This window comes from Megalops cyprinoides, chromosome 1 (assembly GCF_013368585.1).
Source record: "Megalops cyprinoides isolate fMegCyp1 chromosome 1, fMegCyp1.pri, whole genome shotgun sequence".
Taxonomy (NCBI): domain Eukaryota; kingdom Metazoa; phylum Chordata; class Actinopteri; order Elopiformes; family Megalopidae; genus Megalops; species Megalops cyprinoides.
Window position 1 is genome coordinate 33,253,293 of NC_050583.1, and position 287,430 is coordinate 33,540,722.

Consider the following 287,430-nt stretch of genomic DNA (forward strand, 5'->3'; position numbering starts at 1 on the left):
GTCGTTATTCGAAACTAGGGATAGTAACAGACAGACTAGCTTACATGTGACTTGAACTTTAAGAAATTATTGGTTAGTTAGTCCAAGGCCTATGATGAATGTGCCTGTGAAACCAGCTCAAGGACCCTATAAAAATACTGTTCCAAGAGCACAAACAGTTGAAGCCATATTAAATGTATACATTATATACAGTAATTCTAGAAACACAGATATGTATTAAAATATTTCACAATTAAAATATTTTGCACTGTCCATCTCAGCCAGTCTGTTAGGGGCTGCTCCACATAAAGCACATAAAGGTGTGGTACATGCAGATGCACCAGTGCATTTTGTAAAACAGAACGACGTGTCCCGCCCGTTTACATGCCTCAGTGCCACACGATGTATGGTACTCTGTCTGAAAAACCACGCTTCAGGTTACATACACACACAGCTAAGGCAGTAATTGTACATAATTAATAAGGACCTCTCCTTGTGCCCATAACTGTTAAACGTGTAATCTAGCTGAACCTGTAAACCTTCTAGGACCATCAGGTGAATGACAGAGTGCCCTGTGTTGCCCTTGATCAAAGCAGCTCCTCTGCGGCCACCTCTGAGACCCTGCAAGCAAGAGTGTGCTGTCACACCCCCCCACAACCCTCACCATCTCACCAGTCACCCAGAGATGCACTTTATATGGCATCTGCTGGAGGTCAGCTCCTGGTAATAATTATGCCTGGAGAGTGTGTGTGTGCGTGTGCGCAGAGTGGGTTACAGAGCTGTAAACCACTAAACACTCTCAGACACTTGTTAAACTGAGACTCAGCAGCCAGCCCAAGCCTAATTTTGTGTCGTTTCTGTGAATGCACCCTTATTATTCTATGGATCCTTGCCACATATAATACGAGAAAATGCATGCCAATTGTATATCACTATATGCAGAAGTCTAATTTTGGGTACACTTCAGATGATGCTTGTGCACTTAACATTGAGTGAATACCTACTAAACAGATGGACTGATCCTGATCGACTCCACTATGTCTGGTCACAGCATCTTCAATGCCCCAGAAACAGCACAGCGTGAGGTCTTGGTAAATACAGTCTCCTGACAAATAAACTGTCCTACATTTGTGGGCGACCGACCCATCCCAACACGTACTTGCAGGAGGGGGAGGCTGTGCCGGGCCTTTCTGCCGTTTTCAGCCAAGCAAAAACTTTTTCAGGCTGGCCCGCAATGCACTGACGTGACTCCTGTGAAGTGCAGTGATGGGAAACAGTGTGTGTGGAGAGGGGCAGGCAGGGGGCCTGCTCACTGCAAACACACAAGACCCAAGACCCGCTTTCAGCTATAATCTCCTCAAACTTCCATTCTTTGCAGCAGCTGATAAATGAGCCCGTTGACAACTAATTTGGCCACTGCTGCACTGCAACCAAGCTGTTGCCTCAATTTCAACATGCGCAGGAAAACAAGTTACCGCAGTGAATAATACAGGGGATGAACCTGAACACATTCTTGAGATCAAAATGTCTGAAAAGACAACCACTAGCTCTGAAGGATCCATTAAACAAAAGGAAAAGATTGCCAACAATATGTTTATATGTAATTCTTATCCTGTTTAGTAATTGCTGACTAAACTTCAAGTGCACTTGTTTCTGCCATACTGACTGCAATGAATCCGTAGGAATGATGTGTTGGTTTTTGTGAAGTCTTCAGATTTTTCTCATTTTATTTGCTCATTTTTTCATATTTTATATTTCTTATTTTAGATTTTGATCTTAATATTCCTGGCAAATGACAAGCAACATCCCTGGGCAGTGGCATGTATGGCACTGTACTTAAATATTTCTGCCCCATTCTTCCACCTACTTGCAGAACTGAGCATATTTACATACGGAAAAGGCTGCAATATCATCTCCATCATTTTTATTATTCTCTTATGCCTCTTACCAGCAGCTCTGTAGCTGCACATGGTACAAGCAAGTACATAAAATTATCCATTAACACATTCATTCCAGATGATACCCTTAATTACATGCCAAGTCTACATCTACAATGCAGCATTTTGTAAAATCTCTTTGTGTACGAGAGATTATGAATAGAGGCTCTATTCCACCAAAAGTCACGATCACATAAGAGAATTATTACAAGCAATATGTTAGTGGGAATGCCATGAACGTATACAGCAATGCAACTCTTATTCAAATAAATCTCCACATGCCGTATCTGCAGTTGACAAGCTGGGATGCAGAACCAAATAAAATGAAACTGATTGTAACCCCACAGGGCAAAGTACCCCCCCCCCCCACACACACACAAAAACACTTCACCACAACCTTGATAAGCAGCTGTTAACTACTCCCAGGGGCACTTTTACTGTGCAAATGTGAGAGACAGGGAATAAATACGGTTTTATTTTTAAGGAGTTCTAAGAATCTAATCTCATTTAACCCCTGCGCGTTTGCGTGTGTGCATCTCATTTTAAACAATACGAGTCTGAAATGTTTAAGAGGAATAAAATGAATACCGTATACAGAGGACAAATGCTCTGTGGGTAGAACTGTGTGGACCTTATTGTGCCAGGCAGAAAAAAACCCTTTTAAAAAATGAACACCAACTTTACAACTCATGTTTTTTGCTTCATGAATGAACTGCCTAACCACAACTGCGTTTAACTTACACAAAATAACACCTCAGAGAAATTTCACTGGATTTAATTGAAATGTTTATTTGTGAGGTGAGATTTAAAAGCTAAACGTCCCCAGGATTCTTCACCTCAGATAAATGATGCCGATCCCAGACATTACTTGCCAACACTGGATAATTCATACTGCAGACTCAGCAGCTCAGCACTAAACACTGCCCTGTCCTCTCATAAGCACTGCTAGACTTAAGTGCAGTGCATCTCTTGAAATATCCTCTCACACATTCAGGCAAAAATGTAAACTCGCCCACCTCTCTTTAGCATGACACGTACACTGCATGGGACAGGATGCAGGGCTGTGCATTCGTGTGTGGCGTGGTCCCAGCACGCAGTCGGGACATGTGTGGGAGAGGGGGCGGGGCTTGCGCGACACGGCTCTTTATCCGTTTGTTTGGCCTCTAGTGAACCACAAATGCTTCATTAGTGCAGGGTTTTTATCCAGGCCAGTTTGTGTAATGGCTCATTTCAGACCCACACTGCCATTCGACCAGATGACACAGGGAAGCGTCCAACAGCAGAGAGGCAGAATGTCACACACACAGAAAACCTCTCAGAAAATGTTCCCTTCAATCTGAATTTTTGCCTCAAAATCCAAAGACCCAACACACACATACTTTGGATTTCCTGGGGTCTTTGCTCGCTGAACCATGAGGGTGATAATTGCTGCCCTATCAACTAAACAATAAACCAAAGTTTAACCAAAGAAACATTTTAAAATACAAAACTGAAAAGGTTTATTTTCCTGGAATTGTTTACGGTTCATACAAGGCATACTCAGATTACATGTCTGTCCAAAGTAGGTTCTTGCTGCAGACGTCAGTGATGAAAAACAGAGTGCCTTAATTTCTTGGATGTGATTTCTGTTGTAGATTAGTTCTACGGTTTCAGTGAACCTCAGCTGCATCTGGCTCACTTCCATTTGTTGCTTATGAACATTAAATGGAACCACCTTTGTGAGGCACATGATTACTAAATGTTGCATGTTTGACATTTTTAATGAAATCAGTTTTTCTGCATGAGAGACAAAAGGAATAATGGCACAGTCATTAAAACAAAAGAATATCATAACAGAGAGAAAATGAAAAACATCACAGAGGTGAAGGAGAGCTGGCAACTTTTGCAGCATCCTGAATAATGTTGCTACTGGATAAAAACAACGTCACCTTATTTTGTTGGTCACATTTAAAACATCATACATTAGACAATCTTAACTGTGATACCAGCTCCAGTCTGAATGGGTCCATTGCGGTATAAAAGATGCTGGTTCAGGACAGCAGCTGGATGACCTCCCTGGCTCTCTGCACTCTCTGCTGGGCTTCCTCGTCCTCCTCCCCCTTGCCCTCCTGCTCCCGAACCAGAGCCTCAGCCTTCTGCACCGTGGTGTCCCGTGCCACCCCGCGCAGCCCCTCTAGGTAGGTCAGCAGCACAGGAAAGCTCTTCTCAGGGACCTGCGCAGACCGGGAGAAGGCCACCATGATTCTGCGTGCTCACCCTGCACCATAGGGAGCGCTTACACAGCACAGCACTGTCAGGGAAATCACATGCTTCCTCACACCCTGGCCCTCTCCTCCCCATGTAAAGACAAACAGATCACACATCTCACTTACATTTCTCTCCCATCCTGTCCTGCTACAGTCACCTACAGTAATCTATGACTCCACTATAATACCAGACTCAACTCACAGAGGCCAGGATCTCACTGCTGTTATTTGAGATTACGTCAAAAATAAGAATCTCTTCCGCAAGGCTGAGGCCTGATCTGTGAACAAGAACGGAAAGATTTCAGAAGAGAAATACACAAAAGCGTTGACTTGCAGCCCAATTTCCATAAACAGTCCTTTGGCCTATGGCTTGCTTTGTCTTCTCATTGTACATATACACAATCCTAAGCCGGGTTTCATTTAGAAAATATATATAACTTTCAAAGCCACATGAGATCGGAGGTCTAACACAGGAAATGTCCTATGCATGATTTATGGGGTTTAAATATGCAATCTCAAACTAGCCTTTGTAACAGTATCCCAGGAAACCCAAACTTGTTTTTAGCCTTGTTTTTGATGCTCAGTGTGTCAGGGTAGAGTCCAGACATACTTTGAAGTGAATTTGGGTGTACAGGTTTGTTATTTACTTTTGTTGTTCAGTGAGAACTCCAGAGTGGAGAGCTGAAATGAAGCGTATGGTTCTGATCCTCAGCTCAGTGAGACCTGCTGCAGCACTGCAATCCTCTCTACATTCTGAATAGTGACATGGCTCCGCACTCAGACTGGGGGGTGGGGGGGGGGGGCATTGGCCGCAGTACTTTTAACAGCTTGTGATCCCCACTCTCTTGCTATCGGTCCTCGCACAGCAGTAATCCCATATTCACACGCATGCACATACACACACACATGCATGTGCACGCACATACACACATATGCATGCATGTACACGCACACGCATGCACAGCCGAGTGGGCTCGGTGCCATGGGCAACATCCCAGCCTCCCAACTGTTTTTTAGGGGTCTTCAACCTCTCTGTGGGTCTAGACCCTTATAAAGAAGGACTGTGAGTATAGAAATGCCCCTCTAAATGAAACATTTAAGCTGTATGTTTAATATACATACATACATACATACATACATACATTTAATAATAGAGTTTTATTTTATTTTCTGTTTCCTTCTAGGCACTTGTTCTTAGCACAGCACAAGTTCAAAAGTGGCCGTGTCATTGCCTCCTGGTTCACTATGGAACAGTGTGGCAAGTACATCAGTCACATTAGCTTGCATGTGAATTTACATTTACATTTATTCACTCAGCAGACGCTTTTATCCAAAGCGACTTACATAGGTTACAGTTCTTTACAATGCTATCCATTTATACAGCTGGATATTTACTGTCGTGGATCACACGATTGCATGCATGCTGCCCTGAGAGGTGAGATTTACATTTGGCTGAATGAAGCTGGGGGGAAAAAAGAAGCTGGAAAGCAGTTAATTGAAACTACCTGGGAAAATATGGCAGCCATATGCAAATATGCTCTGGTCTGTACGGTTTGATCGATTAGGTTCAAACAGCTGTTAATTTATCTAAGTTTAATGTTTTGTCTGGAGGGGAAAGCAAATTTATACTGCAGTATGATGATGCCAGGTTCTTTCACAAGACCTTGTGATAGTTTAACAACCTATTCTGTCGTTCCACCACTTTTAATGTACCTTCAGTGTTTTCATGCATGTGCATGTTGCTATTTTTGTAATTGACTGGTGAATCAGGCCACCACTTGTACAGCAGACCATGGTGTTATGTGTGTATGGGGAGACAGATCTGTGCAGGGGGCTGTCACTCCTGAGAGTAATGCACACAGCTTACCTTCTCCATGTCAAACATGTGCTGGAGAAGCCAGGTCTGCCTCGTCTTCTGGAACTTCCAGTCTTTGCGTGTCTCTGACCAGCTGCCAACAAAGAGCACGGCGCAGTGAGCACCACATTCAGTAAAAGGGAAGTTTTCTGTTGAACCCAGAATTTAAATAAAATAAATAAAACTAAAAATTCAACAGAAACAACAGAGCTTGAACCAGCACCAGGCACTTCAAATGTTTTAAATGGCACGTGGACAAAATAAGGACACTAGAAGGAAATAAAATCAAGCTGAAGAAAATTAAATATGTATCTGTAAAAATATATATCTCAATGTTCCCTTCTAAATAAAGAGTATATTTCCCCAGATAAGCGCTCTCTGCCAGGGCCGAAAGGCTCTTTGACACCTCGCTGAAGTGCTCCTTTGTTCTGAGCTGCGAGCGAGACCTGGCCTGGCCATAGTGGTAAAGGTGTGTGAGTAATGAGGTATCGGAGAAAGTCTATTTCAGCCATCTTCTGTCTGAAGGCTGCGGAGCGGGAGGCAGGCCTGGGTGAACAGAGGCTGGGACAGCAGATCCTTTGTGGCCCTTAAGCCACGTCATGAGGAGCACAAATTATATCAGACAGCTCTTCCCCACAGAGGAACGCAGCCGCGCTATGACCGCGGCTCGGCCAACAGTTCTGCTACAACTTTATACCACTGTGACATCCCAGCGAAATGCCAAGGATGATGAATAATCCTCCCTCATAATGCATAACAACTGGCAAGACACTCAATGGTTCTGTGATTCAGCTATGTCAGCCAGTTTTGCAATATTTGTGTAAAGTGTGAAGCAAATGACAAAGTATAATCATACATTAAAAACTATGTAAAATTATACAATTGTATTTTTTATTAATCATATACATAACTACAATGTCCCGGAACGACAACAGCACCTCTTACTTATGTGCAATACTCTAGAGACAGCCATACTGCATCATCATAAGTGAACATATGATCATTTCACATGAACATAAATTAAGATTTAAGCACCCACACTGAAAGGCCTAATTAGTGTATATCAGTATACAGAGACATGGTCACCCACCCTGCCTGAGCGTGTCTATTTTTGAAGCACTTCCAGCTATAGAAACACAAGGGGAGCATCACATGAGCTTCATCTGATGGGGAACGCATCTGGGGCGATGAGAAAACTCTTTGTTAAACCATCCATATGTCTGCCCAGCTGACTGATTTTAGTGGGATCAATTAAGCCGATTCTGGCTCTTCTGCACCGAGGGCAGTGGCATCAGATTAAGACGGCTTTATGGGATTTATTTCTTTCCCCTTTCAGACATGTTTCAGTTAAATCACCTTGGTGAGAGCAGCAAAACAACAAGCACAGGGGTCTTCACTCAGTGACCTAAAGCTGAGCCTAAACTAACGCCAAAGCTTGAGCCTGGTAGTTTGGGACAACACGCTGTGAATTTCACTTCTGTTTTGATTTGGTCAGACCCCTTACAGTAATCAAGTTATATTTATTCTTTCAGGTTGTATGTGGGGCAACTAGACCACTCACACATCCAAACTAATGCGCTAAGGCAAAGCTGCACAAATGTTTCTCCTCCCAACACCACAGACGGAGATACTGTAGTTTTCAGAAGCCCTCCATATCCTGAAATCTGGCATTTCTCCAGCAACATATGGGCTTGGTGCATACTTGCACACTTTAACTTAATTAAGCATACTGGAAATTATAACTTACCTTTGTCAACTCATTTCTATTTCAATAAAAATAAGAGCTTTTAAACCAAATCTGGTCAGTAGCCCTGGTCCCAGGAGAGGTTATTCTAATGCTCTAAATGAACCTGGGGGTGGTCTAACTTATTGCAACACATTAGTGCAAGGAACGGAATAAGGGGTTCTGCATGCAATACTACAGATTACCAGCAACAACAGACGTGTGTTTGTGCTGTGGAAAATGTGATCAATTCATCCTCCTGAACAACCTTGACCCAAACTTTAAGAAATGTGACCCTGAAGCCCCTATTTCGACCTGTTCTCTGTTTAATGAAAGGGAGGTGCTTTACTTCACAGTGGCCCCCGCCATACTGTAAAGGAAGCCTGTGACACAGCAGTGGAGTTTAGTTAATGTTCTGCCATGATTTAACCCGAGGAGGCTGGCTTCATATTAAGTGGCCAGGCGCCCATCCCAAGTGTCCACAGCACATTCTCTTTGATGTCTTTGAGGTCAAGGACCAGAATCTCTATGGCCACCAGTGGTGAATGAAGAAGAATGCTTCTAGTTGCCATGGACACAATTGCCTGGTTCAATTAAAGGTCAGGAGCTTCCTTGACTTCCCAAATGAAAAAGGGGCTGTGTGCTCTGCTAATCCTGGGATTTGCACATGTAATTAATTCAATCAAATTCAATCAAACCTTGGAATCAAATATTTTACACTGTACTTTCTTAAGCACTGGGGCCCAGTTCAGCTCTTGCACTTTAAGGTTCCTGAGACAGAATCCCTTTTTGTACTGGCAAGCAAGGGAAAAGGTAAGGGCCCCCGCCTTGAACAAGTGATTAAAAGGCTGAGATACAAAAAGGGTGATAAATATATTAATTGTCCATATTACCAATGAATTGGTGCTAGCCCGAACCTTCCACTGGTCTGTATAAACTCTGGATGCCAACCATTCATTCATCTGGGCAGAGTGCCAGCCTGTGATAAAGGGGTTCACCTTCCCTGATAATCACAGAATCAGCCAAAACTAAAACAAACAGGCTGCAGCGAACTATTGCCAAGAATGGGTACATCCATTAACTGTGTCTAAACTGAGGCTATACAGAGGCAAAAGTAGATGAATGATTGAGCTCCTTCATTATGTCTGAGGTTTGACATCCAGCAGACCCCCTGGTTTCAGAGAACTGTTTCACTGTTTTGTCATTTGATTCCCCTGGCCTGGTCTTTTTAAAGTGCTTCTCTCACTGCACTTACATTTCTCATGTGCTTCAAACAGCAGTTTGGAAATGAGGGCACAAAACTAACATGAGTTTCATACACAATGATGACAATGCAATGGAGAGATGAAATGATCACATTACTACACTGATCAGAAACGACTTCATTTGGTGGACATGTCACTCCCTTCCAGAACAATGCTCCAGATATGAATGAAGTAATTCATACCTTGCATTCCCATTCCCATAACTACAGTACACCACATGCATGCCCGATTACAAACAACAATCACTGTACAGATTGAAGGTAGAAACCCAGAAAAGCCTCTTTGTTCCTGCTGCACTATGACCTCCTCGTTTCATTATCAGACTATCAGAGAGATTCTGTGGGAACGCTTCCACTGAGCCTTCCCACTAGAGAAGTCGGAGAAAGCGTGTGAGAAACAGACATTCCTACCAGGCTGGTGGTCACAAGGGGTGTGGGTACAGCATGTTTGCCTGGTGAAAGTTCAGGGAATATTTATGTCAGCGATTCTCTCATGCCTCCGCTCAAAGCCAAAAGAGCTCAGAGCTGGCTCTTAGTCCAACATGTCTCGTGATCAGGCGGACAGTGTCCGGGAATGGGGACTCTGGGGAGTACGGTGGAGTTCTGTTTGCTTTTGATGAGGCAGGGCAGCTGTTAAAATGTTATTTTAACTTGCTTCTGATATCCACAGATCTCTGAACTCCTCTTGTTGTCTCCCTCTTCTTCTTGATCCTCTGAGCTTGACTCCAAATGAAAACACATGTCCTGCTTTGACTTTAACGCCTCTCTCACTCCTCGCTCAGATCTTGGGGATGACCACGTGGGGAGAGAGGCGCCAACACAAACTCAAATAAAAGGGAGGCCAGCATGTCCTCAGTCTTCCAGGGGAATAAGGCCACTTCTGTGTCTCTGTGCTGCCACAACAGTGCTCCACTGGAGGGATGTGAAGAAACCACTGTTCTAAAGAGAGCTATTTCTGGATCCCTGCAACAAAGCGAACCAGGGCAAGCGGAGGCACCTCTCTACCCTGCACACACAGTGCTGCACAGTTGGAATACCCGGCTGTGTAATTACATGTGTTGTGCCTGTGTGATGTGATAAAGTGTGTGCTCAAATGGAGGGGGTCCCTGCAGACGTGCATATGGGTTGCCTTCCCAATTATCACTGGCCTATAATGTGCCACATAGTATCACTGCTGCAATCCCCCTATAGCACTGATTCTCAATCCTGCTCCTGGGGCCCCCCTGCTCTGCACGTTTTCCATCTTTCCCTGCTCTACCTGACTGAACTCATCAGTGGCACTTTTGATTAGCTGAGCACACCTGATTTAATCAAGAGCATGTCAGTCATTTCAATCAGGTGTGTTTGGAGCAAAGATAGATAGAAGATATGCAGGACAGGGGGGCTCCAGGAGTAGGATTGAGAAACACTGTGCCTACAGAAATCAAACTGGACACCTTATAGACAAGATCACTGTATTTATAAATGAATGCTGGACAGGTTGTAAGTTCCCCTTATCATATGACAATGTGAGTGCCAATGTGAGTTTGTACAAAGCAGAAGAACATAAATGAACTGATAAAGCCATGACCATAACTGCTGCCCAGCTAACACTGGCAGTTATTTTTTTCAGTAATATGTACAAACATCTACACAGCTTTTTCCTTAAGAGGGCAAATCATACCAAGCCGATCACAACTGTATTGTGTATGATAGATATTGCAGTGAACTGATCGTTGTAAGTATGGCCAAAGAAGTACATATTGGCTACACCACATACTTGTGACATTACAAAAATGATGCCACAGCTAACTGGGTCATTCCACCATGGGCCACACCCATTTCAGTGGTGGCAAGAGACTATAATACCTTCGTTAAAGTGGTCCGTCCATCAGGCCTGTGCTTCCCTGTCATATGTTTGTTGCCTTTCCCTAGGGGATGGGCCCATGGATTGTGCAAGTGAGGGGATCTTACACTTAAGTATACAAGTTGTGTTGCCATTGTACAATAACTACTAATAATCTCATTGCATGATGGGGACTGTAGTTGCATATACATGTTTATTCAGTGGAAATGGTGAAAAGACCCAAAAGTTGAGGTTGAAGGAAGATAAACTGCCAATTCAGAAAAGTGGTCAGTAAACCCACTGATGCATAGTTATCCGTTCACAGAGAATGTGAACAGAGAAAACCTCTTGATGGGGTGCTATGTGATAACTTATCATGAATCATAAATCTGAAAGCCTCGCTGCGTCACTTCTACAGTACAATCAATTTCCTGTGGGATAGAAGCCGCTCTGCTAACCCACACTGCACTGTTTTTGCAGAAAAGAAAAAGAAAAATAACAAGCAATGCAGTTAAAGGAGGGTTGGACCTTTGTCATATCTTGCAAAAATACATGCACAGGTGTAGCGACCAGACAGATGCATAGTCCTCTGTAGTTTGGGGCTAAATTCATAACAGAACCCTTTGTGGAAGCCCTTCTGTCCATCTCTTGTGTCCGATGTAGTTTACTCCGGAGGTTCCTTATCCTCTGGCTGTGCTGGAAACCTGTGCATAGTGGTGTTGAGTTTGAGTCCCTGACAGGTTTGAACAGCACGCTCTTGGGCTTACAAACATTTAATATTACAAACTGTATTAATCTCCATGTACTTCATATGCACTCAGTCTGAGCTTGTTGACAACCTCCACCATGAAAGATTAGATCCTTTCAAGCTCTATGATCCTTCCCCAATAAAGACTACCAGGTTTATAGCCAGCTATAGCCCAACACTAATCTCAGAACATATGGAGCAGTTCTTAGATCAACCCATATCTTCCTTTGTTGATACAACATGCAACATGTCTGTAGAATCCGATCTTTATAAAAGGCTTGTTGACACATAAAGCACAAGTGAATTTAAGGACAAGCTGACCAGAAAGAAAAATGCAAAATGGAGCTGCTGAAGCCCACTGTCAGTTATTATAATGTAATTATCTAATTTCCTGCCTCTGATGTCCGTATGTTTGTAGTAATAGGCGCTGTGGTTTATCGGGTTGACTCTTTCGAGTTCACCTTCTAAGAACAGAGACAGTCCACCTAAAAGACATGTTCTAACTTGTGAACATGACATCTTCTAACTTTACTAAGTAAATTGCACCATGAACTCTAGTTAGTGATGTTGCCATATCCTAGAAAACACAAAATTACTCTGTATTCAATAGGGGAGCAAAGAAAACACACAGTGCTCAGTTGCCTATGTGAGATACTAGATATGAATTTGCTGCTACCTTACATATTACAGAGTGTGCGATCTGAGTTTACTGGCCATGGAATGCATTCATTAGACAATGTGAAGATAGACCTCCACAGAAAAGTTCTACAATGTATGAAAAATAAAATCATTCAAATGTGATGGTTGAAGTAATATCCTTCAAATACAGACCTGTCTAAAATAAAGCAGACACATTTCCAGAGTTTCCACTATTATCCTATGGATGATAAAAGAAATTCTGAATAAATCTGAAATTTAATGTAAGTACATTCAATCTTGAGGTTTACCTCTGAACTCATTCTGAAGTGTTCTCCTTTCTTCTTAAAGACATTCTTAAAAGTCAAGGTTAGACTAGCAGGTCTTTCTTTCACCGCAGCCTTCCCGTCATTACCATCCTTCACCAAACACTTTAGATCAACACTGCCGGGTGGGGCAGAGACGTTAATGGGTGTAGGGTGTTCTTCTCCCCCTGAAGAACACGGTATTCAGATGGGGAAAGGCACGCGAGAGGAGCACGTCGCGAGGAGACGGAGACGAGGCCCTCTGCTTCCAATCAGAGCCGAGATGTTTGTTTGGGGAACGTCGGTGGAGGACGGAGCCCAGCCGCGAGAACGACTGAATCCAGATGACTACTAATTGGCAACATCAGCGCCCCCCCCCCCCCAATCCCCCTGCTCCTCCATGTCCTGACACCGCCCCTCTGCAGCTGCACGCTAACAGCCTCCAGGAGCCCCCCCCAATCATCCCCTGTCACAAGATAATAGTGAGGCACTTGGAAGACTAATGCATTCAATAATGAAATACATATTCAATATGTTGAAAAGTGGATAGGTCTTTCAGGTGCAATCATTGATCGTTGTTTTTAACTATTTAAAGACAAGGCCTAGGCACAGACTCAGTCTAACCAACAGCTGTTTGCTGTTAACTATATTCAGACTCAAATCCATATGGAAGAACCATATGCCTGCATAAGGACAGGGAAATGATAAATACAACACTCATAATAGAGAAGGTCAATAAACATAGCCCTGTATTATAATATCCTCTGAAGGCATTCCTCACCGGGGAGAGGGTGGGGTCAGAGAAAACGAATACCACACTGTAGATGTCAATCGCTAAGGGCACTGCCTGGAAATGAAGAAAGCAATTCAACCAAATGCATGTCCTGAAATACATTCCTGCATTATCTATACTGATAGAGTGGAGCAGCCATTGAAAAAAGGATCATGAAGAGAGAGAATGATGACAACGATGCATCCCCTTTTGCTGATGCCTGCATCCGTGGAGACTTATAGCTCACATTTTACACACTGCTGTTGTACACAGAGTCATGTTCTACTGAAGCCACTCAGCTCTAAGTCCTTTCTGAAGGTTATAACACATGGCCAGGGCCACTCTAACCCACAAACCCCTGGTCACAACTCAAGTCAATATTCTATACTGCTCCCCAAAGTATATTTGCATGACAAATCTGTGTCTGGAGTAGCTTGTGTAGGCATGCGTCACGCTCTGTCACCTTTCTGTGTGTCGTAATTCTCTTCCAGGATGAGTAGATGGCCTGGGTGCCAGGGTGTCTCCGAGAGGACCCCAGCCGCATGTTATCCATTCCTGGGTGTGTGTGTACTTTCCCCCTGCAGACCTGGCCTGACTTTCATTTATCTGTGCATTCTTGGCAAGAGATACACAGCCAGCTGCAGATGCACGTCTACAGCATAAGAACAAGCAGCTGACTTCTCTGGCTCTTAGTGGACGCTGCTTTATGACTTGCTTGCTGTGCGTAAATGTGTTTTAGTCACACTTCAGGAAATTAAAAATGCCATTCCCCACAAAATAAAAAATAAAAATTTCTCCTTTGACCACATAGGAAACTGCTATAAAGACTCTGTTAACTTGGATTTATAACTGCACTGTGGTAGCGTTAAAATGATGATGAGCAAGGAGTGGTATTCACTGCTTGGCAACACAGTTACGGTGAATAAGCAAGGACGAATCTTTTCATTTCAGAGGCTGGGCTGTAAATGGGATTTGATTAATCTGAGTGAGGAGGAATTGACTTGGCGAGCTGCAAGGAAAGAGGCAAGAGACACAGATGCTCCCTGCTTTGACTAGAGTTATGCCAGCCTCTCATACAATATTACATCTAACAATTACTACCAGACAATTATTATTCTCAATCCAGGGAACAATCCAGTCTTTGACTGTATAGTCTAAGATCTTGATGGCAGAAAGTCAAGCAGACTTTCAGAGTATGCAGTTATTTAATGTCTTGGCAGGATATCAACAAATAAAAGTCAAAAGCTGAGGTTTATACGTAACAAAGGCAGACCAAACCCTTTCAACATTAAGAAATAGCGCTGAGAGGGAACCCACAGATTACGATATTTTGGGATAACTCCAACGCAGGGCTTTGAAAGCTTTGGGCTCATGTTGAAGCAAACAAATGCCTGCCATTTTTCTTATTAATTATAATAATCTTCATGCATCAAGTATGGAAAGCAGATCTTACTATGATTGCTATTATAATTATTTTCCATTAACACATGCCTTTGAACTGACTTTTAAAAATGAAGCTTGGAGCTTCTTGCCTTGAAGAAAAAAGCTTTAAACAGTCTCCCATGTTTTATGTCTACAATGCATCCTTCTTTTGAAGCTAAATTCAGAGTTGTCTGTGCACCCTTTTCTTATCCCTTACCAGGTGAGGTAGTCCAGAGCCAGCTGGGCCGCTGAAGGTTTGGAGGCCTCGGCCTTCTCCTCACTCTGCCCCTGCTCTTTCGGTTTCCTCTTTTCCTCCTTCCTCCGCATCTTCTTCATCTTTCTCTCCAGGACTCGCCTCTCCTCCGGACTTAAGTCCCCCTCATCCTGCTCTTCTTGCTCCTGTTCTGTACAGGCAGAAACATTCTGCTCTGATTCCTGCACATGGAGAAAAAGAAGTGCCATGTTACAGAGGACTGGCCATCAGATTCATAGAAAGTGCCGGATTAGAGAATGAGAGAGGACTGGTCATTACATTCACAGAAGGTGCCAGATTAGAGAGGACTGGTCATTAAGTCCATAAAAAGTGCCACATTAGAGAATTAGACACAACTGGTATTTACATTCGTATGAAGTGTCAGATAAGACAGGACTGGTCTTTAGACTCATAGAAAGTGCCAGATTAGAGAATTAGAGAGGACTGACATTTAGATTCATAGAAATGCCGGATTAGAGAGGACTGGTCTTTATGATTCATCCAGGGTGCAGTCAAATTCATGTTCACAGTTCACTGTGGTTTCATGTTTCTGCTCCATTGCTTCAATGTCACAACTACTGACACAACAGTGCATAATCCCCTTTGACTGCTCCTTAAAGAAGAGACAGAAACACTCAATGCAGACACCAACAAAAATGACACTTTTCACAAAGACAGGTTTAACCATAAAAAGGTGTATGTGAGGCCTATTTGAGAAGTCACTCTTGAGAAGGTAAAAAAAAAGTTTTTATTCACAGGCCACAGATCTGCACACGTACATGGGGAAGCAAATAATGCTGTTAGTCAGTTTGGAGGCATTTGGACTTTACATAATGGTAAACTGCTAAGTGCTCTTCAGTGTCCTCTCACCTGTTCAACTGCAATCCCTAAGTGTGAGGCAAATTAGCCCTTGATTTTGCCTGAGGACGGTTCTAACATGCAATGTCTGTTGATTGACAGACAAGCTATACTTCAATGACACGAAGATCCAAGCAGAAACTCCACCTTCTCGCAAGTCAACACAACTGTAATACCACTGCCTTCCAACAGTCACATGACACATGCTCAGACAGATATGAATAATTATGAAAAGCAACGCTCAACAAGTACAATTAAATCAACAATCAAAACAATATAATCATTTTTGTATTCCTTACTGTTATAGTCTACTTCTCAAAACCTGTTCACAAAAAATGTCAAGGACTATTATGACAAAGACGATTACTGGCCTTCGAGTACCTAAGTACCCAAACTTTGCCAAACTTTTTTTCAGCATCTGTGCAGCTTTATTTCACCAGAACTGAGTGGAAGTAATTTCTCCTCTGTGCCGAACTCTCGCTGCCAAACCTCTGCAGCAATGTGGCGCTGCTGGGTGGTCCTCTCTGCCGAGGGGTAGAGAGCTGGGTTAATTAGACAAGATGTGAGGTTTAATCGCGTCTCCCTTCCTACGCGATCCAATTAGCCCCGGAGGAGAAAAGCTTCCTCCATCTAATAAACAGCACACGTGCCCCTGCCCACTGCCACCACGACAAATAAATCATAATAAACAAATACATTTGCTGAACAATGGCCTCCTTGTCTAAGACTGCAGCAGAATGATCGCGCTTTCTTCTGTGCCTTCTTCTGGTGCTCGCTCTAATCTTACGATGAGCAGGAGGGTCACAGGCAGTGGTCAAGGTCTCTAGCCAAACCTCGTGCACCCGCTTCTGCCCTGGTCTGACACAGCACATTGACTGCAAGGACAGTCTCTGCCCATATCGCTCAAATTCATGTTCAAATTCAAACTCTTTAATGCTTATGAATTATATTTATGTGCAAAGATTTTAAAATGTACTGACAGACTGCTGAAGGTACCAACTGTCTTAAAGTCATGCTTACATAAAGTACTAGGCAGAAGTGATTTTGATTTGCACTTGTAGTTACTCAGTATACAACAGTCTGAGTTGGGTGTGAGGTACTGTTCTCTCTTACTCCTGTCTCCCTCATATTGGAGACACAGAGATTCACCTCCATCTCCATCTGGTTCCCATTTTGCTGTTTGAAGGGCTTGGAAATTGGTCAAGGCCTCTTTCACCCCTCTTCTATCTCAAACACAGTGTAGTGAATCTGTAGCGAGAGCAGGATATTCAGCTGCACACATGAAATTCAACCTCAAATGCCATCAAGCAGGCTAGCAGTAGCAAACAGGCAATTAGGAATTTCTCAGTTAAGCAGTATCTGTCCCAACCTGCACTGCAATGAAAACAGGCTGTAATCACGGTGGCAGGCAAAAATAGCAATAATTCATTGTATCTGACTGTCAAATATAATTTTTTTTCTTGCTTTCTGTGAATGTCAATGATGAGCTGCAAGCTAATTAATAGTGAAAAAGGCACAGCTCCAAAAATTGGCAATGTCAAGCGGAAACATTTTGTGGCTGTTAGAAGACAGAGAAAATCTCAATTCACAAACCTCTTTGTAAACAGGGAATATTTGTGGTGTCTTTGGGGAGGCTGGGCTTGGCGGGTTCTAAAAATACAATGCAATGAGACCCAAGCAGTCCCTGCAGTTAAGTGCCTCCAATTTTGGTTTCCTCTCATATCACAATCCCAAAGCCCCTTCCCTCCCAGGAGAAGCCCCTTGCCCCCCGCCCCTTTGGCAGTGTCTCTCACCGCAGCTCAGCCTGTGGCTCTCCGCTCAGCCAGCTCCACGCCTCCTCCCCCCGCACCTCCCCACTCATATTCCTCCTCCTGTCACAGCCGCTATACTTGCATTTCCTTATGATCCGCTGGAGAGAGCCCACTATCCCACGCAATCAGCCCCATGGGTGTCCAGTACACATCTGCGCCCCAGCTCCTGTCATCCTACACTGCACACTGACCTCAGTCAAACCGCTGGACCTGGCAAGCACCTCCACTGCATGTTACGCAGACACATACACACCCCTGCTGCATGCTATACACACACTCACACACATGCACGCACCCCCACAGTACACCCCACACACACACACACACACAGAGCACACTACACTCACACACACCTCCACTGCACACTACATAAACACAAACACCCACTGCATGCTACACTTGCACGCATACATACACACCCATTGTACATATCACACATGCATGCACCTCCACTCTACATCGCGCACTCTCTCTCTCTCTCTCTCTCTCTCTGCCATGTTGTTTATCTGGCTCTGGTTCCTACACTGCTGTATCCAGCGGGTGTTGTTCAGACTGCCTGAAACCAGGCCAGCAAAAGGGTTGCAATTTTCCACTCCAGGACAAACCTCCGGGTGTCACGTTGTGGGCTGCCATAGAACAGATCCTATAGAACAGGATGGACCAGCTGAGTCTCTCCTTAATCCTGCAAGCCTCCAGTATGTCTGAACTTCAGTCTGTGTCACAGAGGGCTGAGGCACTTCAGATAATTGCTTTGGGTGACACAAGCCTTTCTGTTGCTTCAGCTTCATGCTGTGAGATGAGTGGAGAGGTAGCATGTCAAAGTATAAAATTTCCATTATGGTCTGGGGACCCCTTGAGGTACCCTAGCATCATGAAGGGTGCTGGACTTTAAAAATATCCAGGGAAATGAATAAAAATTAAATGCTGCATATTTGTCCATCTAAGGTGACATCATATACCATAAATGAGAAGTAAATGAAGCATTAATGAACTGCATGTGCACACAGATACCATGAGTTTTAGGTAGGGGGTTCACACCCTCACCATTCTCCTGTGCAGAAGTTCAGCAGGACAAAGTGCCTTTCTCTCCCACTCAACAAAACGCTTGGTCCTTGGTTACAGCAACCCCTGATCCCCCAGCATTAACCCAACCCACCCGCCAGCTCAGTACACGACACCAGCACACGCAAAGTGTTGGATTACAGCATGAGAGCTGAGCCCCCTTAGCGTGGAATCTGCGTGCTGGAGGCAGGGAGCGGAGCTCAGCACTCCAGCCATGCTGAGAATGTTCCGGGAAGCAGAGCAGAGGTGGGGCTGCTGCTGTTGTTTCACTTCACGACTGCAGCTTGTTTGTTTGTGAGCGAGGCTGGAGCGGCTGAAGGGGGGAAAGGGGCCGAGCCACGCTGCCGATAGAGGAACGCCCTGCACTAGGCCTCCGCCAGCACAACAATGGAGATTAGCAGGATCCCAGTGGGGAAGGGGCCCACGGGTGGGGGGGCGCAGAGCAACACACAACACAGGGGGATGAGGAGGGGGAGAGGCACATCCAGACACCCCCACTGACATCACCCATGTGCCAGAGCAGATGTAGAGGGGCCAGACAGCAGACGCCAGGCACAAATGCTGTGCTTTTAGTTAGTGCGCTCTGCAGAGCCTGTGCATTCGCACCTTGTTTATAAGTTATCACAATGGTGCAATGTTTAGAAGTGCACATTCAGCCAAAGATATTAAAGCCGACAGGAAGCTGTTTGGGTTAGAATAATTGTAGATAAAACAGGGCTTTTAACATTGCCCCTGAGTCATTTGCCGAAGTTAGGCATTGAGTCAGACATTTGGCCCTCAGAAGACCTTTTTAAATGTCTCCAAATGGAAGTTTAATATGATAGTGTTGAAATGTTGCCAAGCTATCCAACTCAAGTCAGAGGAAAGCCAAAGAGCCACTAACCTTGTCCCTGGCTTTTTCTTTGTAGTTTAGACCCATCCATCAGGTGCAGCTGGATCCAAGGATTGAGATTATACACAAATCAATCACTGCGCTTACATTAACATATGGCTGATAAACTCTGAGCGACTTGGATTACTGCACTGTTTGACATAAGCGTAGGCTGGGAGAGTAGCAGTGCCTCTGTACTGAGCGATGTCTATGGTGATGGCTTTGCTCTTTCCTGTGTTCAGGACAGTGGAAAAACCTGTGTCCTCTTTTCTCCTCTCAGACCTCCTGGGATAACCCGTTTGCTTTCATGCGGGAGTTATGGACCCGGTTTACGGTGAGGAACCCATGCGGGGTCATAGTTCATAAGCGTGACCAACAGAGAAGCAAATGTTTTGTTAGGGAGGGAACAGAAATGTTTTACTGACATCTCAGAGGCAATGACTTCCTGTTGTTTTTGTGAGCCACAGTGGATTCAGTCTCTTCCTCTAATTGTAATTTAACATTCAATGTGCGTTACAGAGCAGGAAAGCCATCTTCTCGCATTTCTCCACTCTCATCCTTCTTAAAAGTTCTTAGCTGGTTCCTCCTTAACTGCCATTAATGGTTTAATTACCCCCACTTGTTTGACTGTATACTGCAATGATAAACAACATAAAAACAACAACTAAGCTGGCTGTCTTCCATCTAGTGCTGTGCAGTTCTGTGGAAATGTTAGAAAGACATTCGAAACTGTAATATCTTTGTTTGGACCAGGCTTAAAGGATGCTGCACTGCTCCAGTCTCCTGGGAGACCATGCAACTTGTTCTGGAACATTCTGCTCTTGTGGCTTTTATAAAAGCGGGCAGCCCCAGGTGTTAGGAGTTGTCTTTGATAAGTGCAACACCACAGAGCATCCTGCCGCCCTGCTATGCTCCTCTCCCTCGAGTTTCTCATTTTTCTTTCCCTTCTGCCGTTTCCTCCTCATGCCTCCTGCTCAACAGAGCTCTGTGACCCTCCCTCACGCATTATGATTTCTGAAAATTGCAAATGAGCATACAGCTAAAAGTAGTGAGAGAACATGGAAAAAGAAAAGACAGAAGGCCTGAAGGCCAAGCTAAAAACACACTAGACACAAGACATGAGGGCCACGCTAAAAACACACTATAAATAAGATGCAAGGGTCAAACTAAAAAACACACTGGACTCATGTTGAAATTACTGTGAGCTGTGGAGAAAGCATGAGTATTTATTTGACCCACCCAAGCACACCACAACAACAGGCAGGCCATAGGCAGAAATAGCTGCACAGTTTGATACAAACAATCTATGACTTTGTGCTTCCCAGGATGTGTCCTCTGTGTAGTAAATTATAACCTTATTATCAGCAGCACACATACTACAACGCCCTGATTTCAAAACTCTATATATTGTGTCAGGCCTGACTCAGACAATTCCACAGTAACCCACTAGTACAGTGTGTCAGGTTCAGACTCAGTACACTTGGTACACATTCTCAGAACTTGTACTGTGCCCTAGGCTTTAGACTCTACTGCTCCACTGCTATCTGTCAGACTAGGGACTTCTTGTGTTTCTCTAACAATTACTCATTGCTTATCAACTGCCTGCACAACACTCTGGGCGGAATCAGAACCATTTCCAATAAACGATAACAGATTTTTTTTAAGGCTGGGGAATCCTTGACTCATGCTTTTCAGGATACAATTCATTCACTCGAGAAATACCATACGCCACCATGCCATTATTCTGCAAAACCTGTTGTAAAATCCTTATTTTGTAAACTATTTCCCAACACACTGTGGGGGGAAATCAGAACCACTTCCTATAAATGGGAAGAGAGATTTCATAAGGTTATTTTGTCATCGCCCCTGTTTTGCAACCTAGTTCCTAAGAGGCAAAACTTTGAATTACTGTTAACAATGTAAACAAAGTAAACAGCCAAAATATAACTTCGCTCATCTAACACAACAAGAACATAACTTTTTGAAGAAAGCATTTGATGGGACACCAAACATGAGTTAATTCAAACCAGAGAATATGTACTCATGTATGTTTTATTGAAGGACATGCTGTGATGGGCTACATACGGAATTCCAGTCACCAGCTTGTTTTCATTGCCGTGGTTCAACAATACAAGACACTTATTAACTCAGGGGACTCTGAAGCATATTGTTCAGTACTATGTCCAAATAGTCACTTGTGGCACAAGACATTACTGACTACACTAAAAAACACACACACACACACACACACACACACACACACACACACACACACACACACACACACACACATTTGAATATATTCAAAGCCCTACAAGGCAGTTTGCAAGTTAGATCCTCAGTTACACATATTTCTCAAAAACTACTATTTACACAAAATAAGACCATGTCAAACTGTTACAGTGGGCTATTTGTACAAATACTTTTCAGAACAATACATTTGCAGCTCAGCTCATGAAGAACAGAAAGTCTTTTCTTTAACTTTTCTTTTAGGGTGTTTCAGAAGAGGGAAATAATCTTTCATCAGATTAGTGTGCAGAGACCGCAAATCGCTAGAGCTGTGGTAACACAAAAACAACAATTTGCCTCCAAATTCCATCAGTGAGACTTCTGAAACCCGCAGCTGTAAGTGCTTATTTACCACTAAATAATTAAGGAAACAAACAGTATCTCAATCATAACACTGCAATAACACCACACACCTCAGAGATTGTGAGCGTTGCAACGAGTCCCCTGGCCCTCCCAGCTAAACAAACAGAGCACTGAGGATTAAGCTTTGAGGCTGGGAGGCTGTGTGGCTGGGTGAGCTGGTTCATTAGAGAGAGCTCTGTGTGAGGAGTTAGACATCAGCACGGCCAGCAGAACAGCTCCTGACATCTCCCACTGGGCCAGGCATGGGTCACTTACATAATCCCCCCCTCTGCCTCACACACACACACACACACACACACACACACACACACACAGACAGACAGACACACACAATTATCTACAACATATCCCCTCTCTCACACATACACCCACACGACCATATACACACACACATACGTGACACGTACACACACACACACACACACACACCATCTACTGAAATAAGTGCAACCAAATATGGAGACCAAGAAAGATGACCGAAAAAAACTTATCATAACCTTAAAATACATCAGATGTAAAAAATAACATGTACTGAACATTTTGCCTGTGTGAATACACAAAAGCACACAAATGAGTCACATAATAGTATGGATGTGTTTATGAGTGTACATCTATCCTGTGTGTGTGTGCGTGCAAGTACTGCGTGTGTATTGTGTGTGTGCGTGTGTGTATGTGCTGTGTGCGTGTTTTTGTGTGTGTGTGTGTGCGCGCGCGCACATGTATTCTGCACTGTCATTTTAAAATGCTCTGTGTGTTGCCAAATGATCTTTGTGTGTGTGTGTGTGTGTGTGTGTGTGTGCGCGTGTGTGTCTGTGCGTGCGTGTATGTGTGTGTGTATGTGCGAGATCCCTGGCCTGTGGTGTGGGAGTGTATGTGTGACAGGGCAGCAGACAGAACAGTGATTGTCAGTGTTGGTGTTATCTGATGAAGGGGCCTCATGGCATCCCAGGGACGGGAGCTGGGGGGGCATTTCTGCTCCATTAAGATGACTGCAGGAGGCCCCTCACTGCCACTCCGCTGTGCAGGGAGGCCTCCGAAGGCTTTTATCTTTGATCACAGAGCACAACGCAAGAACAAAAAGATTCAAATCCCAAAAACACACACGCATCAGGTCAGATCAACGACAAAATTAAACCAAAAAAAAAATCAATACAAGCTTGTAACTGGACATAGGCTATTGGGGGCAGGGCTGGAAAAAAGGCTTGCTTTGCTGGGACGTGACTGAGCAAAAGGGGACAAAGAACAGAGCAACAGTTCCTGCTGATAATGTTTTGGTTGGATGGAACTCTGTTGCATATAAACCAAAACCTCTTTTTGCCTCCATCACGAAATACAGTGGAAATATTTCACCCCCTTGAAAACAATGATATGAAAATGCAAAGGTAGTTAAGAGTTCTTCATTATGCCTTTTCATATGAGATTAATAAAAAAATACTGCTCATACTTCTGCTTGTGTGTGTGTGTGTGTGTGTGTGTGTGTGTGTGTGTGTGTGTGTGTATAGCGGTTTTACAGTCTTAAATAAAACACAACTGTTTGAGGTGTTCCATGCACGTGTGTCTTCCCCCAGAGGGAGAGACATGATCTTGTGATCATCCCACCCCTCCTCACCTCCACTCTGTGAGTGCTCAGTCATGCAAAGAGGCAATCCACAGCAGATTCAGCGCACAGCGGTTTACACATTTATTCTTTTACAGCAGGCTGAGCACCTACAATACAGGCTACTGGCAAGATCGTAGCTACTTTCCTGCCACAGGACTATGACAGTTTAACAGAAGATCTCCATTCTGTTATATTGTAAGATATTTTTTTTTCCTTAACAGAACCTGCTTGAGGTTGAACCGGTGGCACACTGATCTTGTTTACTGCGCATTTGTTCTTTCTATTGGGGTAGAGAAATCGAATTAAATTAGGAATCGATTCTAATCTACCGAAAAGGGCAGAGGAGCAGAACGCGATTCTTTTGATTAAAGTTTGCTGAGGCAGAAAATAACCACATCACGCATGCAGCTGACTCGAAAAAAAAGACGCAGATGACCAGCATGTGTTCCTAGCGGCTTCACAAGGCCCCCCCGTCAGCATCATTGTTGTGTGCTGTCGACAGCACAATCAATGCTGGAGGAGGCCAAACAGACCACATAGATCAGGAGGAACTCTGCCAACCTGCACTGAAACACGAGCTTCCGCAGCCATGGCAACCAGCAGGTAGACACACACTTGGGTCTATTTTCCTAATTCACCATGTGTACCACTGAGGGGGTGGCAAGGGAGTGGGTTTTACATTTCGGAAAGCCTTTTGTGCTGTTAACATTGACAACAAAAAGAGTAACTGTACCATGAAGGACTCCAGTAGGCTGCATTTCAGAGCTGTACAATAAAGACAACCTTGTGTTTACCCCTGTTCCGCTTCACTGGAAGCAACCCATGGAGCCTCTAGTGCAGCTTTTAATGTCAGCCTCACTTCAGCAGGCCTCAAGATTAACAGCACCAGATCACGGGGTGTCTCGGAAACACACAACAGAAACCCTTCCGAGGAGCAGTTATCCAGGCATTCTGGAAAAGCAGGATTCAATGTCTGTCTGTGTGTGTGTGTGTGTGTGTGTGTGTGTGTGTGTGCGCCTGTGCATGTGCGTGTCCTTGTAAGAGAGTGAGCGAGAGAGAGAGAGAGAGAGAGAGAGAGAGAGTGAGCGAGAGAGAGAGAGAGAGAGAGAGGGAGAGAGAGAGAGAGAGAGAAAGACAGAGAGAGGTTAGCTCCCCCACAGAAGCCCAGATTCTACTCAAATGTATATTTTTCAAATGGAATAGGTCGCTTGGCTCTGCACCTCCCCCCTCAATCTAGCTTTCCTCACTTCAAACCTCCAACTGCTGCGTACCTCAATATACTGGGTCAGCCTTCCATGTAAATGCAATTAAGTGTGGAGTTCAGATGTAATGCCTTCTCAGGACCATGGGCCTTTTGTTCACTTTCTGAAAGGTTGCAGCCACTTGCAAACTTCCTGCTATTCTGCTAAACCCCATTTCCATCCAGACTCTTCAACTCAACCCCCCCCCACCACCCACTGCAAAAAAAAAAAGCGTAGGGTGAAGAAAAACGCAAATCAGCAGAAGACGGTTCATTTGTGGCCTGAATGCTGGTTTTTCCCCAATAAATCTATTATTCTCCGAGCACAAAGACTTTCACCCAAAACCCGAGAAACTATGTCTGGCAAAACAATGGATAAATACAACCATTGTTGCAGTCTGGTTCATCTCACATCCACATGCCACAGTCACACAATTCTGACCTGCAGTCTGTCCGGCTCTTCGCTTATGCTTTTTGTTCAGCCATTTGAATCACGCTGAGGGCGACTTACACTCTAAATGCCGCTGTTGCTGCTCAGGCCCCTCTCACCAAAAGAAGATGTAAATGGAGAGCCTCTTGCTTTGCAATTGAGGAGTAACAGACCAAAGACTGATAAAACACCCAGGGAGATATTTAAGAAAAAAATGAACAACCACTGGGAGTTGAACCAGATCTTTCCAGTGATGCGAACTACACTGAAAACTACACTGAGAATGTCTTGAAGCAGGGCCTGGAGGGGAGCTCAGGCAGGGAGACTCTGAGCACGAGTTCTCCGTACTGCACTGTGCGTGAACGCTGAATTCAGCCAACGCTGTGCCCATGTTATCTTGCACACCTCACTCCTGGGACAAACACCAAACCACTCCAAAACCTCCAGTGGATCACTCCAATCATCAAGCTTGTTAGGCAGAGTCCATGCTGGAGGGAGATTGGTGACGGCTGGCTCTATGCGAACCAAAGATGATCCAAGGCAAGGAAGTGCTGTCACATTTATTGATTCCAAATTGTTCCGGCTCAGTAGTTCGCTGTGCATTCCGAGAGTGCGGCCCACAGCTGCTGCTGGTGGATAGCAGTACCAGGAGGAAGCACTTTGCAGCTGATTAGTGCTGCCACCATTACAGAGATATGTGAGTGGAAAATGAGCGGTGCTGCACCACAGAAAGCAGCTTTTACAAGATAGCGATGAACAGGAAATGCAGTCGTGGGCTCTGTGATTTCTTTTTAAAGAGGGCAGCCAGCGCCAGGAACCGCAGGACATTGACAGAATGCTGATAACTTCCATTTGCAGACGGGCATGTGTTTCTGATATCAGGCATGAGTGACTAGCAGCGCTGCACTGCAGCTGCACTCTTAGGAGCGTCTTTGACATGCGGTCGAATGACCCAATGGGGTTAACAACGGAGGCTCCGCGAGGCTTGTATTAAACAGGAGTGACGACTCTCTGTAACCCCGGTGTGCTGCAGGTCCCCCCGGCGGAGATGCTATCTCTGCACATCAAAGGTCTGCAGGCTCGGGAGATGTCTCCTGATCCACTTATATATGACTGAGCACTGCTTTTGAGACAATACAGTCAAACCAGTTTAGTAAATGTCAGCCATGCAAACAAAGGTCTTACATTTCTACTGCTGCGATCCAAAAAGGATCTTTTTTTTTGTTTTTGATGTATAACACAAACCCGCAGACAAAAGGTCTGGACTCAATGCAAATGCATCAACAAAAATCTATTTGGAAACAAACATTTAGAAAGTTCCCAACAGAGGGATGCGCACAGTGATTTAACTGGAGGAGAGAGGCACACACACACAGACACGCGAACGCACACACGAACGGAGAGATGTGCACACAAACTGGCAGCTCCTCCAGTGAAAGGCAAACCGCAGGGAGTAGGCAGCGTGCCAGGGAGTCGGAGCCCTGCGAGAGCACGTTTTACACAGAGATTTTAATGAAAGCCAGGCCAGAAAACATCTCTCTTTCTCTCTCTCTCTCTCTCTCTCTCTCTTTCACACACACACACACACACACACACACACACACACACACACACGCACACACGCACACTATTTGTGCTCCAAGCAGAGAGCTAGTCAGCCAGCTCGACTGGAGAAATCACAATCAATAAAAAGAACTCTTTTGGACAGGCAGACAGAGGAAGAGAGAGGGAAAGGAAGAGGGAAGAAGGAGAGAGAGTAAGTGAAGAGAAAGAGAGAGAGTGCAGGGGGACCCAGTGAAAACAGGAAAAAAAAGCAACCAGTTTGTTTTTCCCCTGCGCGGTGTCCCTGAAAAAGCAAATGCGTGAGGTGAAGCCCATGACAGGCACAGAGAGAGCAGCAGACAGAGCTAGAGGCAGCAGTGCAGGGCAGAGCCACGCTCCTCTCTGCAGCAGGACTCAGACTGCGCCTGTGTGCTCGCTCTGCGTCTCACAGGGGAGGTGGGATGTAGTTCAGAGAAGTGCATCACTCCAGGTTTCTCAGAAGTGATGGTCTTTCCAGAAAAGGGCTGAACAGACGCGTGGAGAGGAGGAAGTGGACATGGACCAACTCCAGACCAAGAAACCCCGCTCACTCGCACTCTGAGTCGATCTCAGCTAGCCGCACTTGCCCTGACCGCACTGCACGACCTGGGGCTCTCCAAGCTACTAGCAATCCAAAACTCATATACACGGGTGGAAAACCCTTCCTTTGCACTGTCCAGGTAAGACACATTTTATATGGCAGTTGCCCTTTCAAACACTACAGTATCATCAGCATGGGATTAAGGAACACAAGCTGTTTGCATGCGTCTCCTTATTATTGATAACAAAGGATGTTTTTATTGTTTCCTGTTCAGTTCTCTGGCAGGATCACTCTGAGTTGGTATAGCAGAGAACATGTACCTGCTGATCCAAACAGTATTTCTAAACGGAGATGCTGACACTCACGCTAGCCCAGTGTTCATTATGAGGGGGACGAAGCTGCGCACCGTTTCCACAAAAACACGCTTATCAGGTCTCCCATTGCTGCTATCAGTGCTTCCCCATGTGATGTTTTCCACCCAGATGAACAGAAAGTCCCGCTGCCCTTTTTGTTTTAGGTAAAGACGGACAGCCACAACTAACCACTTGTGGTGTCCGTGGTGACAGGAGCTATAAGTGCGCTCGCTGACAGGTTCTGAACAGGGCTTGGCAACTCCTCAGTCATAGCTGCTGCTCATTCTGGCATGTGTGGCAATGGACTGTATTGTATGACATAGCCTAGAAGCTGTTTATTTTCTTTCAGCTTGCCTTTTCCCGGTAATGGACATAAAACTGTGCAATGCTGGAAGCAATGCTGTGCGGCTGACAGTTGGGAAAAGTACAGTGTATAATGCATTATGCGGGCAGTCTTACAGAAACATTCTTAGAGAGAAGGAAATAGTGTGATGTACTGACTTACCTTACAGGCAGTGTGACAGAAGTCAGCCCACTTAGTACTGTATGCAAAACAAGATTTTCCCCTAATCAGGTATGAGGAGACTTGGTTTGCATATTGCTTAGTGCTTTCCCATCTTACAGATGCATGTGGGGAAATAACAACCTCTCCCAATATATAAAAAGTGAGAATGACATGGCAATGGAATGACAGGCAGGCGTGAAATGACTGCCTCTCCATTCAGTGACGTCATTGTCCATAATGTTTAACACAGAGATTCTGGGTTCTTCAAGAGATTTCCGGGTGTTCCCCGGGTCCCACATTCCAAGCCGCCAGTCTGCCCGAGGGGAGGCCCGGCCCAACGGGGTTATGAAACAGGGAGACACACAGCTGTTTCTGAACTGCTCTCTGACACTCCACTGCGGCACTCTGCTTAATCCCTTTTCATATCTGCCGCTCAGCCGCCCCCCAGACCCTGGCACCGCCGTCACATCTGGTGGAAGCCAAGCGTGAGGGCGATGTTTATTTGGTCTCTGGGAAGAATGGGCCAGGGTGAGAGATGCTGGCTCTGGTTCTCTCCCCCCTCCACCCCAACACACTACCCCTCCGTAGCCCACGACCAGAGGAGACAGTCGGCGTTGGGGTGGGCACTAAAACAGCACCACGCAGTTTAGCTGTAGCGGCACCCATGCACTGAGAGCGTCACTGATGCAGCCAGTGCAGCGGGAGGCCTGGTGTTTGTGCACACAGCCTTCCATCTGATAACCCCGGTTTGAGCCCTCAGGAAGGGTGGTGGTGTGACAGACGCTCATCGCATCGCAGCTGCACTTATCCACCAAGCGTTTAAAAGAGCAACACCCATAATGAATCACTTTATATGAGGAGCCACGTTCATGTTGGGGAAGCACGCTGACATTTCAAGGCAGGGTTTCCTCTTCATAAGCCTGCGTTCACCTACAAAGCCTTCCTCATACGCGCCGTGGTCCGCTACTAAAAACAGCCGAATGCTATCGCTATTTCAAATCTCACCTCATATTTTTTACGTACGAGTGGAAATGTGCTCTGCATATGGGAGCTATTTGGAGGCGTTCCTCAGCTCCCTTGCCGGTGTTTGCTTTGGAGTACCTCCATGGACCCAACAGGTTGGGTGAGAGCATCCTGTTTACACAGGAAGGCCTGGCGCTTTAGATCTGCTCCACATTATGTCGGACTGTCCCTGCTGGACTCCACAGTCCTGCTACTGTATGCTGTCTGCACTGGGGGTTCCCTCTCCTCTCCGGCGCTCAAAAGTCCTGCCCCAAGAGGCCCGGCTGTCTACCCCCATCCATTGCATTTCACACACACCATTCCAACACACCTCCCCTTCTCCTTTGGAGCGGAGAACAGACCCCATTCACCGCACTCAGCTCAGCAGGCCTTTCAGCATGAACCATCCTGCCTGACCCCCTTACGCTGTCATCACTGAGTGCAGCAGGACGCCCCGGTTCCTTTCCAGTCCCCATCCGCAGAGGAGCATTAAGCAGGAAAGCATTCATGCTCCGCCAAATCAGACAGTTACAGTGAATGGAGCAGTCTGGATTGCTGCTGTGTCTGGACACAGGCTAACAGTCAAAGAACACATTGAAAAATAAAAGTATGAGGGGAAAAATATGTAATTACAACTGGCTAGTGAACATTACATTACATTACTGTCATTTAGCAGACACTCTTATCTAGAGTGACTTGCATAGGTTACAGTTCTTACATGTTATCCATTTAAACAGTTGGATATTTACTGAGGCAATTCTGGGTTAAGTATCTTGCCCAAAGGTACAGCGGCAGATGCCCCAGAAGGGAATCGAACCGGCAACCTTTTGTTCACGAGTCCTGCTTCTTACCTCTATGCTACACTGCCACCTACACAGTCAACACATTGTGGTAGACAGAGCCGCAGCTCCCAGTTAGAACATCACTGGGATGAGAGGATGTGAAGGTACGTGATGTGATGCAGTAAAGAATGGCTCTGGTAGCTGGAGCAGCATCCAGGAAGCCACCCCATAATAACACCATATGTCACATCCTCTAAACACACTGGATAAACTGGAGGAATGCTCAAAAATCCCAGCTGAGACTTCTCAATGAAAATAAACTGAACATAACAGCAAGGAGACACTTTGCAAGCTTGATGTGCATACAGGTCTATCATTACCATACTTTGCAACTATCTTCTGGCCCCTTATGTCCAGCTGGTATCTGCCGGGTTTCCTAATAATGATTCTAATGACCACATCACTTTCAGTATCCTATGGCCATTACATTATCCAGAAGTACAGAAAGCAGATCTATATCTCATCTGCACAGAGTCAGGCATGTGAATGCAGCCCCCTAAAATACAGAGCTAAATCCTCTTAAGCTCATCAGCCAAGACAGAGGAGTAAAATGAGACTGAGGACAGGGATGGCCATTATTCACTCCTGTCTACCTACGGTGTTAAGCGATAAAAAATGTGTAAAAAAACAATCTTTGGAGAATAACAGATTGTGGCCTTTCCATTAAAGTCAAAGCAAGCAACTGCCTTGCTATGACAGCAAATTTTGAGTTAGTTCTCTTAGCTGCTCATTCTTTTACACCTTTGCAAAGCATCTTTGTCATTTGCATACATCATTGTGCACTGTGTAACTGGCATGTGCATATAGTTATGATTTCAGCATGTATTGTGGGGGAACAGTGGGTACTTGAATCAACTCTCATATCAAAAAGCTCCAAATCTCTATACATTCTTAACTAGATTAACAGAAAGAGGATTAGCACTGGGCGTCTTGCTCAGGAAAGTTACCCAGCTGAAAGTGCCACAGCTTTTCTCAGGATGGATGTGGCTTAACGTGAAAGTGCCCAATGCTTCTCACGGTGGTGCTGGCCATTGCATTTTGGCTTTAGTAACCAACAATATACCCCCACTGTGTTTTTCTGATGCTAAGGAACAGCTGAGTGATTTTATACTCAACAGACTTTTTTTCTGAAAAAGCAAAAAAATGGACAGTAATTTTCAGTGCACCTTGGACTCCTTATACTCATCAGATAAAAAAAACAAACAACAAAAAAGAGGCAACGTAAAACTCCCTGTGAGGAGAAAAGAAAAACAGGGAGTGAGAGTGCCATAATAACATAGTTAAGGCACTCGCGAGGTGGATGCTTTGTCAGGGAGTTCCATTACAGGGTTGACTTCTGCTGGCGGCATTCGGTCCTGGGCTCCACCATCCTTACCCTCTGAAACACTGTGGTCCTGTGTAACACAGAGACTCACAGAGGAAAGCAAAGCTGAGGGCTGAGTGACACAGCTGGAAACCCCAGTGCATAGTTTTACTTCTTTGTGCCAAAGATACCTCAACCTCTGGATCTCACCGCGGCTACGCCTGCCAGAATACTCCTCGGCCTGCTGTTGTCCTGCTGGAATGTTTCTCTGTACAGAAGTCCACTTTCAGCCAAGCAGGCCGACTATTACGGGGAAACCTGCTATTTGTTGGGCTGCACTGTGTGTATGTGTATTTGTGTGTGTTTGTGTGTGTGTGTGTATGTGTGTGTGTGTGTGTGTAAACAAGAAATGGCATTATCTGCACAATATTTTCTGCAATATTGTTCATTTGCATCTCCAGAGCAACTCTGCATTTTTTCATTTGTAACTGATCAGAGAGCCAGGTTGTAGGCAGGACTCACTGCATTCTTCCAGAGATGAAGTCAGCCACACTGCAATTATTATGCACTGCAATAAGACCAGGAACACTTGAGCACAGATGATAATCAACTTCCTTTCCATCAGTAACGCAAGTCACTGCCTGACCTCCAACTTCTCTAATGAGTTCTGCAAAGAGTGTTAGAAGGAGAGGTATGTGTGCTGAGTACTGGCATCATCAATGCTGACACACACACACACACACACACACACACACACACACACACACACACACACACCACAACCATACACTATGGGGACCAAAAAACCCTGACACAGAAGGAGAGGAAATGAGGAAAGTGCAGCCCCTCTTATTTTTACTGTAAAAAAATCAAAATGTTCAAGGGCATCATTTGTCCCAGAAGGCAAATACAACAGTGCAACTTACGCAACTGGCTTACACCGCCTTATTCTAATCCCGGTGTGATGGCGGCAGGCTTCCTCTCAGCCCTGCGCTGTCTGTGTGCCCTGCCCAGGGTCTCCCCGAGGCAGAGCCGCACTGGAGAGCAGCACGGGATGGTCGTGAAGGACCGGATGTTTCCCACAAGGCGAAAACTGCTTCATGACACGCATTGTAGTCTGCACCACGAAAAACAATGAGGGGAAAACAAAGGGGGGGGGGGAAACAGGACTTGTTTTTCTGCAGGAAATTGGCCCCATCAAGGCAGACTACACTCCCAGCTGATCTACCAAGAATAGCACATTCAGTTTAAGAGATGCAGTAAATCTAATTTTATTTTACCTTCTTTAAGTTCGTGTTAGGATCTTCTGTGTACACACAACTGGTCCAAGGACTAACTGCATGCAAGCCCTCTACTGTAAGAAGGTGAATATTTTCCAGCTTATTCAGATAGATGTCATCCAACAATTTTCAGTATTTGCAACTAACGGCAGTTAAGGGGTTCGGATGTCACTACAGTGACGGAGAGAGCAATAACGCATTTGTACTGCCTTTGTTGGACCCAGAGGAAGAAAAACAGGGAAGATTTTGCATCACCAGTGATCCATACGGTTGATGCCAGAGGGGAGTTTCAGGGGAGCGGCAGTGCTGGCACGCATGGAAGTGCAAATGAAAGAGAACTAGATGCTAAAGTTGTAACTGAGTGAGTATGTGAGTAATGACAGCAAAGCTCCTGCACACTGACACTGCAGTCTCCACTTCCACCTTTTTCACTCTCGGTTCCACAGAAAGAACAAAGTCTGTTCTCAGGTCGCATTTCGATTTCCACGCACAACACTGATGAGTGTCTGCCAAATACCGCTCTAAAAAAATGCAATGACCCTATCCACTGGTACAAAACGGGCAGCCTGCCTTGGGCAAGACCTCTTCCGTCTGGAGTGCTGGAGTCTGAGCACGAGGCATTGGTACAGACAGCTCGGAGCAGGCTGAATCAGCGCGGGGATCTCCGGCGCTTGCCTTGGCGTGCCGCTGAACGTGAGCTCCTGCTTAGACATAAGCCCTTAATTGGCAACACGTGTGCTGCACACCTCCTAGTCATTTCAGTAAATGTCACGACACTATAGGAGGCCTCTGGGGAGATGGTGGTGTAAAAAAAGAGGTGTGCGTGGGGGGTGCTAAGGGTAGGGGCACATCACGGATCATAAAGCTCTTGTGAAGTGTCTGCTGACCCTTGTCCGTGCCCCTCGTTGCTCGCACCAAGGCACACAGACACAAAGTAGTGGGCATGCTGAGAAGGCCATCCCTCCCAAACAGGAAGAGCAGCGGAGAGCATCAAAGCGCAAAGCTGTGTCTGACCCCTCTGTGTACAGGAAATACCTGCATGACATGTCTCTGGGCTGACACAGGGCTAAGGTTCCTTTCCAATTCTTTACTGATGTAATATGTAAATGCTGTAAGATGTCATTTTTTATTACTGTTAACCACGCATTTCCACCCTTGTAATTTTTTTTTGAGTTGAAAAAAAATGTACAAGGCAGTGGTTTAAATGGAGGTTAATCACCACAGTCACTGCTGCTGTGGACTGTAAACAGGCCAGAGAACAGGGGCAGTGGCTTCCAGGAACAGGACAGATTTCTGAGTTTGATCAGGGATAAACAGAGCATTACTGTTCCAGCCTTCAGTCAAATCAACCCCCCCCCCCCCCCCGCCCGCCCACACACACACACACACACACACACACACACACACACACACACACACACACACAGTAGTGAAGATAGCACATGCATGCTTTGACATAGCCTTTAGAAAGATTCAATGTTTCCCTAAAGTTAGTTCACATGAACACAGGCTGAAAAAGGGGGCTTGGTTAAAAAGCTGGCAACTTTCACTAAAGAGAAAAACACATCTAAGCTGAAAAAAAAACACCTGTACTCTTCCACTGCCTCAGAGCAGTTACCACCCTGACTCACAGGTATATGTCCTACCCTGAGAAAAACTCAGAAAACCTCACCCCTATCCTTACATGTCCTACTGACACTGTAAGTCTGAGAGGAGGCTACAGGCATTAAACAAAGCTAGTTTCCTCTTCCTTCGTCTCACCAATACAAAACGATCCGCTGATACTGACCATGTATGGTATGCCTCTGAGCATCTAAAAACATACAGTATGACTCACCTTCCTTTGAGTGGCCTACCTGGAAATGAAACTGAGCTTGTGGAATGTTGCTTGTTGAAATAAACAAATAAAAACACAGACCAGAAATTAAAACCAGGCAGTGGCAGACTCAAACACTCAGACACAACATAGCTGTGACTGTGGGTGAACGAATGCCAGATGCTCGTGACAACGCAAAGACCATGAAATAAGAAAACACAGACACCTTACAGCAGTGATTTAGTTTGGCATTGGGTGAAACTACAGGGAATCTCCAGCAACAGAAAACTACAGGGAATCTACAGCAACCAAATCCACGGGAACTTTCATAGCCTAACACATCGATATCCACGTCACACCAATGCCCAACTCTTCAAATGCAGAGGGGCAGATTTTGGATTACAAATTACTGATTGGTCAATAAGATCCACTGGTCCTATGGGGCAGTTAGGTAAAAACAGGCTTTTACACTTGTGAGGCTCAATATAAACCTCGATGAGCTTTCTCTAAAAGTGTCATGAGAAAATTTGTAATATTGGGCAATAAATACTGGGCAGCTGTACTATAATAGCAGCATGTCAATAAGCAGTGTCACACCAAAATCAATGGATAATTAAGGGAACTTTAAGCAGTTAAACACACCGGCAATCTGCAGATTGCTGCTCGCTGAATTACAATCAGAAATAACAATGTAATAGCAATGAACCATCCACCATAAATTTGTGTTTATGGCTGTGCTGAGCAGTTGCTGGCCTTATTCTTTGATGATGAAATGTTACATGTGTACTCACTAATGTCACGTGTGTCATCACAATTCCAGTCAGTTAGCTGCCTAACATGCATTGCCTACAAGCGTGCATTATTTTGCTTACAGTTGGATGCAACTGAATGCATTTCAGTTTTATGTATGAGACATATGCATCCAAATGACAAAGAAAAATCCAAAATAACTACTATCTCCTGAGATCCTGACAACTGATCCTTATCCCCTGATAATCGTGTGTATTTTGGGGGTGGCTGTGAGGTATGTATCCCTTACTGAATTTTACCACTACCTATTATTATGAGAATACAAGTCCTTGTTAAGGGCAAGGACTTAGGATTTCTACATATAATGTTCTATGGCAAACTACAAAGAGACATTATGAGATGTCTTTCTGGATAAAATGCCCTTCGGCTCCATCTTAAGAGCACCTGTCACTATGATGTCATCCATTTTTGTTTTCCCTAGATCAGAGCCTAACTGTCTGTCTGCTTCTCTTCCGTCAAGATAATAATAAATGGTTTCTCACTTGCACGGAAGAATTCCTGTCACTTGTGCAACATGTTATAATTATATAACAGATTAAACAAAAAAACTAAGTCTTTAATTCCTTCCAGGTATTTTATATTCCATTGACTTATGTGTAACTGAGTGTTTCCACTGCCAATATCTGAAGGATTAAAAAAAAAAAAAATGATGGCACTATCATAGTATGAAATGAAGGATTTTTGCCTTGAGGCGTATGGGTTTAATTTCATGATGTTCAATGAAGAAACCACCATTTCATAAGGGTCCCCACATATTCTTGTCAGATTTCACCCTTTGGCAAAACATATTCTTGTTTTAATATTTAAAAGGCTTTCTCATTTTTTAGTTTAACTTTTAGTTTAGCAAAAACAAGCTTGGTGAAAAAAGGCGCATTTCCACTATTGCACATTACCACAGTCTATTTTGACGGGATCTAAAAATAGAGACAGTTCCGTGCAGTGTTTTCCTGCTGAAACTTTCACCAGTGGCGAGAGAGCAAGCGGGAACAGGAATGCGCACGGCACGCAAACACTGGTGGTTTTCAGTGACCTGCCACCGAACCCCCCGTCTGAGCTGTGCAGATTACAAACACACTTTAATTTGGAGCCTGGGTTTCCTGCACGCCATCGGGCCTTATTCTTGTGCAGGGCCAGGACGTCCTTCTACATCCAGTCTGCGGACTTAATCACTTCAAAGGATCAAACAAACCGGCTCCACGCGTTGGCACCCTCTGTGCAACACAGCCAGATATTTTCAGGAATTTTCCCATGAAGAAAGCCTCTGTTGTACTGTGCGTATTATAATAACAGGGATAATATATGATAACTTCATCTAGTTGACAAAGATGTCATAATAGAATTAGATTAAAATAAAACTCAGTAAATGTATTAGTCTGTTTCTATATCATATTTGAAATACAGTTATGGACAGAAAGACACTGTGCTGCTGTTGACTCATGTAGCTTTTGGGCATCAGTGGGTACTAAGTGGAAACTGTGATCTCAGAAATGAGATTTTACAAGTAGCTGAGAAACTGTACAGTACAGTCTATTGTTTGAAATTCTGGAAGTATGACAAAGCTGAAAAGTTCCCCTTTCCAAGCATCCTCTACACTATAGATTCCACTAACAAGACCAAAGTGGCAATAGTTGTTTATGGAAGTTCTTGGTGAGGACAGCCTGTCCATGTTTATGGTGGCAAAACACTGCGTTGCACTGTGTTCCACTTACTCACATTATATAAACTTCCTCTGAACCAAACAAGTGCAGAAAAACAGAATATTCAGAATACAGTATGTGACAGTGATAATAACAAGCCAACGAAAGCAAATTCTGGAAAGCACCACAAAAAATCTGTGAACGCGGGCAGTCGACCCCACAAAGCACTGTGCTGTGGCTAATCATTTAAAAAGGCATTCATTGTGAACTTCCAGCACGGCGCCCCATGGGCCCAGTTTACTGATCTCAGACAGGGCAAGTGTTCAATGGGAAGACCACTGAGCCATTAACTAACTGTATCCTGTTTACCGAACGGAAGTCAATAGTGTTCCTGCCACCCACCCCAGAGGAGCCCCCTCCCCTTCCTCTGTCCTCTGACACATTCTCCACGGCAACGTCCCACAACAGGCCCACATCTGTGGCAGGTCAAGTCACTGGGCTGTTCTTTTGGGACCTGGCTCAATCAAGCAGAACACGAATAAAATTAAATGGTGACAAAGATTTAGATTTCACTTTTCCACTGTCTGGGAGATGTTACTTTAAAACTCACAGCACAGTGTCACTTCCATCTGTTCTACATCACCAGTCTTACCACCAGCACAATGTCTATACTGAATAACTTATTAGATGAATTTGCTGGTAACAGCATGTCTGCATTGCTTAGTCTTGGATGGAAGGTCGACCTCCAGTTGTCCTGAAATTAGAACATTGTACGTATTGAAATGTCATCAAACAGCTCCTTACATGGGCAGATACTGTCAAGGCCATCAGAAATCAGTAAACAGCAATGTATGATGTCACTCTGTACCCCCCAGGAACAGATCTGGAAACACCATGATTAAACACAGTCAGGATTTACACTCTTTTTGGGCACCATAAGTAGAAGAGAGAGGAGTGGTATTTTTTAGATCTAACTGATCCACCTTATTAAACATATACTCACAAGGACAAGAGTATACCAAACAAAAAACCTTGAATGGATGAATAAACACTGACACAGATTTGACCTTCTGCTGCAGTGGTTTTTGATCTATGTTCAGATAAGATATATACAGACTCAGTATATTATTTTAAGGCAAACCACTTGACAAAACTACACAGCTCAACTTTGAATCACACTTTACAACCCTATAATTATCATCCTGTAATTAAACATAAAACATCAATTAAAAAAACAAAGCCTGCTTGCAGTAAAACTCCCTACTGGAAAGACTGTGTTGCTAACGTAAAACATCATCTGAAGTGACCCTCTTGTATTAAGCATCAATAGTATTAATAACACATGTCAACAGGTTCTCAAAACTAACTGAAAAAAGGCTGGAGCGTGTGGGAATTTTTCTCCCCTGCAAAAATGTAGTATTTTGAGACTAAATTACTATAAATTAGGTGACCGTGATATGACAGATGTGGTATCTTACCAAGAACGAGTAAGATAAGTGTTTGAGTAGAGTTTTTAAGGGAAAAAGCCATTGCAATGTTGATGTGGTTGAGTAACACTGCCTTGGTGCAATAATCTCTACACAGTTTTGATCTCAAAAGATGGAAACATCCTGTCTGGCAAAGCCAGAGAGAGGAAATGGTAAACAGTAGCTTTGGAATGAGGATTAAAACTCCAGCCAAAGTGAAGGATACTCCCTTCCTCACCAGCAACAACATAAGAACTGGGAATTATGCCAAGTCACAGTAACTTCAAGAAAACTGTTTCAGACTCTTGTATGGATTGTTGATGTGAACTCAATCCAGTAACACAACAGGCTTGCAGTGTATACACTCAGAAAATGATTTGCCTTCCCCTGCTAATGAGATTAAAAACACAGAAAGGAGACAATATAATTATTTGAAGGTGATGAGAAATGCATTGGTTAAAAAAATTGCTAGGAGATGTAGGCTACAAATTCATTCATAGCATAAAATAGGGGGTGATAATGGATTGGTGTGGTGGGTTTGTGGTGAAATGGTCATTATGTGCACATTTTAGGCAAAAACTTAACACAGTTTTGTACAGCTTTCTAATTTTCTTTCACTGACAAAGCAGAAATATCTTCATTCAACACATTACACTATTGGCATTTAGCAGATGCTCTTATCCAGAGCAACTTACATAGGTTACAATTTTTTACATGTTATCCATTTATACAGCTGGATATTTACTGAGGTTAAGTACTTTACCCAAGCGTACAACAGCAGTGCCTCAGCAGGGAACTGAACTGGCAACCTTTTGGTTACGAGTCCTGCTCCTTACCACTGTGCTACACTGCTGCCCCAATTATAGAAATTCCTAATGTGTTTGTAGGAGTCTGAATAAAAATGAAAACCTCCCACACAAAGGATTTTTAATATGTGGGTCATAATCGGGACACGGTTTACCACAGACCTCAATCTATAATCGTTAATCTTCTTGGCAAAATGCGGAGTCACATTATTTAGCTTCTATCAATGTGTTTCTGTTAATCTGAGGAAGAAAGACATTTTTCCCCCAATCTGTCCTCACACCGCTAAAGGCCAGAGTGGTGATGAGATTTACTTGTCTGACGCTGGGATTTGTCCGGTGTGGGTGTGGCTAGGCACAACCCGTCTGCTCGACACCACAGGAGTTACAGTGCACACTGTGTGCCTATTGTCTAAAGAATCACTTTCACATAGGAGACCTGAGGGAATGAAGTACACTCTAGTAACAGCCCATCAATTAGCAACTACCATCACATCAGTATGCTTTAACAACTAAATAGAACTTAACCGAGAAGCAGGAATGCGGGTATTCGACATGTGGTTGATTACCCATCACATTCGGGTCTTTTCACAAAGTACAAATTTAACGTAGATGTAACAGACAAACATATGGTTATATGTAATGTTATGGCGTACATAAACATGATAAGGCGCTTAATATGAATATGACTGGAAATCTATCCATAATGTATATATATTTTTATTCCAAGCAATTTGGTAGCATTCCAGCAAATAGTTGCTTTGGTTTATCAATGCAGTGTTCTCGTTTATAGTTTATAGAAACGTAGATATCAACAATATGACAGTCAGGTCTAACCACATAGAAGAGTTGTATTTTCGAGCACGATTGCCAGCCAACAGGGATTGTGTGCGCCATGCGGATTACTGACCCCTAACCTCCCTGTCAAAGCTACTTAACAGCGCTGGGGTGTTTGTGTGTATTAGAGAATCGGTACGTTGTTTTGAGTCTTTGTCGCCCCTCCCTTTTTGAATGACCGTCCAATGAGATTGTTCGCAGAGCCAAACGAGCCTCAACAACTTGTTGAGTGAACGAGACGATGGGGGGAGGGTCACGTGTGTACACACATAGTAGAACTTAGTACCGCTCCGAAGGCATTGTAAAAAAGTCGCACGGCTTTCACCTTGACGGGAACTACAACGGCGGGTTGTCGGGAAATAACGAACATTTGCAAACGCGCATCATCGTCTGCCCCGAAATTCACAAGAAGACTATTTTTTCCACACGCCTTGTTGAACTGGCATAAGGGAACGCAATAGGTTGCTCTTCAACCTTTAAAACAAGCACAGGGAAATGTCATTGGAAGTTTTGGGAATCCAATGCCTCTATAAATCTTTCGAGGAATCAAATCATTGTGTTACAGGTAGGTTTTTTTTTTTTTACCTTCTGATTACTTTTTAGTCGCCCAAGTGTATTTCACACCTCAGTAATTACTCATCTTTCAAGATATTGACTTGGAGAATGGAAATTCGACTCCACTCTAACGACTCTTATCGTGCATGAACTAGGTTCAGTTCAGCAACGTTGAGGTTGTTGGTTTAAACATCTTTTTTGACACTTAGTTGAAAAACGTCCCTAGCCTAAAGACGAAACATTTTAAACACTAACTGATTCTGAACACCGCCGAATTTCACCATGCAAAAGCAGCGAGTCTACAGGAGCTAACTAGCTAACGTTACGTTCTATTGCATTTATAGTAACATAACATTTGCTAGCTAACATTACTACGTGGTTGACACATTGGACTGTTAGCTCAGTGAATATGCCGTTTCGTTTCCGTATATAAGTGGATCTTGACCTAAAGCACAGTCTGCGTTTTCTGTACTTTGAGGTGTATCCGAGCGCACACCAATAGTCGCATCTACCGAACCGTATTTCAACACAGTATCGTACCCCTCGCAGTCGGAGGTGAAATTTAAGAAATTCAACACTAGCACATCTTACAAACCGATCCGTTAATTTGGCCGAGGCTGTATTTGACAAAGCCATATTTTGATTTTAATCGTAAATATACGACATTTAACAACTACCACGATGTTATAGAACGCAAAGTTAAAGCTGGTCCGTTCTATTTCATATGAACTTATTCGGTGTAAGGTAACTAGCAAGGACAGCGCACACTGAAACCATGTCAATTTTAAAACGTTTATTTTTCAAATTTGAATAGCGTCGGTAGGTAACAAGTAGGTAAATGCAGAAAGCAGGCCTGCCTATACAGTACACCAATCATTGTCTCAAGAGTATAGCAAGGTGGCATCTTGTTAGGCCAAATTAGATATTGGAACATATTTCCAAGAAAAAGGTGTGATTAGTCAGGAGCCACTCCAGTCAGATGACAGAGGCTGAGCCAGGAGTCCGTGTTTGATCCCATCGCTGGTGGTGATTAACATTTTGAGCTTTGAAGTCGAGCGACGAGTTACCTTTTTGTTCCGTGGCTCCTTAAAGCTGACGACGTCTGCTACATTTTCTTTAATGAGTAGAGGCCACTAGCCTTAATGAATTTGAAGTAGTCTCAATAGGATGTATATCGGCTTTAAAGATATGGCTGACAGGTAGTTAATTTAATATCGTAGACAGGCAGAATAGTTTGCTAGCGAGATGATTAACTTACGAAACTGAAAAATGGTGAATTCATGCTGTGATAAAGGGGTCTCCATTCTAGTGAAGCACTGAATATTTAAGACTGAGATCATGTCAGCAGCAGAGGCTTTACGAAATACGAAGTTCCTTCATGTTTTATAGAAGTTGCTTTGTTGCACAGTTCAAATCTCTAACGCACTGTACATGGCTTTCTATCGGGCAATGCTCACAGGGGTCACTCACGATATGATCTCAATATTTGCTGTCTGGAAATTTTAATTCGTCTTGCACTACAATATGTTTAACTATTCATCCATGGGTTTATTACATTTGGTAAAAGTGTGTTCAGATTTTTCATCCCATGTCACATTGGGCTAAATTAATTTGATTAGGCTTTTTGCATTTAATGTGAGCATTTTAATGTAAAATCTAAACTGCTTATACATTTGATGAGGGACTGCATTTTTTGAAATGGCAATAAGCAGTGAAAGGGGGAAAGAATCCATAATAATCAATAACAAGCCCCGCAAAATAAAAGACATTTAAACCCAGATCAGATGGTTCGACGGTTCCTTTCTCATGACCCTGAAGATGAAAAAGGAAACATCCAGGAGAGAACTGTTTCTTTTTAGTATTGTGCCCCAGAGACTAAGCCGTGAAACTCTTCCACCATGTGTCCATTTCATGGGTAAATGACACAGTGCAAAGGTATTGCTTTTCACTGGCCGCCCTAGAGGTTCCAAGCCTCTGTTGTGATGCACCAGAAGATTGATTTTCGGGGGTGAGGCGGGTGTCACCGTGTCGGTGTCTTTATAGTGTCACAGCCTATGAAAGACAAAGCTGTGACACTGACCTGCACTGTACAGCATCTCCCTCACAATGAGGCCAGAATTACATTTCTTTTAGAACATTGTTTACAAAGGAAGACTGAATGCATGGCTGCCTTTCCACACAGGCCTAGGATTAATGAAATGTGATCCAAAACCGTGAGCTACAGTAGTTTCTCCAGTGTAAAAATAGTCAAACAGGATTCCATGTCAAAGTGCGGCACCAACAATCGAGGCATACTAGATTACATAAATAGCATATTATCCCTTTTCCTCATTAAACAGTCAGCATCATTTGGCTTTCATCTGTTCACTTAGTAATTTCAGACCACACAATAGAGAACAAAAGATTGTGAGAGGATGTTATTTTTCTGTCCCCTTGAAGATTTTAAAAAAAGGAAACAAAGCTGAATGTGATACATTTTAGGCAGGGTGATCCAAGGTCATTAAAAAAAGCTATGCACAACTGTGGAGACAGCATACAAAACATCACTAAAAGATCCCAAAAGTGTAGTAGAGTACTTTGAAAAGAATAGGCATACTGACTACAGGAAGGGGGTCAGATCAGCTTTTAACCTCAGAATGACACGGAACACAGCCACAAGTTTTCCACAGAGGAAACAAGTCTATTTTGAATATGGAGGGAGAATGAAATGTAAATTTGAACTGGGAGTTGTTTTTCAGTTAGTCTAATCCTTAAACATGCATGTAGTTCACACCTCTGATACAGTAAATGCAGAGATTCCTGTATGATAGCTGTTCATCTTTATAATGAACAGCCCTCCAAAAGTGCTGTGTAAACACTTGACCTCCTTAAAAACACAGCATTCCAGTTTGTTGTACAGTTGATGCGTGCAAGAAATTCCCCAATTCGTGACCACAGGCAGAATTGCTTTGAAACTGAGGATTAGAAGACTCATTAAAGCAGGGTGAAATCAGACTAAAGAGGCCTTCAGTCTTTTCGGGATGCCTCTTTGATTAAACAGCATTTAATGATCACGGAAATTCATAGAATCCTGGCAAGGATAAAAGCTGCGCTTCAGTTTACCTCCACACAAATCACAGTTAACTAAGCTCATCTGCAGTCATTTCACTTTTAAGAGCCTTCTTGGTTATACCTACCATATATATCTGAAATTTCATTCGCAGGTGTGTGAAAGTGGAATTTCCCTAAGGGAGCCTTAACTTCCTTGGGTATACACTGCAAACTGCAAAACCCAGTTTAATGTGGATGAGGTATATCTCTGCTCCTTTCAAGTCCTCTGACAGTCTAAAAAAAAATCAGATGACGGTTTTACTCATGAAGATGGTACAGTCTTGGCTTGTGTGCTTCACAGAACATGTGGCAACAGGCTGTTGAAAACACAGAAGAGTGGGATGGACCTGGCCCAGACGCCAGCAAAATAAAATACCTGTGAATAATGATTTGTCAGTGCAGACAGAGATTCATTCAGCACAGGGGTAAAAGTTCATTCATAGTTCTGTCTGTCATCGGTGTGCTTGTATTTTGTTGATGGGATTAAAAAAATATGGTTTCAAATTCGAAGTTTTAAACAGTTCAGAAACTGTGCATGTTAGGTACCTCAAAATTATACAGCCTACAGCAAGTTAGAGCAGACACCTGAAAGCGGAGCAAGAGTCTGAACTTATTCTGTATTTTGGTCTGAAGTGAACCACAGGTGTGGATTCCTAAAGAGGCTGTCAGGAACAGACACAGGGTAGAAGCAGAATTATTCATGAGTTTGCTGGAAATCCCCTATCCTGGAAAGCATTGTCACACACTAAACTGAATTGTGGTGGTTTCCTCTCCCAGACTTTCCAACTTGGCAACAAACGAATACATTTCCCAATACTGAAATTACTCTTAGGAGTTTTCCAGGGTCATTGCAGGAACTCAGCACCTGCGGGCTGAAATTATAAAGGCCTATATCAGCTTGATGGAGTGCTGCAGATCTTGTGACTCAAGTACTTTGGAGAACCTATTATTGGGAGCACTAATTTCAAGCAGGTTTGGGAATTCTCAGTATCGGGCTACAAGTTTCAAGTACTGGGTTAACAAGAAAATACATAGGGCAGAAGATGAGGAGCTTTAGGTGAGAACTTGACTGAATCGATTCATGCAACAGTGACCTACCACACCAAATAGAAATGAAAATGGAAACAGAATATTCAGGCAGCTCGGAGAGAAATGAAAAATAGTTTTTGTGTATCCCAGGGATATATTCTATGCTTTAAAACTGCTGAATAAGTGAGCAAAAAAAATAACAAGATTTGTAAAGCTGCTGTTAACAATTATAGCTATCCTGAGGTGACACGTACTGCGGCTAGAAGATTTCAAAATGTGTGTCTGTCAGCCCTGAGTCCACCAATTTTGCAAAATAAAACCATACAGTAAGCTCACACTGTTTGGTACACTTGCAGAACACTCACAACTTTCAATAATCATACTGTACATACTGCATTTTCAGGCTAAGAAAATGGGTTTGGTTGAGAGATTTCAATTAGTTTGTCCTGCATAAACTATGCGATAAATATAAATTACTGAGGTCACTATCATTGCCTTAATTAAAGGCAATGATACTAAGTAAATCCTGTTGTGTTAAAACAATCTTGTGACATGTAAGCCCTATAGTCTTTTCTTTTGATGCAAGTCAGGTTTGCTGCTTTTTTTTACCTACAGTACAGTGAGTACACATTCACACATTCTTTTTAACATAATATTGTTCAAAAGCTGAAATTCCGGGGCATGCTCCATTTGTTGAACATGTGCACACACATGTGCTCACGTACATACACAGACAAAAGAAAGAGTGAGTGTGAGTAATAGAGACTGACAGCTTCCCTTGAGCAAGGGTTATGAGAAAATGAGGTAAATGCAGGCATAGGGGCATGTAATCTGGTTAGCCTGTTGAATGTTTCTCTCAGGGAAGTGCCAATAGCATCAGTCGTCCACCACAAGGGCTTTGAAGGACAGACAAGAAAGTGCACAGTGCACCAGATACTCCAGGTGTCCCTGCAGGCAGCTGCTTCAACTCTCACTAAAGCCCCAGCCTGTCTTAATCGGGTTTTGCAGCAGCCAGAGGAAGGAGCTTACAGCTAAGAGGGTGTTTTAGGCCTGCTTACAGATTCGTTTTCTCTCGCATTTAAAGGTGATGTTACAGAAAGAACGATCCTGTGCTGCACTTAGGGTTAAACAGCTAGAAATGGGAAGGCTGTGTACAATGTGAATATGTACAAATACAGCACCACAATTATTGAGACAGCTACAGCAGATACGTCAGATTATCGCATGTCAAACAAGTATTACTGCACATAATAACAATGGTATGCACACAACTTTGATATATTTTTATGGGCTTCCCAAAGAGCATATACATTATTTGCTGGTCAGTGTTTTTAAAGATTGAAATGGTCTTCACTAACATGTCTCTTGTCATATGTTGATGAAGAAGGCAATTGCTTAATAGCCTGCCTGGAATATGCATAATTTAGGTCATTTTAAAAGCTCAAAACGCATCAACAGTAAAATGATGTCAGTATAAGAGTAACGGACAAGAATGAGAACAGTACGTCTGAAGTGCTGTGTAGCTCAACACCTGAGACAACAGGAAGGAAGAGGAGGGGAGCTGCTGATAATTCAACAGCCACTTTTGTACTTCTCAGACATTGCCTCTACAGACGGACACATTCTGGCAAAATTTCAGGCATATACACTAAACAGACCTTGAGCTTTCCTTTGAAGCTGAATTTCAGAGTTTTTTTTTTTTAAATAATATGCCCAAGTGATTCCTTTAATTTTGTGAATAATGAATACTATTATTTCAGTTACACCTTGTAATTATATTGCACTGTGGTTTACATAAATGTCTGTGACTCTAAAATGTGTTTCAACAAATAATTGAAAGCAAGATTTGCAAAACCGTTATTTTCCATCTGAGTCAACAATATTTTGTGTGTGACTGAATACAGTCATTTTCACACTGTGTTCAAAGTTGGTGCTTTTCCGCTCAGGGCCCCTGGCCCACAACACCCACAGGCCACGAGGCAGGGCTGGGGAACAGCACTTTCCTATAGCAAGCGGCAAAGAAACAGTGGGGTCTGGTCCAGTCAAATGAAATGTGATCCTGTCTCACTACTTACAACTACTACTACTACAAAATGCAAGTCAAATAAGCAAAGTGGTTTTGTCATAAAATGATATTCATGTAAAACTACTTGATTAAGATATTTAGGTTGTGTGGAATTTTGTCATGAAATTTAACAAGCATAAAATATGTGGCAAGTGAATGAAAATGAATTTTGCTTGTGGCTTGTTGATCAATTCATATTTATGTTATCCACGTAATGATTTCAATGTATACATTTTTGTTTTTAAGGTAAATTCTGTTGGTTCATACAAAAATTGCATTCCATAAAAAAGAAACAACTTTAAAGACCAAAATGAAGTCAGTCTTTTTTCATCTAGCGTACTACATACAGAGAATACAACAGCATCTTAGGTTTTTCAACAGCAGTATACACACACACATATTCATATAAACACAGATACATATATATATATGCTGACAGATACAAGCTTTATCCGTCTTTTCTACCTTATTTGAATCACTTGGTTTGAATCCAAGGGAAGTGTTGTTAGGAAACATGACATCACACTTTAACAGCATACAGTGTACCTCCACATGGAATCATGTTACATCATTCAGCAGCTTCAGACAAGCTTGCACTTCCAGAAATCACAGTACATTCCAGGGGGGAATTCTGACCTAAGTCATGCCTTGAGGTGTGAATCAGTCTTGTTTCAGAGCTCCCATCAGCTGAGGGCAGAAGACGTGGTGTTTTTAAAACAAAGCGGAGGCCAGTATCCCCCTGCACAGAGACCTGTCTTGTTCTGCCTTATCTACAGAGCCACAGCATGTCACATTCCGTCATCTCACCCTGGGCCCCCTTTCAAATCTGGCCAGAAAATTAGTCACCTGGAGAGGCTTTTCAGAGCTGAAAGCCCTTTCAAGGGGCCAGCCTTTTACACCTGTCTCAGGGAAAGGCAGGGCATGGGGCCGTTGTGAAAGGGTAATTTTATACTACCCTCCTCCCTTCCCCCCTCACCCATGTCCGTCTCTTCAGAGGCAGCTGGAGGGCTACGAGTGTGCAGATGGAAGACAGCCCCCTAGTTCAGGAGATGTGTGTGTATCTAAGACACAGAGTCTCCCAATGCCAAAATGCTACCCTATCATTTGTTATGAAACTGACCAGAATGTTCACTGTGCTGAAAAATTTCCCCATTGCAGACATTAGCCAGCAATTAAAGCCATATCAGGTTTCAAGCCTTTAACGTGAACTGGAGAGTGATCATTAAGCTGCTAAACTTCCAACCTAACAGATTTTAGCAGAAAGCTGACGGCATGAACGAAACCCATGACAATAAACTCCAAGTTGTTTGTTGTAAGTCCATTAAACAGACTGCCAAATATGCCAAAGTATTAGCAAATGTATTATCTGATACAGTACACAGCAGTTGATTCACTGGAATGACCTCTGCCCACACACGCATACACACACAGGCAACGGCTTCAAATATTTTTACAAGCAGCTTTAGTCAACTAATGTTTTTTTATAAGCAGGCTAAATTCATCTTGGATAACAAGGTACAAATATGATCCAGGCATTTGAATAACTGTAATGAGTTCAAACCGCGAGTTACGTAATTCCTCTCCTAATGAGCTCAATCAGATGGCTTATCCCGAGCGGCGAGGCATCCCCCAGCATGTGCTCAGACTGTCTGTGCGACCTCTTCTTGAACTCCATTCCTCGCTGACCCCTTGGCAGGCCCGCTTTACATTTCATTTGCTATAAATCCACACATCACAAGTAGCATTCCACCAGACCCGCCCCTCTGACAGAGGACAAACCATGGGAGGGAACAAGGGGGGTCAGTAATGAACTGATCCAGGGGAGGGGAGGGGGGCGGGTCTGTGAGACCAAACTGGAGCTGGCTCCCAGATAAAGAGAGGGCTGGTGCAAGCCACACCCCAGTCAACTAGAGTTTAAAAAAAAATACAAATAAAAAAGGTCAGCTCTTTTCAGCAAGACACAAATGGGCTGCACTCCAAAGGCATGCTGGCCTCTGTGTGAGACAGGAGATATGGTTTGAGTGAAGCAGAGACAGACTTTCGGGAATAATCACATCCATGAGGTGTGAGGTAGACACAGAGGAGAAATGGATCAATTTTACAGTAAATTTAAAAACTGACCACAACCAAGGAGAATGTTTCAAGGTCTGCGATGCACTCAGTTGTGAAATGCTCTGTTCAGTCTGTAAGGTGTAATGAAGAGGAATGAATGTTACTCCAGGAATTCTGGACGTGCTGCATGTTTGCTGCTTGTGTCTGCATGGTTTCACCCAATTCTTGTTCTTAAGACTATTTCTAGACTGTATTTTAAGATTGCTAGACTGAATTTAGTCAGCAATCATGTAGACTGCGTCTTTTAATACCCATATACACTCTGTTTAAGACTTTAACCTGCCCAAGCCAACCTAAATAACGCCGTGTCCCCCACTCCCCTCTCTCTCCAGCTGAACCAGTAGCCCGGAGCAGAGCCCTGCAGAAACACCGCTATGTGGAGCTGCATGGTGTACAACGAGACAGATGACAGCGTGGACCACCAGCTCTGCCAGGACTTTGGACTCGTTCTGTCCATCTTTTCCCTCATCTACCTCATTGTGTGCTTCCCCGTGGGGCTGTGCTACAATGCTCTGCTGGTGGTGGTCAACCTCTCTAACAAGGTGTCCATGACCATGCCGGACGTGTACTTCGTCAACATCGCCATCGCTGGCCTGGTGCTCAACGTGGTGGCGCCGGTCGAGCTGCTGGGTCCCAGGTTCACCAGGTGGCCCGTGTGGGACTACAACAATGAGATCTACATCACCCTCCTCATCCTGTTCAACATCTCCTCGCTGGTGATCATGTACTCCACCACGCTGCTCAGCCTCGACTACTACATCGAGCGCGCCCTGCCGCGCACCTACATGTCCAGCGTCTACAACACCAAGCACGTGTGCGGCTTCATCTGGGGCGGCGCCGTGCTCACCAGCTTCTCCTCCTTGCTCTTCTACGTCTGCAACCACGTCTCCACAAAGATCATAGAGTGCTCCAAGATGCAGAACAAGGAGGCGGCGGACGCCATCATGATGTTCATCGGCTACGTGGTGCCCGCCGTGGCCGTCTTCTATGCCTTCGTGCTCATTCTGCGCATCCGCAAGGAGTCCACGCCGCTGGACCAGGACTCGGGCCGGCTGGACCCTTCCATCCACCGACTGCTCCTGGCCTCTGTCTGTATGCAGTTTGTCCTATGGACCCCGTACTACATGACTCTACTGGTGCACACACTCACTGGGGTACAGGGGAGTTACTCTGACAGGCCGCGGGTCACCACCTACTATTTCCTGAGGTGTATGTCCGAACTCCTGGCCTTCTCTAGCAGCTTCGCCATGCCCCTGATGTACAGGCAGATGAACAAGAACTTCTCCCACAAGCTCCAGCGGCTCCTTAAGAGGCTGCATTGTGGGGATCACGGCTGCGCCCATGAACGCTCTGTGGTGCAGCAGGTGGTCACATAAGGAGGGACTTGTGCCTCTTGCTGCACCCGTGACCTGAAGTACAGAACTTGCAGGGCGAGAACACAGCACAGGATGTTTTTATGTACAACACCTTGTCAGCTTGCCTCCTAATGAGTGGCATTTGTGTTTTCTGCTAAAACTGAAGAAAGTTTAGCATTGTTATAGACTTTTCTGTCTGGGGGTGTCTCTGTCATGAGTTGAAAACTAAGATTAAACCATTAAGTGCTGTTTTCAGGAACGCTTAAGCGATTATGAAGAAAAGTATCAGAGACCACCACCTTGCTTTTGTTCAGGAATGTTCTCCTCTTCTACTAGTGTACACTGAGTAATCTTCCCTAAAGCTACACATCACAAAAGTCAGTCTCTTGCCGGATGTCCACTTGTGTGGAAAACAGACAATATACATACCTCAGCTTTCACCCCATGGGGAGTTAAGTAGGATTCTAACAGTCTCCCAGGAACAGCCCTGTAGGACCTCAGGTCTCAGTGAGAATGATAAGTGGGGTGCTGGATGCAGACCTGCCACAGTGACTCATGGGCCTCTTCTGTTGTGGGTAGACATCATTTAACTGTACTGCAAAATTGATTTCTGGTTATCAAGCATTTGGAAAGCTTTCTCTTGGTGTAAAGTAGTCATGTGATGCATTTGCTGCTAAGAGGTGTCTAGGAGGCATGAGTGAAATCTGCACAACTGCTTTATTAACCCACTGCCCACAGAGAGAGAACACATATCTTTTCAAAAATGAAGTACAGTGTATTCATAGTTCTGCATTATGAAAGCTAATGAACACATGGCTCTATCATGTTGGTCGTGTAATGCTTTCTCCTGTGGTTGACTGTATTGGGTTTTAGTTTGTCAGGCTGCTTGAATTACAGCAGGGTGCAACAGAGGACTCAATGAGTGCACTACGCACTAATCTGAAAATCTGTTCATCAAAGTAATCCTGAAAAATATTTCAGAAAGGGGCCCACCAGCTCAATTATTTTTTTAAAGGAGGAACCAGCTGCTTAAAATGTTAATTGCAGGCAGTGCTACACACTGCAGCACAGGAAATAACTGCCACTATGCAGAAAAAATGTGTTAAAGAAGGACATGAATAAACAGGAGTTCAATATTGTAACTGGTTTTAAACTACAGCCAAACGGAGGGAAGGGGGGTGAAGAAACTTGTTAATCATTGTTTCAACCCAGATCGAAGTCACTCAGATGAAAGTATGTTTGAGCTGCTGGAGAATATTCTGCTGTTACAGGGTATTATAGAAACAGCTTAAGCACAGGGTCAGGTAGGCTGTAGGAGACATCTTGTAGCTTATGAGCTTTTGCTAGAATCTCACAAGCATTAATGTGGATGGATACACCACCGGAGCACTACTATAGTGCTCTTGCAAAAACAAGGGTATTGATGAAGACTGAACCAAATGGAGATGATTTCCCAAAAAGTACATGCATCCTTGTGTAAATCTGTTATTACATCCAAAATGGCAAACTTACCCAAAGATCCAAAGAATCCACATAGGAGTACAATAACACCTTTATTATGGCATCAGAAACATGTCGACAGTGGTTTTCATGTGTTATTTTGCCTGCATGATGGTGGCTTTTAACATTCCCATGAATGAGTGCCTTGGATGCTTGGATAAGACTGCCTTTATGGACAAGGATAAAATTTCATTGTAATTGTAGATGATTTGGCTACGGCTCTGTGCTAATAAGGGTAGTACTTAATGTAAAGTTCATTGCAAAGTAACAATCAGAACAAAAGGCTGAATTTGATGAAAAATGAATGCAACCCTGTGTAACAAACCAGCCTGACAAACTTCACTGAAATTGCTATGAAAATGTCTTGAGTCCCATTTCTAATGCCATTTTCCATTACCAGCATGCATGGAAATATAACTGCATGCAGGTTCAGCAAAAAACCTACCAAATCATAAACTAATCTCCATCAAAATGTGGACATCTTACAATGAACCAATGAAAAACAACAGAAAAATAAAATTGTTCATTGTTTCATTGGGTTCCAGCATGATGGATCACAAATATTCACCCAGATATGATGAGCCAATGTAATATACATGTTTGTACCAAAATGAGTATATTTTTTTGGAAAAAGTACTGTATGTGTATACTGATTATAGTTTCATCCCACTTATGTAAGCAGAGTTAAGAGTATTTAATTTTTATGAAGTTGACATAAAGACCTTATAAGGTCAAGGAAAACAAAAAAAATGTGATTTGATTGTGTAAAGCCTTCTGTGTGTTTATTTGTATGTGTGGTTGTGTGTACATTTATACATAAATGGAAAACTAGTGCCCTTTCAAAATACTTTTTTCTCAGAGATATATTGAGATGCCTGCATTACTGTCCTTTGCTGAGTCAAAGACTATATCAGTAAACTAACAGAAAAATGTTACAGTCAGGACCTCACTTTACTTTAGCTTTGGTAAAAATGTGCAAATACATACTACCACTCCGTTCCAGAGGTCATATGCACTTCCATTGTATTCTGACAATGTCTGGAAACTGTCTTATCAAATCAAAGAATTGATGGTTGAGCAAGGAGTCAGTGTTATTTGAATATTTCAAATGAACGTCAAACAAAAATGTCAAAATGCCAAATCAGTGTTGGGGGGGAAAGCATATAAGCAGTGTTAACATAACAGCTGAAAAACCACATGAAGCTTTTTGTCACAACATAATTAGGCCTGGTTGCCCATGGCCAGAGATAAACCACAGACATTTGCTCTGTAAAAAGGCGGTGTTGTCTCCTGCTTTTCTTTTTGGCAGCTGATGCACTTATCCCATCCCACCATGTGAGCGCACAGGGTAGTGGCAGTCAATAGTTCCTGGGGCGCGTGTGGACACAGGGGTACCCCTTCTATTGTCAGAGCAAATCCCTTTGATGTACAGGCTTTCATCTTCCTAGACAATGACCTAACAGGATTTGTGAAAGCGTTCGTACAGCTTAGAAGGCATTGTGTTTGCATATTACAGTACAAAGCAGCCACAAAACCCATGCTCTGCTATTAGAGTGAAACGCAGTGAAAACCAGTGGGTTATGGAGAGTTTCTTGTGTTGATATTGTTCTCCCGGTTAGCATAGTGAAGACGCATGAATACTATTGCCCACCCCCAATCTCACAGTATGCACCTCCTTTCTGGTTGAAAGAACATTCCAGGCATTCTGGGAATTGTTTTGACATCCAGCGTTCCACAGCGGAATCCTGTCTTGTACTAGAACAACAATATTTTTGTGTGTGTACATAAACAAATATGCATTTCTCAGAAGCTGGTGATAAGACCTTGCTTAGAGTCAAATGAACTCGGCAACAGAATGTACTGTGTTGGATATATAAAAACATATCAGACAGGTTTAACAGCTGCTCTTGTCCTACCAAATCCAACTCTTATGCGGCCTCACTCCGCATGCGTAATTACTGCAGAAGGGATGCAGTTTGAGCTTAACCAAAAGAAAACATCAATGCATTAAGGACCATGATTTAATCTGCTTTTAGGGTGAGCCTACTCTAAAAAATCCTTTCATAATCAGCTGTAGCAGCTATCCCTATGCTGTTCACTAATGGATGCGCTGCAGCTGGAAGCTGGCTGCAACTGCATGTAGGCCAACAGCTGTACTGCTGCCCATACACCATATCTTTTTGACTTGTGAAGGACAATACATCTCCACATTCCAATATTGAAATAAGGCATTCCAAAGTCACAGGTATTCTGTGGTTTCACTAAGCATACGTCTCTCCATGATATCTTATACCAAATGCCCAACCATATCCAATAATAGTTCTATGCCTACCTAACTTCCAAATACAGTGATGTATTTGTTCATTCTTTCCATTCTGGTTCTTCAAGCGCTAGTCAATTTACTTATTATTGTGTCATTTTCAACCTGCTGGAATTATAAACTGTCATTGTGAGTGAGATGAGGCAGAATGTCTCCACTTCAGGGGCAACATCACCCAGTGATTTGGCCGCCATGTGAGGACACTCCCTGCCCCCTACGACAACGGTACTACCTGCGCTCTATAAAAGGTAATTACAGGGCTGCACTTCCACAACAGCTTGTAATAAGACTATTGTGATGGAAGTTGCACTGGATAAGAGCATCTGCTAAATGCATTTAATGTAATGTAAGACAACGTGGCACCAATAACAATGATGATTTTCTAAATGATTACTTCAGTCACTGGCTAAGGAGTCAGAGAAGCGTTAGAGGCAAACACTGTGGCATGGCCTTGCTGGATTTCTAGTCAGACTGATTCATACAATCACATTTCACTCCAGTTACCTTAATAAAAACAGTCAAATGTGTTGCAGTTAGAGTGGGAAACTAAATTACATTAAAAATAATTACAGCTGATCTAGAAGAAAAACCTGTTTTGTTTCAGGAGTATTACAAGTAACTGCTATGTGCAGGAGAGGCACACCCATGTCACAAACTGTTAATCCATAACTCATTGTCACCCACACACACACACACACACACACAGCTACCGATTACAATGCTCCTTCACTCACCTGTTTGTATGAAAACATACTTCTATTGTTCAGTTTATCACCTGATCCTTTTTATCAAGATTCTCTCTGAAGAATAACAATAACTGCTGGTCCAGTTATTCTGTATTTGTTTTGATTAAAATTACTACATTCTAAAGAGCACATAGAAACATGCAAATGAAGAAAGTAATTTATTTTGGTGTTCCAAGATTAATATTGTTCAAAATAGCAATGAAAAGTTAAAGTATTAGAGCAAAATTGCACAGCCGAAGTTATAACAGACCACCAAAGTAGTTTAAATCCGTCCCAATGCCATTTGGTTTGCCATTATTGTATAGTAGTCTGTCTTGGCCAAGGTTCACATCCTCACAAACTATGAAAGAGATTCATTTTCAAAATTCGGGTTAAATCAGGCAGAGCTTCTGCACTGCTTGGTTCCTTGTATCTCCCTCAAGCCTTTCCCAAGGGCAGCCAAGCCCCAGAAAAAACCCTCGGGGGAAAAACTCACTATAATAAGAAAAACAAACAATTCACATCTTTAAAAATTCAGCAAAGTGTTTGCTGTTGGAGCTGACAGCAGAGCAGTTCACAACAATTCATGGTTACTGTATTTGCACTGCGCTGGAACTGCAGCACTATAACTATGTCTGCCTGTTTGCACGTTATCAGCACAGAGCCAGGGAGAGTCATGCTTCAGGTGATTGGTCCATCAGTGGGGGTGCTCTGAGGTCACACTGCCTTCCCGCCCCTCGCCTGCTGGTTTCCTACATCATGAGCACTGCACATGGAAGCATTCTGGGGGAGATGTTCACATTAACACCATGTGGTAAAAGCATACCCCTCTCCCCATCAGCCTGGGAAGAGTAACCAGTCCTGAACAGATGTCTGAAACCCAATCCACCTCCTTTCGCTTGCCAGCCATGTACTGAATTGTGCTTTTAGTGACCATAATGGAGAATTAAAAACATTAAACACTGACAAACACGTTAGGAAACAGGAAACAGCCACCCCCCCCCATATTTTGGATTTGCTGCTCTACAGCATCTCTCTTGGGGGGGCTGGAGGCCTGTTGGAGGGTGAAATGAGGGGACTTGGTGACACTCTGACACTCCCACACCTCTCAATAACAACTACCTCAAGTGAGCTGTTCTAGCTCACAGCAAGCGTGTTTCAGACTAAGACAACAACCCTTTATGATAACACCTGCATGTTGTAAACTGAATCATACAACCATTTTTCTAAGAGATATGGTGTGTGTTCATTTTTAAGTCACAGGATCAATCAGTCATACGTCAGAGGGTTAACATACTTTTACATTAAACAGAGTGAGGACTGAGCCTGGACAAGGCCTCCTGTGTACGCGCGTGCACATGCACACACAAAAACCTGCAGATATAAACTACAGTCCTATACATCTGCATTGTTTCATTACACTTGGGGAGTATTACCAAACCTCAGAAAATCTCACTGAGGGCCCACTGCCAGAAGTGGACCGCAGTGCTGACAGGCCTGTCATGCTCTACTGCTGACGCTGCCTGCATACACAAAAGTCAAGGTTATGTCACACCTCCACCAGGTGCGCACAACTCCCCCTGGCGAAAAAAGCAATGAAACAATGTAACATGCTTAGCATCAGGCTGGGCAATGGTCACTGGGAAAACACTGCAGGAGAGTAGCGTGAGTGGAAACTCCACAGCCAGTGAATCAGGGCATTTCTATCATCCCTCTCTCTGGCAGTCTCAGCCAAAACACAGAAGACAAACAAATGCACTTCCAACACAGACAGACTTGAGTTCAATACAGAATTCAAATTCAAATTACATGGTCAATTTAGCTTCCAAAGTGTTGTAACATGTAACACTGAAGGAAATGGAACTGACTTGACTTTGAAACATGATGCGATGCCATCTTTTTTATTTTTTCCTTAGTTAAGTGTAGTTTCTGGAAATTTTCTCCCATCATTTTCTGACCGCACATTCCAATTATATATTATTGGTTAAAACTGGTGACCGTGATGAATATTCTGTCTGGAATAGAAACATCAAGAAGATCCACTAGCCGTTCTAATTAGAACCCTAATAAACAATAGCTAAGTCTGCCTTCAAAAAGTTATCAGGCTTTAAAGTGCACTGTAAATATGCTCTCTCTTATATCCTTTATAAAATTGGTACGGTATGTTTCATCTGTCTATAATCAACTGAACTCAAATGAATCACTGAGATGCAATCAAATAAAAAACCCAGTTTGTCACAGTTTGCAAGGGCCTTCCAAATATCAAAACTGATAATGCCTCTCACTATGTTACTAACAAAATTGCTTTTTCAGTTTGAAAATTAAAAATGATACTGTAAATACACATTTTTCCTGTGCTACTAGTTACAGGCAGAGTATCAATTCTGACCTCAGTCTGGCCACCTGTGTCTGAAACATGCTCATCCAGAGCAGGGGCTAAAACGTCCTCCAGGTCAGCCACACAGCAGCTCTCTAGCCAGCCCTGTTTCCCAGACATTACTGTGGCGCGGTCTCTACAATCACTTGCCTTTGGCCCCAGCTGACCAAATGACAGTGCCCTTTGACCCTTGCCAGGTGGACATCTCTAAATCATGTGCACTCCAGAGACCTCACAATCCACATGACCACCCACCAAGGCCATAACCAGTACAGTCCTCCAACTGTTATCCCTTGGCTTCCTTACGCCAGTGCCAGATAATACAATTTTCATGAAACTGGAAAAATGTCAGTTTATACTTTTACACTTTCAAAGGGTATTTAAGAAAATAATTAGAAAGAAAAAAATGGTGTTTATGTTTTCTTTTATACACATAATACACGGAAGAGTCACTAAAATAGCGCAAACAGCTCTCCAAAAAATTACACAAGGGTTCCATCTTGTGGACAAATGCAAAAATGAAATAAAAGAAAGCTAAGCTATACACTCATTCACTCAGGTTCTAGTCTCCAAAAGGCAGAAGCTCCTCCTATTGTACCTCTGCCCTTTTCATATATTATACAGTCCAGTTGTAATGTGTATGGAATGATAACTCTTAGGCACCTGAATGCTTGTTCTGACCAGATAAATGCAACTCTCTAATCCCACTAACTACCATAACATACACTCCTATTCTGATCTGTTAATAATTGTTTTTGTTAAAGCACCATTTTTAGATATTGCAAAAGTTCTGGAATGGAGGCCATGTGTTGATTAATGCAACACAACATACAGGGATCTCTTATGTGGCCCCCCACCCCCACCCAACCCATCACCTATTGTTCCTGTAGTTTGCTCATTTCCATTAGTGACTTTGTACTGATTGCAATCAGTATCCTACAGTGTTTTGGTGACACAGCCATGAACCTTTACCCTTGATCTTGGACCTATACAGAAAGCTGTTTTGCTGCATAGCTCTGCATGCATATTCTAAGTATACCCAATCTACCTTTTCCAATAGAGTGTCTATGCTCAGCTAGTCAGTTCGGAGTTTTGTGCATGTAGTGAGGGTGCTACTAGAGTGCATGTAGAGCCACAGGACTTCCTGGTCTTATTTTCCTCTTAAATTTCAGTTGCCCTTAAATTTCCCTTTTTGAGCAATCCATTTACTTTCTGTTGCTCCACCCATCCATTGGTGTCATATTATTATGTAGAAATCTATTTTGGGGGTTGGACTAGACTGTGCTGTCCCTAATAACATGCTTAATCACCCTCTCGTGGGCTGAAGACCTTTCCGATGAGTTGTACAAGCGGCCATTGAGACACCATTCTGCACACCACACAACAGCCGGGACTGTACATGCAAGTGGTTGAGCGGGCTCCGTTTTTGCTTTCGCTCTGAGTCTTCTCAACAAGACAACTGGTGTTTGACGTGTGTTTCTAAAAATTGTTTACCACATCCTGCTGTTGTATCAGCCACCTCCACTTGATACTAATCACACAAAACACCCAAAACAAATCCAAAACCAAAGATCAACACCCTCCAGAATTTGAAACGCATTACTATAATGAAAAGCATTACTGTGCATATTTGTATGGAGGAAAAAAAAAACGCTATGATTGGAGACTGCAGGAGGCTGAGAGGAAGGGTTTGGGCGTAGAAACTGTCTGCTGGAGCTAGAGACAGAAAGGGCCGCTTCATAGCCATTTCCTAGCAAGGGCGTGTGCAGCTGTATGTATGTTAGGGTGCTGTGCAAGTCACATTTTGCTGTGAAAAGTTTCAAAACACATTGCTTAAATATAAACATACATTTCATATATATGTTACAAGAAACAAATGTTTAATAGAATATCCAGCACAAGGTCGAAAATGAATTAATACATACAAAAACTGTATTGAGCAGAAGTCAGTCAACGGTCACTCAGTCACCAACAACTCCCCAACAGGGATAGACAGACACTTAACATAATATTATATATGTCTGACAGACACAGATGCAGAGGAGAAAAAAGAAGGGGGGGGGGGGGGTCACGTGGCAACCAAGTCACTCTGAAAGTGCGCTGTTAGGGTGTTGAGTTTCAAAATACAGCCAGCCCAAATCCTGTGAAGCTTTCCTGTGTCTGTGACAAGCATCACTTTAAGAGGAAGTGACTTCTCGTTGCCTGTGCGCGCTGCGCCGAATTTAGCAAGAACAAACAAAAACAACCAGACGGAGCCAAGTCAAACAAAATGGTAAGTGGAAACATCTGATGGCTCTTCCTTCATATGTAAGAGAATGAAGAAGGGACAAACGAGGGGGGACAGCCGGTGCCTTCGTTCGCAGTGGTCCAGATGATTTCCGTTAAGAGCTGAGAAAGATCGCAAGGGCTGTTCCTTCGGAGGGTCAGCGAGAGAGAGCGCTACTCAAAGTTGCATGCTATTTTCTGCTCAAGGTGTTGAGAAGAGTGGCTGGCTGCACGTGGCAGTTTTTTTGAGAGACTGAACAGAACAGACTGCCTTTGTTTAGTCGGATATGAGGCTCAGGCTATGAAATTCATCAATCCATTACACTTTTTCAATGGTCGTTTTTGAGTTTGTGCATTGAATTCACCTCTAAACAGCCTCCAAGTACTTTGCTTAAACAGTTATGGTGACTCAGGAAGAAGAGATAGATGACAATGCCATAGTTCTGGTAAATAAATGTATGTTAGTCTCAGCAGCGCAGAATCTGGGTACTGTCAGCCCATGCATTCCTGCCCTGGACCTGACTACAGCTTCACCACTGCACCCAAGCCACTCCTTACTTTCATGGTCCTTTATGGTCTACCACCAGCCAAGAAGAAAGGAAGGACTAGTAGTCGATATAAACGTTTATTTGTAACAGGAAGGAAAATGACACTTTAGACAGAGAAGATTATGAAATGCACAGAAATCTGCAATGTTACATCAGTGTTGTCAAAGACCTGTCAGTCCTGCTTAAACTTTAAAGGAATTTTAAAGGCATTAACTAGAATTTTGTGTTATGAAAAAGTGTTAGCTGATTTTTAAATTCTTCTAAAGGCTCATCTTTTGACATAATCTGTGTCACACATGAGTTATTCTCAGAAGTCCATATTAAAACAAAAAATTAAAAAAAAAAACTCGAACCACAGTTTTGAAGTGTAAAGGAAAATTAAAGCTTCGGTGTTAGATTAATATAACTGCAGTGAGAATGACACCAAAGGCTCAAAATACATCAGGATGGTCAAGCTCCTTGTCTACTTCCAAGGCAAAAGGCTCTGTTACAGAGCTGACTAAAGGGTTTTCTACATATAAAGCCGGGGATACACACATGCAACGGCTGGTAATAAACCACTGGTGGCCAATCATAGTCTGTAGTCACGAAGCACACTGTATTTGCGCTGATGGCCATCATTCCCGATTGAACATGTCGAATAGGGATCAGAGACAGTATTCATGAAAGACTGTTGGCAGACCCTGACCAACTGTACCGTCACAGCACCTTGCCCGACCACTGGGGGTGTATAACAGAAACCTGATGAACTACAGCATTTAGAACTGAATAGGTGATGATGGGACCCATCTTGCCAAGATTCTACATGTAGAATCCAAACACTTATCAGGAATCATTGATGCAAAGATACAAGCAGGGAACCTGTGACGTGTCTGGGCAGTGGTAGGGGTAAGCACCAATTTCTGCACCAAGAAAAAAAGTAAAAGAAGACCACACAACAGAGTGGAGTGGGGTTGCTGTGGCTCAGCAAATCTATGCACTCTTTAAAACTAAAAACTAAACTAAAACAGCAAAACTACACCAACTCAACCGTCCGTGCCATGCCGGTTTTCAATTATTTTGTCTCGTTTGTTCTTCGTCATGCCTTCCCATATCTTTTGGAATGTCAGACACTGTCAACTTTAGAATGTCCAGCTTCTCAGCTACTTCTCTTTGGTTGGTCTCATGAAAACTACTGTAAAGCTCAGTTACCTTTTTAACCGGCAGAAACTACATTTCTTTCTCCTGCCATGTCGAATGGTATCCAAGAAAACTAAACTCCCCTCCCCAAATTTTTTTGAAATAGCAATGAACAAAAAAGACTGTACATTATATTACATTACATGCATTTAGCAGACGCTCTTATCCAGAGCAACCACAATAGAACATAATCCCATAACTGTAATCATGGTATTCAAGGTTTCATTTGATTTTTGTAATAAGCAGAATATTCTAGCAATGTTACTGTAGGAATTATACTGCCCTATACAAGCAGATTGATCTGAAGGAGTGTTTTGTTCTGTACATAGAAAAAACAGCTTCTCTCTGACATCTTGCTTTTATTTTGTGGCCATCACTTACCTGGGGAGACAATACATTCTATTGATGGATCATTCAGAACCTCTATGGGATGCAAATTTCGGGTCATCATAAAACCCTACCAATTTACAAAATGCAAAAGATAAAAGCAGGAACTATGATGTGTCTTTCCCAAACTGTTTCTGAAACTCAAACACTGTTCCACATATCACTTTGAGTACCTTTTTCTGGACCCAGCAACTGCATATTTCAAAAAACGAACAAAGATAGGACTCTGCTTGCATACCCTTTGTTTACTACCGTTTACGTCAACTCCTCAAGTACATCTAGCTGTGATAAAGTTGTCAGAAATTTAAATCACTCTGGACACAAGTTTCTGCTAAGCAAATAAACAAGGCAGAGAACAGGAAACAATCATCTGTGAACAATTTTCTCGACATCAGTCATTCAACATTACACAGGAAGTAGACGCCCTATAGAAGGGTCACATAAAAGCCACAGATGTCACAAAGCTGGTGGGTACTTGTAGATACCCAAACTTACAACACAGGAAACAAATGGTGCATATTAAGTAATAACAATAATGTACTGCAGAAGCCAATTTAAATGGACACAAAAATCAGCTGACAATACTCAAACAAACCATTTCCTTTCAAAGTACTGCTGTCTCAGCATTAGATGTCACTCTTGCGATAGTCAGACAATGATACAGTAATTACATACAAAGGAACTGTTCTCATGGACTCGGTTACTGTTGCTGTTGTCTCTCTAGGGTTACTTTCCATGACGGTTACATTCTGATATTTCTTTTTTTGTTCCCTTGAAGTCAACTGACGCACCATATTTAAATGAAACCGTTAATGCCACAACAACAGAGCTCATCACCCATCCCACCTACAACCTCATCACTGCAGACAGCATCGCAAAGATTGCAGCCAATGACCTGACTTCAAGAGCCAACTACTGCTATGCGCTGTGTGCTGTGCTGGGCTTTGCCTCTGGGCTGTTCCTATTCTACAGCTTCTTCAGGACCTACAGAGCCGGTACCTGGAACCGGCTCGACACACTCCTCTGCGCCTTCTCCATCTCGGAATTCTACATAGTTCTCTGCTCCCTCTCTTCTTTGGCTCACAGGCCACAATACCTGCAAACCACCAACTTAAACTGTGCCGTCTTTTCCTTCTTCTACAACGTGGCCTACTTCAGTGGACAGCTCACGCTGGTGCTGATGGGCTTTGTCCTAATATTTGACCAGGATCCTCCAAGCACGCCCCTGCTACAGATGGCCCTGAACAAGCCTATTGTGTGTGTGAGTGTGACTTCCCTGGCCTCTCTGCTGTCCTCAGTGCTGTTGACGGGACTCCTAGGCACATCAAAGGACCCTCACAACGTGACAACCTGCCGAGTGGACCCCTGTCAAGCCGAACATGGCTACAGCACGACCAAGTTGGTCCTGGGCTTCATCCTACCCAACCTCCTCCTGCTGGTGCTCCTGGGGGCTGGCTGCCTCGTCTGGAGGCGATCCAACAGCAGCTTCCTGTCCAGACTCAAGGCCTTCCCAGTGTTCCTGGCGGTCACCCTGGTGACCTTTGTCTGTCGGATCTTCTATAATGGCGTGCTGATGAAGCGAGTGAGCCTGAGGTCCCTGTCCCCGGGGCAGGAGGCGCTGATGAGCGTGGCGGAGTTCGTGCTGTTCTCGGGCAGCTGTGCCAGCCTAGTGCTGCTACTGCTGTTACACGGTCCCTTCAGGGACGGCCTGAGGGAGGTGCTCTGCTGCCATGGCATGGGTGGCCGGGAGGCCAACCGGCACATCATGGCCCCACACATCGAGATCAGAGACACCCAAGAAATGACGACCGCTGACGACCAGGAAACAACAACCACTAATGACCACTGACTACAATGCAGGTGCAGCAGTAGCTCTTTATATTAAACATGCAAAGTATTATTTTTCCTTTTCCTATTGCTTACAACTGTTAGCAAAGCAACCGCAAAGACCAACTAATTAAAATGGTAATCAGATGTTCTCAACCACATCAAGGTTAATTGACCATCAGTTTTTTGCATGTGCTGTACCTCTTGTCTTGCTATGTCTTGTTATCAGTCTTGGTATGTACCATAAACACAGGCAGCATACAGTAAATGTCCTGGGACATACAATTAGCCATAATCTCAGGATGTCTGAAAACTTGAAGTATTTTACGCATAGTAACATATCTGCAATAATCCCTTTGTGTTTAAACAAGGACAGATGAATCCTGTTATCCTGACTTTTGTAGGCAAACGGGGAGATTGTACATAACATGGTGTCTAACACTGAGCTAACACAGAGACCTGCGACAAATGGTCTTCAGATGACATGATATAAAACAGGTTGGAATACTGAACTCCATTCCTGTGTGTTTAACAGAAGAAATAGACTATCATTAAGTCCTGGGACCTCAAGCAGCAACCTACTGTGTCAGTAAGGTTATGGGAGGACACAGAGGCCCTGCAACAGGGAGCTGTGGGTCTTTGTGTGCTGTGCCTCCAAGTCGACTGTCCTCTTTTGCTTCTGTTTTAGTTCCCTAGTGGAACCCAACCCCTGTCAAAGCTTAACTAAAAACAAACAGACTCTGAACAGGGTTTATCAAGTGGGGTTTTCCTCTAATTTGACATTTTGCAGGCACATCTCCACAACTTGAACTGCACACAGAGCATAAATGATTAGAAAGAGTTTTTGTGTTTGGTATATTGTCACTTATTGGCAAATGCTGTACACTAGGAATTGGAGGGTGTGTTCTTTTTACATTTTAGTTATGTATATTTTGGCTTTCAGTTTTACAAGTATTTATACTTTTTTACTATTTTATACTGATAAGGGCAATATATCATTGTAGCTTCATTATGTAAACCCAAGTGAGCATAAACATGTCCATGTTGTGTGCAAATGACAGTCTGACATATTGATTATTCTGGTAGGGACCTTTGAGGACCACAACCTCAGAAGAAATGCATACATGTGCATTGTCTATTGTCTGTTTCTGCCAAATGTGAATTAAATCTGTTGGCAAAGTAAAGCTGTTTAATTGACTCATGGTGAAATATTCTATTATTGTAGAAAATCACATAAAGAGCTCAACAATATACTTAAGAAGCGAACAATGTTAAAGATGTAGGCCCCTGAGAACAAGCTCGGCATCACAAGATAATTAAAAGCTGGACCACTGAATAGTGTGTAATACTGTGTGACACCTTTTGCATACATTTTTATAATGGTCTAAGTATAATGTTTCACAAAAGTCTTCATTACCATGAACAACAACCATATATTAACTTCCGCTGACAGATTAAAGAGGCTGAATTCAATTATCTCAACCTTAGCATCTCACAAAGACTCTTCTTATCCTTTGTGGCCCAACAGACAGTCCTGATTGAGGTTTATATCTGTATGAAGGAAAAGGAGTCCAACTTTTTAATATTTGAATAATCTGACTTACTTTGTTACCCTATATATAATGTGCTGAATCACATCTTTTGTGAAAAAAATTACTATGTTGATTCATAGACTGAAATTAAGATACACAGTGCAACAACAATAACAAAAAACAATAAGAGTCCACTTTCAAAGATCCAATTTTACATTTTAAGAATGAATTCAATTATGTGTACTGTTTCTTACTGATTTTAATAGCTAAAAATAAACTTTCACTGTCTAAAGACTTCTAACGGTTTTAACTCAGGTAAGACTACAGCTTAATTCATTTTATTCGGTTACAGTTATTAGTAAGAATGCAGAAAATATTATATAGTGAATAGAAAATGTATTGTTTTTTGGTTACCTAAAACGATTCAATACAGGGGTCAATTCAATCTAATAATCCTTGGCAACTGTTAGTAGTAGCTCTGCTTAACACACTGCCCACAGTAATTCATTAATGGGTTTAGGTCTGCCAGGGACTACAGAAGCTAAACATCCAATGCTTTAAAAAGCCTGTACTTTCCATTACGTGACAGAGGCCCAATTCACAGAAACTCAAGTGTTGACTGCAAATATTGACATGTTTTGGAAACAGCACATCATGTGATAATATCCACAAAGACTGTAGGGGAAATATAATTTAAAAAATAAGATTCTGAGGGCTTCTTCGAAATGAGTTTGTAGACAAGTTGCTATGTGAGACAAATTTATTGTGAATGAGGGCTGCCAAAGAGCATCATTACATGCATTTTGGCAATGCTAGCCATGTGATAGCTCTGTGCAGTGTGCTTGATCCATCTGATCTTAAAAAATTTTACATTCTGACAGTGACTTTTGTCCTACTGCAAGATAGACAAGGATCTCACCCTGGGAATCAAAACACCACTGCAACCCCTGACTGTGGTATATGGTGGATGACAGGGCAGAACAATGGTCCACATACAGTGCACAGAAAACCAGGAGGTTCAAGCTACGTGCAGGACCTCACCTATCAGCAGGACCAGGGTTGGTTTCTCCCAGCAACTCAGATACAATTGCTATTTAAATATTTTCTTTAGTCTTTCTGTTTGTTTTCAAAATATTCATACAGGTTCCTGGAAAATACAATTATGACACTAGTCATACGTTTCTCTGCAGATGGTTATTATGAGGGCGTGAAGCACATCTTTACGGCAGTTATGCAGGGAAAAAAAGTGAGGGAAAGTATCTGCTGATGTCAAGACCCAGAAAACGGACCCTAAAAACCTCTTTAAATGCACACCTCACCAATACCAGCTCTGACCTGCTCTGTATTTACTTGTCTTTGTCTCATATATTCCAACGTGTGGACTTGCATCCATAAAATCTGCAATGTCCATGTGGCCTTCCACACACACGTCTGCACTTCTATATAGCCAACATTTCCACACAGCCAGCACCAGACTGCATATAATGTTTTTTGTTGCAACTGGGGTAACAATGAGTCAGGCTTGATAGAGCTGTTAAACTGACTTCTAATCAGGGTATAACATCTCCTGCTTCGTGTCTGTTGTTTGAAAAGAATTTCCTTCTTTGTGAAAGAAATGTGTAGCTGGAAGTAACTTTCCCAAAACAGAAAGATGCAGGCAGAGGTAATTCTTCAACTCAAGTGTTCATTTAGAACTCTCTTAACCCTCCAACATACTTCTTTTGCAAAGGATTCATGCCACAATATCTATCTAAGATATTGTTATATAAGTAGGTATACAGTTAACAGCTGCAGAAAAATTTATTAATTACAAGTTCAAATGGATTTTGTTACAAAAAGCAACATACACAATGTGCCCCCAGGATCAGGTTTGAGAAATACTGGCCTACGAAGTCTATCCTTCAACATTAAAAGAATAAACACAAGGTCTGTTCCTCTGGTTTGAGGTCATCACTCTAAACCAACTGCAGCTTATCTTCCTTTTGTCCAAATAAACACTCTGAAGGCTGAGCGAGGATTACAAGGTCAAAACCATTCTGAGGTTTCAAGAACAAGCAAGAGAAATTGAGAAGACAACTACCTCAACAATCCAGAGCATGAAAATGCTGAATGCTCCCATGTGAACTTACAAACTATCCTATTTCAATTGAGGAATTTGAATTTCAATTGAGGAATGGAAGATCAAATCACAATTAATCCCACAAAAAATACCTCAAACCTAAAAAGACATCCCACACCACCAATTCATTTTTAGATCTTTACTATGCCAACTTTCTGTGAGACACTGCTGCTTGCATATCAAAGCCTATGAATGACATCACAGCCTCCCTTCCTACACTGCCCTCACACTTAATTACCAGATCAGCAGAGACTGGGTGATCATAGGATGATCTGATACCTTAATGGATGATCTGATAGGACACAAGTCCTTCCACAAGGGCGAACACTAGGGCTATGCAGCACTCCCCGACTTCATCAAGGAGAAATCTGCTGACAAGCAATGTTATATTTAAAGTTATGTGTCAAATGTGAATAAAGAATGCGATGCACAAAACCTGCACACCCCGTGTTAATCACCTGTTACAAACTAATACACTAACACAAGGGTATCACTGACAGGCAAGTGCTCACATCCAGAATGTGGTGTGACAGAAGGTCCACTTGCTTTCCAAATTTGGTCTTCATTACATACATTCACCTGTCTGTCATGCTATGACGAATGATTATGAATGATAAATAAGCCCACCAAATGCCTCCTCACCACTATTATCTCTACTGTGAGATCAAAAAATGCATCTCAAGGCAAGTATTTCACAGTGAAATTTGATATTTTTGATTTATAAATAGGTTTTGAACATATACACTGTTTGTCTTAAGGCATTTAACAATGCAAATGTCCACACCACTGCTTTCTTTAAAAAGCAAAATATTCTTTAAAAAGGCAAAATTTACGTAAAATTTAGTTTATTGTTTTACTGGCATAATAAAATGGCTTCAACAAATCCAGGAATGTAGTGGACTACATTTTACCTAGAATATTTGTTGAGAAGCAGGACCATCATCTAAAATGATAAGGATTCATGGTCTCTAATAACCACCCTAAATCAAAGACAATGCACCTACAGTCAACGTCTATCATGATTATGTACACTCTGCAACACAGACCCACAAGTCACGAAAACTGTGCAGGGGCATGAGGGACAATGACGAGCAGCCTACGACTGGCATGCACAGTTATATGCGAAAGAGCATATGAACATTTTTAATGTGATGGTAATCAAATACGTAAATGTTACTGAACATGTCATGTCATGAACATTCCGAATTAGCATTACTTTTTAATGTCCTATCAAGATTCCAGCATTAATGTTCAACATAAATTTTGTATTTTGATAACGAGCTAAAACGAAAGAATTACTGAATTTATGTATTGTTGTTGACTTACTGTATTATGCATTTCAGAGCCACAGTGTGTGCTATTGCTCAACTCATTGATAAATTCCATGAATGTCATTTAGATCAGATTAGTTCTGGCCCGCTACACTGACCTTGTGCTCAGCTTCAGCACTATCTGCATTGTGTGACCTGTGCACATCTTGTACCCGTTTGCCCACTATATGCACTTTTGTACGTCGCTTTGGATAAAAGCGTCTGCTAAATGAATAAATGTAAATGTAAACATCATGTCCACAGCCTCACTGAGGTATCAAGAGAAGAGCATGACAATTTAGAGGAACTACCAGGGGTCAACTGATCACAGTAAAAACAGCCAAATTCAACTCCTTTAAAAGAATATCAAAGTAGAGAGATAATAGTCCATAAAAGACCACCATCCCCTGTCACCCCCCCCCCCCCCCCCAAAACCATACCCCTCTTACCAGATCACACATAGAGAAAGGAGTTGTTACTCTACTCAGTCTGCTGACAGAGACTGAAGGGAGAGACACGGACCCACATATCTGATAATAATAATTACCAGTAAGGGTGCTGAAATTAACAACAAAAAGCTGAACTGCTGACAACACAAGTACTGAGCAGCAGCACGTCAACAGCATTTCATACCATCAAAAGGCTTGAGACAGGAGTAAAAACTGGCTTGGATGGCTACTCCTAAGTGAATCTGAAATCCCCTGCAGATGCAAGTGCAGCTTATTACTGCCAGTTACAAGACGAAACAATGCAGACCTGCCTACTGGACAATCTCCTAGTCATCTGACTGCCTTACTGAGAAGATAAAAACATCTCTCTCCAAACAAGCAGAGCAAGGACTAACAGTGTTTCACATACATTTTCCACACTATCCTACATCAATCAAGGCATCAAGAGGATTCGCGTGAATGGCCTGGACAGGCAATCTCCGTCATTAGTCTGTAATGGGACTTCTTCGGGCTTTGATGGGTGAACAGGTCTCTTTCAATCACTAATGCATCCTTGGAGATGTAAAGCAGGGTGGAGCAGGAGGGCAGCGTGGAGGTTGATGTGAAGGTCAGACGGAGACTGTTCCAAAGAGCGGGTCCAGCCGGCAGAGCTCCAACTCTAAACACAGGCAGCCCTGCACACTGTCAGCGGGGCTGCGCGGTGTCACCGTCCCAAGCTCAGCACGTGAGAAGGAACAGAACGCGGTTGCATAATTCACTGGGAGTCGTCTCAGGACTTTAATCCTCCAGCCCGCTGACCAGGGACGGGCGGCCACGGCACTTAAGGCCAGACAGAATTCACAGTTTCTTTCATTCCTGCCGCTTCCATTCTGTAACTCATTACCCAGGCGGATAAGTACTGACGGCCTTTCACAATATGATCAGCTGCGCACCGGATGAAAGCGGCGAGCCCTGTGAGGACACCGGTCCGGGACACAGAAGGAACAAAAGGTGGGGGGGGTGAGCCTCGTGCCCACTGCGGACCCGATCCTGCCAGGGCAGGAGCTCCACGCAGCGCAGAGCCCATCTGCTGCCACACGCTGCTCCACAGGGGCTCACAGCCACGCCGCTCCCCCCGCCCTCCCCCCCGGGTCCTCATTACCACACACAACCAAAGCCACAGACAAAGACGTCTATAAAAAGACACAACACAATACAGCTCGGTCATCTCCAATGGAGAAAAGACACGCTTCATCTAAAGCGACCCTTTCAAAAAACTTATCAGTTACTTGGAGTCAGACAGAGTGCTTTTCCTGCTACTTTAAATAGTGCCATCCACAGATCACCGCTGGGATAGAAAGAGCAGCATCCTCTTCAGGTTGCAGGACTGGATAATGAGGATGAGCGAGACATAACTCACTTAGCTTTTAATTCAGTCGGCAGACTAACCACAGCTGTCTATCGTGCTTTGAGTAAATCTGAGTGATGACTAAAACAGGGCTCCTTTGTCAGGTCAATACTCCCACATTCATATCTTTGTACATACCATACAATTACCTAATAACCTTACATTGTAATAAGATGGACAATTACGTAATGTTGAATTGGCATACAAATGAACGTGAGATATATGAAACAGCAAAGTAATTCAGAGTTGCAGTTTCATCAAACACATACATACATGCCTACTACAATTTTACAGACACAAGTATCACCCTCCAGGTCTGTAGCAGATGTCGTTTTGTTTGTCTGCAGTCATGTGCATACGTACTGTAATAAGATAATCATGGATGAGCAAATAAAACTGGGTATTTGACACAATCTACACACATCATGAATGGAAAACACACTAAGAATAAAAACTGTACACATTGAATAAAGCAGCAACATTTATGCAATATGATACATCCACGCAGACACAGTCCTCACCCAAGGAGTTCTTTTTCTAATTTTTCTTGCAACTTTTCAATACATTAAAATTGGGTAATGGTGGTTGGGTTGTGCATTATTAATTAAAAAGTACATGATTCCCCAGTACCCCTGTTGGGAATTTAATTGTATTGTGTCAATGTAATCATTCTACAGAACCATAACTGGCCTATACGTGCAGCTCTGAATGTCTACTTCTCACAGAAATCGCGCACCCAGCAGGTGAACCCTCCCTCACAGACAGCACTCATTCATTAGAGTCTTGGCCCCGCCTTGCTCTTCTTCTCCACGGAGACGGTGGGAGGTGGGAAAGAGGAGCATTGGAGGGAGGCGGGAGGAAGAGGGGTTGGAGGGGTGGTGGAGGAGTATGCTCACAAACACAGTAGGCATCAGAAGGGAAGGAGCCTTGGTGATCGGTTTGCTCCTGGATGACTGTGTCTCTGCAGCTGGGCTGAACAGCAGGTGGCGTGGGAAACTAATGTGGTCAGACAGGAGAGCGTCCAGACCAAACACACAGCGTTAGCAGCAGTCACAGCTCCTCAGAGCAATGCGCACTGGACATGGGGATTACAAATTTGTGGCATTTCAAGTCCTGCATAGGAAAGGAGGACTACATGTGCCATATGCATGCACTAGAAAAGTAAGTGCTCCTATCCATTGTTGTCAAGGGTGTTTCAGACTTAAGCTACATTATCTATTTAGTCAAACAACAGATGTTAAACAAAATTAAGGAGGGCAGGTGTTGTTTTCTGGTTTGGATTCTGCACTTTTTAAATATCAAATATATTCATACCGAAGCATCAGAGGTATTTTGGAGTGTGAACCCTTCTCTGGGGCTAAGAGACTGACAAACATGTTAGTTGCGGGGAGGTAATGCAGGGAAATGTAACTGTGATAAAAAAATTAGTTGCATCAAAAAGTTGTATTAATTATATAAATATTGTATAAATTGTATAAAAATGTATAAACAATTGCTGCACTGATAAGGACAAAACACTAGCTTTGCAGCCAGGTGGGCAATCAGTTTAACTGTGCCAAAGAGAGGGGGCACCATGCATTATGAATGCTTTCTGCCCCTCTCGTCTGAACCTGAGGAACCAAGGGGCAGACTCCATGGATACCAGGGACACTCTTGCCTCAAAAATCAGCCTTCACCCCCTGTAGTCGAGGTTGCGTGACCATGTCAGCTTACTTACTGCCATTACTGCTGCTGGCTTGTTCCATATTCCATTCAGTTTAGCCACAGTGTGCAGATTTTTAAGATCTGATCTAAGTTTAAAATGGGCGGGAGGGTGGAATAGTGGCTCTGGAGCTAAGCTTGAAATACAAACACTGGAGTTTCGTTTCCCAGGTGTTGCATATTAGAATTACCCTTACGTAACCAAGCTGAACTGTTTCTGTAAATATCAATCTGTATACAGGAAAGTGATGAGGTGTAAAATGTATGCTGTGCACATCTGCCTAGACAAAGGCTTCCTACTCAACTCTTATGTAAAGAAATAACGTCATTGTTGTGACCACCAAGATTTAATAGCCCTGTTTTCTTTTGCTTAGACCTGTTTATTGTGGTACTGTGAAATTTAGAACACAGCTTATTTTAGCCCTACACAGACAGGCAATGTAAACACAAGCAGCGCTATAATCATCTACATGACGGATGGCAGAATGAACTGTGTGTGCACTCAAAAGACAGACTTGTCTCAAGTGAGACAATTAATAATGTCCATGGGTTATTCTCAGTCACTGCTGTTGAAATAAAAGCATCTTACACACATGAACTTGATTTAAATATATAATAATGAAATTTGGTTGTAAGACACGTGTTTATTAAGTTCTTAGTTACAAGAAGGTATTTATTGAATAGTGAGATCTTGTTCGTATGAACAGAAAAACAAGACAGTGGAATTAAATAAAAACTGGAAACATATACATCAATTACAGACTAATTTTCCTACCACTGACTACCATTTCACAAATATAAGAAGCTGTAATATAAAAAAACAGTTATTGCCATTTGAAACTATCTAGCATGACTTCACTCTGCCACCAAAAAATACACTATTACAAGAATGTACCGCATTGCAACTTAGCCAAATATCTTTGGCGCCAAGAACTGGCTATTTTGGTTGATACCAACTGATACCAACTGGACATTTATAGGTTTAGAAAAGTAGACACTTTATCTAAGTTAAAAGAATCAATTTTCCCTTTGCAAGTAACAGTGTAGACATACAGACAAACAGCACTATTCACCTGATGGATGACACTAATAGGGAAGAGGAGACAGTTTTTAAAAGCTAGCTGCTCACAGCAGCAGAGGAGGTGAGGGAGCTTAAGCAATAGAGCTGTATCTCTGTTCATAAGCAGCAGGTGTCGTAACACTATGCAAAGCAGACCTTGGAGCACATATTCCCAAAAAACAAAAACAACTGCCTCTTCCACTGCCATCTATTTATTTTCACCTTCACTCCATCTTGCAGCCTCACCAATAAAGCGAATGTCTGATTTAGGATAGCTGGCAGCTGATTCACTTTCCACTTGTTTCAGTAAAAATGTGATCAAACAGATCTAACAGTTCCCCAGTTCCAATCAGAGGAACGTGAAAGGTTACACCAGTGACAGCTGGCTTTTGATCAACTTTGCAATATGCTTTGATGTGGTTTTAAAGAACATTTCAATCTTGAAATCAAGGGGGTGACTGCAGTATTGAGGGCTTAATTTGAAGTCAGTGGATTACCTGACTGTAACCAGAACAAACAGGGAATTACTTCAAACATGATTCCAAACACTGTCAATTTATTCTTTAAAATCTATGTTGTGCATTACTTTATAAGATTAATTTAACACTTAAACAATACAGCAAATAACCTTGGTATTAAATGTTTCTGTGTGTGTTAGTCACAGCAGTGCACCATCGTCCACACTGCTGCAATGGACAATGTCATTTTTTTCTTAGACTGTCATATGTCACCTCCTACTGACACATATGCAGATTTATCAAACAAGGCACCTCTGAGCCTCCCACTTAATAATAATCATAACAATAATCATCATTTACAAAGGTGTGAAACTCTGTTAGTCGGACGGAAGATTATTTTTTTTTCAGAAGCAGCTCCTCAATGCACCTGTTTAAATTTCTGGTTTGCATTTTAAACTCCCCCCAGCACCCACTTGATGTGGCAGGTATGATAAATCAAAGCAGTGGAAGCACACTCCCCTCGCATCCACAATTAAGTCAGACTGAGGCAGTGAATCTTAATTAACACATCTTACTCAGTGCTAATTATACATCCAAAGATACTGCGGTTATGTGGTAGGCCTTTCTACTGGCTGTTTCTCCAGTCAACTTAACACATCTGCAGATTGTTCCTGCTGATGGCAAGTCAAGGCAGGGTCTAAAACAACCCCTTGTGACATGACATAAAATATATGTTGCATAACTTTCAAATAGATGAGTGCAATTTCTTTCATTCTCAAACTGAAGAGATAACCCCAAACCCAAACACCTCCTTGAAGAGCCTACGTTACTGCACCTGTTAATAGATAATAGGTGCTAATAGGTAATAAGATGATGTAGCTTCAGCAGAAGTTATTATTAAGTTAAACACTTTGTGGGGTACATAATTCCAACACTGAATAGTGTAGAATGCAGTATTCTGGGTGATAAGGATTATTCAGAATTGACTCACAGGCTGTTCACCAAATTTTTTAAAATTATGGAACAATATAAGATGCAGTACAGAAATCAACAGACTAAGAAGCTGACCTTCTGCTCGACCCTGATAATAAATGATACGTGAACATTACCTCAACTGACAGCACTCACGATCCTTTTCTATTAGAACAACTTTACCACATGCTTACATCTCAGCAACACTGAATGAATGTTATTTGTTGGCAGAAACCTTGCCAACAAGACACCTAATGATCCATTTCCAGAGTTAAAAAAGGCAAAGCAACAGTTCCATACTTTCTCTGAAAATCAGCATATAAGAAATGTGTCCAAGAAATACTCAAAGCCACTATGTGAAGGTAATTTAAGCCGAAGGCAGGGTAGCTAATCTTTCTTGATGTAATGCCTTTTTTCCCTCTCATCTCTTGAGCTCAGGTGTCAATGTGACCGTTGCAAGCAGTGCACAGTGAATTAACATGCAAATAGACGGGGAGAGACGAGCCGGAGTCAAAACGTGCGGAAGAGAAAGGGCCAAACACAAGGACGAAAGCAGGAAATTACCAGAAGGAGCACAAGCCCAGAGAACACAGACTAAGACCATGCATCACAGTCCACTTGAGCCCAGCAGGTCAAATGGGTTTTTGCAGAGAATACTGACTAAATCAAACCATGGAGGTACAGAGCCACAGAGCACTCTGTCTTTTTATTAACAGATAAGGCTTTGTGTCAAAATGGGATCAAGTAACCCATAAACAGCGGCTGAAAACCCTGACTGGCACCAGAATGCAAACACTGCTTTGATGAGAGACTCTTTTTACAGAAGGTACTGGGAATTTATAAGGCTAGAAGATGTAGTGGCAGTAAGGAGCTATGTGACCTCTGATTCAGGGCAGCCAAAACAAAGACTCACTCGTCATGGAAGAGCAGACAGTCTCCCTGTTTCCATATGGGAAGAATGGCACAGAGCAGCTGAACTTTTCATCCACTTGCAACAGGACTGGTCTGGCAGAAAGCACAGACACTTCCCAGTTCTATGTCATCAGCCTTTTCCTCTCCTGCCTCTACACTATCTTCCTCTTCCCTGTCGGCTTTATCGGAAACATCCTCATACTGGTCGTCAACCTGACCCACAGGGACAAAATGACCATCCCAGACCTGTACTTCATCAACCTTGCCGTGGCCGACCTCATCCTGGTGGCCGACTCTCTGATCGAGGTCTTCAACCTGAACGAGAAGTACTACGACATCGCGACCCTCTGCACCTTCATGTCCCTGTTCTTCCAGGTCAACATGTACAGCAGCATCTTCTTCCTGACGTGGATGAGCTTCGACCGCTATGTGGCGCTGGCCAGCTCCATGAGCAGCAGCCCCCTGCGGACCATGCAGCACGCCAAGCTCAGCTGCGGCCTCATCTGGGCCGCCTCCATCCTGGCCACCCTGCTGCCCTTCACCATCGTGCAGACCCAGCACACGGGCGAGGTGCACTTCTGCTTCGCCAACGTCTTCGAGATCCAGTGGCTGGAGGTGACCATCGGCTTCCTGGTGCCCTTCTCCGTCATCGGCCTGTGCTACTCACTGATCGTGCGCATCCTCATGCGGGCGCAGAAGCACCGGGGCCTGTGGCCCAGGCGGCAGAAGGCCCTGCGCATGATCGTGGTGGTGGTGCTGGTGTTCTTCATCTGCTGGCTGCCCGAGAATGTCTTCATCAGCGTCCAGCTGCTGCGAGGCGCGGCCGACCCGGCCCGCCGCAGCGCCGCCACGCTGTGGCACGACTACCCCCTGACCGGCCACGTCGTCAACCTGGCCGCCTTCTCCAACAGCTGCCTCAACCCCATCATCTACAGCTTCATGGGGGAGACCTTCAGGGACAAGCTGCGCCTCTTCATTAAGCAGAAGGCCAGCTGGACCGTGCTGTACCGCCTCTGCCACCACACTCTGGATTTACAGATTCCCGTCAGAAGTGAGGTGTCCGAGGTATGAGACAATCTGACACACAGGAAAACACTGGACATATTGGAAAGTTAGGGAGCAGAGAGGACATAGAGGCCCTGAAGAACACAGTGGCTGTGATGGAAATCATGCATATTATAGACCCACAAATACTCAAGACAACAGTGAACAGTTTTAACGGAGACATCTCTATTTGTTTGACTGAACTAAAACTGAGCAATTGAAGTGTTAAAAAGCTGGGAAACCTGAACTCCAGAACTGAACTGAACCGTCCAGGAAAATATTTCACTTGTATATACAAACCAGGAAAAGCACTGCCTTCTTAGTATTTAATTAATTTTAAAAAGGAAATTTTCACCTTATTCCATTTTGCAAACTACAGAAGTAGCTACAGGGATGAAAATGGATTCATGAGAACCTTCTCTTTAACGGCACACAAATCTATGCTAAAACAGGAAAAAAATACAAAATTGGGTTCAGACTAGATGATGGCTGACTTACACAGAAATTGTTTGCAACTTAATTCAGAATAGAAAGCCAGTTCAGTAACTCGGTTGCTTTCTCTGGTACCACTAATACATCTGATTTACAACAACTCCTTCACAAACTCCAGGTTGATAAGCTCAGGAAGCCTATGGTAAGAGAACAAATTAAACATAGGTGACATCATAGTGGGACACCATTTCTCCCTTTTGGTCATTAAGGTTATTAAACTATTTGATAATGATATTTTGCCATTATGCACTTTTATTCTTAAGAAAATTACACTGTATGGTTGCGGAGACAAACATCAGTGTACTGTATAACAAATCAGTCAAACAATTCATACACTTTCATTGGCAAAGAAACCATCTTTGGAGAGTTAGCAGCAACCCTGGCAAGTTTCTGCTGAGATATTCACCACCAGCTGTTATATTTTCAAAACATCAAAGCAAATAAACTTTCTAGGAAAAAAGTGAGGCACACGTAATTTTGAAATCTTGACAGATGAGTTTTGGGATTTGACATCTGAGGAAACATTTGTCCCTTTTTGATTCAACAACAAAGCTGTACAATGTTAAAAATGAACACTTTACTATGACTCGGGTATAAAAAAAAAGAAAAGAAAAAAAGGTCAATAGAGTTCACACTGCATCACTTAGCAACACAGAAGACCATCCTCTGAGAGGTTCCATACCTGCTTATTGCAAACACTTTCCACAGCTGATTCACACAGGCAGTCAGAAACACCTGCCCAAAACCACCAAAATACAGCACATGGCTTAGAGAGGGGAGGAGGGGTCCTTTCTAATTTTAACAACTTTACAGACCCCACATGATTTCAGCTGGAGCAGGAGCTACAAATAATTAGTAACATTCCCATCTCCAGTTTATAAGGTGATGGTTGTGCAAGTATCACAGAAGGTAGTTTCAACAAATGCACTGTTCAAATTATCCAGTCACAGGTCTGAATTGTATACCCAAAACCACGAGGAGTGCACAGGCTGTCAATGGCAGTCATAAAACTTTAGAATTACACCAACATAACACTGTAACCACAAACGGAGAAATGCACGCATCACTTTCTCCCCTACCACAGAGCGCAAAAATAAAATGCTTTCGCTCTGCCAATATCTATTTATACTTATACAAACAGACCTGTAGCATCACGTACCCAGAATAACACGTCAATTGTGTAAATTAAATACCGAACTATAAAAGAAATTAAATGTCAGCTTAGAGGAGGCACTGACAAACATTGTAAAGCTTGCCATTTAGAAGGACACAGCGGTCAAGCAACCTGAAGCTCAAAGCTGAGAAGACAATGTCTATTTGCACATCAGGGCAGAGGAAGAAGGGGCAAGCTGAGGGAAGAGGAGAGAACTGAAAGGCACTATCTGCTTTCCATACAGGACATGTCTATAAGGCTGTGGAAGATATCACACTGTAAACACAAATGTCTTTAAATGTAAAATGTCTTCAGAGTTCTCCAGGTAAAAAGAATATTTCCTATATCATTTATTTATCATTGGCACTTAGGGTCCTTTATCACCAAGAGTAGAGAAGGAGTACATACAAAAAGACAGAAGAGAGTTCAAATCCAAAGGCATCACAGTAGTTATCAGAAAGGTCTAAAAGGGGTCCTTGAAAAATAAAATCAACGGTATGGGCTTCACTAAAATCCCAATAGCCTTACAGGTTGCCCCCAATGACAGTACACAGGAAATTACTTTAGATGTACATAGTAGTGAAAGGAGATAGAACCACGCACACTGATCAGAGACTGGATGTCACTGTCATGCTTTAGAATGTCTATACTTGTCAATCAAAATGCTCCAGAATTTTTTCTTGAAGTTTGTTAAATGACCTTGACTAGGTTTGTCTCTAAAAATAAACTGTATTTAGTATACAGATTTAATGTATTACCTTCATCATTTTGTTGCAAAAAATGTATAAACTCACATGTTTAAATTTGTATATAAAAGGGGAAAATGGTATTACACAGTTCTGAAACATAGCCACTTTCAACATTACAGCCCATTATACAAAGTTTCTGGAGAAATTACCCGTAAGACACAAATAAGCATTGAAGTCTTCAGTTAAAAAAGACCCACATTAGGGGCTACACAAGTAACAGGTGCATCCATTTTCAAATTCTGTTTACATTGTGATGCCAGAGGAAGAGAAAAAGAGACCAGTACACAATTCCTGTAAATGTTATTCTTCTATTTGCCAATTAGCACCGATAGACACCTGGCACATACGTTTATGAAATTCAAAGTTAAGAAAAACTGGGAGGAAACTGCCACGACAAGAGACAAATGACAAAACAGGAGATACACAAGTTAATAAAGAGAGTGGCAACAGAGATAAACCAAAAGACCAGAGTGACTGTCCCTTTGTTACTCATCTATTTTAATATAAAAAGAGCCAAGGAACCACTCTCCATCTACAATGGTGCAAGAATACAAAAAATTAAAAATTAGACGTGAACCTGAATTTTTTCCAAGCAGAAAGAAATAGCTGTACTTTAAGGTAAAACTAGACCAAGAAATTTGAAACATAATAATAATTAGACTTACAGATTATTTAATGCACATTTTTTATCTCAGTTTCATTTACTAAGAAGTGCAAATATCTACACAGAGTTTGGATGTTGAAACAGTAAGAGTTGACACCACAGCTTCACAAGAACCAAAGACACAATGGTACCTCTGGGTCAGTGATCCACTTGTACAAAGCAAAAAATATTCATACATAAATAACCATGCATGCAACTGGTATTATGGATAAAAAACTGACAGCATGTCAGTCTTTTGCTTGTAATAACATTTTGCTTTGTGAACATTAACCATTGAAACTGGCCACAATCTGTTACCATTTGTAGCCAGTCAGCATCATGTCCTCTACAATCTCACTACAGTGGGCCAAGCACATCATCGGAACACTCAACACCATATGACCTTTCCAGTTAACATTCTTTAAGAAGCTACCCAGGTCATAGGATCTGAATTATTCTGTGTGGACTTAAATCTGTGTCAGCACAACCCAAATGTTTTACAAACCCCTTTGGTAAAATTTTTAAATTCCACACAAGTACAACAGTTTTGATGTTCTTACAAACTGGGCATCTCATTACATTAGTAGCCTTTGAGGTTTACTGATTATGCAGGTCATGATTAATAAATATTTATTTACATTTTAAAAAGTACCTCTGAACACTTAGTATCAAGTTCAGAGTTGAGTATGGGGTCACTGACAGCTCCAGAGAAATAACCTCAGGCATGATGGGCAGCTGTGAATCTGTTGGCTAGTCCTCGTAGAATTATTTTCGTCTTTTGTTTTTGTTTGTTTTTCCGTTTGTTTTTTTTTAGGGGGGGGGCCTCCTGGTCATTCCAGAGACATTTATCCTAGCGAAGCCTTATCGGTCCCGTGTCTTGGCTCATTTTACAACAGCACACTGAATGTGGTCTAAAAATGGCCGAGCAGATGTAGGTGTGTTTGTTGTGACAGTGGAATGACATATCTCTATGTTTTCATTTCCACATGCTTTCTATAAACAGTACAGAAAAGAAAGATCTTTGTTTTTTGTTTTATTGACTGCAAGAAACATTTTGCAAACCTGCTGCCTTGGTAAAAAGGAAGTGGTTTCTGCCACAAGCATATTCATTTAGTTTCCATGTTTCATTACGTTTTAACACTGACAGCTGATTTACCCGTGATAATTAAATGACAAGGCAAACCAAAATTCTGAGCAGCTTCGAGCTGACAGGGTATATTCCACCCACACCTGAATGAGGCCAGTGACAGTGAGCTTGAGTGAAACAAGAATTTAAATTTGTGTGCTTTCATCAGACCACAAAAGTCCATTTTTAACAAATACCCATTGTCTAAAGTGTACAGGTTAAAACCTTAGTTCATTTTTCTAGAAAAGTGATCTGAATAGACTACAGAGCCCAAGAACAATGGATATGGTAAGGACTGAACTGTAGGGATGCACAATATTGGATTTTTGCCGATATCTGATATGCCGATATTTTCAAACTCATTTTGGCCGATGGCCGATGGCGATATATAGTGTGTTTGTGTGTGTGTGTGTGTGTGTGTGTGTGTGTGTGTATACACACATGCCGTGTAATTTAAAAATGGTCTGTCTTATTTCCCATCGCATTCTCTCCTTATGGAGCCGCGATATTTATTTTGAAAGAGCAGAGACACAATCAAGTTACAGAAAACGTTATTCGCTGTCCAGTGTCGTTGTGTAAGTGCACAAACACAAAAATTACGCCCTCTGTTCGAGTCCCGAAGCAGGAACTAGGCGATCGCGGGTTGTCTTGTTTTATTTCCCATTGCCGTCTCTGCCTCCTGAGCCACGTTATTTAAAATTTTTCTCACACCCCCTCCAGAAGCAGAGAAAAGCTTAGCAGCACACAGCTAGCATCCTCCCAGAGTGAGAAACTGAGCTATATATTTTACCCCTCCTCGCATCACTGGTGCTCCACAAGCATTGAAAATAGCAATTTTGTTATCTGTTTCAGATGCTTTGAAATACTTCCATACAGCTGACATGTTGAAGCTTGTTGCTGGTGTTCATAATAAACATTTAGCGTCATCACGTGCGCATAGTTAATGCATCACCTTATCGGCCAAGCACATCGGCAGAAATTTTCATATCTGCCGATGCCGATGTCGTGCCGATATCATCATGCATCCCTACTGAATTGATACAAACCCTATTGTGCCTAGCCTGAAACACACCAATCTTTAAATACTCATGCTATGACATGCCATATTCAAGACATTCCTCAGGGACAAACACAGTATGCATGCTTCCTACGTCAGAAAATTCCACTCACGTCCAACAATGATCATTCAGTCCTGAGCCACTCTCCAGTGTGCACCCAATAGCTCATTTTACTCATATCTTGAATTAGTTGTTAAGGAAAACGTCTACATTAATGATCTGCAGCAATGGACAAGGACTCTAGGGGTACCTTTTCACATCTTATTCAGAATGACCAACATCCAAAAAACCATTATAAAACACCAGTTATAGTATAATTTATGTAAGTATAACTTCTCATATTTGATAGGCTAATTTCAGCCACAAATCTAAAAATGTCACAACAGGACATCAACAGGAATTTTTGCCTTTACTTTTTAATCAACAAGTGAGACAAATTAGTGCAAGAAACCAAGATCAATGAATAACAAAAAATCACCTGGAACAAAATGATAAACCTCTCAAAAGGCCACTCCTACTATGACCCTATGCTTTTGTCTGCATTACTACAATAGAGTTTAAACTGACTTTCCACACTGCATTTCTGACTATTAAAATGCTCTTCAGGTCTTGGAATTTTCCATATTTTATGTAAAATACATCATTTCTTCAGGTATGTCAGGAGTAAGAAATATTAACCTGTAAGTTCTAAGAACTGATCTATCGATTGGTGATACCATTTTTCCCTTAAGCAGACAGTGCACTGCTCCCTACACAAATTGATTTGATGGGTGGAGAACAGAAATTGTGACTGAGACAAGATTTACTACCAGTAGTTCTCCAGAGTCAATTGATATTATTTATGTTATTTTTTACAAATCACATATGGAGTCTCATTTCACAGTCATTATTGTTTCTGTTATTGAAGCTCATAAAAATAATTTAAAAGACAGCAAATGTCAAATGTTATCTGATTAATACACACCATGATTCCAGAGGGAAGATTATAGAACACTTCAAATATCCCATAACTCAAAGGTCTGCGAAAGTGCCCCAACACAACAACTCCTTTTATGTGTAGACAAATTCCCACTTGCCCTGACTCTATCAAGAATAAATAAACCTATGTCCATCATGGGACATCAAATTACGGTAAACCAAGCGTGTTAACACCACCAAGAGAGTGTGCACTGGTTTTGATAGTAGCATGGTGCTTACATGCAATTGCACTCCTACCACAGCACAACCAAGCAGATGAGATGCAATCAGAAGCCAAAAAAAAAACATTGTCTTTGTGGTAGGAGTGTAACAATCATGCCCAAATACAGCTCAAATCCACGGCTACAACGGCCCTTTAGCCCACTGGTTAATCCACAGTCATGAAGGTGGTTTTCACTATCTACCAGACTCCTGGATGGTCAATCTAAATAGTAATCTGTCTTAAAGAAGCAACAAAGAACTGTGAAGCACTTTAACAGAAAGCTACATGAAACAAAACATTGCATCACCCTGTCAGATTTCCTCTTCCTTGGTTTTCCGCTCATTCTTAAAGGGAGTGAACCAGAAAGTTATTCTGATCCTAGGAAATCTGTGTTCATTTTGTTCTGTTAAGTTACTGACTGTTGCGGGGAGTTGTAAAAAATACCCCAGGAAGGACTTTGTCACTGTTTATCAAAATAGGCATGGAACATGGCATTCACCAATGACATGTTATGTGTATGGACAGGAACAGTTTAAGTGACTAGACTAAATTTTTGTACCAATATAGGAGATCTGTGACTGTGCAGTCCTTCACCCAGGAGTTAGGAAAAGAGCCTCTTCATGAAGAAACCTGTGTATGTACAGAGGACCTGTTTTTTTCCTACAATTATTGCTGTCTGACTAATCAAAACACACACCGCTGACACCGCCATGGAAATAATGCTTAACAACATACCAAGATGTGCAAGGACAATACTTTATTACTAAGCAACAGCACTCATGCACAGGCACACACCAGTATAGTAAAAGCTCACTTAATACCCAGAGCAAGTGTGATAAATGCAATGTAGCCATACTTTAACACACTTACACAGGATTTTCACTTTATAAGGCTTTTCATTTAGGTTCTATACAATTTTTATCCACGCCATGCAGTAGAACCAGTAGATTATTACACATTTTGAAAACTGCAAAATCAGGTAAAGCTACGTGCTTCTCTAACTTTGATACACTTGATCTTTTCAGAAGTCTTTCTGTAACAAAGAATGAATCAGCCTTGGCCATAAATCTTGACAACTGGGAGATAGGAATTTGAAGAGAGCCCAGTAGGTCTATATTTACAACCACAATGGCTGAATCAGAAAGCAAGTGTATCACTGGGTTGTCCACCTGTTGACAGTCAATGGAAAAAAAACAAGTGCAACACAGCATGGAAGCATCCAGTCAAAGCCTTTGGAAGAGATTTCAACTGAACCCTCTGTTTGAGGAAACCGCAGAGACTCACAGCACTGAGTAAGTACAAGAGAGCGGTTCCATCCCTCAGAAGCACAGGTGGCAGTGAGGGCCTGGCTGGAACCTCAGCAGCTCCCAGCTGAATTTAGAAGTAGAAGAATTAGTAGATTAAAGAGTGAGCAGAGTGGCTGAGGGGTGCCCCAGGGCTGGCCTGTAGCAGGACTCTGCACAGTGTTTGTGGATGGAGCAGCAGGACACAGGCACGCTGCGGTCTGGGAAAAGCATGAGCAAAAACCAGAAACTGTTTTTCCAGCTGTGACATCCCAGCCTGGGAAATGGACGAAGGACATAACTCAAATACCTGCCAATAGGAGGCAATCAGTAAAAGTGACAAACTTTTTGACGTTCACGATTCCAGGATTTCATTCACTTTTTGTCCTCTTTACATGATGTCTTCAGGCGATATTGTCGCTGAATGTAATGACGCTAAATGTATGCGTAAGAGAGAATCCAAAAAGATTTCTGTGTCGTGCGACATCAGTATTTATGATATAAGTAGAGAACTGTGTCTCTTCTGATGGTTGGTGTAAGAATTTTTAAAACCTTCCTAGATGTGAAGAACCACTCATATATGTAGTCACATTCAGGGTAAAAGACAGAGTAAAGACTCTAAGTGAAATAAGTAGTAAATTTGTAAAGACAGGCACCAAGACACAATACCTTGTAGGGAACACTCCAGCTTTTAAAACCTCAATTGGGAAACTATGGAGAACGGAACCTGCGTACAATGTGCCATTTGACATTCTGGCTCCATCCCTGCCTCCATCAATCCTTGCCTTTCCCTCTCCCTCTCTCCTTCCCTTTTGAAACGATATGCACAATCTGCTCTTGTGAGAATACAAGCAAAGGCTCACAGGGGGCTATCCATGCAGATGGGAGTCTTGACGTCACAGACAGACAAAGAATGCAGTTGGGTTTTTCCACACAGAGTGGAAGTCAGAGGCAGATGGGCACTGCTCGCTGCATAAACTGGGATGGGATACGAGTTCAATGAGCCTTCTCACAGACTCCAGCCTCACTGCTGTGATGTGGAGAGGACCAAGCAACAGTAAGACACATACAAAATGTACCTTACTTCCATTTCCAATATCTTGCACTGCATCTCAAACCACACGAATTTGGTCACTAAAATGAAATGTTTTGGACCTTATGTTTTAACTCCCCCGCCCCATCCAAAATCGTCTTCATGCTTTTTAAAAAAAAAAAAAAGCACTGTTTTAAAATTAATCAAAGGGTAGTCATGTTGTAATCTTCTCTCTCAAACTTGAGACAGCAAAAATTAAAAATGTCAAAAAAGTGACACATTTCATCTTTCACCACTCGGGAAAGCATAACTGAAGAATTCAAACAAATTTTCAGAGGCTGCACACAACAGAAAATCCCCAACAATGTTTAAAGTACTGATCACCACCTTTCTTCTTTAATGGGGAAAAAAAGAAAAAAAAGAAACTGGTTGCTCTTCATAAAATGATCAAGTAACACCACACAGGGTACAGTAAACGTAGTGTGTTTCAAACCTGTTTCAAACCAGTATTTGCCCACTTCTGGTCTTCACAAAAAAAAAGCTCCTTCTCCTCCACATCACACTAAGTATAATCAGCCTGTTCTTTCCTTTTTCTTGTCTGTCACAGTGACAGACTGGATTCATGAAAAGCTGTAAAATACAAAGCAAAGACTGACTGCTCCATTGATTTTTTTTTCCAAGAGCTCTTTTAGTCAGAGCAGCACAATCTTTTTTTACAGAAGAGTATAACTATATTCCAGCTTGACTTAACATTAAGAATATATATGCTGGTTTTCACCACCAGATTAATTGAGGAAAGCATTCTGCATTAAATCATAGTTGGAGTACATATGAGACTGAATTAATCAATATGCAATTCAACATTGAGAGTAATTAAAGAGAGAATGAGACCAACAGGAGAAAAAACAACCTAATACCAAGAAAGTGAATGCTGAATGGTAGAGGAGTTGAATAATAGATCTGACGTATGATTGCATTTGTAAATTGAAATCTTGAGTTCAGGGAGGGGAGCTGTGCACCATTTAGTGACGGCAGGGCGCAAAAGTAAGGAAGGTCCATTTGCCTCACAGAGAATGGTAGAATTGAATTACCCTCAGCAGTGCATTTCTAAAATTGTCAAGGGCATTTCAGGTGTAACATTCTGCCTGCCCTCACAGTAAGCACTGGAAGTTCACCTGGAAACCCTGTGAACACAGATGTGCCGAGCTATTAGATCAGACAGTCAGAGGAGGACATCACACCTGAATGTCAGCCTGCAGATGCACAGGGCTGATAAAAGGTCAGTGGTCTGAGCCAATTTGATCTAGAAGAGCTGAGTGAGACTCCACCTGTCCCAAATTAGTCTGCAACGTGCAGTAAAGACAGCAGTTTAAACAGAGCCAGGTGCTCTCCCATGGTGACTAAAATGAGTGTTTCCCGCTCTTTAATCCTCAAACATTGACATTCACACAATCACTGCATGTCTTACAGGGGTCACTGTGAAAGCACAGATTTTGACACGACCATCTCAAATTTTCACCAGATTTGCCACATACATTAATCCTGTTGATGAAGGACTTGAGACAGAATTTTGCATGAATGCTTTAATGTTTGAGATGCATTCAGTTAAAGAAGCCATTTTAGGTCATTTTTGCAGGCTTTCATGAAGACATTGTAACTGCATATCTAAATATACTAGAGACGTAATCTTTGTGCCACTGTAATGTTTTCTGCATGCCCTTTCAGCATTGTGTTCCACAGACCAATGCATGAATGTTGAAGATCCTTTGGCAGTCTGAGCTAAGACCTAAATTTCCTCTGCAGCATATACTTGGTCATGCCAAGTATCAAACTACACAATGAAATTGTGCGGTTACATATTCTGTTAAGGTAAGGACACTTTACTGAAAGTTGTATGTGTTAATAGTTATGAGCCATAATGCCACGTCTCTTGATCCAATTTTACTCACTCTTTCACATTTTTTGTGAAGCCTATCTATGATGTAGACTGCTGCACAATTATACAATGAATGATTTGTGTGTTTTGTAAAATGTCATTCTCTCCTTAAGTTATTGGCCAACAGGTGAATTCCCAGCTCATGTCACTGAATACCTGTTTTGTAACTTTGAACAAAGTCAAGAGGTACTGGTGGCTGTGTTTTTGTCTCACACCTAACAACACCCTCAAGCCATACGATTCATGACATATCACTTTCAAAACAGATTTACAAAGTTAGATATGAATATTCATTCGAAAATATTAGAAGTATTGTCTCTATCTCTGGTTAATGCAATGTAGCAGACTTTGGGGCATAACTATATACATAGATAAACACACATACATAAAGTCATTTGTGGTACACAAAGATAATAAACTGTCCACACAGGCACTTCTGTGTATAGTATAGTATAATAGCTGCAGTATTACGGAGTGAAGAGCACACACAAATTTGAGGGAAAATTCCTTCCTGAACAATTCACATCTGACAAAGTCTACACTTGTAAGAGATTCAGTACAGCTACCAAGCCTCACATGTAATGCTTTTCACTGTCCTTGTGTTGACCCAAGTGATTTGCTAAAATAGTGTAGCCCCATCTAGTGGTGAATGTATGTAGGTTTGATCAACATACAGTAGGTATTCTGAACACAGTACATGTAATTAATAACTACAAGCTGCATCAAAACTTTTTTCCAGTTGTGTCAGCTGTGCGGATGTTACAGACATTGATCGCAATTTCCATAACCACCATGAACTGTCAAATACAACACCTCTGACTGAAACATACAACTTCCACCGTGTAGCCAGAGGTAAAGCAGAGACCTGGTGGGACATGGGACAGAATTCTTCACCACCACCAAATCTCCGGAGAGCTGGCAAAATGATCTTTAATCGCTTACCTCTTTGTTAGAGATTTTCTTTTTCTTCTTCCGCTTCTTTTCTACTTGTGTCACCTCTGTGTCTTCTGTGACCTGGTGCTCCTCAATAAGATGCTTTTTTGATTTCTTCTTGTTCTTCACCTTTATGGGCTCAGACTCAGGTGGTTTCTTTTGGGATTTCGCCAGAGATACAGATTCTGGTGTCTCCTTAAAAATGACAACACTGGTGACTTTTTATGGAGTGGTACTGACAGGTTTTCCGTAAAAAGAGCAGGGTAGCATGAGATACTACTCCTACTGAGATACTACTATAGATGACATTAAGCTTAAAATATATTGGAAACACACACATACTGGCATGCGCTAACACACATAGTTGGTTACCTCGGGTTTGGAGTGTTTCTTTAATTTTTTACACCGGTTTTCTTCCTGTGGGCAGGCCTCCATCGACTCTGAACACCTGGTTTTCCTCTTCTTCCTTTCATCACATTCTGTGTCACGTTCATATTGTTTGCTCTTTACCATAACTGCCCTGGTCTGTGGTTCCTACTACAATGGAAAACAACGAATTTCAGCAAGACATCATTTACCTACTGTTGCAATGCATACAAATGATGGGCGGTAAACACAATATCAATACCGTTCGTCGTCAAGACTTCGTTCAAGTACATTCTCAAGTGGCTACTACTAGTGGCCTGATTATTAACTAGCTTAGCGGTAAGTCATTCTAACACTAGCCATCCATAGCACACTATTAATTAAATCACCTGGCATGAAAATAGCAAGCTAACCCGCTGAAATGCGGAATGACGACCTAAATAAAGTCACTTAAAATGATGGATAATGCAATCCCTCCAACCAATACTGACATTTGGCTATCCCACGTTAACTACTTAGTATTTCACGTGGTCGCTACGTCTGACATACACGCTAAGTACCTAACCGCCTAACGAAAAAACAGGGCTTAACACGCTAACGTTAACTAGCCAGTACAGCAAAGTTAGCAGTGGGTCTGCTCATAAGCTATTTGGCATGCTGCTTGCTTGCTAGCTAGTTAGCTAGCTAGCAACTTACATTAGTCTTCAATACGTGGGACTTTAAAGTTAAAACGTAAACTTCGTATTTATCTCCAAACAAGTATGGTGGCTGATATTCTACCGCATGCTAACGCTTCAACAGGTAACGTAGCTAACCATTTACCCTTAATTTTGTTCTGTCCGAACTGCACGCAATCTAACTATGTAGTCAGATCCGGCGCTGCTGGAAAGACACTCCTGCCTTGTCTTCAGCAAGTGTAAACTACCGCACGTGTCTCAAGCATGGTCAGTGGCAATTTTTCTCCGGTCTTTGATTGGTAAAAAGCTTTTCTCATCCTTCACTGGATTGGATGATTTGGATGTCCATTGGCAGCCTGGTACTTTGCTATCTGGGATTTGTAGGAGAATTTGCGTATCCGCCTGAAAGAAATAATTGAGTGCTCGACATATGCACTGTACTTTTTAAATATTTCCATTCATATGTGTAAATGGGATTAGATAAATGCACAGTCGCAGGTTTTCAATGGAGAGCCTTTCGGTATTGAGTTTTTCTATTCATCTTGAGGAACGACTGTGCCCATACATCTATTCATGACGGGTCGTATTAGCCGTTGCAACACGGTGTTACATGACCTCAGTTACACTTCATGATGTTGGGACGAGGTCGAAAGATGTGTACTGTCTTAAAACACACTACCTCGTTTCGCAGGATATTTCCCGATGGACGTAAGACAGAGCTAAAGTAAGTGTGTTGTATTAAATCCATGTCCATGTATTTAGGCTGACATACTGTTCTTAGTGGGGAACCATGTGGCTGCTAATGTAGTTAACTAGTTATTTACGTTACTAGACGTCCTCTGTAGTCAGATATAGCTAGCATTTTTGTACCTAATATACAGCAGTTATTTGGTTAGAGTTAGTTATTTTAACTTGTCTAGCTAGCTGGCTGGATATTTTAGATATGTTTAGCTAGTTAGCTCACTGAGGATTCAGGATACAGCTAGCTAGCCCTCAAGTCTGTGTGGTTGTGTTACTAAGGTAGCCTTATAATTATAAACCGGCTTCTTTAAGACTAGCTAGCCAGCTTCAGGTGGATAAATTATTGTATGTAACACGTTAACAAGGTTTTCATAAGACTGTGACTTTGGTAGCTATCTAGATAACAAGGTAACTAGCTTATAAGCTAGTGTGTTGAATACGGCATAGTGAGACTGTCTTGGTAGGTCACGTAACGTTCGATGGGAGTATTACGAAAAGAGGCTTCTGAAGACACAGCCATAGTGGTCATAACTCATCGTCATGCCGTCGCTGAGTTTGATAAAGCACGTGACATTAGCTAATTTTAATGCCGTTTTTTATATTGTAAGCCATTTAAGCTCCGAATTTTTTACGAGAGCTGGATCTCGTGTCGCAGTAACAACTCTGAAATTTAAACTGAGCAGGATGGAGGAGGGGGGAATTTTTACAGGTGAGAAATAAACCTCAGGTCGATTCAAGTCTTCAGCTCTTTTAGGCTTATTTAATGTTAATTTCTCTCGAGGAGAGTGGACCCACACAGGAACCTGTGCTTGACGTCGCAGAGGTGCAGGCAGCTGCAGCGCCCACCAGAGGATGAGGAAGCCGAGGAAAAGCCCATAAAGTTCTCCACCAGCAAAGCCAGCCACCGCATCTGGAAAGTGGATCGTTCACTTGGCAGTAACTTCGAGCGGCCCTGGTGGAAAGTTTTACCAGTCAGCCTTGTTGGTGTTTGCTTCCTGCTGTGGTGCATTTTTCGAAAAGAATCTGTTGTCGATCAACAGCTTGAAAAACAACTATATGAACACTTGCCAGGGCTACTTTCAGATGAGGACAATGACGATACAAAGCCAGGTTCTTAGCCCGAAAGAGATGCGCTGATTATTTTGACTAAATTTGCTCTTTGCAGGTTTGATCAAGAACACTGCAGTCTCCACAGAGACTTATTTTCTGCACCGTTTATAATTCATGACTCAAAGTTTCAAACATCACACATGGATGAAGTCAATACATGTGCGCCGTCCACTATGTCAGGTGTATACGGTACATAATTTTTGTTTAGGTCATAATGTTGTATTTATGGAGATGAAAAATGAATTTTAAGTGATGTGTAACTTCAGAGTGTATAAAACAAAGTGATAATTTCCAGAGAAGATCTTATTGTCAGTTGCATCTGACAAACAAAATGCCTTATTACCGGTGCTGTGTGTAAATGAATCATCAAATGGAACCAGGTTGCAACTGTTGTTTAACTTTGACAAGATAATTTATTTGCAGGCTTGGAGAAATTGTGATCCAGGAAAAGTAAACATGACTTTATTGCATGTCTCCATGTGACAAATGTAATTTAATGCACAGTGAATTCAGTCATTGTTCCTGTATGACCTGACTCATTGAGCACACTATTCTAACACACAGTTTACACATTACTGCTTAAGTGTTTGCTGTACTTTCCTATAAGCCATTGCTGGTAGGATTTTCATTAGCTACCAAGAGGTAAACTAACAGTTAATGTGATAAGCCTTGTAACAAAAACTTAAATGCTTGATAGGTTTTATTTCCAACTTAATTTGACTGCTTGCATCCATATGTTTGTATGTATCAGTGATTGGTAAGAGGCATCCCTCAACTTGTAAGACAAAGCCCCAATGTTAACTACATTGAAAATTGCTGAATCAGAGAGGTTTGGCACAAACTATTTCAGTGTCATTCTCTCATGTAAAACCCACTGGTACTTTATTGCTGTCAATAGAGCTATGTATTTAAATACTAATCCCTTTCCTACTTGTGTTGTAGGTTTATGGGCAAGAGAAACGTTACTGCAGTCAGACTTACGGCAAACATCTCATTTTTCACATTAAAAAACGAAACTCCCATTAGTCGATACATACACCACCTGACAAAGTTATTTCTATTTCTGTAGACCACCTTTAAATGTAGAATTTAAGAATCTATAGCATCTTAGAAAAAGACAAAATGTGAGGTAGTGGAAAGTTTATTTACAACCCAATAATCACAATGCAAAAAAAGAAAATGGAGATTACAGGTCTACTAATAATTTATCCAGTAAGAAGCATGCAAACTACATAATCTACAGCACAATAAGCCAGAGGTATAACAATTTCTGATACAAATTGACTTTTTGAAAACCTGAGAGGGAGTTTGAAGGAATGTTTTACAAAATTCTTGCTACTTTTGTTTTGTAAACCACTAACCTTTGTTTTTCTACCAATGCTAACAAAAATACAAAATTAAAGTCAACCTCAACATGTAGGCATTTGCAGTTCAATATAAGAATTAAAAAAAAAAAAGTATCTCTCCAAAATGTGAGTTCAAAAAGCTGGTTGTGAGGTTAAGCACGTTCGCCTCTGATTCGCCTCGCCAACTGGATGTCCTTGGGCATGATGGTGACTCTCTTGGCATGGATGGCGCACAGGTTGGTATCCTCAAACAGACCCACGAGATAAGCCTCACTAGCTTCCTGCAAAGAGGGAGAATAATGCTACAAATGGACTGCCAATATAACCAAGCTGACTCTCCAAATGCATGCATTCTCAGTCCTTAATTCAACTGATCAGATAAGTCAAAAAAATTGCTTTCTATTCATACACTGACAGCTGAACTGACCAAAAGTAAAGCCCACTCGCTACCATGCATCATCACAAAACAAGCAAAATACAGAACATCTATTGAAGTAGCATTGTTGGTCCTAATAAAACCAACACTGAACATACTGCAGGATTTAAATGTGGCAAAGGTGAAGAGAGTAGCTTGTGTGAACCCTGTGTAAAGCCTGTGGGGTAGTTGGTAGCAGGTTGTTAATTGGTTGCAGTGGTTACGTCACTCCCCGAGACTCAGTTAACTAGTGTTGTTGCCAGTAGGCTAGGGGCAAATTGCCTTTAGCTCAACTGGTAACGAGGCTGGCCTTAGGGGTTGGCAGCGGGCAGCGAGAACCCCAGTTTGACGCTCTCGCTGACCCAAACAACATCCATGGCAAATAAACAATGCAGTCTACACCCGTTACATAAATACATAACAAAATTCACACCTGCAGAGCTCCAATAGCTGCACTCTGGAACCTGAGGTCAGTCTTGAAGTCTTGGGCGATCTCTCTGACCAGGCGCTGGAAGGGGAGCTTGCGGATCAGCAGCTCAGTGGACTTCTGGTAACGACGGATCTCCCTCAGGGCCACAGTTCCTGGCCTTCATAAACACATCAAGATCAATAACCAAAATCGTTCATAACTAGGCAATATGAGACATAGTTACTGTTTATGTATTGTTCCATTTTTTATGGAACAGACCCTTGCAAGTTGCCAGAGCCTGTCATCCAAAGCCAGACAACTGAATTACAATTGACCTCACATTGCAATCCACATTTAGACAGCTTCACAAAGCAAATACTTTGACAAGACAAAGGGGTCATCCATTTAATTTTGTGTAACACATGCTAGTATCCCTGGACTCCAGCATCAATTAGTAAAATTGCCAAATCTTGAGAAAATCATAACTATGGTGAATTACTGTAAAATACACCTACAGTTCAGAGAATTACATATAAATAAATATTTTTTTGTAATATTATGTGAATATGATCTCTTCAGAGTAGTGGTTTCCAACGCAAACCGTCAGTTTGTATTTCAGCTTTTTTATGCCCAGCTCATATCAATTGATCATTATTGTTGTTGTCATACTTACAGGCAGTAAGATATACTAAGATGTTGGCGGGTTGGAGAACTAAATGCTGAAAGTTGGGCCACTTTACCTGTATCTGTGAGGCTTCTTCACACCTCCAGTAGAGGGTGCACTTTTTCTCGCTGCTTTTGTGGCCAGTTGTTTCCGCGGCGCCTTACCACCAGTAGATTTGCGGGCAGTCTGCTTAGTACGGGCCATAGCGTCTTTGCGTCAACGTCTTTCGTTCCCTAAACGGGAAAAGGTTATAAGTGGAGTTAGTCTGTCAATGCCAATTTCATCGAGAGGCCGTTGCAATCTAATATGCAAGCACACAGCAACGTTAGCCAAAATCTTTAACCCCTTTTCAGAACACCAAAAGCTGGCAATGTTAGACACTTCACGTCTGTTAAGCTATCGTATTAACGTGCATCGCAATAACGCAACATACTGTACGGAAGGGAGCGCAAAATGGCGGAATTCTGCTGGCTTTGTTGGTAACAAATGTAGTTTGCTTTACCACTAGCAATGTAATGTGGACAGCTACCAAACGAACTAAATGAGCACACCACGACCTAGGCAACTTAGATCACGTTAGCCAGTCAACCTGTGAGTTTGTAAAGCGTGCGCTTTTCACGCAGTCTGTAAATTTCGCCTAGAGCTCTGCCAATCGTGGCTAAAAGAGCTGGCTATCTGATAGCAAGCTTGCCGAAAGTCAAAGTGGACTACATACCTAACGTAGTACGTAGCCTAGATAGCTAACCGTGATTAGCGGCTAATCCTCGTCCCTCGTATCACGGCTAATGTACCTAACTAACTTTTACTATACTGTACTCATTTAAACAACTGTCGCCACTTCGTTATCTAACTATGGCACAAAATAACAAATTAATAAAACTTGCATCGGGCAATGGTAGATTCCTTGCCTGCTAAACTACGTTAGCTGGTATTAACAAGTCGTCTTAGTCGCAATCTAACATGTACCAAACCATTTTATTCTGATGAATCTGGACAGACCACCTCAAAAAATTATGTCGCTAGCCAGATAATAGCAGCTAAGCAAGTCATATACCCCCATACATAATCATGCTTCAAAGCACCTCCCACACGTTAACATTATGTCCGAAACTACCTGAGGTTAGCCTGCTGGCTACCTCAATATTAACCAACAAACTACATATCAAGCGATTATATGTAAAGAATTTTAAATGAATAAACCACATATCTATCACGAATCGACTTAGAAGTTGTCCATTCACACGTCCATTGTTAAGAACTTCTGTGCCAATTTAGCAGGTTAGCTAGCAATCGAGCTAGCCAGCTACAGATTCTATATTTAATTTTACTGCCACCATTACACGACATCCAACAGACACGTTTCACCCCTCTCTTCTCCGAGGATGTTTGTAGCTAACATGGCGTCCTCGAGTGAACAAAAATATATCCGCAGATGCTTTGTCTGGCTTCAGAGTCATTAACTACAAAAGACACGATAGCTAACAAGCTAACAACGGAGCAAAAATTATCAGACTCCAGCAATGTCGTTTAAAGTCGGGTAATTTATGTTATTTTACCTGACAGGCGCAACACAATCGAACTAACTTAGCTATGGTTAGCTATCCAGCAAAATGCAGCACACAGTAATCAACGTGCAGACAACAAACGAACCGTTTTACAAATAGCTGAAACTAGTCGTTTACATTTTCATAAAACAAAACCCACAACTTTGCAGAGTCGTAGGTTTATCATTCTCTTCTTAATGTTTTAAACGCTGATGAGCTTGTTCAATATAAGGTACACTTACCAGTCGAATTCACTCTCTTCTTTCAGCCTCCAACAAATTTCCTATCGACTGAATGAGAACGTTGGGTCCTATATATAGGTTTTGTGATGTTATTCTGTTCAAGTCCCACCCACGTCCTTGGTGTATCTGTGTATTGGTTAAACCACAGTTTAGTTATGTCGGGGAGTAATGAACCCCGCCTTCTGAGAGCAATCACCGCTTGACTTGTAGGCCCGAAATTTTGACATAGGAACCGCGAAAAACTTGATCTTTAATTGGTTCTCTAAAGGACGTCTTACTCGTGTCATTGGTCCCCATTGTAAAGCGTGACTATATTGTGTACGCACATCCTTCAAATAAGAAAACACTTGAATTGGACATGAACAGTAAGCATATACATAAATATAACATCTTCTATCGATTATTAAAATTGTTTTAGGTAAATTTTTTAGCTAAGTCTTTAAAATCACAGAGAAATGGACTCCACCTTCTGTTGAAATGGAAACAGTTAATTGATTGATGTTCATGATATTCATGTAGAACATCTCAATAACACCACAATTTTTGCTTCCAAATCCCGTCCTATCAAAAATCCAAAATCTAACTCCAAAACCCACTTGAACATTTACACTGATACAGCAGTCATTTCTATCCTTGTTAAATTTTCTTTCTGAACAACATCACACAGTTTTAAATGTAAGACTGTACAGAATTAATATGAAATGAAATATGAAAAGGTAGTACTGATTTCAGGAAGGGATATCCTATGGTGTAGTCTCAATTACAGTCTAAAACAAAGGTTTTAAGGTTATAAGACCAAAAAAAAAAAAAACAAACAAACACTGAAGGCTTGCTCTCTTGTCAAAGTGATGCAACCCCTCACCTAAAGTTAATACAGAGATGCTCTAAATAAATTACCTTAGTGCATGAGCACAGCAATTGAGGTGTGAAAGTCTGTTCTGTCTACCACATGGGCATCTCCACATCCTTAACAGATCTTATTTATTTATCATGGCTATGTGGTCAGTAGCTTGTTTAAGGACTTAATAATTAAATGCAATGAGATAGAACAAAAGAAGTACACCCTGTGGTCTTCAACAACTAAAAAATGCATACACAAAATATTCATTTCTGTATGTATTCTAGGAAGAATTTTGGAAGGTAATCAACAGTAACACCACTTCTTATAAATGATTGGTTAATAGTGTTTGTTATTGGAAGTATGACATTAACCAATGACATATGACAAAAATGACAAGTAACCAACAAATCAACATTTTGTTAGCAACAATTAACAATTAATCAAATATGCATTAAATACGTTTACACACAGGGTAGTGGAACCTATATTATAAACACATCTGTATTCCTTCTATATGTATATTACCATAAAAATTACGAATGAGGTAAGGTGTATCAAATGTTGGGATTGGGTATTTGCCAGCAGCTAAGAGGTGACATCTGAGGGAACTGTCAAATTTAATATGCTTGTAAACTCTGGCCAAAAAACATTTCTATGTTTATTTTGTTTCAAAATGACGTCAAAAGCACTTCATCTGTGCAGCAGTATCTTACGTGATTTGATAGAATGCTTCGGTAAAAACACTTTTCTTTTTTCATAGGAACCTAAACCCCCTCATGTATTCTGGCCTTTAATTCAAATACCTGTATTCAGCAAAAGCTTTTGATGAGAAATTCAAAGGCTGGATTATGAAAAATAAAGAGAAAACACACAGCCAGGCTCAAACTTAAGACTTGTAAGTCGATCAGGATAAGAGTGTCTGTTCAATAAATGTAAAATTCCCTATTTTGACTGACTTCACCAAAAATAAAAATCAACTTTCAAAAGCAAAATATTGCATTAGATCATAAAGTTGTTCAACAAGAAAGTTTGTGTTTTATGTTATTCAAAAGAAGAAGACTCTTTCTCTCTTTCACACACACACAAACACAGATAAATAAATAATCATAATTATTATCAGAATCATAATAACGTGACAGATTACAATGCATAGTGGTATACCTATGCTGAGGAGAAATTCCACCATCTCTTGTAGATTGCATTGATTCATTGTAAAGTTTCAGATTAAACCTGAATACATCACAGGAAACACTGGTGTCATAAAAAAAAAAAAAAAAAAAAATATGTTTACTGTACTTTGCATGAAGTTTCTCAGAAAAGGAATTTCCCTGGCACAATAAGGCAATTCCCCATGTTTTTGTCACTGGTCTGCAAAGCACTGACATTTTTACCACATGGTGGCGCATTACCCATTGGTACCTGAGGTTGAAACAATAAATCTACTTCAGGCACTGAAAAGACAGAATTGTTTCTGTAATCTCTTATCTGAAGGCCTACTTAAATCCCCATTTTGAGGGGAAACACCCCTTTTTCAGACATCATGAGACATATGAGAGGGAGGTTCATTTGGGGGGGTATTTCCAGATAGTTCATTATACCGTTTCTTACATTTTCAAAACGGGATATAGTATCTGGCTCAGGGGTATAGCAACAGTACCATGCCAGAATCTGAACTAGATTATGTTCAGAGACTTGATTTCCAGACAAATTAAGTATGAAATATTTGATATCTATAATAGACCATAGCTTTGAAAAGTGTAAATCAACTTAATCTGACTGCTTCTCATACTGAAGCTGCACGTAACTTTCTGCTCTACTCATGTTATCTTTCAAAGGTTCAATCAATTTTCATTTATTAAAAACAATAAAAAGTTTGCTTGTCTTGAAGTAACTTTTGTCTAAAATATGAGGTGTACTCAACGGAAGCAGTGCAGCAGGGTACCTACCTCTTTTAAAGTCATAACTGGTAAACTCGTTTGGCAAAAACTCTGACATTTGCAGACGTACACGTGTTTCTTGAGTGAATAGTAGTACTAATATAATGTAGTGTCAAGTTGATTGCTTTAAAAGAATCAGAAAGTTGTCGAGTCTGAAGAATATGCAGACAGATTAAATAGCATTCCTGGCGGGGAAAACTTGCCAAAAAAGTGTTACTGTGGTCCGCTAAGATGACTGGTATTTGTCCCGCCAGTTGCCCATGTTGCTCTGCTGCATGCAAGTGAACGACAGCTCCACGACTGGAGCTGGCCTTCGCGCAGGCGCCTTTAATTGTTTTGACTGAAAATGCCGTCGGTTTCGAAAACGGCGGTGAGCGCTTCTCCTCAAACCGAGAAACCAACCCACTACACGTAAGTAAATGGAGTACCGACAGGAATAAAACACATTTAAAACTCGTTATTCAGCTGCTTTCATTGAATTTGTAAAATTTGATACCCAGGCGCAAAGTGAGATTTTAAAAATGGTGCTTTTCCTTTTGTAGCTAGCCTGCTAGCTAAATTCTCCTGAACACACGTAGCTAGCTGACTGGCTGGCTAAATAGAGGCATTTAACAAAGCACTTACTTTGTATTTGCAGTTATAACTAATTGATACATGAATGGCTTAACATTCCATAAAACACGCACGCGGCCAACGCACTATCGTTTATTTGTATTCTAAGATGCCAGCTAAGTTGCATTATTTTTTATTTTCCTTTCCCTGTCCCTTTACCTATGTCGGCCTTATTCGCTGAAGTTAGCTAGTAAGCGGGCTATCCTGCTAAGTGTGCACGCAACTTTACCGTTGTATGCACGATCGCACTTAAAATTACTTCTGCGCCCATCTATAATCGCACGTAACTTTAGTCAAAGTAACAAACTGTCGCGGATGCACGGGGGTAACTTTTTGGTAGCCTGTCGTGATACTGATATTTCATTCGACAAGAAAGCGTCAGTGGAACTTGGTTAGGATTTGTGAGGAATGTTTTACTCCAGCGAACCGATATAGCTAACGTTAGCTAGCTGATCAGATTGTTTTGAGCGTGGGCATGAAGTGCATTTAAGCGCGTTAGAAGGCTGACTAGAGCGGGGTCCTAGCTATAGCGAACGACCTAGATGTTAGCTAACGGGAATCCTGGGCACCTTAGCATAATATTGAGAGCTAGCTTGTTACATTAAAAAGGTGATAGATTGGTGTTTAGCAAGGCATTTTTTAAGTACTGAAGTGTTTTTTTTTCTTTGAGAACATGTTTTAATAATGGTTTCTGGTACTTTGCAGATATTTAAAGGAGTTTAGGACCGAACAATGCCCCCTGTTCTTGCAACATAAGTGTACTCAACACAGACCCTTTACATGTTTTCACTGGCATTTCCTAAACCAGCGGAGAAGACGACCCATCAGAAGAAGAGATGGAACGTTTAACTACAGCCCAGATGTTTATTGTACAAAGTACGACGAAACTACAGGCATTTGTCCTGATGGAGACGAGTAAGTATGACAGGGTTTTCATCGTGTTACCAGTTGTTGTCTGGGGACCACGAATGCTGATTTATAACAGAGGCTGGTTATTAAATTGGTGAGTAGTCTAGTTAACAGTTGGATGACCGGGTGTGCAGCGCCATGTAGCTACCTAAGCTTGAGGGGTCAATTGTTGTCGTACTTGCTAAACGTCAACCCGCTAGCAACTAGGTTGGGACCATTGATTGTGGCTAATGTTAAATACTTTGATAGTTATCCATTGTATTAACGAATGCATCTGAGAAAATGTTTGTTTCCGAAGTATTTCTGATCATCTGGAATTTTGTGGTTGGCAGCTTTAGGTATCTAGTAATCTTGAAACAAATGCTTTAAATAACGTTACATGTGGTGGTAATTAATATGCGCGTGGTTTACTGGGTAGCTAACTTCTGTCACATCCGCATGAAGGGGAATGGATAAGGCCAATTAAATAAACAAAAAGCAGATCTTTTTTTAATGTATTCGAGGCATTCTGTGTCCTCGCTGGGATCCAATTCAGCCTTGTCGTTGGCTCGTTCGGCTGTATTGTTCTGTAGCAGCACACACCCCTTTGACACGGTTTGACGGTGATCTAGCTCAGGATGTTAACCCACAGGAGTGAAGAGTGCTTTGGCTGCTCCCGATTTGTGCGGAAGTGTGGCCTATTTTATTTTCCGATTTAGCACCTTAGCTAACATTCACGTCAAAACTGCTAACGCTTCATCGATACCAAATGTTGTAATGGTAGTTTTTGTCGGTTCATGATAAGAATGGAAATAATACCAGGCATGTTTTTAAAAAAAGCAGAGTTACAGCGCTAGCATGTGAGCGACATACAGAATTGTTTTGCTTTGGAAGAGGTGCACACCCCAACGTGCAACCTGGTGTCACTGATTTATGCATTATTTACTGTCCCCGAGAAGGTCGCCGTAGGGTGGGGGTTTAAACTTTTTGTGTTGCCCGATCAGCTGGACCTGTTTGATTTGGCCTTTTTTCACTATGTTGGTGAATGTTTGTATTGTTTAAAAGCCCGTGTGAGCCTCCCTCAGTTGATGCAGAAGCAGAACCCGTCTACAGCATGTGTGAGTGCTGGAAAAGTAAAATGAATGTTTAATTTAGGGAAAAATGTTATTTTGAAGAAGCAAACAATGAGCTAATGAATGTCAAGTGCACAAAATTGTCAGTAAAATTTAAATGCTTAGTTTTGAGTTTTTGGGTTCTGTTTTGTAATCAGTGAGTCGAAGTATTTTTAGTGTAATTATCTTTCAAGAAATATTAAATGTTTTATTTCTTCTGCCATGCAATGACTAGTGCCTTATAATAGTTACACCAGCAAATCATAGCCTGTTCACTCTGTATGATGGATATTGATATTTTTTTAATGTTATTTCCCATGTCTTTGGCAGGTAGGTTAAAGTCCTGCACTTGGTTACAATGAATTTCCCATAGGTTCATTTAATAACATATCTTGCTTTGAGCAGTCTTATTAATTTTCATTATAGAGAAAATGAAAATGGCCGAAAAATTTGTCTGTGGTTAATTGTATGCCTAGGCATGCCAACACTCACCTTCCAGATAACTGATGAGTTCTCATATTTGACTTTGAATAATTTAATTTTGCAAACTGTTTGATAGATGCCTGGTTTGTTGTGGGTTGCAGTTGAAGTGCATCTTACTGTAGAGTAGGGGGAAATATTGATTTGACTGTCCTCTGTAGCTGTTGAGAAGGATAACTGCTTGAACCACTTGGACAGAAGTAGCTGGGATACTGCGAAATGTGCAGCATACTGTGCCCTCATATTTCCTGTGAAATCGTTCCACCTGTATGTTACTGCACAGTCAGAGCCAAACGCTTTGATTTGAAATGCATGTGTGTTGCAATTGTTGTTTTATGATTGCGTAACTGAACATCGCATTGTTTGAAGTGAATGATTTTTCCTTCTTTCAGAGTAGTACTGCATTTCCAGACAGCGCTTTGGTACAACAGATCAGGATTTTCTGGATAGCAGTGCCAGCAGCAGAAGGGGTCAACAGATTGGCCCTCTCTCTCAGTCATTCTCTCTATTCTGTTCCTTTGCTTCCAACCAGACAACCCATCAAAAATAAGTAATGAAAAAAAAATGCTGAAACTCTTCCAGACTTGAATGAGCAGGTGGACTAATGGACATGTGGGTGAATAGTCTAATATTGTGTGTCTGCCATAGTGTAGTTAGTTATCGTCATATTGTGCTAGGAAAGTATAGACTGTCTTATATCTGCTGCAAAGTCACTCCTAAAGACTGATTTAGCGTTGGATGTAGACTTGAAACATATTATTAATCATTTGCATCTACTTAAAAACAGACCATGTTGCTTGTGGACTCATGGTCAGTGCATTGAATTTCTGATTATTGCATTTAACAGACTGCAACTGCATAGTGTAAAAAAATAAGTTTTCTGCAGGTGGAGAAATGCTTTAAGATGAGTGTGGTGGTTCAGATGTGTGATTGCTACCTCTCATTAATGACATTGTGTAAACGTTGAAACTTGAAAGATTGAGGTTCATTTTGTGTCCCACACAACTCCAGCTCTGAACTGAATTAAGTAAATGCGTCTACTGTAATTAAGTCCCAGGCGGCAGTATATTGTTGCATGCATGACAGCAAGTAACATTCCTTGGTTTGATTTCGCAGCTGTGTTTTGTGAATGCAAGGCAGAACTGAACAGATTTCAGGAAATCGTCTGATCTTATCTACAGAGATGATGTGATTCAAAATAGAGGGGAAAAAAACAAAAGCTGTCCTGTAGGAGCATGGAATTCAAACTGTCGCTTTGAGGTGCAAGGCATATTTTTATGTGAACTCGCACCACTTGACAGAGGGTCATCAGAGTCAGGTCAAAGGAGAAAGTTAACCTCCTACTTGCCTAGTGGAGCAGGTCTCTGGGGCCTGTCTGGAACTGACTGTAGCATCTGTGGCAAAGGTACAGTATAGATTCAGTACACTGGAGTTGAGATAAGTTGGCAGACTGCCGCTTCTTTTTCCTGATTGAGCATCTCCTTTCAATGTGAAAATACTGAAATATTTGAAAACAGCATCACTTTTTAAATTCTCAGTATAAGGGCAAGAAATGGTTGACTGCAGTGTAGTCTGCATGTTAGTGCTGTTAATTCCTCAGCTGCTCACTGAAATTTAGAATGATGGATGAGGCCCATCTATTGCTTAAAATAGCATCTTATGTGCAGTGGAATGTTACTGTTGGAATGTTAGATAATTGTCCTGGTACTTTGTGTATGCAGTTAATTTGCAAAGCTTATGCCATAAGATTCAGTGGCATTACTCCTAGCCCTTTATCCTGCTGTCACTGTGTCATTTGTATGGACATTATCCTTCAGTGTAGTTTTAGGTTGCAGGTCAGGGTTGCATCCACAAAAAGTGTAACTTCTGTTACCATAACAAGAAATGAAGAAACCCTGTTCATATTGGCTTTAAGTTTTTGTGGCCATATTCACCATTTGGTGGCTACCAGCTCTCTGGGTGGCAGTACCACTGCTTTACCACTGCTTCTTTAAACCATTGCAAAAATGCAGAGGCAAAAATTGTACCTTAAGTTATACATATTTTTATTTTAATTCATCAAAAAGTGAATAGAATTTGGCAAAATGCTTTGTAAGTAATGGTAGCTGTGAATATTGTTCTACGAAACCTTAGGGTGACAAAAGTGGACCATGGAGCGTCATCTCGCTGACATTGTATTGTAGGCTAGAAGTAAGCTTGAAGAAACACTGGCAGAAAATGATGCACTTCTTACAGTGTGCCTGTGTATTAGCTACATCTTCATCACACCTAATTAAATGATGCTTTACTTGCCAATAAACACCACAGCCTTTGGATCTCCACAGTAAAATTCTGTTAACTCCATGTTGTGGTAGGCCTACTTAGCACAGGCTAGATCATTGCCCTCTGTGACATCCACGTTAAATGCACATCAGTCTGTCTGTAGTTGTTTGTGAGTTGTAATTGCCTCAAGAAGTGATTGATTTTTGTTCAGCTTGGAAAGTGTTGTTCCAAAAATTGCAGCTGTGTTTTAAGTAGTATTTGACAGAAGGGGATTGATGGCACTGTTTTTTTTTGTTTGTTTGTTTTTAATCAGTTTTAAAAGATGCTCTTTTGAAATTTTTGTGAAGCCAAGCCTTGCAGATCCAGACTTGGATCTGCAAGCCTTGCTTTTGTTGTCAGTGACAGCAAAAAACAAACTCGCTGACACAGCTCTTGCAGTAGTACAGTCCATTTACTCATGGGTGTCATCCTTGCTGCAGTCATGCCTGTGCATATGAATGAACACAAAGGCACAGGGTGCAGATTTCTACTGTGATTGTACCCCTTAAACGATTCACGTGTGAACAGAACCTGTCTCATACTGTTTGGCAGGCTCAGCACTCCTGTTTGCATGATGGCATGGTGAAGGTAGTATGAGCACTGAAGTACAAGCACGGTTGCAGCCTTGTTGGCCAGTAACGGGGGGTTAAGGAAGAAAAATATGATCCAGTGCATTTTAGGCATTATACAGAGGTCAGGGACATGCATAAAACAACCCTTCTCTTGTACAGTAATCATTTATTAAGGCAATTTAAAATAATGACAGTATTGAGTGATGTAGATGCACCTTTCCAACTCTGTGTTATGGAAAAATTGTATTATGCTGTGGTGCAATAGTGTGATGATTCTCTAGAAAGACACAAGTCCAAATACCCTCTTCTGGATATACTGTGTGTTATTTTGCTGACGATTTTTGAGTATGTTCTCAGTACTGAGATTTTTAAAAATGGCGAAGGCAATCTTGCCTCATGGGGTGCTGTTGATCCGTGCTTGTTGTGAGGGATTTTATCGCTTTATATAGGCAGCTTCTGTTGAGATTAGTTTCAACACACACAAAGGCATTTCAACCTAAAGAAAATCGAAATGTGTATGGTCCCTCTTCCAACAGTTGTAAGACCGCTTTTTATTTGCCCCTCGGTCTCCCAGTGACAGTGTTCCTTGATGCCATCATGTCTGTTGCTATAGCAACTGTCTGAACAGAGCTGCTACTGCATTTGTGAAGATGATTGGTCAACAACACTTTGTGTATGAGTCTGCACAGGAGTTATAATGGTGCTGTCCTCTTTTGTGTTTGCTGTTAGCCTGCATATTTCTCCAAAAGATCTGAAAGCTTGCTTTATATTTATGTGGGAGGGGATTTTTCACTCACTGAACACCCACAGTCGAAACTGTCGGTTTTATTGTTATTCCTTACTTGTGTATAATCTTATTATTTAATAGGTCGTGCTCCTTCTATAAGATGGAGGAAAAATCAGACAAATGTTTCCTTTGAAGCTCTTCGTCTTCTCACATTATTCCTTTGGGAACTTCTTACAAGGCTTAACATGTTATTTAGCCTACCCCCGCAGCAGTAAAGTGTGAGAAAACCTTCACAGTGTGGGATATGTGCAGCTCAGTTTGCATAAGCGTGCTGGATAAAATTGTCTTTTGAAATGATGCTGGAGTTTGGGCGCCTTGAGAACACATGTTTTAGGAAAAGGTGGCAAACGCCATAGAGAGCTGCTGCTGTCGTGGCAGTGAACTGTAAAGGAGAACATGAAGACGCCTGCCCCCAGAGGAGGCATGCATCTCTGCTGTCGTGATTGACAATGACAATATGCAACTGTCACTCACAATAACATGTGATAAACCTCTGTTCTCTTGGTGTGGTGATACTAAGTCTCAGTCTTTTCGTATCGCTTGGATTTTATAAAGCAAGAGTAACGAGCCAGAAGCCGTTCTGTGCTCATTCCCCTCCCCCTCGTGTTCCAGCTTCGGAGAATGAGAATATGAAGGCAGGGGGATGCGTGCTGTTTCTGTGGAGTGGGAGTTACTGACATCGATATTGCTTTCTTAATCCATGATTGTGGTGTACTACACAGCATGGAGACATTGGACCACTTCCATGAGCCCGGTGTGGCATAGTGTCAAGATCACTTGCTAGGCCAGACAAATTGGAGCACCGATAAACTCCTTTCACACAGCCCACTTAAAGAATAATGCAGGGTTTATTTGTCATTGTAAATTCAAGAACATCCACTAGCCTTAGTCCAGTCTGTTATCTCTGCAGTAAATTGGAGAGTGTTCTTTTTAAAAATTATATTTTAAGTGTAATAAATGATGGTCAAACTAAAAATGCAGAGAAAAGTTCAGTGCTTAATTTCTTCCTTCTTTGGACAGTTGCCCTTACCTGCACAGGACGACTGGTGACACGGAAAGGAAGTACCATCTGCGCTATTACAAGACTGGCACCTGCATCCACGAGACGGATGCCAGAGGGCATTGTGTGAAGAACGGGCTGCACTGTGCCTTTGCTCACGGTCCGCATGACCTCAGGCCCCCCGTCTATGACATCAGGTAAGGTCACCTGGCTCTGCAGTGTGTGTTGTATTTACAGTGACTCTTCAGACAGTCATTTTAGAAAGTCATTTTACCATTACTTCTTGCTTAATGGTTAAAAACGATGTTGCTGTTACACATGCTCTTGTATAAAAATGAACTCAAAAACCAACCTTTTTAATAGACTTTTACCCCTTCCCTTACCAAAACTGTGATCTTTCTATCTTTCTCAGTAGGTTGTCTGTTGCTAAGAAACTAATTTTAGAATTCAATCAGTGTATGAGCAACATTGCCATTCCTACTACCCAATTCTAGTCTCCTTCCTTGTGTGCACACAGATGGGCTCATAGGATATTCTGCTGATGATTTGGTACCATTGAGTGTCATTGAATTCAGAGTGCTTCATCTAAGCTGAGCATGCTTGTGAGTTTTACTCTATACAGCGTCAGTTATGAAGGGTCAGTTTAGATGCTGAAGGGAACATTCATCAGTGTGCCTAGTAAGATGGACAATCGTGCCCGATGCATGCCAAATTTGGTTGCATTTGGCAGGAGGATGGATAGGTGTTTTCATACTCGGCACGTGTTGCTTACATAATGAGGAGTTGTGCGATTAAATTTCCACAGAATGATTCAGTCATCGTTTTTGACAGCAAGTTATAGTTTTGAGGGCAATCTAAATCCTAGAGTGTACTGGATGAGAATGAGCAATAACACACATTCCTCCTCTGACTGCAACTTGCTTCTGGTCACATTTTTTCTCAGAAGAGGAGTTGTATGCTTGGTTGCGGCGGGTCATTTTTAACCAGTGGTGCACTTCATTGTATTGCACAAATATCACATTCAGGCATACTTTGCTGCATGTGTTTCTTTTGTCCAATTCATTTTTATGGATTGTCAGCTTGCTTTGAATGCAGTAAATGGTGTTCCAGAAAGGGTTATTACCATGTCTTGCCTCATTTCATTTAAAAATATTCACATGCATGATCACAGATTATGGTACTGTAGAGGCTGTGGCACTGTTTTAGTAATGGACTCTTAAAAGATATTTTGACAGAACACGTAGCATTAATTCAGGGCTCTTCCTGTACAGCTCTGGCCTAATGTGTGGGTATGACTTAATATGTGCATTATCCAATGCTGAAATTAAAGCTCTGCAAACTCAGACATGTTGTAGCTGACAGTTTTTACATTTGTAAATTACCCCTCTGTTTTTCTAGGTCATTGTATGAAAGCAATTGCTAACTAAAATCAACCACCTACAGCTTTCTGCCTTATGATGGTGTTTCTAAAACTGCAAGTCTTATATACTATAGCCTATGCTGTTCTTTCTTTAGTATATTTTAAAGTAAAGGTGCAACGTAAAGGTGCTTGTTTATTTGGAATATGGAGTTTTATATAGTTGTTTTTTTTTTTCGTGAAAATGCATCGTTTAAGCTATGATTCAGAGTATCCCATGCAGCATCGGGATCATCTTCATCAGTTATGTTTAATGGTACCAAAATTGCTACAGAGTCATGAGGTGGAAATTTGCCAGCTGGTACCTTTTTTCCAGAAATGATGTAATTGGACTAGCTCCAGGAAGCGATTCCATTGGATGCCTCTTGGTAATGAAATGTCTGATAGATTTTAAAAATTCACTTTACATTTACTGATATGGAGTGAACTTTCATCATTGAAAGGTAATTAATGATATATACATTGCCTTTTTCCTTTGTTTCCAAAATCCATGACGAAATTCATGTAAATTAAAGAAAAATGGGAGAGGAATTGTATTAGTCACATGACATTATTTTTCATTTGACAGTTGTGACAAATTACTGTATTTCTTGCCCTGCAGTCAGACTGAGTGCAACGTTTTCATCTAGAATTGTCTTGAAATTTTATTGAGCTGAAAAACAAACAGTAAACCATTGCTGCTGCTTATTAGTCAACATCACAAAATCTGGTTTTGCTGGACTTACTCATATGAAGTTGTGCTTGGTCATACATACCCAGATTACACTCTGAGTCTTTGACCAGTAAATGTTTTATAAGCATAGTGTGCTGTCACATGTACGTGAGCATAGGCGCTTAGCGGTAGGTCAGTTGACATAGTTAATCTGTTCTCATTACTTAATTAGGCCTCATAGATCAAGAATTCCTTTTCTGTCTGTTGGATTGGCTGGACTCCTGAGAGGCTGGACACATCATGAGCTCCTCTTGTTTGAGTGCCTGCAGCATCACCATTCATTAAATGAGGGGATTTTTATAGAGGAGCCTGCTGATTTGGATTTTGTAGCTGTGGTGAGCTTTCACAAACCCAATGCTTTGCATGCAGACCCTGCTGTGAGTGTTGACAAGTGATGTCAGGAAGTGCTGATCAGGTTGTAATCCCTGCGGGGGATCATTTGTGGAAAGTCATTTCTGTCCCCGGAGCAGTTTCCCCTTTAATTTGAGGTTTTATCTCATTATTGCGCAGTTGATTTGTTTACCAGTTATATTTAACATATTAGCCTGAATTACTTGCAGTGTAATTTCTTTTTAAATAGCTCTGACTGCAGAGCATCTCTGTTTTGAAAGGCAAAAGCTTTTAGAACAGTGAAGGATCAGTGAAAGTGTTTCTGACTGAAATAGCCTTTGTGTTGACAGGAATACTGCATGACAATTTTGCAATGAAGTAATCAGTTGCCACAAAACGTGCAGATACTGAAAAATGTGTTTGAATAGTCCTTTCTGTGTATCCTGTTATCAGTCACACTAGGAATTACAGTGGTGTCCTGTTGTGGAGGCAAACATTAACACCCCTACCTCAAGCTGTCAGATCTTCCCTGTGTGTCTTAAGCCTAATGTGAATGCCTCGGGGTGACCATAAGAACGCACACTTTTGTTCAACCAAACTGTTTATTAAAAAGGTGGAGCCACCGCCGTTCAGTATACTTGACTTTTGTCAGAGTGCACACGTTAACTTATGGTAGGGCTTGAATAATGTTATGCTCACACTCACTGGTCTGAGACTGTTGTGAGCCTGGTCGTTTAAACTGTTGCTCGTTTAAACTGTATGGTTACACCTATGCTTGATTGTGATGGAAGTCACTCTGGATAAGAGCGTCTGCTAAATGCATGTAATGTAATTCATCACACACACACACAAAAGGCCAATATTTTATATTGGCCTTTTTGATATCATATTTTGATATCATAAATTGGATGTCCAACCGGTATGGTTACTCTGTCACTGACAGATACAGTTGGAACTGGTATTATACCTCAGGTGATGACACTCAGAAACTAACAAACCCCCTTACAAAGAAGCAGGAAGACCTTTTCATGTGTGTTCAATGCGGTGTGTTCGTTGGATCAAGGAGGTTGAAAGGGTCAAAACTGACCAACTGGCACTGTGCCAAGAGAAAAGTGGGCGTTAACGTGCTGTGGCGGGAAGGAGAGGTGTGGTGCCAAGCTCTCCGAGGCAGTGTCAGTCGCGGGACGGCAAGCAAGGCAGGTGCCAAGCCTGCGCAGACGGATTGGGGGGGGAGGGGGCTTGCTGCTGCCGTGCCAGCTGAAACCGTAGCAGCACGCACAGGGACTTTTTTATAGTAACCGTTTCATCCCATGCAGGTTCACAGCCAGAGCAAGCTAACTTCATCTTATCACCTGTTGACTGCTGAGAGAAAGAATAGCAGTGGGGCCGACAGAGGGAAGCCCAGGTACTGAGCTGGGGTCAGTCGCTTCTGTGGTCATAGTAAGCTGAGATTGACAAACACAGGTGGGACACTTACAAGCTTGGTGTCAGGGTTCCAAACCGGGTTTCAGAAACATTTTATTATGATTACTGGGGGCAGCAGTGTAGCATAGTGCTAAGGTTCAGGGCTTGTAACCAAAAGATTGCCTGTTCGATGCCCTGTTGGCACTGCTGTTGTACTCTTGTGCAAGGTACTTAACCCACAATAGCCGCAATAAATATCCAGCTGTATAAATGGATAACACGTACAAATTGTAACATATGTAAGTCGCTCTGGATAAGATCGTCTGCTAAATGAAAGTAATGTGATGATTTTACATGAACAAATGACATGAAACAAAACTTAAAGTGCAGGGACTGCTGTGTGTTAAAGAACAAGCAACAGGCTCTGTGTAGCTAGCTGACTCTGAGCTGTGATTACAATTTGCAGCTCTTTATTCATCCCACATTGCATGCATTGCAGCAAGGTGTCTTTTCCATAAACTTACTCAGTCCATTTATGGGAAACTTTGTGTCCATATTGTGGATACTCCCATAAATCAGGCCATATGAAGACCTCTGATGTGCAAAGTCAATGTGCATGTCAGGAAAACAGACCAAAGGAGTCTGATGAACTGGATTTACTGTGAGCTGCATTCGTCAGTGATAATCTCAGTGAAAGCACCTCATGCCTCCAAGCTTTGAAAGTTTGGTCTAGTTTTTACATTGGAATTACTTCCATTGATTAACAGTAGTGGTAGTTCAACTGTTCTTCATTTTCCTCAAGTGTCAGTATCAATACTGTCTTTAATTTTATAGCATTTACTCAATTACACTTTCCTTATTTGATTATTCATTGTGTTCTTCTGTTGTGTGCGAGTTGCTTTTTAGATCTGTTTAAGCGCGAGGAGCTTTTCTTTTGCCTCCTTCATTTCCCCCTGGGCGATGGTGCTGTTGCTCACCGTCTGTTTGCCAGTATATTTTGGAAAGTGCAGTGGAGGCACCACACGAAATGTAAACATGCAGTGACATTCCTGTCCAAATATCACATCAACGTGAGAGAAGGGGTGGATGTTTTGGTTTTGGATTTTAATTTGCTCTGTAACAAAGTGGATCTTGTTAGCAAAAGCATGAAGGAGAATATTCTCAGCCTCAAAACTGCTGACAGATTAGTTACCTGTCCACTGGATCTAGGTGTGAGCCTCAGCAGTGACCTTAGAGCTTACTGAACCAATTTCAAACATCAGAAATAATCTATTATAAAATTGTAATGTGTGTACAGTTACAAATATGTAACAATCTATTCAGATCACTAAGTGGATGCTGCCATTGCTCCTTTCTGACCTTTCTGTCTCTTAGGTAAAAATTACTCCTATGAGACTGTCAGTAGGATAATAAACACAGGACCCAAATATTTCCCAGTGGTGGACCCTGAGATGGCCAGTTTGCACACAGTGTGATTATGCTGAAAGATCAGTATCAGCAACAGAAACGGGAAATGAGATGTTGCAATAAGCAGTCCCTTAATATTGACATTCCTGAGAGTGCAGGAGCAGGGAAATTCCACCATCATTTTGTACAAATCTGGCATTTGGGCCAAGAGGGGAACTCACTCACTATGGCTTGAGTTTTGGACTGTTTTATAGGAAGTGCTGAGATTTAAAGACTCCCTTGTTCAGTTGGGGATGTCTTAATATGTTTCCACTCTTTGTTTTGCGTGTTAAATTCTTAGTAAGAAGCTGCGTAGAAATGTGGTCATAAAAATTGAAAGTCTCAGAAGAATCCAAGTTCCAGTGCTTTGGGAGATTCCGATTTTGTGTATAATATTTTTAAAAATATATTTCCTCAGAACCTCTACAAAATCAGTAGAAATTCCCACAAAACTTCATGATCATGTTCTAAAATACTTAAATTCTTCATTTAAAAAAGTAAAAAAAATATGTGTACTAATTAGCCCTCTTATTCTCTTATATTCTTTGCATAATATATTGGCTGTTGTAGTTGGCTAGCTGCAAAACAGAAATTCACCTCTAGTTTGCATTAAAATGATACTATCACTCATGGATATTAAATTTGAATATTTTATCACTTTTTCAGCTAGATTTATGCAGCAAATATGAAACATGATTTGTTATCGATGGTCATCAAAGTAAGACACAAATTAATAAAGTAAGAATGCATAAAGGCTTGTTTAACAAGTTACGGTATCATTTGGTTTGTCTTAGTCTAGGAAACTGCACATCATTTGACTCCCTGCTAAAAAGATGTGATTTTGTTCGCCAGCCCCTTGGCTGAAGCAGGAGAGAGACATTATGCTGTTCAGAAATCACGTGTACCTTGTGTGTTGTCACAGAATTTCCATAATTTTAACTGCAATTTTTTCAATGTGGAAGATCTTTTGAAATTATTTTAGTAAGTTTAACATGGATAAAACACTTATTTTGACCTCTACAATGATAATTACATGAGATATGGAAACGTTTCTTAATAGAGCAGATGAAAGTATGTAAATACACATAATGATATTTGCTATCTTAAATTACTTTGAAATTGTAGAGAAAGGTCTATTGTGTAAATAAAAGGATAATTCTGTTAGAATAAAAACCTGGGAAATACACAAATGTGATTTTATAAACATTCCTCTCCAAACCTGAGCTGATAAGTAGTAGTATTGTAGAGATGGTATAGGCTAATTGTGATGTTGAGTTTTCTTACCAAAGCATTAGTTGTGCTTATATAAAATGTTCATTGTGAGCAACAGCCAGTGCTCTCATTCTCAGAATGTTTTCCATTCTTCTGATTTCCCACACAGTGGCCCTCTGAGTACTGCTTTTTTACAAGAAAACGCACCAGTCAAAACTGCTGCAGTGTTTTGCTCTGCTGATAGTATAGTAGTGTAATTGTATTTGTCCTAAAAAGATGTCTCTGTTTATACAGCTCTGATATATTTGTATCCGGCATCATACCAGTGATGCTCTCTGTCACACTTCTGCTAAATTGATGTGCAGCATTTGATAACAAGTTCACTTCTTATTTTGGTTTTATGGTAAGAAAAATAAAGAGTGGACCGGCTATCAAAATCTCGTCAGATTGTCAGTTGAGCAGCAGTGATGCTGTTGGTATCTTTTGAGGATCTTGTAGGAAAGTTGTAGGAAAATTAAGAGTATTATATAGTTGCTGAGCAACAAGTGTGGATGTGCAGATATTGAAGATGCCTTGCTATCAATGTATGTCTGTACTGTTGCTGTGCAGTGGTTAGGGCAGACTTGAAGTCAGATCAGATCATCTCATAAGTGAATAAATGATGTGATGCCCATTTCACTGTTCTCACCGTATTTCTGTCAGTTGTAATATTGCTGTTACGAGAATTGGTTAGACTGACCTCACTGTTGAGTTATGTGTGCGTTCACAGAGAGATCCAGGCCCAGGAGGCTCTTCAGAATGGGCAGCTTGGGACAGGGGAGGGTATCCCTGACCTGCAGCCAGGAGTGCTGGCCAGTCAGGCCATGATTGAGAAAACCCTCACTGAGGACCCCCGCTGGCAAGGTGAGGTGCTGCCCCGTTGATGCTGAGTTTGAAACTGTAAATTTACATTAAAATTTTATTTTAAAATTGCTTAGCAGAGTGACTTACTTAGGTTACAGTTTTTCATGTTGTGCATGTATAAAGTTGGATGTTAACTAAGGCAGTGCCGGGTTAAATACCTTGCCTAAGGGTACAACAGCAGTACCCCAGCAGGGAGTTGAACCATCAACCATCAACCATCAACTTTTGGGTTACAAGCCCTGCTTGTTAACTTAATTTATTAAATGCATAGCGCAATTTATGCTCATAAAGGCAAAGTAAGTGAGGCTGTATCTGTATGAACATAAAGTTCCATGATCAATAACAAAGTACTCAATGTGATATTGCCACCTTGTGGAGTATTTTTACCCTGACAAAAAAATGAAATGATCCGCTTAATTGTTTTATCCTCATTATTGTAGAAAATTATGACCATATTTCTTGAATAGTAGATTATGATATTAACTGACTTTTTCTCCAGTTTTGTGCAAATTTAAGAACGCATAGTCCTGATTCTACTTTCTGTTGCCCCAGATACCAACTTTGTTTTAGCGAACTATAAAACGGAGCAGTGCACCAAACCTCCACGACTATGCAGACAGGGCTACGCATGTCCACATTACCACAACAGCCGAGACAGGAGGCGAAATCCACGCAAGTTCAAGTACAGGTCGGAAGCGGACCTCGTTTGTAAAGTGATTTTTCAAATGCTCTGCAAAATGAGGGAGGTGTCAGATGTGAACGGGGGAAAATCCATGTGGAATGTTTTTGCAGGTCGACTCCGTGTCCTAATGTGAAACACGGAGACGAGTGGGGAGAGCCCTCAAAGTGTGACAGCGGGGACAACTGCCAGTACTGCCACTCACGCACAGAACAGCAGTTCCACCCGGAGGTCAGTGGCCCACAGCCTTTCCCACAGATGTTGTTAGGAGGTCTGGTGTCCAGGAACTGAATAAGTCATTCCACCTTTGAAATATTTTGGTCATGCTTTTATTTATTTTTGCCCTTCCTAGACCCATTGGCACTACTGCTGAAATTTTCAGTCAGTCATTATTTTATCTCTCACTGTTGTCAGTGTTTTATATCACTGTAATATTTGAAAATGTTCCATTATGAATAAGTGTTGTTAGCGATGTATTATTAAAAAATTATAATTTCTTAACATTTCTAGAGATCAAACCCGTGTCAGAAAAATACTAGCAGACTGCTAGCAGTGCTGTGCCAAGTGTAGCTTAACTAAACAATCTTGGGGAGCGCAGTGACTTTTCGGTTAATCTGAAACCATACAAATCAATTGATTTTAGCTGTCGTCTAAGGAATACATTAAACTTTTCTTCAGTAACTTGAATTTCATATTCTTTCTGATTATTTCAAAACAGTTAACACTGAGTGTGGTGCCAAAAATGCTGCCAGTCAAGTAGATGCAATTTTTACACCTATCCAGATATTTTCTTTGTTTTGGTTTTAAACTTTGAGTAGTTCATAACGTAACACAAACACATAACATAGGCACATAAACAGGGTGGAAGCTTCGATCTTCTTAAAGGCAGTGATTAGGTGCTCTACATAATCACATGATTGGATTAGGCAGTGGCTTTCAGCATTAAGTAGAGTTTGGTTGTTTTCATGACTTTGTGCTAAACGACAGCTGTGCTGCTTCCATCCTGACGTGGAGGCTTGTTTTCCTCAGCCACAGCATTTTGGTACTGAATAGATAAGAGCACAGTATGAAAAAAAATGTATGGGGCCAGTTTTGAGTGATTTTTGATTTGCATTGTTTTTGTCAGTGCCAGAGTTGCATGTGGATTAAATTAGTGGTCATATGTTAGATGTAAGAAACTACATACAACAGCTTATACACTTTGTCTCTTTTCTTTTCAGATTTACAAATCTACAAAATGCAACGACATGCGGCAAACAGGTTACTGTCCCAGGGGGCCATTCTGTGCATTTGCACATGTGGAGAGTAAGTGATTACATTACATTACATGCATTTAGCAGATGCTCTTATCCACAGTGACTTCCAGCGCAGTAGAATAAGTGTATCCATTCCAGTTAAACGAGCAACAGTGTCAGACCAGGCTAACAGCACTCACAGACCAGTGAGTGTGAGCATAACGCCATTCAAGCCCTAACACAAGTGATACAGTCTTATGCAGGAATTACACATGGAGAATGTGTGCTGTGTTCCTCTGGACTGCTCTCATCACTTTTGAACATGTATTTAACCATGTCAAACAGATAGGTCACCCTGCATATAAGGATCTGATAATAATATAATAATGTTAGTATTAGCAGAGTTACTTTTCTGTGTGGATAGTTAGCTAGATCGGAGCAATCCTCAATATTATGATGAACTTGCATCCAACTCCCAAAATGAGAGGAACAACTGAATGCAGTTTGAGTTTAGCCTTGATGACAACATGCAGTTGACAGAAACCTTTGGTGTGTGTTCTCTGTTCCAGGAATACCTTCCACTGAGGAGACGATGAACTCATTGCTCACTGTGATGCACTCCGGCTCCCAGTCAAAGCCGTGCTCCCAGCAGTACTCAGAGGGTCCTGCCAGCGAGTGGGGTGGCAATACAAACTCCATCACCAGCACCACTAGCAACAATGGCCAAACAGGCAATGTATGTGGCAATCCACTCGATTTCCTTCCCTGCCCCTTTCTGCCTTACCACGGCGGGAAAGATTTTTTCAAGTGTCCTTCAACAGCGCACAGGAGATCTTTGTCATTTAGGGATTTGCTATTTGCAGTTGCAAATATTTATGCCAAGCAGCACCCTCTTCCCAACTTCCCTCTTCTTAAGGACCACACAGCAGCGGGTCAAATTCTGTGCACTTACATTTGTTATGCGTTTTAAGCGTCTCATGCATTGTTATGGAAATGCACATATTCACATTCATTACATTATATTACTTTACTTTTTTGTTGTTGTGTGAACAATTCGCCCTGTGCACAAGTCTGTGACACAGTACAGTATTCTCTGATTGTCCCATCTGCATGGATCTCAAGAACATATACACCAGGGATGGTGAGGGTCACCTGTGTTTCATTTTCAAATTTTTCGGGTGTTCTGAAATGAATTTTGAAAGATGTGTAGATTGTGAAGATGTTTGATCAAATGCATTAAAAATGCCATGAAATATTTTCTATTACAGCACTTTACGTTTCTACAGGTAAAAGCTCATTGTGCCAGGAAGAGTTGATCACTGAAATTATTTATTTTTTTGCATTTCCATTGCTTTTTTATTGTTGTTATATTTTTGTTTTGGACTTTCTTCAACATGACCTTTCATGTAAAATACAGTATAGGGTCAAAGCAATAGTTTGAAAATCAGTTGTTATCTAATGTTAACTTACAAAAATTTGAGTTAACCTTGAGGGATGAGGGATCTCCTGGTACTCCTGGTACCTAACTGTGGTACCAGGAGTGCTTGTGCTTTTCACAAACATACCTAACATGTTTATTTTTTTATTTGTCTAAATATGATGCTCTGTAAACTATCACTGACCAGTTGAGGGCACTACTGTTACAGAATGATGTAAAACAGAACTTTGGGCTGGCAGTGAAACCTTATTATTGAGATCATGTGTACTTTTCTTCTTCAGGTTTCATGCTCTAATAGTCCGACTGTAACATCAAGCTCAGGAAGCAACAGTTCATTGTCCCCAATTGGACCCATTGGCAGGCCCAAAAGCTTTACTAATGGTAGCTTATGTTCAGAGTCCACCACGTCCAGTGTTTCCTCTCCAACGTCTAACTATCCCAAAGCTCCGGGGTTTGAGCGTGAGGATCAGGTACATAAAGACCATTTCCTTTTCTTTCCCCCTTCTGCCCACTATATTCTCTGCAGCCAGCAAGCAGTTAAATGTAGCGCTTGGCATACAGCTACTGCATACATGGTGTCTGCGATTATGGAAAAATATGTGATAACACTTTTCTGTTACTTTTTTTGGACCCTCGGTTAAGTAGGTTTATTTTCTGCTTTATAGAGGAAAAGGGTTATCAGGTCAGGAGTATTTCTAGGGTAGTTGTTTTCAGATTTAAAGTTTGGGTTTGGAGTATATTTTTAATTAGGTTCGACATTTGAAGTGGTCTGATATTTTATTGACTGGACACACATTCTCCTTAGTGCATGCTATTTGTGAAATTTGATTGTGAATATGACTGGTTTGGCATTAGTAGTATACACTTCATGTAGTAAAATGTTCCGTATTTTCATAATATGGTAAAGCATCAGTCTTTAGTTTTTATTTGCCAATTTTGTATTCTATTTTAGTCATTAGTAGTATCTTCCAAGGCTCCACATATTGGGGAAATGTTGACCAAAACCTGACTCAATATTGTGAGGACTGATTTATTGCATTCCTTGTCACAAGACAGGCTTGTCCTGTCTCAAAGTGGTTGTGGCACTTGAAATAACTGCCAACAGTGCCTGTTATTATTTGTTGTTATGTAGTTTGTGTTTTAGAGCTCGCCTTCAAATGTGTGTATTGTTGCTTGAATAACCTCTAATAAATTTATTCCCTGCCTCTCTTGTGCTGCAGATGTAAAACAATATTAACTGCATTTTCTTTTCTCCTAATGAGGCTCTTGGCTTGAATGACACGCACAGTGACATTGGTTTTGAACGGCTGTGTTTGATGGGCTGCTGCTCTTCTTTTTCAGGCAAAAACACTGAAAGGTTATCCAGTGGATAGTAATCAAAAATTAATGGACCAAGACAAACAGGTGAGTGAGGCGCGTGGGAAGTTTGGCCCTGTAATCTCAATCTTCTGGATCAGAAAGCTTTCTGATGTATTTCCCCACTTTGTTCAGGTGAATTTTACTGGATATTGAGACCATGGGTTTTTGATGAATGTCTTCCTCTCTGGTTTACAGAACCTTATCAGTGTGTTCTCAGCAGTGAACCCACTGGCATGCAGTATCACTTCCAGTATAACATCCAGCTTGGCCTCCAGTATCGGGTCCGACCGTTCTTCCCCTACAACACTGTCAACAATGAATGCGAAAGCTACCCCCTTCTACCCTGGTAGCAACACCGTTGAATCAGTAATAGGTATGTCAAAGATGATGCTTTCACATCACAGCCACATTGTCACTTCTTCATTAAGGGGGGAAAGTAATACTGTGTCAAAAAATGATAAAACACTCAGGACAGAGATTTCAATTGTAATTGTAAGACAGAATTTGCAATGTAGATTTGCACTACAAAGCTGGTGGTACAAGATTAACAGAGATTTGGTATCATCCAGAGGTGCTTTGCACATGTATTCATACAGCCACAGCAAAGTAATATGATGTATGTTCATCTTTACTTCGAGAAAGGTGTTTGATACCGTTCAGTCTTGAGATTGAGAATTTCAGAAATAGCCTGGAGCTCTCGTTATAGGTGTGTGGTAGGCAGCTTTGGCAGTTGTGCACAAGGAGTGTGAGCGAGCTTTCCCTGCTCTGCACTCTACCTGGCTCCATGGTGCTGCTAGGCAGCAGTAGTCACATGACTGGGGCTGGCTGTGGTGAGCTGGTGTATATGTGAAGGGTTCTGTGAGTGAATGGGTGTGTGAAGACTCAGACACGGCCGTTGACTGTGAGTCAGCACCAGGCAAAGTCTGCTGGTTCTTGGGTCTGCTTTGCAATCCTGAGGTAGGGAGCCTTTTCTTTCCTCTGAATTTACAGATCGAACAGGAACAGGCTGTGCTGAGGAGCTCATTAAAGGCTGGAAATGAACACCGGTCTGAATTGGAGATCTTTAGCTGACACACCTTTTGCCATTTTGCCATATTGATCTAATTTTAAATGTCATAGTGTCTTTAACCCTTTATTATTTCAGATTGTAAGATGAAAAGTAAAGCTTCAATGAGGGCTTGTGTAGGATTTTCAGTCAACTTCAACTTGTTTTTGAAGTATGAAGCACGTTAATCATTTAATTTACATTCAAATTAACTCAAGGATTAAATTAAAAATAAAAACTTCATTGAAGAGAGTGAGTGTGGTTTTTGCTGTTGTGTCTGAAAAAGACACCTCAAACATCAGCACTAAGTTATAATTGGATGTGCAGAGTTCTCATGTGTCATGCCTGTCTTTTCACAGGTAACATTACAGCTAAGCTTGTTTCCTCTGTTTGTTTGATCATGCATAAAACTAACCTACATGTATAACATATCAATACTTAACCCTGTAGAGGTTAGATTCTTTGTGTAAGAGCCAAATACCAGGTATTCACAAACCGTTGTTTATAAATAGATCTGTGAAGTGGGAGAAAAACAACAAGGGCTATCAATTCCTCTGTGGTCTTGAAGTGACCTGAGAGAGTGACTGAGTTTCAGTGCTTCGATCTCACATAAACACACACAGGTGCAGTGTACCCCCATGAGCTGCCCTAACCCCTCCCTTGTCTTTGTGTTGCTGTGGCTGCTAAAGAGACAGGAAGCACTGTAGCTGTCTCTGTGTCTGGTCCCTGGTGCTTTGAGGGATTAGCATGCTGCACAGCAGCACTGCGGTGCTCCTACCCTGTCAGGCATGATGGAGGTGTAACTGTACTGCGCATTATATCACACTGATCAGGTCTGCCAACTCCCATTGAATCCTGGCTGAGGCTGACATGTAGAGAAATCTTTGAGTGTGGCATATAGCTACAGTGTATGCAGTATATAGTTACAGTAATATATATACTCAGTAGGAATACTCAGTTGAATATTTACATGGTGTTGCTTTTCATCTTTCAGGCTCTGCTCTTGACCTGAATTTCAGTGACATTAACGTAGCCTCCCTTGATAAAGAACTGGAGGAACAAGAAAACGGCGACCTTGGTTTAACAAGTGAGTGAGATTTTGATGTGTAACCTTCCCCTGACTCGATTTCGTGGGAATACACTCAAAATTGACACAGATTGGTCCCTATATGTGCATAAACTATTGGTTGTTGGCATTGGTTCCAGGCCACAGTCAATTTGGCTGCCAACCATATTTTTCAAATATGTATTTAATGTTTCACAGCATGTACTCACTGATGTATTTGGCACATTTATCATGCACTGTAACTGCGTGGGGTTTAAATTGGTTCTTATGGCTCTTGGCTCCCAGACCCCTTCAGTGTGATTGCAAAACATGCATAACTTTTTACTGGCATGCTCAGTCGTATTAAAGTGTCTGAGTGTTTGTGGTGTGCTACTTGTCACTCAAGGTCATAAGCCCAGTGATTCAGTTAATTAATGAATTTAAAAACAACAATTATAATAATTGCCTCCAGTTGTATTTCTCTTCCATGTCATGTCATGTTGGACACCTTTATCCCTTTTGCAGCTGCCCCTAATATGGTAAATGGTATTTATTTCAATATGGTATTTTCTTTACAAAATTCTGCAATAATTTTATTAGCATTTACTCATTCAAATAATATTTGCCCCATTTTTCAACCATTGCCCATAAATGCTCTTTACTACATGGTGGAGCAAGATCACCAGCCGCCTTGCTTGAAAGCCGTGTGGTGACCTGAGATCTTAATAGCAGAGTATGGCCTGCTGTGTCCTCAATGCATTTGTGTGGGCTGTGTTGCCCACATGGTGGGACTGTGTGTTTTAGCATACAGCATGCTTGATTTTTCTGTTTCGTTCCCTCCTCAGATCAAAGGCTACTAGGCGGCTCGGCCCCAGTCAACATCCCCGGCTCTCTGGCACGGTCCGCCTCGCTGCACTCCTCCTCCTCGCTCTCCGCCTCCCCGCTCAGCTCGCTGTCTCAGTCCCTCTCCCAGTCCCTCCTGTCCAGTATGGCACCCCAGCAGAGCCAGCCCCAGGTACCACCCACCAAGACGGAGCACAGCCTCCTGGGAACCTCCGTGTCCTCCCAGAGTACTCTGGGTAAGATGAAATGAGTGCCTCAGCAAGCACGCACATTCCCGCTCGTAGATCAGTTTGAAAAGTGACAGTTATTGAGTGGCTGCTGGGAACCCAGCTTTGCCGAAGTAATTGGGAAAGCTATGGCACCAAGCAGACGTTCTACTTTCTGGGAGAATCCACATTGTTACATGTTGGTGTTGGTGGGTCCTTATACAAGTGGTGTCTGTGTTCTTGCAGCAGGTCTGAATGGAGGTGCTGGTAGCAGCATATGGGACTTCTCCCCCAGCCCCTCGCCAGTGTTCAGCACTGTCGCCACTGTGAGCTCCAGCAGTGCAGATCTGGCCCGGCTGCGCAGGGACCTTGACGAAGCCAAGAGGAAGATCAAGCAGTGGGAAGAGGCCTGGCAGCAGGTCAAGCAGGTCAGGGCCTCTCATCTCTTTTGTGTCTGAATTGATGTGCCCTGAGCTGTCAGGGTGTAAGTCGATTGTTTTGTCCAAGTGTCTGTAATGCAAACATAAGGACTCTGACGCGCTATGTGCCACTGTGACAGGCTTGTGACGCCTGGCAAAAAGACGCCCAAGAAGCAAAAGAGCAAGCCAAGTCTGCTGAGGTGGAGCGTCAGCTGGCCACCCAGAAGCGTGAGGACGCGGAGCGCAACCTGAAGCAGCTCCAGGAGAACTTTGACATGGTTTGCCGGTCACCCAGCACACCCCTGCTGCGCAGCTATGGAGAGCTGGACCAGCTCCCCCTTCCAAAGCTCCTTTCCATTCAGACCCAGCTGCGTACAGATCTAGAGCTCATAGATACGGTAAGCACAAACCGACCCCTGAGTACTTGAGTTTCAAAGCCTAGTTCATCTGTGGCAGTAACCTACACTACACACTATTTCTGTAAGTGCTTATCAAAGTATGAAAAAGCTCAGCACAACAAAGTAACTTCAGGAGGTAACCGTTGTATATGTGTTAGGTGGTATGTGTGTTGTGCTTCCTGCAATACGTCATGTGGATATGAGTTTTCACTGTGACATATGATGAATACTAACTCTTCTTTTCTCTACACACAGGTAATATATCAGCTTCAGTCAAAGAAATGTATAGTTTGCCAAAAGCATGATCGTTCCATCGTTCTGCAGCCTTGTCAACATTATGTACTTTGTGAGAACTGCGCACCTAGCAAAACAGAATGTCCTTACTGTAAGACAAAAATACTGAAATGGTGATGTAGAGCTATCCAAGGTACTATTTATGTATCTAGCCCTTTGAAGAACTACATATTAATATATTATGCTAAAAATTTAGATATAGCATTATTTGTATTTTCAGTATTTCATGTAGCGACTTAATTCATAGGTATGTTAGAAATCAATTAATGGTGATTGACTGATACATGGATTGTTATTCCCTAATTTTGCCAAAAAATAGTTTTGGTTATTGAACAAAAGATCATTTAAATATTTTTTTAAGCGGCATTCCATTTTTTTCCTCCACAGCATGTTCTTTTTTTGTAGTTCTTCAACTGCGCTTGCTTTTCAAAATGGTAAATTTTAAATGCGTCAGTCAAACACCATTATTGCTACTAGTTTTGTGAAGAAGATTCATTTCTTGTGAAAGCACTTTGTTAGCCTGGAATTTGTCAAAGGTTACTTTAGAAAACCGCTTTAAGTTGCTCTTAGATTATTTTGGGTTTGTTTTAAATCTTTTCTTTAAAATATGCTATTGTATGAAGCTTTTGTGTACTGTGAAACAATAGAATATTTCATATTCTGTTTCTAACTTTTAAATCACGGTATAGTAAATATATTGCTATACAAAAAATCAATTAATAGTATCATTTAACTTGCTTAGGATTTTTACATTTTCCAATCAAAAAAGTGCAATCATTTAATCCTTAAAAGCATAACCAGCAATTGTAATTTAAAGGCACATATGCTAAAGCATTTAGGAAATCAATTGCCGTTTTCTTTTTTTTTTCATTAGTTTTGTTGTGTCAATTCAACATAGCAGTTGAGGTACTCTGTGTTTTGACTCCTAGCCTCTTGCAAGTATGGGCTAGAATAGGTGATATTTTCCCACTTGCCCTCAAGTGCCTTGCCTCAGAAAATCTTAATCTGTGAGAAATTTAAGATTGTATTTTAAAAATGATGCAGGTGGTCAAAGATCTTGTACAGTGCTTAGCAAAATATTATACACTTATAAGCAAAAATCTGTGTTTGTTATACATTGCATTGGCCTACAAATCAAGTTCCCTTAAAATTATTTATGTAGATATGAATTGTATAACAATATAGACTTTATCAATGCCTATGACATGATGTCAGATTCCTAAATCCTGTCCCATTTTTTTCTCTGTGGTGGGCAGTGGTGCTTCTTGGTGAATTTTGATGCAGCTTCAGTATCCTTAACAGTGTTCAGCAGCTAATTACTGGTTAGGAGTATGCAAATCAGGAAACAAATCATTAGTGTATATACTTTAAAAAGGAAAAACTGGCACTCTTTTATAATAGAGGAAAACTGATGTAATTCTGCAATTCGTTTGCAGAAGAGATCTGTGGAGTTAAATCTGTATATTATTGTTAAATATGACAGTAATGTGTTTAGTTTAAACTAATTGAAATGACCTACTACTGTGTTCGCAAACAATGTATTCGTGTTCATGTACTTTGTACTCTTAGTCCTTTAATATTTACAGCAACAAGTTTTCAACGGACAGAGACAATGCATGTGATTTTGAGGCACACTTGTGCCACAGTGTCCTTTTGAGGTGAAAATCAGGGATATATTAACATTTTTGGTCTAGGGAGGGGAAATGATACTGTCAGTTAGGGGATATATGATATTTAAGAGGTAAAAGGTTTTGAAAAGGGAATATGGGAAGTCAGCCCCACACCCACAGTTAAACCGTTATCTAAGTCTTTTTACATGTATTTCAATAAAAATTTGTCTTCGGTAATCTGTAGATTACACCAGCAGATGTACTTTGTTATCATAAAACAACGTAAACATACCTGAAAGGCTGGTGAGAAGTTATTTGTGGGTGTTAAACTGTAACAATAGGTGGTTGAAATGTATTTTTGTTTGTGTGAATTCTGATTTGGCAAAGAAAATCGTTCCACTTTGCAGGTTGATTTCAGAAATTCAGAGAAGAACTAAATCTTAGCCAGATTAGGTATTTCATGATCAAACTGCTGAGATTTATAAGTAAGATGAATTCATTTTAGACCTGAAAAGAAGTCATGTGTGTGTAAGACTAAGGCAGCATTCCCTTCTGATTCTGAGAGTTCAGAGAAAATTTTCACCTTCACCAGTATTGGTGATTTTTCAGCAATTCGGAGTTGACCCAAATGTTAGCCCAGTTATTTTAAGATTAAAATTATCATCTTTATTAGTAACATGTATTCATTGTGGAGCTTGGCAGAAGTCTTGTCCCTTTAAGGCAGCATGTCATTCTGTTTCAGGGGATGACACTACAAATTTGGCCACTTTTCTGAAGAATAAAAAGGGGGACAAAAGTGCTTTATTGGCCCAAATGTAAGGTGTTCCTGATTCTTTTTCCTGGGGTGATTTTTTAAGAAAGCACTTTATCAAACCAAAAGGAATAATGGAAATCCAGAAATGAGTGGGGATGTTTTTTTTTTTGTTCACCATAGCAATCTGGTAGAGCTCATGTTTGTAATCTAAGAACTGGGGTTTAAATCCAGTATGCCACCACAAAGTCTTCAGTTTTTGCAAAAACAAAAATGTTCTTTATCAATTTTTTAAAAAGTGGTCAAATGGCTCTTAAATTGTAAGATTATCTTGTTTTTGTTGACACTATTTCTTTAGAACCAGAGTTGTCTGATGCCTGTGTGTCATGAACTCCTATGACATGTAACATTGATCCTGTCTGCCTTCAGTGCCCAGCATGCACAGGAAGATTGTTCCAGGCACAGACAGATGGCAGAATCCATAGTCAGACTCATGAATTGCTGTGGAGATGTTCATGGAACCACAAAGGAATTTCAGATTGGTTTAAAAATTCTCTCTTGATTCCTGCTTTAGCAAGGGTGAGGAACAATGTACGCACACACATTCACACCCATAGATATATATGTTCAATGCATGTAGGCTCATCCATTTTCCTGACCTTATGCTAGCTAAACTCTGTAGTTATTGAATGTGGACTCTATCTACTGACATTGCTGTGGCCAGTGGGGGCACTTTTCTGTTAGGTCCTATTGCATTTTTAAAACGTACATTTTGGGTGAGAAAAACCTGCCTGTTATTTGGGCCAAGATGATATGTGAAATTAGATGGGGGCAGGGGTTTTCTGACAAGTGTCAGTGTGTACTTAAGTAAACCAGTTCTGTAGCCAGTGTTACTCGTATGCCTTAAGAGTTACAGTTGGTGTAGTAAAGGCACTATGGTATAGCGAGGTATTCCCTTTCATTTTCAGTATAACAGTTTGAATGAGTGGGTGGGAATAACTGTGTTTGCTGATAATATCAATGGACTGTTTTCCCATTTTTTGTAGTTTTGCCAAAGATTTTACTGTTTTACAATATTTTGTGATATTTTACCTTTTATTACTGTATTATTTCTAACATTCTAAGTAAGAAATGGCTAGAAACCACATTTTCAGAAATGACCAAATCTAATGTCTTGTTTAAATTGTATATTTGTGGGAACTGTTACGACCACAGCAAAGCTTTCTTTGGTTGTAAGGAAAAAATGATTGTGGTTGAGCATTCAATGCGCAAAACGTAAAACATGATTTTTGAACAGCAGTCGTCCATAGTGAAGGAATGTGGAGAAACTTTTTTATGTTGTTCAATTTTCAGCGGCCATAAGCGTTTAATCATTATTTATATTTATTTTTTTCTTTTTGTGCTGAACTGTAATTTACTGGTAAGTGAATCAGTGTTGCATACAAAGGCTTGTGCACTACAATGCTGTAAATTACATTTGGACTGTAAGGTGCTTTCATTAGTTTTAATTTAAACTGGAATATCCTCACTCAATTACAATACTCACGGGAACAATATTGTACATATTTACTCATGTATTTAAATCATTTACGCATAACATCCTATATATGGTGGATACAGACAGGTGTAGTTCGCGGGGGGTGTTCTTGTTTATCATGGCAGCTGTAACTCATCTTGTCTTGCCTTACAGCACACCTTAAGACAACTGTTGTTTGGGAATGCAATTTTTGAAGAAGACCCCCTACAAAATGAATGTCTCAGCTTTGTCATGTTTAGGCTGTATTTCTTCTGTGGCTTAGTGATGTAAAAGAGTAGGCTTTTAATTTAGTGGAGCAGCAGGTGCGTGCTCCATAGAATGCATGGATCTGCAGGTGTAAAAATACAGATTATAGTTTATGTATTTTGTACTCTGTTGTAGAGGATGTGACCCTTGTTTCTCAATGGATTTTCCAGTCCCCTCAGTGGGTACTTTAAACATACTTTCTTGAAAACAATGATTTTTTTTCCCCTAAATTTGTGCCTTTTTTGATGTAAATAATTGACGTCTGTAGAATGTTGTGGGTTTAAGGTTTGGCCCCTTGTACACTTCCTCCAGAGCTGGTACAATGCCAACACTGCCACTTCTGTATCCATTTACATGCAGGGCTGTTATACGTCCTCACCATGCTTCATTCCCTTGTGGGACTGAGCAGTAGTGATGCCTAGCTGCCCTTAGTGTTCCCACAGGGCACTGCTGTGTTTTTTAACAAAAGATTAAATTTAAAGGTGGGAATGGATGATGATGTCACAAGTGAGCAATGAATAATAAGGCAGTGTTGACAGTGAAGTGTGAAATAATAGCTTCATGATGTGGAAAGTATATCGTTAGTCACAATGAGCAGAGCGGTGTTTATGTTGCAACTGAAATTTTAATACATATATCGAGCAAGGCATGGAACAATAGTGGCTCTTCTCTGTATTTAAGCAAAAAAAACCTGCAGTTTTCTTCAGCTAGTACTGTGAAGTTAAGAGTTCTTCAGGTGTGGTTGAAATGTTTTCTTTTCCTATGATTTTTTTAAAGGTTTGCTCTTAAAGTAAAATACTGATTTGACTCTGTAGTCCCACCAAAACCCGGTTAGCATTGTTTGAAGTGGACTTGAGGATGATTTGCTGTTTCATGTTGGGTCTTGGATTCATTGATCACATATAGTTTGTATGCCTCAAATTTGGCTTTGGCTTTTTTTTTTTTTATCAGCCAGTTTTGAGGACAGGGGTAGTGTGACATACATAATGTGTCATCATAGAGTGACAACAAATAACCCAAGTGACTTTGGAAGGGAGCTGAATGTCTCTCAAGGATCTCACAGCAACCAAGGTCTGACAGATCTTACCTGGGTTCTTGTTTAGGTGGAGTTGTAGTGAATCAGGGTTGGTGAACCAAACATATTTCACTGTACATTTAAATACTTGTCTGTCTGTATCTGCCATACCTTTGACCACACAGTGTTCTTACAAGTCACAGCAGAATCAATTCCTTTCATTTCCTGTTAATTTTGATGCATTGGCCACACGATTAAAAGCACTTCAGTTGACACACAAATGGGCAACTGGCACTGAAGAAAAGCACAGAGTAAAGCAGCTTGTTATACACAGTACACATTTCATTATATTTGCGTGTGGATAAATTTATTGCATCCACATGCTTTTTTCTTTTCTTATTTAAAATGTAATGATTGAATCTGACTATATTTATGCAATCTCATAAAGATGTTAAATATGAAGCTCTGCTTGCTTATATTAGAATGGCTAGGCATTAAAGAATAGAAAGACTTTGCAGCATTAATTATCAAAGCAGACATTTTATCAGGAAATCCTTAAATCAGGTCTTTTTACTGCTGTCCTAGAGGGCCCCAGTGTCTGCAGGCTTTCATTATAGCCATGCACTTACCTGCTTTCAGTTAATCATTGTTTTGATTGAACCAGTTTCACTTTCCTCATTAATGAGAGTGTGGGTTCAAAAAGCTGACAACCCTGCTGGACTGTTGCACTCTGGGACCAGAGATGATTAGCCCTGCTCTAAATTATGCCCGAATTACTGGAACCACTGTTCCCTATGAATAAATGTAAAAGAGTTGTTTAAATTATTTTGCATGGAAGCCAAGATATTGAATGTACCATCCAAATTTGGATATTGGCCACTGGAATAAGGAGAGCATTTGATCTAATATGATGTAGCATTTAGTTTTACAAACTGGCTATACTGTTCAAATTCTTTAAAAAGGACATGTATAAGAATTTAATGAAAATGCCGTTTTCAAGTTTGTGTATTTATTAATCTATTGATACAGATGGGGACAAAAAGGAAAAAGTTTATTTTTCTCAGGGTTTTACAGTTAAAACTGTAGAATTAAGAAAGTTGTTTAGTTCTAACAGACGTAAAGTTGGATTTCATAGATTTATTTGCTTGGAATTTAAATTGGGCTAGGCATTTATTTAGAAACAACATATCCCTTATTTTGATATGTATTGATAAATAGAATGGCTAATATTCTAATTAGTGTTTAAATATTCTTAGAAATATTACTGTTAGTACATTAATTTGTGTATGTGTTGTCAACATATGACCTTAATTACATATTATGGGAATTTTCCTGTGTTTAATTTATCTAAGCCTTTATATGGAATAGCTGAGTATCTAGGAAAGATTGATCACCTGAATGGCTTTTTTTTTAGTAGAAATAAATTAGATGGTATTATTTATAATGCATAATCATTTACTTGTAGTGTATTGTTTAAAATTGTTAACACTTGTTCAATTTTTTTTACACTATAGCATTTATGCAATGGTTTACAGAATTCATGGAATTATTTTTATCATTATGGGAATTAAAATAATTTTTGATCTTAAATCTGTGTCTGTCTTGTGTTCACTGTCACATCTATTTACAAGTTTTTGCATGGAGTGGTCTCATAGTCAGGGAAAAGGAGCCGTAAGAGTATCTGCTTATGCCAGCTTGAATCAGCCTTATGATTCCCTGAACAGAGTGCTTTGAATATTTTTTATATTAATAGTATTTCTTGCTGCAGCTGGCATGTCACATTTGGGTGGTTAGAGGTCATAAAAGTTCCAAATGTCAAAAGACATCATAAGGACATTTGAATTAGTAAGTGCCAAGCTCTTGCTTGCTACATAACTGCATTAACTAGGCTAGCTGTATTAGGAGTATCTTGTTAGATTATGTGGTTCCCTGTTTGAGAACCCACCATCTGAACATGTAAGGTGTGGTTTCATTAAATATCGAGCTGTTGCCTTCACATACAGTCAGTTACAGGCTATGCACTTACTCTTGGAGCTTGATCTTTGCGGCTCTATTAGCAAGAATTTTTTTTTTTTTTTTTAGCAGAAAAAAATGCTACAGAAGTGTGTATGTGAGGAGTAGTTGTATATGTAATCATTAATACTTGAAGATGAGTGCTCCATTTCATGTCCTCCCTTCTTTCTCTCCCAGTTTCCATTTACTCAACATTTACTCCTATTTCCTCTTGCACACAAACACAAGTACCCATACAATTCCCCACAGACAACAATAGAAGAACCCAAAGTGTAGCACAAATACAGACTAAAAGCGTTACAATAACGGTACTAAAAATATATATGAAATATAAACGTTCATATCATCCATTTATATGTCACTCAGTTTTTCAGAATCGCCACTTCCAAGAAACGACTGGTTCCGAAAGGATGTGAGTATTTTAAACGGGTTGCACTGTGTGTCAAATTCACCTTCCCACATAAAGCAATTTTGGCGTCATATTAAAATACTTTGAGAGGCAGAGCTCTTTTTGTAAATGTTTACGTAATGGTGATTGACACATGCTGGTGAACACATGGGTCGTACGATGAAAGCGTTCCTGTTACTGATAAGAAAACAGTCCTTTTCGGCCCATGGGCGCCATGTTTTCAAAAATGGCATTGCACACGGGAACCAGATGCATGTGGTAAATTTGCTGCAAGTCGGAAGGACAACTCTGTGCACCCCTCCGAAGCGTGAAGAGTGGATGGCTGCAAAGTTACTCACAGTAGATTGCGCTTGTCTCCTCATTGTTTAAAAGACTGAATATAGATCTAAGAGGTACCTAGTTTTCTCATTTAATTTCATAAGAATAAACCTGTACACGGTGATAAATTTTCCTGCTAGCGACAATACCCCTTGCGCAAACATAACAGATTGAGCGCTACATTGCTTGGTCATTTTCCTCTCAGGGAATGCTATCCCGGCTGTGCGGCTGGCATCAATGAATCTGTGATGGAAGAGGTAAGGCCAGTAGCTAATGTTCAATCATTCTACCACGTAATATTGTTTCTTCTTTTATTGCCTGTTGCTCCATACTTTAATCTCCTTATGTTTAAGCAAATAAACAAACTTTGCAGCTAGCCAACATGAATTGATGAATGTGACTTGCAATGGTTTTCTCAGTATTTCATGTCAGTAACTAAACTTGTGAAGTAGTGTAGTTTGACAAAAAAAAAAGAGTCATCACGAAGAGATGCAGCGTAAACGAGTTGCTTTTGTCTGAGTAATTAGTGATACGGGATTTCTTGTCAAGGCTCCTTGGGGAACATTCCAGGATGAACTTGACTGGTGTATCCGACAGCTGGAGACAGACTTACTGATAGGCAACACCAACCCACGGAAAGGTAAAGTGTGTGTAAAGGAGTTTGACTGTAGTGTTTTACCATTCCTGTAGAATGCTCCACCATTGCTCAATCAATTATTGATGCAGTCAGTTAATCTGTAATTGTTCTGTCCCAGTGGAGGAGACAGAGCACGTGCTCAATGTGCTGCAGTCCCAGGACACCCCCTTCGTGAGGAAGAGGCAGGTGATGCATATGGTGTTTGGGGATTACAGGCAGAGAATGACAGAGGAGCACAAGGCACAGGAAGACACAGGTACAGAAAACGGTCTTAAGAAATCTTTTGGCAGTCACCTCCCCATAACATCTCATGTATGACCTTTGATGAATGCTATGCACAAAGGCATTTAATGACAAGAACAGGCTTATTGTATGGTCTGTAGTCTTGACTATATCCAACACTGTGTCGGACCTGGTGTTGAAAGGTCTCTGCTTCCACCCTGAATCCTTGTAAGCAATTCCATGTATTAGTAACTATAAGTGTAAAAAATAATTCCCTACTGTCAGTGTGGAAAATTATCTTTAATTTTCACCTGTGCCCTTGGAATAACTTTTATGGTCTGTGTTATTAATCCCTTATAGACATTCAAAACAAATTCAGACCCCATTTGTGCCTTATTTAAATATGTTGTGCTGTGGACTAGGCACTCTGAGCCACAGGAGGAGAGAGGAAACAGGGCTCAGCTGGATCCCTAGTGACAACTCCTTCACCTTCAACTTCTTCCCAGATGGCGCACCATCGCAGACTGCTGTCCAGGAGTCAGGAGAGGCAAGCACCGTACCCATGACTGGGCAGGATTCCGGCTTTGTATTCAACTTCCAAATCCCTGTAGAGAACCCAGCAGAGACAGAGACTGGACTCACAGGGGCTACTGCTGGTTCAGCTGAGAGAGTAGATGCCGGGGATAATGCTTCAGAGAAGTCACAGGACTCAAAGCAAGGACCTGTGCCTCCCTCTTCCAAAGCTAAGAAAAAGAAAAAATCCAGCAAAAAGAAACCAGCAGCAGAGGGAGCTGAATGCCAGCTGAAACAACCAGCTGTTTCTGCATCTCAGGGAGAGGCAGCCAGTCCCAAAGGGGAGGCCAAAGAGCTGGCCAAAGAGCTGGTAAGCGTTGTCAGATGTCCACAGTTTTACACTTAAATTTTGGATGAAATGTTTTGCCAGGTAAACGTCATCTCACTATGTGATGTATGTTTCAGTCTTCTGAACAGCAGTTGGTCAGAGAGCTGGACTGGTGTATAGAACAGCTGGAACTGGGCTTGAGGACCCAGAAGTCCACTCCTAAACAAAGTAAGTAACAGAAGTCTTTGACTAGAATGCACAGAGATATTAGCAACACGTATAACTCATGTCCTGATCTCACAGAATGACATTTAAAAATATTAGTTGTGACAATCAGTGTTTGTTGAAGTCTGCAAAAATGTTTTTGTCTATAGTGGAGGAGGCCTCACGTGCCTTGAAAACCCTGCGTAGTAGTAAAGCCCCCCTGGTAAAGAAGCGGCAGGTGATGAGGGCCATGTTTGGTGACTATAGGAAGAAGATGGAAGAGGACAAAGCCAAGCAGGTTAAACTCATTCAGGCAGGTAAGTAAGGTTGAAGAGGTCAATGGGGCTGATTATTCCTGTATTAAGCACTTGCCTTTTTTTCTTGTGACACATACTTTGCTAGAACCATATTATCTGTGAAGGGTCTTTTTGGTAACACCACCCAGTTACTCGAAAATGCTGTTTTTTTTTTTTTCCTCTCAGCTGTGAAGTCAGCTCGAGTTACAGCTGTGTCAGAGCCAGCCAAGAAACCAGTTTTCCACAGGAGAGCAGAGTGCAGAACACAGCCCCAGCCAGGTTCCCAGAACCAGGGGGAGACACCTGGCTCAAGCAGTGACAGCTTTGTCTTCATCCCAACACAGGAGGAGTTCTGCTTTAACTTCTTCTGATCTGATGCTATACAGCTGTTGAAAACAACAGGAGGGTTTTTATCATTTGCAGCAGGAACAGTTAATCATGATACAGACAGATCAAGCTTTAAGGTTAGGTTTGAGTCATATAGTTTTTTTTTCTTTTCTGTTGTCAAATGTAAGGGTATAGGAAATCCCTTCCTTGCAAATGCAGATCTGTCTGACTGCTGTGAAAGTGATGTCATTTTAAAAATGGACATAACCAGGATCAGTTGCTGCCTGTGCAAATGTAAAAATACCTATTGTCTTATATACCCCTGGAGACAAGACATCATACGTATAATATACATGAATTATGAATTTCTTTGTTTTGTTTTGCTATATTGCCCCACAATTAGTCTTAAGTGAGAAAAGTTACAAAGATGCCTGGATTTTTTCTTAGGACTTGAACATCAAATTGAATTCATACAATTAAATATTGAGAAAATATTTTTTTTCTCCTGACATTCTTTCAGTAGTACTACATTTAAATGGAATATTGCTGGTGCCTTGAAATGAGAAATTCAGATGGAAAATCATGATCTTGAAACAGATATATTCACAAGTCTGTAGATTATCAGTAGATTAAAATTTTGAACTAAAGGGTTAATGAACTTGTTTTAGTTATGCTTGGTGACAAAATCTATATGAATGGCTGTATCACTCTTCAGTGGGAGCAAAACAGAGACACTGTGATGCCTGTTGAGGAAGAAGGGAATGGATAAAAGCAGGTCAGCAGTTTCACCCCCCAAAACCAAAACGGGCAGTTCGACTAATAATTTACTCATTGGGTCTATATAACCAGTCAGTAGCTTGTATGGTGCCCTGGGCGAATGCCCCTTTCAGCGCAAAACAAAAATTTTGCGTCTATCCACCCCCCTACCTCGGGCTTCCAGTGGGGAGACCTGAGGTCAACCTACCCCCGCCCCACTCCCCATCACGTACTTCTGAGTGGGAGATCTTCCCAGGCAGTAGCCTGCCTAGCTCACAAACTAGAATCAGGGCGCCCACACCGACAAGGTTAATTGACCCACACATGTCATATATCATTGACGTGACATGCAAATAAGCGATGTAAAACCGATTGCGCAAATGTCACCACTCCGAATTTTTTTGTGCGGGCGCCCCATGTCGCCCCCGGCAAGATGCTGCCCATGTCGCCCATACCTAAATCCGCCACTACATACTGTCACTATAATGAGGAGTTTTGTTTCTCATTTTGGCCACTGCCTTTGCCTAATTTTCAACACTGAGGTAAAAATGCCTGACTCACTCTTCCAAGGTCAGCTTTCATACTGCATGTCTTTTGTTGAAAACTGCACCCTAATGACTAAAATTGTCTTTAACACATATTTTGACTGTTTTTGTCTATCAAATATGACGTCAAAGCAGTTGATCATATTGTCCTTTTCTATAGCCACGATGAGGATATAAAGAAATCACAGTACAACCCATGTTTGGGAATTACATAAAATGAACAAAATTAATTACAAACACAGTAGACGATGGCTTGATGGCTTTACAGTTTTGTTAGAGGGTTCTTAGAGGGTCTCCACATACTGATTCAGAATTTTGGATTTTGGATGGAAAATTACCTGGTGTGAATGATACTTTGCTATCAACAAGAGCACACAATATGCAATGTATTGACATCTGACAGATCATTACTGGACAAATAGACTGGGATCTTGCCTCAAAACAAAACCATTAGTAACTTTGTATGTATATTTTATTTTTACATCTGCCCAAAAAACTTTGCTGTTTGTACAATCCCAAAAAGTATGTGTTTTATTTTGTCACTGTTACTAAAAGAGCAGTTTGTGTCTACATTGATTTTAAATCTAACAAGGTTTGTTTTTAACGGGTAACATCTGTGAATTGTTGTGTGAACCTTCCTCACTTTGTCAGTCAAACTATTCTATGTCATTTATCAATATCTGTCAGTGTAAATATATTAGTCCAAAAGAAATCTGTCTAGCATTTACCCCTCTGTCATTATTTAAATGTTTAGATTTCATAAATCTTGGAATGGCAAGCAGCAGTGTCTGTGCAAAATTTTTCCTCAGAGGTCCAAACAGTGGTGGTATGACTTCCTAACTTTTACCATCAGCTACCTAACTGGCCATCCTGGGTTGCCATGGAAACACATTCTTGTAAGCAAACCTTTAAAATGTTTCCAAGACCTATTTATAGACAGTTTGTCAAAACTTTCTGATCTGTCTAAGTCAGATTTTTTTTAGATTCTTTCAAGTCAGGCATTATGTTCAGCACCAGATGTCAACATCATTGCCGTCTGGCAAGGCTTTACATGATTTGCTCTCTCTCTCTCTCGGTGCATTGGCCAAAGGTGCAGTTTCTACCATTCATGATTTAATATTGGGGCTAACATTCTCGCAGTGGAGCCCTAGGTTTCTTTGTAACACCTGTGGCTTTGATGTTTTTCCATGGACGTACACCAACTGTTCATTTTTTTCCCTTAAATCTCTGATTTGCGTTTTTGGACATTTCATTTATTTGTTGATTGATTTAAACAAATGATACTTAATGGTCAGCAGGGAAGGGATGATGGTGTTTTGATGTTTGATGGATATGAAAGGAGCGATGGAGGGGTTGGGAGTGGAGGGAATTGTTGGATGTGATTGTCTTATGTGTAATATGAAGATGAAATCAAAAGAGAGAGAGCAAAGGACTTCAATACCAACTGTTGCTCGATTTTGACGTCATTTGTAATTTACTTGCGATTGGCTGTTGTTCGTGAGAACGGGTTCTTTTAAAGCGGGGCGTCTTGGGAAATGAAGTGTATACCCATATAAATTACCTCTGGAATTCCTGGAAATGGAAGAAAAACGACTACAGATCCCAGCTGTTTTGAAGCTCTGGTTCCTGCGGCAAGGGTGCAACCTCAAGCGCCCGTGTTGTTTGATTTTGTTAAGCTTCAGCAAAGACAACTAGCTGAACAGACAATACAGTACACACCAACAAACACAAGCAGGTAAGGCAGCATATATCGCATTACTGTTTGTATCGGTTTCCTTTTGTCAGTACTTTTTTTGGTTTGGTCGCATTTAAGTAACGTTAGCGCGATAGCGACTGTAGCTGGTTTGCTAGATAGCTAGCCACAAATCACAAGAGCTGGCTAGCTCGATAGCTAATAGTATATCTTTCCCAAAAACGTTCTCTTCAGATGGTTAATTAGTTGATGTTACAATCTGACTTTGTTAGAGAGCTAGTTTGTTCCCCACTCAAATCCATGCTTACCTCGCCATGTCACTTAACAAGCTGACTTGCCAGATAAGTTTGTTGTGTTAGCTTATCACAGTTTGCAGTTCGCTAGGAAAAAGTGCGGTATTGCTGTCTGGTGTGTGAAATTCGTTTTGAAGTCCATTGAAGTAGGACTATGTAGACGAATGGTTGTAAAGCACCAACACGTTCCAGAAGAACACCAAATTTTCTCGAACGTTTTGTTCTTGAATTAAACACCTGTGCTGGTTAGCTGGAATCACTGTGCGCGACATTTCTCCGAGACGTTTAACCCTCATTCACCGAGCTGCTATATCCGTTAGCCCACACTTTTGAGAGTCAGTCGATGTAATTTCAAAGACAGTGAAATTTGGCTTATATGCAGGTGCGTGAAATTTGGAACTGGAGTTGCAGGATGTCGGAACTGAGTGACGAAGCCAGTGAGTCGGAGCAATTGGGGGCCAGTCTCTCTCTGTGGTTGGGAGGCAGTGGAGGGCAGCTGGTGCGCCCTGAGGAGCTGGATGTACCCCTGGATCTCCACACAGCCTGCTCTATCGGCCAGTACGACGTGGTGGCTGAGTGCATACGCAGGTGGGTGTCTTTTCAATACTTTTTGTGTCACATGACCCTGATGGAGTAGTATTGCCACCTCTAATTTCATTCAAGACAGACAGACAAGTACACACATTAAAATCAGGCTCTGCCACTTTGTTAGTTTAGTTGGATATTATATGTGATGTTATATAAATGTTAGTGGAGCACTGATGCTTGATAATGTTGCTCCTGTAATCTGTTTTTGAATATAGAGGTGAAGTAGACCTGGATTGCAAGAACATTGGTGGCTGGACACCCCTGATGTATGCTGCCTATATTGGGCATGACAACATCGCCAATCTGTTGCTGGAAGCGGGTGTACGTGTTAACGCCACCACTGCAAAAGGTCAGACACCTCTTATGCTGGCAGCTAGCTGTGGGAACGAGAGCATTGCCTACTTCCTGTTGCAGGTAGGGAGTAATTTCTACCCATTGCTTGCTTTGTCTATTTGGTGCACTTTTTGTAGTGGTGAGAATAGGCCAGTAATATGTGTTGCAGATGTGGTGGTGACACTGAGTACTTTGAAACTGGCTCATCACTGTGCCCGCTGTGCCATTGAAGTGTCTGACATTGTCTGGTAAAAGCAAGGTGCAGAGCTGGAGCTGAGGGATACGAGAGGCTGGACGGCCTTGTTCCACTGCACCAGCACAGGTCACCAGCAGATGGTGAAGTTTCTCCTGGACAACAATGCTAACACCAACATCAAGTGAGTGGTTCTGTATTAAATGGTATGAAGGAGCACAGTGGCTCTTTCTCATAACTACCTCTCAACCAACATGTTACTGCAGTATGTGAACACACATCTCATTCCATCAGAGAACCCATTTCTGGCTTTTCTCCCTTAATGGAGGCTGCTGCTTCTGGGCATGAAATCATCGTTCAGTACCTTCTGGAACATGTGAGTGTCCATTGTCCTTTTCAAACCTCTAATACATTAATTTTTTTCCCATACCTAACAAAGGGAACAAAGCTGAATTGTTCTGTTTGTGTATACATGTGCTTGTGTGCATTGTAGGGGGTGAAGGTGGATGAGAGAAATGCCAAAGGAGAGACTGCCCGTACTCTGGCTATGCTGTACGGCCACACCAAGATTGCCAGCCTCATCGACATGCACTCCATGAGGCTCAAACAAGGTACTTTGCTGGGAATGCCAGGCATTGCATAGCTGTAGCCGCACGCCCCTCAGGTATAATTTACCTAAGCACATGTCACATGGAACGTGTGCAGTGTTGCACTGTGATCATGCAGAGAGGTTCACAGCATCGTTCCTCCCACTTTTGCATTGTTGCACCTTGCAGATCTCAGCTCATCTGAGGATTCGGATAGCGCTCCGCCAAGGTCGCGTCTCAGCCGCAGCAAAGTCAAGGGGCCCAGCATCCACGACGGGCCACAAGCCATTGCCAAGTTCAGAGTTGGAAGCACCAGCAGGCACTGCGGTACAGGCTTTACTGCAGTCTGTTTCACATAGCTTTCTTGTGTTTGAGAGGACACTGTGAGGAGTGGTTTGCTACTGTGTTCATCCAGAGATATTATAGTCAAAAAAAGGTCAAGTTTGCTGTGTTTTTCCTGTAAAAGCCATGACATGGTACATAACATCACTTCTGTTTTACTGCCATACCATTGTCTGGCTTCATAAACACAAGGCTGAGATACTGAGAGGGGCAGTGTGGTTGCTGCATGTACTGTACTAGTAGCACTGATGTAATATTTATGGATCCTGAGAAATTGTGTGAGAAACATAGGTGGATATCACAACTAATAGAATAAGGCACTGCTTTTTTGAAGTATTTTTCCCCCCAGAAATTGCTTTTCTGCAACATGAAAAGATGTTATGGCCAGTGCATATACACACAGACACACTCTCAAAATGTCCTGTAGCTTTGATTTGTTGTTTATAGGTGAAGATGCTGGCATTGCAGCAGTGTTGCACATTATCCACATGGTAGCAATTTAAAGGCTGGTGTTCTCTGGCATACATGTTGTTATATGTACATGTGTCTTCTGAATCTAATAATCCTGTGCTATATTATTTGGAATATAAGCCTTGGCTCTGATAGGTAATGTTTGTAAGCCAGGTGAAATGGTAAGATTGACATAGGGTAGAAAAATCTAGAGGCCAGTAAGCAGTTACAAGTGTATCCATGTAAACACACGCATAGTATACATGGTTTGTTGTGATAATGTGTGTTATTGGTTTGATTTTGAGACACTAGTCTAATATACTAATACATCCAAGGAAAAATGAATGCATTTTTATAAGAGATTTACTTTTTTGAGTTGTGTGCACACAATGTTAAATTCAGATTTGGGAAAACTTCACCTTACACTGGCTTTAACATCACAACTAGCAAGTACTGTCACAAGCAAAATCACCCATCTGCTAAATGAAATGTGAAGGAAGGCAACAGCCGCTTCCAGTAGAAGGCTCCCACATTACTCTATAGGCTATTTTGAAAATCAGTTCGACATCCATGTCAGTTTGAATCTGACGTATGTTGATGAGAGTTGCCATATGACATTGACCTTGACGTATGTTGATGAGAGTTGCATTTTTAGATGTACATTTGTATTCAGAGTGATGAGTAATGCCTCTTAATATTTTGTCATTGGACAAAAGTAATGAGAGTCTTCCTCCACATGGACAGAGCCTACAGTTGCACCCCCGGGATATGTGACCTTTCGAGACGAGGGCGAGCAGAGTGAGGGGATTTGTAACCGTGACGTCACTTCACCCATCAACGAGCTGGACGGACAGAGCAACAGCAGCAGAGGTACTGGAGGGCTCTTCCCTTTCAACTTAGTTAATAACATGATTGTTAGAACCGCTGTCCCTAGGAAACAATTTGGTCTCCTATCACAGACCAGGATCCACTTGCCGTCTGGCAGTCTGGTCTTATGCTGCCTTTTCCTGCTTCAGATGAGAGTCCCTTCTTTGACAACGACATGCCCACCATGAGGAGCAGCAGCAGCAGCAGTGAGGGCCTCCCGCGCATGATTGGACTCAGCCGTGAAGCCTCACTGGAGAGCAACGAGGTGAGCATAGACATAGCCAGAACGTGTGTCGTGACTAACGTGTGAACATCACTGGGATTGTGGTTAATCTTCATTTTGGGGAAGACCAAAAAAATCCTGTTAATGCGACTCCCTTTTCATGGTGGCCTTGCACACCCTTTCTTCCTCAGGACTCTGACCAGGCCAAGAGGAGCTCTGCTCGCCGAGCAAACAAGGGCCACCACCACAAGAGCAAGAGTCGCCACGGCAGCAGTGAGAACACACATTCTGGTAGTACTGGGAACTGTGGGATGCTCCCGCCTACTAGCCAGACCCCATCCTATACGGGTCCCAAGGTACATATCACCATGAGCTTACTGCTTCCAGGGCTGCCAAAGGGCCACCTGTCTGCTCTCTGCTTCCCCCAGTGACTCCCTGTTTTGGGATGCTGTATCTTTCAGTGCTCCTGTACAATGACATGCAGACTGCGCCTGGGTGCAGTGTTTCTACTGCTGGATCAATGTGTAGTCCTAGTTTCCATCCGTCATTGCCTGACTTGATTACCTGTGTTTGATAGATCCAGCAACATGCCTTTACAAATGTTTTTTTCCCCTGGAGTTCCTTCGATTGCCCATAATCTTTGGCCACACATGCTCAAAAACCAAGCCCTTACCTGGCGGTTAGATGGGGGAGACACAGCCTTTAGGCTTTCTCTCCCATGATCCTTTGGCCCAGCACTGCATAACTGGAATGGATAAGATGGATAAGATGGTTGTTTGTTGATGGACCTTACCCTTTCTGTCCTTTTCAAAACCTAACCTCTTGTAGGACCTGGCAGAGTTCTTGGAGCAGATTGGCTTCTCCAAATATCTCCCCGTTCTGGAGGAACAGGACATTGACCTGCGCATCTTCCTCACTCTCACTGAGAATGACCTGAAGGAAGTTGGCATCACGTGGGTCTGCTTTCGTCTGTGTCTTGCGCTAGGGGCTGTCATTACACAGCTGTTAGTTTACACTAGTCTGAGGAAATCATGCCAAACTGACTTGCATAATGTGTGGATCCTTCGGAAACCTCAGAATTAATTAAACTCTGACCCTATTAGCATTTAGCAGGAAAAAATGACTGAGGAGAGAGACTAAGGTAGAATGTGTTACAGTTAACTTCTTGCTTTTGTAGATTGTTTCAGTTTGTGATTGCTTCAGTTACAAACATGACATCTGGCTTTATTGCAAGCAGTCTTAGATGGAAGTCTTCTGGCAGTCTTAGATGGATGAGAGGTGGCAGGCCTCAGTCACTCCAAAGGCCATTTCTCTAACTCCCTGAGCTGCCACTTGCCACAATAATCAATGTGTGATAGAGGGACCTTTCAGCACAACACCGCTTGTCAGAGAATGATCCTTGAGGCTCTGACATTACACCCACAGAGGATGGAGGCATTGAGAGGCAAAGTGAGGACAGAGGTAGGGAGGCAGGGGACTGGCCCGCTGGGGTCTGACACCTCTGTGCTGCGCTCTCCCTGCACCAGGCTGTTCGGGCCCAAGCGGAAGATGACGTCCGCGATCGCCAGGTGGCACAGCAGCGCGCGACCGCCCAGCGACGCTCTGGAGCAGGCCTACGCCGACCAGCTGGAGGCCGAAATGCAGGAGATGGCCATCCAGCTACACAAGGTAATCTGCACCCAGCATCCCTGTAGGCTACGGGAAAGAACAGCACATTGCTCTAAATGCTCCTGTGCACACTGTGCTAAGCAGCCCGAGACACTGAGTTCACAGCTGGTTACTTTCCTCCCAACTTCTCTTCCGTGGCAGCGGTGTGAGGAAGTGGAGATTCTGCAGGGCCAGGTGTCACAGGAGAAGGAGCTGCGTACGGTGATGGAGGGGTGCCTGATGGAGGACAAGATGGCCTGGAGAAGAGTGCACAGTGAGCTGGTGAACACCCACACGCTGGCCCAGGAAGCAAGTGCAGCTCTGGAGAAAGTGAGGTGAGGTTGGACAGAGGAAGGACTGGTGTTATGGTATGGTATATTGCAGCAGTTATGGGCAATTCCAGCCTGAGAGAGCCAACGCCAGTAATGCTTCATTTCAACTGCCTGATTTATACCTGGAAAATCAAATAAGTCCACTTCCTCACCAAATAATTGATCTAATGAAGATGGGGCAGAACAGAGGCTAGTTGACTGGGTGTGATCAGATTTTGAATTGTCCATTCTTGTGTTGGCGTGTTCGAGAGGCAGTGGGTGGCTGGAGGGGGAGTCTTCTCTGGATGTGACAGGGCTGTGTTGGCATTTTGATGGACAGGGCCTGTCAAACTGAGCTCTTCTCCCGCTTGCGGAGTGACGGAATGATTATGCGCCATGGTGACAGCAAGGTCAAGCCGAAGGGCGAGGCAGGTGGCAAAGGCAAGTAAATCTCAACTACTAAGTGAAGTCACATGGGATATATTTCTGTGCTAGAAATCAGTATTACGATGGTCATTTGAAATTTTGATCATTTTAGTTTCAAATAAGCTTTGGCACGCAGTATGATCTTATAAAGAACATTGTTTATAAATACATGGTATCCAGACTGTCATATACAGATTAGTGACACATCAGTTGGTTTGAAGACACATCAATACTTGTGTTTGGTTCTTTCATGAAGTGTCTGTGGCTCACTTTTTCTATGTATATTTTCTCATAGGGAGTGAGGTGTTGAGGGAAGGCTTGAAGTCCCTCAGTCTCACAGAGCTCATATCCAAGCTAGAAGTGTATGAAGAGGAGATGGGTAAGACAGAACTCAAATCAGGGTGCCAAACGGTACAATGTCAGTGGAAAAATGCCCCAGTCTTCCAGCTGCATGCAAATATAGCCAAGCATTGCATTTACCTGGTTTCCACTGCTCCTGCATGAGCCCAGAGGTTGTTACGATGAGGCAGCCTTACTATACTGTATTAAAATTGGTGATTCAAAATTAGGTTTAAAAGGAAATACTAAAAGGAAACAAAAAGGTTTCCCAGTCCTTAGAGTTCTACCTCATTTGTGTCACTTTGTGAAAGCCCTTCTGAAAGAGGGTTAAATCTGTATAGTGTCTCTGAACTGATCAGAGTTCTGCAAAGGTTATTGAACGAGGGGCACATGTGTCTTAACTGTTTGGCTGTGTATGTGACACCCCAGGAGAGAACTTCCAGATGGTGACCCAAAGTCTGAAGAGACTAAGCGCTACAGAGAAGGGCACAGAGAACTGGGAAGAGTCCTAGCTGAGACTGGTGAGTGTTCGCACGCCCCTCACATTTGGGGCAACATCACCATTGTCATGGTGTGTCTAAGACTTTCCATCAGTGTTTTAGGTACTGGCTTGTGAGGAATGAGTAAACTCAAAACAACTCCTCAACGCTTCTTCACAGTCACTGTCCAGGATTGAATCACAAATCTCTTCATCTCCTCAGATCGTGCTGACGATGTTTTTGCTGACGGAGGGTGACAGTACCACCCTGAACAAACATACCAGGAAGACAAGGGTGTAGGCCTGGTACTGCGGGGGCTCGCCAGGGATACGACAAGCAGGCCGGAGGGTGGATGCCCGCCCCATGCCTGTGCTGGAGACGCTTGGGACTGGAAGCTGTAGAACGCAGAGCTGGTGGAGGTGACTTGTCAACAACCTCCAGTCAAGGAGGGCTATGCTACAGTAGTCTCACTGTGAAAGACCCTTGTCCTCAATCACAAATCAGACTGCATTTCACTTCATTTTGTATTTCACTTTTTAAAATTGAAACACTTGTGCACAGAAATTATATTGTATTAACTACTCCAAAGGTATTATACAAGAATAATTTTGATTGCAAACATGACTGTCCTTGACCTCTCAAAATTCATGACTGAAGCCCTTAACAAGGGCAGCTTGTACCATTTTGTAGAAACAGTACAAAAATGGATACAGTGAATGCAGACATGTTACAATCCTTCAAATCAACTGTGCACAATATTCCATGATTGAAAATTATCTTAAGATTTGAAATGGAGTCTTAATGTCCATCACCTTTTGAGTGTGACAGTGTTAATGGTTAAATACCGTAAACCTGGGGAAGATGTGACGAAGCCTTGCACCTTAAAAAGCATTGCTTCAAATTCTTTAAGCCAGTTGAAAGCCTGGAAAAACTAAGTGGCCTTTGGGTAATCACTCCAATTCCCACCAGTAGCAGGTCCTTCACTGTGTGAAGAAGCACGAGTGCATTATCTGGACATTGCACACTAGCCTGAGGTGAAAGCAAACTCTTTTTGAACAGCTGATAGCAGAGCCCATCTTGCAGATTGAGGGGAGGAGAGAAACTACAGGACTGGTAGTGAAGTCAGAAATTGGTGAGGGTGGCTTTCCATCCTTTACAGATCCCAGACTGGGTGACTCAAATCACAAACCTTGATGTGTAAAACTTGTTGGTCTTTTCTCTGAGAGGTTTGATATTGATGTCATTTTCAATTTCTTCACTGTAAAAAGTTAACTTTAAATAAAGTGATGTTACCAATTACTGATGCTTCATCTTTTCTCTGTGCCATCAGAATATGCCGGCTAAAATTTGTTCCTGTTAGATTTAATTGAATACATTCTGTGACAACACACTGGATCCTTCCCTCCATAATGTATAAAGGGGGAAAGTAAAAGGTTTGTGTATCTTGCCATTAGTTTTCAATTCTGCAGCCATAGATGGAAGGTGCCATAAAACATACAATTTAGAAGTATTTTATATTTCTTTCACAAAAGCCTTTTGACAGATCACTGGTGGTTTTCCTATTTTAATTGCTACTCACACTGCTGATGGCAGTACCATCAAGACAGTGCTGCATGAGAATTGGTGTAAAGGTGCAGAAACAAGGATATACCACTAAATGATGCATTGGTATTTGCAGAAGTTGTTATATTTATAAGCATATATAACTAGATTTTCACAGAGCAGTGGGTTATATCATGAATCAGAACCATTGTGCTGTACTATACTAGACATCTCCAAAAATGACAGATGAATGAAGCAGTAAATTCTGGAGAGAAAATATTTGCACTGAGGTTTGATGGTCCAGTTAGATGAATTGTAGGGTTGACTTGAATAATTTACACCGACATAAACGAAATCTCTGTTCTCTAAATGTGGAGCCAAATGCAGCCAAACCAAACACAGCCATGACGCAATGGACATAGCCATAGTCAGTGTTTGGTGTCCTTTCACACTGGCCTCTGTTTATGTTTTAGTCTATTACACACTAAAGATATTTACTGAGTCTTGACTCAAATACCCAGACAGGCACGCTTCGGAAATCTCAATAAATAACCTTGCTTCAGGAGCTTGACTTGAAGCTAGGCATACCAGAGAGGACAGGAAATTGATCTTCACCTAGCTCTCATTGTCTTGGCAACATGGACTTGCATGCAAATAACTGAGGTCATGAGTCAACGGTGTACTGACATTAGTAGAAATCAACACAGAATTCTGGAAACTCTGACTATGCTGCCAGTGTACAGCAAAGGGAGCGTTGGTTAACTCATTTATATGCAACATGCCAGATGAAGAAACAAAAGATTCCAAATATGTACCAACAACAAGCATACTGGGGGAGTCACAACTCTCTTCATTCCTTATCGATCTTTGCTGTGACATCATCAGTAGTAGTGTAGCACCATCTCAAAGTGAATGTTTCTTCTCCAAAAGTCCCGGCCTCCACCAGCTCCCACCCCCCCTCCTCGACTGTCCTACAGCACTCAGCAGTTCTGGAAGAGTTCACTACTGATGTCCCTCAGGTCACGGCCGACCAGGCTGGTAGGGCTGCTGCAGGTGATGTTGTTGTGGACGCTGATGACCGCATGGGGCTCCTCTCCCTCTACCAGGATCTCCACCTGCCGGGGCACCACCTGCGGCCTCCTCAGGCTGTAGCGTCTCAGGGAAAGCGTGCTGCAGTCGCACCTCCAGCGGTTGCCTGTCAGCCACAGCTGATGCAGGCCTTCCGGGATCTCTGGGGGGAGGCTGCTCAGGGCGTTGTCCTTCAGGTTGAGATAGCGCAGCCTGGGCAGCATCTGCATGGTGCCATTGTGGAGCCGCTCCAGACCGTTCCCAGACATATCCAGCCAGGAGAGATGCTTCAGGGGCAGGAGCGCCTCTGTGGGAAGCTGCTGGAGGAGGTTGCCAGACAGCAGTAGGTAGTCCAGGTTTTTCAGGTTGTGGAAGGTGTACGAGTATAGGGATTCCAGCTTGTTGAACCTGAGGTCGAGCTGCTGCAGGCCTTGGAGGTCTGTGAAGCTGTGGCGCTCCACCACAGAAATGTTGTTGTGCTGTAAGAAGAGACGGCGCATTCCCGTCAGACCAACAAAAGCCAGGTGGGTGACTTTGGTGAGGCAGCCTTTGTCCAGGTGGAGACTGTGGAGCTGGGCCAGACCTTTAAAGATCTGGTCTGGAACAGTCAGGAAACAGCTGCCGGACAGGTTTATCACAGCCACGTGAGACAGGTCCGCGAAAGAGCCTGTGCGTGCCTCTTGCACCTGGTTGTGCTCCAGCTCCAGCACCTCCAGGTGACCCAGCCCCTCAAAGATCCTGTCCCCAAGGACATTGATGCGGTTGTGGCTCAGACGCAGCTCCTCCAGGAAGTGCAGCTCGCGGAACGTCCTCGGCCGCAGGCTGCTGATGGTGTTGTTGGAGAGCCTCAGCACAAGGAGGCTGTGAAGCCCCAGAAAGGTATCCTCATGGAGTGCGCAGAGTCGATTGTTGGTTAAGTCCAACCAGCGGAGGGACTTCATGCCCATGAAAGCTCTAGGTGCCAGGGTAGCAATCTGGTTCTGGGCCAGATAGAGCTTCTGCAGCTTCGGTAACTTCAGGAACACATTGGCCTTGATAACCTTCAGGTGATTTCCTGTGAGGTCCAATTCTTTCAGTTCGGACAGTCCCTGGAAGAGCTGTGGCTGCAGATAGGCTAGCCGATTTCCTGCCAGCACCAGTTCTCGGAGGCTGTGCAGATCCTGTAAACAGTTTTCAGGCAGCACCACCAGTAAGTTCCAGCCCAGGTTAAGGAGCCACATGTTAGAGAGGCCGGCAAACAGTTTCTCCTCAATACGGAACAGCTGGTTGTTGTGAAGGCTGAGGGAAGCGAGGTTGGGCGTGTTTTGGAAGACTGTGGCGGGGAGGGATCGCAGGCGGTTGCGCTCCAGATGAAGGTGAGCCAACGAGCGCAGCGCCTGGAAAGCCTGCACGTCAATGGAGGACAGTTGGCCACCCTGCAGGTTTAAGAAGTCCAGTTTGCTCAGGTGTTTAAAGGAGGAGGCAGGGAGGGTGGTGAAAAGGTTACCGTCCAGCCATAACGAATGTGTGGCAACTGGCGCGTCAGAGGGGACGTGCGTGAGGTTGCGTGCACTACAGTACATGTTGAGCTCAGAGCTGTAGTCATCATGCAGACAGGTGCAGCCTGGGGAGCAGGGAATGGGTTCTTCAGACGGTCGGTTCTCCTCCAGTACAGCCTCCTGCAACCCACCGAGGGCTCCCAGCACTCCCAAAAGCCACAAAAATAGCAGCAGCGAGGAGTTCATTACAGCTGAGCGCAGAGGACAGGAGAGTTAGTTCTGTCCAAAGTTTGCATTATAAAAAACTATTTTACACATGCCCAGCTTTAGTGCAATATCAAAATAATGAAAAATATTAAAGTTGTATACCATGAAAGATGATACACATTGAAAATATGTTAAAAAAAGGGAATTGAGTCTAAACAATGTTGGTTCAGATGGTTGCTGTTTAACTAGTCTTATCAACTCCACTGAAGACTGCTAAGTAAAGAATACTGGAATGTGTGCAAGATTCCAAGTATGTTTGAGATTGCTGGAATACCATTTAAAGTAAGTGGAGATAATGCAAATATGGTTTTTCTTGGAGAGCAGTTACACGCTTCTCTGCACTAGGCACTAGGTTAACAATTTATGACCACAAACATTCAGCAGTTGGACTCTTATTCACACACTATGCCATGATGATGCAGCACATTTCTCCATACTAAAGCATGTTGAAAGGCATGCAGTTTGATGAGTTGAGGCTCATTGAAGTGTTCAATGCAAACTCTTGCTGTAACAAAAAGGTTGTATAGGAAACTAAGGACCCCCAAATGAGTTTAAATTTGTTACATTGATTCTGTATTTCACTAATTGAATACAAACTCATGTGCTTCTATTTTCCTGCTGCTTTTCTGATAGGGTAGTCCTAAGCATTGAAAGCCCCCGTACTGCAGCCATGACTTACCTGGACTTTCAGCAGTTTTGAAGAGAATCCACCAAGCAGCCACTGACACGACGGATGGTGAGTGTCAGCAACCAGCAAGACCTGCCTCTGCTTTCTATCCCGTGTCTACCAAAAAAAAGCCTTGCCCACAAACCTACGTTACACAATTAACCTTTTCATTCCCCCCTCTCAATGTACTTTAGAGATGCATTGTGTTCATGCATTCTATTTAAATAAATGCATATTCAAATGTGATTTGGTTAATGGTTATTTTTCCTCCATTGTAATTAATGTAAATAAAGAAAAAACATCAAAAAGCCTCTTTGTGAAAATAAAACTTGTAGCACTTATTTGCATTATTTATACGATGTTGCAGGCATCATTTCAATTCAGTTCAAACATTTGTGTGTTTTACTGGGGGGTTTCTGCCCACTATGCTTATGAACAGAACTGCGTGATCCTCTTAGGTAAGTTAATAACAGTTAAATTCCTTCCTTGCTGTTCAGAAAAATGGACTGAATGCCATGGTCTGAGTGCTTCAGGACAAGTCAAATTGTCTATGTTGCTTTCCATTATATATCTTCAGCAACTGAAATGCAGGGACCTAAGTGCACTGTGAAGAGAATAAATATGCATTTACATATTGATAGCTTTGAAAATGAATACATTATTTTTTTAAGTGGTAAAGTGGCTCTTGTCAACTGGCTCAGTGTCACAGTAAGCATTAATGAATGTCAAGAAGCTACTTTGATGCTAGTGTGGACTATTTAAGTGTGCCAATACCAACTTAACCATTCTGTTTACATGTCATTAATGGCATGTTTGTGATCCCAGGGCTATAAAGAGTTTCAATGGCCACAAATATTTACTGAAGTATGCAGAATATAGCCATTTTGTAGATGTTGAGTTGAGCACTCGGGTTTTTACATTGACACAGTTTCACCCAGATTAGAAAATCTTCATGCCAAACCTGTGGAGACATTATAATTTTAAACCAAACTGCAAGAGTGGGCAATGTTTGAATATTTGGAAACAACATCTTTTCATAAAGGCATTTGCACCACACAGTTTTAGAGGTGTGGTATAAAATGATAAAATTATCCTGCATAGTGAAGATTTAATTTATTAATCAATCTCCTTACAACAGATTTGCCTTAGGTTGGTGGAAATGTGGTGAGGTTTAAAATCAATCCAAAAAACTTGTTTATACAAAGATTCACAAAGCTCTAGTCAATTCACACATTTTTGCTAAGCTCAGAATTGCATGAAAGGATTAAGAATTCATGTTGATTCTGAAGCTGAAAGCAGGAACACGAATACCCCTGGCAACAGGGTGCAGTGGAAGTGCATTTGCATCTTATCTTTGAGTACAGGTGAAAGGACAGGCTGAATACATGGAGGGTATCAGAATCATGCCCTTGACAGTAACTCAACAAATAAGAAGGGCACATTAAACACAACCATAATGCATGAACTGGGACTCACTGAGATCCTATCAGACCTGGCTGGAAATCCTCCCAGAGGTAAATGACAGATTTCTCCCCTAACCCCACCCCCAAATGTGTGTGACCACGTAACTTGGATACATTCCAATTCCCAGTTATTGAAGTCATGCTGAATTGGATAACCAGTGTGTCATACGTTTCCTGGGAGCTGCAGTGTCGGTCCAGGAAACAATCCCGGACTTTGAAACACAGTTCTGATGAAAAAAAGACAGGAATATAACGTAATAAAATTGTGCAACATGACCCACTGTTTCTAGGTTTCTAGCAAACGATCCAGTACAAAGGCCATATTTAACAAAATGTTATGTAAAAATTCAACGTTGTGGAAAATTCATTGTATTCCAAAAGATTCAGTTTAAGCGTAATTTTAGAATTTTCAAGTTGGAACATTAACCAGTGTGAGTGTGAGAGTACATATATGCCAGGGTTCAAAGTATACCCTGACCACGGAGACCCAGAAGAGACTAATGAGCCTTCCCTGAAGTAAATTTGGGTCTGTCCTATTTATAGGTTTTATCATCAAATAGTAACATGAAATAAGAAATTTTTGAATATTGAGATCTACACATGCAAAGACATTCCCTTGTAACGAGTGACTACACAAAAATAATTGATATCATTTACTACATGCATTCAAGTGTGTACCACAAATTACCAATAATTACCAATACAGCACTTTCAGTGTAACACATTTATTAAAAACAAAAACCAACATTGACTTTACACAGGGTCCACTGTTGTTTGGAAGGAAACCATGGGCCGAAGAGTCTTGTAATCTGATATTATGAAGCATGTCTGATAAATTAAATATTACCAACAATATACATAATTTTCCAACAAAATAACATATTAAATACAAATACCAAACCTCATATTTCAAACAGCAAATAAAAAGTGTTGTAGCTCTGACTTCAAGAAGTGTTTGCGTAAAATGCTTGTACAAAATATGTTGGCAAATGGAGCTCTCAAGCAGCTCAGTAGTTAAGGTGCTCACACACTGAGCTCTATGGCCTGCTGTGTCATCAGCTAACAATGACGGGAACCCATAGCGGCGGAATTAATTAATCCGCTGGGCATAGGGGTGGGTATGGCAGCAGGAGTTACTTGTCTCGACGATCCCAGGCACCCTGCGATTTGTCAGTTGACTGTGAGTTGCTCGAATGATGTCAGCAGAGTAGCACCTATTCTCCAATGAGCGGCCACTCATTTGTGGTGTGGTATGTGGCTTTCAGTGTGAAAAATGGCTAATGTTTGCAAACTGACCAAAATGACCAAACTGCTGGATTTCCTTCATCTCGCTACAGTCCCTGTAGGCAGGTGGTGAGAAAAGACCAATATACAACTGGTGATTCTAAAATAGAGTTGCATAAAAAATACGTTGGCGATTCACCTTCAAATGGTCTCATGCACTGAGGTGACGATATGAAAATAAGGTCATCACAGTGAAGGTGTTTTTCAAACAGGACCGTGTGCACTTGCTGTGTATCACAGACTGAAAGGTCCCCATCCTGGTGGATCAAAGTAGCTCTTCAAAACTGGGCATCTCAGCCACGTCAGCCCCATGTGCATTTCTCTACTGTGCGGTAAGTTATGTTGAGGAAGCAGGGATCCCATTACAAACTGTCAGCACAGCACATGTTACTTGAAATCTATTTTCATATTTATTGCCTTCCGCTGGCACACAGTGTCTGTCCCATTCATTAGAACTGACACAGCAGCACATACAGTACCTTATATACAGCTCAGTAACATCTTTATTGCATTGTTGGTGGATTCCCTTTAAAGGTTCTGGCCCAACTTTTTTTCTTGGAGTGAATGACTTAATGACCAAATACAAGAAAGATTTAGCACCTAAACAGGCAACAAGCTGTCCTTCCTATGACACTGGACCCCCAGACTGGAGAGGATCATCAAAGACCCCTGTGCAAGTAGTGCCAGAGTACTAGCTGTCTACTGGAACAGGACAGCGAGGTGGATTTAGGGGTGGGCATAGGGATTTGGTCAATGTTCAATGGTCAGTGTGGGGGCAAGAATGTCCTGAACTGCTGTCAAAGCAGCAACCTGTCACAAAAAGGTTCCAAATTTATGTTCCAAATCAGCTTCAGCCCGCAGTTTTTCTTTACTCCCCTTAGCAATAGCAGCTTACAGTCACACCTTTGCAGAGACATTGGCTCTGAAGAGGAGGAACAAGTGAAAAAAAATAACACCCTGTGACATGACACTGTAGTCCTCCTTGCCGTTGGGCAAAGGCGCCTCTGCATCAGGTGTATTCACACAGGTGCCCACAGCCCGCTGGGCACTGCGAGTTGCTCTTCAGCCAGTTCCTGATGTGTTCCAGATGCCCGCCGTGGCTGCAGCCCTGGCACCACACAAACAGCCCCTTCACCACGTGGTGACACACAGCGCAGATGCTGGCGCATTGGTGGCACCTGCAAACCGATAACAATAGGGCTGAATGTAGCCAATGGCAAAGGAAACAGATAAAACACGTTCCGTCAGCCCCCCCACCCTCCTCCTCCACACACACACACACACACACACACACACACACACACACACACACACAATAGAGGCAATTCCTATTCTTGCTGTCAAATTTGCGCTCTTCTCTGCCAAATGATCACATGTACAGTCCTATTCTAAGAAACTGCAAAATCAGACATTACGAGTAAGACTCTGAAATCCAAATTAAGGCACAGGGGAAAGGCACATTCAGCACAGAGTGCAGAGTGCTGACAACCCCCCCACCCCCACCCCGCCACACCTGTCACAGATCCAGCCTTTGTTGCTCATTGGCCGCTTGCAGTTGCTGCAGTTAATGTGCAGTGTGGTGGAGGCCTGGTTCAGGCAGTTGATTGCGCTGCACGTGCTCAGTTTGATGACCTCGTTGGAGACATTCCAGAGCTCAAAGCGCTGCAGCAGGTCAATGTAGGACATGTACCAGTGCTCCTGGGAGGCAATGAACAATGTCAATTCTGCAGCGAAGCAGGGTTCTGCCACTGCACACCTCCATGCCTTTCTCAAAAACCTCAGTGTACTGAGACAGAAGTGGTCATCACAACCTCCACTTTTATTTGCCTATTTGTAAGTCACTCTGGAGAGAGCATCTGCTAAATGGCAATAATGTAATGTAATATTATATGCCACTATAATGGTCATAAAAAGAATAGTCATTACCTTAGACTAGTGGTTCAAACTCCCTAATAAGCTCAGCCAATGTTATGTTACTGTGGAAATGATGTTGGTAAGTAAACTGTACAGCTGTACCTTCAACTACATGCAAGGGTTAAAATTATGGAACATAAGTATGCAGTCACTACTAAATGTATTATTTACACATGACAGCACAAGTAGTTCTATAGCTTTGAACAGCATAATATAAAAACTAGATTAAAATATAATATTTGAAGTATTGCACAAAATCCACCAATAGACAATTTATTCCACATGCCACTTAGAAAGATCCAGAGAGCCTTAGAGGATACTGTTGATTAAGAGCCAGTGGGACTGCATCCTGTGTGAGTGACATGAGCAGCAGAATAAGAGCTCAGGCAGGCCTGAATCTGAAGGGAGAGGTCCAGGTACGCGGCAGCTAGCGTGCTCTCACCTGAGTGAGGTCATCGATCTCCTTGCGGATACGGTCGCCCAGGACGATGAGCACGGACACGGCCATCTGCACGTCGCCCTGCTCGGCGTAGTACCGCAGCATCTCCTGCACCACGGGGCTGAAGAAGCGCGGCGGCAGGTGGGAGCTGAACAGCGGCTGCGAGATGGAGATGAGCGAGAAGGACTCGATGGGCGTGAGGCAGACGCTCTCCGCCTCGTTGCCGCTGACGTGCGGCGAGTCGGCCTTGTCCTGCAGGTGCTCCGGCGCCGAGGGGTTGTCCACGATCTCGTGGCGGAGCGGGAAGGCCTCCTGGGGCAGGGTGTACTCCGGTTCCTCTGCTGTGCACAGTGAACACACGGATCCATACCATCAAAAACCTAGCAATTTCACACCACTCTAACACAAGCATACCACACTTACACAAACCCACCACTAATACAAAAACCCATTACTCTCACAGAGACCTGCCACTTACACACAAACCCATCACTCTTACAGAAGCCTGTCACTGATGCAAAACCACTACAGACCCCTCAAGAGGTTTACTCACAGCCTGAAACTCATTCACAGCTAGCTTGAGAAACTGTCTGTTGTGTTATAAACACATTTAAATCGAGTCTGCCTTTCATACAGAGGACTTGGGGCCACTGTGCTCTCAACCTGTCAAAGTAGGCATATGTATTTAGTACTCACCAGTCTGGTTGTCATGTTCCATAGAGTACAGGTCATCATCGTCCAGCTCGGCATCACCAAACATATATTCAGCCTGCCCCTCACTGCCCTCCGTCTCTTCATTCTCTGGAGGGGAAATGCAGTCACGTAAAACTGTCATGCAAACACGTGGGAAGAAACACATGTAATTATATATGAGGAGTCTTGTGGATTGACTGCATTGTGCAATACACAATGAATATGTAATATTAACATTATGGCATTTATGTGAAGAGCTTATTGGGGAAACGTTATCTAAAAATTCTGTTCACATTAAATAATAAATCAGTTCAACTGCTCAATGATTCCATCAGTTGTGCTCAGAGCTCACCATCGTTATTATTGATGAGGGAGTTTCCAGCGTCCATGTGGATGTTGTCTTGTCTAATCTCTCCTTTGCTGCGGTCTAGTCGGCTCTCATTGCCATGCCCTGCAGCCATCTCCTTCATGTTGAAGCTACAGAGAATATGCAAGTGAATCAAGTGGCTAAAGACAGCTGCCATGAACCCTCACAGATGTAATGTGAAGGCATGAAAGAATTTTGTTCAAATTACTGCATTACTGTCACTTAGCAGAGGCTTTTATCCAGAACAACTTACATACAGTAGGCTACAATTTTATCTATTTGTACAGCTGGATATTTACAACTGAGATAATTGTGGGTTAAAGTACCTTGCCTCAGGGTACAACAGTAGTACCCTATTGGCGAATTGAACCAGTGACCTTTTGGTTAAAAGCCCTGCTCCTTACCACTATGTCACATTGCTCTATCTATTCACACCTATATCATAAAAACAATGAATACACCCAGTCTTACCTGTTCATTAAAGGCAAGGTACCCAATTTACAAATATTATGATTGGGTGCTGCTGTGTTTAGGCTCCCTGGGTCAGAAAACATAATCCTTATCATTGTCCATGTAGTGGAAACCTTCAAACACAAGAAAAATAAACAAACAATTATGATCCTCTTTCTTCAGTTAAAACAGACCACAAAACGCTAAGTGTTTCCAGTCCAGCCGAGGTCACCTGAGGTCTGTTGAGCTCCTTGGCCACCTTGGCGTTGTGGTCGCACAAGTCCGCAAAGGGCTTCCCACTAAGCAGGTAGAGTTTAGCTGTTTTGACGAACCAGTCCATGCGGCTGCTCTCCAGGTCAGTCTCGAAGACGCTGAGCAGGCTGGAGACGTGGGCGAACTGCTCCGTGAGGTCGGGCTTTTTGAAGAAGAAGATGGGGTAGCGGCGGTCCCCCCCAGTGTAGGGCTTCCGGTTGGAGTCGCCGCTGATCAGGCTCTCCTTGGCGGCGAAGGCCAGGTCGCCGAAGAGGCCAAAGCAGAGGCCCTCCGGGTTGGCCTTGTCCACGGGCCGGCTGGCGTCCTGGAACATGTGCTGGTACAGGGTGCTGTCCTTGGAGCCCGACAGCAGGAAGTAGGGGTCGTGCAGGTGGCGCCACACGATGCCCGTGGTGACGTCCTTGTGCTCCTCGAAGGTGGCGTAAGGGATGAAGGGCCGGCGCACGTCCCACACATAGATGTTGTGGTCCACCATCATGGAGCATGTGGCCAGGTGCCACTTCCGCTCCGGGCGCCACTTCACGCGCGCCACTGAGGCGATGGTCTGCACGCAGTGGATCTCCTTGGCCCGGTTGGTGGTCATGTCCCACACCTTCACCATCTTATCACGCCCACCTGTGGCCAGCCAACCCCTACAACCAGCGGAGGAAAATGAGGAAACACCACAATCAGAAGAACATCTCTAATGATAAGAATTAGCAGAACCTGCGGTAGAGGCAAATTTATCAGGGTGAATACTGTCATTTGGTTTGAATAGGTTTAACCAATGTTATTCATGCTATCACCACAAGTGATAAATCCCTTATGAGAATCAAACCTCAGAGGTTAAATATGGGTCTCTCAGCATAGCACAATGCGTTTCATTTCATTCAGCACCTCTGGAAAGTGATTTGAACATTAACACAGACCTGTCCTCCGGGTGCCAGTCGCAGCAGAAGACTGGTCCGGTGTGGGCTGTGAACATTCTCTCGTACCGGTCGGGTCGCCTGATATCCCACAGTTGCACGTTGCCATTCTCGAAAGACGCCGCGAAAGTAAAGTAGTCCCTCATACTGAACTGTACATCCCTCACACTTTCTGACTGCCCTGTAGAAAACAAACAAGTGCTTAAGGACACCCCTTAATGTCGCTTGAGTCTCATCTTCAGCCGAACAGCAAGCACTGAAATCGTGGCCTAGGGTCAGAGGTCGTACCTGAGAAGGTGCTGACAGACTCCTTCTTGCGTAGGTCGAAGCACTTCATGTAGCCATCCTGAGAGCCGCTGAGCAGCATGTAGACCTCCGTGGGGTGGAAGCACACCTTGTTCACCGTGCGCTTGTGCTCGGTGAAGAGCTGGTCCTGCTTGTTCCGCGAGGGCTTGCCCAGGTTCCAGGTGACCACGGCGCCGTTCGTGGCGGCGGTGGCCAGCAGGTTCTCGTCCATCTGGTGCCACATGACGTCGGCGCAGCTGAAATTGAGGGAGGGCTTGCGGCCCACGCGCAGGTTCAGCTTCTCCACAAACTGCTCCTCCTCCAGCGCATAGATTTTGAAGATGTTGCGGCCGGCCACCACAACCTGCGCAGCGTCGCGGCACACGCTGATGGCATTGGCCGGAGCGTCTAGATGGCAGAACATTGTGCGCCCGCTGATGGAACTGTTCCCCAGGGCTGTGGTCACACGTGCCATCTTCTCCATGGTCTAGGAAGCAGGCCAAGCAGACAGAAGTAGACAGGGGCACAGAACTCAGACAGAGAGAAAGTGGGAGCTATACAGTGAAGCAGACAGATCAATCCCACTATATTTTCAGGCTGCTCTACCCATAGTGAACATTTTGAATAGCTGCTGAATTTGCCAGAAGATGGCACTGCAGCTGCAGGATGCTGAACTTCTTGATGTGACTTGTACAAAGTATTCATTTACATTTGCATAATCTGTAATCTCATTTATTTGTCAGAGCAGTTGGACTTGCTTTTATTTAGGGACTTACTGAAGACTACAGCTGCTGTTTCCCCTTTAAATAAGATGAGCAGGTTTTCTGATGGACCCCAGTCAGACTTCACCTGTTTAGAAGGATTTGCAAACATATCAAACTGTGTGCATCTTAACATTTTTTGACAAATGAGGAATTCTGGTAAAACACATTAATATCAGAGCCTTACCTTCTACCCAACACTCTAGTGGAAGAATAAACCATTTGAGTTTCCAGTTCACATCTATGGGGAACCATGGTGAGCTGTTCAGGCTCTGACTACACAGTCCTCTGTTACTCTACAAAGAGGCCCACGATGGGATTTCGCATCAAAGCAAAGAAACGACACAACCAGCCTGCTGAAAGAGCAAGGGAATGAGAGCCCCATTAGATGAAGTGCAAATGAAGCGGTGCTCATTACCTCGTCTGCCCTAAGTGTCTCACTCCTCCAATTATCATCAGACTAAAGGTCAAACTGTTCACCGAAGGGAAGATCGTTTAGAGCGTTCTGTCATATTCCCTCCGTGTGATATACTCCAGCTAGCAAAGCCTTCACCCCGCTCTCAATATCTTCATGAACGAGTCTACAGTGAATACCCACGAATGCTTCTTGCTTTGCTAGGAAGAAAATACTACACTACAGCTGTATCTAAATCTAACTACTAAAAAGATGATCGTCAATATGTCAAGTTAATTTTGCTATGGAAAAGTACGAAAGTATTAATCGCTGTATTAAAATCTGGACTATCTTGACTATCACTTCTCTATGTGGATATAAGCCTTGTTCATGAGGGGACCATTGCTGCGCGGAACCAATGACCTTTCCAGTGTGTGTATCCGTGGATGTAGTGGGAACAGTGAAAATGATTATGCATATGATTTGAATATTAATGAATTTCGCATTATTAAGTTGCACTACTATACCAAAGATGTAAACGTTGGCTACTAGTGTGGCAAATAGTTAGCTTAGCTATTTAGCTAATCATAACACTTAAGATAAGCAAGCTAGTTTTGTGACACTAATGAACCTTAATCGCAGAAACATTACAACTAAGAATCCAGCTGGGTAGCAACTTTTTATCTTGCGGATGTGAATAAGCAATGTGGCTAGCTGGCACTAACAGGGAGACCTTAGCTTGTTAGCTTGCTAGCTGTTTAGATTGCCAACTAGCTCGTTGACATCTGTGGTGTTTTGCCAACGCTATCTTAGAATATAGAGTTAGCTTACTCACTGTCTGCTTTCTTTTAAAAAGTATACTCAAAAGCAATATTTACCTACGCTCGAAATTTAAAACAAGGCTAGCCAACAATGCACAAAACTCCAAGGACTAACCTTCCGAAACTAAAATGTTCTCCACTGCACAGACGAACCGGAAACATAACCATTCTGTAGCACACAGAGCACTAGAGGCAGCGCACGCGCAGTAGTCGGACATGTGATAGAGTGGAGAAAAAGAGAAGAGGATGTACACAACTACACGCTGACGGAACTGCACATGGCGCAGTTGGCGGATGGCGCGCAGGAGATAGAGTAGCTTTAGTACGACGTGACTGTTGCTGTCTGTGTTTAGCTACCGCATTGATAAAACATGCGATGCAATATTCATTAACCGACCATGAATTAGATCGATGGCTAGGCGGCGTATCCAAGGATTTCAAGCCAGCTCAGCTAAATAACAAAACTCTGTGAGTGAAGAAGTACAATTCCTATTGCAGTAGGAATCACATCCAGCGTTTTCGCTGCGTGAAAAACAACCCCCTAGCTGCAGATACTGGACGAGTTGAGGCGTACGGGACTTGGAGTCGGAGGACCACATCGCAGCCTCTAGCTGTTCGCACTGCAGTCACTGTCAGTTGTGATTCAAAGACGAATTTGCCAGAAAATTTGAAGGGTCAGTGTTAATATGTACTTTCCGGTTGTGAGATGGTACTCCTTCTTTTAACAGTTGCTTCATAATTAAAGACCCACTATATCGCCAGGGTAATTGCTTGGATGAGTACTAAATTAGTCCTAACACAATGTCTATAGCTAGTAAGCCTGTTCAGACGAACCCAGCCCAATGCAAACATCTTATTTTATTACAGTCTCTGGTATTTGTGTCTCCACCAGGATAAGGGATAAAATTGGTGAACATACTTTATTTTCATGGATTTAGCCAGATTAAAAAAATTGAACTGACGTGATTTCTTCGTGTGTGACACTGACATAATTTACCCTGAAGCTCATGGACCATTGGGGTGCTGTGTGACGACTGAATACCATTTGTGATCTCTTCTTGTCCTAGTGAGGAAGAACCTTCCCAGCATGCCTCTTAATGGCCCTCTGTTTGACTGTAAGGACCCGGCAGTGTGGAGAAAGGTCTATGAGAAATACTGGCAAGTGGTAGAGCTCAAGTCAGTGGGCAAGGGCAAGAAGCAGGGAAAGCTGCTTTCCCTAGATAAATGGTGAGCCTTGCATAGTGCGGCCCCTCCTAAAAAAAACTTTTTAATAGTTATGGCCAGTTCAAGGGTTTACAGTCGAAGCTGACATTCTGTTGTTATTTATGCAAACAGTGCCCACTTATACCCCCAAATGAAAAGACATAAGGATTATTCACCAGACACATTTTTGGGCAAATAAATGTCTTTCCATAGTAAATTTACTGCCATTATTAAATTTACTGCTGACAAAGATTAGGATCTCACATTCTCAGTTGTTCATTACTTTCAGGTTAATAGGGGTATTCCTTGTTTGCTGTGTAGTGACGCTCACTGGCTCCATCGAGATATCACGTGCACATTGCTTTTGTCCCTGTGCGATACAATAAAGTGTGTAAAAACAGAGTAAATGTGTGTGCTCTCATTTGCATGTACTTCTGATGTGTGGATGAGGATGATGAAGTGGATCTGTTATGTCTGTGCCTAGGTATCAGGAGGAGCTGCCTGCAGCCATAGCTGGCAGGTCGGAGCGGTTTCTTACTCAGCCAGAGCTGGTCAAACTGATGGAGTGGAAGCTAATTGTAAGTATACCAAAGAGCAAGAGAGAGGAGTGTCAGGCATGAGATGTACTATCTTGTTAAGGACACAGTTATAGTCCAACCTGTGACACAAATTGAGCATGATGTTCCACACTGTCCTGGCTGTTATTGAATTGAACAATAACTCTGGTTTATGTGTGCAACTGTTGTTTCCCTCTGTGTGATTCACATTCAAAATATATTTTGTCTTTCTTGTCTCACTGAACAAATCACTGCAGAATATTTTCTGTAAGATAAAGAAGCACCTGGTACAAGACTTTATGGGTTTTTTGACAAATGGTTACTGTTTTACTTCCTTCAAATCAGTCAACAGGAAGCTTGTCAGTTTTGATGCTGGTGATGCGCTGAAATGTTGTTGAACATGGTAAGATGTCATCTCTACTTTGACTTTGGGCCAAGAGAGGAAAGTTCCGTCCCAGGTTGCAGCAGCTTGTGGCCAGTAACTCCGGTGAGACAGTGGAGAGGTGCACCAGGAAGGCTTTCAGTCTCCTCCCTGATGTCACTGCCGCCATCACCGAACTCAGCTCTCTGAAAGCCCTGGGCCCAGCCACTGCCTCAGGTCAGCACCCAACGCCCAGAGTCTCTGTACCCCTCAGACACTTCTCATGTCTCCTCAAGCTCAGACACAAAACAGAAAACCGACAAAACAGCTGAACTGCGGCGGAAGTGTTAGAGGACAAATCTTTGCAGTGTTTCATTGTCATTATTGATATTACGATTCTGCGTTGCCGTGTAGGTTTGTTTCTACCTTTACCTCTTTGTATTTCCTGCTGTCTGTCTCTCCCTCTCTAGCGGTGCTGGCTGCTGGAGCTCCAGAGCAGGCTGCCTTCATGGCTGATGAGGCAGTGGAGAGCATTCCCAGTCTGAGGCCTATTCAGTACACAGCCAAGCACTACTCTCTGTACCTTCAGAAAGTAGTGGAGCTCACACAGGCTCTCAACAAAGGTGAGGGAGCACTAGCAGCCCACTCACCTGTGGAGGAGCTGTCTGATGACTGCATTTACTTTCATTAGCACTACTTTACCTGGAAACCATGTGCTGAAGGAAATGTCATAGTGCTGTTTGTGGCCAGTGGCTCGTCTCTTTCACCACATCTCTCCCCTCTCTCTTTGCCCCCATTCAGTGGACAGTGAACAGGACTGGACACCCCACAGGGTAGAGCTGTGTCTGTGGGCTTGGGCTGTGGCCAGTCAGCTGCAGCCGTCTCTGCTTCAGGAGAGCTGTGGTGAGGAGACTAAGGCCAGCAAGCCACCAGCCAAGAGACAGAAGATCAAGTAGAGCCCCAGCCACCTGCTTAGTGGCCCATGTGGTCTTTTGATCACACTTAACATACATTAGATATAACTTGGACCACGTAGAGGGTATTACTACTTGCACTGATTTGGGACCAGTTTGCTTCTGTATGTATGCACTCATGGGTGTTGTACACATGTGCCTTTGACATTTTGGAAAAAAATGTGTAAAAAAACAGTAAAATATCTGCTTAAAATCTGACTAAAGCAAGTGTGTTTCTCTACACTTCCCACTTCTCGTGATGGATGAAAGGTTTGCTAATTCTGGAGCCAGTGCTACAGGAAGTACAGCACTGTTTTTATTGACATTCACTGGATGCGATTGATGTGGACAGTCATGCAGACTGGGAAGATGAAGTGCTCGTACTTCAGTTTCAGTAGGGAAGCCAGCGCTTTTACTGGCTTTGGCTTTGGCTAGAGCTTAGCCTGCAGCAGGGCCATCATAATAACCTCAGGCAGCAAGTCACTCAGGGAATAAGACTTCTCTACCAGCTGGAATCAGAGGCTCCACTGCTCATAATAGCAGCCTCAAGCAGGCCACGCTGTATTGAGAATGCAGTCGCATACACAAAGCACATAAGGCTCCTTTGCGCCAATGATGCAAGGCAGTGCCCTAAGAACCTTGTATTCAGGGTAAAGCCTGGTGCATTAATTCAGATTCATAGAATAGATAGACCATGTCACATTTGCGCCCTTTATTTGCATTGTTCCTCAAGTAAAGCAAGTACAACCAACAGTACAAAAAAAAAAACAATTATATACAATATAAAATGGTTCAGTTCATAACATTTAAAAAGTACAATACATCATTAAATAATAAGTGTAGAATTTAATATAAACTATTTATATTTACATATATCTTTTTATTTTAATTGTTTTTGACCCAGAGAAAAATAACTTTTTTTCTTTCTCTCAAGATTGTAAACGATATGTAGGTACAACCTATGATCTGGGTCTGGATATTTTCTTGGCACCACATTGTTCACAGCAACAGGAACTCTTGAAAACTGCTGTAGCAGCATAGTATGACTTTTTTTGGCCAACCTGCTCCTGTCACATTCCATTTAAAACAAACAAGCTTATCCTGTTTCTTAACAATATGAGGACAGGCAAACTGTACATTTATGAAATGAGCATTACCAACCACTCTTTAATAGTGAAATGGATTCGGTTTTTCAGAATATGTTTTCCGTCGTAGCATGTCTTTTGAAATTATAGCATGTCTGACAGTTTCAGTACATTACATACAAGGAGAGAGTTCACTGTTATTGATGCGGTAGTTAATATAATACATAATAACAGTGTGTTGCCTGTAGAGCTACAGTAGACTGCGTCAGATGGTGTCTGTAAAATGTATAACACATTAACTTTGCTGTGTAGTCATCACACAATGGGAAATCAAAACCCTATTTTCAATACAGAGTCAAATTAAAGTGTCCTTAATGTACATTGATTTTTACTTGCTGTGGGTAAATGGAGTATAACACATGAGTTAAGAGCGTAAGGGTTTAAGATCAAAAGGTAACAATGGTCAAAAGACAAAGTAAAAGGCAGTGAAAAAAGCTTCAGACCAACACCAAATCATTGTAGCAGTTACATAAAATAAATTCTGCACAAGGTGATAAAATTAGAACAGTGAAATACTGGTAGCGGTATAAAAACAATGTGATTGCTCCAAAGCAAAATATTCTTTGATAATGTGAAATGGGCAAATGTGTTATGTTTGTGGCTTACAGAGAATCAAACCAATTATGAGGCGTGATTTATCCCAAGGAAACTGAAGGGTGCAGAGACTGGTAAATCTCTCACACCCCTGGTGCGCATTGTAGCTAAGCCTTTTCTGCCATAATTTGCTCTGTCAAAAGCGGCACGATGTAAGGTGAGCTGCGATGGGGGTTGTGCGGTGTTGGATGTGTCTGCAGAGTTTCGTCTTCAAACAGCATGTTCTTTGAGCTCGCTGTCATGTTTGCTTTTCTGGAGAGAGGAGTCATCATCTCCCAGTCTCAGAGAATGGTGCAGTGATGCAGGACGCCATTGTGTGCTCACTAGCAGACTCTAGGTCACAGCGTATAACCTCTTGGGCTGTTCTGGTGCACTGTCCATAAGGCCGTTTCCCTGACTCTGCCCATATGTCCACACAAGTGCAGGCTTTTCAACAAGACAGCAATTGGGTCAACAGGAAGCTGTTACATTCGATTTACTACCACAAGAAAGCAATCATGTTAACAGTGCAGCCATAGGTTCTAATAAAGCGTAGCCCTCCATAATATCAATACCTGTGGTTTGACAATGAAGACACTCGAGTACATAGATGAAGACAAGGCGATTTTACAGCTGTGCAGCTATTGTAAGTACCTTTCCCACCTCCTGTCACCACTCCTATTCCTCAACAACCAACAGCTTCAAGTCAGTTGGAAGGAAATATAGCAAAACATTGTCCAGCTCAATGTGTGACTGCCTTGGTCAGCGCTGCATTCCTTTACGGGGACTCAATAACAATATTCCCATTAGAATTTTGAGGTAAATTTATCCAGAGTCCTAACAAAATTGTTGTGTGTAACACTCACCAATGCAGGTTTTTCAGCTTAAGTTGCTTTACTGGGAAAAAAAAATGGTATCTAGTGTTTTGAGGGAGCTACACACTTTGCAGTTATTGGTAACTTGAGTAAATCATCTGTTCAAGACCATGGATTTTTTTGTGGTGGATCTTTAATGCAGTGAAGGTGAGGAATAAGATTTTTGCAAATTACAAAGGTTTTCAGTGGCTTCCTTAATTTGCATTTAGGCCAGTTGTTTTGCATTTTCCCAGAGTTTTGACTTAAATTCATTTTTATGCGCATAATGCCCATTTCCATTTGGCAAGTTGCACAAAATTATTAATCGACACTCAAAATGCATTAGTTCACAGTAATGAAAGCAGAGTGACTGTTGTCAGGGTGAGGCACAGATTCACTTGTCTTTTCTTTACGTCCTTTAATTCCGAGGACATTCCCATTCACAGAAGACGTACCACTAGTGCTGTGTTTGGATCTTAGTTTAGTGCCAGGTAATTAGGCATTCTGCAGCTGGGAATAAACTTCTCTCTCCAGCTTCACTCTACTGCTACATCAGAGGTATGAGGAGGTGTATACTTAACAATTTCCTCTTGGCTTCCTCATACATTGCAATGCACGCTCAGGAAACAGAAAACTGTGCATTTTCCTGTAATTGCCAAACATACTGAATCAGTGAATATTAAAGCTGAGTTAGACAGCAGGTCTTTTTGATTTATTTAGTGAATTATCTCACTCTGAATGCCCATAAGAGTCAATACTGTGTTCTGAGGAGACATAAATACAGGAAAAGTCACTGTTGCCACATTTTTCTCAGTACCCCTATGTCAACACGTGCTTTCCTTCCCTGGCAACCTGGCTCCCATTACCCCACACACTATTATTCAAACACAAACTTTCAACAGTTTTTTTTTCTCTCTACTTTCTCATGCAGTCAAGACAAAACATTAAGGAACAGCCAATCCTGTTTTCAGTCACTACAGATTTCTTTTTAACTCTCTACTACTGTACAGTTTACAAGAGGGCTGATAATATTTTTGTATTTACATTACAAAACAACAGCATGTGCAGGACAGTGAGCTCAGTTTGGCCCATGTGGTCAGTAGCTGCCATGTAACACAGCCATAGCTCAGGGAGATCAATCAGCCATTGTAACCTGGCAGAGTCCTGCAAGAAACCATGCGTAAAAGCCAAGATAACATTGTCCCCATTCTCCTGCCATGATAAAGAAACAAGTACAGTGAATTAGTTGCTCCAGTGTAAATGTCATTACAACTGGCCATCATGACCAACCAGTGGTGATGCAGCTACTGGAAAACAGAGATTTCATCAAGGCTAAAATGGCCAATATTGTACACTGTGAGAAAGCTGATCAGCAGCACATAGCTCCCTTGTAGACCAGAGACAGGCCGTTTCTAAGCCCTGATACCGCAAACCACACAAAATGAAAACCTTACCTACAAATCACATACTGCACTATTCTTCTAACTCATAGTTGCCTTGTGATTAAGGTCATTTGAAACAGCAGCTCTTACTGGGGCCCTAGTATGTTGTTGAGCTTTGTTTGATGTGGGATGTAGCTATTGCACTCCTACATACACTTATACCTACGCTCAGGCCTGAGCTCTTTATACATTTTCCTTTAGCTTCAGATGTTCAAATTATTCTGAAATAACTAGGGCAATAAACAGGGGAGACCTGCATGCAATACTTCATCATTAGCAATGGAATCTGACCAAGACTGCCTTGCTCTCATTATTTTCATCTCACTTTTTTCATCTTGTGAACTTTTGAGCTGGTGTTGCAATTTCTTGACGACTTCTCTTCTTAATTCTGCTTGCCACCTCTTCACCATGAGGGAGAGAAGGATTTTATACACCTGTGCTTTGCACTCTGAACCCCTGCCACCTCAGCCTCCTAATCAGTCGACATCACAATCTGTCATAACACAGGGGGATTGATTCTAGGTGCTGTCTTTATCACAGCTGATAGCTGCACTTTCACCCAGTGTCGGAAAGGTGCAAACTTCTGTACCCGCAAAGTCTTGGATATGGTTCTATTAAAGGGTCCTCAGCCAGCCAGCCTTAAAATATCTCCCCTTCTGGCAGCATACAGGCAGCTGTCAAGGTGATGTGGCTTGTTTTCCAGTAAGAGACTGTGGTAAGACCAGCTATTACCTCCCCTCAAAAGTACAGATGTTCCTTAAACCTATTCATATGCACTGTATGAAAGGATCCCCTTTCAGTCTTGCGCAGTTACCATGATCTAAATACATCTGTCAGAGTTTTTCAGGAAAATCTAGGTTAGTGTTTAGTGAACTAATTAAGTGAACTAACCAATTTAACTCCATGTTATACCTTAAGCAGTTGGTAGGCCTGCTTATGATGAACTTGTAAGATTAAGTTAACAAGTATATACTGTACATGTATGAGCAGAATCTTTTAAACGATCCATTGCCTAAATGTCTCCCGGGCTGAAGCTACTACCACTGTATCTGTTTTTTAACATCCAGCTGTGAAATACTCACTGCTGTAGGTGTCCTTATAAGGGTGTTTCTGGAGACCAGAAGCCTAAGCACAAATTGTCAAAAACGTCCTGCAATATCATTAGCAATGTCTGCTCCCAGACATCAACATTAAGTGGCAACTGTCTGCTAGACACAGTAGATGAGTCGTGCCTAATGAAAGGGCGAAAGCAATACAAGTCAGCTAACAAGAACAATGGCCAGGAATTTCAAACAAACATCAAGTACACAGTTCTGCCTTCTTCTTGCCCCTGTGTTACTGAATTTCATCTATTGTCTTGATTTTCAGCTTTTACCACACAAAATGTCCTATAGGACATCCCCATTGTAACATTCAGCCAATTTATTGACTGGCATATTTTCAAAGTTTCCTTTGTTTTTTCAGGAGTCATTTCCTAGGCTTTTTAAAGAATCTTGTCATTTTCACTTTTCAGCCCACTTCTGGACTCCTCAGACATATCCTGTATTGATTTGGTTCTTCTATGGCTTATTTTGAGAAAGAAACAGAAGCATCATAAAGAGTGTTAACCAACCACGCTGCTATTTGCCACTTTAACTAGGGGGTTTCTCTTCACAGATTCTTTTCGAGGGGCAAAGTAATAAAAGAACCACAATCATAGTAATAATTATGCACCATTGGAAACATATATTTTTTTTCCAAACTAAGAATACCATATTGAATTAATGTTTGAAATTATGAACACATTACACACGTTCACTGACAAAGAAGAACGGAAAGAGATTAAAACTGCGTACATTCCTTTACAAAAGTATACAGTCCCTAGGAATCAGACACTGAGGTATAGAGTGGGCACTGGTGGCCTTTGTTGCCCACGAGGACAATGAGGGTGAGGAACAGGAGGTGGTGTGTCCACGCTCCCCAGTGTGTCTGTCTGTGGTTGAACAGGCAAAGGCAAATGTCTCTTGGGTTTTTCCCACTGAAGCAATCAGGCAGTGGTGGGTCTGTTGATGACAGCAGTAAGAAAACCCTAGTATAAGTGTCCAATGTATATGACTGCTGCTGCATGGGACTGTTGCACCAACCTAGAGCTTTAGCAGGCTGGTAGTTAACTTTTTTGGTGTTGTTACCAACCTGCTAAAGGCCTATGGCAATCTCATGCTGAAGGTGAACACGTAGAACGTGCTGCAGCAGAATAGTAGTTTCACCCTGACTGATTATCATCCAGTCAGTCTCAGAGTGGTTGACCTGGCTTTCTTTTCTTTCTTTCTTTCTCCTCCATGCCTCTTCTCCTCTGCCATGTTTTCTTTACACCCTTTGAACGTATAATCTACTCCTCTGAGCTTTGAGTAACACAGTGTGGATTGTTTTTACCTGGAAGTTAAGACCAACATACCAACATGTGTGTATTTTCTGGGGTGCCAATGTTGTATTGGATTCCAAATGACTGATATGAAAAGCACTTTCAGGGCCACTCCCCATTTGGACAAAATGAGAAGATACAGTAGAAGGCCCTCCCTGTCTAAAACACAGAGGTGCAGAACTATGGAGAACGGCTTTTGCACAGGTTTGACCCTGGGTTGAGAGGGATGTGGTTGGCACAGTGCATGAGATTTTGAGGTGGTTCCTCTGGAACGTGGTCTTTATAAACTCGGTGTGTACTTGTATGATGGGCAGGTTCCCTGCCAAATGACATGAGCTGGAATCTGACACCTTGATGCTCTGACTTGACTGATAGTGTTGCGCTTCTGTTCAGTGTTGTTTTCTGAGGAAACTTTCCAACAGAAATATCCACCTGTGTTTTCCGTGTATGTCAGCAGTTACCCAACTGAGGTGTGGGCGGGGATGAAGTGAGCGTGGCTGGGCTGTGTGGGAGTGGCACAGGCGGGGTCCGGCCTCAGGGAGGGGGCGGGATCTGCACTCCCAGCAGCTCGTAGGCGAAGATGTTCCAGAAGATGGCGAAAAGCAGAAAGGTGATGAAGGAGAAGACGATGACCCACCAGGAGCACTGGCGCTGCAGGCTCTCCTCATAGCTGCGCAGGATCAGCAGGCCCATGCTGATGCCCACCACTGCCCCGGAGAGGTGGGCCATGAAGCTGGGCTGGGGGCCGGAGGAGGGCAGGGGCGGGGAGAAGCGCAGCCACACTGCACGACCCACCTCCGAGCTCACTGCAAGGAGTGGAAGGACAGAGAGGAGGTGAGGAGCAGGCCTGGTGGAGGGACATTCCACCTGAATGGAGATCATTGGCTGTTAATGAACTTTAATTTTAATAATGTAACTCACGTGGGATGTTACATGAAAGGTGCCATATGGGACACAACTGAATAACATAATGGGAAACATGCATTCAAAGACATTTTGGTCTAAAGACTTAAAGAAAGAAAAACTCTTCGATGAGTAGGTATGTCCAAACTTATGACTGGTACTGTACATATGTTAAACTTTAAGACCCATGCATTGAGCTGAGGAACTTTCAAATTCCTTTTCTTGCGCATGACTGCCAATTATTGTGGTCTCTGCTCACATTCAATCATGGGTGGCTGCAAATGAGTAGGGACTAAGACACTCACTGCACACGAGAGCCAGGATCATCCTCAGCAGCTTGTAGGGGCAGCGCATCCCGGCCCAGTTCTGAAACACAGCAGGACACTTCTGGTCAGTACAAACCGCTCTGTTCCAGAGTCAGGTCAGACCACTGTGCCTTGATATGGCTCATCTGACCTACGAGTGGTGTCTGTAGGGAGATTTCAGCGACCAAAGAAGTGACAGACCAGTCATTCTATTTTTATTCCTCACAGAGTCCACAAAGACACAATGAGGAATGGAAGGATCACACACCTGTCAGAGCACCGTTCTCCTTCTGTTGTATTTATCAGGGGCATGATGGCTTAACACTGTGTGAAAGTGGCTTAATAAAATAACCGGTTGTCTTAAAAACAAAGGGTAATTTCAGACTCAGGAAAAACACTTGATCTCAGAGTAACAGTTCCATTCGGCATTATGAAGGATCGCTGCAATCTCCAGCTTGTTCAGGCACAGAAGGTGGTGTGGACTGCAAACATTTTTCCTGCAGAAAAAAGCGCGGTGAGCACCATGCAAGATTAAAGATCCCAGGGAAAACCAATAAAGAACAGACCTATTAAACTTCTTCCCCCAAATGTGTAATCGGCCGGAGGAATGGCAGCAATCATAAATTCATAATAATGGGCACAAATAAATGATGAGCTTGTCGGAGTGCAGGGCGGTCAACAAAACTACAAAAATAGAGGAGCTGAAGTGTATGATCTATGGGGCCTCTTTATTGAAACTGTATGACTTCTTCTGCCTCTGTTCTGCTGTAGAGCACTGCATTCTCAGCTAAGTGCAGTTTCAGCTCTGTCAGTCTCTGCAGCGTGTACCGACTCTAGACCAGAGCAGTGTTCCTCTTAACATCACTTCGGCCCTTGCCAGAGAGCCAGCATAGAGGCAGCTGTATATCTTATGTATCTTAGTAGATTTGCCCTGTAAGACACAGTAATAGGGAAATATAAACAGAAAATGCAGGCAGCAGGCAACTATGAAAAGATCCTCACATCATTCTGTATTTCATTGACTGCTTCTCTCAACAAGGCTAAGGCTTGTATCTGTGTGGTAACCGTGGTGTGTTAGACTCCTAAACACTCCCAGTTTAGAATGCCCATGCAAAGGTTCTGTTCTACTCTTTATCAATGTATGCAATGACACTGGGAGACATCAACACAGATTGTCATCATCAAGTACATTCTGCACTACTGAGAGCACTGACAGCCTGCATCGTATTATTCACCCATTTCACACTAACCTACTCCCACCAGTGACTCTTTGCTAGGGAGGCGCTGTGTGGATGCAATGAAGGGAAACGGTAAAGACAGTGCAAGCTCCAGGGCACAGTGAGTGAGATGGGCCTCCCTTCCAAGAACAAAAGTTGGTCTTGCACACACTCCCAACACATTTACTACACTCAGCACTCTTGGATGGATGACTGTATGCAAAGCCATTCATTAAATCAAAGTGTCTTAAAACCCACTACGTTGGTGAGCAGATAGAATGAAAGATACTGACTGCAGGGTACATGTACTTGCTCCGAGCTGTAGGTGTTCAGTGCATGCTGCACCGGCGCTCTTAGAAAAAGGCAAATTTATCACTTCAGAAGTCACAAAATCATAAGCATATTTTTCTGTCATATCCCTGAATGGTACTACACCGACAAGCTCACTGTACCCACTCAAATGTTGGAGGGTGATGAACAAATATATAGGGTAATAACAATAAATAAGCAACGCTATTGGCATAAATGATCTCTTGGAATGCAGTGACAATAAAACGGGGCATCTTGCTTGAATGTGACAGAGGACATAAATCAGAATGCGGGCCAGTTCCGCTCATGCCAAATTTGCCAGCATTTCATTGCCTGTGATGGGAGTCTGAGCCAACTGAAAATGACGCCATTACCCCCGCTGACGAGAGGGATCAATCTGCAGATCACGCACCGCCGTAAAGCTGACGGTGACGTCTGCCTCGGCAGAGCGCCGTGATATTTCACATCTGTGCCTCACGAAATGATCTGCGTGTGACTAGACAGTGGTCCATCAACCAATCTGGCCTGACAGTGCTGTGTGCTCTCCCACAGAGGGCACTGATGATGAATCATATGTGTATCTCCTAGAGCAGTGTTTCTCAATCCTACTCCTGGTGGCCCACTGTCCTGCATATCTTCTATCTATCCTTGCTCCAAACACACCCGATTGAAATTAGTGTGCGTGGTCTTGATTAAATCAGGTGTGCTCAGCTAATCAAAAGTGCCACTGATGAGTTCAGTCAGGTAGGTAGAGGAGGGAAAGATGGAAAATGTACGGAGCAGGGGGACCCCAGGAGCAGGATTGAGAATCAGTGTCCTAGAGCATATTTCTCAGAGGTATATATGTTTTTATATGTGTGTGTATAATTGCATAGATTTACCTTACTGTTATGGCATATGAAAAACAGCTGATTAATACTCCAGTGAGCCCTGTGTATTTCATGCAGACATATAATAAAACCAATTCAAACAACAAACAGCTGTACAAATTTGCACCAGTAAGACACGAAAAGCCTTTCAAAGGAACATCCCTAACATTTCTTCTTTGTTAATTCTGATAACAAGGATAACAAAGGCAATAATGCTGGTTACCATGACGACATTGGCCAGATGCGCGGAGCACAGAGCGTAGACCCCCCCAGATCCCCCTACCACTGGAGCTCGCATGTCTGTGATGGACACTGTCAGGGAGCCTGGAGACAGAAAGACAGAGAGAGAGAGAGAGACAGATGAGTGTCAGATTCCATACCACCCGTGCACAGGTCACCTTCCCTCTATACTTCTCCTGAGGGTGAAAACAGAGAAAAAAGGTCAGACTGGGCTTACTTTGGCCTCTCTTCATGTGTAGAAAAAAGACACACAGACAAGGACACAGGTACACAAGGGCAAACACATACATACACACGCAGACAGCCCGTCAGGAGCACCAGCACATTTCCTGGTGGCCTGAGGGTTGTTTTGGCCTGCCATGAACAGTCAACTTGACCAGCGATAATATAGCAAACTGGAATGAGTTAACAGACCTCTCAGAATCCACGCATCAGGTGCGCCTCTCACTCTCACCGCAGTGTCAAAAATGACGTCATCATGTCTCTTGGCGATGCGCATAGCAACCGTCTACCTGCTTCTCCACCGTTAACATTTTAGACAAGTTGCCTGGCGAAATGGACGGTCGTCATGGACGGAAGAAAAGGAAAGATGGAGCAGAGAGGGAGAGAATAAAAAAGAGAAAGGCCGTTGCCACAGATGCAGTTAAATGCTGCAAAATAAGCGACATGTTTGCCAGTAAGGGACCAGGTCAGTCAAAAACACTAGCTAAAACACACACACACACACACACACACACAACATACCCAGCATGGCTAGCTAAGTAGCTAATAACAGTGTGACACAACGGCCCGTAGGCTACACAGTTTGCACGTCTTACATCTTTGTGGAGGAATTATATCACAGCAATGAGTGCAACATATCGATCATGTGACATTGAAGGCAATATGTTTCAACTAGTAAAAAATAGTAAACCTAGACTATGGACTTGCCAGCGCTTGGTCATGCCACATAAGCTAGGGAAAGTGCACACACTGTACAGTGAAACGGGCTACAGTAACGTAACCATAACATCCATGAACATAACACAGTAGCTTATATTCAATTTCAGTGAATGTGTGTGGGTGAAGTTTTTTGATACTTTTGATATGCTTGATGCTTGAATATAAAGATAATCATTTGAACATTCAAGCTAACTCTGTATCTCATTCTCTTTTTAAAAAGTGTAGGCTAATTGTTTTGTGTGTCTAGCCTTGTACATTTGTATGTGCTATGATTGGTGTATTCCTAGTGAGTTTTTGAGGGTTCACCCATAGCCATAGCATACCTTAAAACTCAGTATTCAGATAGGCTATTTGTTGGTCAGTCCCAAATTTTTGTATTTTGTAATCTGGATACCTTTCCTCCCAGATAAACATAGTGGCCAAATTTATAGCTAGTCTGGTACCCATTACATCAACAAATAGGGTTAGCCTACAAAATTAGCGGTCTGGTGGTTTGCATGAACAGGGCGGCCTGGGGTGGAGTCAAATTCCTGGCCTGAATTATTGTTTCAGTCCCCCCCTGCATATATATGCGCACACATAGGGGCAAGGTATACCAAATAGCTGGGAGTTTAGGTTTTCAATTAATCATATATTTTTAAAAAAATATAGCCATGTGGCATCCTGGTAGAAAAAAGGGCTTGTAACCCAAAGGTTATTGGTTCAATCCCATGGCTGTTTTTTGGCAATGAACTTCATCTGACATTCCTCAGTAAATACGCATCTATATAAATGGATATTATGTAGGATAGCATTTGCTAAACAGATGTAATGTAATGACTCTACTCATCATGACAGCGCACCAATCTTCTAAGTACAAAGAGGAAAATAGAGACAGCAGTGATTTCAGTAAGGATAGCAGAAATGAAATCCAGGGAAGTGACATTTCGTGAGTGGATGAGTCTTACAGAGATGTCCAACAAGATGGGTCCCAGCCTTGCCTGTTCAGTGTATGAGATGGTTGCGCTTTCTTTTTCTGGCTGCATGTGCACAGTAGTGAGTGTACATTTTAACAGCTCCATGAAGGCCAATCATGCGGTATGAACAGAGGGAAAGAGGAGAGGCCAAAACAAAACAAAAATACGCCTTGCCATGCCACAAATGGCACAAATGAGACAAATGGCCTCCTGCACGTCGGAACACATTACTTAATAAACTGCATGCTGCACAATTTAGCATCCTGCTCAGACGTATTTTTAGCTTGCGCAAATGTGACCCGGAAAACACGCTTTTTCATTCCTTAAAGAAGGAGTGTCACAGGCGGTCATTAATTAGGCCAATTATAGCCTAGATACGCATGAGGTCAGGGCTTTTCTGATTATGTAAATGTAAAATGGACAAAACAGAGAAGGCTTAAGTACATAGAATAGATAGTTCCAATATGAATTACAGTGTCAGGGTAGAGGGTAATGCACAATTCGGCAGTGTTCGGTGGAAAGTAATGTATGTGAGAAGTGAAGTACATCTGGGGTGTTTTATCATCTGCCTACATTTGCAGAACAGTGAGTAAGAGTACATTTAGCAGCTCCAAAAAAAAAAAAAACAGAGCAGAGACACCATTTTGGCCATCACTCACCCAGCAGCGATGACCATGATCAAATGACAGATGGTCAGACCTGAACACTCTTTACAGAGTCATTTTTCCCTCATTTTGACACTGATGTGTCTACTGTGCATGGATTTATAGAGGCTGTTGCAGAAGTTTATGGAATTCGCTTTTCCGCCAGCCTCCATGACAAGCAGCTGAAGATTTACACAGATTTCTGTCATCTCCCCTGTTTTTTTTGTGGTGCAAGCAAATTACAATTACAAATGGGAACTCTAATCTTTAGAGAGCAGGAGAGGAATGCAATCTGAGCAGGGATTTCAGCGCGTATCTCCGAAATGCAGTTAGTCTCTCTGACCTCTCAAGTTCAACATTTTGTTCAAGTGGATCTCCGATTCTCTATGCAGCACCGAGGCAGAGGTGTTAATTAAAGTGCCTGCCCTATTGCCCCATGTTGCTGTCTTATGGAAATATATTGCACTGAACTGCACCTTTTCCTTCGAGAGGGGAAATTGTGTGATATCCATGGGTTTATAATGCCTATAATATGATTCAATATTGTCTTCAGAAATTGTCCTAGAAGTCTCCATAAACTCTGATGCCTCTTTCCCCTCAAAGACACAACAACAGCATGAAGATACCCAGCTTCAGGAGACAGTGTGTCCTAGGAAGACAGTAGAGAGCAATGGCAGAATGAGAGCACATCTCTGAGACGACGAGCTGTCCCAGTAGCGTGGCCCACACGGTGAGTGCTGTCTTGCTGCTAGCATGGGCCCAGGGCACTTCCACCGTGCTGACACACATTACCGATGTGAGGCTTTGAGCTCCATCTGCGTGTGGTGGAGCAGGGAGCACCGAGACTCTGGGCTTTCCAAAGCAGGGACACAAGTGGGAACGCAGATGCCTTCAGTTCTTCCTGCTTCCTGCTGGCACAGCTTTGGACGAAGGGGCTGAGATATGAATATTAATCACACCCTTCATGTTGGTTCTCCTCCCAGTTTTTAACAGCTTGGCATCAGGACCGACAGGATCATGAACGACATGTCTGCATGGGATGGCTACTCATTTCTTTGTAGGACAGGCTGTTTACAATTATTGCTTATGCATGTGTGCAGAGAGCTCATCCTCCTGAGTCTTACCAAGATTTCCTTCTTTGAACATACTTGTAATGTGCAGGGCATTACTTCCATCTTCTATTAAGGACATGATTTAACAAAGCTAACCCAGACCCAGACATGAGCCTGTCTCGTGTTTTCTGTCCAGTATGTAGAAACACAGACCCCCCACCACTGACTCCACCTCCAAAACTCATCTCAACTCAACTCAGAGTCATTAGACCGTGGCACACATAGGCATTAACATGCATTTAAAAGACAAATCAGATCAGAGGAGTTCTTAATTATCTTCTTACCCTTGCAATTCAATATTTACGAAGCCCCCCGGTGCTTGTGTTGATCGCATTACCATCTCAGTAATTTGTTGACTCTGAGACTACAGGGCACATCTGTGAATTTTTCTGCATATGAAATATGGTCAGTCACCAAAGCGAACCATCAATGATGGTGCTTCTCGTCCCATGAGCCCATCAGCCGTGCAGGAGAGGGGAGTCACACTTTCGGGGAGGGGAAAGTAAATCCCCCCAGAGCTGCAGCCATCAGAGACACAACCACACACACAGAGTAAATGAGTTTCATGTTCTCCTGCCATCTAGTAAAAAAAAAAAAAACTCAAAACACACAGCTAAATGACTAAATAAGAGCTACAGCTTCTCATAGATATCTGGTAGGTAAGGTGTGGCCTTAATCTTACACAACACACACCCAGGCAATGGGGACTAGGATGGGTCTGCTGTCTTTACACAGAGATGAATGTTTTTTGATTCCATATCTAGTCAGATCTTAATTATTTTGCCAAACACCTGATTATGCTCTAGCTTTACAGGATGGCTGCATTTATCAGTCTCTGCCCTGTAGTAGGCAGAGGATGTCCTATACTGGACCTCATGCACACAAAAAACATGTACTGGAAATGTTTTAATTTAAAAAATGGTGCAAGATAACCACCAATAACATCCTTGAGACCATCTGGTCTGAGAGAATAATGAGCTTGTGTGCTTCTCATGGTCTTTCAGCTGAAAGGTTTACCCAGAATAAGGCACTCTTGGTCTTCCTCTTCAGTCCTGGAGTATGCCTCGGCCCACTCCTTTTTCGGTAGATACAGGATGGTCAGTCAAAACAATATTTTGACTGAGTAGGCTTGACTTTGTTTTGTCACTTAAAACAGCTAGCCACTCTTGAAGAAAATGGCTTTTTATGATTTCTTTTTTATGAGAACCATCTTCTCAAAAGTAATATACAGGAGGATTGCATTTTGCTATTTAAATTATTTATGGGGGGGGGGGGGGGGTCAAGTAAATGTGCTATTTTATTTAAATTTTCCCATATTGTATGGGATGCTTGGAGCTGGGAGCATTAGTGGGCGGCATGTGTCAGTTCTGTGTCATTTTGCTCCTTATGAAGAAAGACCCCCCCTCTCCTCTCACATCCAAGGCAACAGTGACATTGGCCTGAGGTGTGAAAGAGTAATGAGCAGAGTACGTTAGCTGCTCTTCACATTGTCTGAAGGTCATCAGGACGACAACAACAAAAACATCAAAACGGAGAATTGCAGTATTGCAGTAGCAGGATAAACTGTGGTTGGGTCTGAAGGGTGGCATTCTCCTTTCCCACCCAAAGACAGTGAACAGAAATACCTGTGTCTCCATATGACCTCATTGAGCCTGTATTGATAGAGTCAGCCTAAACCTGGGTTGGAGTGGGTTTCTTGGAGTTCTCTTTCCTGCTTTGAATTGATTTGGGGCCTTCGCTCTGCAACATGTCCCTGAAATTCCCCAAGGGAATTTATTTTAGAAAGAAAAAATCACTACTTTGTTGTAGACTGTAAAATTAGCTGAACACATACATATGCAGAACAGCTAAATTGATGTATGTTCTGCAGTGGAATAGCTAAACAGATATGCAAATATACTTAAAAGCCTGTCAGGTGGCTGTATATACTATTATCCTTCTTGTCAAGCAGCTGTATCCTCTATTATCCTTCTTGTCAAGCAGCTGTATGTTCTATTAACTTACCTATCAGGCAGCTGCATTTTTATTAACTGGACTGGTAGGCAGCTGCATCCTCTATTAGGTGGACTGTATCTTTTATTCAGCAGACTGGCAGGTAGGTTTACAGTTCTCTCTAGTACTCATTTTTGCATCATTTTTCCATTGAAAATGTTTTATAACAATAGATAGACAAAACAACAGAAAACAAATTTTAAAAGTGAGATATATTTGAACTACAATATGTTTCAGGGCTGAAGGACATCTTCTTGGATTTGTTAATATATGAAATCCAAGGTTGCATTCACCATTGCCCTCAAACTTAATGGTTACTCCTGTCTGTGATTTTTACTTTTGAATGATTCATGTGCACAAATCACAACCAAAGTGGAACTGAATCAAAGTTCTGTATGCAAACATGCATATGTGAGCACAACATCAGGCTACAGAAATGCACATGAAAACACTAAAGTCCAAATCTGTTCTGCTTCACACAATGTTCAGCATGAAAGGGTGTGCTGGTCATAAAGCCCCCCCCCCCCCCCCCCCCCCCCAAAACTCTTGTTAGAACTGGTTGTTCGTGATTCGCGGTCCACATAATGGACAAACCAATAGCTGCCCTTCCAGGCAGCACAGAGAGAGAGAAAAACTGCCCACTGTGAATCTAGAGCCTGCTCTGGCTATGGAGATCAGATTTCAGCCATTGGGCGTTCTCCAGACAGATCAAGGCCCAAAGGCGGTCCGTGCTGCTCTAATTGATGATGAAATAAGAGCTGCTGCTCAGCTAATCCTGCCAACATGTTGGAGATCAAGCCTGTGGTTTTACAGCTAGCAGTAATGTGCCCCACAGTGTAAAACTCCACTCAAATGGCTTTGTTTACTGGACAAATGCCTGCTAATCTCCTAATTTTCATTAGTAGCTCTTTCCCCCCTAAATATCAGTGGTGACATAGCTTTCCAGTGCCATTATGAGAGTCAGCCTCTGGGTGGGACATCCCACATGTGGCATTTATGTACACTGTATACAAGCATCTACTGATTTTTACAGAGATGATGCTTGTCATTATCTACATCCATTTCACGTTTAATACAATTAACTAAATGAAATGTGAACCTTGCTTGCCATTTGTGTTAAGTAATCAAAACCTAATAGGCCCATTTGTGAAATTATTCCCACTGAGTGGCTATTCCCTAAACTCTCACTTGTAATTGCAAATATGTGCCTGCACACACATACATACACTTCCACTCATACACAAAGACAAACACATTCAATACAGACATGCAGGCAGATTATTCCTGGGATATGAGAGTCATGCCACATTTTAGATATTATTATCACCTTATCAACTCTGACCAACCCTATGGACACATCAAGAAGAGCCCTTGACAACTCAGCAAGGCACTGTGATATTAAACATAATTAATTAGCTTATTAGGGTATACAAATCAGTCTCTGGGTGTGATTCTAAAATTATTCTGTGAACAATCTACTTCTACAACCTCTTTGCAAGAGCCTTCTTGTAACGTCTGCATTTCAGATTGTAATTGAGTGAAACACTGATTGTGTTAAAAAGGAGCCTGATTAAATGGGCCGGGTTAATGATCTCTTTGTTCATATTCTTATAACTTCCAGCGCCTTGGCCCAGTTTTAACTTCTTGCCAGAGCATTGCTTCCTTATGTTTACTTCTACCAGGTAATTATTGTTGAGCACGCCATAAAAGATCTGGAGAAAATTCATAGGCTTCCTTTCAAGTTTGAAGTTATGGGAGGCACTCATAATAGCTAATCTGTGTGATGAAGTCAAATGACATGAGCGAAAATACAAGAACAAAAAACTAAGAATTCAGTAGATTCCACAGCTAAGAGCTAATAAATTTCTGAAATCTCTGAGAACCGCACATCTTTATGGACTTCATTTATCTGTCATCTAAATAAGAATCCTGATAATAAATCTGGCCTCCTGTTTTGCAATTCAGAGTACATACTACTTGAATATTTACTTGGTGTGTTGGTGATGTTCTTTCTAGGGAAAAATAACACAGCCTTAAATACTGTTCTTAAACTGAATCCAGCACAGGCTGCAGTACAAAATACTAATAAAATAAAGGGCATACTGTCGTTCAGGTGTGTAAGAAGGGGGTGGGGGCATGTCCCACCTACAATTTCAGAAAGATATTGTATGTTTCCCTGCTGTTTTTTTTTCCAAACCAGCATTACTGTTGTTTTTATTCAAGACTCATTCAGAATGCATAGGCTGCAATCCATACTCTATCATAACAGGTGGCAATATATATACAGTTGAAACCAGTCTGTACACATGGGAGAGGAAAAATGCATAAGGACCTCAAACAATACATAAAGGTGCTTCAGTGAGAATTATGAAATATTAGATAGCATTATGCAACACAGCATTATGAAACTTAAAGCTAATCAAATTATGTTGCAAAGTCTGGCTTACTTTGTGAACAGAACAGACTTCAACATCACAGTTAATGAAGTAGCTAATATTATATTTGACTTTTTGTATTCTTGCAACCATCACCTTTTATAGTCATATTTTATACACAGTTGATGTGTAATCAAAGTTATATTGGAATAACCCATAGTAGTTACCTAGTATAACTAATATTCTCTGCTTGTTCTCTGCTTGTTTCTTTTGCTGTCATTGTTACAGGTAAGTAGACAAGCAGGAACATCAATCACCATCAGGCAGAGCAGGAAGTTATTTATTATGTTCACTATGAGAAATTTAAGTCAGAAACATCTGGAGAGATTAACATATGTCCAGACTGTGGCAGATGCACAATACAACTGGAATGATATTGCGTGAGTTCTATGTCATCTTGTTGTGGCATCCTTTTAATGTGTAAGCCTAGTGCTTTGGTAGTGAAGCTCATTTCCAATGCATCTTTTGAATATGGATATTAGTTAGCATTCATCAACAGTTAAAGCAACACATCAACACATCACATATGTTGAAATTCTTTTAAAAAGGACTCTTTCTACTAATACAAGTTAAGGCCATGGGTAATTTATTTCTGACTATGACCCATAATGGAAAAAATATTTCCCTTGTCAAAATGCTCATAACATATACATAAAAACAGCATGTTTTAATTAATGTAGCAGAGTTTGAGGTAAGTCATTCGAGAAGCGTCCTTAAGTCAAAGCTATTTGTCAAATGAATCGCATCTCACAGCTACAATAAGGTTGCTTTATCATCAAGACAACGCAGTGCTGCTGCCAATATGGAGTAAATGACTTTGTTAATTCTCTGCCCCGCCTCTTGAGACTGAACACAAGTTCCATCTCCACCACTGCCAAGACTCAGCCCCGAAGAGCGGCAAACCACAGTACTCAATTCATTAATTTAATTAGCCATTATGAGGCCTCCTTCATTCCTGCCAGGACAAAAAACCAATGTGACAGACAGAGGATTCCACCAGGAGACTCTTGTCACCTCTGATGAGGAGTCTCTATCAGTGTACAGACACACCTGTATTGTCTCTCTCTCTCTCTCTCTACATATATATACACACACACACACACACACACACATACACACACACCACACACACAAAAAGATATGCATGCATACACACTCATGCCCTTCCTGCTCCATCTTCAATAAAGCTCAGACCCATTTGAGGTAATACAGATGAAACTGCATGAAAGGAATTTCATGCTTTAGCAAGGTATGCATTTGCTGTGTAAATACTCTCTTTCAACAAACATTAGCTTGCAATGTTATCTTTTATTGTATCATAAATAGAGATCCAATTTTACAGTATGTGCATTTGAGTAATAAATATGTGCTGTGATGTAAAATATACAGTGATCACTTATTGAAAAATATGTATTCTTAACCTTGTCTGCTTCCCTTTGCTTCAGTAAAATTCCATTCCCTTTGAAAGGTTTCCCCAATTTTCCATGTAGACATGAAAATGAGACCATCTTTATATTCTCTTCATGGAATTGTTTAATTTAAGTTCAAGATGCTCTATTTGTACACCCTAACCTCAGAAAGATCCATTTACAATGTACAAAAACTGCTGGTCTTGCAGAGTTATTTGCTTTTGTCAGCGTTCTCACTCTGTAGGTTGGCTTTCCTGGCTAATATACTAAAGGGAAAAGTGCTTGATCTGATTTATTTACAAAGCTGAAAGAGGCCTCCACTACTTTGTCCTTTCGGGTTAAATTGCCCATTGCACACTAGAAGAGAGTCCACTCAAAGCAGACACACAGAGGTTTGTGTCCTTGAGAAGGCGCTCTGGCAGGATTTCAGGTATGGCAACATCTTCTAATGAGACACCATCTAACGACTATAGTTATGCAATGTCATTAGTGGACACTGATGGAGGAGCTGAATGAGAATGGAGGAAGTCTGTCCTTCCTGGGAAAAGCTGCGACACTTCGCGTGGCATGGCAAAGGCTGTTCAATCACTTTCTTTCTGGTCCCAGTGAACATCACATTTTACCATTGGGCTTAAGTTCAAAGAGAGATTGTCTACTGTGTTAATTTGCAGGGAGTCATTTTGATGTAAAAGAAATTGAGGTGGAAGCGCAGACCCCTGTAAGCGTGTGAGCCGGGCATTCAGGTTCCACCTTTAAACACTGATCTGAGCACGGTTAAAGGAGGTCAGGCTCATCTGCCTCGCATTACACTTCAAAGTACTGCCCTTCTCTGTGAACAATCAGATCCCATGGTGCTCTCCTGTAGAACATGAGAGGGACATGACCTCAGGTGAATCCCACTGTGGCCGAGTGAAAACCTTCCTGGCCGAAACCCTCCTCAGCATTCAGCCCTCACCATCCATTTCCAGGTTGAGCTGGTTTTAGAGGACGACCTTGACGAGCCGGTTCTTCAGGGAAAGCAAATGAGAACCTCTGAGAAGCTATTACAGGGGTTTCAAAGTCCACCACATGGCCTGGATAGCAAACGTCCAAAGTTCACCGATTTTAACTGCTGTTTTCCCAGTTGCCAAAATCATGAACACGGTGTATGATTTACATTGCTGGTGTCTGGGCTCACACTTCCAAATCTGTCACTGGATATGGACTGCTGACGCTGGTGTGGAATACTCTTTGCAGCTGGGTGCAGGTTTTAAATAGAATACCTTGGACTGGCAGAGAACGTTTCATCCCAGTTCCATTTCTGCTTTAGAGGCACAGGGAAGATAAGGGATATCAAAGAAATATCCCCTCTCCTCCATATTTTTTCTTCCAACAGACAGATGCAATCTGCCCTCCTCATCCAATTGCATTTCTTTGCATCAATGAAATGAGGCGAAATGAAAACTTTGAGATGACCCCAGCAGAGGGAGAGGGGTGTCTCATTCATCCTGGCAGACTCCGCAGAGACCTGCCATTTTGAGTGAATGAGCTGAACTGGAAGACTTATTGAACATCAGTCAGCTTACTCCAGATCTCGCACAGAAAGAGAAGTGTGCTCAGGGAAGCATGCGGAGCGATAACATCTTGACACTCTCATTGTACAAAGGTCTCTAAAAACTATGTGACCAAGAGTACAAATATCTGTTCTGTATCGAATGTCTACACCCAAAAAGATGACCGGACATGACACGGATGCAGCTTTTTTGCATGACACACCATGTATAGCCAGCCCATATAGATGTGGAGCACATCCTCCTTAGCACAGGTATGCAAAAAGTGCATGTTTCCATTTTTCTTCTCAGAGGCAGATCAGTTCATCATCTGGTCAACTGCACTGCTGTCAGGGCTATTAAGTGCTGTTGTTTACGAATGGCCATTCTAGCGCTCAATTCTCTTGACACTAAACTGTTTCCCTTTCATTGGTCATTCAGCAAACAGCTGCTCCTGATCCTCTGTGTCCTTTCACATCAGGTCAAACACACCAAGAGGAGTGGGCAATGGGGAAAGAATACACACATGTATCAATATCAACCCACTTGTTTTCTCAGCTCACCTCTTCTGTCATAAAAGTATAAAGTATGCATTAAAGTAGAATCCTTGTATAATAAAAAAAAAACATACTTGCATACAGGTAATGATAAAGAGTACAGATTCGGAACTTTAAAAGTAAAATGTAGAAAATAGTAGTGTATGCTCACTGCTATTGACATAGCAGACGGTTCATGCAAGGAACTCATTTGGTTGTGATTCTGCCATAACAGTCAGCTGATTTTTTTCCCTCCAGTATCATCTTTATAAACGTACCCAGCTAAGAGTGCTTTATGTTTGCTGGGCTTACAGCTCCCTCCTCCAAAGAGCCTACACCTACTTGGCTGACAAGGAAATGGCAGCTACTATTTCTTTCAGCAGCTACTGTCATTTGCTGCCAGTGAGGAGTCAAAGGGGAGGAGAAAAAGACCAAGGGTAAATGTTACACTGTATTTCAGTGTCTCTGCACATGTACATAAAAAAACGGGACGGACATAAGCTATAGGAGAACTGTTAATTCACATGCAAAATGTTTGATATTTTAAGTTAAGGACTAATGGAGTTCTCAGGGATAATAAGGGGGGCGTTTTTGTAAAGTTTCAATAAAATCCATGCATAACTGACAGAGTTAGCAACCAGAAATAAAATGAACTATCAGAAACCTCTGAGACCTTCACCAGTGACTTTGAAATCAATATTGTTCTAGGAAACTGTTGGAACTGTTCATCTGAATTTTAGGGTGGTTAGTAATAATGTATCTAAAATACGTCAATATGATACTGAGAAATGTGGGAGCATAAGAGCTCAAGTGAGATAAGGGCAGACAGACTAATGTTAGCAGAACACTGATACACAGCTGATTCATGGGTTAGGCTTGTGTTTGGTCACTGGTGGGTCAATACAATCTACTGGCTAGGCATGCTGTGATAGTGGGGCCTTCAATGAACAGGTCAATCTCTTTCTTTATGTTCCCCACACTCCTCACTATCCTGCTGTTTTCCATGTAAACAGCCACATCATGTTATTATCTCTAGGGCTTATCAATACCCCTGCCCACCAGACAGGTCCCTGCCTGTGGGATCCTGGAGTGTCATGGTGTACATGTGAAATGCTATGGGATGCTATGTGCTGTTTCATTGACCGCTGTGCCTCCTCTCACCATCCTGTTCTCTCTTCCCCTCCCACGGTGCCTCTCACTCATCCTCACAGCTATGGGCCACAGGCCAGAGAAGTTAACTCACTGACCACACATCACAAGGAAATCATAGCCACCACCATGACAAAGACAAGGTCAAACTGGTTCCCTGGTACAGAGGGGAGGGCTTCACACTCTGACCACAATGCCTGGAATATTTATGGGGTCATAACACTCTCTTCATATTTTATTCCACGTTCATATGTATACACTCCACCTCTACCCACCTTAAGAAAAGTAAACAACAAGCATAGCACTAGTAGAGTACTTTCATGTCCACTCAGAAAAGGAGAAGATTCATAATATTTATGTTTCCTGGGTACACAAGGGGCGGCAGAAAAATCAATAGGCTCCGCGCACCAAGCTCATGGCGTCATCGTCCCCCAGGCTGCCCGGGGGGATCCATACCACACACACTGTCGAAAGAGCAAACAGAATTACATCTGAGGCCTGCCAAAGTCTCATCCATATATACAATTCTGTGTTTCATGAGCATCTTTCTGCACACCTCAGAATGCATTACTATTACACTCGGTGATCAAAGGGCCCTGATTTCATATCTACAGGCAAAGTCTACATCAACAGCAGCTCGTCTGGAGAGCAATGTTTATCTAATCCCCCTGATTATGTGCAGAATTTAAATGGGGGTGCGCTGGTAATGCTAAATCCCAGGGCAACAGCAGCAGAGGGGGATTGGCCAGCTCTGTGAGACAGAAATTTCCATCTCAGTGTGGATGTACATGAGGATTGGCTGCGTGTGCGTGTGTGTATGTGTTTTGTGAATGGATGTGCATGTGTACCTCACTCTCACCCACACTACCACAACAAAAGCCTGCTACAGCATCCATCCTAAAGAACAGGATCTGTATCACGCCCAACCATATCCCCAGTCATGACTGCTTTACGGCAGAAAGATGCACACACCCGCACACACACGCAGTCACACAAACACACATTTGTACTAACAAAAACCTTGAGCAGAAATTATTTACTACATAAGAGAAATAGGTGTCACACTGGAAATTGTTTCTGAAACTCAACAAGTCCTCCCATTCCTCTCATGCATGCTTTTATCATTAGCTTGTTATGTACCATTCAGAGGGTGCTGGGCAGCCTCAGCCATCACTGCACACCTTCTTTGCTGAGGGGAGGCCAAATAATCAATGAAAACTGTGATTGAATTTGTCTCTGTCCTGCACCATCCAAATGTTGCAAAGTATCCTGTTAGCCTGAGCCAGGGTTTGAATACATGGTTGAATGCAATACTGAATACATGGTCTGTATTTAGTACATTCCATTAACACTTAGACCATTATGATGAATAGCCAATTTAGGAATGTGTTGCTCTTTTTTGAATTAAAAAAAGAGTAAGATCTGAAAAATAACAGCTGCATATAGTACTCAGATTTGTTACCCAAAATGCACTGCAAAGCACATTGTGAGATTGTAGAGGGATCTGTGTTTTGCTCTCTGGAGGTGTGCTGCAGCAGCTTATTCCCTCTGCTCGGAGTGCTGGCGGTGCCCTCCCCATCTATTCTGTCAGAGCTGGGCTATAATTGCCCCTGCGCCACACTCCCCAGCCCAACATACAGATTTACACTCCTCCACAGGGTCTGTGGCGAAGCTCCCAGTGCTGCCACTGACTGCAGCACGGGACAACATGATGTCTGTCCACCTTGATTTAGGGTCACCATGGTTTGAAACATCTACGAGGTTTCAGGACGGTTCAGCCATTGTGCGGATGTCATTGGGATGGACCAGTGGAAGATGCTGGGAGTGGAGCCTGAGCGGTAATAGGAACATCACTGACAAAAAGAGCTGGAGACCTATGAAACACGAGGCCCTGAAGAACACTCTTTACTAAGGCAGTGTGGAGACAAGCTGTGGATTACCATAATTACACTGCCTGCTACAGCGCTGTACAGACTCAAGGTGACCTTGTATTCAGAAGTAACGTGCACGCACATCAGTGCCGGCATACCCTGTCTAGATGAATCTAACAGATATTCACATGACCTAAAGCCATGGGCAGACATACTGGTCAACAAGCAGACTGCTTTGTTTAGACCTTCAACAAAACTCAGGCACAGCGGTTGCTGGGGGTTATGGCTGGACGGATAGACAGAACTTCGTTGGCAAAGCCCTTCTCCCTCCCTGTGCCTTTCTCTCGTTATCTCTGGGTAAATTAAAACCCCCGTGCTTCAGAAGTCCTCAAGGCCGAGATGTGGAGGTCTGAGTCACCCCCCCTCCCCACACATTTGGAGTGATTTACTCAGCCTTCTGGTCTTCCTCTTCAACCACAGAACTGGCTGTCCTCTCCCCAACTCGCCGGCTCCTCTCACCCAGCATCTGTGATTTACGCTGCTCCTCCTAAACTCTGTCCTCCGGCCATGAAATAAGGAGGGAGAAGTGCTGTCGCCCCACACGAGCCAAGACCGTCATTAGAGCCCAGACGGAGTGCTTGGCGGCAGCGGCAGATGGAGCCCCAGCATCGTGTGGGGGGAAGCTCCAGGGACGGGATTGACTGGTGAAATGCGGACCCGTAGTGTGGATGTACAATACATTAAGGAGAAGACATGGTAACTACCTTCACTGAAATATATTTCATTTTGTGTCAACTCTTAATGATTAGCTTTCTGCAAAGATGGGCAGGGATATCTCTGAAGAAAAAAAAAACATAAAGCATTCTATGTAAATAGAAAAATGAAAATGCATTTTATTTGTATCACTTATAAAAGACTCAGGGAAAAAACTCCACTGTGATTTAAAAGCCTGATAAAAAAAACACTTCACCACACTGTGCTCTTTATTACCACACCTTCCGTCCCCAGAGAGATGTGCATACTGCATCATATGACCGTACAGTAGTTCAGTGGTAAATGAGCTTCCACGTTGCATTTAATCTTCAAATGGGTTTCAGATGGGTGCGTGTAAGCAGGCGTGTTAGCCTACTCTGGAATGCACAATTGTGTATAAACCTTTGTAGACAATGCGTGATTAATCTTTCTCTCCTGCTACTCCTGTCCCCTGGTCTACTTGGGACCGGCTGACTGCTTTTCAGAAAAAAGTCAGTTTTTCAGGGAGAGTTGCATGAGGAAGAGGAATCAATGAGCCGCAAATCAGCTCTCCATCCAGTCCCTTTTGTGCCCATTATTTGGATCTTCACTTCAAGAAGCCTGCTCACTGATTCTGTCAACATTACAGTCACCTCAGGAGCTGCTGACGGACCTCAAGCACGCTATTTAGCGTGTCCTTACATACTCGGATGACAACATTAAATGTCCCTCCCCAGGCTCAAAATGGTCCCGTTCTACAAAGAGTGATTCTCCTGGGATTGCACTTCTCTCAGCCTGTGTTGGAGAGAGGAAAATAAGTCACCAATGCAGAGCTGGACTGAACCGCCCATAGTCAGGATGTGAGAAGTCAGACAACATAAAAGACCCATATACCTAAAGGAGTGCTGTGGCCGCAGAAAAACTCAAATCAATACAGTTCAACAGAATCTGAGGATTTAATAATCCCTGCACTTTTTCTATTCAATTGTATTGATCACTGGACATTATGAAATAGCACCTCTCAGTATGACCCACTAGAACAGTTATTTTGAAACATGCACAGACTGAAAGAAGGACTTTCATTAAAAAAGGGTGAATCAGCATTAAGGAATACACAAATCCCCTTATTATATGAATTCAGTTATTGATTTTGAGGCTGTAGACTTTTTTGTACATTAATGTCATCAAGGTAAATTTTAAAAAGGAACATGGTTATCACATGAGAACAAAGACAAATTATACCAAACATGAGCAGAATAATTGAAGCTCTACTCAGCCATTGAGATGTGGTACAATACAGCTGGCACTCTCCAATTAATATCACAGAGCACTGGGTGTCACTGATCTATACTTCCATGAGACTACTTTCTTTTACTGTCTTTCTCTGTGGTGTGCTTTCCCTAATAAATTAGTGCGGTTTACCAACAGTGACAGCTATGCCACCTGGACGATGAGGATGCTTACCTACCATCATTTTTTAAAGGTGAATGCTATTAAGTATATAAATATAGCACAACGGATTCATTTGCTGCTCATTCTAGCCTCCCAATCTACAATGTTCTACATGACACCAGGAGTTCAGCTTATCCTGGAGAATGTTAAACTGGACAGGGCTGTGCAATATGATACACAATAAATCATTCACATTCCTCTGTCCATTGGCACTGGCTTTTGCTGGCTATGTTAAAGGATGACTCATTATGGGACAGACATCTGACCACTCCTACTTAAACCTGAAATTAAGACTTCTATGATTAGTTCTATAGTAACAGACTGTTGTTCACTTGTGCATAAGTGTAGGAGCAGGGGAAGCTACTCCCTCTGTCAGAGCTAATTTTATTTTGGTTACGCCACATGTAACCGGGGAGAAAAGGAATCAGAATTATGGCAGCTAAAAGAATATGAGCATGCAGTAAGTATATGTCAGTAACACTCACCCCAGAAGCAAGTCTGTTTGAATCCCCAGTATTACCAAAACAGCAAACAGATAAATGAGTAAATATTTTACAGGATATGACTCATGCAATAACACACAAGGGCACAGTCTTAACCTAGCTTCTCCTAAAACCTGCATACAGAAACCCTGGAAACAGTCAGGTTTTACTAAGACACAATTGACAATAGCACAGTTCATCAAGGACTCCACATTACAGACAATACTCTTGTTGGATCCTCGCCTCACTGGTCTGGGAACAGTACCTCAGCTGGTCTCCATTTGTGCCCCTTTTAGAATGTCCCCAGCACCGCCTCCTCTATCCCAGGTGTCATCTGGGCCACTCCACACCCCATTTGTTTCACCAGAGCAGTGGCTCTCCCCTGTATTTATTAGCACAAATATTCATTTCGAAATCCACCACTCTTTTATGCTTTTCTCCTTTTTATACAACCCTGTTTTGGAATTGTCCACTGTTTATTAGGCTCAACTCACTGTGACGATGGGCATGTTCATGCAGATGCACTGAAGACAACAGAATGCAATCCTCCAACAGCTATTCTTTTTCACTACAGGTCACATGATACATAACAGTGAAATGAGCACTCATTGGAGGATAGGCACTACTCCACTGTCATAATCCTAGCAATGATCTGGTACATGAGGAAGCACTGGGTGCCTGAGAGTGGTCAGATGAGTAAGCACTGGCTCACTTCTCTACCCCTGTCCCTGGAAGAGCTGAGCCCGCTGTGGGCTCCCGGACATTGACAGCAAATAACACAGACAAACTCCTTTCAACTGAGCCACTAACGTGCCCTAATAATCCAGCACTGTGAGTTTTATTAAATGAGCACATCTCAGATTATGAAAGTGCACCCTTCCCTGCCACATACCTTTAGTCCTGTAATTATACATAATATAGGGTACTCTTGTTTTGCTTTTTGTTTATGCTGGGTTTGACTTCATTATTTGATTATGAACATAGCTGTGTCTTGAAAGGGATAAAAGAAATCAACATGTGTAGTGGTTATATTGACCAGTACAAAAACATAACTTACAGATATATTATTTTCAGTGGATATTTTTGTGTGCCATTTCACCTAGCCAAAGCATTACCTGCTCACTAGAATCAGATTTCTTAGACCTTGGCACTGAGCCTTTGGAAGTGGTTTGAATAGATATTTTAGATCAATTTTATTATTTCTCCAATGTGGTTGAAGAGAGTTGTGTTGAATGCACTACTGGGTACATTGTACTTGCAGTCAATAAACAATGTCATGCAGTACTTTCAAATCTAATTGAAGTAAGTGAGTTGCTAAAATTGAGAGCAAGTGAATAATTGATCGGTTTGTGGTTTGAAATGTTGTCTTGATCAGCACTGTGCGGATGGAAGATGAAAATGCAGATGAGAAAAACATTGTTAAAAACTCATGACCTCACTCATGAAGCATACGCATAAATCTCTGCCTCATTTATTTTTTAAACACCACCTCCACAGTGGCTCCATTGCCTTCGGTAATTTGAAAATACATCACTTTCATAATCCTATCAATAAAAAGACACAGAGCTGTAAATGACACTATAATCACCAGTGCAGAGAAGTTGATGAAGGCTGAAACTGCAGTTTTGATTTTCTAACTTTTAACAATTAAAATGACAACAGTTGTGATGTTATACTGGACAAAGGACTGTGTGAACACACTTAACACATGGTGAAGTGTTTTTGGAATTTTCCTAAGAGTTGGTCCCTTCCTGCCACCAGCTGCTGCACTGTGAATCGCTGATAGCCGTGTCAGAGAGATATTTAAGAGGTCAAACAGCCACAAACAGAACGCAATAAGTGAAGCCACCCCATGCCTCTCAGTGCTGTAGCTCTCCGCAGTTTGCCTTAGCGTCAGTTCTGTGTGCGTGAACATGATGAGGCTTTTTAAGTGGGAGGTAAAGGAGCCCTCCAGCACGCGCATGCTGTGTCGAAACTACACAAAATGGAGGCATGATTACAACAGCAAACAGTACAGAGCATGAATACGGCACAGGACTTGACTGAGTCTGCAAAATAAAATATAAAACACTGCTGAGTTTGACCAAGTAATCAGTGCCAGAGAGCAGTTTCCATTACGCACAATCAGTGGCAGAGAATTCTGGGAGCTGAGAGACGTCAATGCAGAGAGGATTTAAAACTGTTGGTTACGGTGCTTTCATTTAGGTATGCAGGAAGGTCGCACACACACGCACACACAAACACACAAACACACATTGGTATGGATGTTTCTTGGGACAATGCTCATCTCTCAGGATAATCTTCTGAGCTGGCACCGAGAAACTCAGGAACGAGAGCTTTTTTCTAAGAACACTCTCCGTTCCCTCTGATCACATCGGCAGCTCACGATAATCTGCCACTCAGGCTCAAAGAGAGAGGTTTGCTTGGGGAGAACAACGGTTAGTAAGCAATCAAAGTGCCTTCCAAGAGAACAGAGACATGCAGGGATGCTGCCGTGATGTAAGTGGATTCTCAACTCACCACAAAATAAATGGAAATGATGCTGAAAAATTCCTCCAGCAGTATCTTTTCTTCATAAAGTCTCAGACCGACCATGGCAAATGTGACTTTGTGTTGAAATCGCCTCCTACATGCTCTTACCTTGAACGAAATGTCAGACTTGTCAAACCCGATTGAAAGAGAGGCCTTTGAGGAAAAGCTCAAATTACACATTGGAATTCATCCTCCGAGTCACCATCTCAATGTACCTGAGAAAAGAATCACTTTTCACAACTGCGCATACATTTCTATCAATAACTGTGGGGGTGACCCAAGCCGACTGTTACTAAAGTATGTTCACCTGATAAATATTCTCTCTTATTTTCTTTTTCTTACATTTAGCACAAGCAACAGAGCAAGTTATGGACCATCCATAGCAATGATGGTTCTGCAACACTAGGCATTAACCGCACAAGATCCAGACCAGAATCTTTATCTCTGCAGACCCGTGTCTGAGCAGGAAAGTAAAGGCAACAGGTTGTAGTCAGGGAAGTAAAAGGGAAGTAAAAGCTTCCCTGCAGTTACTAATCATGCAGAAACCCCTTCCTGCTTCCTCTGCATCATCAGCCTCTGGTATCCAGAGCCAGGAGAGGTCCGTAGGCCCAGTTCACATGCACCCTGTGGTGTGTCACCCCCCCCCCCCCCCCCCCCCCAATGAGCAAAAGCCAGCAGCTGAACCCCCAACTCCCCTCTCCTCCCTCAGCTCCACTTGACCTCCTAATTGTGAACCGTGAGCCTGCCTCTCTGATCGCTACTCCCTAAACGCCACGCTTCCCAACTCATCCTCCTGTCCCATCGATCCTCAGCCCCCACCATACTGAACGCGGGCTTTCTCCTCTACAGCTCAATCAGACAGAGGATCAACAGCAAAGGCACACCAGGGATTTCTCAGATGCTTTAAAGGTTCCCCAGAAATGAGCCTCTCTCAGACTTGCTCTCGCTCAATCTGTGAAATAAATCAAAGATGAAATTATTTATGAGAGTATAATTGTACAAGATTGTCTGTGAGCACATATGTTCTTTGGACATTTGTGCATTGAATACAGTAACTGACAGTGCACATCACATGGAAACACAGGAGGGGGGTTTTCATTTCAGCTGTAAAGCTGGCATGTCATTGAGAAACACTGAAATATTGATCGCCTTTTGAAAAACAGTAGATATGCGAAGCAGATATTTGCTGAAAAATGCATTGCCATCATTTTCACATTTCTGAAAGGATTGAGGAAAAATGCATATGAATGTAGTACAAACTGAACATCGTCCCTTTCATGTCAAGAAGAGAAAGCCTGCCGTTCAGAAAACAATTCACTAAATATACATCAAACTCGCAAAGCAAAAAACAAAAGGAATGCAAAATCAGTAAGAGGCACCGGGGTCTACAAATCAGTGTCAATGGGTTATGATTACAAGTGATGTGGGAATAGAAAGTGCCAGCTTTGTGGAGGGAGCAAAATCAGGGGGCTGCGCATTGCCTTTGATGAGAATGAGAGAAAATGAGGTTTGTTGCCAACAGACACTCCGGTCGACACACTTATTGTCATGTCCTACCGCTCTGACAGTTGAGGCTCAAGTGTTTACAGAGTCTGCTGCAGGGTGGGAGGAGAGCTGGCATCGGGGCAGTGAGTTCACAAGCCTGGTTTTACAGCAGGTTCAGGATGTGTCTGGAGAGTTGTGTTTGGGAAATGAGTTGGCTGGACAGAGAAGGGTAGTGACACAGAAGATCCTCGGGCCACAGCTGTTTGAAAGCTCCCTGGCCCAGGGAAGGGAACAGGCTGAGCGGGGAGATCCTCATACAATCTCCAGCTGACCCCAAAGGACCAAACTTCTGTTCTCCAAATGTGAAGCTAGTGGGAAAGACAACCTCAACAACCTCTAATAACCAAAGGGGTTGGACATACTAAGAGTTTAGTAGCCATCTTTGTCAGGTTCATATAATTAGGACGTGCCCAGCAAAACCAGGTGCACTAAGAGAGACATTGAAATTGTGAAAACGGCATGTATGTATGTTCTCACTGTAACAGGGTATCCACTGAAAGTAATTATATAAGTGAAGGCAGCCACAGAATATCAATTTAAATATTGTTAGCAACCATTAACCGCTCGTTTTGGGGTATGACTAAACATTGAACAAGTGTCAGGATCTGGAAGTCTGTAAGCAGTAGGCACAGTCACCTTTAACAACATGACCAACACTTGTATAAGCAAGAAATGCTCTGAAACCAGCAAGCGTACACAAATCATTCAATTTGTGATTGAAGTGACTGCTCAAGGTTTTACATATAGTCATTTGTGTAACAGCCAACTTAGACCCCTCATCTCCCTTCTTGATAAATAAACAGCTATTCGTAGGTAATGTAGGGATCCTGGGTGCCTTGCCACAATGTTAGTTATGACTCATTTGGAATCACACACAATTTGCACATTCACAGGCTGAACGTGCTTCGGTTTATGGTCTCACCTCACAACTTCCCAAAATGCATATTAAGGCCAACCCACACAAAGCACTTCAATACATGCTAGCACTCGTGCGGCGAATTAGTCCGTACAGTGAGGCATGAAATGGAAAAACGGGAAGCTTGTGTCACCTGCTGGAACACAGAGACAGAAATGCACAGTGAAACAGGGAGCCCCGTGTCGGTCACTACAGAAATGAAGCACAAAACGGGGTGCGCTGTGTCACCCGCGGGCACTCACCGGCCACCACGCCGGCCATGTAGAGCAGGCTTATGCGGAGGATGCCGTGCACCATCTCCAGCGGGACGCCGATCATTAGCTGCAGCAGTGCATTGAACCCCAGCTGCTCCAACCTGCAAGGGGCACGGGTCAGAGGCACGGTCACAAACTGTCTTCCTGGCTGTTCCCTGCACACAACGTGTCTGCCTTTAGGAGCTTTGTTACTCAGAAGACCAGCCTCAGTAGCTGTACTGCCAGACCTAATCAGAGCTAACTGCAAAAAACAGTTGAGTCACAGTGCGTTGAGTTCAGTTTTCTTGCATATTTTCACAGTTTCATGGTTATCCTGCTAGCTGTGAACACCTGTAGCACTGTTGTGATGCTGACATTGCTTGGGATATCTTACACGTTGCTTCTTGACAGACCCTTCGATGAACAGATCAACATCATAGTGAGCACTGTGCAGGTTCAGCAAGGGCCAAAAGAGGAGGAAGGTGCCTCTTACCCCACATGCATGAACATGTAGCTGAAGAAGCGCCACACCTGCGCTCGGTGTCCGGGGTGATAGACCAGTGGGCTCTTCATGAAGTCAGGCTGGTATGTCTGCAGCACCCATTTATTCAGCATGATGCCGTAGCAGAGGAACACAATGATCTGGGGGAAAGGGGGGTCAAATATACATGACAAAGGACTGCAATTATAAGCGATTTAAGTCAGAAAATGTATTTTGTGTGCTCAAGCAGGCCTGCGCAAAGAAGGTCAGACATTCACAAAGCAACACGTTTGCCTCCACGCTTCAGAATATTCAGTATAGGTCATTTTATACAGTAAATAGCATATATGTAGCAAATATCCAAAAGAAACAGCCCATAATGTCAGTAATGTATGGTTTACATGGAGGTGCACTGCTTAAAATGACACTCAAACACTAACCAGCACACACACACACACACACACACACACACATATACACAACAAACACAAATTAAATAAATTTGTTTGACAATTTATTGTATTCTACTGCCCTATTCCTCAGACTTGATGATGTCTTAAATAGACTTGACAATGGACTTCGCACATCAAGATCTGCAGAGCAGAGCTCAGATGACTGGGTTAAATCATTGTACCAAAGGCAAGTCAGCTAATTCCAGTTATACTACCAAGGTTCCCCTTGCCAGGCGTCTATCCCCCCTTCAGCCTGAGGTAGAGCTGTCCTCAATGACTGAACACTGGTGCCAGAGTAAAGAGCCATTAACTTCACATCCACTCCAATTCACTCGCAAATTGCGTGGTTCAAAGTGTCTCCTCTGCGTCTCATAATTATGGGGGTCTGAGCAATTGCCCTGCCAAACTTATTTACACTGCAGCTTCAATGACAAGTGCAGAGGGCTTATTTTTTCCTCTGTTTTTGCTTAAACTTCAAATTTCAAACCTTCAGCCACAAATAGCAACCGGAGGCCAGCAGAATGCCACAACACATGAATGCACACATGCACGCAAAGCATGGACGCGCACAAACAGCATGGAAAATGCTTGGTGCTACGTGTGCTGTTTTACTTTTTCATGGAGCATTGAAGCAATATCCCTGGAAAACTAAATGAAAGCAAATGGAGCAGAGGGTTCATTGAAATTTATGAGGCCTTGCAAAATTAAGCCTCTGGTTTGTTATCTCTCCGGCCCAAGTGGTTATGCGAGCCGCATACAGACGTGTGCCTTCTGGGCTGTGGGACCAGCTGCGAAGGCTGCAGAACACCAGTGGGGGAACGCAGGTCAGAAGTACCCGTTTTTCATTCCCCTCCATTACAGTTTTATGAGACAGAAGAAAAACCCACTCTGGTCCTCTTTCGGGAGGGTCAGATGGAACCAGGGCTGGGAGAACAGATGACAGGCTAATCATGCATTCACACCGATCTGCTGTTTGGAGGGAATGGGGGGAACGGAGGAAGGCAGACGCAAAGCAGCACAAATGATTCTCAGCTCAGGGGGCTGAGGACTCATATGCAGGCTGACACTCCACACTGACAGAACAGTGCTCACTACTGCAGTGTGCTAAGCCAGGCTGAGGCTCCCTCAGACAGGAGCTCTGTGAATGTGATTGGCGCTTCACACTCAAACCTCGGGGGGGGGAATGGACCTGGCTTATTTCAATACAGCTGGTGAATTTAAATGTGTTAAGAGGAGGCCACAACAAAAGCATGAGGTTGGGAGGGGATGTAATAATTTAGTTCCTTTTTTTATAGAAAAAGTCTCTACTACAAGGATAGCAATATTAAGGTTCAGGTAACAGAAAGGGAACAAGATGTATTAGAGGTCACATTTTAAAATCCATAGAAGGGCGCTGTCATCACAGTTTTGAGCTGAGTACTTGTTTAAGTAAATAATGAACAAAGAAGGGAATGTTGTGAACTATGTATATTTCTTAAGTAAGTGTAAGAATATACACAGAACTGCTTATATGAATAATAATAATAGTGTAATAGTAATAGTAGTACAGTACCCATTGAATGGCCTTCAGCTCTTTGCTGTGCGTATGAGAGGCCGCTCACCTGCACCACGGTGATGATGGCCATGAAGATGGGCGGCGGGCACAGGCGGTTCTGGTGGAAGTACCAGCGCCTGTCGGTCTCGCAGGGCAGGATCTCGTAGGCGACATAGCGCACGAAGCGCTTGTAGACGCCCAGGCCCGTCTCGTCCAGCAGGATCTCCCGCTGCAGGGTGCGCCGCCCATTGGCGATGGCCCGCCTGAAACTGCTGGAGCGCTTACTGCTCATCTGAGGAGACAGAGAGAGGAGTGAGGGTGCATATGTTTACTTACAGTCAGAAAGCCATTACATTAGTGTCATTTAGCAGACATGCTTATCCAGAGCGACTTACATACAGTATGTTACCATGTTTACTGAGGCAATTGTGGGGTAAGTACCGTGCCCAAGGGTATAACAGCAGTGCCCCAGCAGGGAATCGAACCAGAAACCTTTTGGTTACAAGCCCTGCACCTTACCACTATGCTACACTGCCACCCCAGATAAAGAGACAGAGAAAGAATAAAAAGAGAGAGAGAGAGAGATAGAGAGAGAGAGAGAGAGAGAGAGGATGACGGGGGGTGAGAGGCAGAAAGAGAGGAAAGAAAGAGAGATGGAAACAGAAAAAAAGAGACAGTTCAGTGCTGATTTGTATGTGTGTGTTAAATGCTAGGGAGCATATTCTGCAATCCTTGATTAAATGTGAAGACAGCCACTTACAGCAGGAGACAAATACTTCCAATCCACTTGCTCATCACTAACTACCATTTCTCTCAGGATGAAGCAGACTTAGATACGACACAGGCTGCAAGAACAAACTGCAGCATGTAGAGAGATACAAAAGGGGGAAACAGCTGTCAGCAAGAAACACGACTAACGCACGCCGCACCGCTGACATCTGTGTTTAGCCTCCTTTCTAGAAGCTTCTAAAGCAAAGTGCACATGTGCATTACCTTGATAAAACCCCACTCAGCAGCAGAAATTATTTAAGTTTGTTTCAACAAGCAAAGACAGTTCCTCTTTTTCAGTGGATTCCCAAAATAACTTCAAGCGGTCTCCCCTTCAAGAGCATGTTGTCATTGCGGCATAGCTCTGTGGGAGATGTGGCTATGAAACATGAACAAGCTTGTGTGTCACAACCCGGGCGCTCTGGGGCGATCTGTGACAGCTGAAGAGAGGCCTGCAGTTATCACGGAGGTGAGCTCTCCGTGAGCTCTCCTCATACCACCCGTGCCTGGCCTTACCTGATAAGTGTGCAAACACTGATGCCCTTTTCTGAGATCAGTCAATGCAGCACCATCCTTCACCGGTCTGGCAGAGACCGCACACACCTTAATTATTCACTACGTCCATACTGTTTGCACTCTCTAATCCAGAGATGCAGCTCTTAAAACCATTCTCTTTTTGTGAGCTTCCCCCACCACCAACTATCGAATGTCAGTTCAGAGAGCTACTTTAGTTGGCCTTTCCTGGAGAGGAATGGAGTCATTACAGCTTGTTCCCACAGAGCCCGCAGAGAAGGAATCGGGAATTCAAATGTCATTGTCTTCACAGTGCAGGGGTGTGAAAACATGGCTAGCGCTTTTCTCCTGGGTACCGCTGTAGCCTGGTAAGGTCATGACGACATTCATAAGGGACTGAAGTGGCACTGGTGGTGATTTGTGAGTCGTCAGCATTATGTGACACCTGACCTTTGAGACCCAATCAACTAATCAACAGGGGCTGTGAATCTTACTGGACAACAAGTGTGCTGATATGGGGATTGGAGGGTTTCCTTGCTACAGAGAGAATACCATCATAACACCAGTTCACACAGTAGACCTAAAACACTATGAACAACGACACTACATAAACATGTGCCACAGGACATTTTGCAATGGGATATGACCAACACATTATAGGATCAGTCTTTGTATTGACATTTCTATGAAGACATTTCTGTGTGGGAAAAGAGCTGCTGCACTGAATGGCAGAGCAGATAAGTATAAAACCTTAAAGAACAGGGTCCTCAGGTGTTCATTGAGGGCATCCATTAATGAGGAAAGAGATGGTGAGAGTAGAACAGAGATGTTTGCTGTTACACTGCGAACACATGGGTGGGCATAACTGCAGCAATCACTTAGGAGTCACTCAAGCAAGGCTCACCGACTTGCAGGGGAGGGGCTGCCGTAGTGTAAAGAGAAATTTCATTCAGGAACAAGCTATGGGGGCGATGGAAGGCACCGACACGGGCCACTACATGCTAAACCACGGTGCCAATTTTCATTTTTTGCTTGTTTGTCACCCCCTGTTTAAAATCAATACTAAATATCCCCTTCTGCCAGCCTGGCACTGCATCTGTACTTCTGGTGCCAGATCTCACTAGTGTCTTGCAAATCTCAACAGGCGGTGACTATCTCCTCCAGCAGTACTACTACCTCTTTATTTTTAGCTCCCTTCCTTAATCTGCTATTTTAAATCACGGACAGAGACAACAATGAGTGGAGGAAAAAAAAAACGCTATGATCCAGGGACTCCTGCCAATTACTAATAACAAAATAACAACACCCACACAATCCCTTTGTTCGTGTGGTATTATTTGGGCAGAACTACATGAGACTAACCTCTGAGTGAACCAGCTAATTAAATAAGTGGGAAAATGTGAGGACAACAAAGAGATTGTGGTGCAACAGTTTCCAAAATTTTGCACGACAAATCAGAGAGCACTGCATTTCAAACGGGTCAAAATGGGTACCCAGGGATAATGGAAATTGGCCTGAAAGACAGGAAACAGTTATTGCCTCAGACACAGCATTAACATAAAGGAACAAAAACAGGCCATGCTAACAATGATGAGAGTGTAATTACCTTGCAGTGTGGCATGAAACTGACTGCCTTTGAGGACACAGCCACACTGACCTCCTGTTACACTGTAACTAACAAGCGTCAGAGTCACCAAGGAGCCCACTCGGGCCTGTAGAAATCAATAATAATCAATTTGCTGTTGCTTATCTTCTAATTACATCTGCATATGGAACATTAGCATGAAGGAGACTGAAACTACATCTGCAAAGCTATTGAAACAAACAAATAAACAGAATTGGAAAAATAAATATATAATGAGCTCACCAGCTCTGAAAAGGAATAATTTTGAATGCAGAAATAATGTTCAAAGCTGGCAATGGTGTCTGGGAAAGAATGCCCAGAGACACATATTGGGTAATTATGATGCTGAATTGAACAATGAATAAGTTGGGCCTGCTGTGTGATGATAACCACAGCCCAACTGCTGTTCCTGCAACGCCATGATGAAAAGCACTGCCACTCACTGGTGAAGGCATGCATATATTAGTAAGAAAATAAGGTCAAATAAGCACAATGACAGGTGTAGTTAGGAGACAGAGGTAAAGGACAAAACAGAGAAGAATGGGACGTTCTTGGGGCTTCACATGCTTTGGGATGAAATACAAGGCTGGGGCACATTCTTTTGCTTTAGTCATGTTTTGATCTTCATCTCTCTGTGTAGGAAATAGGAAATGAAGAACATTGTGTGTCTGTGTTTGTGTGTGTGTGCGTGCACCTGTGTGTGTGTGTGTGTGTGTGTGTGTGTGTGTGTGTGTGCGTGTGTGTGTGTGTGTGTGTGTGCGTGAGTGTGTGTGTGGTTGGGGGGTGGGGAGACATTCGAAAAGTACATGGGTGTTGTACTTGTATTTCATTTGTTACCACAGTTTGATCCGCTGCATTCATGTGGATGGTTCATAAGGATCTGATCATGGCTTGTTCTCCTAAACACCTGCTGCCTTTTTTCAGGTTTATGCATTTTAGCATCCCTGGGAGACACACTTGTCATCCCGCCTTACATTACAACTCTCTGTAATGACAGCACTAAGTGAACATTAATTCCCTTTGAAGTGAGGACACGAAAGCGTGAGCAGACAATGAAACGCGCTGCGTCTTCATACAGGCGCAGAGTGCGTGACTGCTGAGCCCCACAAGACATTTGTCAACTGGATGCCACTAAGAGTTCTGTGTCACATGACGTGATAGTGCATCCCTGTGAGTACCAGAGAAATCAACGTCTGAGTGTGATGGTTTTCGTATCACCAGAAGCACCACAAATCCTCCAGCTAACACAAAGGGTCTGCTTGTGGAGAGTAATTAATGAGTGAGCGGTTGCACTTGATCCGCAACCTCACTGCGACCAAACGATAACAAAATGCCCTGTGGTTACCTTTCCCTGGTGTCCATCCATTCCACCAAGGCTCTGAAGTGCTTAATGTTTCAGAAGACTTTAAGGTACATTTAAGCACTGACATGGGGTATACTTCAGTTATGACTGGCTTCTGAGAGCTAACAAAAAGGATTACAAGCAACATTTAGTGGCTGTGATCACAGGCGGCACACTGGAGAGAGAAGGACGCTCAGGACAGAGCTGCGAGACAAGGCTGAGGTATTCAGTTTGAACAGCGCTACCTACTTTACACATATCCACCAAATTTAGCACCTCCGCAGAGATGACTGAGGCCTCACAGAGACTGGACTAATCCCCTTCGCCCCTCCCTGTGTGCTGCTGTTCCTCCGTCACGTACAGCTAGCAGAGGGCCCTTTGATTTGGTTTTTTTGATTTTTTTAAATACACAGGCATATGGTTAGTTTTGTGTGGAGGCAGGGTGGCACAGCCCTCAGCTGATGGGAGCGTGTGCTGGAATCACTGCGCCCCACTATAAATATAAAGCGGCTCTTGGCGCTGCTTCTGTGTGAATCGTTCCCAGATAATCCTTTTGTTCCCTTCAGCTGGGGCCAAGTCCACAGCGTTGCCACCCAGGCGGAGGAAGTGGACGGCCCTAGTGGAGCAGGGGAATTATCCTGTGAGCATCAGCATGCATTACCCTGATGTAGGATAAAACTGCCGTTTAAAGGGGCTGGGTTTTGCACCAACAGGACAAAGCATACACAGAGATGTACACATCCACACTGTCTTTCACACACACACACACACACACACACACACACACACACACACACACACACACACACACACACACACACAGTGAGGTGCATTGAATTTTGGGGGCCTCACTCACATAGAGCAGGCACTGGAACAAACTCCAGTGGGACCTGCACTCTCCTCCCTGCTGCCTGTTATCGGCTGACCCAGATGTGCATTCTGTATCACAAAAAGTCTTTTAAGATGAAAGTTCACCTGCATCCAGAGTCACACCCCCCCCTTTCCCCACCAAAAAAAAAAACCCAGAGAAACATGCTTTGTGTATTAAGTATAAGGGTCTAAAAACCTCAGTTCCCAGACACTCAAGTGAAGTGTTCCTGTCCGAAGGAGAAATGCACCTTAGAGCAGAGAGCTCCAGGCACGAGGAAGCACAATGGTGGGGCACAGAGAGGGGGAGCCTCACCCGCTGCAGGAGAGCATTCAGTGCGAAAGACCTGCACAATCTCTCTGCATGTGCGATCACCCTCACTGCTCAGATTGCCCGTACCAAAGTGTTAAAACTCTCGAACGTGGCACCATAGCCACAGTGTAGGAGACGCGGAAAAAAGACAAAGCGGGATGAGCCAGAGGACACGTGGCGCAGCACGCCTTGAACAGCTCAGCAGCCTTCCCTCCTTTCTCTCCTCCTCCCACTGTTCCCCTCCTCCCCCTTTCCTCACTCCCCTCCTTCCTCGGCTCCTCTCCCCCTGCCCAGAATTGTAATGAGCCGTTGTTGTGCTCTCTTTCTGTGCAGGTGGAGTGGAGTTGAGCACATGATAATGACATTGTTAACCCCGGTTAACCCCGACGTGGCATGGAGGAAGCCCGCGGCCTCGGCGTCGCTGCCTGCTCTCTCCTTCAGTGCACGTGCCTTGCAGCTGCAGACGGCAATCAAGATTCATGGAAAGCGCTATCCTCTCCGCTCTTTCTTCCTGGCATCATCACTATTAATTACTGCGCAGCTCTGGGGGTTCGACACTGCCAAGTCTGCCTTGTTTAGCCAGGAATTATCGATGCAACACTTAATTTTGGCCCCGAGTTTTTATTTCAATGCCCTCCAATCTGCACACCCCTCTCCGCAGTTAGCGGATAATTCAGTTAACAGCAGGCCGGGAGGTGGTAGCGGTGTGGCTGAGTAGGGTGGCGCGGAGCAGGTCTCAGATCTGCTTGCTATGCGCAGCCCTGTTGCACTGCACCTCTGCAGGGTTTGTCAGATTCAAATGAGGTATCGATAGCAGCTCTGACGATCCCATGCTTGGCAGTTGACAGGGAGGAAACTGTTCACGCCTTTGTCTCCCCTAAATTGGATTATTTGAGCTCTCTGTGTGTGTGTGTGTGTGTGTGTGTGTGTGTGTGTGTGTGTGTATGTGTGTGCATGCCTATAGGAGAACAGTTCCCTGGTCTAATCAGAGCTGTGGAGTATTGATTCTGCAGGTCAAGAGTAAGTAAGAAGGCACTGTTTTCTAGTGAGAAAGAAACTCTTTCTTTTCTATCAAAATAAGGTGTTACTCGATGGATGGTGCTGTGGAACTTCAGTCTCATCCACTTCCCATACTGAGTGTGGCCATGACTGCTCCTTCATGATGGACATTACAGTACTCACAGCTCCAGCAGGAAAGATTAAGAACAGGTTTAAGAACATTACTTCTGTTGGTTCTTCACCATAAATCCACTTGGTCCTTGTACCTGTATGTGTCCAGCTCACTCCAGCTCCAATCAAAATAAAGAATCCATCTCATGGCTCAGATTTGATGACAGGTGTAAATGGTCTCAGGGCAGTCACTGTTAGAATGATTGAGATTTACTTCACAGATGTGTGCTGCTATGCTCCATTAAGGAGGCATTATCCATCCAAACAATACAGGTACAACACTCCCAATTATTTAAAAAGGCCTAATTGTGTCTGCACTCTGCCAGTGTTATTCTTCCGTAGAACTATCCAGACTCCACCCTGCTGCTCCACAGGCTACACAGTTCAGGGCCCCCCTTTCATAAGCTCCCACAGACTGCCGTGACCCTGCGCTAATGCTTGTTTATCGTGTCAGATGTTTGTTTTCATTGTGTTCCACCCCCTCCCAAAGTGGAGATTCCCCTGTGTCAGTTTGCACCGCGTTTGTTATTCATGCCCGAGGCGAGACTGATGGAGCTCTCTCGCAGAGATCTGGTAGCGGGAACAGCAGGATACGTCAAACACATTTCCAGACCATGCATTCGGCTCAGCCCCAGCATGGGCAGGAGTCATGACCTGAGCTTGGGGAACACCGGCTCCCCCCCAGCAGCACCCTTCCCCTGGCCTGTGCCCCACAGCAGCGGCTCTGACACTCTGAATCACAGCAGCGGGCATCCCAGGCTTCCCGAGCATGCTGGGAAGGGGAGGAAGCAGGGGAATGAGACCCAGGAGATACCAGCCCAGTGATGGGGTCAGGGAAAATGTTTGGACTGACAAGCAATAAAAAGTGTCATGGAGGGTCTGCCCCAGAGGCGAGCTCTGCCCCTCCCAAAAGAGAGACAGCTCTCCTTTAAAGGATGTACAGCAGTCAGTCACAGGGGCTGAGACAGAGCTAAGAGACTCAATGAGAGAGGCGAGACTGCTAAGACTGCTCAGGCCTCCAGCAGAGGGCAGGCTCCAGGCTATATGCACCACACTGAGGTTTAAACACTTGCAGAATATAGCACCTCATGGGATGACAGGCATTCTCTGTTGCTCTTCAGAGAGACATTTCAATCGCTGCGCAGGAACGCTGCCAGTCTAGAACCTGCTTTCTGCCAGCATTGAGGGCTGCCCATCACAAACACAAACACACACACACACACACACACACACACAGAGGAATGCATGCATACACACACATACACATACACATAAGTGCACACACACACACGCACACATACACATACACACACACACATACGTGCGTGCACATACACAAATGCACACGCGCACACACACACACACACACACACACATATCCTGCTCCATCTCCCGTGACAGCGATCTTCTGTCTACCCAGCCTCTCTCTAAATCAAGCCAGGCTACAGTCTCCCCAATGCCAACAGACACTTCAGATGATATAATGGCAGCAATTCACCTCTAAATTCAAAATGTCTTCACCATTTGACAGGTATTGTCAGTGGTATTCCCCCTCTTTAAACTTCCCAAAGAGAAAGAGCAGAGTGATGTTGTTGCTTGGGGACACCCCAAGTTATAAATTGAGGCTCTGGCTTTAAAATTGTGTTTATATTTTGTACATTTTATCTGTTGAACTCTTAGTAGATAAGGTAGACTCCTCTCACCACTTCAGAAACAAGTCACGTCCAAGGCACTGTATCTTTCAGTAGGGGTGGGTGCTGTCTTTAGCAGAGATCTTTATCTATACTTATACACCTATTTAGTCAGCATAAAACTGCTCTCTCAGGGAAGCTGGTGTGGAAGTGATGTTGACCAGCACCAGTCCTGTATATGTGTGTGTAGGTGTGTGCACATATATTTGTGTGTGTGTGTGTGTGTGTGTGAGAGAGAGAGAGAGAGAGAGAGAGAGAATGAGAGAAAGTGTTTGTACAGGTTTGTGACTGTATGTGTTTGTGTGTGAGTAATAACTGCTAGCAGCTATAAATATGATGCTGACAGCATGCAAATTGCATCAGCAAAGTGTTGAATTTGAAACAGTTTAATTGTAGCTGAGGAAATGTGTAGTGTGTTTTATATAAAACAAGAGGTGGGCTGTTGAGGGAGAGGAAAGAAACATTCTTGGTTCTTGGCTGCAGTTACATTTGTCTCAGTAAACACTAGAAACCAAATGCAAGAAAGGATCCATTAAGGAAAGTGTAACTACATGTGTATGGAGCACATCCTCTCCATTTGAAGCAAAATGATGCAATGACTTGCATCAATTATATATCTAAACCACACGCTTATGATCAGCAGACACTTCTCTCAAGGGAAAGGACTGAAAGCTCAATAGGCAAAAAAAACTTCTAGACAAGCTGTTTGACTCTCAGTCTGGACAAAATGACTCTTGGGATTAAAAGGGCAAAAGAAAAGAAAAGGGTGAGGGATAGAATGAGTAAATACTGCCTTCCTGGTTCTTAGTGTGAACTTTATTCTACTGTGCCATGTGAATTCCAATACAGGCCCTCTGAAGCCTCAGGCCGCAGTGAGTGTCACCCCAGCACAGGTGCAGCCCTCCTGCTGTGAGCTCCAGACTACAGCAGCCTCTCTTAGGGGAGGAAGCCTGTGTAAACTCTTCTGCTTCAAAGTCATCAACTATATCACAGAGCATAATTTCTGCATTTTCACTACTCCTACCCACAGCATGCATTTCATCTCATCTAGGATCTATTTAGCATAATAGTTTGGAGCCTCTTGAAACATTGAAATATTTTGTGTATGTTGCCAAATGTATGAAATTGTGTGTGTGTGTGTGTGTGTGTGTGTACACACACACACACATGTGAGTTTATATGGGTGGTGTGTGGTGGTTAGCACAGTTATTAATCATTCAAACCCTCCTCCTCCTCCAAAAAAGTACTTGATAAACTTTAATAGGCTCTAAAGACTGCTGCATGGTTCAATTTTTGAATGATAAACCCTTCATCATTAAACATCAAAATCAATTCTCTACCCTTTTTGAATTGATATTCTTGTCATCAATATGGCTTTTGGTGGTGACATTCCAAGGGCAATCTACCTTCTCTGCTGTGAACCAATCAGAGGCCAGCTCTAGGGATTCCTCTACCCCTCCTCTTTCCACCTCTGAACTCACCAGCTCAATGAGCTCCTGGTAGCAGACCTGGCCGTCCTCGTTGCTCTGCACCAGGGCGAACAGCATCTCCAGCTTGGATGGGTCCAGTTGCAGCTCATGATGCTCCACCAGGCTGGTGAAGTTCTCCACTGCGATGAAACCGGTGTTCTCTGGGTCCAGCTGCCAAAAGTGACATAACACACCAGCTTTAATGGACATGTGGCAGCACTGCATGAAGCCCTCATGTATTGGAATGATGAAAGGCAGTGACATTGATAGAGAGGTAGCATTTCTGCAAAGACGTGGTATAACCAAAATTAAAACAATGAGGACGACAAGAAACGGTCAAAAGGGGAAGTTTGACAGGCACAGCTCCCTTGTCTCCCAGATGTCCCCAACTTACACTTAAACACATTACATTACATTACACAACATTACACAACATATTGGTTCAGTGTTGACTATATCAAGCTGTGCTTCAAATAAAGAAATTAGATTTAAATGTGGAATACAGATGTATCAAATACTATATAAGCAAAACCAAAATCCCCTATTAAGTAAAACATAATGTATAATGTTGATGTATTCAAATATTTGATTTGGAAAGTGATATTTGTGGCACAGTTCAAACCTCTCTTTTATCAGTTTTGTTTCTGAGTGGAACGGTGTAACCTTGGCCTTATGGGTCAAGCACATTCCAAACATGAGACAAACAAGAGACAGATAGAGATGCCCACGGCTCTCTTCAGCTGCCACTTTTACAATTCTGCGGGCCACAGGCTGTGTGGTTATTAATGCTGATGCTTCTGTGCTATCGAATCTCTTTAATTGATTTGGGCAGAGGAGCCTCATAAAAATGTCACTGTTTAGGAGTTTGAAATAGTGCATCACAGGGAATGGGAAATGAAGTGCAGGGTCACTAATACACACAGTGCTTGTGTGTATGTGTGTGTATATGTATGCATGTGTGTATGTGTCTGTGTGTATGTATGTGTATCCCTGCATATGCCATGTGTGTCTGAAGCTACATGTGTGTGAGTTTGCCCACATATGAGAATGTGTGCTCTTATCTCTGAGTACCTGTCTGTCTATGCATGTATATGATCCTGTTCTTGCCCTTTAGGTTTTACCCATGTATCATCTGAGCCATGACATCTACATGGACATGATAAAAAAAGAATGGAGACAGTGGTGTAATCCCTCTGCAGCCTATTATGTGAACTCCTGCCCCTTTCTCCGCTGTCAGCTTCTTTAATTATTTTCCGTCTTCCGCTCTGTATTTGCTTCAGAGTGGCAATCTCACTTTCTCTCCTTCATGACAATTAGAGTAAAAGGGTGCTGGGTCAGAATTGTGAGCGCTGGCAAATTGTTCACAATGTCAGTTAAGTGTCAGGGTAGGGCTTTGTGCTAAGTTACATCACAAAATAGCATGAAGAAAGTTTTAATTAGCTGTTTATTCCTTGTTAATTATATTTGAATTACATTGGTCCCAGCGGTCTTACCTCTAGGGAATAAATCAGACACTAATAAAACACTGTGCTTGGAAAAAAATGTAGACACGTTTAGGGCGGAGCAAGAAAATAAAAACAACACCACGCTGAATCTCTCTGAGAGCTGACTTTCAACTCTTGCATCACTCTGGAGTCATTCTGTTTCGTGTGCTCTCGTCTCCTTCCTGCAATTCCCGAGCACCAGTTCACTGTGTGCTTGTGTTTGGTTAGTTGAGGTAAGGCCTCATCTGTCTTTGATTCTAGTATTACAATGAAGCTCCTAAATTACTCTCACTCTGCTGGCCAAACTGAGCAGCGGCCATTTTCCCTCCCACATTCAGGCCTGAGGCCACTCAGTGCTGTGAGTGAGAGGATTTCCCAGTCAGAGCGAGGCTCTAGCACTCACTATGGCCTCCGCCATAAGGGACGTTAGAGTTCATCACAATGCATGGCCCAGCTGACATATTACACTGCATTACAGTACTGTCATTTAGCAGACACTCTTATCCAGAGCAACTAACATAGGTTACAATTTTACATGTGGTCCATTTATACTGCTAGAATTTTTTTGGGTTAAGTACCTTGCCCAAGGGTAAAACGGCAGTGCCTCAGTGGGGAGTCAAACTGGCAACCTTTCGGTCCCAAGCCATGCTCCTTACCACTACACCACACTGCTACCCATATGGACACATTGTTGCTTTCTATGTGTGTGGACATGCGTGTGTGCACATGTGTCAGTGTGGGTGGGTGTTAGAAACAACGGAGGAGCCAGTCTGACTAATGCAAGATGGATCTTTGCCTCGGCACCAATTTCTGAGACGCATAATACTGTTTAATTGAGCACAAGCGGTACTTTAATTCCTGTTAATCTACTTCACTCTCTCCCCATGTCTAAAGTTATTTATTTATTAATCTATCACAGTGCAATAATGTCATCTAGGCACTAGCTCATACTGCTGCTATTAGGATCCACATTACCAATGCATAGTTCTTGCTTACTAAGCTGCTTGTGTATGAGATATGTCCGGCCCCTTTATTCACAGCAGTATGGATCAGTTGGGTCAATGGCTACAGAGATACCAGCAGGACTGTAGCCGATACTGTCTCAGATCTTAAGTTCCTGCAAATACAGAGCCACCTGCTGACTGCTATCAGATATAGCAACATATTTGTACTGTTTACCTACAAAATGTTATTGATTACTTAAACATCTCTGTGAACTGGTAATACTGCTTTAAAAGCCCTTCTTAAAAGTCTGCAGGTCGGCTGTGGAAATGTACACAGACCCCTCGTGATCACTTGCTCAGTGGTCCTCTCTGTCAGTTCTCACTTGTATTGCTGTTATCTGTGAAGTGGTGAGAGCTGCAAGGTTCATATTCAGAGGGTGTTTTTGTAATGAGAAAGAGCATGAAGAAGGGTTCTTGGATAATCCTAGTATGTAATGAACTGATTGAGGACAGTTATTAACTACAGTGTCTACCTCTGCCATCCTTATCGGCCATCACACCTGCCATAAAATAGAATACTTTTTTCATTGTCCCTTAGGCGATCTTCACCATACTTCCCTCAAATTCATCCATAACTTTTTAGCTGTCCTCTTCATATCACACAGACTGGCTGACAGACAGACATACAAACACACAGGTGTGATCACAACTGCCATTCAAGGACAGGGAGTAGATTTTACTCTGGCCAAACAAAATAATCAAGAAAATACACTAGCGACAGCAGAAAAAAAGCACAGAAATGAAACTCTTACTGTATGATGCCAGGAAGGGCTAAAAGGCCCCTGGGCACTGAACTTGATCGCCACAGAGCTTGCTTTTTCTTTGGTTTTTGGACTCAGGTGCCAGTAGGTAACATATCTGAACAGTACCTATGTCTGCACATGTCATGGTTCCTTGTGGGAGCATTTCAGTGGTACATTTCTCAACACTGTCGCACTTCCAAGACTAATGGTGCATAAAAGATATGTTCTACACTGAAAATATGTGTTTGCACTAGTGGCCAACCCTTTGCACTTCTCACACTGTCACGAACAGCAACACGCAGCCCAGGTGGAGGAGATTGGTGAGACTAGAAGTCTACTGATTACTGAACCAATGATAATCACACAAACAAAGGTCAAGACTAGCTGAAACCGTCAACCCATCTCTGTCCCTGTCTAAAGGTGTTATTGTTGCAGCAAACATTTCTCACATAGAAAATCGATGGTCTGCTCAGCTGTCCGCGCGAGGGCCAGGGGTCACAGACGCGAGTGTGTCTACCAGCACAGGGAGAACAACATGGAAATAACAAAGGAAGAGGAACGACGCCAAAACCTCCACGCTTGAGTGCCACGGCTCCCTCATCACCTCCTCACACACCCGTCACCCCTCGCTGAACCACCCTCCTGTTGCTACTCCTGTTGTCTTCATTCCTTTCCCCTTATCGCGTAATCTCTCTGGAGCGCAGTCCCACTCCCTGCATTTGCCTGAAGCCCCTCGCTGTAGTCTACCTTCAGCAAAGAAGCCATTGTGATTGTTTTGTGAACGCATGTATGTGTGAAAACAAGAGCATTAAAAAATGGCTTTGATCTATTTCTGCCTAATCCACTTATTGCATTTCCATGCCGGTTCATTTAAGCTTTTAAACATGACGTATTCTTCCTTTGGGAAGGATAAAGAAGTGTGTGCAGTTTGCGGTGGCTATCAATGGTGTGGGGTGAGGGAAGTGAGAGTGATGGAGACGGGTGAAGTAAGGGAGTGTGTCTAGGGGCACTGACTAGACAGACCAGCCGGGGCACATCACTGCAAACTGAACATGGAGCCAGCTGAAGGAAATGCATGGAAATGAAGTCAGTGCCCGTCACCTCATGCCACTGCATCGTCACGGATACAGGGTCAGGGGGTTCACACTGGTGTCAGCCTGGAGGTCCAGTGTTTCATAATTCAGAGCATGACGGTTTAAAAGATGCAATGCAGTGAGCACTTCCCTCGAGATGCTGACTGCAGGTGTTTGGTGGAGATGTGTCGATCTACACACCATAGAGCTGCTCTCTGAGTGATAAGATGTACAGACAGGGGAGCACACAAGGTGCAGTAGTGCTACCATTACCGTGATAGTCTACTCCACTGATAGAGAGAGGGAGAGAGGGAGGGAGAGAGAGAGAGAGAGAGAGAGAGAAAGAAAAACAGAGCACTAAGGGACACTGCATGGAAAGGAATACCAGTCCATTAAGTAAAGTGGGAGAGGAGATTCCAACATGGATGTCCACAGAAATTCACTTTGGATGTGGTTCACTGTGATTGGTCCTCTATAAAAAGGATTTGGTTTCCACAAGGAAGCATTGTGTAAATGTAAAACATTTACATTCACCAAACACATTGAAATATTTAGAGTAATTAGAAATGTGAGGAATTCTTATCAGGCTGCATGCTGCATGACTATCAGTCAATCGTAAATATGTAATATATTTGATTCAGACAAGGGCTTGTGCTCTGTGAGAGGTCAGGTAGCGGGCAGGACTGTGGTCCTGTGGGGTCAGTTGGGGGGGGGGGGGATGTTTGTGGGGCCCTGTGTGATAGATGGGGGCAGCGACGGTGCTGAGAGGAAGCGTTTATTGAACTGATCCTACGGCGAGGACGGCGCATTGACAAGCTGCATCGGTTGTCATGGCGACGGGGCTGCCTGCATGTCACAGCTTTCACATTTCTGTGTGCAGGAGCCACGCACAAGAGATGGAGAAGGAGGTGGTGGGGGGGGGGGGGGGGGGGCGGAAAGGGAGAGGGAGGAAAGGAGACCCAGAGAATATTGAGAGGGGGAAGATGGATAGAGGGAGGAGGAGGAGAGAGGAAGGGGAGATGGTGTAGAGAAAAGAGGGCAGAGGGATAGTAAGGAGCAGGATAGAGAGGGGGAAAAAGGATATTGCTGAGGATAAAAGCACTGAGGCAGGAGAGAGGGATAAAGACATGGAATGATGCAGTGAGGAGAAAGACAAAGAGGGATATAGAGAAAACAGGGACAGAGAAAGATGAAGAGGGTTAAAGTGAAAAGAAGGGGACAGTGAGGAATGGGGTGGCTGTCTGCCCATGAGGCAGCCATGGCTGATCATGGAAACCCAAGCACATGGTCGCATGGTTAACCTGCTGGAATGGTTAACCTCTGTTCCAGTGGACAGAGCAGCAGGGAGCACGGCTGTGTGGTTCACAAGGAGTGTAAGCGACACACGGCCCTGCGGGATCGCACGTGCAGAGGCGCTGCAGAGCAGATTATCGCAACACTGCGCTTCCTGCCTGTCTTTGAGCCGCACGCTGTTTATGATCGTGAGGGGGAGGTCTGCGCTAAAAAAGAGCCCTCGGCGTCAGCTCCGGCCTCATGTCACTGCTGCTTTGCACCCAGGGGGAAAGGCACACGAGGGACGTGTGACAGATGCCGCACGCTTGGCTTAATTACAATTCATTTACCGCGGGAAACAAAAGGAGTGGGCGGGAGAGAGCAGAGCGTTCCACTTCACTCCCCAGTACAACACGCTGCTATTTGTCACCTATTTTTGGTTTTCTAGTTTTTGCTCAGGGCAGCAGGGCAGGGCAACACCTGGCTTATTCCAGCCGTGGCGAGAAAACAGGCTGTGTGATGTGAATTAAAAGAAAAATCACTTTTGGGAAAAACGCTTCTTAAATTGTGGGCAGTGTGTCTGAATGCACGTAACAAACTGAAAACAGTTTTCACTGCACTGTGATTGTGCTGCAGTTAGGCAGAATGTCCAGGTACTGGGTAACCGCTAGACCCCTATTGAGGGAGAATCTAACTCCCTCAGACATTTAAGGAGGCTGTGCACCCTCATGGGCAGAATACATGGCCCATGAGAGGCCCACAACTGCAAGAATATCAATGATTCTGTGTGTTAGAGTGAAAAGGAGAAGACATAGGAGTTACACTCTTCTGCCTGTGGGAGATCACTCCCGCATATGAGGTTCTACCTGATCATGATTTTGTATTCTGAAGTTGTGTTGCATTGCAGGACTGTGGTAACCACACCAGATTTCGGTGTGCATAGGGTACCCACTAGAGCCATAAATGGTGACTGCACCTGAGAACATACCAGACTGAATACTGAGCCATTACAGTTATAGCACACTAGTGTCTCATGAATCATGACAGAACAGGATCATCACAGGCAGCAAGAGTATAATGAACCAGGGTATAACAGAGTGAAGACCCCTACTGCAGACAGGCTGATGGAGCTGTGAGAGACTCATCAGGACTGGGGCCCTCCTCTGCTTCACAAACATAACTGAATAAAGTGAAGCGGAATCCCTGCATCCAGCTGGTTCCAGAGTGTGAAATGAGCTTTCAGGGGGAATAAATCTTTGAAAAGATCTTAATCAAAGATTGTGTGTTTGGATAATGTCTCACTTGCATCCGGGCAGCTCTGTCTGTGCTGTTTCTATATTAAGCCCTTAAGACAAACAGGAATGTGTGCGCAATTGAAAAAGCTCTGTATGCGTGTGTGCAGTAGTGTGCCTGAAATAGCCTGAGCCCAACACCGCTGCCTCCTGCAGACAAAGACTAATAAACTGACTCACGTAGCTAGTGCTCTCTCTCTCTCTCTCTCTCTCTCTCTCTCTCTCTCTCACAAACTCACACACATGTAAGGGTGAAGCTGGATCTCAGTACATACTCTGGACATGTTGCTGAAGTCTTGTCTGGCCTAGGCCTCAGTAAATTTGATCCAGTTCTGAACCAACATTGTTCAGAATTCTTAGTAAGTGGCAAGAAGAGAACAGAGAGCAGGTTTGTAATAATCTTAAAGAAGCCTGGGCCACACACAGCTATAGGGCATGTTTGTAAAGGTTTTTTCCAGCTTTGCCAAATAGCATATGTGACCTCTGTAAATGCAACATATTGAACATGTAAACTAGGTTTTATGCCTTCTGTGACAGCACAGTGACACAGTCTCTCTGACCCCAGCTTCACTGCACAGCTGTCTGAGAATCAGGACATGCTCCTCTACAAAATCTCAATCTGGCACAACCTGCCTGCAGAAAAGGATGAATAGTTAATGACGCTCTCTTTGCCATCAATGTAAACTGGATTAAACCCTCTTTTCACAAATGAGGAGTCAGGTAAATACCAGTGAGAGAAGCTGAGAATGAGCTGGTATGAGCAATCGATGGAAACAGAAGAGGCACATGGTGTCCCTCAGGCTTGTAGGGAAGCCAGACCAGATGAAACACATTCACCCCATGCCTAGTGTCCAAGCTATTTTTCCCAGTTTTGTACCTTGTTTTTTTTTTTTACAGAGCTTTGTACTGATCTGTGTGTGAATTATCTCAGTATCTCAGCCTCTGTATGTAATCTAAAGGTGTTCTTGTGTGCTCTTGTGTGTTCTTGTGTGCTTTTCGATTTAAGTCAGCCCTAAAATTGATCTGATATGTTCAAAACCTTTGCATAGAGCTGAAGAAGGAACCCTGGGGGCAGATGTTTTTTTGTGTGTGTGTGTATGTGACAAACAAAAAGGAAAGTGGAAATGCTACCAATATTTCAATGCTGCTGAAATGAAACTGAATTCAACAGAACAAAACTGGGGAAGATAGAACTGTTCCTTGTGAATCTGGTAGGCTCTGACATTCGGGTGACAGGCTGTACTGTATGTAGAGCAGAGGAGTTGGGTCCACCAGCTCAGTGTAGCTGCCGGGGGGGTCCTGCTCGCCCATGAGCTCTGACAGTTGTTCCATATTAGCAGCACTGTTCCCGAGGAGCATGTTGCCCTTTTTTAATGCTGCTGAATCCAACTTTTCCCAGAGTCTCTCGGCTAAGCTCTTTTCAGAGTACTACGTGCTTACTCAGCGTCATAGCAAATCTGGGAGAAAGCCTGTTTCTGCTGGTTAGACTGAAATGCACGTGGTGGCTGTGTGCGTATATGTGGCGGGGAGAATAGATAACAAAGTAGAAAAACTCAAAATACAGCCACACAGGCAAGATACAGAGGCACTAAAAGCAAATATCGCGAAGAGGTCAACGTGTAACCTTGCATCTGACTGAGGGAAAGGGCCACCATCCAGCAGCAAAGCCACTCTGGAGGGGAGGTAACACCCCCTTCCTCTGCAGAGAGTGCTGGATGACAGAGATGTGGGCCGCTGGTGACAAACATCGCTATAATTGCAGTTTGCCGCGGAGATCTTGATGAACCTGCCCCCCCCCCCCCCCCCCCCGCTTTTAAAGCGATCTGTCGGTTCCAGACCATCACAGTTACATTTGGCCGAAAGCCTGACGATTTCCACAAATCAGCCAAATCAGTCCCCCAGAGTGTGTCCCAGCATTCAGCTCAATCTTTAAAAAGGCACTTTCCTTTCATCCTCATAAAATACTGGTATAGTGGGGCTGCATGCAGAAGTACAGTATGTGTGGGCATTGTGCCTTTTATTCATTCACAGCTCAACCACACTCCTCTTGGGGCTCAGAAACCTGAATGACGGTAGTGTGTTTCCATGCTGACATCTCACATTTACAGGTAATATTCTCCCTATGCTTTTTCAAAAATTGCAACATCTCAGCTGATATGACCGTGCCCCACTCTCTATGAAATCATTGGCCAAGAGACATCCACACACCCATGCCCAGTGTTATCTCAGATCCACCACACTGCTGTGATCCCACCCATGCAGTACTAAAGACCCCCTTAATCACATAGCCAGAAAACACATGCTGCATTATCAAACACTACTCACCCTCAAGCTTTTGTAATGAAATACTATCCAGCCACCACCACTGCAACCACCACTACATAGAAGAATCATTATTAGTATTCACACAGATTCTCCCTGTGACTATGACCACAGGTAGACAAACAAATGTACACACACACACACACACACACACACCTTCCACTCCATTTCTTCCCATTGTTCTTTATCAGTGTTTCACTGATGGTCCAGCCATGGCCCTTTGACCCAGGAGCAGATAATCAATTTCCCCTCTCTTCGCACAGCAATCGTCCAGCTATCCATCAATCAGCTAATCTTTCTGCTGCTGCAATTTCACTGCCGTGTCAGGACAACTGGATGGATTAGACAGCAAAGAGTGAATTGAGAGATTTGAGGAGATGATAAGATCTGCTACTGGCAAATGCACAGTGACTGGCAGACATGTGCGGCTGATAAACGGTGTCTCTTTATGAATATTTGAATTGGTTTAGAGGAAAATCAGCTCAATTTAAAAAACCATCACAAAACCAACCGGATACCATGAACAAAATCTAAATGAACCAGGTGGAGTCAATGTCATTCACAGCATTTGCAAAGCGTTTCAATCTGCAATTTCATTGGAAATCTCAATTTCTAAGCCCCCCGAAGGAATGAAAGCCTTTAATCAGGAGTTTCTAGGCACTGCACCTCCATAGAGTCTATACCCAAATAACGTGTGTGAGGCAGGTAGGAACTACAGGACCAGCAGGAGGCAGAAATATCACTAAAGGCTCAGAGCTCCCACCTCTCTCCCAAGAGCCTGCTCTATGTGTCTGTAAGCGCAGTAGTGACAGCACCAAGAGCAGGACACACAGGGAGTAGCTATGGATGCGGGTTCACTCTCAGATTAAACAGATTAAACAGCAAGACAAACTTCACAATGCGTAACCTCAGGCCATCGGCAGCTACTAACACCACCGGGAGTCTGTTCTTTCTCCAGAGGAGCATCCAGCAGAGCAACACCGCCAACAGCGAGTGCTACTCAGAAGTCTGCTGGCGGAAACGAGCAGCCTCTGCTCTGCATTGTGAGGTGGGTGACGTTCGCAGCTGGGGGAATTCTAGTATTAGAAAGTCCTAATTCTGTCTCCAACTTCTGATTCAGAGGACACCAGCCACCCCGAGCTCTCAAACGTCGCCTTTCCACCGCTTGCAACAGTGCCGTCTCCAGCCTCTGTCCTCTTTCTTGACGCCCCAGATTGAGACAAGGAAGCTGAGAGGCAGGAGACCGTCACCATAGAAACACAGAGCCGCCGCTTACCTGCTCCTGTATGAGCTGAAACAAGGAACTTCTATCCATATACTGCCCCGGAATTTCAGAGGAACCGCCGAGGACAAGGGCAGAGGGAGGAAAGAGGGGGGCTCAGGTGGGGTAGGGGTGGGTGGCCAGAGAGTATTGGCAGCTCCTTGGTGGTTAGTTCCCAGAGGAAGCTGGAGAAACGGAGCGCAGCTGGTTCCCGCTTTGTAGGTTAGGGAGTCCCCCCCTCTGTGCTCTCCTTTCCTTGCAGAAACCACAAAACAGCGAGACACACAGCAGCAGCGGCAGCAGCAGCAGCTCTGACAGCCAGGGGAGAGCCAGAGAAGAGGCAGCTCCTGTAGCACTCGCGCTCTCCTCTGCCCTCCACACACGGCGCACTGCCGGAATGCCAATGAAGCAGGGGAGGGAGGAGGCCCCTCTCTGCCAATGGGAGCCGAGGGAGGTGTGGCCGGCGGCTGCAGCTCTTTTACACACTGCACGAGAGGGTGGGCAAGCGAGGTGTTTGGGAGAAGCAGTGGGAATAAGTTACAATGCGGCTCGCATGTTCTGGCTTCCACTCAGCTACCACACCAATTACACAGACACACATGTACACGCACACACAAATACATGCACGCATGCACAAACACACACACACACACACGTTTATTGTTCCCTCTTTCTTTGGTCCTCCTGTGCTGCAATCAGGCTCTCAGCAGCCTCAGCAGCCTCTTTGTATATATTCAGTCATAGCAACCTACATAAAATACACAATACATACAAATCATACAAATACAAATCATAAAGCATTCCAGAATAACCCCCTTACTACTAATGTGTGCAGAATACTCCAAATGTCCTGCAATATTCTGCATCTTAAAACAGATCATTATAAATACACTCAACAATTACCTGTCATGACTGACATCAAGAAACTATCCAAATGACAAAGGGAATTGTGGATGAAGAATGGAAAATAAAGATCAAATTGTTATCATGTTGAGAAATGTGTGTGGTGCACAGTGGAAAGGTCACCAAGGATCCACCACTAGCAGGTCCACCTGAAAATTACACACATTGACATAACTACGACTCATCAATTTTTAAGAACACATCCTTTGGGATGACTGAAAATGCTGTTATCATCTGGGCTAATCCTACTGTAAACTGTAAAGCTTCACCCCATAGCAAAGCGGTCTGTCCTATTGCATGTTTGGTGTTAATGTGACTTATTGCAGGACCCCTGGCTTTAAAGTCCCCTCAAGGCTACCTGTTGTCGCTCAGGCCTTGCCACAGTTGACACAGCCTGCAGCGGCCACAGGTGACCACCCATGTGGCACGTCATTAACTCCATCGGAGTTTCCCCATCCCGCCCACGCGCATTTATCTAGTCATCAGAGAACCTCCGGCCAGGAGCACGCTCAGATAGGCAGACCAAAGGGCCTGTCTGTTCTTCGCCGGCAGCATATTCATCAATATCACCGCTCCATTACAAGTTAGAGACACCTGGGACAATTCATACTCTGGTCTGACACATATCCCCACAAGCTCTCTGTCAGCCCTCTCTTTTACAGCTCTCTGACTCCTGTCACTGCCGATCCTCCGGGACAGCCCCGCTGCAGAAGGAGCTGAAATGGCAGGGAAGGCCACTGCTCCCTCATGGTGTAGTTAAATACCCCACGTCTTTCTGTAATGAAGAGCGGAATGGCGAAAACTGAAAACAGAGGGAGAGGTCAGCTCAGTGACGCTGTGCCTTCTCTCCCCAATCCATGTCAGCACAGAGTGGCGGGTGAGAGCAGCCCCCTGACAGCGAGGGATCGAGCCGTGCCTGACAACCATCCCCAGGGCCTCTTTACACATGCACTGTAAGCACCACCTGACTGAGAAAGGACTAATGCACAATTAATGAGAGTATAAATTAAAACAGCTCCGCTCTGCTCTTCAGTCCAGTCACACTGCAAATGTGCAAGTCCTGCAATATCGGGGCTGCTGGATTGCACTTTGAGAGGAAACAGCCACTGTAGATAAATGCCCCATCTCTTACTGCCCTCACTTGCTTATATCATACATATTTCAGTATGTTTTATCATTCTATTTTATCCAATCCTGTGTTTCACTTCAACTACAACTTTTTCTTTCAACCACATTGGTAAAAAAAAAAAAAAAAACCTGCAGAAAAAAACTGAACTAAACAACGAAGTGTCTTTTGTCTGATGACAGGATATATTGTGGCAGGGTGAAGGGAACAAATGTGTAAACAAATATGTAAGCAAGTTTTTATTTTCAAAAAGGAAGATGGCGTGTATACAGCAAATGGAGTCTCTGGTTCTGGTGTCACCCACAGGAGATTGTCTACAGCAGAACCTGGGGATTTTAAGAAAAAATCAGTCAGAATTGGGCATTGACAATAACTTTGGACATCAAAGTTGTAATTTTCCAAGAAAGATTTTAGGGAAACAGGTATCAGTTCACCTTGGGATGCAATAAAGGAGAAAGCACACAGGGCCTTCTGTACAATTGACAAAATAAAATTCATAAATACAATCCCCCATAAAAATGTTGCTTAAACATTTGATTCCATTATAACTTCAATCCTTCTTTATGGAAGCGAAATACAGGGCCCTCAGCTCAATAATAACAAACACTGGGGTGAAAGCAGACAGTCACAGTTATCCTTCAAACTGAAAATTTAAAAACACATTAAATGTCCCCAGAAATACCAATAGCAAGTTCAAATTGAAAAGTTAACTGTGAAATTCTGGATGCATCTAAATCAGTGAGATCCACTCTATCAGCACAAGGCCCCAAGACAAATTAGCTCTGTCCAGGTTATCCTGGGAAAATACCCCGGGACATACTGCAATAGAGGAAAATTAATTACTTGACTATTATTTAGGATGGGGATGGGGAGCATGCCTACAATATTGCTATTGCTTGTTTTATTGTTCCTTGTGAATCTTTTATATGTCCATAGCTTTTGCAGTACAAAATAAATTGCTATGTAAATATAGCACTTAATTTGATTTTGAATGAGAACTTGAGAGAGGAGAAAGAATGAGAGGGAAAAGGATAAACAGGGAGATGTGGGAGGGGCTGTCGTTCCATCTGCCTAGAGGCAGGGGCCAAAAGTGGAGTTGCACGTCATTGGCCGAGGAGCTGGCAGAGGCATTATGAAGGCAGAGCAGGTCACAGGGAGTAAACCTGTGTCAGCAGGTGAGGCTGAGCTCCACTGCACTGTGACAGATACCTCTGGTCCCATAGCACACCAGTGAAGCAGAGCACTGTCACAGCTCTGGACTTCCCTAATGCCCAACAACCCTCCAACCCAGCTGAGGAAGGTCAAGCCTTAGAATGTGGTCTCTGCGCTCTAGTCATAACTGATGGGTAAACCTTGGCAATGCTTGGAGTGAACGCACAAGCTGCACGAAGCACAGTGAAGCTATGAAAAAGCAGAAATAAATTCCTGTCTCAGGACAAAACAGAGAGGCAGCTAATTTGCAGTGGAGAGCATGGGTGTATTCTCAAGGTTTCATTGCCCTGTAATTCTGTGGCCATGAGCTGTCTCTCTGTCCGTGTAAAAGTGATACAGTAAATGCAGTACGTGTCACTGCTACCTATCACTACAAACAAGTCAAGGGCCATTTCAAATGTGGGGCCGGCTCCACTGATTCTGCACTTCTCACTGGGCTTCTGTAACAAATAGAGGGAGGCAGCTTATTTGCTCTCTCTCTGTCTCCCTCTTAGGTTTTTCTTTTCAAGCCATGTCTCCAGGCACCCAATGAACCCTCCATGTGTAAATCTCCGGTCCAGACGGAGGGTAATCCCTGGGCCTCCCTCACTGCATGCACAGGTTACGGATACCCTGGTTCCATGTCGACCAGCACAAAGACAGAACAACCCTCCAGTATGGCAAATAAGGCACTGGGGCACAGATAACAGCTACCAGGAAGAGTGCCATTAACTACCTGGTGTCAACAACGTTAGGGGCAGTTCAATTTATAGAGGCACGTCAAGAGATCCTCTCCCTACTTGCTGAAGTGGGGTTTTTTGCCCTGTTGTCAGTGTTTAACAGCAATCTGATATATGCGGTCATCAAAATGTATGCCCTGCCTGCCAATTACAGTACTGTTCCTCAAATAGTTCAGAGGAAAATTTTATACTTCTCATCAAAATGCCCTGAGCCATACAGATCTTATTTTCCCATTATCCTACAATGATCATTTTCCATTCAGTAATTACATTTCTGAGGATTAAAAAGGTCACATCTATGTTGTGCTTCTTCAGAAAGGCCTTGAAGGTACACACTACACAGAAATGGCACAGTGAAGGCAAAGACATGTGCGTCTGGCTCTATAGAAACTACTGTGGAGAGGCTTGTATTCTATATAATGGCACCCCACTTGAACATCATTGCAGCCCTGAAAGTAAACTATAATTGGAGAGAGCTGAGAGCGAACCGCAACAACCCAGATATTCTGTTCTTATCTTAATAAAGCCAAAGAGCCTAAGAGCTCACAATACCCAGGTCCTGCACTGACAGCCTGCCTGTGTGTTAGGAGACAGGATAAGAATAAGCCTCCTCTTTTACATTATTAGAAAACACGGCACAAGTGTTAATTAGGCTTTAAAACATTGGCATGGATAACCGGCCCCCTAATACGTCCACAGGCAGAAAGGCCATGGGTCTTAAGAACAGTTCATCTTAGTGTCAGGAAGGGCTCTGAGTCAAGAGAGGGAGGAAGGGCAGAGAGAGCATATAACAACATAAACACACACACATGCATTTATATGTATGTGTGTATGGAAGAGGGTGAGACTAGTGATTCTCCATTATCGGTTGTTTAATACAGCTAACAAAGTGATTGGGTGAAGATAATAAGGCAGAGATTGTCGGCATCCAATGGAGACTGACAGTAATGAGGTAGTGGGTGCTGGAAGTTTTACTACTTCTGCCTGCAGACGAGTGATGTGCTGTCAGTCTTCGGGGTTCTCTCAGCGCTCTGAAGAGACCTGCATACAACATGCAATGACACCTCTATTGATGCTGCTGCAATAGCCGCAAGCATCGGAATCACTAGAGTTATGCATGTCACTGTGGTAACATCTCCAAAGAACTGTCTCACTGATTCAGTGATCCTCCACAGTACGGAGGAACATGGACTGAGGAGAGCTGTTCTACCTCATACTGCTAAATCGCCTAATATGTACAATATTGTGTACATGACTGTACAAGTGTAGCTGAAAATAATAAAGACAGTAAGAGAAACAGAGTGAGAGAAAGAGAGAGACAGAAAGAAAGAGAGTGTGTGTGTGTGTGGGGGGGTAGTGGTGGAGAGATGGGGCCTGGCTTGTTTCAGGCGTCGAGAGGAAGGGTCACGTCGCAGCGCCAATGACCTAACAAGTAGGCTTGGCAGAGGAGGCAGTGGGAGAGCCAGGCCAGAGGGCACTGCTAGCCACTCCTTCGCAGACTCCCAGCCAACTGCACTTAAAACAAACACAGAGTGACGTGTCTTTATGGGTAATTATGCATGGCTATTTATACACCGCCATTAGTGAAGCTTTCTTATTGATACAAGCCTGTGGCAGACACTCTGGTGTGAGAGCCATTGCAACAGCAGCCATCCAAATTAAGAGACACAATTAAGAAAGCTATCATTAACCTGTGCCCCTACAAAGCACTCCCTCATTAATGGAATAAACAGATTCAGGATTCACAGCTTGTTATAAAGGCAATGCTTGAATTTCATGAGAAGGATGAATGCATAACAAAAGCACGCTGCACCACCGCTTGTGTTTGGTAACCTGGATAAAAACTTTTGTCCAGTTCATAGCAGATGCTGGCAGGAGGAGGATTTGGAACTGCAAATAGCACATAGCCTAGTGATGAAAATAAATCAAAGATGGTTTGCCTGTTTGGCCATAAGTGTTCACTGATAGGTAAATTCACACCCCGCATATATGCTTGGTTTCTCTTTCACAATTTATTCTGCGTATTATAATTCTAATATGCAAACTATACAAAACACATAATGTGTATAGGAAAACACTTTGTGTACAGAATGGCTAAGATACTAACACGTACACATCATAAACAGTGTATACCTAAAAGATTAGCTCCACCACTGAAAATATTGATACAGTATTAATAAGACATCAACAAACAACTAACAATTTTACTCACATTACAGTACACCCTGAGACAGTAGATCAAATAAAACCCACAAAATGTTTCTTCTGTTCTTTAAAGTAACTTGGACCTGTGGTTTATATTTTAGCATGAGAGGAGAATGAGGGTTTTCAAAGTTAATGGTGTGACATGAAACCGTGACATGTTCTTAAGTGCCAGGAAAAAGCACATATGATTCTGCAGAGCTACAGTTACAGCCCCACAGCAAACCATTTTTATCCATACCTATTTTTGCAAACATGTATGCAATGACTAATAATTTGTACATGCAAGTAATCTGGCATTTTGTACACCAAAAGCATTTTCATTCTATAAAAATGACTGCAGATAGAATAGGGTCACGAACACAGTTTTAGTCACATTGCTCCATTTAATTCAATCCCCAGAGAGGAAGAAGAAGAGTGAGAGAGATAGAGAGACAGAGAGCAAAAGAGAGACAGAAGAGATGTGTATGTTCAGGGTCTTGCCCAATTAAATTCACTGACATTCTGCTCTGGTGAGGAAACAGAAGTGTGAGTCTAAGGACCTGACCAGTGGGTGGAAGCCTACAGACAGCCATTTCTAGCTCTCTTTGGCCCTCTCTAAAATGAATTTGTCAGTGCCTGCAAAGACATCTCATGTATTGATTGGTCGGATACTACAGGTCATCTGTAGAAACAAGAACAGGCTCAACTAGGTTAGGATCCAGGGTTCAATGGGCCTATTGTAAATATCTCCTGTGAAGAGATAGTGTAGATTAAAACTGCCACAACCTTCCCCAGCCTTTTGACTTCTGGAGAGAGCAGTGGAGAGTTCTATGGCTATCGCAGCCGTCCTTTTTCCTTTCAGTGACTTGCATTATTGTGTCGGTTGCCGATGTCCCTTTACAGGGTGCTGCTGCCCTCTACTGGCGCACCGGTCAACATCAGCATGGGATCTTGGAAGTACCGAAACCAAGAGGGACACAGGATCAGTCACAGATGTGACTCTCTCTGACAACCTGCCATTACGTACAGATGATAAATGGAAAATATATTAGAGGAACAACACAAACTAAGTGAGAAACAGAGCTGCTCTCTGTTGCTGGAGTCATATCACAGAGATGTGTCATAGCATTTTCAGATCTGATCAATGCATATCAATCAAAACAGGGCAGGATGACAGCCGAAACAGTCCCGGGGAATTAAGACCCCAATGATTAAAACAAGCACAGAATGTATTATCAACTGAACTATATTTATATTGTTCCATTGTCTCACTTATGAACATGTAACATGGTCTTTATCAAATACTCTTGTTACAATTTTGAGAAAGCAACTGTTGACAAATGTTCTCCTCCTTATTAGTTTAAAAGAATCATTAAAGTAGCATTAAAGTATGTAAACATAACAGAAACACATAAGTAAAAACTTTTAGAATTATTTTGGAAGTGAAGTAGATCTTGACCATAACTGTTAATACAACAGGATTAGGACTCATGCGCTGTCTCTGGTTAATGATTTATAAAATATATAGATTAATCAATGAATCAATTAAATGTTATTCAAAAGCATCAATTACAATAGGATTGTAACACCCTGCTTTAAAAGGTACAGCACAGACAAATAGCAATATATTGAATGCAAAAATTAAGCATTATAGCAAATTAGCATAATTAAATTATAGAAATGATAGCAAATTATAGAAAATTAAATTATAGCAATAAATTTAATGCAATTTAATTTATTCATTGATACTTGACAGATTGTAACTATATTATATAAGATTTGTCAGGTTGTAAAGATAGTCTGACTAAGGAAAGGGGATGAGAGTGACAGAATGAGAGAGCAGTCATACAAAGTATCAGTAGATAAAACAGGATAAGACAAAAACATTACAGTAAAGAAACAGCCACAGGATGTTTAATAGAAAGCTACATACAAACAACATGATACAAACAGTGTGATGAAACATAAATCAAAAGGACAAACGTATTAAGATAAAAATTGTAAATAATAAAAAGATGACAAGCATAAGATGACTAGAAATGTCTGCAACTGCAGAGACAAGCTGAACAAAAGCATATAATCAAAGAAAAGGTCTATAAGAGCACAAACTGGGTGGAAGAGGATGGTTCAGGGAGGAAGCAAGGCCCTTTGTGGAAGAGGCCTAAAGGGGTATGAGTGAAGCAAGATGCGACAATATTAAATATCCATAATGAATGAGGAAATCTGAGTGTCGTTAGAGTGACCCTGCCCTCGTGGTCAGGATGGCGGGTGACTGACAGGCCACAGGTGTTTCAGAAAGAGGCGTGCGCCCCGAGTTTGCCTACTGACCATAGTGGGAAGGGGGGGGGGGTAACAGCTGAGACAGTTAAAATAGTTACCTGCCAGTGTCCCAAAATACTGAATGCATGCTGACACGGACTGGCCGACCGTTGTCAGACATGGGGAGCACAGCAGTGTCACAAAGAGAGCCTTGGTGTGAGCTGGATCAGCGTGCTTCTACTTGGCTGGGGCCCCAGAACGACACACTCTGGCCATTGTGGAGCTCAGGACTCGGGGGGGATTTGTGCTGGAGTCAGCAGTGCACTTGTTCTCTGTCACCTGCTCACACCCATGTGGAGCTCCCGCTTGGGTCACTTGTGTCAAACACAACACACATTTATCGCAGACCAGGACTATTTGTTTGTTTATTTGTGTGTGTTTTTTTTTTGCACATAGTGCGTTTTTACACTCACTCTCTTTTTTGCTAGAAGGACCAGTGCTAACAAAGCTGTGACACATGACCAAAGCAACTGAAAAAGGACATTTCTCACCCCAAAAAAAGTTTAAAACCTCTATTTAGGTGGTGCATTACTGTTGCAGAGACTTTTCACAAATGATTCTTAGCTTACAGTATGTTCAGACTGCTCATAATGTGACTGGTGCAAAAACACTTTCATCAATGATAGCTTCTGTTTTAAAGTGTTTTGTTTAATTTTGCTCAGTGTCAATGCTGTTAAAAGAAGCTCACACTGCCATTTAGGTAAGGGGATCCATCCTTCAGATATCAGTCTTACTGGATAATATCAATAGGAGGCCCACTTCTCCCTTGTTACTGCTTTGACAGCTGGGCCTTAAACCCTACAGACCCTCTAACCTCCACAAAAGACTAAGTGTCAAAGGAGAAACATGATTCCACTCTATCCCTGCTATAGACTTCAAACTGAGTAAATATGAAACTCCTCGAGGTAAGCTGTCAGACCCAAAGCCTTTAATATACACTATGTGCTGGTCTGTTGCTATAGCAGTGTTTGCCTTGGATGCCAAAAACAGAGGTTCCCTGGCAGCAATCCAGAGTGTAAACACACTTTAAAGTTATAAGCAACACAGAGACTGTCTTTTCCCATCATGCCTTGCAACCCTGGCAACATCAGGAAAACTTACGTTTTCAGAGAGTCACAGCTAGCAACTGGTGGTCTCAATCTTTGTGGCGGTGCACCAGATTGACCTGAATTTGGTGAGCTGGTTAATTGCTGTTGGAACCCAGTACCATTGGATAAGATGTACAAAATGCTAGAATTACCGGTCTGGAATGTAATGAGAAAACCCTATTTGTAACTCAAATGTTTAAAGCATTTGTGACACTGTACCTCAGTACTAAATATACATCAGACTGCAACCTAATACACATACAGTACTTAAGGCCTAAATCTTAAAATATGGTTTGGGCTTTTAAAATAGCTTAAATAGTAATTGCAGGCCACACATCAATCAATTCCTTCAAAGCATTGGGCTTCACGTACTCCCTCATGCTAAAGTGAAAACCATCATGCACACTTAGCTACGATGTACTCACGAGAGTACCGAAAATTACAGCATATGTTGGTACTCAGAGATGTGTAGACAGCAGCTGAAATCCATCAAGACCTGACTCATTTTGCTGACTACTGTCCAAATGTGAGCCTGTTAAAAAGATTTAAAAACACCACTCCTGACAACAGCATGGAACCAACTGCTCTCATTTTACAGAGGACCTAAAGAGGCCAAAGGTGCCAAAAATGAGCACGAATTAAAATATAAATAATAATAACCTCACCAAACTACGTGCTAATCATGATGCAGCTCAATTCACAGTTAAAGAGGGTAAGGCAAGAGCTAATTAACAAACAGTGACAAAGGGGAGTATACCTTCTCCTGTTCTTCTAGGAACTGAGCAAGACACACAGAAAGGGAATAGGACAGCATAGGGCTGACAGACATGGGGGATATGGACTTGATATAAAATTGTACCAGGAAATGCTGAATAATTGCCTTAGCCTGTTGGCTCCTGAAGATTTGGCTCATGAGCATTTATCTATTTTAATTATGTTTATAATTTCCTTCCTGTTAATATTATCAGTTTCTGTTTTTAATTCCCTTATACATATAAATGGAAAGCTCACAATCATCAGACAAAACTTTAAGAAGTTCACTTTGAATATTTTTATTTTCCTTCCTCAATTAGATGCTTATAACAATACTACCACACGTTATTGGCTGTGTGTTGTTGATGGAGGCAGCTACGTTTGCCTTACAGATCAATCTATCCGTCCTTGAGAGATTTCACTTGGTAAATTCCATTCAACAACTTCTCTACAAGTGCAGTTTACATATACGTCCAATAACACACAATGACCTCCTCCCCACGCCTCCTGAGGGAGTGGAATACTTACCATATAGGCCATATGTGACATCACCTCAAATTTGTGTACATTTGTGCACAGAACCGCGTCAGACCTCTTGATGCATAATGCACAGGGTGGCTAGAAGACCATCATGAGACTTTATTATATGAACACATTCCACAAATAAACCATGTGAGCAATGAATCCATTGCTTCTCAATGGTCAAATCAATTGTTGTTTGTTCTCTCAGTAACTGTTACAGCCTTACATTGTTCAATTCTCAAAAGTTCTCAAAATGTTGTGGTTAGCTGATGTAAGTAAGGGTGGTGTGCTGGTGAGTATGTGTTGGGGGGTATCCTCTCTTTTACATGTATGGAGTGAGAGGCATTTGGTGTATGTGGGGTGTGTATGTGTATGTCATTCTGCATATTGTACTGCGTGTTTAGGATGCATGGAAAGAGAGTACATCTGCACATATATGGGTCAGTGTAGAGAGAGATGAGAGATGAATGAGACGAGAGAGGACTATGTGTGTTGATATAATCAAATCATTGTACCATGAAACAGAAAAGATTCCCCTGCAAAGGGCAGATGGTGGAGAGAATTAAAGAAAGACCTGTCTATGCCAAATGGAGTGCACTTGATGTGACTCCACCCTGGTCCAAGACCCAACTTCATCTCTGAAGTGGGAAAAAGTCTTAACCTCATGTTAAGATTACAACACTTCAAAAAAGAGAGCAAATTTTTAAATATGTGAACAGTGTATTTACTATATATAATGTGCAATATTATATATATATATATATATATATATATATATATAATATATATATATATATTTTTTTTTTTTCCTCCCTCAGATGTCAAACATTGTGCGCACAGATATTTCCTCTACAACGTCTGTGTATGTCTGTATAACATTCATGGACGCTCTGCGCTCTTTCCCATAGTTTCAAAACAGAGAAAATGGCGAAAAAATAACGGAAAGCAATATACGTTCACACTGACAGGGGCATCCATTGTTGTAGTCCCTCTATTGGCGAGCAGAGGGAAGGGTGTATGCTGGGGTGGGGGTGTTGGATATAGGTGCTGTTTTCAGCACCAAGCCACCGCCAGCCCACCGTGCTTCCAGCAGGATAGATAGCCGTCTTTACGATTCATTTAAATAGACATTTTCTTAGCATTTTTACTTTCTCAGTATGCGTCTGAGACAAGTCTAAAACATGCGTTTCTGAAAACAAAGGCGTTCTTTTCAGTAGACCACAGCTGTTGAAGCCATAGAGTATTGAGGGTATTGGCTATCCAGTTAAATTTTAATTGAAACACGTCCTATCATTGTCTGGTTTTATGCACAATCAGCGACCACATGCAGAACAGTGTTAGACAAATTTACAGTGGACAGAGTGTACTTAAGTATAAGAGTTGAGTTTTCCTCAGGTACATGCTTTTTGACACTCCTGTGTAAGTTATAGCGGCGGTGCATTGACAACTTAGAAATCTACGAATGTAATATTTCAGCACAGAAAAATATGGGCCGTGAAAATTCTGCTTTATAATTTGTGAACCTTAAACCACGACTGAAAACGTAATGTTCCAGAAATAAACCTGTTAAAACAGCAGACCTTGCTGTGAGGTGTAACACGATTCCTCGTATGCATAAAGTTAGAGCTAAACAGTTATAACGAAAAACAACGAAATTCTGACTACACCTTTGTGAACTGGACGCCAAAAATAGCAAATACTGTTATGAAGTGTAAACACAGAAAATAACGACAGAAAGTGAAATGAAAAGCTATAATGTGTCTATCACTGTGAAGGGATCCAAGATGGCGTTTACTAGGAAAAATATATCAGCTCTGAGAATCTGAATTAAAATAAACTTATCATGACGTCCTCAGTCAGCGTAATATTTAGATGCTTTAATGCATATTACTAGCAAGAGTGTAACGTGGGAAATCTCACGTATACCAAATCTGAATATTGCCCAGGCGATCCTCCTATGCCAGTTCGCTTCTGAACAAAAGAATGCCATCTGTGCTTCTCACAATAAACAATTTGTTTCGTTTATCTGTATCGTAGGAAATGTTCACTTAAGGGTATCCCTTGCACGCTGACAAAAGACAATGCAAATTTGTTTAAAAACTACCCCACGGTTTTGTTGTTTAGTGATAATCACAAAACCAGATCTTTGTAGGTGTTGGCAACTTTCCTAACAACGAAGAAGCACAGACTGAGTACAGCTTGCCTTTTAAAATTCAAAGTTCCATCTAAAAGCACCGAAGAAAAGAACACAAGCGTCATTCTGTTGAAAAGGACAAGGATGCACAAAACAGTGTGCGATTTACTGACAACTTATTTTTTCTGTCATTTAATTTATAGTAGGTTTAACAGTAAATAATCTCAACCACGTCACTCAAAGTCAATGGCTGGGCTGTGTTAGTTAGGAAACTATATCGGTGCATATAAAACAAAAACAATATTTTGCACGTGTCAATCCACATTTAATCGTTGCAGTATTGATTCATTTACCAAATGCATTTGTAATTCCTGTCGTCGGTTCCGTCTGTTTGGGTCAAATTGGCAGGAATTCTGCAAAATTGAACTCAGCGCGCAGGGGTTCGGGAAGGTTTTCAGGGAATAAAAGTTTATCGGTCGATGAATTGTCTCGAGATCTAGGTATGTCCGTGAAGCCTAGAGTGTCCACTTTCGCGCTGGATGGTTCTAAGGACACGTGTGGATCCATACTTTGCAAATTTCACAAGAGTTCGAGGGAGAAGAAACACAAACCTGACTGTGTGAGTTTCATGGAGCCTGCTAGATCAGCTGCTGGCAGTTGGTGTTCTCAATCACGTCCGCGCATAGGCTTGATATACTCACAGGAGTAGCTAGGGGAATAAGATACATTTATAAAGGGGGGGGTTGACCGTGTCCCACTTCAGTTTATAGTGAGGTAACAAAGTTTAGAAAGGAGAAGAGCGCGTCAACGTCAGACTTGAAAAAATAAAAGAGTCTAGCGGAAGACAAATTTGTACCGCTGCCCAAAAATAAGGACATTTGAAAAATACATAGTACAAAGTCTGGGACAACTTGTGACAAACACCGTTCAGGAATTATTTGGGACTTATTTGGAGCAAACATATTTCCACAGGACCGAGGAAACTTCATCATCACAAATAAAGTTCATCATGGCAGAGACGGCAGCAGCACCAGCCCAGAAGGCAAAAAAGGCGAAAGCCCCCAAGAAAGCCGCGTCGCATCCTAAATATTCGGAAATGATCAAATCAGCTGTCCACGCGGACAAAAATCGCGGGGGTGCGTCTAGACAATCCATCCAGAAATATATTAAAAGCCATTACAAGGTAGGGGACAACGCCGATTCTCAGATTAAACTGTCTCTCAAGAGGCTTGTCGCCACTGGGGTCCTGCGCCATACCAAGGGCATTGGGGCTTCGGGGTCCTTCAAACTGGCCAAAGCCGATGACTCGAAGAAACCACCTAAGCCTAAAGCTGCAGAGAAAGCCAAGAAGAAGCCTAGCAAAGCTGTCAAGCCCAAGAAGGTGGCAAAACCAAAGAAGGTTGCCAAATCCCCCGTTAAAGCTAAGAAGCCTAAAGTGGCGGAGAAGAAAGTGAAGAAGACGGCAGAAAAGAAGAAAGCTGCACCCAAGCCCAAGAAACCAGCGAAGAAACCCAAGGTCTCAAAACCAGCGAAGGCGAGTAAACCCAAAAAAGTGAAAACTGCGAAACCCAAAGCCAAGCCAGCGGCAAAGAGAGCAGCAAAGAAGAAGTGAAGGAAAACAAACTACAAAGACTTTACTAACCACGGGAGACAAAACTCATTGTATATAGACTTTTGTGAAAAATGTTTCCCTATACAGTATGTTGTTATTTTTGTATCATTTCATGCATACTTTATCCGACCCTTTTTCTAATTCATATCCACCCTGTTGCACTATTGACATGTTGATCCTGTTTAGCGAGGGTCTGAAGTACTAGCAAGTTCTTTTTCTGTGGCTGTATATAATTTATTATTACTTTCCACTGATCCTTCAAAAATTGTACACTGAAAGACCCATTACCACCCGTCGTTTGTGACACTAATCTGGAACTCCGATTAATAGTTGGAACGTATCAATGGTGTTTTTCCATGCACGGGAATTGATGTTGAAAGTACAATGATTTCAATGGCAAGCTTTGTAGAGCCTCACAATGTTTAGAACTGTATAGGCAGTTGACGTCAGCTAGGTCTGAAAGAGTGTGAGTAATGTTCCATACAGATTCTATGTTGAACATTTCGATCACTACATGATTCTTCACCATTTAAAAGTGAAATCAGTTTTTATAAAAACATAAAATATATGAACTCATTATGTGAAAGTTTATACTGTAATAAAACGTTTTCTCATCTTGTGCTTGTCTCACACACTTTTTTGGAACAATAATAATTTGGAATTTCTGGTTACAATAATGGTGATGTGTTTGCATACCTCATGTGTGTTTTTCCCCCAGGTCTTATAAACTTTTTTTTTTTGACCCCCGAGCAATACGTATTATCACACGCACTACTGTCATGGAGTGATGAGGTTTTGAAGAAACTCATCTATGGACTCTATTCAATAAAGTTCCACAAGAGGGGGTATAAACATCTAATTGATTTGCCTCAGCAACAGACTTCACCAATATATAGACAAGAGATTCTATTGCGCAAAAATTAGGAGACACCACTAAACAAAACTGAAGTGCCATGGCGTTAGTCTTAGTTCTATAATAATACAGTGCTGAAATACGAAAGTTAATAAATTATTATATCACAGTTATTATTAGGTTATTATATTAGTTTATGTAAAGTTGAATATAAAACTACCAAAACATCTAATAACAAAATAATTCTTCACCAGCTAACCTAAGTAGTATAGCATAAACAGAAATTGATTATGGTTTTTAGAAAAACATATAGACTATTGATATTAAAAAATGTTTCTGGCTTCAAATTGATCAAATTGATTCTAATCAGTCACTCCTGTCTGAATCTGATAGGCTTCATTGTGTTTAACTGCCATGTAAGCACTACTTCAACTCAATTATAAAAAAGATGTCTTTGTTAGGTGGTTCACAGGGAGCAATTTCATTTATAACAGCAAAAAATTCATAAAGCTGATATTAGAAAAAAGGCAAAAACATTTTTCAAAGCAGATGCACTGACATTTTATTGAATGGATGTGAAACAAAACTACATTGCATTAATCAACATTTCTCATTAGCAGTGCTGATCAGCGCAAGATCTGCTGTGAAAGTCTGGAGGCATGTGTAGTCACTACTGGATACTTTGCACCAGCTTGCAGATGCTGTCATGTGGGTCTCTCTCTCTTTCTTCATGTACGGCCAGGGCAAGCATACTTCTCTTCAGTGGTCTCTAATGCTGCGTGCTGATGAAGTTCATCCTGTGAATATTCAGCGGGACTCAAGTCTTGTGAGCAGGGCATTCAACTGCACTGACAAAGGAGCTGTTCCGTTTGAATGCTGTCATGTGAAGATGGTCCCACTGAAAGGGCAGCAGGTGAGGTCCCAGGTCTTTCTGCAGTCAGTTTCCCATGAAATTAATTGCCTGTGAAATTCTGTTCAACACAGTTGCCCAGGCCAGCATACTTTGACCTCCCGCTTAATTAGTTGTATGTAACAACTAGCGTATCATTCTACACACGTGCATTACATTAGCTGACCACCCTCAGGTAGTACACACCTACACACACTTTACCACAAAAGATGACTTGCCCCCATTGCTGGTGAGTAGATCTGAGTTGTTGGTGTTGCATCAATGCACACTGATGAGACATGGGTCCTATGTGACTATGTAGCCACCTCTTCACAGCTGGACTGGTCATTCTCCACTTTTTTTCAAAAATAATTGTGAAATTGGAGTATTTCACAATTCATAAGTCATAGCACCTCTCCAAGACAGACTTATGACAGTATCTCAGATCATAGCCTATCACTGACAAACTGTCTTTAGCTGTAAGGTTTTCAAGGTCAGAAACTCCCTGGAGGGTGAGCTAGGCTGTTTCACTTGCTTGGTCCAACCTTTAACAGACCAATGGCACAAAAGTTTTGTTCTCTTGATAGGAGGGGCATAATGGTGCCTTCCTGTGTCTTTCTGTCTTGATTTTCACCAGCTTGACATTAAGCAGATTAAATCACCTCATCAGCCATGCTCAGCCACCTTTTGGTCTAATAATGCTATATTTTTCTTTAACTTCTTTTTTTGCTGGACTTTATTGAGCTGTGTGCTTCAGTATGCTATTGGATAAAAGTCACTTACTTCTTCCAAGTCACTTACTCTGTGACCCACAAACACACATTGTGCAAATCGTAGAATCAAATAAAGACAATAAAAGTGTTTAGTGCAGTGACAGCATATGCTTAATAGCTGCTCCAGTGAAACTCACTCTGTGACAGGTAGTGGGAGTTAGTTATATTGTGATCTATCCAACATGGCAGACATGCTCTTTCTGTTCACATTTCAACATCACTTCTTTGTTTGGAAGAATAGCACAGAGCTGGTGGGTTGTTGTATCTACCTCTACTCAAAAAGCTGTTTTCAATGAAAAAGACCATTCATACTTCCCATTCAATTAGTTGTGCAATATGTAATGCATAGTTCATTATACAGCGTGAGCCTACAAGTATGTACAGTTTTGGAATACTGTAGGCCTATATAACCATAGACTGTAGGCATAGTTTTTGACACAATGTCAGAATTTGAGTCAAAATATTGGCTTTCAGGCGTATCAGATTTTGCATACAGCAGTAAGTTCTTTTATTCACTATCAAATCATTAAATGGCCTTGCTCCTAATTATGTGAGTGACCGCTTGCAATTGTACATTCTCTCTTAGAGATGCATTACCATAATAAGCACACTGCATACTATTAGTACTGTACTGTTGTCAGTATAACAGACTATCTCAATTAGTTTTGTTTTTCATCTGTATATTCAACAATGCATGTTCTGCCTATTATTTTTCAACCGTAAAAAGCAAAAAATATTTACAGTTACAAACAATTATCACCACCACAATCACCTCAATGTGTCCTGTCTTTTTTGTTTTTGCTTGAATGTATTGAAATTGTCACAAATACTTAAGGGGAGTCACTGTTGAAAAAGATTAATTCATTTTTGACTGAAGTTCAAAATAAGAAACGCAATTGAAAATGTCGTCAGAAAGCAATCGCAAAAGTTTTGTGTAAAATCTAGCATTTCATCAAATTTCAGCGATACACTGTACTTCAGACCTCTGTGTTATGTGACTTCGTTTGAGCATCTAGCAGTACTCAGTTGCTTGCGAGTTGCAAGGCTCACTCCCCTCCCATCGATCTCCTCTCCTCTTCTTTACAACAGAAAGAACATCCAACATCCATTCCTTAATCGCACCAGAACGAACATCTGTCCTCCGTCAGTCTGTCATAAATGTAATTTATTTATGGTTATTTTCTTATCTTCTTCAATATTTTTTTTATCATTTTAAATCACTTTTTGTATTTTTGCCTCCCCCGTCCTACAATGATAAACGCACGCCCCTTTCCCTGTTCCATGAACATTTAGTTTTAAGCAAACATGTTGAAATGAATGCTTCATATCGCCTTATATGTCTAGTTTCTCGTTTGTAAATTACCACCGAAAAACAACATATCGAGGTGAACAAATCGTTAATCTGCTGTACTACACGTATGTATGCTAATTAATCGATTTACTTTAAGCGACGAACTTGACAACCCTACTGTCTAATGAGCCGATGAAGGTTGTAATCATGCAGCTGGCAACATTACTGGAGCCTATGGAGGCTTGTAAATAATGATTGATCTAATGGCCGCCAACACATTGAATTAATATCCAAATTTACATACCTACTTTGACTAAAATATACACTTATGAAAATAGCTTTAATGACAGCACGCTCCAAAGGGGATCCCGAGATCGTTTGTAAATTGTTTTACAGCCCGAGGTTCATCAGTGTGTGCCTTCCTTGTATTATACAGAATCCCCATCCGCAGCTAAAATTAATAATTGTTTGACAAGAGACGCATCGTGTGCAAATACCCCGGTGTTTGACCACTGTCGCCGCAGTCTTTGTCGTTCAACACACTTGGTATCATGATGGAAAAAGATGGCTAAAATAAGAAAGGGCACCGCGCGTCCTATGGACTCACGCGGACAAAGCCTTGAAGACACTATTCGCACTTGGATTTAAAGTGGCCAAACACTTAAAACGTAGTTATATATCTAGTCGTGTATGCATTTCCAAACACAATCAACCACCAGGAACCATGCGTATTCCATCAGATAAACCATGCGCTAAGTTAGGGTTTTTCGGACCACCATACATTTATTAATCAAACAATGTAATCAATGTGACACAGCAATGACAACTGTTTCTGTAAACGTATTATTTTATTTAGAATAGCTTAATGAATATTTCATGGCTTATTTTTCAGGAGCATATTTTCTTTCTTAAAATAGGCCCTGTATGTCTTCAAAAAAGGTGTCAGGCACCCACTTCCCAAATGAACTGACAGAATGACCTAACACTTCATGTTTGTTTACAAGTGCAGTAAATGTTCAATGACAAGTAAAACAAAAATAATCAAGGCGGAAAAGCGGCTTCGAAACATGTTCATCGGTGGAAACCACAATCCACACTCTGCCATATATCTGAGCGACGTGTAGCAAAACGTATGGGTTTTACTTTGTATTTCATATATATATATATATATATATATATATATATATATGTATATATATGAGGGGCCTCTTTGTCCTGCTTACACCTAAACGGGGTTAAAAAATCTCAAATTTCAGTCCTAGTCTGAATCTTCATTACACTATGTGAAGAAGCAGAATAAACATTTATTTCTGTCCACTAATACTTTTACCACAAAATATAATTGCCAGGGTTAAAATACTAGTGCATTTGAATACCTGCAACATGCTGTTACTTACAACAAATGGTTGGGTGGTGCCCTGCAAATCATTCAAATTTCTGCCAAATAACATGCTAGTTGAATGCAGCTGGTCCAGGCTTCCACTTGCTCATTGGCTGTAGGTTTAAAGGTTAAAAAGCACCCTGTAAGGCTGCAAACTAACAGACTTCTTACATATTGTAATAACCTTGCAATAGCTTTATGAGCATATAGATGTGCTGTGGACATCAGCAGGATGGATGCTTGTCCTCTGTATATCATCTAAAAGCAGAGGTGGAATTAGATTCTTAAGAATCAGATATTTAATTTGGTACATGGCTTTGGAAGAGGTTGTTATTAACCTGTGACTTTAAAGTACAGATGACTCTGGAGACATACTGCAATACAACATTTTAGTTGTTGCTGCACTTGCAATAGAAACTGGCTCCTCATTGTGAATAGAGGACCAAAAATAAAAGGACTCAGGTAGCAGCAGCATGTATGTGAAAACACACAATCCATTCAAAAGTATTTGAAATGTGAGCTCTGACTCTCATCATCAAAGTAACACAGTTATAAAAATACCAATGAAACATACATGAAGAACATTAGTACATTTTCTGTATTTCAATAGGAGTTGAATGGTATCTGGACTTTGTCAGAGTTACTGCATGGCATTACAATTTAGTGTTTGTGAGAGGGAGGCTGTTCTATTTTGGCAAATTCAGACGATAAAGATCAATATCTGAGCGGGGCAATACATGATTGGACCAGTCAGGAAGGTCCTCTACTTATTGACACCGGGCTCAGATGAGACATCATAGGCAGGCATCAGATCTCAGCCATCAACAGCAGGGGTGTCAAAGAGTCAGTTCCTTGCGACTGGGCTGGTCACATGACCTCCATCTGTAACCATGGATGTCAGGATCCTCGTGGGCTTGTGAATGATGCATGACTCGATACTGCCTTCAGCTCCAGAAAGCAACAGTGGGGCAGCTTTCACGTTTACCGCAATGTCGCATCAAGGGCGCGATGGATATGTATCCTTTTACCTTTCTGTGTTCTGTGCCAGCTGATAAGCGAGGCCAACACAACTGATGGCTTAGATATTACTTCCATGTCCCCAGAAAACAGTTTTTCATGTCAGGGAAAAAAAAAGATTTTCACTTGTCCTTTTACTTCATGGGTACACTGAGTATTTAAATGGGTACAGATTGAAAGGGTTAAAACAGGCATTGATACTGCTCCTTATATCATGGGAGCGCCCACGGTGTCTGCATTTAACAAAATCTCCTGTTGGCCGAGGCGAAATGAGCTCCTGTCACTGAGGGACAGCTGATAGTCAAGAGGGTTGATGGTGATTTGCCTGGACAAGACCATACGGCAGAGGGCCACAGGAGAAAAAGAAAACACGATCTCAAACTGGACTGCCTTTGGCCTTAAAGATGCTTCTGGGAATCTGCGACTCTGTGCTGCGTTGGGAATCTGCAATGAGATGCAGTTGTATGCCCCACCCTTTTGCATGTGATAAGTCTGTCAATGGAGATGAGGGTGCTTGCTGCGTCAGGCAGACTGGAGGCTGTAGCTGTGAGGGTCTATTTGTGCCGGATGAGGGCTCTGTAGATGCTGAAGCCAAGGACTGCGAAAACAGCTGCCCCCAGTGTCACTCTCAGCCAGAAGGAGGTACTGCTCATGTCTGAGCCATTCAGGTGTCTGTGAAACCAGAGACAGAGAGACATATCAACTGAAGTGAAAGGCAAAGTCAAAGCGCTGCGGAAAACTTCAAACAATTTAAAGAAATCAATATGGACTTCCCATTTCACTTCATTGTAACGATCCAAAATAATCGTGCTGTGGGTTGTATTTGTAAGCTTGTTGTACTTTAAGTCTAACACAGGTGTGGATAGTTACATCAATCAGTGACATCAAAAGCACATCCTTCACAGTTATCAGCACCTGTCGTTCAAGAGTAACAGAAGGCACCTACGGGAACATGGCTGCCCAGACCAGCTTGGAGTAGATGGAGGTGCTGGGGGTGTCCAGGCAGGTACAGGAGAAGGGGAGGGGGGGCGGGAGGCGGTGCTTGTAGCAGAACTCCGCTGGGGAGATCCCGTGCTGCTGCTTCTGCTCAGGGAGGTCTGCCTTGCAGGCCACCACCACGCAGGGAATGCTGCTGTCCATGTAGTGCTGCTGAAGGCCGGGGGACGGAAAGAGCAGGGAAAACCAAGGAAAAGGAGAGGGGGCTCAGAGGGCTGAAACAACTGCTTGCCTAGGGTGTATTAATAATGCAAGGTGTCGGAATGCGTTTATTAATAGGCTGTCTGTCTGATTAAGGCTACGGGCCCCCGCCTTCTCCCATCATCCGCCACAACAGCCTTTATGAATAAGTGAAAGCTTTCGGCTCATCCAAAGGGGAGCTTAAACCCAATCGTCTGCAACGTTTTCACATATGAATCTTTCATGCCCACAGCGTTGCAGGTAGTGAAATAATCGACTGTTTTTGCCTGCGCTACAAAGGTCAAATCGCAACAAGATAGGTGCAACTCCATGCCCTGCGCGGTGCCTCCTGTGCACTGTGAATAACATCAATGGTCCAAAACAAATGCTTTGTTTTCATAAGTTCATAAGATTTCCCCAAAATTAACATGCGGAGGCCAGTGTTCTGGCTGGTATTATTTTCTCTTAAGGTATGTGTTCTCAGGGCCCTGAAACATTTTGTCATTTTCTGACTTCACCAAATTCGAAATTATATTTTGTCCCGTTGAACATTATTAAGTGTTTTTACAGTTTAGGTATCCAATTGTCAAGTCATAAAGATTGGGTGTCCACATCCCATAATATTTGCCAATGCACACATCACACAAACCTGCTTTGGTACACCTTTTGTTCACGCTTTTCTTGGGAGATATGACAATATCAGAGCAGCAAAAAAACAGTGGGCATGTTATTAATTTTGTCAATCATATCCAGTGTTGCTCACTTGTACAGGTTTTCAGACATCTGCAGGCCACCCACAGTGCACACTTGACCTTGCAGAAATTTGGCACATAATCTTTCAGGCTTTTGATATGTAAAATACACCCAGCAAACATTATGGCAGCCATATATCCAAATTGCATGTTATATGTATACACAGCACATTTCGGCATATCAGCATATCAATAAGAAAACATTATCAAGAAAACATTTTGTGTAAGCAAAAAAAATATGCACAGTCTGTGGTCAAAGTGCAAAATGCTTTATTGTGCCTGAGCAGAGGGAGCTGATTTTAGGCAGAAGGAACGCCAAAGCAAGGATAGCCCCTCCCACTGTAGACAGTCCCCACCCCCAGGAGCTTACCTTGTAGATACTGGCACAGTAGTTGAAGGATTTGGGGTCACTGACATCGTACATGAGACAGGCCACATCACACGCCGCATCAGAGGCCTTGATGAATTCGGTGTCAACGTCCACCTCGTACAGCTGGGGAAGGCAGACGGGAAGAACAGGCATGAGATGCTACAGGTGCCAGCCATCAGACCTCACACTGCCATTCTGCTGCATGGGCATACTCACTATCAGATACTTCTCCTGGCTGCTGACTTGGACAGTGTTTACGGTGTAGTAGGACAAGGCACCCATGGAACTCTGCTGTTTCTGAAACACACATGGAACAAAAGGTATGCTACAAAGGGAGGTGACTACAGCTTTTTAGTGTTGTGATGTAGTTTTTTAGGTACTGAGAATGTAGGCAGAAAAGTGAATTCAGGAAAGTGAAACTACAGTGTAACCAACTCAGTATCTACATAAAGATTCTGCATAAAATGCACACTTAAATACTTGATATTTTCTTCTATCAATCTATATAAAATTCATATGACTTGTAAATTACAACCTTAAAGATGCAACACTGTGCATTGCTTTGCCTTGGTTAAATGTCTTGGTTGTTAGTGTTGCAATGTTTATTTTTGTAATTTTGTCACTCTTTTAAGCACTTTTTGAGGACAGATGATCTAGCAAACAATATGGTATAACAATATGTTCTGTAAAATACTTAAGAATGGGTGTTTACTCTAGAGCTCACGTTCTTCCTTTAATTTAATAAAAACATGGCACACTGCTGACACCTACAGCTGAACTATGACTATTTCATATAAATCTGTGAATTAACATTGGTGAAATGGACTGTGCAATACACCCACTCACTTTGACTATAATTGACTTATGGGGCATGCTTAGTGGTTTCAACACATTGTCAAATTAAGGGGTTAAGGGACACAATAATAACCATGCAATCTATACTATAGTTTGACTGTGCCAAAGGTAAAGAGTTTTGTTAATTGTTAACAGTATATTTCATCATACTGGCATCACACTGCACAGGTAACTGTGATCTCACCAATAAACTGTGGCCCAGGAACGCCTGTAGGAAGGCGGTCTTGCCTGTACCACGAGGTCCAATCACCTTACAGAGAAACACAGTACGCTGGGTCTGTCCCTTCTCTAGGTCTATGGCCTTCTCCCGCGTCACTGCAAACACACAGGGACATGATAAAACCACTCATTTCACTCTGTGGTGTGCAACACAGTGGTGCACAGCCAGATAAAGTTAATGTGTTTAGATGAATACTGGCACTGGATCAAACAAAATATCCTTGTGTACACACAGGACAGCTGACTAGACCCAGATCCATACACTCCAAAGACGCACCATCAACAGGCAGAGAGCAGAGGCAACACTGTGAAAACACATCGAGCTGCCAAAGTCTGGAAAGTTTTCCAAGATATCCTTCCTTATTGCCAAAAGTGCACCATCAAATGACTGACTGCACCACTAGCAGAAAAATCAAAGGACTGTCCCTAAGCATGAGATCACACCTTAACTGTCTTCCTTGTCAGTTGTGCTGGGGCATTCCATACCAAATGCACAAGGGTGGCATCTCACCTGAATTTACCTGTAGGTTTTTAGACATCCTGATTACAGAAATCAATGGCAATAAAAAACCCAGCTGACTTCGCACCCTGAGAATATTGACCAAAAGTAAGACTGACACTGACAAATCATTCTGGACTCAATTTTAAATTTAACTATTGTGTGTAGCACCTCATTCAACCTGTAATAATTTGTGCTTTCCAGAAAAAATAGGAGTCCCTAACAAACATCTAAAAGGTTATGAGACAATATCATCCCAGGCAGTTTTTACTGTAATTTCACACACACACTTCACCCTGGGTGCATGTTTTGCGCACGTTTGCTAAAAATATTTTAGGGACAAATCTTCCAAATAACCTTTACACCTTCTCATACGCGTAGTGTGAACAGTAAAGCTGTTCGTAGGTGGATCTTTTGAGCATGTCCCTTACTCCTAGAAGGGTCAAACCTGCTCACCTTTTCAACACAGATTTCCATCTGTACAGGAAGTTTATTCAGGGCATTAGCACTGATGAGAGGTAAACACCAAAGCTGTGTTACATCACTCTCCTTCAATCCCCCGCCCAGCACCCATAGCTACAGCTGCCAGGCCTTAATCCAGCCACATGGTCAGCTGTGTTGGCAGCAGGCTTCCACCTGCGCTCAGTGCCACCTCTCCGCTGAAGACACCCAGAACTCGCCGACGGTACAGAGCATGGCCTTTATGATCGCCTCGCAGTGTGTGTGGTTGGCCTTACTCAAGTAAGGCAGTGCACTGAAGACGGGAGGGTTAAATCGCTGTGCAGCTTAAGGGAGACTGAGAAAATCCTGAGCTGTGTGTGCCCGTTCGGGGCACCCAGGGTGAAAGAGCTGTCTGATTTTAAACACATAATTTTAGAAACGTCATTTCCATAGTGACAGTCCTCCAGTCTAATCCTTTCCTTCCATTTGCTTTCTTGTAACCGGATCATGAATATGATTCACCTCAGCTGCTGGCTTCATTGCACTCCTAATCTTCCAGTGGTTTATTTACAGTTTCCCAGGAACTTTTCTGTGGGTGCTACACACTGGTGGTGGCTGGGGCCAAGTCCAGGAAAGGTGCTATATAAATGCAATCCATTGAGGACATAGGGAGGAGACACACACACACACAAACACAAATTCTAACTCAAACTCAAACATACCCGTTACTGCAGAAGTCTGTGACTCTTGCTCAGTGAGGACGGGGTAGCCCAAATAACCCAAGTACTCCAGACAGCGATGGATGTCCAGGTAAGCAGTCATCCTGCAGTGGGAGTGCACACAGTCAGAGCTTCAATGCAGAGATAAAGCAAGAGCATCACAGAAGAGGAGACAGAAGCAGGGCCACACAGAGCGTGTCAGTGAGAGCAGCAGTGCAGGGGTGAGGGCCTGGGTGCGGCTCCTGTGGTGGCGGTCTTACTCACGTCCACTGACACAGGTACCCATGCAGTGAAATGAAGCCGTCCTCGCTGGTGGGGACTGCTTTGTACACTTCTGCACCCCAAGGCGTGTAGGGAAATACGCTGAACAGATTCTTGAGTTCAGCGGGCGAGAGGGCCGAGTCTTTATCCTGGGAGACAGAGAGAGGGTGAAAAACACAAAACAATGAGCAATTCTCTAACCTGTTGCCTTAACATGTTGTAAGCTCATTTCCTGTGTGTGGAATTTAATTGCTTTTAAGTGGCTTTAAATTTGTAGAGAAGCTGCACTGTGGTTAATCTGGATAAACCTAAATATTAAGATAATAAAATATACGTGTAAGAAATTCAAATGAACACTGAAGAGAGGGTGGGGTTTGCGGTCACTGTTACTCACCTCATCATACTTCTCAAACACCTTCTGCAGGAAATCATGTCCCAGGTGGTTGAGCTCTGTGGAACATCCCACTGGAACACGCAGCCTGGCAGATAAAGACATGCAAATCACCAGTGCTGGACACCTCTGCTTTATTTGATCAGGCCATGATAATGCAACTGTCACATGACACATAGCACACATTGTTGCACATAACCATTAGGCTGAATTTATATTTGAAAGTCAAATGACTGCTATGTACTTTTATTATCAAGAGCAAACAACAGTTTTAATAGGATAACAAGCATGATGGCAACAGTAACAGTAAGAAGTCTGTTCTCCGTCAGGGCAGGTGGGAGACGTACTGAGGGTAGAGGTAGTCATCTGTTAACTCCAGTGAGTCATCGTAGCCAAACTTCCTCAGGATGGTCCATGTGGTCTCGTGTCGACCCCTCTGAATGAAGAGTGTGTTGAGGAAGAGGAAGCCTGGAGCACACAGAGTTTCCCTCTGTTAGAAATTCCCTCATACCGGCCATGTATTTATATATACTGTGTAGTATCTTCGACTCACTGGGCAATGCAGCCAAACAGTACTTTTATTTAACCCAGTGTTTGCACTGTCTCTCACCATTTAGTGTCAATCCATTGTCCTGCACTCCATCACTTGTATTTTTCCACACCACCGTCTTCACGTCCTCCAGAGCCTGGGGTGCCAGCGGGTTCCCAAAACACAATTTCTGAGGAATAGCAAAAAAAAAAAAAAAATGAGGAACTCAATTTCACTTTAACCTGAAGCTTGGTGGTGGAGCCCACAACTCCAGCAGCTATTCGCAACAGGATCTGTTTAGAACATCTGGAGCACAGATCTGAGACTCCTCTCACCTGAAAGCTGTTGAGCTCACTGTCACTGAGGATCCTGTCATTGTCTAGGTCAGACAGACTGAAGATGCGACTTAGGGCACGAACACACAGGGGCCTTAGCTGAGAAATAAGAAATGAAACCATTATGTTCTAGAACACACAAAGATGCTGGTTCTGCCTTAAATATAAATCATCCACAACACAGCAGTGTGGTAAACTGCAACCTCTCCATCTTAAAGAGGATTCATACTATGTACAGGAATGTCTGTGGATTGTGAGGTGAGGCAAAGGTGTTGCTGTGAGCTAACCTGTTTGTCCTCAGGATCGTACAGTGGGGCAGTTGGGTGTAGCACGGCTTTCTGGGCATAGTAGAACAGCTCTGAGATGTTTTTCAAGTTCTTGGCAGAACACTAGAGAAGCAGGAAAGACAGACTTAAACAGCAGTGCCTTTTTGACAATTGTAATGAACTATACATTCACCTGTGAAGAGCAATTATTCTCTGTTCTTGAAAATACTGTAGATTCCTTAAAGGCACAAAAGAGATTACATTACATTATGGCCACTTAGCAGACACTCTTATCCAGAGCAACTTACATATGTTACAATTTTACCCACTTATACAGCTGGATATATTTTGAGGCAATTGCTGGTAAAGTACATTTCCCAAGGGTAAAACAGCAGTGCCCCAACAGGGATTTGAACCAGTAACCTTTCAGTTAGGAACCCTTTTCCTTACCACTACACCACACTGCCACCTGCAGTGCTTGCTGGCAGATTTTCTCAGTAAACATAGCCAAGCAGATCATTCGGGGGGGAAAAAATCAATTCACATTTAGCAAAAATGTATGTTGAAGAGAAAATATGACCACCTATTATTAGTCTTCTCATAACATTTGCATATTACTGGTACTGTACAGTTGCAGTAATCATTGTTGCACTCTAAGATGGAGTGCTGCAGAGTATCTGCACACACGGTGGGTGAGAGAACATGAGCAGTGTGACTCTATTGGGGGGGGGGGGGGGCAGTTTTCCACAGGCACACACACAGTAGGCCTCACCTCCACGCACGTCTCGATCTCGGAGAACTGGTTCATGATGGGCAGGATGGACTCCATGGAGCTCCCGCAGCGCAGGTCTGATTTGTTCCCTACCAGGATGATCGGGACTCTGTTGGACCACCCAGAAAATTATGATTAAATGGCTCTCATTTACCCATAAAATATCCTTTCCAAGAAGGCCTTGATATTTAACTAGTGTCTCAGGCTTTCCAACACTAATATGTAATATTTAAGCATTGTAAATGTTTTCTTTTATTATAAAACTCTTTACTGTTGTTTTTGTTGTGGATTGCCAGGGACATTACTTACGATATCTAAATGTAATAAAATCCGTAAATTCGCCTACCAACTTGCAGTCCAGGGCATATGCACATGTGGTGCAACAGAGCAGAGCAACCTACATCCACTTCTCAGTATTGTGCTCCCACAAGAAGACAGACAAAATCACCTTTTGTATGTAATGCAGAGAAAATTGCTACAGGTACGTACTTGCTTCCCTTGTCTGCTCCTCCATTCACTAAAGGGATCCACTTTGTTCTGATCTAGAGGGACACATTAAACCAATTTTCTGAGAATTAAAAAGTGAGCATCACAAAGCAGGGAAGAGCAATGCCAGCTGCCATCATCAAATGTCAGTCAATGTCAAAAGTAATGAAGACAATCAACCTTTCTTACCAAATACCACCCATATGCAAATATCCATACACTATGCAAAAAAACTCAGGTAAAAGACTACTGCAAAGTTTAAAAAATGGATCTGTTGCCTCCTGCTGGCAGTCACAGTGTTTGCAGTGAGAGATACCTTCTCAATGCTGTCCTCTTGAGTGACGTCGTAAACTACACACACCACGTTGGCCTGCAGGGAGGAGAATCTCAGCTTGGTCAAAACGTCCTGCACTGTTCCTCAAAGGTTCCTCATTGTCACAAATTTACATTGTCCTGCTTTATGAGGAGAGGGTAAACATGAAAAAGTTCAGAAAAGCCTGAGGAAACATATATTTATCTGTTTTCAATCCCATAAACAACATCAATTATCATCTGTTCAGCTGACTTTAATTTTGAGTGGGTGAAAACACAAGCTCTTAATGAAATTACTCATAGCTCTCGTACGTAGGCAGGCTGTATAAACTGTGAAGTACTTTCACTGTTTTAATCAAACTAATGTGCAGAAACACTTTATTAGCAATACTAAATTTTGACAGTGGCCAAGGGCAACATACTGGATGCATACAGAACTTCTGACTAGGTTTCATGCCTTAGTAAAAATTAACCACTCTGTGTAATACTACAGACCTCTGTTGTTTAAATGATCTTGTACAACAGTGCAATTAAATATTTCTACTCGTACTAATAACACAAGAGTCTTTTTGTTCTGCTTATGGAATTCTGTGGTATTTTGAATTGACACACGTGTTTCTAGCGAGGCAACTAAAGCCATCATAAGGCTAAAGCTCACTGTTCATGTTATCAAAGGTAATTGGTTCCTCTCTACTTTATAGTTCACTACTTCTACTTCTACTAAGTCTTACAGTGCTTCCCTTGATTCAATTCTACTCTTCTAAACACTCTATTGTTCTACATTCTTTTACCCATGCCTTCCTTGTAGCCATATGCACTCGGTCGATATGCCTGTTCTATCCCAGGCAGGAGCAGTGGAGCCAACATCACAGCGAGTGAAGCCACTGCACTCACAACAAAGCAGCAGCTGGCCCACAGAGCCCTGACTTAATCCCCTCTGAAAAATTTACTAATAATAATACACCGCTCTAAATTTGGAACCATGAACACTTTCAATTGCCAGAGCACTCAACAAAATGTACTTGTTAAAAACTGACAGCAGGAACATTAATACTCTTTTAAAGTATTAAAAAATTGCTTTTACTTCCAAATGAGCAAGACAGGGTAAACACAGAAACTGTGGTAATGATGTCATCATTTTGAGAACATCTAAACAATGGAAATGCACACCTCATTCCTTGGGTGACGGTCCTTTTCAGGTTTACAGACAGAAAAGGCTTTTTCTTCATACCCTACATGTTTGGTCTTGACCATGTATTTACAATGTAAAAGGTTTTCCCCGCATTCCAAGACATCACTGACGAGTGTACAGCTACAGGCTCAAGACTGTTAGAGGGGAGAGCATAATGTGGGTGCACACATCGTGGAAATGGTTGACCTGACTGGGTTCCCCCTGTGGGCTGATACCTACAGCCTGAACTCTGGCCATCCGGAGGACTGTGCCTTCAGCTGAGCTTCAGCTGTGGAAGAGGGCAGGCCACCCTCTGGGAATTCTTACCTTGACGATTTCTTCTTGCAGCATTTCCTCAGTCTGCTCATTCTCTGTTAGGCAAGAGCACACCTCTGTAATGCACTGCGTAATCACACTGCCGCACAGCACAGGCTCCTCTTTAGTCTGTCAGCTTTAACGGCCTCCAGGGCTGCGTCCAACACACAGTGACCTGACTACCACAGGACACCATAAGCTACAAGTGAATCATGTGAGTCACATTGATAACATATACCAGTGCAATAGCGGCTCTCGTGAACATCCTCACAGTTGCACTGCGAATGGCCAGTGTGAGTGCACAAGCTCTGCTCATGTTATTTCTTTCATTTAAATGTCTGAGGACAAACATCAACAGCGTATTGTGCTAATCAGACTACCAGGTAGCACTTTACCTGAGTAGTCAACGATGTGGGTGGGCACCTTCTCAGGTGTGACGTCAGCAGGTATGGTGATCTCTTCAGCACGGGGGGGCACCTGTTGGCAGCACAGAGGGTGATAGACCGCAGTGTTGCAGGGGAAACCAAGCATTGTGTGCTTTGTGGACATTCACTGCAATGTGTGGATATTTACATTTATCTAATGCTATGCAGAACCTGGTGATTTATTTATTTCCACTGAGGAATACAGTAATGGTAGTACTTCAGTTTACACAAAGATGTAATCTTCCCACGTGAATATGCTGTGGATATTGACTGGTCTTGTACTAAAGTACACCTTGGTACGCTGTGGTGTAATTTTCTTTATACAGCAAGAGTATAATAAGGAATATAATTTGGAGGGAATACATCTTGGGCATAACCTAGTCTCAAATGCAATAGTGGAGGCTGAATGTATATGAACTGTGTGATTGCAGGAAAAAGTAGTGCTCTATCATTTGCACTGGAGTGGTACATAGGCATTTTGGTGTGGAATGACACAGTTATGTGGGTACTGACCTTTTCAGGAAACTCCTCCCCTACCAGAGACATGATCAGTGATGTTTTCCCCACCTTAGCTAAGGAGGAAGGCAGAATGGAGGGATGAGGCAAAGATAAAACATTAAGGGGGATGGTAAAAAACAAGGACACGTGGATACAAGATATGAATGGTGCACACCTGACACTGTAAATAAGCACCTTGAATAGGGTCAATAGCTCTGAGAGGCTAGTAACTGAATTGCTCCACAGGGATAAAACAGCCAGATGCTTTACATCTGTCACTGGTTCATTTAATGTTACCTAGTGTCCTTGTTAAAGTACGAATGGGTTAATGACTCCACTACAGCTACTGGTAACTCCATGAACTCATCTGTTAGGATTAACGTTAACCTACAGGTTCAATAAAGGGACAGGAGTTCTATACATTATAAAAACAGAGCTAACATAAATACATCTCATTCTTTACTCAGGCTACAAAAATTTCCCTAGAACTGATGGCTCATCATTTTAACATTCCCATCATAGCGCTGGAAGAGCTAGTGTTAGCTAACAAAGATGTGTTAGAAATTATAAGTCGTACGTCAAAATCAAAAATAATACGAATGTAATTTTCAGTGTAAACTCTTGCCAAGAGTCACACCTAACGTTAAGTATCTAAAGCGTCGATAACTGGATAGCTTAGCAGCAAATCTTTTCAATTAGCTAACCAGTTAGCTGGCTGTAGTTACGAGTACATCACAAATCTCGCTGCCAGCCTTGCCTTTGTAAACACACCTAGCTAGCCAGGAGGCTACATCTACCTTGGGATGTTGTTTCCGAATTGTTTCAACTAACGTTGTAGCACTAACAGCCTGTTTCACAAAGCTAAGTAAGCTAACATTAGCTAGAAATCAGGCAGACAAACGTTTTAACATATGGTAGCTTTTAGTGTGGAAGCTGATTAGTTTTCTGGTTAGCAATCAGTCTATCTAGCAAAAACATACACCCCAAATACATAAATTTACTGTCTCGCTTTAGGTTGCTATGATTGAAAAGTAGTTGGTCAACAGATCTAGCGTTGACTACCTAACAGTTGGTTAACGTTATCCGCAGCTGTGTTAACGTTATTCAAATAACACGAACGTTCCTCGGGAAACTCAGCTGGTGAAGTTCATGTTAGCTTGTTCGTTAACAACCTTCACTGGTTAGCAAGACAACTAGATAGGTTGCCTTGCTAACCAGGCGTGTGACGTATAATACATATGATACCTAATCTGAGTACGAATACATTAGTTCATTATTTTAAACCCGCTGGACTACCCATCTTCTGAATCCAGCAAAGTTTTGGCACAGGCTACTGAGAAAAAGCGATGCACTTACGCTCCCCCAACAGCAGTATCCTGACATCTCGCTTCATGCTTCCTCCCTTTTGTACAAATTTGTTTTTACCTGCGTTTTTCAGGATTTTGGCCAATTGGGTTGTTATTATTGAATTCAAACCCCAGTTCACTCTCGCCGACCCATTCCAGCTCCCACAAGGAGAAACACCAAAACCGCTTCCGGTTTCTATATTTCGCACGCTTACGCCGCCTGCTGTCCACGTAGACATAAAGCATTCACAGTGCACTGCGATACAGAACATTCTCTAGCAAATTCAATTGAATGTTACATATTTGTACATGTTCACCGTATGCTCATTTAAACTCCCACAGTATTTGTGACACATAAAAACGACATTACAAGTACTATTTATCAATTTGTTTAAAAATTTATTTAAAAAAAAGCTTTACAAAATGAACATATGGGCGCAGCATTCTGCCACTGTGACCAAAACTAGTGCATACTTCTTCCCATTCATGAACAAAGAGCAACATGTGCATAATTTATTGTTGTTCTCATCTACCTTAGTAATCAAATAGGATACTGGGTATTTTCTAATTACAAGAGTAAGAGGAATATTTTTGTTACAGATTTGAACAACAATACTACACTTAGGTCACAATCACTTCACTTTTGTAAACTGCAGGAAAATCCACATAGGTACCAGGTTATATCAGGGTGAGACAACAGATTCAGAGAAAAAAGGAGAGATCAAATGGATGTGGAGAAATAAATTACAAATCCTGTCCTTAAAACTTAAACTGTGCAACAAATAAAATACATCCTTCATGGAACCTAAAAAACAATCCTCCAATTATCAAAACCAGTAAACAAGAACTTAATTATAAGTTTGACTGCTGTGGTTTGCTGTGCTATTCTTAATCAAATTATCCATTAATCAGCTTCAGCCCTTGAATTGAAATGAGTAACCAGGCTGAGAGCGTAACATGTGGGTGACCAGGGGATTTCGCATCATCCTGCTAAAGGCTTGTGAGACACAGAGCTGATGTGGACTGGAAATAGGAGACGGTCCCAGCCTTAAAGCCCCTGCACCTCCCACAGCAGTATCTCATTGTAGGCTGATGTGAAAAGCTGCTTTCCCGAGGGCGAAAAGCGGCACACTTTCAAGGAGTCACTGTGCACGGGGAAGTCCTGGAATTTTCCGCTGGTGGATTTGATGAGCTTCAGCAGGCGTTCTGGGGAGAGAGGATGGCATAATCAGGAATGACTACTGCATGCTGAACAGGAGAAACTGTCACTGCTAAACAGGGGAAGAGGAAATGGGCGTACCACTGGAACCGACCGCAACAAGACGGCCTATGGAGGAGAGGCCCAAGCAGGTTGCCCAGTGAGACAAGGCAATCTTTTTAACAACCTGTAGGAAGAAGCACTGTCAGTAAAATTTCACAGCAGAGACAATAAATTATAGCAACATGACTGATGTTTCAAACCTAACAAATACATTAGGGCTGTGAGTGAACCAAAAGAACTGTGACTATAGCACAGACCCACTGGCTGCAGTCACCCCTAGCATAAGTAAGGATCACCATGTTCCTAGTCTCAGAGAGCTATTCTCTCCAACACAGAGCAGTTCACAAATCCTCCCTGAAACTGAACGGAGAAGTAACTGATACATTATACACTCTGGTCAATATAAACAGTTCCCCTGTGGACAAGTTCCCTTGTTTTAATTCTGGCATCGGGAAAAGGTCTCAGCTTGTGCTAGATTTCTGTGGGACCATTGTCACCAACATGGCGGTATTCTGAGAGCTCTCACACTGCAGCATTTAGCTGTGGCTGGGCTGATGCCATGTCTGGTACAAAGCCATGTCTGTTGAACAGTGGCAAACCAAGTTACCTGCTTCTTGGATAGGCTGTAGAAAGACATCTCCTTCTCTACTCCATATCCTGTGTACACCACAATCCCTGGGTCACTGGGGTAGAAAGCAGCCAGGCTGGGTGGCAGGCTGTCTGGAGCCTTATACAAAGGTTAATTGAGATACACAGGGGAGAGAAAGTATCATTACTTTCTCAGTACAACAACAGTCATAATGAGTAACCTACAGAGTAATAAAAACTGAAGGAACTGTTCTGCATTAAGCTGCAGGGCACCTTTTCTGTTCCACATTCTTATACATCTTTCCGTCCGTTTTACCTTAGGACCAGAAGGGGCTGGGAAGGTGAGCCAATCCAGGAGCTCGCACTTGTCCTTCATCCAATCAGATGCCCAGATGCTCACACGCCTGTCTGCACTGGCCGCTAACCACATCTCATTTCCTTCAAGCTCAAATTGTTTGTACTGCAAAAGGGTACATATGACCAGGACAGTCAGTATATTTACTTAAAGCATACCCCACACTTTTTTAATGCTTTAGCCTTTTTATGCATCCCTGTTTTCAAATTGGCAATTGGATATATTATTCTCATCTCACTGTCACAACCATGTCTCATCCAGCAGTGCTCAGGCGTAGTCAATGCAATTTTCCAATACACCCACATGCCAACCATGACTATTTTTTGTTGTCACTCAGCACACTCCAGTGAGCTAAGCTTGTTCTTACCTGCTTCTTGACACACTGAATGGTGCTAATGGGTGCCCCCTTGTGGTCGCTGATGACACGTAGAGTCATTCCAGTGAGGGGACTACTGACTGCCATCAAGCCATCCTTCCCCCCTGAGAGAAGCACCTGACCTGCAGGACGGAATAATATAAATTCACATGCGTGTTCAGACCTTGTCAGGAGTCCTTGCGTTGACGCTGCCTGACATGGCAGCACCACAGTGCCCTGGTCAAATGTAAGTGAGCAGATCCGTGCCGGTAGGAAAAGGGAGAAGTCACATTATCAGCATCTCTGAAAAACATTATTTGGATAAGAAAAATGTTTTGGGCACAGCCATGTTTGTCCTCGAGGAGACCCACTGCACATCTGTCATGCACACATTTAAAAGAACATGCGTTAGTCTCATAGCACATAAAAATCACAGCAATCATAGGCCTTGCATAATAACAGTACGGATGACACTCTATTCAAATATTTTCACGTTCTGTGAAACCTTTGAAAGACTTAAGGCAAAAAAATAAAAAATGACAAGTGCAGCTCTCCCTTTTAGTGCCCGGTGAAGGCTACAGAGACATCAGAAGTAGAGCGTGCTCTCTCACCATCTACAGAGTACTGCGCAGCAGTGACAGACACGGGGTGTGGGTGCAGCTTCAGCTCCATCTCAGAGGTGGCCAATCGGAAGATGCGCAGAGTGCCGTCACTGTACCCCGCCGCGATGCACTGGCCTCCTCGGGCTGACCTCTGCACCGGGCTCCAGCAGATGCACTGGCAACTCTGCAGGGCACACGAAAGTAAAGTCGCCATTCAGACCAATTTTGGATTTCTGTTAAACATGCGTCTTGTACATTGTGCAGACTGAAAGCTGAGCGGCGGCCCTGTCGCTCACCTGGTTGAGCACCTGGAACTGAACCAGCAGCTCATTGCTAGGAGCTGACCACACCCGTACGCTGCCATCCTCCCCGCACGTGGCGAAGTGATCCTCGTCCGGGCTGAAGACCACGTCATTCACCTGCACACACCAGGAAACATAGCCGTGCGCACAGATGTACAAGTGTAGTTAGAACTGCCGGATCTACAGTTCCTATATCCACAATATATCACTTAAGAGCAACAAGGAACTTAAGTAAGTGTTGGGTGTTTCACACTGAACTGGCTTCCGGTGCGTTTGAGCCCAGCACAGTATGTGAGAGTGAGGCAAGGGCTGTGAGAAGCCCACCTTGCTTTTGTGCCCGCTGATGAGACGGATGCTGGTGTTCTCCACCCAGTTGATGTACCAGAGGGTGCCCGCCGTGGTGCCCACAATGCCCATGTCCATGACGTCATCAAAGGCGGCGCTGACCACTGTCCCGTCCAGAGTCATCTCATGCTCCAAGACCACCATCGCGCCGCTGAGGGACAGAGGCGACAGGTATGTTACTGCAGGGGACTGGATTATTTTACCTCATGAAAGAGTGGACTGTTCCAAGTAGCACCTTCCAGTCTGTCAGGTTAAACAAGGAACAGAGAGCTCGTGGGACACAGAGCTCACAGAGAATGATGGAGCTACCCCTCCCCAGCTTGCAAGTCCCTTTCCAGCGGGGTGCAGTTATCCGCAGAGTGTATACTGAGCAGAGTAACGTGTCCACACCTGTCCTTTGAGCCTTCCGCCGCTGGTCTCATTCCCTGCACCGCGGCCACCGCCCACAGCCGGATCCTCCTGGTGTTGCTGCCCGTGAGGAGGCGGTTCCCTCGGCAGAGCAGCACCCCTGTGCACAGAACACTTGTGTCTGCAATGTCACACGCCTGCTCAGACGCTGAGAAACGTCCGCAACCTAATCTACAGCACCGGCAATATTCCCACATTACTGCCATGTGCGCCGAGCAAACAGGATTGACCCAATATCTGCTACTTGTCTGTTTCAAGCGCCCATGTTCCCAGGCGTGAGGACACTTCCCTGCCAGAGAGGGAGGGAGGTGGCGCAGCTCACCGATCTCGCCCTCGTCAGCCTCCCAGGTCATGAAGCAGCGCGAGGAAGCACAGTCCCAGGCGCACACGCGCCCGCTGTTGGTGCCTGTGAACAGGATGGAGCTGTCTTTGTAGCACAGCGAGGTCAGCTCCACCTCCCCCACCTCGTCTGGCACTGCCGCCATCTGCACCTGGAGAGGAGATCAGAATGTCATTACAGTCTGCTCTGCTGAGAGGATTCACTCCTAAAAAGGGCCCCTCGCCAACAGAGATGCAAATCTCTGGGTCAAACCAATTCAAACTCTTATAAAATTTTTATCAGCCTCTGCTGCTTATAAAAATGTAATCTCCACAAAGAAATAGCATTCCCGAAAAAAGTGCATTATTGCGTTTTGTTAAAAATTCAACAATAATGCATTACTAAATCTTGTAAATGTTACCTTCAGCTCCACATCTTGACCACGGAATTCGATGAGACAGAAGAGGGCGCCAGCGCTCCCTACACAGGCCAGCTGGCTGGCAGAGAAAGGGCTGAAGCTGATGTCGTGGAGCGGCGCCTCCAGGCTGATGCTGGATATCAGCTGACATGCTTTAGTTCTCCACAGTGCCACCCCTGGGTCTGTGTAGTCACCTGGTCAGAAAAAAAGAAACTTCACTTGAGTACTTCAAATACAATTGTGTGGATAGTACAGTGGCAGTGGGAGTTCCATTGACCAGTCATGGAGAAACTGACCAATAGAGAGGAAGAACAAATCATCTCTGGAGAAGGCAATGCCCTGCACCTCCCCCTTGTGGTGTGAAATTGTATTTCTGCAGGAGCCATCCTGGACATTCCAGATGCAAATGAGACTTCGGGATCCAGCGCTACCCCCTGACGCCGAAGCAACCGTCTGTACAGAGAGACACACATGAACAGGTATGAGGCCCAGTGTCTCCCTCACAGCAAAGCCTGACATCATCTCAGCAGCGCCTTGTACCTGAGCGTCGTGGGTCACGGCCAGAGCAGAGATCTCCTCTGTGTGCCCCAGCCAGTGCCTCTGGGAGCCTGTGTGCAGGTCCTCCACTACCAGCACACAGCCGCACGAGTACGCAAACAGACCTAAGATGGTACAGAGCAGGGGCCTCATTATACTGGAGAAAACTCAACTGTGATACAGTAACAAACAATCATGGACACCTGCACATTCCAGCAAACTCAATGCACTATACCTGTGTCAGGATTCCAGACCATGTTCCCACGCCCATTGCCATTGTAGCCAATCACAGCCTTCAGTTTTAGGCCCTCCTCTCCTGGAGGGGCTGTTACAGCACTCTGAGACAAACACAGGGAATACTAGGAAATGATAATCACAATCGGGGTAGATTCACATTGTATATACAACACTGTAAGCACAAGAGGCACGATACCCCGTCCAGGGAAGACGTGTTGAAGCGTCGTGTGAAGTGCTTGTAGGAATCGGGACGAATCGGCACCTTGTCCTCCTCTTTATCAACTGTAAAAGTTTCATCATAATGGGAAGAAAATCACAAAAAAAAAATGAAATAACAAATATTTCCCAAACGTGGTGGAAAACATACCAGAGAGAAGATTGGGCACTCCATTCCTCCAGCTGTCTCTCAGCATGGACCTGTCCTGTTCCGCTGCCATTTCTGTGACCCTGAGGAAGGACCCTAACACAGGGGCAGGCGGCGCATCAGCTAGCTGCACCTCCTCTGTCTCCTCACACAGGGACAGCTGGCTCAGAGCTGCAGGGGTTCACACAGAGGCCACGAGTGAGGTGACAAAGCTGAGCACAAACTACTCTGGCAGTTAGGCGTAGGAATGAGTTACAACTGCTGTCTGTGATCCTATAATGTCCAATACACTGTGGTTGTGACGCAATTTATTCCTCAATACAATTCAAGCAAAAGCATTAAAAACTGAATTCGCTGTATCAGCTTTTCATTGTAAGTATCAAATTACAATGATAATAATGAACATAAACACTGCCAGCAAATCATTCTCATTTTTCCTTGGGGACAAAAATACTGCTGAAGATAAATTGCACATTAATAAATCTAATTTTTTTGTCAGGGATATTAGTTTTTTCAACCAAAGAAGAATCACCACTGGGTTTGCAGAACACGATCAATTTACTGATTAAAATAGAAAAGCTCAGGGCGCAGTATGTGTGAAACTCCAATGTTCCATTAACTGCTCAATGACCAGGGTGTGTCTTACCTTCATGGCCAGTCCTGTCAATGGAGCTAATGTCCAAATGGGGTGGGGAGGAGGAGGGGATAGGGGCAGCCTGCCGAGGCATTCCATTGGATAGCAGCATTTGATTGACACTCAGCTCTGGATTATCTGATGGAGCTGAGTGGGTCAACATCCATAGATAAGACATTGTTGATGGCGCTTTTATTACTTAAATTAAAAATTAGCAATATTATCAAATAACTACAGTAAATCCTAAATATGACCTTTATGTCCTTATATACACTTACCCGGTTTACAAGGCGTGGGAGACACAGTGACAGGAGGAGGGCTAAAAGCACACAGAGGTGATATGTTTTTAGGGGATGAACAAAATACTGGGTATATGTGTATGTGTGACTGTTATGCAGTCAGCCTATTACCTCCTCTGCTCCAGTGTTTCCTCGGGATGGGCCAGAAAGTCCCAGCAGTAGATGGCGTCTCCCACAGTGACCACGCCCAGCTGGTCCGGTGTGAAACTCACCTGCTGGATGGGCTCGGAATGTCCAATGAACACCTGGGACAGACGAACAGATGACAGAGATAAACGGTCTCTATTTTGTAGGATTAGTCACGTTACGACCTCTTAGGCTTAGTGGCCAAATAAATTGTCAACAGCGTTTGGCCAAAATGTTTTGGGTGTAAAAGCTCAAAGAAGATTTAAAATGTCCCATTATATATTTTTTTTTTGGGGGGGGGGGGGGGGGGGGTTAGTAGGCTCCTCTCTGATCCGAACATGCTGTGGCATTGGAGAGAATGAACAAGAGGGGCTGCAATTCATTTGTTTGGTAAAATGTCAAGAGATGATTCCTGTACAGAAGCCGCACACCACATCTTAAACGTTCATCTCTGAAAGGAAATTGTGAATGTAAAACTTAGGGACATTTTCATTTTTTTTCCCTGCACCTTTACAAAACCAGAGGCATCTGAGCAGATCTGTTCCTGTGAGGAAAAAAATCTTTTTTTATAACCACCCTGTCAGGTCACCTGAAGTGTGAAGTCACCTCTCCCCTTACCTGTGAATTGACTTCGAGCCGCATGCTGTAGTCCCACACTTTGACGGCCTTGCCCCCAGCGGTCAGCAGGTAGCGGCCATCCTCGCTCGCTGTCAGGCATGTACACTGCTGCTTGTGCACATTAGATACCTACAGGGGGTGAGAGAGAGCACCGATACATAGGGAGATGTCATCCTTTCATGACAAACGAAATTGTGATCTTGTGTTAAATGAAGGAAATCTACCAATGGGTGGCAATGGGTGCTGATATCAGATCCGCCCTGGGGTTCACCTACAGGCACCAGGCTCACCTCTCTCAAGAGCCTGCCTGTTCTGGAGTTGAGCCAGAGGATCTTGTTGGCAGAAGTGGCGACGAGCAGGTGCCCGGTGGAAACGGGGGGAAAGCAGACCTTCACAGCTGAGTCCAGGCTGGTGCTTTCCACGTCTAGGATACTGACATCCACACGCAGCAGCTGGGGGAGACAGAGAAAAGCTGCCTCTAGCAAACTCTGACTTCACTGCCTATTGTATGTGTGATAAACGTGTGGGAAACGCTCAGTGGGTGGCGGAGTGATGCATGAGCAGAAGGTAACCGGTTACCTCATCCAGTGAGCGGGCATCCATGATGGTGGCGGTGTACTCCGAGGGCCCCACAAACGCCAGGCAGCGGCTGTCGCTGCTCACCGCCAGGGCGTCTGGACTGCGCTCCACTCCCTGGGCCACCACGTTGCCTTCGCGGGGGAAGAGGACGACATGTCACCTCAGAGAGCACCGAGCAGGTCACACGCAGCAGTGGGGGGCCCTCGCATTGACAGGTTTGTCTCGGTGGAGAGTCTGCCTAATCCCACGCTTAGCTCTTAACAAGCGGTTTCACCTCTCCGCTGAGTTCCGTTACTGTGACTAATTCTGGTCTTAGAATCACCAGCAAATTGCTGCCTCCTAATTGCCGCGCGTGCTGTTCAACAGACTTCAATGAACCCCCATCATTACTACCGCATTTAGCGGTACTGTGCCTCCTTTAGCTCAAGCTGAAGGACTCACCCAAGACCCTGAGGACGTGGTGATCGTCCTGGGAGGAGTTGTAGAGAGCCAGTGAGCCCAGGGAGCCGGCACTGTACATGAACTCTCCATCGGGGGAGAAGGCCAGGCCTATCACCTCGCCCCGATGCTGCCTGCAAAGACAACCACAGCCCGTCAGTCAGCCCACAGCACCAGTCAAAGGTTTGGACATACCTCATTAAGGTAACAGGGGACATGCATTCAAAGACATTTTGATCTAAAGACATATGCTTAAATGCTTGAAATTTGTTTCTTAGACAAATATAAATAGTGAAGTTGATGCCTATGTATGAATTTCTTTCCAAAAAATTTAATTTAAAAAAATATTCTTCTGTGACTTTGAAGAATCTAAAATCTAAGATAGTTCTGATTTGTTTAGCACTTTTTGCCACCGCATAATTCCATTTGTGTTATTTCATAGTTTTGATGTCTTTACTATTATTGTAAAATGCGGAAAATAATAAAAACAAAGAAAAACTCTTCTATGAGCAGGTGTGTCCAAACTTTTTGCTGGTACTGTATGTCCTCAGCTCTACAAATTAGCCATGCAGTGACAACATACTGCGTGTGTGTGTGTGTTTTTTTTAATTAGGACTGTCACAGAACATATTCAACCTGCAAATTAATCACCCATCCTGGGTACCCTACAGCATAACGGTCTTAATTGTCATTTTTTGTAAATAGGATAATTGAGGTAAGATTTAATGGACTGCTGTCAGTCACTTAATTACCTATAAAAATCAGCTACTAAGCTTTAAATTGGTGTCAACACTTTGACAAAGATGCTAAGTACTTCTGACATATTTCTTTTGGGTGTTTATCTACATGGAGTTATGCAGTAAGAGAAGGTATCGGCATGACATTCATCTCTGCGCCTGACAAACAACTGGTCTTTTTTTATGGTATTATGTAATGCTGTTTGGATGTGCTTCTGAAACCTGATTTTAACATCAGTTCATTTTAAGTTGAGCTCTAGCGTTAATAAATCTCTACTTTTACAGTCGCAGATCCTTATACTTGGAAACATGTTTTAATGTGTAAAGTACCTGCCATCTCCTGTCAAAGGCCAAAATATAGAGACACCATAGAGACAGACAATATAAACAGATAATTCTCAATATTATATTCAGAATGAAACTGTATTCTAAATGTGATGATTTTTGAAGATGAAGGGTTGAATATCCCATCAATATTCCTTCTAATAACAGAATATCAAGACATTACTGTACAGACCACATTGGGAATGTTTGTATCTCAAGGTCTGTACATTATGTAGGACAGGAAACTACACACAGTTACCCTCTGTGCAAGTGGCTAGCCATGTTGAAAAGTCAGCAGCAAATAAAAGCAGATACTTCTGCTTGGTGACAGCAGCATGTATGGGTTTAGTGATGCATGTCCCAAAATTCAAGCCCTTGTCTTCTCTCACTCTATTTATGGGGGAAGATCAACATGTATCTCACGTGTCTCATTAATTTTTTTTTTTTTTTTTGAACAAAAATATTTTCTGCACCAATGCTTCTCCATCTCTTTTTCTGTTTATATGGCTACTCAGAAAGCGAGGCCAAAAATACCTGTTATATTTCATGGCAAACACACGCCTGCTTCTAACATGCAATTGTAAGTGGCCTAAGGATTGCAGGTTAATAAATAATAAATTATAAATAATACATTTGACAACATTGATTTGGGATTTATATATTCATAAGTCTCGAGTATTCAGATTATTGCCTGCGTGCACACCTGGTCATGATTTCCATAAACCTTCCTCCCGTCTTGCACATCAACACTCACTCGGACTGGAGAAGCAAGAGTGAGCTCTGCTCAGTTTACACACTGCCATCTCTTTCAGCCACTGTCTGACTCACACAGAATTACACTGCTCATCTGTTACTCTCTAATTAACTATGCTAGCAGGGGGCAGAGATGTGAACCATCAAAGCTGTATAATTTTCTCTCCTGATACTGGAGGTTTTTTTAATCAGCAGAGGGATTTCATTAATTTCAGTGTGCTCTTCCAGACAGATCTGATGTTTCTAATGAAGAAGCACAAGGTTGGTATATGCAGAAACTGCTGTGAATGAAAAACCCGCTCAAAAACAAGACTGCATCGTACAGGTGGTCATGAATACAACCAACACAGGTACAAGAGGTCTGATGCACGCCTGACAAAAAGCCTATTATATCTGAGCACACCACCTTACTTCGCCTTGACACCCCTGTCAATGTAACTGACAAAGCGAGTCGGTTATGTTTTCATGAATAGGCTGCTCTTTGGATCAGGCCATACACTGCATCCTAATGTCTGGGGGGCAGAAACCAGTGTCAAGACCCACTTGTGCTCTGCCAGCAGGCTGGAGCTGGCGATGCTGAAGACTCGCACCAGCCCAGAGCTGAAGCCACAGGAGAACACCTGCTGGCTGGGATGAAAGGCCACGGAGCAGGGCACGTCCTCAGAGATAAAGTCATACAGCTGGGAGGACACAGAGCAGAGAGACCAGGCTCGATCATCCACTTGCATCAGCTTTAACAGGGACATTAACACTGGCAAAAGGAGCCCTTTTGAAGGTCAAAGCCATGAAGCCATGAAAGTCAAATCATCTACTAGACATGCACCTACACACATGCACACAAGTGCATGCACACATTCACAGACAATGTTCAAACCGGTTACAGGAAATGTATTATCCTCAGTCTTCCCACACCTGCTGCATGGAGTCCAGGTCCCAGACCCGGACGGTGCGGTCGCAGGAGGCGGTGGTGATGCGCCTGCGGATGCCGTCCACGCTGAAACCCAGCACGGTGTCAGCGTGTGACCTCATCAGGGTGCTGTACTTCCGGCTGCTCACGTCCAGGTAGCCCAGGTTCCCCGTGCTAGTGGCCGCTAGGACACTGTGCCCCTCCTCGCTGATGGACACCAGGCACACTGGCCCCTCGTGCTCTGGGAGACACGGACACTACCACTGACTCATTCCGGACTCAAGGGGGAGCTCTGCACTTTTTGGTGTCAGTTTGCCTGTGTGTGTGTGTATGTGCGTGCGCATGTGGGTGTATTTGAGAACAGCTCTGGCTGATTTTAAATTCCTTTTCAGAATGTAAGTCTGAGGAAAACATGACAGGCAGGCAGTGATCTGACAGAAAGACAAAGGAAGACAGGACTACTGAGTAAGAACTGAGACGCATTCAAATTCAGGATGCCTTGCTGTCCTCACCGGCCTCCAGAAACACAGTGGAAAAGTCCAGGGGCCAGAGACGCAGGTATCCATCCTCAGAGCCTGTGGCGCAGAAAGCGGAGGAAATACTGATGCTGTTCACAGCGATCCCAGGCCCTGAGAAAGGGAAGAGAAGACTTATCCTGTAATGAAAAATGCCCCTGAAATTAATTTCTGGAAGTTGAGTACAGCTGACTACATAAGTAGAGCTGACTGCGCTATAAGTCCGGTGTGAGCTTGAACTGTGAAAAACTGTGGCTAGCTTGGAAACTCCACAGGTTCCTGCAGTAGTGCATTTACTCACATTTTAATCACAGAATCTTTGTACTTGGTAAAATCACATTAATAGGCAGTTGGTTAGTTAGTTACAAGTTCCTAAGGAAGAATTTGAAAATAAAAAGACAACAATTATATTTAATCTAGCCCACAACCATAGAAGGCTGACAGAGCGATATCCTAATATATCCTATTAGGATATCCTAATATTTCTAACGTGTCAGTCAATGGGTACCCAGGAGCAGCTGGGGAATACTGTCTATATTTACTATCTTCTATATACACTGACTTACACTCTGGCAACTATACTCATGTTCTTTGCTTATTCACCCTGTGTTTGCATACTTCATATTTTATCCACTGAGGAATTTTATGCCACACATTAAAAAAAGATTGCCATCCAATTTTATTCTATCAAATAAAAAAATGTTAGATTAGAATCTTTTTATTTTGTTGACAAGGCTTAAAAGGCAATGCCATGTAAAATGTTACTGGCGGCAGCTCTACGTGTGCAAACGCTGGGGGATCTGAACCCATATCCAGATGCTTTGGCTATAATAAACCTGACTTGGGCGGCAGAGCGGTGTCGTAAGAGCTGCATTGCTGTTGTAGCCTTGGGTAAGGTACTTAACCCGCAACTGCCTCAGTAACTATCCAGCTGTATAAACAGATAAAACTGTAACCTACATAAGTCGCTCTGGATAAGAGCGTCTGCTAAATGTTACAAAAATAAATCGTAATAATGCCATCTAATGACTGTGACGAACAAGACATTCATCTAGAAACCAGTGATAGGGAAGGGATGAGCTACAGTAATACCATGTTTGCCTCTGCAGACACCACTGTTCCGACCTGTTGGGGATGGTCCCTGGTGTGTCAGACAGCCCTGACTCTCACCTGTACTGAAGGTCTGCTTCTCTCTGCGCTGGGAGTGAGCCTGCTGGGCAGGGAGCAGTCGCCTGACATTCCTGATCACCACGCTCTTGTAGTCGATCTCCAAGATGTGGCCACTCCTGCTGCTAGCAAACCTGGTCACACAGAGGAAACACAACAAACACGACAAGAAATGAATCTTCGTCAGTTAACGTGCGCGCTGATTCTGGATGCATGTGTTTGGAAGATTAACAAGGCTAATGAGGCTGTGAAGAGACAGGCAGAAGGCGTCAGTTCACAGTTGATCCAACTTCATTATGTTGGAGCCTCAGAGAGTGTCAGGGCTAATCATAGCTTACTATGCTGGGTTCTCACACTGACTCATTGGAGGGAAAGGTCAGTGTGGCGTCACTGAAAAGACACGTCCTCTCTTTGTCTTTGCATTTTTACAATTTTTAAACTCTTAACTTTTGTAATGACTGATTGTAAATTAGGTTTGTGACACCACAGGACAAGACATGCAGGGTCTAGTGAATGCAATCTACTGATATACACATGCCAACTGTGACTACTTTTCAGTTGTGGGCTTCCGGTCGCTGTGGGCAGATGATATGGCTTGAACCCAGTCATAGGGTTAAGCCTGCACCTGGAACAAGCAACCTAACTGACTGTGTGACTCGTTAGCCCCAGTATAACATTTTTGAAGAGCATCTGCCAATCTTAAAAGCCTACAATCACTTTCATGGTAACTTGGTTGCATTAACTGCAGTTTTAATTTTTCACTGTGTGATTTAACATGGAGGATGGATGAGCACTGCTGTGCACAGTTTTAACACGGGGATCAGGCACTCACAGCGTCCGGTCCTCTGGGTCTTTCTCTGCACAGTGTCCTTCTTCGAAGGCCACGTCTGTGAAGTCCAGGGCGTGGTACTCGCCCAGGTTAACCGGGCAGGAGCGCAGCGACCCGCTTCGCACACGCCACAGCCGGATGTTGTCCCTTCCACACGACACCATCCTGAGGAGATCAGAGGCACACAAACACACACCCATCAGGCTGTTAGCAAGGGCCTGCAGAGAGCTCTGCACTGAAGCCATCTTGCTTCCAAAGAGCCACTATTCAAAAGAAACAAGGAGTTCTTTTATGAACAAACAAAACTCAGGGAAAATGTTCAGTTGATTGTACCATGCCTTTATAAATCCATCTGACCCTGGGTTCATTTCAGGTATCAACTTAATTTCAAATTCCATTACACAGGCATGTGTAATAATAACTAATGTATATTAGTGATATTTCTCAGAGAAGCCCTGCTTGCCCTTTCAAATCAGTGTGAAGTGGGAATGGTTATGCTGACTAAATGCAACTGTACATTTCTCACGGCAGTATCAGCGAACACGAGGGCAAGGGAAAGAGTGACAGCTGAATTTTAATGGACGGTTCCACGGTGCGGGTGGTACCTGGTGTCATCGAAGAAGGCAATCTTCATGGTCTGCACGTCTACGTCTGTGTGCGCCTTGGCCAGAATAACCACCTCTTTTCCTTTCGTGACCCGCTGTGTGTTCCACACCACCACCATCTGCAGCAGAGAGCAGGGACCAATAATGCAGGAACACGCCCATCTCTGTGCGTGCCTCTGCGCATCCACAGAGAAACACCTGGCCCGCAGGTAACTGAAAGCACAGATCTCGCCACATCGCTTCGTTACTGCTTTATTACCAGTGGAATAGTTCTCTTCTTGTTTTAATTGGAGCCCTGCGCAGGCACAGGTGCACGGTGGCTGTACTCACCGTTTTGCTGTGGCTGTCCTTGCCGACACCACACAGCACCCCGCCGCTGGAGGAGAAGCTGAAAGACAATGCAAGCGGAGGTCTGAGAAACGTCAGTCACCTTGCTAAAGAGGCCGTGAACTTCAGTCCTGAAGGGGCTGCACTTACACCAGAGAGTTCAATGAGACAATGACCAATTTAGATAATGAGGACAGTGACTCTTGCCCAGTAACTCTTAGTCCTGGGCTTTGGTGTTTGGGTATTAGTTTGTGCACATAAATCACCAGTAAATCTGTTCTCAAACCAAGCAATTAGAATATACCCACAAACATACGCACCTCAAATGATTTCATTCATGTAAGTTGTTCAAAGTAATTTTTGCATATGTAAAATTCAAACAGCTCCCTAGCATTTCCTCTAACATCCTCCTGCTAAAGAGCTATGGCTACGTGAACACATGCTGTTTTTCATTTCTTTTTGCGTACAGTAATCAATGGGACATTTAAAAGCAGACAACAGTGGCATGAATGCTGATTTGTTCTTAAAGACATTTACAGAAAAGTGATAGCATACTTACAATATAATCAAACTATTCAACAAACAACCCAATCACTCTAACTGAACAAGCAGATGACAATGGTTCTGCAGTGCAGTGGGACCAGGGGTGTGTATTATGGTTCACTCAGAGAGCAGTGAATGTACACAATACCTGAGACAGGACAGAGAATGTGCATGGGTTTTGAACATGGCCAGACAATTGCCATGCAAGAAGTCCCACACTCGTACAACGCTCAGACTGCCCGTCTGCGCAGACGCCAACACAGTACTTTTGCCGTTGAACGCCAACGCAGATACCTGCAAACAGCCACAGTACAGAAAGAAGTCTATATATGTGTCTGTCAGTGAGGAAGTGGGCCCCTCTAACTATTAAAACTCCAAAATAATTACAAATGATACAAACATCCACTTTGTACCAGACAAGGCTGACAGCTTCTGTAAATTCCCTTCAAGACATCTAAATATTAATAGTAAGTTTCTGAATTTCTAATTTACTTGTTGCAGATGGAGATGAACCTGAGCGCTTACCTTGTCTGTGTGACCAATGAAAAACCTCTGCTGTCCAGAGGACACTTTCATTGAGACAATGATGGCATGACAAGGATACACCACGGAGTCTCCAGATTTGGTCCACAGCGCCTGAGGGTGGAGTCCACAGCCCACAGTTAATCTGCTGTTCTCCCAGCCTGTTCTCTCTATAACATATGAATGATGCAGTCACAGCTGAAGACTTACACATTTTGTGGTGCATCCTCCAAAACCAATGATTCTGTTAAGCTGCAGGATGGGGTCAGGCTGCAGTTTCTGAGCACACAGAACAAGACAAGTCAAACTGAATGTTGTGGACAGGAGTGGGTGATCTTCTCAACTGCCACATTGGATGCTGGTCCTTACCAGGTGCTCTGCTACTTTTGTTGTAGGTAGGGAAACTGGGCGTGAGACCGTTGTACAAACCATCTAAAATAAAAACAATGGACACAATATAAGCTTTATTGAGTGTAAATATTCAGTCGGAGCAGGAGACCTTTACAGTGATGCCGATCCCTCATCACTGCAGTTATCTCTAATGAGAACATATGAGAGGATGAAGGGAGTGTTAAAAACAAGTTAAAGTTAAAAACAAACAAACCAAAAAAAAACTTTTAGGCCCACCTCATCGATGTCACTGTCTGGTCTTTGCGAGGGGATGTCGTCGTGTCGGTGTACAAAGAGGTGAACGCCCTCATTCTCAGTACCCCGCGTCCGAGGTGAGCAGTGCTCCTCCTGGCTCTCCAGGTCTGGCTGGGGATCCCGGTCTTCCTCTCGACGCTGCCAGTTCTCCTGCAGCTCCCTCTCCCTGCCCCCCGCTGCAGCAGGCAGCATGCCCAGCTCCGGCACGCTAGCTGTCACCAAAGGGACTCGTCGCCTGGAGCGCTGCAAGGGAGAGTTTAGCATGGTAAAGTATAAAAATAAATCATATGAGTTTTCCCTCATAACACCATCTGCAGACAGAATGTGGGGAGCACTGATCTGGAATCTGTTGTTGTCATGGGCAGTAAAGACAGATATCAATACCAATCCCACAGACACCCCATTCTATTTTGAGCTGTAACAGGGAACAATTATGAAACCAGAGCAAATTATAAACTAGGAGTATCTCTAATAAATGCCTCAAACAAAAACTTACACAGAAGCATACGTAGGACACTTACTTTTTTGGGTGTAGTGATCTGTTGGATAAGAGAGACTCTGTCCTGCACAGGCTTGCTGAGGTTCACACTATGGAACATTGCTTGAGCGGGGCTTATATGTGCTGTGGAACATACAAGGGAAAGCCAAAATCAAAACACACACATCCTACATAACGTGGAGCAAGAGAGACCAAGTCTAATGAAGGGAAACATATTCATGATCCACTCACCTGTAGGACTGGCGTTTCCCCTCTGGATTGAATCATAAGGCATCTTGGCTCCATCAGAAGGAAACCTTGAGGAAAAAGTCACACCAGTCAAAACGTCATTCCTATTAGCAGTGTGCAACACATTTTTCCTTCACAGACGACCAAATAAGCTTAATAAGATACGTCAAAACAACTCCGGTTATTTCCATTTGGCCTAAAAGCCATTAAACAAGCTTGAAAATTCCACACTGTCAATAAGATGCACTCAGGTACTGATGAAGATTGAAGGACAGCCACCTGATGTGGTCATACACATCATTCCAGTTCTCCCCCTTGGGCACAGGGAAGCACATCTCACGCGGCATTGGGCTAGCTCCTTTCATACATGCCATGCCTGCCTGTTTGGCCTCGCTGAAAGACAGCTCTGTGAATTACCCAAAGAGAGAGAGAGAAAGAAAGAGAGAGAGAGAGAGAGAGAGAGAGAGAGAGAGACAGTTGTGATTTTAAAAGGCATTTGTGACATTGTAGCTGATCTCCAGAGGTCTACAAGAGCCTGCAGCCTCCCCAGTGCCATCTCACCAGGGTCGCACAGCAGGTCGCTGGTGAACATGTTCTTCACAGACATGCTGGCGCACAGCTTCACACTCTTCAGGTGGCTGTAGCGGCGGTTGAGGTAGACGGAGAGGACATACTGGAGGTCCATCATTAGGCAGGTCCAGCGCACCGTGGGGGGTGCAGGGCCTACCAGATCTGGAAATGTCATTTGAAAAAACAATAATTCAGATACCCCGTACTTTCTGTCATCTACTGTCAAAAAGGATGGCTAAGGTAGAGCATCCCTGATGATAAGCAATTTGATTGCTTTATCTTATGGATCAACGGCAGATGCATATTTATAATGGCATTGTACTGGCCTTAATACATTTAAGTGCTCCAAATAACACTGTCACTTCTCACCACATTGAATTATCTGTTCAAAGATTTCTGGAGACAACTGTGACCATTTTGGCACTGTGAAGTGTGTGTGTTCTTGGTGTTTTAATAGTCTTGGAATTTTTTTTTCACCATGTCTGGCCTCTTTAGCTGTGCTCTCATATAAGGATCCTTTGGCTGCTGCGCATACGAAGGGGAACTGAAGCCAGGTTGCTGTGGACTTAAACTCTTTGAAGAGGGTGGAGAAGGAGATGCGGATGACTTGGCTCTCCTGAAAGACACGAAGAAACAGATCCACGTTGAAAACACCTTTTCTTTCAACCATTCTTGTAACACTACTAGCCGTCTCTGTCAATTTAGCAACAGCAAAAGTGTAAATGCATCAACAAATTCATTAACCACTGATACACCTAGTCATTACATCATCACCAAGTCATTACATCACCAACTAATTGGTCAATTTACTCTAATCCTAAACTCAGCACAGTTGTCTGTTCTCACATCCTCGGTGTCCTACCTCAGAGGCCACATCCAAATGTACTACAAAATGTTTGGTAGGACTGGGTCTGAAGAGGAGGTAGAAGTAACGTCCGGTAAGCCCCAGTGACTGGGTACTGGTTTTCGGCAGCAGGATGTAGTTGCTAGCTGGAATGGATCCCCGGATGCGAAAAACTGAGCATTTTAATGTTTTGTCCTGAGAACGTAAAAAAAAATCAAAGAAAAATAGCAGATCGAGTTTAAAGTGCAGCAGTCCGTGCAATCTTCGCAGTGGGGATCATCTACATGCAAATACTGAGGCTGTTTGTACAGAGAAGAGACCTTACCATATAGGTGGTCACATCTCCCTCTTTGGTTGACTTTTTCCATTCATCAATCTTCACGTGTTTAAAGATATTGACGTAAGGATGCTGCCACACTGGTCAAAACAAAATCGATGAGAAGGCATAAATATATACTAAAAATAAATTTAAAATGACATACAAATGTCATCTTTATTTAATAACAATCGCTAGCTATTTCATCCAAGTGTATATCGAAGTTTGCTGAAAAAGTCAGCTAGTTATGTGCAGGTGCTCGCTGAAGTGCAAGAGCAAGTTAGCGGTCACGATAAGCTAGGTCTATCGTCTACATGTACATCCAACACACCAGCAAGGTACCTTACCTCGGGAAGACATTATGATGAAATCGATCCGTTGACGAATGTTTAAAGATTTGAAAACGTTTCCTTCACATTAGCCAAACAGTTATGTACCTGGGTAATATCGTTAGCTCCCTTACTATTTCTGCCAACTGTCTAACAAGCCATATATTTAGCAAGCTAACTAGCTACAACTGCAGACCAGTAGCTAGCGTCAGCTAAAATTACTTTTCTACCTATCCTTTAAGATAGTAAACTTTCACTAGTTTCGTTGCTAGCTTAACGGGTTTTCGCTTGTATTTTAGCTAGCAAATCGCGAACTAGCTAGCTAGCTTACTCTCTTTGGCTGATGTACTCAGCCTTTTCAAAAGCACCATGACCTAAGACCTTAAATCTGCTGGACATCTAGTTAGTTATCTACGTTTAACCAAACGCATAATTTCGATTCTTCATTAGACAAGTATCCATCAGAAGTTCTTTCTAACTTCTCTCCTGCAACTGTAAACACTCTTGATACTCCCGCGGCAGCTGCCGCCGTTTCCAAAGGCAACACGTAATACCGTACGCTCTGACGTTCAGTGCTAGAACAACTATGGGAGATGAAGTTCTACGGAGAAGTTTTTTTGATTTGTCACATTATAAATAACGATAATAATCTTTCATCGCTATAAGTGCTGGTCAAAAAATTGCTCAAGAGAAATACTTTTTTAAAGTAAATAAACGACAACGAATCGCGTAATTCTTTAGGATGTATTCAAAGGCAAGACAAATTGAGCAATACATTTTACATGATGTAGTAGCTTTTACAACACAAGCATTCTTTTGTAAAGATTCACCACCGATTGTCACAATACAAATTCTGATTGTAGGTACTGCACGACACACACAAAAGGACCTGCAATAGGCCTACTAAAATGAATAATCATTAACAATCGTTTTGAAAACAGGAAACAAGTGCAACAAATCCAGAAATGTTTTAATACTGCCAGTTAAATATGTTTGGAAATGAACACATACATAAATAAATACATGAACAGTATATGTACAATTTCAAAAACCACTCAAAAGAAATGGAAGAAGCCCACAGAAAATCCCATGCAACAGTGGCACATCGAAATCTTCAGTTATGTGCCTCCAGATTTTGGTAATATTACATAAAAGACCTGAGATATTTAATGTTGATGTTTAATGTTAATGTTTCGGGGGTTGTGTAGTGCTATCCCACATGTTAAACTGTGCAGATGACAACATCAAGGCCACCCTATATACAGCCATGGCCTTAATCTCTATGCCAAGAGCTTTCATTGTTACTTGAATCAAACATCCTTAGTATAGGGGCTTACTCAAACTATTCAATCACCCACTACCTAACCTGAAGAGTGTTTAAGTATTCCCCCAGTGCCAATCCTACAACAGAATTCATCTGAATTCTGAAAATAAATTTAATTGGATCTCATGCAACATTAGGCACCATTCTTTTTTTACTTTTATGTTTATGTATGGAATCCTCTGGTAGTGTTATTTACATTTACATTTATTTATTTAGCAGACGCTTTTATCCAAAGCGACTTACAAAAGTGCATACAGCAAGTATAGCGACAGTACGGGGACAGGATGTGTACAGTTCCACAATGAGACAGTTCTCAGCTGAGAGCAGCATCTGTTTGAGGACACAGTACTATTATGGTAGTTGAAGAGCATCTAAGGTTTAAAATGTAGATGTGTTGAAGATGTTTCACCTTGAAATTATTGTGAAGTACAGAAATGAAACAGGTAAGAAAATACCTGCTGGGTCACAGATATATCTGATTCGACACGAGAGAAAATTAATATCATTGTGATTAGAAAACAACATGTCAGAAGCAAGTGTTGGTGATAAAAATGAAGATTGATTCCACCTGACCTAATCATGACCAAGGTCACTTTCTCAGTTTCACATCAAATAGGACTCCTCAAATGGTTTTACAGACTCTGGCTGATGTTTGTAACCAGTTAAAAAAATAGCCTCTGGGTTTGAGGAGTTGTCTGTTAGTTCCTCCTTGGATGGAGCAGTGTCCAAACTTGCAGTCGTCTGCCATTTCTCACTGTCCGCAGCACACGCTGCCCACCTCCATCCTCCAGCTGTGCAGCTTTTTCTGCAGTTCTGTCTTCACCTGTGGAACACAACACAGGGCCCAGTGACTGTAGAACTGTGGACATCTACAGTTGGGTGTACTATGTCCTGTCCTCTTTGATAAAAGCAGGGTGAAGCAAAGCTAATTTTAGACTGCATTTTAGAAGCCCCATGGAGATCAACATAAATGTACAGACAGTTTGTGGAAGCCAGCAGGGGCTAAGCTCAGAGTCTGTGAGTTCAGTTCACACACCTCTTTGTTGGAGTAGCAGTACAGCACAGCAACCAGGAACCCCTGAGGAGCAGACATGAGACAAGGAGAGGGAGTTTAGATTGGAAAGGGATCATGGTGCTGTTGGTTAAAATCTGGTTTCAGGACCTCACCTGAAAGGAGTTGAGGAAGAGGGTGAAGAAAACCTTGATGTAGCGTAGGATGCCTGTGGTCTGTTCATCAGTGGCAAAGATAAAAACAACCTCATGGATTCCAAACAGAGGAATCAGGGTCAATGTTGCTTTGGCCAGGCTAAAAAACAATAAGATAGCATTAGATAAGGCCACAAATTGAGCTTCTGGTCTCACTCTCTCAGTTCCTTTGTTTGTTCCTGTTTCTGTCTTTACCTCTCTTTTTTCAATCTGCAAATAAAACTACTGTGCCAACTCTGTTTAAATAGCTCTGTTTAATTACTGAACATGGGATGCAGATGACATTTAGCAGCACATGAAGAGGTCTCAGCCTCTTGGTTGCTGTTATCCAGCACAGGTTCCAACAAGACAGCATTGCCTCTGACAAACTTGTTTGTACATTTGTTGTCAATGTTTAACAAGGACACACACAAGAGAGGTCCAATTTAACTAATGCTTGAGGACATTTTCTATATATTCTCTGACTATGTCTATGTCTGTTTGTGGTTTGATTTGAAAACAAATTAGGGAGAACACTGAGAAATGCATTTTACGAAAACTGTACACACTAATAAGTATTATTCTTGGACAATGATAATGTAATTCTTATTTTATGCTTTATCATGTATTATGTAGATTTCCTCAAGAATATGCCTGAAATTAACTGCACATGTTTAATTTTTTTAAACTGGGCAAAAGAAAGAGCATTTGCAGTCAAGGCTACTGATGTTGAAGTGATGGTGGGTTATATAAATTACTCTATACATGCTGCAAGCTGTTGTGTAAGAATATTTTGTCTCTTGGGAATGTTTTGATTTTTTCTTTTATAAATATTGCTGACTGTTATGTTGTTATTAAATAAACTAAATTTAAAAGTCAAATGTCTCTGTCCTACTTACCGAAGCTTGTAGTCAGGGTAGGTTTTCTGATTGTTGGCTCTCAGTTTGGAAAGAATCACTTTCAGGATCTTCATAAATATCACCAGGTTGATCTGCCAGTAAGGGACAGGTCAACCCAATCACAACCACATCTACCCACAAGTCTTACTCTGGTGTAAAATTCTTTTCCGTTTTAACACTGAATTACTGCCACAAATGCAAATACTAAGTAGTAACAGTTGTTTAAATAAATAATAATAATCAATACACATTCTTGGCACATGTTGTGGTCCAGCTCACCAATGAAGCAAACAAAATAGGGAATCGGATTATCCACCAGTAGTTCATGTTCTCATTGACGGCCCAACACCTGGAAAACACATTTTTCAGAGTCGAAATTAATTAGTGAAGCAAAAACCATGGTCAGATGAATCATTGTAATATGTAAATGTCATGTGTTTGTCCTCATCAAGCAAAGCTGCAACCACCTGACACATACTCTTTGTTTTCCTTGAACAATTTGGCCAAAATCCAAGGAATAACGAATAGGACAGGAGTCCCTGAAGAAGAAGGTACAAAAGAGGAAAAAAATATAATTCAAACTAAACAAACCTGCAAGCCATTTAATGACTGTTGAGTGTCTGCAGAATAGATTAGATAGGAATACCTACCCCAGCCAAGGCAAATGTACACTGTGTACTTCTTTTTGTGCAAGAGAACGGAGGAGATGAGCACTGTGTACAGGTAGATTGCTTCCCCAAAGAACCAGTAATGATTGGCCAGAATACAATACTGCATCACCACCTGTGCAATCCTGCAGCCAATCGCAGCCTGTGAATATGAAGCAAGGCATGATGGGACATCCCTGTGCAGATGAAAAAATACATATAAGCAGCATGCATAGGAGTATACTCAGTGACTGCCTGGGACCCACCTGGTGGCTGAGCAGCTCTCCCAGGTCAGACTGCTCCATGATCTCTCGGCCCCAGTGGCGCTCCAGCAGAGCATCCTTCACAATGACCGACACCGCCCTCAGGATGAAGGACGCAAAGAGGTTGGCGTGGATGTAGTTGCGGGTGCAGTGCAGCTTCCTAGAGGGAGATAGCAGGAGATTGAGAAAGGAGGATGAGGATTTTACCCCATGAATTGACAGCAAACAGATGAATGCTGCGACAGCTCAATTTTATAAGCGGGCGAGCTAAGATTGCCAGGTGGGTTTATTATCTTATCATCCTGACACTAATTTTGCAATTTAGATTTTCTTGTTTTGGCACATCAGTATGCTCACAATTTCCTTACTATTAAAGTCCTCTAAAAAATCTGAATTTGAATCTGCTACTTGTGACATTTAAGAAATAGTTCAGTATAAATAGAAACAAAACTAATCCACATATGCAGTAGAATAAAAAGCAATCTGAGGTAATGTTGCTGAAACTGACCTTATTCTAACAGCCTTATTTCCGGCTAACAAGATTGATAATTCGGCATGCCAGAAACAAATTTACATTACATTAAGTATGGTAGCATAGCCAAGCATAGCCAAATCGCTATCATGACACAGTCGAGAGGCCCTGACAGATTGGGAACAACAGCTGACAGCAGATCAGATATAACGCAGTTACAGGCAGTGAAGACACACAGGGACAAGAGCTCCAATTACCTGAGGCCCAGCAGAATGATGAGAGCAGAAACCAGAGTTAGGAAGGACAGGGAGTAACCCACAGTGTAGAGCATTCTGAAGCTCACCATCATCTGCTTGAACCACAGCTGCAGACATGGATATAATTAACACAACCAAAGTAGCTAAAAACAAGCACAAGCTACTGTTGATTCTGGCGGCAATGACCCAGCACTGACCCAAATCTACACCTGCCCTTGATGTAGCTGAAAGTTTAATGGTCGCCTTTGTGTGTTTGATTCAGTCCTCCATGATTAGTGTGAATGTTGTTCTAGTATATATTGTGTGTGCCTGCTGTTACAATGGGGTATGTGAATAGTTAATACATGTCAGTAAAATGACATGTACTGTAGCAAAACTACCTGGGGCATATTACAACCAATGTGTTGTTGATTGCTAGTGCACATAAATATCACTGCTACCATAATTTTATTGACACATTACTTACATTTTACAAAATACAATTTAATAAGGCAGAGGCCTTGCTGTGTTTGGACCACTTACATTGTATTTCTGTGTACTTTAAGGCAGGACCATGACCATTTCTGTCATATAGCATGCACATATAGCACACCTTAAAGCTGACTATTGAGGATGTTAGAATGTGGTTTCTTTTAAATTTTTTGATGGAGGAAATTTTTCAGATAAATTGTTTCAGCTTGGAACTGTAATTTAGTGATTAAATTGCAAAAAACATATTGTATCTCTGTTACATTTATATGTATTTGCAAATAAAGCTATACTAATCAGACATGACGTGAACTTGATTTCCACTATAATTTTCAAACCCATTCCACATCACCTCTGGGTCATAGCCCATTGACAGAGCCACAGATACCCCTTTTCCACCAACGCGAACTAGGTGCTAGTTCTGGGCTGGTGCTAGTGCCAGTTCGGAGTTGCTTCAACTTGCAAACCTTCTAAGAACCAGTTTGCTTTTCCACGGGCTAGAGAGCCACCATAGAGCCAAGTCATTAAGTCACTGTATACGTGTACACTGTATTAGTTGGGCTAGTGTAACGTAAGAATCTTAGTCAATGCTGCTTTTAGCTTGTTGCACCAATAGGATTCAGTGTAGAGATCAGTTTTATTAGGCTTTTTTCAGCCTCCTGTTTCTCTAACTCTGTTTATGTCAGACCTCCTGAGACGTGACTTCCTGCTCCTCTTCACATTGTGAGATGTCCCTCCAGGGCTGCCCATTGTCCTCTCTGACCCACTGACCATCCAGACCACACCTGCGACGCACCACACCGTGACACACTGTGCCACACACACACGTACACATACATAATTACACATAAACATTTCATGTTGTAACTTCAGAACCACAGGGCTTTTTATTCTGCTTGTGAATGTAGACGAATAATGATTTAGATATGGTTAAGGAACAAAGGAGGGATATATGCATAGATGGATCACCTTTCTCATACCAAGGCAAGTAGAAAGGACAGGACACATTGACCAAACTCCCAGGGGAGCCATCGGGCCAGCAGGCGTACCTGTCAAAGGTCCTGTTGCAGAAAACCCCTTCAAACAAAACGGAGAGCACACCACTCAGATTAGATGCACAATCAAAATAATCACGATTCAGACAAAAAGTCTTTTACCATAAAAAGTGTACGATTTCTGCAATTTCATACACATAAATGTATTGAAATGTTTTCATGCTTCTTAAACTTGACCTCATTCGCCTGAGGTAATAATTACCTGAGGGGTACGGTTCATTTTCTATTTGCTTCATGCAATCCTCTTGATACTGCATCCATTTTCTATATGTCTCCTCCAGCACTTTTCCCCACACTGCCTGGAGCTGTCCATGTGTGGAATGGAGCACAATGCAATGATTAAGTATAGCACAAGGAGCTACAGAGAAGCATTCTCTGCATATTATTTCAAGTTGTTTCTTTCAGGCTTTTGGGTATACATGACTTGGGGTCACATGCATAATTTTCAAGTTATCTGTGAAATCCTGCAGCTACTGCACAGGTAGAACTCAGAATTCTCTAACAAGCACAGCTGCCAGGAAAAGTAGGTTTGTCATTTCTTCTTCATTGGGGGTGTTAAAGATTAATTTACTCAATTCCAGAATCCCAGCTTTGGTATAATGGTGTGATTGAAAGTTAATTAATTTCAGAATCACAGTCACATCTCTAAGACAGTATTTAGTGCTCCTGTTACTTGCTTCACTTAGCACAAAATAGTTTGTCTCTGTAGTTGATATATCTCTATGTGCACTGACTATTCAAACATTCACTCTCCCATGAAAAGACCAGCACAAAAGTACAAAAAAAGAAAAGGATTTCCTATTTCTTGTTTAAAAGATGAATTTTTGGATGTTAGCTGCCACAGCCAAAAATATTTTTTATTTTGTCACCTGACTGCCTCTATCAGTTTTTTCCAGTACCGCATCCAGAAATACTGGATTAATTTTCCTGAAAAGCCCCCCATGTTGCCTTTGCAAAATACAGTATGTCCTCATTGATTAAGACATTAAACCAGACATCGCCATTAAGCAATGCTGTTTCAAATGTAAAATTACAGGGTGGTCTGTGTGATCACCAGAATGGACACACTATTTGGAAATTGTGTTATACACACTCACCACTGACATAGGGCCTTACTAATCACACATGAGGATCAGAGGATGTAAAGGAAGGGGACTAGTACGAATTATCTGTTAAACACAGGTGAGGTAATTAATTTACCAAAGCTAAATTTGCAAATGCAAAATCCATGTGTTGCAAGGGTCCCTTATAACTCATATGAAACACTGTTACAATGTAGAAGCCATATTCCTTTACTTTTACTGGATCCAAGTGAAGTCTGCAGTCCTCCTTTGCCTAGAGGAGCATGAGCTGAATTTCCCTCTTGGATCTAAGTTGTACCTGCAAAAGCAGCAGCCAGATCAGGATGCCCCACACAAACTGAGCAGAGCCCCCACTTCTCACTGTGCTCCTCATGGCTCCTGCGTAGGCCTGTTTCTGAAAGAACACAGAATGTTCAGAACAGGTATGTCAGTGCATCACTTCTTCACACATAATAAATAATACACATAAATAATAGATCCACATGTACCCTCTATAGTATGGCACTAGGTGGCTTCATTGTGAATAATGTAGAATAATGTGATGATCTGATGATTACCCTGTTTATAACTTGATGGTATGTTATACCTATCTCCACTGCTCCTACAAAAAACATACATCACAAGAACATTAGGATGCCTGTCCATAATGATAATAACATGTAGTTATATAGGACCGTCTTTCCCCAGAATCAGAGTGCACAAAAGTGGTATTTACCAAATCCACCACCAATGTTAAGAGCACACCTGGCCAATACAAGCACCCATTTTGTGACAAAAAACATAGCATATCAGCTATGATGGAAAGATAACTATGTTACATGTTGTGTAAAGATGTCTATGTTAGTCTAAAGAATGATTACATGACCAGAATGGCTGAGCAAGAATGAGAATTTCCTAAGGACAACTGGATTAAATACAACTCCGTTTTTAATAAGACAGTGAGTCAGAAGCTCAGATCATATTCTTCCCTGCAAGGCTAATACAGTATTTTCAGTATTACTGTACTTTCTCATTTCTGGCATTGAGAACAATGAATGCAGCTCTTATTTGTCCCATTTTTTCCACTAATATATCAGAGAGAGAGTCCTCAGACACACTTCAGTAAATCACCCCTCTTCTAACAAAATGTCATTTATACAACACACATGCACTTCAAGATAGAATGCAGAGCACGCTGTTCAGGGTGCTTAAATGGTTTTCCAGGAAAACTGCACTTTGATTATAAATTTTAGTAAAGGAAAGTAAATGAAACATCTCAGTGATTCAGTCAACATCATTCAATACTGAAATCATTTGTTTCCAATCAAATCTACAAATTGAACTGAAACCTGTAATATTTAAATATACTGTAGTAGACACTTTATTTACCTTCAGCGACTGCAGTGTAAATGCCTTTTAATTGACACTGCACTACAATATCACGTACATTTGACATATTTCATCCATCTTGTTTAAGCTGTTTGTGATTAATGACATGGGGAAAATGTTGGGAGTTCAGTAATAAAAAACAGTTAAAATACATCAATAAAAAGTAGTGGATAGGTAGACCTTACCTGTTACGGTGAGTATGTGTTTAAATTATGAATACAAATTGATGCAGGTAGACTGCTTTAATTATTGGGAACAGCTTAATCTCAATCAAAGTAGAATCAACCCTCTCTGACACTTCTCTATATAATCAAATGTATTTACATCAAGAGGTAAGAAAAAACATATGATCAAAACAATTTTACACCACCTTTGTTAGGTTTATTACAAAACAAACACTGAACAACACACTCCAATTAGCTGTGGACCCTGGGGAAAAGAAGTGAATATGTGTGTGCATATTCAGTCCCCTCCTCATACACACACAAGCACACAGCAGCAATTTTAAATCACTGTTTCTATGACAACAGGCTTACTGAACTGGCATGGTTTAAACTTACCTTATTAACCTCTACAGAGTATTATTTAGTTTAGAGACATTACTTTTAGTTGGCTCCTTTCTTCTTCACAGCATATCCAAGGTTAAATGAGGCCCAAAATGAATGGACTGAGTTGGGTGTGAAAGTGAGGGAAAATATCACCGAACATATTGTGCTGTGCAGAGAGAGAAAGGGAGACAGGCCCAGCATGAGTATGTTATATGCACACTGGACTATCCTCCATCTTCAGAAATGGTGCCCTGACTGATCCCTCATGGTGTGTTGTTTAACTCCTTAAAGCTGCATTTGAATGTGTCAAAGGAGTTCTAGCATTGAAGAGAGAACATTGACCGTGTTTAACTGTAGATTAAACACCACAGACCTGACAGTCCTCTATTGATTTGCCATACATGTAAAGCATTGATTGATACTTCATAAGAGAAAGAACCACACTGATTTTTCTCAGTTCTCTGGTAGTTTAAAGTACTAGTGGAAGTATAAATGCTTATGTTGTAGGTGTTGGTTTGTATGATTCCACCTAAAAACATTTTCCTGCATTATTTCTTTCAGGGTCCAAGCTTTTGCAGCCATGCTGAACTGTTCAAAAAAGAACTGGTTTGGTCACCTGATAAGATAAAACCAGAACAAAAACCACAGAAACCACCTGGCTCAAAGAGTTACATTGAAGAAGCATGGTATATTCAGATTTAAGTGTCCTTGAATAGGGGGTGTAGTAAAAAAAGGTCTAAGACAATCTAATAAAACACATCTGAATGAGGAAAGCATAAATGGTGGAGCTGATTTTAAGCTGGAGGAGGAATGACCCCCTGGGCCTCCTGCAACACCCTTGGAGACCTAAGGCACAGTCCCCTCTGGACAGGAGTGATTTGTATGGAGGCTAAAGGGACTGGCACCTGCCAATCACTGTCATCACCCAAGAGTCCATCCCCTCTGATCTGTATGAAGCAGAATCATAGCCAACAGTGAACAAACCTTTACTACCCCATGCAGGTGGGCACCTGGGGACAGGGCTCAGTCTCAGCAGTGCCCCAGCTATTTATACACAGGACAACCAAAGACAACTGACATTCCAAATTGTTCTACTGCTACATGTTTCACTCACCCAAATGAAATGATGGATGAATGTTAAACACCTGTAAATATGGATATTATTTAAAATTTGACTTGTTTACTGTCTATCACTTGAATCCGGTCCTCCTCCACCCAAAAATTTAAACAGGATTTGGACCTGCACACAATGAAAGCATATCAGACTACGTTTCCTTGACTATTGAGTAAATGTAAAACTAAAGCCAACGAAACACAATAGTAATTATGAGGCATGTTGTTTAATTATTAAATTGCTCTTTTCCCTGCAATATTTTTTTCTTTCCACTGGAGGATTGTGAGAGGGTCACAAATCCTGTCAAACTTACAACAGCCTTTTTATCAAGAGGTGTTCTGGAGCTGACCCCAGCAAAAACGGAAAATCAATCAGTAAACCAAATCCATATTTTTAGGGCTGGGAACTGAATGCAGAACTGGATGGATTTAATTCATGTAGAGCATAAAACAAGAGTAAAACTGAATAGATTTTTTGCACTTATGAATATGTGAATGTTTCTCAGTTTTCCCACAGGCAAATCTGTGAATTGCCTGTGTATTGCCATCTGTCTGCTGTCAAAACGGTCACTTTACTTCTGTGTTTGTAATTATCATCAGATCAGCTTAAAGTTTTACATATGTACAGACTCTGTAGCATACTTGCATGTTCATATGTCACTAATAACCATTTTTGATGCATGGAACTTTACCCATATTCGCTTTGCCAAAATGCATAAACAATCAAAATATAAACACAGTAGCTTTTGTAAAACATTAACCCAAGCCAATGGCTTGTACATAACATTTGGATCCAGCTGAACTTCCCTAAAAGAGGTGGCATTCAGGAGAACCTGAAACCAAATCACGGATTCTTTGCATGATCGCAACAAGTATTCCCATCACTAAAAAAAAAAAAAAAAAAAAAAAAATTCACTACCTACAAGGCACAAGCAAACAGCACCAGAGCAACAGGCCTTGTCACGGATGACATTTTTACCACTAACCCCCACCCTTTCTGTCTGACAGCAGCTTCCATCAACACATGCAGTCCCAGTCCTCCTGAATGTGAGTCACCTGTGAAAGCCTGTCAGTGACACAGCGTGAGATCTGCTTCTTCTCTCACTGTGTCGCCTTTCTGTGGCAGCCAAGAGATATGAATGGGCTTTACCCAGCTGGGCGCTCCGGCTGTGCTCCATACAGCACTAGCAACCACAGTCTGGTGCACAGGGGGAAAACATGGTCCAGGCCAGGACAGCCACCCTTTCACAGGTAATAAGCTAAAGACAGACAGAGGAAGAGGGTAATGTTAGACCACTGAAGAACAGAGGAGCCAATCCTCCATTGCTTTTTCGGCTTTATATTTACATCTCTTGTGCCATGGCAGACATTCTTATCCAACCAAGTTAAAAAGAACAAGAACAACATAAGAACATAAGAACATATTATGATGAGAACAGGCCATTCGGCCCAACTAAGCTCGCCATCTCAATTAAAGAGAATCCAAAACTGCATCAAGTCTGGACTTGAACACGGCAATGGTCTCAGCGTCAACTACATGCCCTGGCAATCTATTCCATGTATCTGATAAAGTTGTGTGAAAAACTTTACATAGAGGATACAATGAAAAACATGTAAAAATGCATTTAACCCCTTACGCAGTTTTACAATAACTTGAGGGGGTGAGGTGTGGAGAGCCCCAAAGCATGAGTGACATTATGAGCTTTTGCCCCAAATCTTTTCTGAAGAGTCCCAAACTAATCACATGCATGCACAAAAATAATACTGCAGCAAGCAGCTGGGTTGGAAACTTTGTAATGTAACTAGAATATCACCACAACACTTTCCTATCAAGAGTGAGTAAGACTGGTAGGGGTCAGGGAAATAATACTAATAATGGATTTCACTGGTAGCATAAGTCCCTTGGAGAAAAATATGAAAAAGAACATTTTCAGCCAGGCAAATGAATAATTTTCCCTCAGTATGCTTCATATTGTTGTGGAGAGAAGGAAGGATTGTATGAAAATGCCCCTTAAGGAATCAGTGAAATTCCAACAAGTCCCTGCCAGGCTTCCTCCCATGACTGCCAGAGATGCATACTCCTCACGGTCTTTTCAGACACTCTGAATTGGCGGCCAGTTAGCCAGTTTAAGAGGAAGACACGATGAAAGCCAGTAAACGATGCAACAAGGGGCTTAAGTGATATCAGGGATAAAAGTGAGTAATAGTTATGACTCAGAATATATTGGTGATATAATTTTTAAGGAGATCCATTTTCCCTTTTACCTCACAACAGGTGAACGTATTTGCCAGCTCTCCTGTTTCTCATATTATTCAGATAACCTCTTTTGTCACCCTCATTGCTCATTATTAAATGGTTAGAATTATGACATTTTAAAACATGGACGAGGCAATTGTGCGGTTCATTTGCCGACGCATTCCCAAAGAATCCCATACAAGTGTCACTTTTTGTTTATACTTGCGGAGAATAAAGTGCCATAAAACATTTTAATAACAAACAGTATCGGCGCATTTTAAAATATTCAACATTTCGTTGGTTACGTTTGTGTACTACCAACATCCCCTAGCACGGGCATAGCCCATATGTTCAAGTCCTAGCGACACTCTGGTCAATGCAGCTAGAGACGGTCTAATCTAATCGCACTTGCAGCGACTCGATTTTGGCTCATGCACCGAAACTGAAATGAACATATCGCAAATTATAGGTCGCGAAATATGGAAAACGAAAGTTGACTTATTTAAAAATAAATACATGTTGAGAGTAAATGCATTATGCATGTATGAAGAGGTGCTTTTTGAGAATGACATGGAATGTAGAAATTAATGAATGAATGAACAAGGACTGTTTATTTACTTATGCCTTGATAGCGAATCAAGTCGACAACCGTGTGTCTATTGCGGTATGCCATAACATACATGCTCTGAAGATTCCAGCTTAATAGAATCCAAATTTTCATATTAAATGTAGTTCTCCCATACCCACACATTTATACTGAGAATAACCTACAAAATGCAAATATGAAGTGGTCTAAAGACAGTGCTTATAACAGTACTCCAGCTCTTGCTGTTTGTCAGATACCTATCATTTTCTCTGTATGTTAAAGGGCTTTGCAATATTAGGCAATTTTTTTTTTCCACTGGGGCTAAACATGTTAAATTTCATTGTTGTCAATGGAGGCTTCACACTCTTACCACTTAGTTCACAGGTGTCTAGGGGTATACTTATCTTCTCTATTCATTACATGTTTAAAGGTATGTGCAGTTTTTTTCCCCCTGTTGTGTACTTTCAGAAGTATCGAAGTCCCCCAACTGGGTTGCATTCATCTCCTGAATGTGTATGAATACCGTGATTATGTACCACCCACACTTCCTTGTTTCCTATAAACTTTACGGCAAATAAATTTTACATCAAGAAGGGGGAATACACACAACTTTGAGAAGACCTATTACATCACTGGATTTTAGACCCACCCCTACCTCACTATGTATTCTACGGTGCTCCTAGTTCAGGCCCCGGTCCTCTCATGCCTGGACTACTGTAACTTCCTCTTTGCTTGTCTTCCTGCCTATATAATCAAACCCCTACAAGTAATCCAGAATGTAGCTGCATAACATGTCTACAATCTCCTTAAACATTCTCAAGTTAGACCCACTTTTTCAGACTTTATCTTGGTTCCACCTCAATCCCCACCCCCTAACACCTGCTACTTGTATTACTTGCTGCTTATTTCATGTGTAGTATTGCAATGTGTTTTGGATTCTGTGATGTAGTGACTGGTGTATGGAAGTATACTTGGCTTCCCTTGTGTAGTCAGGTTGTATAAGCTAACTTGTGGCAGAGCTTGAATAGTGTTATGCTGGTTATGCTGGTTTGGGAGTGTTGTTAGTCTAGTCTGACACTGTTGCTCATTCAACTTCAATGGATACATTTCTGTTTGTTTGTGCTGCAAGTCAGGCTGGATAACAGTGTCTGTTAAATGAATGTAATGTAATGTAACGATTTACATTTTTTTCAGTATCCAGAATGACTTACAAAGCAAGATGAGAAAGAAAGAGTGAAAGAGGAAAATAAATAAAAACTATCTCTGTGGACAGGAGAAAACGTCCAAATCTTGCATGTCTCCCATTGTTCACTGAATGTCTCCCCCACTGTCGCAGACACTCTCATCACACCTCTCTGCCCTGCCCCCAAATACTATTATCACACCAATGCAGAAATTCTATATGTACTAGGGGTGGGACGATACCCTCGAGACACCATACACCACGATACAAAAATGTGTCGAAATATCTCGTGACGAGTCACGATATTTTTGTCTGGCTCCGTTATGCAAAAAAAGCCTTCATGATTTAAGTAGTGAAATGATATCCAACAAAATAATAATAATTACACCGCCACCACACTGGGGAGCGACCATCAGAGATGAACGCATCCGTAGTTAGCCAATTCTCACTCAATTAAGGATGGAGCAAGACGCACGTGATGCACCTACACAACTTAAATCATTCGTGTGGCAATACTTCGGATTTCCGGTGCAACACGATGATAAGGTAGTGGAGGAAGATAAAAGCATTTGTAAGATCTTCTGAAGAAATTCTCTACATTGCCGTTTAGCGCGTATGCTAAAACCGGTGCGATTAGAACACTAGATTGGAAAAATTCTAGCTAATTTTAGCTTTGAGGAAACTAACGATTTAACGTTAAAAATATAGAAAATCCTAACTGAAAACTATGAGAAGCTTAATTAACGCTAATGAAAGCATAATGAACCATGTAACGTAACACACGCGCTACATGGCATACACAAATAAGTTACGTGCGAAAGGATTAAATAGAGTAGAAACTATTATGCCGCAACGGCATAAACTGCACATGTGCCGGGCGGGTAAAATAACGCATCCATGTGTTCTTATTTTTGACAATTGAAAACCAAATGACAAATGGAAAATGTGGGACATTATTTCAATATGTGGGATGCTGGACAAAGGGTCAAAATGCTTGTGTAGTACAACGCAAAGCGGGACGCCTGGTCACCCTATCAGCCACTGAAGAGCTACTCATATGGTTTATTTTTGTGCAGCCCATTTTCGTATTCGTCTGACTGTGCCCTCACGCGCGACAGGTGTAGGTTTGAAAGCTAAGCCATATTTTACTTTGTAAAATATTTTATTTCTCACAGGAAGGACGAATATTTTAATTGTTGGACTGTAAACAAAGGAAAGATTTTCAACAGCAGGGGACATTGTAAGCTCTCAGAGGTCTCAGTCACTGTCCGAACATGTTGATTTGTTAACTTTTTCTGAGGAAGAACTTGTAAGAAGATTAGATTATTCAAGCCATGCAGCAGCCCTCCTAACCTAGATTTTTTTTTTTCATAAGACACTGAGAGCATGCACAGGTGTGCGTTCTGCATGCCCTTTTTGTTTTGAAGTGGCTAGCTCAGAAAATAGCCCTGTTTTCCGCCATTAAAACTACCTTAAATGCAAGTTTTGTCTGTTGGGATTTGTTACATTTCAGTTTAGATAGTAATGCTGGGCTATCCATTTAGTTTGATTACATTTGATAAAAAGAGTATTGAGACTGTATTGTCTTGTGAACCCTGTATCGAAGATTGTCTCGTCTTGTGGCCTGATTGTGTTGTCCCACCCCTAATATGTACCTTATCAAAAGATCAAAAGTCATTATTGTAAGTGAGCACAGTCTCATGCTTTTTCATGTAGAAGAATATGTCATCGGTGGGACTGCAATATCTCACAAAGGGTGCTATTACTCCAGAGTTTCATTCCCCTGTGTTGCACAGCCACTATGCTTTATTTACAGTATCTGGGACTCAGCTACACCTGAATTTGACCAAGGTTTTTGTTCCCCTTATGTTACCTCCAGGTACACCTCCTCAGTGCAAGCTGGGTCTTGTCACCGCTGGATGATTTTCTGATTTAAAACACTTTAAACTTTACAGTAGGGTAGAGAAGGATACAACAGGTCACTCCACAACTGATAGTCGTATTATTTCTGTAATAAAGGCAATGACCTGAAACTTACATGAGAACGCTGCTTGCTGCATTTGATGGAGGTGCTGATAAAAGCAGCTGTGTGAGTGGGCTGCTGCAGGAGTCTGCAGATGGAGAACTGAGCGAAGCACACATGGAGAATTTGTACACCGATGTTGCTGATTACCTAACATTGCGCTCTTCATTTCCTCAAATGAACATCCTCAAACTTATTTTAATGAAACATCACAGTATTGTGGAACTACACTCAATTGCCCAAAAAGCTGCAATTCATTATTACAAACTTAGCTAACTGTAATTAGCTAAGCAGAATCTGAGTATGGCAAAATGATCTATAACAATAAAGGAAAAACACCATTCAGAATTGTACATGTGATGCGATATTTGCATAAGCATCCCCTTTTGTTGCCAGGTGTCCATGTATGTTCAGGCAATCTTCCACACAAACGGAAGTAAATATAATGCACTCACAATAATAACTCTACAATGAAGACATTACCTTATGTTGTGCTTTTTGTCAGTTATAGCATCTAAAAACTCAACAAAAGCCCAAATGACCACTTTGGTCACTGCCAAGCCAATATGATACAAACGGAGCACATTTGAATGTGGCCAGACAGATCACAGCATAACAGAAGACAAAGAAAATCGGGACTAGTTTTCCTTCCTCTCACCATCTTCATAAGGTGAAGAAATTCAGCAAATGCACTGAAGTATGTTGCAGCAAACCAGCACCTATCTCAAACTCAAACATTATTGCATAAAAAAGCTTTGGCCAGAGGGTGCAACTATTAAAACGCAACCCATGGTTTTATGTTCAGTTTAGCCCTGATATGGTTCTAACAAGGTTACTTATGAATCTTCTCTGTTCTGTACTCTGCATTCCAGACTTTCTGTTCTTGTATCTACCCAGTTTCATTTTGCCAGTCAGTCAGTGAAGTGTTTCAGCAGGACAGTGTGACCTCTTTCCAACCTAAAGGTGCACTCTACTCATTCACTGAGTGAATCCCTGTGTTAGTTTGTATCTGTTTGTGAGTGTTTCTCATTGTTTGGCTGGTCAGTAGCTGACAACAGAGCAATGTGAAGGCCATGACATGGCCAAGCAACAGAGAGGAGCGTGGAAGCTCCCACAGAGAAATGCAGTGAAAAAGCTGAATCGTGATTTGAGGTCAGCCAGCAAGTGACCAAGGGATTAAGACGTGTACCAAGTACAAGGTGGGATATAGTCTTGCAGTGTATGGTGACACAAAGGTGGGGTATGGATGTTTTGAAACACAAAGCATTCAGTAGTAATTAAATAACTATTTGTAACCTAGCTGTCTGTTCTTTCTCTCTGCACAAATGTTGAGCACACCTCAACAAATGGAATATGATGTTCATAAATGAGCCGATTCAGACTTGTTTCTCTGTCTCTCTCTCTCTCACACACACACACACAAACACACACACACACACACACACACACACACACACACACACACACACACAGTATCCTCCATAATTGCCCCCAAGGCAAGTCCTTATCATACATATCTCTACATAATCAGATGTTGGGACTGTAATGTGACCATGCTGATTAGGACAGTGCAAACACCTGCTTTCTGCTTCTCTGTATTGCGGCTGCTTAGTAGGGAATTACTGTCTGCATGTAAAATATCAGTATTTTATTATATGTATTTTATTGTTCAAAAAATGTAAAGTATCAGTAGGATGGAAAATATTGAAAGTTATGAATTTGTCCAAATTAATCAGTAATATATGTGCAAGACATGACTCT

The 287,430-nt window shown here is 42.7% G+C and overlaps 17 protein-coding genes across 30 annotated transcripts; 9 read left to right on the top strand and 8 right to left on the bottom strand.

Moving 5' to 3' along the window:
* Positions 1-3,809: 3,809 nt before the first annotated feature.
* LOC118782605 (uncharacterized protein C7orf50 homolog) lies at positions 3,810-89,393 on the bottom strand. 3 transcript variants are annotated; one of them, XM_036535969.1, is made up of 6 exons: positions 89,318-89,393; positions 88,502-88,666; positions 88,139-88,324; positions 14,930-15,147; positions 6,030-6,111; positions 3,810-4,129 (listed from the first exon to the last, which is right to left on the bottom strand). In XM_036535969.1, the coding sequence occupies exons 2-6, from the start codon at positions 88,640-88,642 to the stop codon at positions 3,947-3,949; spliced, it is 810 nt and encodes a 269-aa protein (XP_036391862.1). In that variant the 5' UTR covers positions 88,643-88,666; positions 89,318-89,393; the 3' UTR covers positions 3,810-3,946. The 3 variants fall into 3 exon arrangements, with proteins under 3 accessions (XP_036391862.1, XP_036391873.1, XP_036391882.1); XM_036535980.1 differs by having other exon boundaries at positions 89,192-89,393; XM_036535989.1 differs by lacking the exon at positions 89,318-89,393 and adding an exon at positions 88,758-88,837.
* Positions 27,483-52,649, top strand: LOC118782591 (probable G-protein coupled receptor 146). 2 transcript variants are annotated; one of them, XM_036535956.1, is made up of 2 exons: positions 27,483-27,750; positions 49,449-52,649. In XM_036535956.1, exon 2 carries the CDS (start codon positions 49,491-49,493, stop codon positions 50,490-50,492), a length of 1,002 nt encoding a protein of 333 aa, XP_036391849.1. In that variant the 5' UTR covers positions 27,483-27,750; positions 49,449-49,490; the 3' UTR covers positions 50,493-52,649. The 2 variants fall into 2 exon arrangements, with proteins under 2 accessions (XP_036391849.1, XP_036391842.1); XM_036535949.1 differs by lacking the exon at positions 27,483-27,750 and adding an exon at positions 40,526-40,830.
* Positions 59,498-64,529, top strand: LOC118782570. Its single transcript, XM_036535927.1, has 2 exons — positions 59,498-59,665; positions 62,551-64,529. The coding sequence occupies exons 1-2, from the start codon at positions 59,663-59,665 to the stop codon at positions 63,619-63,621; spliced, it is 1,074 nt and encodes a 357-aa protein (XP_036391820.1). The 5' UTR covers positions 59,498-59,662; the 3' UTR covers positions 63,622-64,529.
* Positions 71,286-78,785, top strand: LOC118782581 (G-protein coupled estrogen receptor 1-like). The gene is made up of 2 exons (XM_036535938.1): positions 71,286-71,557; positions 75,026-78,785. The coding sequence occupies exon 2, from the start codon at positions 75,506-75,508 to the stop codon at positions 76,568-76,570; it is 1,065 nt and encodes a 354-aa protein (XP_036391831.1). The 5' UTR covers positions 71,286-71,557; positions 75,026-75,505; the 3' UTR covers positions 76,571-78,785.
* Positions 89,394-89,778: 385 nt separating the features above from the next.
* c1h16orf91 (chromosome 1 C16orf91 homolog) lies at positions 89,779-92,494 on the top strand. Of its 2 annotated transcripts, none has more exons than XM_036536001.1 (2): positions 89,779-89,896; positions 90,695-92,494. In XM_036536001.1, exons 1-2 carry the CDS (start codon positions 89,802-89,804, stop codon positions 91,029-91,031), a joined length of 432 nt encoding a protein of 143 aa, XP_036391894.1. In that variant the 5' UTR covers positions 89,779-89,801; the 3' UTR covers positions 91,032-92,494. The 2 variants fall into 2 exon arrangements, with proteins under 2 accessions (XP_036391894.1, XP_036391905.1); XM_036536012.1 differs by having other exon boundaries at positions 90,698-92,494.
* h3f3d (H3 histone, family 3D) lies at positions 92,440-95,735 on the bottom strand. The gene is made up of 4 exons (XM_036536024.1): positions 95,644-95,735; positions 93,934-94,090; positions 93,218-93,371; positions 92,440-92,650 (listed from the first exon to the last, which is right to left on the bottom strand). The coding sequence occupies exons 2-4, from the start codon at positions 94,059-94,061 to the stop codon at positions 92,522-92,524; spliced, it is 411 nt and encodes a 136-aa protein (XP_036391917.1). The 5' UTR covers positions 94,062-94,090; positions 95,644-95,735; the 3' UTR covers positions 92,440-92,521.
* A 3,018-nt stretch (positions 95,736-98,753) lies between these two features.
* On the top strand, positions 98,754-122,707 carry LOC118781981 (putative E3 ubiquitin-protein ligase UNKL). Of its 3 annotated transcripts, none has more exons than XM_036535165.1 (16): positions 98,754-98,832; positions 99,739-99,948; positions 106,194-106,370; positions 113,464-113,597; positions 114,150-114,285; positions 114,390-114,507; positions 115,497-115,581; positions 116,081-116,247; positions 117,231-117,419; positions 118,291-118,353; positions 118,504-118,681; positions 120,348-120,440; positions 121,244-121,477; positions 121,694-121,875; positions 122,007-122,264; positions 122,520-122,707. In XM_036535165.1, the coding sequence occupies exons 1-16, from the start codon at positions 98,768-98,770 to the stop codon at positions 122,673-122,675; spliced, it is 2,445 nt and encodes an 814-aa protein (XP_036391058.1). In that variant the 5' UTR covers positions 98,754-98,767; the 3' UTR covers positions 122,676-122,707. The 3 variants fall into 3 exon arrangements, with proteins under 3 accessions (XP_036391058.1, XP_036391067.1, XP_036391077.1); XM_036535174.1 differs by having other exon boundaries at positions 121,697-121,875; XM_036535184.1 differs by lacking the exon at positions 117,231-117,419.
* A 7,737-nt stretch (positions 122,708-130,444) lies between these two features.
* Positions 130,445-133,413, top strand: c1h8orf33 (chromosome 1 C8orf33 homolog). 4 transcript variants are annotated; one of them, XM_036545487.1, is made up of 8 exons: positions 130,445-130,531; positions 130,663-130,714; positions 131,007-131,097; positions 131,213-131,350; positions 131,739-132,199; positions 132,295-132,385; positions 132,532-132,678; positions 132,844-133,413. In XM_036545487.1, the coding sequence occupies exons 2-8, from the start codon at positions 130,706-130,708 to the stop codon at positions 133,026-133,028; spliced, it is 1,122 nt and encodes a 373-aa protein (XP_036401380.1). In that variant the 5' UTR covers positions 130,445-130,531; positions 130,663-130,705; the 3' UTR covers positions 133,029-133,413. The 4 variants fall into 4 exon arrangements, with proteins under 4 accessions (XP_036401380.1, XP_036401377.1, XP_036401384.1 ...); XM_036545484.1 differs by having other exon boundaries at positions 130,445-130,714; XM_036545491.1 differs by having other exon boundaries at positions 130,445-130,714; positions 131,739-132,187.
* Positions 133,414-135,935: 2,522 nt separating this feature from the next.
* anks3 (ankyrin repeat and sterile alpha motif domain containing 3) lies at positions 135,936-143,553 on the top strand. The gene is made up of 17 exons (XM_036533677.1): positions 135,936-136,020; positions 136,654-136,859; positions 137,075-137,273; positions 137,448-137,569; positions 137,680-137,761; positions 137,879-137,996; positions 138,162-138,299; positions 139,509-139,634; positions 139,781-139,896; positions 140,046-140,210; positions 140,683-140,807; positions 141,381-141,522; positions 141,664-141,836; positions 142,153-142,253; positions 142,534-142,617; positions 143,007-143,098; positions 143,279-143,553. The coding sequence occupies exons 2-16, from the start codon at positions 136,684-136,686 to the stop codon at positions 143,087-143,089; spliced, it is 1,950 nt and encodes a 649-aa protein (XP_036389570.1). The 5' UTR covers positions 135,936-136,020; positions 136,654-136,683; the 3' UTR covers positions 143,090-143,098; positions 143,279-143,553.
* Positions 143,554-145,578: 2,025 nt separating this feature from the next.
* Positions 145,579-147,390, bottom strand: LOC118780960 (insulin-like growth factor-binding protein complex acid labile subunit). Its single transcript, XM_036533806.1, has one exon. The coding sequence runs from the start codon at positions 147,388-147,390 to the stop codon at positions 145,579-145,581; it is 1,812 nt and encodes a 603-aa protein (XP_036389699.1).
* A 3,228-nt stretch (positions 147,391-150,618) lies between these two features.
* Positions 150,619-158,303, bottom strand: wdr24 (WD repeat domain 24). 4 transcript variants are annotated; one of them, XM_036533910.1, is made up of 12 exons: positions 158,243-158,303; positions 157,100-157,268; positions 156,928-157,000; positions 156,155-156,638; positions 155,870-156,047; positions 154,921-155,593; positions 154,710-154,822; positions 154,224-154,348; positions 153,875-153,979; positions 153,182-153,519; positions 152,339-152,523; positions 150,619-152,003 (listed from the first exon to the last, which is right to left on the bottom strand). In XM_036533910.1, exons 4-12 carry the CDS (start codon positions 156,633-156,635, stop codon positions 151,835-151,837), a joined length of 2,367 nt encoding a protein of 788 aa, XP_036389803.1. In that variant the 5' UTR covers positions 156,636-156,638; positions 156,928-157,000; positions 157,100-157,268; positions 158,243-158,303; the 3' UTR covers positions 150,619-151,834. The 4 variants fall into 4 exon arrangements, with proteins under 4 accessions (XP_036389803.1, XP_036389778.1, XP_036389786.1 ...); XM_036533885.1 differs by having other exon boundaries at positions 153,875-154,006; XM_036533893.1 differs by having other exon boundaries at positions 153,875-154,006; positions 157,100-157,208; positions 158,243-158,270.
* A 128-nt stretch (positions 158,304-158,431) lies between these two features.
* zgc:112496 (uncharacterized protein LOC541336 homolog) lies at positions 158,432-161,306 on the top strand. The gene is made up of 6 exons (XM_036551216.1): positions 158,432-158,801; positions 159,195-159,354; positions 159,815-159,908; positions 160,326-160,485; positions 160,719-160,871; positions 161,050-161,306. The coding sequence occupies exons 2-6, from the start codon at positions 159,215-159,217 to the stop codon at positions 161,202-161,204; spliced, it is 702 nt and encodes a 233-aa protein (XP_036407109.1). The 5' UTR covers positions 158,432-158,801; positions 159,195-159,214; the 3' UTR covers positions 161,205-161,306.
* Positions 161,307-167,506: 6,200 nt separating this feature from the next.
* Positions 167,507-216,958, bottom strand: rhbdl1 (rhomboid, veinlet-like 1 (Drosophila)). Its single transcript, XM_036542660.1, has 8 exons — positions 216,617-216,958; positions 206,163-206,321; positions 196,461-196,685; positions 194,420-194,568; positions 193,936-194,048; positions 171,443-171,543; positions 168,825-168,885; positions 167,507-168,422 (listed from the first exon to the last, which is right to left on the bottom strand). Exons 1-8 carry the CDS (start codon positions 216,653-216,655, stop codon positions 168,151-168,153), a joined length of 1,119 nt encoding a protein of 372 aa, XP_036398553.1. The 5' UTR covers positions 216,656-216,958; the 3' UTR covers positions 167,507-168,150.
* A 13,344-nt stretch (positions 216,959-230,302) lies between these two features.
* LOC118785471 (histone H1.0-B) lies at positions 230,303-231,694 on the top strand. Its single transcript, XM_036540141.1, has one exon. The coding sequence runs from the start codon at positions 230,571-230,573 to the stop codon at positions 231,171-231,173; it is 603 nt and encodes a 200-aa protein (XP_036396034.1). The 5' UTR covers positions 230,303-230,570; the 3' UTR covers positions 231,174-231,694.
* A 4,492-nt stretch (positions 231,695-236,186) lies between these two features.
* Positions 236,187-249,685, bottom strand: rhot2 (ras homolog family member T2). 2 transcript variants are annotated; one of them, XM_036526834.1, is made up of 19 exons: positions 249,526-249,685; positions 248,185-248,243; positions 247,642-247,723; positions 247,259-247,302; positions 245,765-245,818; positions 245,452-245,504; positions 244,963-245,071; positions 244,212-244,313; positions 243,925-244,023; positions 243,671-243,779; positions 243,408-243,528; positions 243,064-243,148; positions 242,673-242,818; positions 242,412-242,512; positions 240,715-240,845; positions 239,892-239,972; positions 239,676-239,798; positions 238,324-238,523; positions 236,187-238,049 (listed from the first exon to the last, which is right to left on the bottom strand). In XM_036526834.1, the coding sequence occupies exons 1-19, from the start codon at positions 249,560-249,562 to the stop codon at positions 237,932-237,934; spliced, it is 1,854 nt and encodes a 617-aa protein (XP_036382727.1). In that variant the 5' UTR covers positions 249,563-249,685; the 3' UTR covers positions 236,187-237,931. The 2 variants fall into 2 exon arrangements, with proteins under 2 accessions (XP_036382727.1, XP_036382719.1); XM_036526826.1 differs by having other exon boundaries at positions 238,324-238,526.
* Positions 249,686-250,390: 705 nt separating this feature from the next.
* On the bottom strand, positions 250,391-269,031 carry wdr90 (WD repeat domain 90). The gene is made up of 43 exons (XM_036533932.1): positions 268,979-269,031; positions 268,641-268,732; positions 268,334-268,510; positions 267,949-268,087; positions 267,463-267,633; positions 267,181-267,307; positions 266,905-266,969; positions 266,696-266,796; positions 266,157-266,417; positions 265,899-265,961; positions 265,740-265,808; positions 265,533-265,643; positions 265,156-265,301; positions 264,468-264,525; positions 264,138-264,256; positions 263,536-263,697; positions 262,707-262,837; positions 261,534-261,650; positions 261,027-261,262; positions 260,658-260,794; positions 258,304-258,434; positions 257,863-257,993; positions 257,574-257,735; positions 257,284-257,412; positions 256,651-256,784; positions 256,519-256,559; positions 256,253-256,387; positions 255,610-255,777; positions 255,439-255,524; positions 255,241-255,343; positions 255,009-255,130; positions 254,765-254,921; positions 254,472-254,662; positions 254,054-254,222; positions 253,714-253,831; positions 253,303-253,474; positions 252,973-253,095; positions 252,686-252,860; positions 252,087-252,217; positions 251,689-251,824; positions 251,384-251,496; positions 250,816-250,900; positions 250,391-250,721 (listed from the first exon to the last, which is right to left on the bottom strand). The coding sequence occupies exons 1-43, from the start codon at positions 268,989-268,991 to the stop codon at positions 250,564-250,566; spliced, it is 5,565 nt and encodes a 1,854-aa protein (XP_036389825.1). The 5' UTR covers positions 268,992-269,031; the 3' UTR covers positions 250,391-250,563.
* Positions 269,032-271,035: 2,004 nt separating this feature from the next.
* On the bottom strand, positions 271,036-277,377 carry LOC118781123 (glucagon receptor-like). Its single transcript, XM_036534057.1, has 14 exons — positions 277,357-277,377; positions 276,911-277,006; positions 275,733-275,835; positions 275,445-275,552; positions 275,164-275,285; positions 274,008-274,114; positions 273,282-273,438; positions 273,019-273,178; positions 272,847-272,907; positions 272,648-272,717; positions 272,369-272,460; positions 271,452-271,590; positions 271,321-271,362; positions 271,036-271,107 (listed from the first exon to the last, which is right to left on the bottom strand). The coding sequence occupies exons 1-14, from the start codon at positions 277,375-277,377 to the stop codon at positions 271,036-271,038; spliced, it is 1,350 nt and encodes a 449-aa protein (XP_036389950.1).
* Positions 277,378-287,430: the final 10,053 nt, after the last annotated feature.

What these genes read in the sequence shown, in the direction of transcription:
- LOC118782591 (XM_036535956.1), top strand. Translation starts at nt 49,491, where the DNA reads ATGTGGAGCTGCATGGTGTACAACGAGACAGATGACAGCGTGGACCAC.
- LOC118782581 (XM_036535938.1), top strand. Translation starts at nt 75,506, where the DNA reads ATGGAAGAGCAGACAGTCTCCCTGTTTCCATATGGGAAGAATGGCACA.
- LOC118782605 (XM_036535969.1), bottom strand. Translation starts at nt 88,642, where the DNA reads ATGGTAAAGAGCAAACAATATGAACGTGACACAGAATGTGATGAAAGG. An exon ending in AGAAACACTCCAAACCCGAG is followed by an intron (nt 88,325 to 88,501) that starts GTAACCAACTAT and finishes GTCATTTTTAAG; the next exon opens with GAGACACCAGAATCTGTATC. An exon ending in ACATGTTTGACATGGAGAAG is followed by an intron (nt 4,130 to 6,029) that starts GTAAGCTGTGTG and finishes CGGTCTGCGCAG; the next exon opens with GTCCCTGAGAAGAGCTTTCC.
- c1h16orf91 (XM_036536001.1), top strand. Translation starts at nt 89,802, where the DNA reads ATGATGTTGGGACGAGGTCGAAAGATGTGTACTGTCTTAAAACACACT. An exon ending in GGACGTAAGACAGAGCTAAA is followed by an intron (nt 89,897 to 90,694) that starts GTAAGTGTGTTG and finishes ATTTCTCTCGAG; the next exon opens with GAGAGTGGACCCACACAGGA.
- h3f3d (XM_036536024.1), bottom strand. Translation starts at nt 94,061, where the DNA reads ATGGCCCGTACTAAGCAGACTGCCCGCAAATCTACTGGTGGTAAGGCG. An exon ending in AAGAAGCCTCACAGATACAG is followed by an intron (nt 93,372 to 93,933) that starts GTAAAGTGGCCC and finishes GTGTTTATGAAG; the next exon opens with GCCAGGAACTGTGGCCCTGA. An exon ending in CAGCTATTGGAGCTCTGCAG is followed by an intron (nt 92,651 to 93,217) that starts GTGTGAATTTTG and finishes CCCTCTTTGCAG; the next exon opens with GAAGCTAGTGAGGCTTATCT.
- LOC118781981 (XM_036535165.1), top strand. Translation starts at nt 98,768, where the DNA reads ATGCCGTCGGTTTCGAAAACGGCGGTGAGCGCTTCTCCTCAAACCGAG. An exon ending in TGCATTTGCACATGTGGAGA is followed by an intron (nt 115,582 to 116,080) that starts GTAAGTGATTAC and finishes TCTCTGTTCCAG; the next exon opens with GAATACCTTCCACTGAGGAG. An exon ending in TAATGGACCAAGACAAACAG is followed by an intron (nt 118,354 to 118,503) that starts GTGAGTGAGGCG and finishes TCTGGTTTACAG; the next exon opens with AACCTTATCAGTGTGTTCTC.
- c1h8orf33 (XM_036545484.1), top strand. An exon ending in CAAGGCACAGGAAGACACAG is followed by an intron (nt 131,351 to 131,738) that starts GTACAGAAAACG and finishes GCTGTGGACTAG; the next exon opens with GCACTCTGAGCCACAGGAGG. An exon ending in GGTTAAACTCATTCAGGCAG is followed by an intron (nt 132,679 to 132,843) that starts GTAAGTAAGGTT and finishes TTTTCCTCTCAG; the next exon opens with CTGTGAAGTCAGCTCGAGTT.
- anks3 (XM_036533677.1), top strand. Translation starts at nt 136,684, where the DNA reads ATGTCGGAACTGAGTGACGAAGCCAGTGAGTCGGAGCAATTGGGGGCC. An exon ending in GTGGCTGAGTGCATACGCAG is followed by an intron (nt 136,860 to 137,074) that starts GTGGGTGTCTTT and finishes TTTTGAATATAG; the next exon opens with AGGTGAAGTAGACCTGGATT. An exon ending in AGTGTATGAAGAGGAGATGG is followed by an intron (nt 142,618 to 143,006) that starts GTAAGACAGAAC and finishes GTGACACCCCAG; the next exon opens with GAGAGAACTTCCAGATGGTG.
- LOC118780960 (XM_036533806.1), bottom strand. Translation starts at nt 147,390, where the DNA reads ATGAACTCCTCGCTGCTGCTATTTTTGTGGCTTTTGGGAGTGCTGGGA.
- wdr24 (XM_036533885.1), bottom strand. Translation starts at nt 156,635, where the DNA reads ATGGAGAAGATGGCACGTGTGACCACAGCCCTGGGGAACAGTTCCATC. An exon ending in GACTGGCACCCGGAGGACAG is followed by an intron (nt 155,594 to 155,869) that starts GTCTGTGTTAAT and finishes CGCTGGTTGTAG; the next exon opens with GGGTTGGCTGGCCACAGGTG. An exon ending in AGGAGCTCAACAGACCTCAG is followed by an intron (nt 154,823 to 154,920) that starts GTGACCTCGGCT and finishes TTGTGTTTGAAG; the next exon opens with GTTTCCACTACATGGACAAT.
- zgc:112496 (XM_036551216.1), top strand. Translation starts at nt 159,215, where the DNA reads ATGCCTCTTAATGGCCCTCTGTTTGACTGTAAGGACCCGGCAGTGTGG. An exon ending in TGATGGAGTGGAAGCTAATT is followed by an intron (nt 159,909 to 160,325) that starts GTAAGTATACCA and finishes CTTTGGGCCAAG; the next exon opens with AGAGGAAAGTTCCGTCCCAG. An exon ending in CACACAGGCTCTCAACAAAG is followed by an intron (nt 160,872 to 161,049) that starts GTGAGGGAGCAC and finishes GCCCCCATTCAG; the next exon opens with TGGACAGTGAACAGGACTGG.
- rhbdl1 (XM_036542660.1), bottom strand. Translation starts at nt 216,655, where the DNA reads ATGGATAGAAGTTCCTTGTTTCAGCTCATACAGGAGCAG. An exon ending in TTCAGCTCATACAGGAGCAG is followed by an intron (nt 206,322 to 216,616) that starts GTAAGCGGCGGC and finishes CACTTTTGGCAG; the next exon opens with CTGGACCCAGAGAACACCGG. An exon ending in GATCCTGGCTCTCGTGTGCA is followed by an intron (nt 168,423 to 168,824) that starts GTGAGTGTCTTA and finishes CACTCCTTGCAG; the next exon opens with TGAGCTCGGAGGTGGGTCGT.
- LOC118785471 (XM_036540141.1), top strand. Translation starts at nt 230,571, where the DNA reads ATGGCAGAGACGGCAGCAGCACCAGCCCAGAAGGCAAAAAAGGCGAAA.
- rhot2 (XM_036526826.1), bottom strand. Translation starts at nt 249,562, where the DNA reads ATGAAGCGAGATGTCAGGATACTGCTGTTGGGGGAGC. An exon ending in AGATCGAGACGTGCGTGGAG is followed by an intron (nt 244,314 to 244,962) that starts GTGAGGCCTACT and finishes CTGCTTCTCTAG; the next exon opens with TGTTCTGCCAAGAACTTGAA. An exon ending in ACGATCCTGAGGACAAACAG is followed by an intron (nt 244,024 to 244,211) that starts GTTAGCTCACAG and finishes CTTATTTCTCAG; the next exon opens with CTAAGGCCCCTGTGTGTTCG.
- wdr90 (XM_036533932.1), bottom strand. An exon ending in AGCCTGCTGGCAGAGCACAA is followed by an intron (nt 258,435 to 260,657) that starts GTGGGTCTTGAC and finishes TTGTCTTTGCAG; the next exon opens with GCAGCATCGGGGCGAGGTGA. An exon ending in TGTTGCGGTCGGTTCCAGTG is followed by an intron (nt 250,722 to 250,815) that starts GTACGCCCATTT and finishes CTCTCTCCCCAG; the next exon opens with AACGCCTGCTGAAGCTCATC.
- LOC118781123 (XM_036534057.1), bottom strand. Translation starts at nt 277,377, where the DNA reads ATGGGTGCTTGTATTGGCCAG. An exon ending in TGGGTGCTTGTATTGGCCAG is followed by an intron (nt 277,007 to 277,356) that starts GTGTGCTCTTAA and finishes GTGTTCTTTCAG; the next exon opens with AAACAGGCCTACGCAGGAGC. An exon ending in ATCATTCTGCTGGGCCTCAG is followed by an intron (nt 273,439 to 274,007) that starts GTAATTGGAGCT and finishes ATCTCCCTCTAG; the next exon opens with GAAGCTGCACTGCACCCGCA.